The sequence below is a fragment of the Ciconia boyciana genome, chromosome 11, assembly GCF_034638445.1.
Source record: "Ciconia boyciana chromosome 11, ASM3463844v1, whole genome shotgun sequence".
NCBI lineage: Eukaryota > Metazoa > Chordata > Aves > Ciconiiformes > Ciconiidae > Ciconia > Ciconia boyciana.
In genome coordinates, this window is record NC_132944.1 from 14,376,860 (window position 1) to 14,648,653 (window position 271,794).

Genomic DNA, 271,794 nt, shown 5'->3' on the forward strand with positions numbered 1-271,794 from the left:
CACGTAGGACTTGCCCAAAAGCCAGAAAGCCAGAATAATATAGTAGTGATGAATAATACATAGCCAAAATGGATTGGTCATACGTAATCTGTTGGGTTATGAGTCTCAGCTTTACAGCTCTTCTTTATAATCCTTTCTGTTTTGTTGGTTTCATCTGACAAGGTTAAAAATAATCTTGTAACCCCCAAATGGCATTTTTTTCCCATTGGTTACTCCTCTGCTTTCAGCGGGTGCTGAGCGGTGCCACTGGCGAGGTTTGCTGCATGTGTGGATGCATTTAGATCCACATTTGAGAAGAAAATGTGGATCTCAAGAAAAATGCAGAATGCTGACAACTCCGGTCCTGCTGAAAGCCGTGTAGGATGTGAGATGCACAGCCAGGTCATCCGCGTTTGCTGCTACCACTTTCTTTCTCAAGCCCATATGTTGGATTTGATCGTGCATCCAACACACTCTGCCACGTACATGCAGCTCGCAACTTGACCCCGGGATGGACTTTACAAACCAGAGAATAAAATATCCTGCTAAAAGAATCCTTTTGAGGCTGAAGGATGAGGGATGTAATGTTTGGATATCTGGATTAATGGTATCCCGCTGTCAAGAAAGAGCGAGCATGGGGAAGGAGTCCACTGGCTTTCCTCGGAGAAAGTGGAGATCAGTGGGAAATGGTATTTTGAAATGAAAAGTGAAAACAGTTTTAACTAAAACAAGATGGAGCTGCTGTGAAAATCCAGCTGCAGGAAGCCTGCTGAGCAAACCTGGTTCACAGAAGAGTGAAGCCATGAGGTGCTCAGGCTACATCAGGTGTATCACTGTGTTTTGGAATCAAATACTTTGACTTTTGGCATAAACATTGGGGAGGAGGGTCTGAGTTTTATTTTAAAAGCCCTTAATTTTCTGCCAAAGGAAGGAGTTCTTTTGTTTTTAGTAAAGCATCCAGTTTTGACAGAATATTTTTACCACCTTAGCTCCAGCTTCTGAACCAGAACATTCTGAGAAGGTAAAGCTGAGAGGATCGTTTGTGGTGAAGGAATCCAAGGCAATAGGCTAACACATGCCTTTTTTCCTACTGTGCTGTCAAAAGCAGAGCACCAAATATACCAACAGCAACCCCCTCTGCCCCAGGAGCCTTGTCGTTCTCATAAAACAATTTAAGCACATGATAGCAACGTCAGTGCCTTCTGCGATGGGCAACGTCTTGCTGTATGTAATATGTCAGAGCAGAAAACAATTGTAATATAGCACAGCTATCACATGCTAGGTTTATTGCTAAACTTTCTTACAATGCATAATCGATATATAAAAAAATGTAACATATTGAAAAACAAAAGAAAAAAAAAGAGCCAGTGCTCTCTGTTGCCCTATTCCTTGAGGATGAAAAGAAAAATGCACAAAGTGAAGGAGAAGATTACTTCAAGCGAGTGACCCAATCTCAGAAGAATTCAGGTGTTTGCGTTCTCCATCACCTTTAAAAACACAAGAGGAAATCTGATAAGAAGAATGGGATTATTGTAATTTGATGGTAACTTGACAGCTGGCCCCAGCCCATCTCTCTTTGAAGTCAATGGAGAGACGACAATTTCATTAAGTCAGTGACAGTTTCATGAAGTCCTAGTGAAAGACTAATATACGTTGCTTGTTCACCCCTGGTTTAAACCGTAGGATGGATCATAGTTCTGTAAGGGATTCACAGCATGTCAAAGGATGTGTTGCTGAGACAGGTATGGAGGTACCGCATAACTCATAGTGACATATCACTTCTTTGATGAGCTGCTACTTTGATTTTTTTCCACTATTAAATCACTCTATCAGAATATGGCTCTTACAGGCATATATAATCTAAGTGAGCCGTTATCGCAGCGGGGGTTGCTCTGGGAAGCGAAGGGACCTTTCTGCTGGCTGCCTAACGGCGTGCTTGGGGAAGCTCGGATCATCCAGCACCGAGCAATGCTTTTAAATTCGCCAAGAAAATTGGACCAGGCTTATTTTACCACACATCCAATTCATACAAGGTTAAATGCTCCCAATGACTGCAATTGCATGTGTATCTCATCGTATTTTTATCTGGAGGGAAGATGTGGGGTAACAGGCTTTGGGTGATACTGCACCAAGGCACCTGCCATCTGAAAACCATTCAGTGCAGCCTGTAACTGGGTCTTCGTTACTTACTGAAGTCTGCTCTTGGTGGCTTCTCAACACAGCTACAAGGAGATCGTACCAGGACAATACACTATTATATTTGAAGGGAGAGTAAATGAAATAAAAGCTCTTCATCAAAAATAACTATTTCCCATGATTGATTACATTTGTTTGGACCCCTATATGATAGGGCTCCTAGTCTGCAGTGTGATTAAAATAAGCAGGAGATTAAAATAAAGAGATAGGCAAGAAAAAAGGTGAAGAAGACAGAGAAATAAATTTTTTGCGTTTTATCTCTGATGTGAAGAAATGAGGATTTGAGAAAACATTCCTGAATAGTGCTGGGAGAGGACAAAGTGTTATATCGCGTTGATACAAAAGGAAAAGGGACATTTGCCCCTTAGAGTTGGGATTCAGACATGTTTTTAAGGTCATCTTTTTCAAAATAGTCCATTGACTTAATATATTGAACAAGCAAAGACCTAAGACCTGAATTTCAGGTAAGATTCTACAGTCTCAAAACAGTGAAACCAAAAACCAGTGACCAAGCTGGACAAAGCTAACCCCTGTCTCTGCTCTGGTTACCTGCTCTGAGAAATAGCTGTAATTCTCACCTGGACCTCAGTGGTGCTCTCAGAATGAATGCCTGGAAAGGATTTGAAAGAGTATTTAAAGTTCAGTGTCATGTACAAACTGAGGCCAGGAAATGTAGATAAATCATAAGGAAAATAATTAGGTTCTTTCAGGAGTATTTCTATCACTAAGTCATTGATTTAATTATTTGCCTGATTCCAGAATACAACCCAGAAACCACTTCAGATGCAAGCTATTCAGTAAGCAGAAGGAATTGTGCACGATTTGATGTATTGACTAAACTGCCACTGAATGGTTTGAGATGAAGATCAAATACTCTGAAAGTAATAAGATATGATTGAAGCTGAGACCTTCTATGAATTAGAATGGGCGGCTTTTTCTGCTACGCTACTATCATTTATCAGAACACTAATAATGTTTATTACTTTAAGACTTACAGCTCGCTGGTTAGATTTAGACAAAACTAACGCTGCATGGGCCAAGCAAACCCTTTTACTCTTTGGCATTTAAAGCTGGACAAGGCAAAGCATATGAAAAATGCAGCATAGCAAATCAGTGCTACTGAGATAACTCTGAAACTGAAGATACCAGTGTAGAGGCAGCAGGTCCTTTCTGGACCGGCTAATCCCAAAATGGAGTACGTGTCCTTCAGACTCACCTGCTAGTCCATCTGCCACACACCAACCTTTGCACCCATGGACATGGAGCATCTTCACAGCACCCAGCGGAGAGCCAAGAGTCCACGACTCCCCTCTAGACATCGCTAGAACACCATGAACAAATTAGTCAGAACGGAGGAATACGGTAACCATTACAATTTAAAATAAAGTTCCACTCTGCCTTTTGCTGGCCATGCTCCCAGCTGCACCTCAGTGGCCAGGGAAGACCCAGTTCCCTCTCAAATCTTATATTTCCCACACAGGGCCAGAGAGAGATGGAGGTTTGTGTCCTTAAAGCATCTGACAGTTAAAATCCACAGGAAGAGTTATGAACTGCAACCATTCGAGACTCATTTTTTATCTGCAAATATGCTGGGTTTAAATTTTCTGTGCTCTTTCCCTTCCTCCTATGGAGTTTTCCTGACAACTTTCCCTCTCTGATTTCGGCAGATCCCAATAAACCCAATTCTGAGCACTCTCTGAACTAATTACACAGCTCCGCTTTCAATAATGTAATCTCTGTTAATAATTCATTAAATATGTTTGAGTCATCAGACCAAAAAGGTCATACAAAGATAGTGACTATGAAATGGAAAATGTGTTGGTTGAGTTGCTTAATGAATTGCAGATGCATGCTCGTAACTTGGAAAAACTGAAGCACATCACATTTTGGGGCACAATAAAGCCTTGAAGTGCATTATGGATTTATGACCACAAGCAAAGCTACAGCATAAAAAAATATTGTCGTTATCTAAATATGCAAATATTCCAAGTATTCAATATGCGACAGAAAAGCATATCTATTTGTCTAGTGTTACAAGCTATTTGAAAACTAATGAAAATGAACTTTCTGCATTATATGATCATGGAGCATGCAAAGAGCAATTTGTATTTCAGTAGCGCTACCGTGGAGTTATGATTTAGGGTCTTATTTATCAGCCCTGCTGGCTCTGGCAGGGCTCAGCAGCCCAGGTTGTGTGTTTCGCAGTTTGCATGTCTAGTCACATCCCGAGCTGTGGCAGCCCCCGGCTATTAGATCAATGAATATATGAAGCTAAAACGCTTCTGGAGGAAGACTGCATTTTTAGTCGATCCTGAGGGAATTTTAAAGGTAGCTTCCCTTCCGTAGCTGAAATGTCTACATTGAGAAGCCATCTCTGTTTCTTAGCAAGCGCGAGTTTGCAAGGCAAAGCTGTGGATTTGAAGACTGTTAGTCTTTGAGGATGCTCCGTACTGAGCGCCTGCCTTGTGCCTCCCCTTGCTTTCCAGCCGCCGCTCTGCCAGCCGAGGACAGGTACTTGCTACGAGGAGGCTCTTGGCTTGTTCAGCTCTGGGTAAATTGCTCCAACAATACATCCTCATTAGTCGTGCCAGCGGTGATCGGGCAGCAAATCTGGCTTCATTGCAGTCTTGTTCTGCTTACTGGAGAGTGAGGGGAAAAACAACACCCCCCACCCCCCCCGGCTCGGATTTGAGGATGAACAGTTTAACGGAGAGCTGAATCCACATCTCTGACCTTTCATGTCTGCCGGGTGCCCTCCCGGTGACAGAGTGTGTATCCATTTTGATGAATAAAGCTTTAAGGACATAACTTCACGTTATCTGACATCAAAACTAAACATTCTCTATGTTACAGGGCTGTAATTTATTTAAATTTCTCGCTGAAGCGTTACACCGTAAAAGTCATAAGCGCTGAAGGCCCCATCTGCCGAGGCAGTTGGGTGGGCAGAAAGGAGAGGTCACCAGTATGCTGAGGTGGCCACTGATAACCCGTGCCTGGCTTTTGGGGAGCAGTCGCAGGTTTCCCCCCAGTTACTCTTTGCCATGAGCAAAACCCACTCACTGTTTGCAGTGGGGAAGGAACTTCTGCCTCCTAAACCCATAAGGTGACCTAATAGAAAGAAATGAAGAGCGTAGCACTGGTTTGTGCCGTCTGTAACAGCTCTGGTGTCTACAAACCCATGCTAAAAAAATCACACTGGCGTTTGCTGGGGATGCCCTGGTAGGAGCAACTCAGCCCTCTAAGACAGCTCGATCGTTTGAAATGAGCATTTGTCACGCACCCACGGACCCACCGCTCGGCTGCGGGTTTGCTTCTTAGAGGTCCCCAGGCAAAGCTGTCTGGTTTCACAGATGTTAATTATTTGCATCTACTGTTAATTAGCTGTCTGCAGTCGGTCATGCCGGAGCGGTGACAGCCTGGGAGCCTCTCCCCGGCAGCACAGCCCGCGGGCTTTGTTCCCCGTCCCTCCCCATCTCCCCCTCCTCAGCTCCCAGCCAGAACATTTCATTTTAGTCACGGTGCCAGAGGCCAGACCCCGGAGGACCTTTGAAATTAAACACGTATGAAGTACAGTGGAGAGGGAGGGTGGGGAGAAAAGGGGGGAGAAAGGGGCAATTTCAGCTTCTCAGGCATGCAAGTCAAGAGCTTTCGTGATGCCTCTCAATGTATTTTTTTCAGCCAGCCACAAATCATGTCCTCGGCCGTCCAGGGGAACCTGTCTCGATGATGGAAATTTCCACACTTGCCTCAGTTGGTGTCCTGCTCTTTGTTGTTGCTTTGCTGCCTTCAAGACATTGTAAATAATTGAATCTTTACAGAAAGAAGGTTTTTTTGTTGCAGAAAAAGAAATTCATCCCTGGTTTGCTAAGCTTAGAAATGCAACATCCAGGGTAAATTCTCCTCCTGACATTTGCTGTTACAGGGAAGCAAAAGTTCTTCATTCACCAAAGACTTCATAATTGAAGACATATAACATAATTTTCAACAAAAGAGGTTCATCACAGGACACATTTCCTAGCTGCATTAAGGCTGAATCATATTTCTTTTGTTAGGATGTTAAAAAAAATAAGTGGTTTGGAATTTCAGCTAAACAGCTGTGAAATTGCCTGGGCAAAAAAATTCACAGGGAATAATTTATTCATTCCTTTCCACCTGCAAATTGCCTGAGAACAGGTTGAGTTCTTGCCCAAATGTTACAGTGATTGTTAAAACATTACCAAATTATTTTCACAAATGTTTCTTGCTTGGTAATTTCCTGGTGACCGAGTCACTGTAGATATTTGACATTCAAAATTCAAATTTCAAGCCCTTCTGACAGGATGCACAGATTGCAGGAACAGGCCTGTGCCCTGATGGCTGAACACACCTCCAGTCTCTCTTGCAAGTGGTCTGTTGACACAGCCCCAGCCACTACCTCTCATTCAGCATCCCAAACTCAACACAAGCTCCATCAGCTCTGAAAGCAGCCATCATCGCCCACTTTGCTTCTCCAACCAGCATCTTTCTGCTTTCTCCCAAGCTGCATGGTCATCTGCCCAGTCCCTCCTTGCCTGCCATCAGTATGGTACGAACATGGTGATCACTCTGACCACCGCTGCCAGTGCCGTCTCCTCTTTTCCCTGGGGTTCCCCAGTGGCTTCTCCTCTCTCACATTTAGCACGCAAGCTCCTCAGGGCAGAGGTTGTGTCTGTAGCACCCAGCTCATTTGGCTCGTGGGTGTAACTCCTAGGTGCAATGGGGACACAAGCAATAAATAATAACAACAAATCCAAAGTTCCCATCAGAGACTACTCTTTCTCCTGTGTTCCTCAGAAACTCATTTGCTGGTGCGTTCAACCAGAAGCGAACACAAAGGACATGCGAACACACACCAAGCATGCTTAAAAATTCACATGAATATTCATGGCAATGGGATTTTTTGCCTTGCTCAGCCCCCTCTCCTTCTGTCATTGATACAGAAATGCCACCAGGAGGTGGGGGTTGTGGCCATTTAAGCATTCGCTGCCTCGACCACCAGCAGATGCTCTGATGCTTGCGTGTGATGGGCTAGCTGGTGCCGGTGGCTGGAGAGGACGGGCATTGCACACGGCTGCCACCACAGCTCCTGCACCTCTGCTGCCTGTTGCACTCTCCAGCTTGGCAGAGTTGTGCCATTGCATTTCAGAGAGGAAAAACTGAAATGAGATAGGCAAAAGAAGATTTTCAAGGACTTAAAATAAGTGTTTTGCATTAAAGCACCCAAGATTTGATAGCTAACTAGTGTCCTTGCTGAAAAAGCCATGACAAGTGCCATTGGCGGTAGCACTGCTTGGGGCTTTTCGGTGGGAAACCAGCGTGATGCTGTAGTTATGTACGCTCCTGCCCTTCTCCAGATTAGGCACTTCTGGTCCTAAATGGTTCTTTCTTTTATGAATAAGACTTCGGTTTCTGTGAGGCCTAAAATGTCTCCTTTCACAACAGCTTTTCCTTTGCCCTCGCCCCAGATTTCCCTTCCCTGCTTCCTAAAGCAAAGCAGCTACGCCATGTTTCTAGCGTGAGTGCTCCCCGCAGCCCGCAGCTCGGTGCGCTGAATGCAGCTGCATCCTCACATATGTAGGCGGGAGTGTTTAGTTGTCATTTACAGACTGCGTGAGGTTTAGAAACTCGGTGAGCCAAACACGTGATGTTTGGAGTGCTGGGAATTGCAGGGACAATCCCTGCTCTGTGGGAAATGGCACAGGTAGGATTTTCAGGGCTCCCTGGGATGAGAAAGACAGCACACCCCAGCATCCTGCTTCTCTGTGCGGTGCAGGGGGCAGAAGTGCTTCTAGTCAGCTCCTAAATCACCACTTTTGAGACACCCCAAATGATGCTGACTTACCCCAAAGTGCTGTGTTATAAGCTACGGCCTCTCAGGAACCGGATCACAAGCAGCCTAAGCACGCCTGCAGCGGGGCGATGGGGGAGGCTGCAGGGGGTAACCTGGCAATGAGGCAGAGATGTTCCCTGGCAATAAATGGGAGGACGTAAAAACATCTTTACTATCTGCAGAGTGAACTGAGAAGGGAGAGCAGGGAGCCTCACTGCAGCTTTACACTAAATGAGTTACAGAAGGAGAGAGTGAGGGAATAACATTGGAATTAAAAGGCTTTAAGATAAGATGGAAAGTGGCAGTTGAGCCAGGAAAGCAGGCTGGAAGTGGAAGGGTGTTTAAATGATATTAACAAAGCTTGAGGGACGGTGAGGGCAGGAGGGCTCCTAAATCACCTTGAGAAATGGCTGTGTGGAGGAGAAGAGAGACGGCAGCAGAACTGTGGCCATACCAGGGATTCCTGCGGGAATGCTTTCCAAGGAGGTGTGGGACAAAGAGGGGGGTGCTGCTCTGCTATAAGGTAGCATAGCCCCCATGTGTTTAGCGGAGCTGTGCCATTAGATCTAGCCCGCTGCCACTGGGTCGGTGTCAATGCCAGCTGAGAAGAGGGTCTGGATGGCGTAACTGTCCTGGCAGTTGTCTTGGCAGGTATTCAGGGGGCCTGGCCAGCCTAGCATCAGTATCGAAGATGATTTAAATAAGTGAATGGATTGGACTGGATCGTGCTGATCTCTTTATATTGTCATTGTGGACCATCAGCTGTCAACAAAGGAAAATGTTACTGAACAGTATATTTGAGGCTGTTTGATTTTGTGGATAGAGCTGTCAACAGCAATGAAAAAAACCCTTCTGTCACAAAATTAGAAAATTGTGCCCCAGGAAACAAAATGCTTGAAGGCCATAAAAACCATTTCAAACTTTCCACTTCGGCCTCAGTACTTATTCATTTCAGAAGGGAGGGGAGAGGAAAGGGGGCAAAACTAATGAAGAAAGGGTACTACATGTGTTAATCTTGCATGGCATGGCAAGTGGACGGTGGAAGAGGTGCCTGGTCCTGGAAGGAATCGGGAGTGGGCATCCCCTGGGACCCCAGGGGTTAAAGCCAGGCGGGCGCAGGTGCAGGGACCGTGTGCTGACATCTGAACGCAAAGTGAAAAATCACCTCTTGCAGAATCTGGTAGGCGGCTGGGGAAGCTCGACTGTGCAAGGCAATTTAAGCTCAATAAGTCTGTAAGAAATGGAGAGATAAATCAACGCAATAAAATACAATGCAGCAAACCTCGGTGGCTGTTGTGGCACTTGATTGTTTTGCATGTTGGGTTCTGCTGGCACTCATGAAGCCGGTGAGGATGTGCAATTCAAGGGCCTGTGAAGAACAGCTCCCAGGTATGGAAAACGCTGAATGACCAGCTGAATATGTCCCATGTTAAACCTTTTCATAGTGCCTTAAATGAGGTGACATTTCGCCAGTGTGGAATTATTTACAGCACTATTGTGCCATTTGACAGCGTTGTTTTTACACTGCTGGCCCCTATCAGAATGCCCCAGGAGCATCCAAAATAGAAAAACAAGGAGCATCCTCACCTTCCAGCAAATACATCGCTGGCCTATGGTGGGACAGGAAATTAAAAAATTCACTTGTCATCTTCCAAGTATGACATGACCTCTGCATCATAGGAAGAAATCTACCCCATAAGGTTAAATCACTACTTATCTGCTTAATGTCAATAAGACATTAAGCAGATTGACTGGGAGATTCTATTTATTTATTTTTAAATGGGAACCCAAACAACTTAATACTCCTTCTTGACTTAATCTGCTGGCAGGCTGGGTATCCAATTTATTGCATTTATTTGTTTGTTTGTTTGTTTATGCCTCTTTTTGCCTCCTGGGGCCTATTGATTCCTATGGGAGTGGATGCTCTGTAACCGGGCTGTTGTAGCAATGGATGAAACCCACACGGAGATTATCCTTGCTGTATAGCCATCTGCATTGGCTGCACTGACTTTAGCAGCAATTTTTAAGCATGGGCTCTTGTGGATTATCCACATGAATTTGGTGAATACAAATCAACTTGCAGTTAAGATTAAGATACAACAATTTCCATATCTGGAAAGTATATGATTATTAATGGAAAAAAGTAGTAAAGTGGCATACAGGTTGCAAGGTACAGTCAGCAATTTGAATAAACGGCTACGTGTGAAGAACGCTGGAATTGGGAACCCTTTACAGTTTAAGAAAGCAGAAAATGTAGATCTAAGATGGCATTCATTAAGCACGACCCAAACTGTTCTAATCCTTCCCCATGAAATCGTCATCTTCTAAGCTGTAACATGTTAAGTATACCTAAGAAATAAAGCTGATTTAGTACCCTTTTATACAGCTGTACCCCTGAAATGAAGGGCAGTGGGTTGCCACCTCACTTTTATTCTTTTGATCTAGGTTCCCTACTAGTTTGGTATGGATAAAGGAGGTTAGAGGGAAACTAGCAAGGACCTGATGACAATTTAATCACTGTGGTGACTACCATGTGGTAATTAAAGGCTTGCTGCTGTGAGATGCTGTATACTTTCAGTGCCTTCACAGACGAGTTTTTCTACTGGTAGCAGATAGTCTTTTCTAAATGAGCAGGGTGGGATTTTCAAAAGCATGTGTAGGAGCCCAAGTAACTTGAGTTTTAATGAAGCAGAAGCTTGTGGATAATTTCTGGAAGCCCCATCATATTGTGGTCTAATCAGAGACTTTGTTTGTTTGTTTATACAGTATAAACAGATGTAAATGCTGCTCCTCTTGTAGACACAAAAATCTATCGAATCCAGCCTTCCATGCTAACCTGCATGGACCAGAAAAAAAAACCAAAACCTTTCTTCTGGTTTTAAACTCTATTCTCAATTGCAAGAAGAGAAGAAAATGAGACATAATCTAGTTCAAGTAGTCTCATTGCAATGCCTCCCGCCTCTGTGAAGCAGTTACACTGCCCTGAAGTCAGATGTTAAAAATCATAGCTGGCTTTAAAGTTTTTTTCCTGATGCAGCCCACTGTCCCTCCACCTTTCTCATACACAGATGCCTTCTGTATTATCTAAATCGTCCCTGCCACACACTTTTCTGACCTCTTCTTTAAACCTTCCGGAAGTGGAGGTGCCTACACTATCATGTAATGGAGATGAATATTTGCAGAAAGTGCAGAGTCTATTCTGACTGTGGAACAAGCTTTAGAATTGCTGTATGAAATTGTCCAGAATTGCTTTGAAAGGGTCTCTGACAGGACCTTGAGGGCACTGATTATCCTTAATGGCCCTGACCAGCCTCACCTGGTGCCTCCACCCACTCCCATGGGCCCAGGAGTCCATTGAAACTCAGCTGGGGTCATTTAGTTTCTCCCCTCAGCCATACTGGAGCAGTGCTGGTCCCCAGCTCAGCCATGCCTGGCTGTGGACCCCACCACAGAGACTGAATTCCCTGCTTAACCATGGACCTGCCTTCTCCATGAATTTGCTTCTTGATCTGGACTCCCACCTGAAGCTGGTCACCAGCTCTGGGCCTGTCTTGCTCAGATACCAAGGGGCTGAGTCCTACTCTACTGTAGTGCCATGTTCTGCTCCATGTCCCTTGGGGATCTGCTGTCCCTCTCTGCTCCCTGATGGTCTCTTTGCCAAAGGTAAGATCAACTATACCAAATTTTTCTACAGTGAATGCTTTCCTAACCTGTTCTTTAAACCCTGTGGAGCATTTTTGCTACTACTTCACCTTAGAAGTGAGGTTTTTAGCATGTGTTGCTGATGCAATGTTTGGAGGCATCATGGAGTTCAGCTTATCTTGTGGCTTTGGTGAGCTTTGTACTAATTTTTTTTTTCATTGATGTTGTGTGGATTGCACACAGGATTTGAATCATAGGGTAAACATGCTGCTAAAATGTGGCTTAGATGATGAGCTTTGCCACAGTCATTCCTACTGTGTTTTTTTTGAGAACATTATCTCCATTGAGTTATATGGTATTCTCCTTTAAATCACAGATGAGTCTCATGATGAGATGCTTGTAGGCTCTGTCCCTTGATATATGGAGAGGCCAAGACTCTCCATGAGTGTAATTGCATAGTTGACTCATTCATCAGAAGTCATTTCAGAGTACCCATGAAGAGCACTCTGGAGGCCGAGAGCACTAATGGAAGGTCAACAAGTTCATTTTAGATGGCTCAGGGTCAGAGTCTGATCTAGGTTGCATTACTGAAGAGACAGAGCAAATCTCATGGGCTAAATGTGACTATTCCTCCTTAACACCAGCGTAACAAAACTGAAATGTACCCTTCAGAGCAGTTTCAGCTCTTATGATCAAATAAACAGGATCCAACAAGCAGCACTCTCTTTGTGAGAATTATGTCCATTGACCCTCTTGTAGTATTTTTAGCTGGTTAAATGCCTCTAGTGTTATGCTATTTTCCATCTTAATGTGTCTTCCTAGACTGGCTGGTGGAAAGGCAAAACAAAAAGCCCTCACATCAAACCCCTGTGTAGCCATCAAGATGTGCCTGACAGCTAGCAGAGTAGCTGTGCTTCTGGTTTATGGCTGTCAAATGTGCCTGGAGATAGAAGCAAAGTAGCCTTGAGCTCTGGCCCTGATATAGGACAACTAAAATAAGTGTAAAGCTGTGCTTTTCTTGATGCATCAGAAAAAAGTTTGACAGCCCTTCCCTAGTGAGCAAACAAAATCACAGGACAGTAAACTGATGGAGAACAGTGAAATATTCTGTAGAAAGACAAAACTATTAGGTAACATTCTAAGAGCATTTATCTTATGGTAGGATGGAAGCTTAAACACAGTGTCTTGCAAGCAGCCTTTCCCCTTCCTCCCAGAAGCGCTGCAGTTACAGCCACTAAGGGGGCATGTGGACAGCGGCTGGCCGTGCAGCTCGTCCTGCCCATCCACGAGTGCTGAGCCTCCAGCAAACCAGTGCTTCAGGGCTGTTGGAGGAGGCCTCTCCAGAGCCTCGTTTTATTAGCATCATATACTGGGGCAGTCCATAGTGACCATAGTGAGTGTGATTGATGTTTAGGTCTCAGCTAGAGTTCAAAATATGTACTTTAGCAAAGACTTAAAAGGAAAGTAGGTAAAGTTCTGGAGGCATTTGGAGCAAAAGACATACAGAAGGTGTCTGTGCATGAGAATAGATTTGTGAGGAGGACTGGGACTCAGGAGTGTGGCTTTCCTGCTGGTCAGCCTGTTCCCCTTTCTCATCCTCGGCTATGTCCACCTATAAAAAATACGGGAAGCTGCTAATACTTATCTTTGTAATGTGCCTTTGGATCTCCTGATGAGACAGAGTAGTGTTTTTATTAATACATGGCAAGGTTTATAGGCCCCCTTGGCATGAGAAGGCCAGACTTTAAACGGTTTGGATAACATTTTGAAATACGGAGGACATGGCTTGAATCTTTAGGGGCTAATATGACTCAGGAACAAATTGGGAAATTGTTTTATAAGTGTATCTTTAAAAACTAATGAATCTTCAAATCATTCTGAATGCAAGAATCTATCAGGAATATGAATATAAACTTTTTACAATTTCTGATTAGATATAAGTATATAGGGATGCAGAGAAATGCTCAGAAGCAGAGTCCTTTCTAGCATTAATGGTGCTACAGAGATAGGAGTGTGTGTCCTCTGGAAAGACACATTCTTGCTCAACAGTGCTTAGGAGACCTACAGTAATTGCTGGGTGAAATACTATGGCCTGTGGAGTACAGGGTGGTTGGACTGAATGACTGTAACAAGCCAGTCTGCACTTTGTAATCTGCCTTTAATTCTATGGAAACAGTAATATGATCAGTGAATAATGAAGTCGGAGAAATGCAAGAAAAGCCCAGTAGATTGTGCTGTCAGCCATCAGAATAACCATCATTTCTCTGAGAACAGTTTTAGTGATAAAAGGAGTAACACAGATGCCTTCAGCTTGTTTTCTCATGTTATTATTGAGCATAGATAAGGGGAAGGTCTGTGAGTGTGTGTAGGACCTGGGTGTGTGTTTCTTGTCCTGATGTTAGCCTGCAGAACTGCCTCTTATTTAGGAACTAGAAAAATTAAGGGCCTAGAAACCAAAAACTTGAAAAATAGTTTAGCTCCTTCTGTAGACTTTATCTGCAGTGTCTGAGCTCAGCTATTGTGTCAAGCCTGTGTGTAGGAGACAGTATCTCATCTGCAATATAAACGGATGATATAGGTAGATGGAATAGATCATTGCAAGCTCAAAGTATGGATGTGCAGGGAGATGCCATGAGTAAAGCTCAGGTTCACTCATCTAATTTTAGTCCCTTAAACTTGGGCATCAAAGTCAGTCTGCATGGAGGACAGAAAAGTCAGGTTTTATCACCAAGTTTTTCTCTAACAAGGGGAGACTAAAACTGGCAGTGGGACACTGAGTATAAGCATCACTCATACGTGTAGGAAAGAGCAAATTATCAAGGCTAATGGTGGTTACAGTCATTACCATTTCTAATTACCTTTCTAGTATTTTAGAAGAATATCTGCTAACAGAACCACATTTAAATGAAAACTGAAGATTGTGCAGCAATATTTAGGAGATTGTTTACTGTTGGACATAATTTACAACCCTAGGTTTTTTGCCCATGTTTAAGTAACTTCGTATTGATATAGCTTAGTGTCTTAGAATGGCATCAGTGTATCTAAATTTAAGGCAAGAGGTAACTCAAAAATAACTTAAAAACCTACAAGTTTGATCAATGAACTCTTTAAAGCGTAGGTATAGGCAAGACAACTTTTGAAAGTTATGTGTGGGCACACTGATAAAAAGCAAGGATGTTGTCTGTTTCACTTCTGTTTGAGGCTGGGCATAGCCCCAAAGGCCCAGGTTCTGGCACTCAGAAGACTTAAATTTTAGTTACTTCTGTGCTAGTGTAAGACTGGACAGTGCTATTTCTCATTTCCCAGTTTTCCCATCTGTAAACCAGGGAAAGTATCAACAACTTTCTTTGTAAAGCAGTTCAGGTCCCCTGAACCCTGTGTACAAGCCAAGGTGCTGTTACAAAAACACCTTTTAACGGGTATGTCGAAAGCCCTTTTGGCCAGTGTCAATGATAAGGGGCAGTATTGAAACTGGACAGGGTACCAAGAATTGTTATCTCAATAACTCATGAAATCCTTATTCCCAGTGATAATCCAACATCTGTTAGAGAATCTTCACGTCACAGATCTCATTTCAGCCACAAATAAGGCAGGAAAGACCCTTTGTCAGGTAAGGGTGAGAAAAGCACTGCTGATACAGGAAGGTTTCTCTTGCATGTGGTTACCAGTGCTGAAAGCATCCCCCACCCTTGATTTGATAACTGCTGTTAAGGGAACCAGCTTGAAACAAGACAATCAGGAGAATGTGGTTAAGTATTTTGGACAATACACAAGGACCTATGCCTGAAAACGGGACAGGAGTTGTGTAATGGTGCAGAGGTGGAGGAAGACACTTCAGCCCTGTCAAGCTTTGTAAAATGGCTGGTGCAAACAGGCTCACATCGGGAGTGCCCTGGTGCCCCAGCAATACCCCAGGAGCCCCACTGAAAGCTGAGATTAAGCATGTATGAATGTATTTGCTGAATTTGGACCTTGGACTTGAATCCTGGCATCTAGAAGTTGGCTTTGTAAAGAGTTTCTCAGGGCTCAGGTCTGCTGGTATATTTTTATAACAACACTTTGTGTGTTTTGGCAGTTAAGGTAAATGACATCATTTTACTCTATCTTGCTGCATTTTATTTACCTAATTTCCTTTTCTAAAAATATACAAAAGTTGACTATTCAATGATATGAATCTGAAAACAGAGAAAAGCCAGCAACCACTTCTTCATTTAAACGACATCAGCCACATCAAACCACACAAATAGATGCTGCTTGCAAAAGGTCTTGATGAGGAACAGACCCCGGGGTATTTTGGAGAAGCAAAGGAAGGAGGAAGGAAAGTAGGAAGGATGGGGGGGCTTCAATTTCCTTTTCTTTTGGAGGAGGATTGTGCTCAGGAGAGTGACCAGGCTGTCAGCCTCACCAAGCTCTGTACAGCTGTCTGGCAAGCGGCTCTTGCCTGTCCCGGAGGCTCCAGTCCTCTTCGTGATAGAAACATGGGAAATCTGTTTGCACAAGCACAGAAGGAATGTGTATGGTTAAGACTTTTCTGTCCAGCTCAGCAGACCTGTTCTGAAAGGGGAAAACAACTTATAACTGGGAAATCATTTTAGAAGGGAGCATCCAAATTGTTTTCCAGGATTGAGCAGCTTTTAGAATCTGCACGTTCTGGTTTAGATTTGAAACACAACAGGTGGCTTTTGGCTTTTCTGGAGCTTATGTGAGGTGGCTGTGGGAATTTGGAGTTGACTATAGTCTGCCTTGGATTGTTTCTAACGTATTGCGTGCCCATACTGTAAAGGTTTATGTACATATTTGAAACTCCACCACTTGCAAAATGAATATGGATCACTTCCAAGGTGTTTGCTATCATTCTCTTCTGGAGGTTCATGCTCCGCCACAGGTGCACAGCTCCAGCATGTGAGTGCTCATCTTGGCTTTAAGACAAAAATCAGCCAACTTAGCTGAAATCAGCCAGAAAAGCATTTTGAGCTAAGCTGGCTGACTTTGCATGAGAGTATATTCTGTTTTGCCAGTTCCGCTGCAAGGAAGGAAGCTCCAGTCATGGAAAGTGGTTTATTGCTGAAGTGATAGGTTTTTTTCCAGCTCCAGAAGAACCTGAAAGGGAATTTTAGCCATCAGCCTAAACAGCAACTCTTTCCCCAAAGCCCCCCAAAAAACTGGATACCTGCTGCTAGCACACCTGGGTGAAGATTGGCTGTGCAGAGGACATGAAATACAGCAAGTCTGTGCCTCACTATCACTCAAGTGATGTCCATTTTAGGATCTGTGTATGTCAGTGCCAAACTACATCAACAGCTTGTCTTTATCGGGGTCTCCCAGAAGAATGCTGCAATGGGTTAGAGTAGAAGTCCATTTAGCCTGGCATTGCACTGGTCATCCTAAATAATAGATGATACCTACTCTGGCAGTTTGTACAGATTAACATCAGTGGTAGATCTCAGCAGAGAGGCAGAGTACCTTTTTAAACATTAATATTCCTCCTTTGCTATAACAGGATTTTGCAAAGAGCATGTCACTGCTGGGGTCTACCTTTCACATAAGGAAAGTAGCATAAATTCAGCCACTGTTCCCAAGAGATCTTAACACAAACTGACTCTCATGTCCATAGGCTTTAGATATTTACTTATACAGATGATATTCAGTTGATATACAGAAAATAATGTTTCAGAGGTAGGTATGCAGGGTTTTTGTTTCAGACTGCCAAACCTTCAGGAAACAGATATGTTGACTAATTGTGCTGCAATGCATTTAATCTCTGGAGTTTTGAATTATGTAAATGGCTGTTGGCCAAGGAAGGCAAAAGGACTTTCTTGTTAAGTCCTACTTTAAGTTCTGCTCCCCATCATGGACTAGAAGTGGGATTTCTTACCAAACCTGAGGCATCTTAATGTGAGACATGTAGTCTGAGCTAGCTGGCTTGAAAGTAGAAGAAATTCTTTATGGCTTGCTGAGAGACCCCATGCAAACCACATCTTCAGGTTCTTCGCTCTGTGCTTCATTTGTCTAGTCTCTCTGCTCTTGAGGGCAAGAGACCTTACAGTTTTCAGACACCTACCACAACAGGGTTCCTGTGTAGGTTGGTATCTCAGGGTCAAGTGCAAAGGCAGCAGAGGCTACTGGGCTGAAGAATTTTGCCCTGCATCCCTTCATCAATCATATCAGAAGGTCTTCTCTGCTGTCATGCACTGCAATCACTTATTTTCTGTATGTACTTGGTTCAGGTGCATCTGCACTATTTTCTGCAAGCTTTTGATTTTATTATAATACAGCTATAAAACAGATAAAGAACATTTATTTCAGCTACTATAAATATTGGCTGACCTTTCCTGTTCAAAGGAAGCTCACTCCTCTGTCTTCTAGGCTTTGATTTAGGATTATTTGTGGAAGGCAAATGGATGCATACATCACATCAAAATATCTGTCAGTGTAATTTCCCCTAGTAAAGTACTACATGCAGGAAGGAGGGTATGGTGAACTTTAAAGGTTGAAGTAATAGGTAGTGGTAGTATTAGAATTTCTTGTGATATGGAACAATCTTTTTAGGGAGATTGCATAGTGGTTGTTCATCTTCTGCAGTACAGAGCCCACTGGGGGATGGTGATTGATAGCTGGAAATTGGGCAGGGATGAGACCACTGGTATAGTGGTACATGTAGAAGTAGCTAAAATCACCTGCTTGGCATTTTTAGGGAGCAGATAAACTCTCTATTGTGTGACTGTGCAGGAAACTTGTGAGGTCCTGTGAGTTAAGCAGGCAGAAAGGATCTGTAAGATGCAGGGTATATGGAAGAAAGTTTTGGAGGGTGATGTGCAAAAACCGATGACCTGAAGTTATTGCATCACTCTTGACTTGTGGCAACCCGGAGTTGGAGAGGCAAATGTTGCCACCTTCCTGGCCATGAGAAATATCTGAGAGCACTTCGCAGTCCCCAAACCACAAGAGAGCACAAATAGATCATTGCTAAAATGGCAGGGGTGCAATATAGCCAAGGAGTCCTGCACAAGTATAGATGGAGATGTATGCAAAATATGTGAGTGAGTCAAGCTGTGTTTATTCCTCTGCTTTAAGAAAAGCACCAGGTAGTTTGGTGCTGTAGTCTGTAGATGTGATAAATAGGAAGACATGGCATTGCTGGGGCTAATAACCATTATTTGATACAAGATAATTCTACAGGAATAAAAATCCTATTTACCTAGAAGGATCTTGTGATCCTCTTAATTTTGGTTAAATGAACTAAGAAGGATTTGTGAAAGTTCTGGAAAAATAACAGCATATTTCTTCATGGCAAAGTATTAGAGTGAATTTCCTCGCAGCATGATTGCTGTTTTAGCTGCAGTGATTTGTTTTGTGGAATATATAGGACTTGCTATGGTGCTGCTCATTCCAAATGGCAAGCCTGGCTTCTGACATCGTTTGCCGGCACCTCCACTTTATCTGACAACCCCCAAACAATAGCCAGACTGCTGTTCATTACTGTACTTTAGACATCCCATTTCCATGTGGTAATTAGAAGCCTGCATTTGTAATGTACCAGCATGGATATTCTTGAACTCACCTTATTGTTCTGCTTCACGATGCAAGGATGACAAAGGGCCCTTATGAACAGAGATAGCTGGATTTAGGCAAATCCAGCCCCCTTCCCATTGCCCTGTAGAAATCTCCATATATCACCTAAGAGGAGAGGACACAGGTCTTCTGCCCGTGTTGGGAATTGCGGTTGGGAGTAAATCAAAGGCGGGGGAGGACCCACAGCGGCTGTGGCGAAGCCGACCCGGGGGAATTGCCAGCGTTGACCGCACTTGTTTGTGGAGAGCAGGGCTGGACGTGTCCCTCCGCTGCTCCGGCTGCTGCTGAAGTTGAGGACGAGGACGCTCTCACTCGCCCGGGTCCCCTCTCCCGGGCAGGGAGGCGGCTGCGGCGCTTTGCGAGGGGTGAGGTCGCGTCTGCGTGTGCACACACGCACCGCACAGACGCGCACAGATGTAAACACGACCTGAGCATCCGTTGCCATCGGGTCCTGCGCTGCTGGGAGTGGCTGCGGCTCTGCTGGTCGCCTGCCCGCACAGGCACCGCTCGGGGGGAGCAGGGTCCCCGCAGCCGGGGGCGGAGCTGCCCCTCGCACCCGCCTCGGGGGGCAGCGCTGGCCCTCACGCCCCGATGCGGGGCGGGGGGGGTCGGGCCGGCGCTAAGCCCTGCCCCGCCGGGCGTGCGGTGAGGAGCCGGCAGCCGCCGCGGGGGTGGATGCGAGGGGAGAGGCGGCACCGGCGGCGGGGCCGGGCGGGGCGGGCTGGGCTCCGCCGGCAGCCCCGTGCGCTCGGCGGGCGGCCGCCAGCCGGGCTGCCCGCACCGCTCCGCGGAGCGCCGGCCAAGGTAAGGGCCGGGGCGGGCAGCGCATTGTTCTGCTGCCGGGAGGGAGGGGCCGCCGTTCAAACCGGGCACGCCGGCTGCGTGGGGGCACGGCGCGGGGCTCGCGGGGGGGGGGGGGGACGGGACGCAAAGCTGCGGGGTCCCGTCCCCCCCCCCGGCCGTGGCAGCGCGAGTGGTGGCGAGGGGAAACGCGCGGCCACACCCACGCGGGAGCGGCCGCGGGGGGCCGGGGTGCTCCCACCCACCCGTGGCTCTGTCTGCACGCCCCGTCCCCCGCAGCCCGCTTGGTTTAAGTTCGGTGTCTGGCGGAGCACGGGACTGCCCAGGAAAGCCAAGCCGGCAGCGCCCCGGGGGGATTACATCCCCCGTGGGTCGCAATGAAGACCTGAGTGCTGCCGCCGCGATCCCGCTCTCGGCTCGGGCGATAACAAATCCTTGCTCGCTTTCAGACAATGAGTGCCGCTTGCGGACCGAGGGGTCCGAGAGGTATTCCCACCCTAACTTAGTCTGCCACGCAGGAGGGCACCCACCAGCGTTGTCATCTCGCCCTTGCCCTTAGAGAAGGGAGCCGTGCAGCACTGTGTTCAGCCACAGCACAGGGTCCGTCAGGGCTGTGAAGGGCACGTTTGGACAGCAATGCATCCCTGCTGGACCAAGGCCCCACGGAGGAAGCCCAGGGCGCTTCCTCTGCCTTTGTTACACTTGTTTGCCTTCCCGGCTTGGCCTCGCATCCTCCCTCTCGCCGAGAATAGTCCCTTTCCCCGTATTGTTCTCGGTGGGTTTCCTCTCGCCTCTCTCTTCCTCCACCCCTCCTTAGCCGCAGGTCCTCTGCGGACATGATACCCTGACACGCGTTTTCCCTCTCCCCTACGGAGTTTTTAAGTCCAGACCTACCTATTTTGAGAAGATTCTCCTTTTTCATGAGTGTAACAACCATGTTTCAATTTGACTCAAATTGCCCTTGCATGGGTTTGAACTACACTCAAATGAACTTCACTTAGAACCTGCCACATGGTAAGGATGAGCTTTCTGGCTGCCTGTGCACCACTTAGTATAATTTAAATTGAGATTAATCACTGTGTGCTTGTAGACTGGGCTTTCTAACCCAGTCATTGATATGATGTAAAATAACGTAATGCTTCACCTTTGACCTCACTGCTCCCTTGGTTTTTATACATGGGACTAGGTGGTCCTTGGCTAAATGAATGTAGCTTTGTTGAATGTCGCTGAGGACTGTTACGTTGAACATACTGCTCCTGGAAAAAAGTTTTGGAGCACCTGTAGCGGCTGGAGGATGAGATCTAGGGAGAGGCCAGGTTAGGAGCTTGTTAGAACCGTGTCTCCAAAAGGGTCCAGTCTCCATCTTCTGTAGTGTATTGGTTTTCAGCCTTAGACCCATTTGCAAGTGTTTGCATGTCTCCGCTGGAACAGCGGGCAGTGCATAGCTGCTGTCTAGGGGACTTGCTGGTTTTTTCTTCAGGGATTGTGTTCTTTAAGCTTTGCCTTTATTTAGAGTTTTGCCTAATGGGAAGCAAAGAGCAGCTGAGCTCATTCTTGTAACTTTTGCAGGATTCCCAATAGCTGCAGTGAAATAGTCAAGTCTTTAATCAATTTTTTACTTGACTATAACTTGGGAAATCTTTGAGCAGCTGCAGGGGCACTGGCTGGAGAGCTGTGTCTGCAGGCTGAGGCAGACTGCAGTGCTTTAGTTATGCCTGGTTCATACAGAGGCAGGAACATATGTTTAGAAAAATGTACCTCTCTTCACTTGTGTTCTCTGCTTTTTTAAAATTATTTTTTTGAAGCTGTCCTTTTCGTCTTGTCTTTGTTTAAGAGCTTATTCTGCAGAAGTTAGCAATGCTTGCCTTGAAGATTTATAGTGCCTGCAACTGCATGAATTTCAAGGTTTGGTCTATTTTATATAGAGATTCATCATGCTGATTTCCTTGGACTTTCATGGGTGCAGCTATGTCAGACTTGATCTTTTTAGTTTGATTCTGATGTATTAAACATGTCAAAACCCTTACTAAGAACACGCACTTCGGTCCGTTAGAAATATGTGTGTCACCTTAGTCAAAAGATGGGGATTGTACAGAAACCTTTCAGTGTGTTAACAAGCCCTGGAATCCCATAATTTTGAAAACATGACAGGAGTGAATGTACTCCTGAGGTCTAACATGCAGGTGAACATTTTTCTGTGGTTTACTGTGAGGATGCTGGTTGTATATTCACTGAAGCTTGGGTGTTTTCTGGCTAGTGAGATGAAATTGCTATAGAGTTCCTCTGAGTACAGGTTGTGAATGCATCTCAGCTGTAGAAATCGAGGCTCTTTCCTAGGCTTTGTGCTATAACATTAAAAACAAAACTCCACACACCACCTATAACTTATTTTCAGTGCATGTTATTTGGTTTAGTCTTGTGAATGCATGGCAGTGTGGCATGAAAGGACTCCTGTGAGTGTGGCTCTGTCACCACTGTGGGACTCGGCTGATGTGGCCATGGATGGGCATTCTTGGTGTAGGCAAGTCTGCTCTTAGTTTTTGGTAATGAAAGCAGCAAAAGGTAAAAAGGAGGCCCACTGCAGGGCTTACATGATTTTCAAAGAGCTCTTGCATATTTTCTGTATCCTATTTTCCCCCCTCCAATGCTTCTTAGCACCCATTGAATGGCAGGGAGGAGGGAGGGAAGGACCTGGATAAATAGAGTATACAAGGATCCAAGGACGCTGTTCATGCCTGTTGCCCCTTCCCAGGGAAATGGTGGGCCAATGTGTCAAATCCATTTGCAAGTGGTAGTATAAATTAAAGCTGGGGGATACACAGGTTAGAAGGTTAATGAGATGTCTGAACTTAATTGATTTTTCCATACAAATTGGCTATAATGTCTTTTGTTTGCTTTTTTACCTCCCTGGGATGCTGTGTTACAGCAGTTACATGAATGTAAAGAGTAGCAAAAGGGGTGGGGGTGGGGGGAGTCATGGCTACTTGAAAAACATGGCTAGGAAACCTTGGTCATACTCCCTAGGGTGGGCTGATGTGTGATTTTTTTTTTTTTTTTTTTTTTTTTTTTTGAACAGAGTAAGGTAGCTCTGAATTAGGACCCGACACCCCTGTGTCTTCTGGGTCTCGGTGCCGTGGACCGTCGGTGATTGTTGAGACGCAGGCAGCAGTGTGCCCTGGCTGTTATACAGAGCTGTACAATCCCAGGGTTAATAGAAACCTTTTATGTAGATGTGGTGTCTCCATAGCTAGCCTGTACAACCAGTAGAGGAGGAGCTATAATATGGTGTAAAATGATTTCTAGGTCCTAAAGTTGTCAGGCAGCATCCCAACCAGGGTGGCACTACTCTTTCTATAAGTTTGTGCCTAGCTTTAAAATCTAGAGTAGCAAAGCTGAAGGGGGAGGATGGCTAACTAAAGATGCTGACTTTACTCATCTCACTGGAAGGGCCTAACTTAACGCTCAGCTAAATGAGAGGATGCTCAGGCAACCAATTTTTGGTCTTTATTTTCTATGTAGATTTCCATTCCTATTGGGAATATATTTGACTTAGTGATTGGAGCCACCTCAGTGCCATGGGAGGGTGAGAGGAGCTGAGATCCTTCCAGCTCACATGGTTCCTCAACACTGCTGGTGGTGTTCAGTGCTTCTTTCCATCTGTGCTGGTTTCAGCTGACAGGTTCAGCTCAGGAGCGGACGTGGCTTGGTCAGCAGCACTGGGCTCTGCCTTTCTGTGGGTCTGAGCTGGGTGGCACAGCCAGCCCAGAGAAGCAGCATGCTGGGAGAGGACCTGACTTTGGAGATGCTCTCGGTCACCCCCTCCAAGAGTGGCATGGGAAAGGAAAGACATTGTGTGTTCAGGCTACATGGCAATAAAAGTTACAGCTCTTCCTGAGCTCATTTGCTATGAGGCCCTTGTGGTTAAATCACATTTCAGACTTTTCCTCTCGGATTATATACCAAAACCTAAAAAAAAAAATAGCAAATTCTCTAAGGGTCTAATACTAGGTTTTGACCCATGTGTTGTTTTTTTTTTTTTCCTAACTGGAGTGCCACAGTGAAACAGTTTTTGTGCTTAACATGGAAATTGATTGTGGAGTGAATGTGAAGAGTGCCTGCAGACAACGATTTCCATAAAGCAGCCATATTTTGATTTAAGGGTTTCTGAGCAGCCGAGGACAGCTGTAGAGCATGCACAACCACATGAGAGATAAAGAAAGATCAAGGTTTTTAGATCACCACGTCATCCACAGGAAGGACTGATTGACGGGAGGCTTGGGCTTGGCACCTCTGTGTTTGTAATCAGGCTTCAGATAAACCAGCACATGCCATATGCTGCAAGATTGGTCAATATTTAAAACTATTTGTTGAGAATATGATTAAGTCAAGAGCAGAATGCAGTAAGTAGGTCGCTGGGCATCATTGGTAAATGAGCTACATCCTTATCTTGTGTACGTCACCAGCGGTATTGTATGACAATGTTTAGTTGTAGGAACAATTCCTTGGCTGGCTTAGAGCATGTATATCTATTTTTTAACAGGCTAAGCAGTTTGCATTCGATGTAATGGTGAAAAGCCACAGGCAAAGCTGCTATTGTTTGGTTGCAGCCATTTCAAAGCATTAGGCCTTCCTCTTGCCCCCAGTCATAATGCATCAGTGCTTTCAGCAATGGTGAACAGTTCTGTAGTTAAATGGTATACGTTATAGAAAGAAGGGATTTTTGTTTTCTTTTGCTATTTAAAGCAACACAACAAACCATCAAACTGTAGTTCCTTCAGAATTGTAGTAATTTTTGGAAAACATAGACTGCACATTGAATACATGCAAACTGTAATTTCAGTCCTTTGTTTTCTGTGTAGTCTGTTTACAGGGCGAAGTCAGGAAAGGATATATTTTTATGCGATGGCCTCTTTGTTTAGAGACTAAACTCCTAGTAAGTCGGCTGTACGCGGAGCTGACAAGAGCTTCAGATTTTCAGCAGTTGTCAAAACTTCAGTGCAAAGGAAGGGGAATGCTGAAGGGGGAGAAGAAATGCAGTTCTGCTGGGGTTATCTTGTTAGTTATCTGTCAGTTTAACAAACTATTATAAAAACTATTGTCCAAGAGTGTTTGCCAAGATGCCTCAGAACTCAAATGCATGAAGCCCCAATCCACCTGGGTCCTTTCATTCCTGTGCCAGGACAGGGTTGATCACTGCTTGGCTCCTCTAGTTCAAAGCTGAATTTTTTTCAAACCCTTTGAGATCATATGGGCTAGTTACTGAGCCAAAAGAATCATTTCAGCCACTGCTTCTTGGTCTTAGAGCATGCAGGTGATCAGTTATTGATCAGCAGTGATCAGTTCAAATTGTCACAGCCTGGTCATGCTCTGCTGTGTGGCCATGCCTTTGCAGTGGGAGATGGGTATCTAAAGCCCTTTCTAATATGTGTAAAAAAAAAAAAAAAAAAAAAAAAAAAGAAAAAAAGCCTACAGTTTTTCTCATGCTAATGTCTGAGCTATCTGTAGTTCCTTTGAAAGAGTTCCATAGGCTGGTTAATCTCCCCATATACAAATCTCTTTCATACAATTAATCCTTTATTTTTTTCAGATCCCAGTGTAGGGGAGAGATGGTTTTAGAAACAAATCCATTTTCCTTGTGTTGCATTGAAAACAAACCCCTTTTACTTGAAAGCAGAAACAAAGCAAAAATACAGAGATGTTTTTCTGCATGTTCTTGGTTGTTATTGCTGTATGGTGTTAAAGATTTCAGAGAATTATTCTCTCTCCAAAAGCTTTCCAAGAAAGAGATTACTTTCAAGGCTTTCAATCCTGAAAAATCTTCTAGAAAATTAAGTGACAAAACATACAAAATCAATGATGAAATCTTTACCCTCTTGAAGTTAATGGAAGTCTTAAGGCCAGAATTTCACCTGGAGTTTTAATGAAGTATCTCCTTGGAATACTGTATTTATGTGCTTTGAGATGTGGAATTGCAGAGTTTTACTGAAATACCAGTTCCCAGGTGTTCCAGCTTTATTCATAAATGATCCAGCTGATTCCCCCCCCCCCCCCCCCCCCCCTTGAAGTGAAGCATAAGATGAGGAAACAGACTCCTGGAATATTTCAGTTATTTTAATAGTAGGTTAAACACCATCAGCAAAAGTTGTGCATCCTTTTCCTTCTTTCCCAACAAATCCTAGAAGGACTTGGAGAGACATTAGAAGTATCTTGGGGCAGAGACTGCTTTCTCTAGTTTAGAAACAAGTCTGAAAGTAATAAAAATAATCAGTGGATATTTTGGAGAGTGTTTTCACTTGAGTCAGCCTGCCCTGGCCCTGAGAACACAGCAGAGGCTGTTGCTTTACAGTCAGACCTTGCGGAGTAGTTTCATCTGGCAATGCTTGATGTGCTCGCTTCTTTGGTTTAAGGCTCATGTAAGGGAGAGGTGGAGGATGATAGATGTAGTAGAAAGATGTAGGGTTGCTTTAGAGCAGGAGGTAAACCCAGGTTGGTAAGGGGGACAGGAGTCTAGGAAACCAGGAGGACGAGGAGGAGAGCAGTAGAGCCATCGTTCTGGACTGGACTGGGCTGGGGACCGCACAAAAGGCAGCTGCCATCGTAATCTAGCTTTGGGCTGAGATCATAGCATATTGATGTATTTTATGTGACACAATACCTCTAGAGGCATTGCAGTGCTAAACGTATAGGTTACACTAACACAGTTACTGCATCGGTCTTAACAGTCCTGCTTGGATGTTATGGAAAGCAGATGCACACATGTTCAGTAGCTATTCTGCAAGAGAGCTGGGACTGAATCAAACCAGTAAAGAAAGCAGTTCTTAGAAAAGGTAAAATGTCTTAAATATCAAAAGATTTTTTTTAAAAAGGGTGTGTGTAAGATTAACCCTTGACATGGTCTGTCATGCTGTTTGTCCCTGGAGGCAATAATGATGGAAAATGTGTGTCTGGAGCTTGGCATCTCCAAACAGTCCCCAGTGCAGAGATAGCTGCAGTGGTCTAATGACTGATGGATTTTCTCCTTCTTAATTTCCTCTGACATTTTCTCCTTATTCTTTTTTAGTTTAGAGTTCTGTTCCTAGTTTAGAAAACAAACTACAAAACCCTCCAGATTGCAGATCCAGCAATTTAAGCATATTTAACTCTGACATGGAGTTTCTTCTTGTGCATAATATGAAGGAAATGTCTTTGTTTGCAGGAATGCTGCCTGAGAGCAGGGCCTGGATAAAAGCAAATTTAAAATGACCAAAATTTTAATAGTACTCTTTCAGTAAAATGACTGCACCACATGAGATAGGTGCATATGAAGCAGAAAGGTGAAGCATGGGGAATGTAAAAGGATGTGCTGCAGTAGGAGTCTTTCTAATCCATACCATATTACTCAGTTTTACTGTAAAATAGAATAAGTGTTTCAAATCACTTGTTCCTCCTCCAGTGTCAAAAAAGCTTAGCAGAGAGTTGATAGGATCTAATGTTTCAGCAACTAAAATACAATCAGCATTTATTGCAAGCATCCTTGTTAGTGGGATGGAGAGGTGTGTATATATTGTGTAGCTAATATATTAGAGATTCTGTATGCCTGGACTTGGTTTGTCCTTCCGTCTTCCAAAATTAATTTTTTTTAATCTAGGTAACTGAAATTTTTCTAACTTTGCTGTTGTCTCAATTATCTTGAAAATCAGTTGCATCTCTACCTGATTTGATAGCCTGTGCTCTTGTGCAGAGGAGCAGGTTTGGAGAAGTAACCTTTCCTCATCACTTCTCCAGCCCTACCTGATTTCGCTTACATGGGCGGCAGAAATAGGAAGCTCCAGGAGGTGTCTGTTTGGCAGCCTCAAGGCTGATGCGTTATCTGGCATGGAGCAAGCAGTTATGTGCTTATCTGTCAGTATTTTCTAATGCTGACCATGTGAGTCTGCTTCTCTTGGCAACAGCATAGCTCCCTTTCCATGTTTTAGCCTTCATTGCGCTTACAAGTAAATCACCGGTAAGGGTTGGATGTGAGTATCTACTGGAAAGGAGAGGGGAGTCATTAAATGACAGGCTTCCATGAAACAGAAGGTAAATTGAAGTTGAAATCTAGGAAGTGTGCCCTAGTTAGCTTGGGATGTCCAGGGGACACCAGCAAACTTGGCTTGTACAGCTGTTTTCATAGGCAATAGCATGAACCTGATAAACACACTAGTGTTGAGGATTCCTAAGTTTGTCACTTAGATGAACTGATTATTGTTGAGGGAAGAGGAGGAAAACCATGGGCTTTCTCAAATCAGCCTGACAGTGGGTGTGGGGAAGGAAGAGGGGATGTATATGTGGGTACTGGGGATTACTGGTATGATAAAAGATCCTAATTTTCACTTACAAACCTTGGTCATCTTTAAAAATATTAGTGACCACTGCTTCAGTACTAAGGACTTGCAGGAAGATTTATCATGAGGCACTACAAGACTTGTTTTAATGATCTTCAGGGATGGAGATCTCTTGATTGCCCACCCCTAGTCAAAGGGGGGTGTAGGTCAAAGCCATGGGGTATGTGGTGGGTTTAGAAGGAAGGAGGAAGGGTTTCCAGTGTGCATGCATATAATCTAGATCTGCATGTGAAAAATCAAACTGGAGGGAGAAGGAACCTGGAAGGAAAAAAGGAAAAGGTCCTGCCATGGTGTCTGGTCTATCAGATCAAGTTATCATTAAACAAACAAGTTTCATAACAAAGGTATTTGGAGAAATCTTTAAGAAAAACTATTCAGCCAGGCTAAAGTAAGCTCCATCTTTAACCCTGCTTTGGAGTACATTGAAGGTATCTTGATACCTTGAGTTACCTTGGCTGCGAACTTTGCTCCTTCCACTTTGAGCACTGGGGAGCTGGTGTTAGTAATTTTAACCCCCTCATTCTCAGCCTGAATCTTTTTTTTTTTAACCCAGCACGACTAGCTTTGTTGCTTAATGGCAGAAAGGGTTGTTAGCAATGCATTAACATCTCATCTTTCAGAAGTTACACCCTGTCACAGCATCATATTCCTGTTAGGGCAAGCTGCACCTCTCTTCTCCCTGTGAGAGAAATCCCTTCCCCTACCTCAAACTCCCCCATACTACTTGAATGGAGCCGGGGCCGTGCAGCAGCTGAGTTGCGGTATGTTTATTCAAATACATCTGCGTGTGTCATCTTTGCTCTCAACTAAAACATAGCTGCGTGGGATTTTAGTGGCACCAGGAATAAGACTCCCAGTTTGCTTTAACAGTTGTCGCCAGCTCCGCTGTTTAAGTACAGGGTGGCGGGTTGTGCTGTGTGGCAGACAGCGTCTGGCGCTTCCTCTGCAAAGTTGTACTTGTTTGGTTTTGTTTTTACATACTAGTGGTGTTCTGTAGTCCTGGCCTCCTAAAATAAAACGTGAAGGAAAAAAAAAGTCAAGAACAGCTAGTCCTGGGTGGGACTGAGCTGGAAAGAGCAGCCAGAGGAGAAACAAAGGCAAGTGGTGTTAAATGAACGTGGTGGGGAGCAGCAAGTGTGGGAACGCTGCAGGGGATCAACTGCCTGGCAGTTTATCCTTAGAAAGTTTCCCCCAGTGAGTCCAGGTAAGTGGAACTTAATCGGAGATTTGTACTCCCAGACCATTGCTGTGCTGAGCGTGTGCAGTCCTGCTGAAGGTGTGCGTGTGGGGGGAACGTGTTTACTGCTTCTGTGGCTGTTTCTTTGTCTCCGTAAAGAAAGATGTTGTGTCATTCCTTTCCCTTACGTGTGCAAAAGCATGCAATGGGCCTGGGAGATGTGGTCTGTCTCAGCTGAGACCTGAACTGTGAAAACTGCAGGGAGAGATGCTGGCTGCTTGGGGCAGGTGGCAGGGCAGGAGGCTGCAGCGTGGGACTCTAACAGTGCAACTCCCACAGGACGAGTCTTTGAGAGGGGCATTATGAAGGAGCAGAGGTTGCAGGCTCAAACTTCTGCTTTGAGGTGCCAGAAAACGCATTTAATGGTTTTTTTGTGGGTTTTTTTTAGTGTGCCAGTAACTTTTATAGTTGCAATCCAGGCTTTTAAATCTTACTACAAACCCCTTGGAGTGCCTGGCTAACTCTTAGGTGTGTTGGCCTGTGTTGTAACAGCTAATCTTACACAAGAGTGGGCACGCTTTACTCAGTGGTGGAGTTGCTGAGTGCCTTCAGTGCCCAGCCCGGAGGCAGCAGGGTACTGGGGGAGGAGGGAGGTCGAGGCTGTGGGCTGGCCTGGTTGTGCAGCCTTCCACACCTCTCCAGCTGCCGTGCGCTGGGACCTGGCCCTCATACACCTGGATTTGGGGTACCAGCTTCCCTCTGGGGGGTTTTGTAGCCTCGGGCTGCAAAGCGGTGCAGTACAGAGCTGTCAGGTGTGACGAGGAAATGGCAAATGAAGAAAATGACAAAAATGAAGATCCTGGTTCATTTCTCACAGGAGGAGTCTTATTTGCTTCCTTGAAATTGGGAGGAGGAGACAGACACATGTATGAACTCGGTCCTTTCCATTTAAAGGACATCCTGGTGCACCTCACGCGGTATCTGCTGGTGGCACTGTCGGCTGGGCTGCTGGGCTGTTCCTGCAGTGGGCTGTTCACCCTACTAAAACAAGTAGCCAAGTAGATTGTTTTACACAACAAACTGGAGAGGGTAGGAGGAAAAGGGGATTTTTGTTTCCTGTGAGCTTCCTGCAGGACAGTATGGCCTACAGTTATAAAATATACCTTATGTGTGCGTACCGTATTTTGTGCTAAAGGGCCATCAGTGGTGCTTCACCAGGATGCCAAGATCATACTGTGGTTAAAATGGATTTTGCTGGCAATTTATTGTTTGTGTCTGTTGTCTTCCTCTGCAAAACTTGTCTAAGTAAAAGTACCATTTTGGGCACAGTGTGATGGTGGTGCCAGGCCTCTGGAGGTGTTGGGGCTGTGCCACGGGCGTGTGTGTACATGAATGCTGGATGGAGAGGAAGGAGACCTCTGCCTGATCCTATCTCCAGTTCCTCCCAGCACCTCCCAGTCCTGTACCCTGGAGCCATCAGACCCTGGGGACTCTCCCAGGTCTGGGGAGGGGGGCTCAGGGTGGCTCTGCCTCCTGGGGCAGGTGGGAGTAGAAGCTCCTGTTGTACAGGAAAAGATGTCTGATAAAGCTCCACGTACTGCTCTGCCCAAAGCAGCTGATACCTCATGGTTCTGGAAAAGAATAAAAGGCTTGGGAGGAGGAGGTGGTGTCTGACTAGGAAGTCTGTAGTAGATGAATCATAACACCTGTGTGTAGCCCGTTTTCTTCCTCTGGGCCAAGACAGGTGTAAGAGTAGCTTTCAGCAGCAATACCTGTCACCTCAGGCTGGAGGGACTTTTATTTTAAGGCTGCACGTCGCATTCAGTCCCTGATATCACTGGCTCTTGTGCAGGCCTTGCCTGGGCACGTGCAACTCGAGCCATACCCCCTCTGAGCTTTGGAGGTCCCAGAGTCAGTCCTGATGCTGGTTATCTTGTTGGCTTAGCATGGCCTACCCACCAAAAAAAGGAGAGGCTCACCTGGAGTTAGCCCACCTTAACTGATTTCTTTATCCCAAGAGATTCTGCGTGTTTGTGACGGGTACCTTCATTTGTGGACCCTGAGAGGCTGTCCCTGAGGTTTGTTACTTTAAATTCAGAGGTTAATTCTGTGTGGAAGAATAAAGAAGGTGAAAGATGCTCGTGCCTAGGGAGAAAAATCATGGAAAGCTAAGACCAAAGCGAAATCTGTGTGTTTTGTCTTTTTTTGATGAGTTGGAAAGATCTGCTTGAAATACTTCGATGTTTTAGTGGTCTCTTGTGTGAGCTGGTTCTCGTAGCTGGTGTGGTAACTCCTAGAGTAAATGACTTTGAGCTGGAGTGCTGAGTCAGGAGTGGCTCTTCACAGCACAGGCCAGGTCTGCAGAGAAACATCAAAGCAAGAGGGGGTTTGCACAGGGCAGTGCAAAGAAACACCATGATGAATGTTTGATGGGTGCAAAGCTGAAGCAGGAGCACTATGCAATATAGTGTAAGAAGGGGTGATAGCACAGAAAGCTGAGAAAGCAGGTACAAGCCTGCTGTGTGTTGGAGTTCTTCAGATAAAAATCCCTGTTGGGCCCCAGAAAGTTGGTTTGAAAAACTAACAGAGTGTTTGAGGCAGACCTGCGGCTTTAAAGCAGACTAAGCTTGGAGCAGACATACCTGATGGGATCCAAGGGGGCGGACTTTTTTGTGACTTGATGCAGTTCCTCAACATTAGCATCTCACTCCTAGTGACTGGGCTGTAAGAAATGTATTTGTACATGTAACTGTGTCCATGTGTAACTGTTTCAGTTGTCTTCTGTTTTATTGTGGCAGTTTTTTGCTTGAAACTGTGTTTCTGTGCTACATCCTGATGATCTGGTATTGTGCCTAACAAGGGTGTTGGGTAAGGTATGGCCCCTTACTCTGGAGGGAGGAAGGATTCGGAGGTGTTTATGGATGGTGCTTTGTGCCCTTCTCGAGCACAAAAGGTTTTGAAGGTTTTGCATTCACCATTGCAGTGTGCAATTATTTCAAGCAAGCAATTTCTCTGGAGTTGTGACACCCGTGTCCAAGGGGGGGATGGGGCAAGATGGGAAGAAAAATTAAATTAAAATCAAATTTACCACAGTCCAGTAAATTCTCAGGACTAATGACAGTAATATAACACTAGCAATGGTTTAATTACTGTAAAGCATAGTTCTCTACATACAGTACACTTTTTTACCTACTAGAACCAACTTGGCATGGTTACAGCTACCCTTTTTGTCTAAATAATACAGTTTAGAGTAACCATTTACTGGGATAAATGTGTCCACCATGAGAGTTTAACAATATTGATTAGCAGAGGACAAAATCAGTTAAGTCGTGTGCTTGGTTTTAGTGAATACCAGGCAGCAAGGTGATAGTCAGCTCTTCTTTCAAACTCTGCTCTTGTGACTTAGAATCCAAATTGTTTGTGTGAGCTGGGCAGGAATGTGCTGGTATTTACCCAAATTTTGAAGAAGGTACTTAGTAGAGGAATGTGCTCTGCATGCTTGCCATTCCGCTAGGAAACTGTGCATATAAAGTAAACCTCAAGAAAATATCTGGAGGGCCGGGGGGCTTCAGAAGAACAGCATGTCCTCCAGATTTTAGGAAGAGCGAGTCATCCCTACATACTCAGTTGTGTCTTGTCCTTTCTGCAAGCTCCATCCCAACCATTGCTGCTGCCTGGGTGGTTACAATAAACCTCTTTATTTCATTTCAATATGTGTCTGTGTGAGTACCTGATATTCAGAATGGGATTGGAGAGATTAATTGCTACTGAAATTGGTAATAACAGAAAGCAAACCTGTCTGACAGCATCTGCCCTGTGATCTTCTGAGAGCAGGTAAAAGAATCCTTAATTAACTTTTTGTAAGGGTGGGGTAGTATTTTTGTGAAGAGTTCACTTTGGAAAGTTACAGCATGAATTGTTGTTGCCTGAATTAGAGTAGCCTAATGAATTGCCATAAATTAGCTCCTAGCCTGTAGTGAATACTGGGTTTAAGGAAAAATTTAAAAAAAGCCATAACATTGCTGTGGGCTGAAGGGAGGGAGCTGACTTGGAGAAACTTGTTAAAGCTGAGGTAACACAAGAGCGTGGTGGCTCGTAACTGTTGTTGTCAAAACATTTCCAAAAGCTCTTTGCACTGCTCCTGTCTTGCTTTTCTGCCTCCTGTCTGCATGCGACACCTCAATGGTGGAGGTCAGAGGCTCTGGTGGTGGGATGCTCTGATGCAGGTGTGATGTACATGGTTGCACAGGTCCCTGGCCAGTTACTCCATGAATATTTTATCTGACCAGTTAAACTCCTGGAACTGGCCCAAGTCAGAACCAGTTTGAGGCCTTCAGTGTTTTACTGCCAACTTCTGAAACATTGGAAGTCACCTAGTTGGTTGGTAGTTATCTGTGTGCACAGCTGTGTCAAACCTAGAGCAGTGGAAGCAGCGGTGTGTTACGCTTGTCTTGCGTGGTACTGAGCGCTCGGTGCAGAGACTGTCGTTGCTAATTGCTGTCGTGGCAGGAACACATTTTCTTCCTCCAACAGTGCTCAGTCACTGTCATCAAACTAGACTTCTGTCTTGGATTGCTGCAGATCCCTTATTAAAAAGTAGTTGGGTGATGGAAAATGGGAGGTTATTGTAAAGCAGCGGATAATTAAATACTTATCTCAGGACTAAATTCATGTTGTTCCTGAAGAAAAAGCCTTGACAGACTGTTCTGTCAGCTGCTGGAGTAATTAGAAATGGGGGCTTCCCCTCAGTAAGGGCTGCGCTATGGTTCAACAAGGATTGCTCTAGTTGTGTCTCTTCGTTTCAGGAAGATTGACAAGCGTGTCCCCTCAGTGCTGTGGAGTTAGCTGCTGGTCAGGAGGGACAAGCAGGTTGCCACCACGGGACTCAATAGTGCTTTTTCATGCATATAATCTGATAGTTGCATAAACCAAGAGGTGTGGGGTGGTTTGAGGGCAAGTTTGGAAGAGCAAAGGCAGGGCAGGTTGGGGCCCCAAAGTGAGTGTCCCTCTGTATTGTCTGTGAGAATGCATCTGGGTGGCTTTACCTGTGGGACAGAACTGGTGAGAGACACGTTGCTTCCCAAGAAATCACTGTCCCAAAGCAAGGTGGTGCTCTTCCCAGATAATAAAACCACAGGGGGTTATTTGAATGAGAGGCAACAAGTACCTTTAACTCAGTACAATTGCCTGGGAGGCTTAGCAAGTTTGTAATGCTTATGTTTTAGGGAGCTCTGCTGCTATATTGGTGCACCATGAAATTTGTGTGCTTCTCATGTTAAATGCCCTTTCAGCTTGGCCACTGGGAAGGTGTTAAACTTTGTGCAAAATTTGAAGTCTCAAGTGAAGCCTGAAAAGTAGAATTGATCTGAATGCATTGGGTAGTTTAATATCCCATCTCCAACAGCAGCCAGTACCAGGTCCTGAAGGAGCTGATATTTCAAAAGTCCTATGTGTGTTGGGATGGTTTTTCCCAAGAAATGTTCTTTCTTGACTCCCAGTTAGTTAGAAACTGGCTCATGTCCAGAAGTATCCAGGTGGCTTCGAGTCCTGGTGAAACTCCAATTTACTTAGACCTTGCTCTGGAAAAAGCCAGATTTTGTCATGTCTTTATGCTTCGGAGGTGCAGGAATTTTATCATATGTGTGTTTGGATTGCTGGAGGAACGCAGTCTGAATTGCTGAATTCAGGGAGGGGAAAAAAGCTGTAGCGTGAATTAAACATAGCCAGTATTTGTGAAGGCATGATGTCTTGATTGAATGGTTTTAATCAGCACCATTTAAATACTTTGTCATTGCTTAGCAAACAAAGTCCTAGTTGGCTCACTGAAATATTGAAAAACCAAATTAGGCAATACCCCTGCCATGGTATTCTTTTCTTCCCAGTTTGGTTCCTCCCTGTGTACAAAAGTAAGATGAAAATGGTGCATGAGGAGGAGCAGGTCAGGGGAGCTCTTCTGCATGAGTACAGAGGTGCTTGAGATGTCAGTCCAGAAAACAGCTGCCTGTCTGCAAAATGGTTTGAGGCCCCATTTCTAGAAATAGCCCTGGGCACCTCCTGTTTTTTGCTGTGCAAGTTATTTGGGATTAAGCATGTTTTGAGTGGGGAGGGTCTGGTTTAAAACAATAGCTGGGGAGAGAGGAGGAACCCACCCCAGTTGTATCCTGTAAAGGGTCATTTAAAGAAGACAGACTGCTAATATAAAGCTGGTCGTGTGTTCTTAAAATGCATGCAGAGCTCTGCAGCGTAAACTGCTACTTCTGCGCCTTGACAGTCTCTGCATGTAAACCTGGATTCCTCGCATAGCCATTATGTTAGGCAGAGTACTGTATTTGAGCTTGCCCTTTCTCCACTGCTCTCCTGCTTGCTTAGAATTAAATGGGAAGATGACAAGTCCTGGAGGAGAGGTGCTACCAGGAGGCACAGGACTCCTTGTTCAGTGGCCTTGGAGGTAGCTGCTGCAGTAACTAGCAGGCAAGCAGTGGCTTGCTTTTGCTTATGGATCCAGGCAGTCCTAGAGGTGTTGGCAGTCCGCTACCTAGCTGCGAGGAGAGGATGGCCATGTGAGATGGGTGCAGCTCCCCAGACCTGAGTGCAGTAAAGCAGGAGGCTTATATGAATTGGTGCTGCATGAAATGAATGCAAATAGCAGAGGAGACGGAGTGGGAGGAATTCCCATGTCAATGTGGAATCAACAGGCAGGTACTTGTCCGATGCCGCTCCATAGTTGCGGTCGATCCTATGCCTGACTAACAGACCAAGTGGTCTCGGTCCCCCCTTTCCAAAAGGGGATATATAAATGTAGCCTCTGAGCCAGGATTAAGCCCCAGACTTTCTGACAATGTCTTTCACTACCTCAGATTGATGGCAATTTCTCTTAACAGGTGAACACCTACTGTTGGGGTGTCCGAGGTGAGGATGCACAGCACAGCCACTCCATGGGGACTGCACGTGGGTGTGTGCAGGAGCATGCATATGTGCAGGAATAACTGCATGGCTGCTCGCCGGGCTTTCCCATAAATCTAGCCACTTGTGCAGGGGGTTGTGGGGGTTGCATAGCCCTGTGTGTAAGGACACTGTCGTCTTCTGATGTCCCTGTATTGCTGAAAGCTGATTGTTAAATGTCTGGTAGTGTTAAATGGAATATGAATTCTCCAGGCTTTCGATGCTGTTACATGGGGATGCGTGCCAAGGTGCTCTTATCTGAGCTGGTTAGCTCCGAACAGTTTCAGATTTCATTATCTGCCTTTCAGAGTTGCTCTGAACCAACAAACCTGGGCTGCTGCTTCCATAAAAATGTTGCTGAATCCAAAGTTCATACAAGTCTGATGGATTCAATTGGAATTTAGGATCAAATTTTCAAGACTGAGGATTTTCAAATTTGAAATGCTATGCGGTGGTAGCTACATAAATACATTTGTCTGCTTCTGTTTTTTAATAGTCCAGACGTGACTTTTTAATCTGTTATATGGACCTGTAGCACTGTGTGCAGTGCTAAGGAGTACATTCTTGTGGAATCTCTATCTGTTAAAGAAAACCTAAGCCAGCTCCAAAATAACAATGCACAACCCTAGAGAAAGTGATGTTGCTGCTTTGAGGGCGGAGAAATATGATAGACCAGTGTCTGTCTTTGTGAAATTATACAAGGAGCTATTGCAGTGAGCAGAAAAACTGATGTTTGCTGGTGTTTCTGTGAGTTATGGCCACATTATCCTGGTGTGTGCGTGCGTGTGCCGCTCCTGCAGATGCTCCAGGGCATGGCGAGTGCAGCTGTGGGAATACAGCTTCTTTGGCACCTCTGCTTTCCTGCAGTGATCCACTCCCTTGAAATCTTTCCATTTGTTTTTCTTGTTGCTTACAATCTTCACTCTTGTGTCATCTTGTCCCTCCTTGTTTTAGGCTCTCTGTTTTGGAAATTGTCAGAAGGTATTTTCAGATTAATCTTTCCCTCTTCACCCCCTGCACCCTCCCCATCACCATATGGTCTCTGGGTCTTCTCGTAGCTATTTTGCTTCCTACATTACAGAGACAAAGGAAGCCCACCCTCTGTAGGGCTGGTTTCAGGCCAAGCCTGTCTTATTTAAAATCAGTGTGGGCACTTTCAAAAAAGGAACACCAAATCACAGTGTTTGAACTACCACTGACTGTAAAGGGAAGAGCAAAAAAATACACAAAACTAGTTGATATTTTCATGTCTAGCTGTGCATTTACATAATGTGTGAAATTCACATAATAGTGAAAGTTTATAGCTGTGCAATGGGAACCCAGTGCAGGTAGGTACAATATATTCCCAGGGAGGTCTCTGCCAAGGGCAGGAATAAGAGCAATATCCTTCTTGCATTTCTTGGGCTGCTGGCAGGGAAGAGCAACAAGGTCACTGATTTTTTTCCCCAAAGGGTTTTGTCTTATGAGGATGCTTGTGGCCCATGTTCTCCCTGTGTCAATGGATATGAAGAGCAGGTTTGCCCTCCCCAGAGGTCTCCTTGGCCCAGGAGCGGTGTCTGTGAGCACAGTGATGTGGGGAAGGGTTTGGAGAAAGGGGGGAGAGGGGCCCTGGAGTTGTAGGGCATGTCCAAAACAGTGTTTAATAGCCCCTTTCCTTCATTTAAGATAGGGCAAGGAATATAAGCAGCAAACAAATCTTGGAGCTGGGTTTTTTATTAAAGGGCTAGATATGTTTGTTGTGACAGAAAGCTTGTTGCTGCTCTGGTTTGTTGATAATCGGGGTCCTTTGCCCTGGCAGGTAAGTAGGTCACCCTGGTAGAAAACAAGAAGCATGCTACAGCTGTAGAAAATGTACTTCAGTTGTTCATACACCCTACCTTCTGGATGTCTATGGCTGTCTGCACTGGGGATATAACATTTCAGGACAGGCCCTTTTTTCTGGTTTGGGGGATGAGCTCTTGGCCTGGATGGATGAGCAGTTTGACAAGTACTAGGTGTTGGGCACTCCTGCTCCCACGCAAGCTCCTGGGGACAGCTGGTGTCTTACCCTGCTTTGGGCGGGCTGTGACATTCACTTGCTGCTGTACCTCATCCCCAGTTCTTTGTGGCAATTGTACTTTCTTCCATTGATTTGTAAAGGGTTAGGCTTTTTTCCCCTTTGGAGAGCGGTTTTGTATCCTCAAGAACCCTTTGGAGGAGCCCCAGCTGGTTTGCCTGGGCTGTCCCTTGAATATCCCTTGTTTAAAAGACACTGCAATAGATACTGCATCTTCAGCAATGATAACGGGTCCGTGCCTTGCCCCTGTAGCGAGAGCAATGGTAAATTATTTCAGAAGTCCCACTAAAGCAGGGATGTGATGTTTAGTGTGCCATCAAGGGGAGCAAGTGTCCTGGTGCCATTTTTTGCAGGGATCAGCACAGCCCTCGCTCCTGGATCTGTGCGTGCTCAGCAGGGGCAGGCTGAGCGTGTGCTGCTGCAGACTCTCTTTGTTCCTGGTTTATTGGACCTGTCTAACAGCAGAGCTGGGATTTGCTCTGCCACGGTTTCTTCTGTCTACTTAATAGGTGCTTGTGGGCATCCAATAAACCCAAAATGAAATGCATAAGAAGGTAAGGTTGCAAACAGGAGATATGAGCTTTCAACTGTGTACGTGTGGGATTCACATCTCTGGGGATATATGTTCATAAATGCCATATTTGTTGATGGCACAACAGAGACCTAATTACAGGCCTGTTCTCTGTCACAGCTGTGCTGTCCTCTCGTACAGACCAGGCATAAATTTGGGTTTCCCGGGGGAAAATATTGTGTGTAATTATGTGTGTGTATTTTAACGTTACCTGTGTAAGCTAAAATGAAGAATTTCCCATCTTTTTGTTCTCTATCACATCGTCATGCATCTCCTTTTCCCCCTGCTCCTTTGTCAGTAGCCGTGGATTTTTAATATTTTGTTTTCAATTTTTCTTTCCCATCCCCAATTTGATGTTCTGTATTCCTAAACTTTAGAGGGTGCCTTTTTCTGGGTCAAACCTGGAGAATCAGCAGGATTTGTACTTCTTGCTCATTGTATCTGCATGTCTCAGAAGTCAGCAAGTCATCTGACACTTTTTTCCCCAAAAAGTATTTTTAAAAATGTTGTGTAACAATTTCCTGCAGTAAAGATGGTTTTAAATAGAAGCCCCCCTTGGAGCTACTGAACCTCAAAGCTTAATGCCACCTAAGACTGTAAGATAAAGGGGAGGGGGGGGGATCTCCATGTTAAATCACAGTAAAGCCAAAGCAGAGTCCCTTGAGTGTCTCTAATGCTATGTGACGGATGAGAACGTCACAAAATAGACATTTGGATTTTTTTTTTTTAAAAAGGACTTTCTTTCACTGTGCAATTGTGGACAGTAATGCAGGGAGTGAGCTCTTCTCTTGCTTCCCTTCCTCTGGTAGAGGAATAGAATAAAATATTTTGGATTCATCTGCCATATTTCTTACTGGGGCAAATGTTTAAAACATTTCTGTCAGCAGGCATACAGCCTGACTGCAGTTAGCTTGTGCCTGTGCAGAGTACCTGGTTTGATTTATGTGGACAGAAAAAGGAGGTGTGAGCTCAGAGCACCACCTTTCCAAGACTGTGGTCACAGGGAGCATAATATTGCAATGCGCAGTTGTTGCATTAGCCTAATTGTGGCATACAGTCGAAAACAATAAATTAAAGCTACATTTTAATTTCTGCTTTCATATTATCTTTTTTTTTTTACCCCTGTACCATTACTTAAGACCTTTGCAAAGACTTCATTGAGCTTTCTTGTTAGAAGTGTAGCAACATCAGGTCAGGCATCCACGAGGAACAGTCAGTTGCTCCTGGTCACCCAGCCAAGAGTCAGAGCTGCCAACATCTAAACAGACTCAGAACTTCCCAGCTTCATAGTGGGAGCCAAGAAATTGGCAGAAAGAGGGACTAGATTTGAACCAGTGGTAAAAAAATCTTAAACTCAACTGCTGTGTATGTATGAGGCTGGTATACACAGCCAGGGCTCTGCAGGGTGGAGTTAGTGTATACAGAGCAAGGATCTCCGATTATGGTTCACCCTGAAATGAGCACAGTGCATCCTGAATAGCCCCATTGCTGTTAGTGGGCTTGTGTCCAAGGTGATCAGAATTTCACATTTCTGACTTCAGCTTTTCTTGGACTCAAGTGAACATGTCTGTATCTATTCACATTGTTCTAATTCTTTTTAATTATACTTCTGTAAGAGTACAACCTGAAGTGTTTTTAAGATTCTTTTTCCTAGAAAATAGTACTTAACTTTTTTGTAGGGGAGGAGGAATAATCCCCCAAACTTGTCCTGTCCATTCCAGAAACAAATCTGCTCATAGTCATTCTGTATCTCATTTGTCCATGTGGCTCAGACTAATGTGTTCAAATAACCGGTGTGTTTTGTCTTGGATTCCCAGGTCCATCTCGAGGAGGGAATGGCATATAAACTAACTTCTGTGGGAACACACAATCTTCATGAGAGTTGATGTGCTTATGCAAAGATGTATCCCTTGAGTGATGAAGGAGCTGGTGGAAAGATCTGAATTCTCCAGAATGTGTTAAAAATCTCACTGACTCTGAATGACAAGAGCTGATACAGCTAACCTAGGCAAAGTGCCATGGCTTGGTGCCTACCAAGTTAGTGGAAAATAAACAGCTTGAACTTTCATGTCAAGTCCTAGAGAGGTTAATAGGCGCCCAGTTTTCTAAACTATTCAACAAAGTGCTACATCAAAACAGTCACTTGTCACAGTGTGTGCCCTGAATTCATGACTCTTGACTGTAAATGGTATGGGAGTGCAAATCTGAGGACATGAGCCATCCACTGGCTCAGTTTGTGTGCAGAATTAATGGTTGAAAATCAAATCATGTTCATTGACCGTAAAGTGGCCAGATATGGGAGTGTGCCCTGCAGAGTTTTGATGAGAACTTCGGGTGGAGAGAAGCGAAGTTGGCTGTCACCCATCAAGCTTATAGAGGATTTAGAATTCAGACCCCGATTCTGTTGAAATTAATGGAAAAGCTTGTGTTCCTGATTAAAAGGGGGTAAATTTTCTTAGTGTGGTGACAAAAGCCTGTGTGTGTGTAGATGTCATTTACATAATGCACCGTATCAAGATATCTACTAAATTGAAAGTGGCTTTCTCAGCTGCAGTGAGCCACCTTATTTTCTGCTATAAATAATGAATCCATTTTTTGCAGCAAAAGTAGTCCCTCTGGGTAAGAGCGATCAAGGCCATTCCCAGGGTCTTGGAGCTTTTAATGTGTTTTGCAGCTGGGCTGCTTTGTGTCTGTTGTGCTGGCCCTCAAGCCCTGGCTGGCAATTGCACAAGACTAAAGGTGTGCTGTAATACTGTCGGTGTTACGGAGATCTAGCGCAATCTAGATCTGTAGATCTACTAGTCACCCCAAAAAGCTGTAAGGGAATTGGTTTGTGTGCCGCATCTCGGGCTAAGGACTGGAGAGATCTGTGGGCAACTTCCCACCCATCACTCTTAATGTTGCGTCTAGTGAGATAGGGGTGTACAATATTCTTAAATGCCCTCACTTTGCCTGTGTCAGGTATATTTTACCCTTTTAGACTCTTGAAAGGATCATTATTTGGTTGGAGTTGGGTCTGTGAGGATTCATTGATGTCTGTAAAGCAATGTGATCTCTTACTAAAATGAAATCATGTTTCCTTATTGCTGTGAAAATGTAACTGGTGTTGACTTTGAATGCAATAAGGCTTCTGCCAGGGAAGGCTTTCTTGACTCTGTTCTGAGGATAAATTACTCTTTAAGAGCATTCTATTATGCGGGGTCATGTGGGTGGGAAGACTTGACACTCTGGTGCTGCATCAGTCTGAGAAATTAGAGGTGCTCAAAGGTGCAGCAATTTTAAACACAGTTCTTACAGGGAAGATGTGTTAGCCAGTGGGTCTTGCTGATAGGCAGCTTGAGATCTTTTAGATTTCATTTAAGTGTAAGTTTTCATGTCAAACAGTAGCAGAGGAGTGGTGAAGGTTGGGGCTGCTGTAGGTGCAGTGATATGTGCTTCAGGCTGCAAGCAACTGAAGGCTGCTTTCAAAATTGGAGCACTTTTGCTTTCATTGATACTGATGAAGACTGAAAAGCATAGCTTGAATGATTAGATGTTCAATTAGCAAAATTCAAATGAGAAGGAACTTTCTCTTGTATGTTGTGAACATTCTCAGCTAGTAAATAACAATGCTTTTGTGGTCTTTGATTAAAACTTGCAGAAAGTGAGTTAACTGCTTGAGAGCACAGGAACATCAAAGTTACCAGGCAAAAACAGAACAGCTTCCTGCTAGTGTTGTTCCTGCTTTCCTGCTTTGTTGGATCGAGGATATAAAGAGAAGAAAGCCAGGGTTTTGCGAGACAAAACCACTTTCCCTGGAAAAAATGAGGAAAACATTCTGCATTAGCTGTAGTTGGCTTGAGCTAAAATTTATCACTTTAATTTAGTAGTCCAACGTTGAAATTATTTACCGATGCTTGCTTCATTCATAAAATGCTGAGGAGATAATACTCCTTGGATTAAAGCAGGTGCTTTTGCAACTGAAGTAGATAGATAGCACATCTGCAGCAGCCTGGGCTAAGCCTGGTCCCTAAATTCTGCAGCAGAAGATCATGTGGGCTCTTTGCCTGTGTGGATCTGGAGAAGCCTGTGTATTTGGTAGTATGGGTTAGAGCATCAGATGGTGTAAATGAGAAGCTCCAATAACTTAATGCAATCCTAATGATTTATATTAGCTAAAGATCTAGCTGGTTATTCTTTAAGCAGTGTGGAGAACTGGGAACCAGGAGAGTGTCTGCGGTTCCAGGTTAGATGGCAGCTGGTGTCAGTAACTCAACTTAGAACCTGCTGACCCTGTCCATGGGATAACATTTCTTCATGACCCCATCTTTGTGCCTTGAAGTGTGAGTTTTTAATTACCAGTGTAAGCAGAGCCTGGTAGCTGTTGCCTGAGCCAGGAGCGGACAAATCTGTCCCCAACCATGGTTCAGCTGCTCTGAAATTGCTGGAAGCAAGGAGGACACTCTGGGTGTTGACATGCAAGTGGTAAAACTCCTGCTCTCCTCTAAGCAGAGGGATGAATCTATATATTGTCCCCTTACTCTTCCACTCAACAGAGGTATTAAATTGTGTAATACATGTTGTGTGTGCACTGGGCTGGGTGTGTATATCATCCCTTTGTGGCAGCTCTGTTATCATGAATAGGAGCAGCACCGTGTTGGCCACAGTGTGCTGGCTCTTCCCAGTAATGAGCTGCAGCATCTGTATTAGCCTCTTCAAAAGCTGGCCCGGACACTGCTGCACTAATCCTGCACCATGGGGTGCAATGCTCTGCCAAAGATCTCCCTTTGTATTCCCTGTTCCCCGGGGCATGCGGGCTGCAGCGTGGTGGCAGGTGCTGTGCTTGGTCATGTTGGTGGGTGCCATCGCTTCTGCTGCTGTTCTCATTTTAACTTACTCTCCTACTCCAGCTCTGGGCTTTAAATACTTGCAAGTGGAATGGGCTGGATTTTGATCTAAAATAAACATGATACAGCTATGATGAATGTGATAATAGAATTTGTGCTCCTACCAATGCTAGGTGGGTTTAAACAAAAGAGGGGGTGGATAAAAGAACTAGTCTGTAATTAAAAAAAAAAAAAGCTGAGTCATCTTCAGGGCTGTGAATCTGTTCGTCAAATTCAGAAGTGCTTTGATTCAAGGCAAAGTCCATAAGATACCAAAACCTAGGCTTTCCGTTGCTGCCTTGTAATCAAAATGAAGCCAAAAATCACAGAACCGAATTAATCATCTTTGAGTTAAATCTTGCAAGTAATACTGTATAAACGCTTTAGATCCAAAGGGGATTATAGGCAAATACTGAGCTGATGGAGGAGTTTAAGGATGTTCTGAATTGCAAAGCAGGCATTTAGAAAGCATTTCTGGAGCCATGTGGGCTGGGATCACATGGAGGGAGGGATGAGGTGGTGATTAGGGCATGCAGCTAAGAGGAAATTAGACTTGGCTGAGCCTGGAGAGACTGAATGAGAGCAGAAGGCCACAGGGAGAGGGAAGATAACACTGTAGATCCAAGAATGGCCAAAGGTCTGTGTGTCAGCAGCACCTTATCTCCTGCTTCGTCCCATAAACTCCCATGTGCTGCCTGTGCCAGTGGTGTTTCCTATGCTTCGTTTGCTCGATGGGTTTTGAGTTGTTTTCTGTTGGGTACCATGGCTGAGTAGGGTCCGTGCAAGCCCTGGCTGCTCCTAGCCCCAACGTTGACTTGCTACGTGGCCTTGGGCAAAAGTCTTAACCTTTGTATGGATTTGTTTACTCACCTGTAAAATGAGCATCACCTATAGCAGGGAACTCGTATCAATGGATCATCATTAAGTGCTTGGGATGGCATTTTACTTTGGATCAATCTGTAAAACAGGGGGATATGAAGTTCTGCATAATCATGATGTATTATGGATCACCTCACTTATTGTGATTGGAGAGGAGAGGGAGAAGAGCCAACTTATATGTTTTTTGTGATCAAGATAGATAATTAGTATATTGTGTAGTTTTTAATGCTGTATCAGAAGGGGTATCTCCAGAAAACCAAGTGCCAGACTCTTCCTTGTAGAAGACAAATTCTTGAGCTCTTCATGGTCTTTGTGTCTCCAATAGAGCACACATGGTTAATCGATGGCTTCATCTCCCAAGGAATGGTAGACAAATCTAAAGCCTCCATTATCTTCCCTTCAGGCACCTACCCAGAGTTTATATTTGTTAGAGAAAAGATTTGAAATATGTTATTTTGTTTTCCTAGTATTTCGGAGTTTTTCCTCTGTTTGAAATGCTTTGACTTCTCTGTTATAATTTTTACCTGCTGTGACTTGTGGTGCAAGCTCTGTGCACAGTTAATTTCCTTGGATGATTTATTTACCAGTGACACAGCAGAGCCCTCAACATAGTAATCACAATGATGTGATCATTGAAACATCAAAGGCAGGAGCCCCTAGTTTCTCATCTCCCTAATGCTGCTGCAGTCCTCCCACCTCTCCCTTTGTGCTCCCTCTTTATTGCTGTAATCCTCTTGAGAAAGGAAAAAAATATATCCCATAACTAGATGATAAAATGGGTGAGTGCTGGAGCAGCTTTCTACATAACTGCTTACATGGCTCCCTTTAGCCAGAGTACCAAAATGCTGTGTGACCTCACTTGAGGTTTTGCTGTCACCATGTCCCCTCCTTGGCCTGCTGCTTTAACTGGCTGTGTCCCAGCCAAGATGGGTTGTTATTGCAGCCGGGCAGAGAGCAGGGGTGTGCTGCCCACACTGCTCTTCCTGGGGATGAAGTGGGAAAGTGGGGGTGGGTATGTGGGGAGAGCTTTGACTTGCTGCTTCCCCATCTGGTGAGAAGCAGCTGGTTTTGCATCTCCAGGAATCGGCCAGGTCTTGTGGAAGAGGGGAAGGAGCTCACCCCCTGATGGGCTGAGTAGGACCTGGTTGAGCTCCAGTCCTCTCCCCTGCTCCCCGAGTTGAAACTCCCTGCCTGCTGCCCAGTGCCCAGGCTGGGCTTAGCCTCTGCAGGAGGAAGACGTCTGCGAAGTCTGCAGCGGTTCCTCCCCAGGGCTGGAGTGTGCAGAGGCTCCTTGTTACTTGTGCACAGCTCACCGATCTCTCTGGTTGTCCTTGTCGCCTCTGCTATGTGAAGCCTGACCCAGGCAGAAATGATGCTCACCCTGGCAATGACTGACTTTTGGATTTTCAGAGCAGTCGTTAGTCTACTCCAGTGTGCACAATAGATGCTTGGGTACAGTAATTGCTGCAAATCAGAATCTGAGCATGCTGGATAAACATAACTGTAGCTCTGAGAAATGTTTTCCACTTTCCCAGCCCTCCCCTCTTTGCCCTCTTCCTTCATATAAGATGAGAAAATACACCTTGCAAGAGAAGACGATGGCTGGATGAAGCGGAATCAAAATAGGTTTTAGTGGGAAGGAACTTCAGTTTTAAATCTGCATCAGTAGAAACTTTGGTACCTCAAAAACAAGGCCCTTCACTGGTCTAAATGGGATTGGAGAGCTCATCTTTTCCGTGCTTTCTGGTTTGTCTCTCTGGTCTGAGCAGACGTTCATCCTTTCACTGGTTCCTGCTCAGCTCTGCAGCCCGCTGCAGGTGCCTCAGCTCATAAGGTCAGTGGGAGCTCCGGGATGCTTCTATCTAGAGAACAAAATCCCCAAAGAGCTTGAGTTTTGGAAGTGGCTCCTCAGCAGGGAGCTAAATGTTAGTATGGAGATTAAGGACTGCTTGGAAGGAGAAAGTCTGGCAGTGCAGGGTGTTGGACTGCTAAATCATTGCTTAAGGCATGCTGATTTCACAGATTTAGGCTGAGACCATTAATTAGCTTGTTTTGTGTGTGCACATCTCATTTAAGTGTCTTTCTGTTATTTGAGAGAACTACAAAAGGAGGAAAACAGAAGGGGAGAAAGTACTGGGAAACACATTGATACTTTTTTTTTTTTTAATTTTTTGAAAAGCAGCTGGAAGCTCAAGTTCCTGCTGAGACCAGGGTGGGGGATTCCCGCTCCCAAGCTGTGCTCTGGGATTGGGAGGGACAAGCTGACCCAAGGCAATGCACTTACCCTTGGCACAAACTATCTCTTTTCCCAGACAGCAGGAGCCCAGGCTGCTGCTGCTCCATTACATGCTAATAGTCTGAGAAATGAAATACAATTATTAGTCAAATTGTTAAATGGACCTAAAGCCTGCATCAGAAAGCTCTTTCCAACAGCAACCGGAGTGTACAGTAACAAAAAAGCTGCAAAAGCAGGATTACTGCAGGATTGATTTTTTCTTATGCTACTTTAGCACGCTGCAGCAGACTGTTTGGAGGAGGCAGTGTAGCTCTGGATGGGGCACGGGGCTGAGACACAGCTGTGCTCCCAGCTCGGAAACTTGCTTTTTGTGTCAAGTCAGGCCACTGGTCTGTGCTTCAGTTCCTCTGTGGGAAGGGAGTGGGGTCCATGAGAAGGTCTTTGTAGTGATGGAAGAGCATTTATGATGTAGCTTTGAAACATGAAGTGTTTTCTATTTTGGCTTGGTACGTTGGCTTGAAAATACACTCTGACTTTCACGTGCTGAAGCTAAGTACATCTGCCTTTGTAGAAAGGGTTATATCTGCCTTGGCTTGCTGTAGGTCAAATACTGCAGGATCTGCTGCAGGAGGAATGGCAGGTGGATGATCTACAAACCAATTCCTGAGCACTGGGATATGAATTGCAGCTGCAAGTGATACAGGTGGTTATGTCCCTCTGTTACCACTCCATTTATGCAGGGCAGCCCATGATCTATCTGGTAAGTGGAGAGGAAAGTGGTTGTTTCAAATACTTTACTAAAGAGTAGCTGTTGAATATGATTCTTAGCATCTTTTTTTAGTGACAACTCAGTTGCAAAATATATCAGCTCTAATCCAGTCTTTCGAGAAGCATCCTCACAGTGCATTGAAGCTGAATATCACTCTAATTCAGCCCTATGCATGTCAAGTCCAGCACTCCAGGATTCCCATCCTGGAGCAAAACAGGTTCTGTTCTTGTTCTGAATCTGGCTGCTGAGTGCTTCAAAATAGACAGCAAGAGTCCTTGGTGTGTCTTGGGGGCAAAGCTCCCCTCTCCCAGGGGATGACAACAGATGGGATGGAAGCAGCTCGTAGATGGAAAATGCCTGGGACTTTCCTAGGTGCTGGCTAGCTTTGCAAGTTTTGGTGTGGGGCATGTCCTTTGTCTCTTAGTGAAGCTGGTAGGACACAGGGAGGAGCCATTCTCTAACTTCCCCTGTAACGGGAAGAAAGATTATGTTGGGAGGCAACTGCCCCCACCCTCTTCCATGCTGCAAAAAAACCGAGGCAGGACTGTTTAAGCTTGCCTGTGGAGCTACAGAGCAGCATGGAAACTGCTTTTCCCAGCAGGGAATGCATGGTGGGGTGTGGAGAGAGGGGATGTTTGGTTGTAAGGGTTTTGTTTATGCCAGAAGCTTGGCTATCAGTCTGGGCAAAGGCAGATGGAAGTAATTTTAAGGGACAGGAGCCAGCTGATGGTTGCATCTTGATACAGAACAACTATGGGCTAGCCAGTCCTTAGAGGAAGTTTTTTATCCTAACCCCTGTCATTTAGTGGTTGGTCTGTGCCCTAAGAATGGGTTTTTAGACGCCCTTACTGTCTTTGCATGGGGTTTTTAGATTCTGCTGGAGCTCCAGCCCTCCCTGGTAATGATGGGGAATGATGATCTCCATGATGTTTGCAGCTCTTAAAGGCTTGTGGCCCTTTTTTTTTAAATTTTTTTCTTCTTACATCTTAATTCCAAACTCCTGGAGTCTTGATATTGCAATAGCTGCTCTCCCTTGGGTAGGTTTGTAGCTTTCAGGGTAGCTGAGGAGGTCTTGGAGATATGAATCGCAGAAGGCAAATGGAAAGAAGCCCAAATGATGGTAACTTTAGAATGCATTTCTCACTACTTTATGCGTTCTTATCCCAGACAAAGCTTTATCTTTCCTCCCATAATTATGTCATTCCCCGTGGGTGACTTAAAGTGAGCTTTCAAAAGTGTTAATTTTATCTATTAGATGCTTTTTATGATCTCCAAGTGTGTAGACATTGGTACTAGAAGGGAAGTTTTGAGGGCGAATTCCTATGGTTTCAGTGAACTGCACTAGGAGACTAGCTTTGAGCCTGTTTAACAGGATTGTCCGCATTTGCATTTGTAAGCGATATGGTTAAGTAATGTGCTGCTGGAGAGGGCTGCTGCTTCTTCCCACCTTCCCCTTCAGTTTAAGCTGTGTTGAGTGTATTTCTCCAAGATCCTGTTCTTATTGCCATTTTTTGCAAAAAGTGCTAAACTTCTCATACATGTCCCAGAAAATGAGCAGAGCCCATGGCCAAAATTTTGTTCCATCTCAGAACTAATATTTTGTGCTTTATATGTATTTTGTGTCAGTTCTTATTTTTGCTTGTCATCTTCTACATTGTAGTATGTGTAATGGTTCATACTAAAAGAAAATAAACATGAATAGGTGGTGGGGGGGAGTAGATGCTTTTCCAGGCTGACTTAAATTGCAGCTGTGTAGGACAACACTCTTGCAAAGAGCGGCTCAGGAATGTGATTCGGGGCGCGGAGATCGGTCTGACCAGTAATTGCAGACACCATGTCCACTCATACCTCCTAGCTGCTATTTAAACCCACAGCCCAAGCTGGTATGTGGCCTTTCCCAAAGGAAGGGGGAAAAGAGCAAGCTTGTGAGCTGTAGGCTAAAGCGAACAGATAAGAGGCCTTGAAAACAGAAGGGACTGGTTTGAATCAAATCCTAGAAGGAATTGGGGGCTCATATGCAAGGGGGATGACTCACTGCTGTTGTCATCAAGGTCTCCTCTTACAGGATTAGGGATTATTGCCCAAGAATGTGGTAATTTATCAGAATCCAAATTGAACACAGAAGTCTCCAGCTGGAGACTCCTTAGCTAAGGTGCAGGGTGCTGTGTGGTGTCATCTCGTTTCTCCAGCAAGGTCTTTCTGCCACTTGTGCCAGGGGTCTGGCAGAGCGAGCCCTCAGCATGCTGCGAATGGTCCTGCAGGCTGTCAGGGGCTGAAGACTTGCCAGCCCTGCTCATCAGAAAATTATAAGCACCAGGAACCCCATGAGATTGCACTGGTGATTAATTTGGCTGATGTGGAGATGGAGAAGTGAAACTGTTGCAGTCTTTTTTGGAGAGGAGAGTATTGCTGTTCCTAAAATGCCTGATGCTATGGGAAACTACATCTGGAGGATGCTGCCAGCTGAACCTCTCCACTCCTGTGTCAAAACCTTTTCCTTCCTTTCACCCCAGCAACTGTGAGTTCGGGTGCCTGGTACCCTGCTACTGCCAACTGGCCCATCTGCAGGGGCACATGCGGATGTGCCAGGGAGGGACTCTGCTGCCATCTTCACACAATCCCTAGTCTGGCAGCAGGCCCCTGCTTTCTCTGAAGTGCAGCATGGCTTTTAGGCACAGCTCGTTGTCATTATGTCTTTGCGAAGTCCAAATCTTGGTTTTGTTGTGAGCTTTTAACTGTAACAGGGCAGAGCAATGCTTTGTTTAGAAGGGGGCTTCTTGATAGAAAAATACATGAAAGTGGGGGCAATGGGGGGAAACAGTGGCAAGTGAGAAAATCACTTGAAATCACCCAAATCACTTGAGTACAGTTTTCTTTCCTTGTCAGGGGCCGGTTGCCACTGACCCAGGGAGCTGCTGCAGCCTTCTGCTCTGCTTCTGCCACGCCTGGGTCTGTCCCAGCACTCACCCAGATAACTTCCCAGCTTGCATGGAAAGTAACAGCTCATAAATACAAGACTGCATCTCTGGGTGGGATGTTTTGCAGGGCAGCTGTTCTGGCTCTCCACATGAAATCTTCTGTGCTGGGAGGAGATAAGCCTTTGAAAATGCATGGCCACAGGACCCCGAGCTGCTCCTGCAGAGCTGCTCTTTGCAGTATGCGAGGCTGGGGCATGCCCTTCCCTTGCCTTAATTTCTAGGGCGGGTTGCTTTACGTAATTTGTTCATTGCTGATGTGGATGGTGTTAGTGGGAGCTCTTGTGGCCCCTTCCTGGCTTGCGGGTGACAACTGATGGAGTCTGGGACTTCAGGCCCCTTGTTTCCTTCCCGCATGAGGCACAAGGAGAAGAGCTCTGAACAGCCTGAGCACAGCAGCTGCCCTTGCGTGCCCCCGATGTGGGATTTGTCACGGGGACGCTGCCCCAAGGAGGGGTCTCCTCTAACACTGCACTTTCTGCTGGGTGCGCAGAGGACATTTGTCTTTCTCCATGTGATGTGGTCCCTTCTCAGAAATGGCACCGTCACCTGTCCTGGGGGTGACAACCCCAGGCCACTGACTACTGAGTTTTCCGGTCTGTTGTGAAATGAAAACCTGTCCTCTTACTGGGGTCCCAGCATGCCCCTGTGGGCTCTGTTTTGTGCAGCTGGGAGTGAGACCAGCTGAGGTCTCCCACCCTAGGATGAGCTGGGGGCAGCTGGGATGTGGCATCTTCCAAGGGTGTCGAGTGAGTCTGCACATGCGTGAGCTCTTGTCACTGTGCTGTAGATCCCCCTCTTATCCCCAGCTGATGCAGGATGCTCATCCTGAACAGATGTAACTTCAATGTTTTTTGCCCTTTTGTTTGTCTCAAAAAAAAAAAAAAAAAACAAAAAACCCCACCCTAAAAACAAACCACCAAAACCCAGCCCTAACTCTGGATGTGTAATGTAACAGAAGAAAGCAAGAGTTGTCCTGTTCACCTCACCATGCTGTACATTTGTTCTGTGCCTGGTTAGAAAACGTAATTTGGAGACTATAATGCTACATGACAAATACAGCAGAGTCATGGCTCTTCAGGAACATGGATTTTTCTTCTCCTGAGGTGATGTGGCAAAGACTTCAAATTGTGCTGTGTATCAAAACAGCTTCTTCAGAAATTGTGCTCAGCACTTGAGCCAAGACCCTTGTTGCCTTGCAGGGTGCTGCGGATTAAAGCTGGTGCAAGACTGGGCTCTTACTACAATCTCAACCCTTTAATTAAAATAACGTGAAACAAAAAAGGGAGAATTAGTTAAAAATAACAACTCTCGGAAGCCCAGCTTGTCTTTTTATTAGACTTGTCCTTGCTTTCTCTGCTGCTCTGATAAGAAGGATATTCTCCCTGTGGGATGGAGTGGATAAACTGGGATGAAACTAATTTGTTTGGGCATTATGTGTTAATTAATTTCTAACACTAATCCTTTCCCCATACACTGCTTCTTTTTTCTTCTGGTTTCTAGATAGTAGAATACAGTCCTGTTCCAAGGAGAGGATGGGCAGGTTTTGCTGTGTTACACAAGGGGGAAGGTTGTGTTGTCCTCGTTGACCCCAGGGCTGTGGAGGTTTTGCCTAGCCCTGTGCAGCAGTTCTTTTCTGGGGAGTCGGGAGGTCTCCAGAAAGCCCACCCAGAACATGTGAAACTTAAATTCACCTGAAATGGTGCCTTGACCTTCAAGTGTTGTATGGCAGTCTCTTGCTGGTGTGACTCCCCTGGGAGCAAGGTGAAGGCAGTGTTCCCATGGGGCACTGGTGCTGCTGGGGGGACTTTGGATCCCCAGTGGGTCCCAGGTGCTGCATCCCTGTGTCAGCCCTAGCAGTGCCCGTGGTCCTGTACTGGGCATGCAAGCACTTGGGTCACTGCCATATAATGTTTTTAGTGGGGAAAAAAAAAACCCACCATGTACACTCTATATAAAATTCTCTTTTTAGAATAAACTGAAATAATCCTTGAGCCTCTGGACAATATGGGCTTGTTTTCCTTTTGCACCTAGGCTTTCCTAGACTTCCAATGGAATAAGTTTTGGTTTTAAGTGGTCTCTTTAAACTGATGGCAAGTTTGCCATTCAAGTGGGGGAAGACATGGACTCCTCTGATCTTTCAGTGATTTAGTGATTTTATTTTTTTCTTTTCTTAATCCTTTCTCTTGCTCAGCAGTTATTCCTGCCTGCCACTGCATCCTGCTTACTTAGCTTTGTCCATTCTTTTAAAATCAATATGTGCTGCTAAATTACTGGAGTTGGAGAATATAAAAAAAAAAAATCCCATCTGAGGCTTTGGTGTGAGAGTATTGCTTATAAAATGATAGGATGGTCTTTAATTCAAACTGGCTGGATTTTCCATTGCTAATATATATGAAGTGTCCATATGAGTAAAAATCCCTGTTCAAGGAGAGGTAAAATAATAATAGGCAATCCTGGAAAAGGGCTAACTTTTCATTCTGCCCAACTATCTAAGCTACTGCAGGTGTCTCGCAATGACTTCATGTGCTGCCCTGCAAACTCCTTCCCACAGTGTGATTGCTCTGGGCTCGCTTTCTAGGAACAGAGTAAAGGGTGACCTCTGTCCTGTTGTCTTGCTATGTTTTCAGGTGAATTAAGGGACAGACTGGAAAAAATGGGTATGAAACAAATTCCAGCTTGGCAACATGCTCTTAAAATACCAAAGCAGGAGAAGATCAGTTACATAGTGGCTGTGGACTGTAGAAAGGACTGATTTCTCACGGGGAATTTCTTGGATACAGCGTGTTTCACTCCTTAGATGCAAGGAGACATTTGGGATCTGACTTAGGTCTAGGTGTGGAATTGGGACCATGGTGGCCTTGAAGAGCTGAGAACAGCTTATAAAATAAGGAGGAAAATAGTCCTTTTCTTAAAAATCAATGTTCTTTTTTGTGGTGTATCTTAAACTATGTTCCTTTCTAGTCTGAGAGCAATTTTCTTCTATTAGATATCAGTTTGTGAAGACTTTAGCTATAATAGGAGTGAATTTGGTCAGTTAAAACATGAAGCAGAACTGATTGAAGGGTAGTCACTGCTGAGATGAGCTGGGGTTGTCCGTGTGTCCTGGTTTCAGCTGAGATAGAGTTAATTTTCTTTATAGTGGCTGGTATGGGGTTATGTTTTGGATTTGTGCTGAAAACAGTGTTGATAATACAGGGAAGTTTTAGTTGTTGCTGCACTACTCAAGGACTTTTCAGCTTTCCGTGCTCTGCCAGGTGCCCAAGAAGCTGGGAGGGGACACAGCCAAGACAGCTGATCCAAACTGGCCCAAGGGCTATTCCATACCATATGGCGTCATGCTCAGTATATAAAGCTGGGGAAGAAGAAGGAAGGGGGGACGTTTGGAGCGATAGCGTTTGTCTTCCCAAGGAACCGTTATGCATGATGGAGCCCTGCTTTCCTGGAGATGGCTGAACACCTGCCTGCCCATGGGAAGGAGTGAAGGAATTCCTTGTTTTGCTCTGCTTGCGTGCGCAGCTCTTGCTTTACCTATTAAACTGTTTTTATCTCAACCCTCGAGTTTTCTTACTTTTGCTCTTCCGATTCTCTCCCCCATCCCACTGGGGGGGAGTGAGCGAGCGGCTGCGTGGTGCTTAGTTGCCGGCTGGGGCTAAACCACGGCACCGCGGAGCTATGCTGGGCTCAAGCCCCTGCAGAACCATCTGTTGGCCTTGGAGGGACTGATCCAGCATGGAAAGACTCCAAGCAACTCCAGTAAACTTTGGGTCAGGTTACTGGTCCCTCACATAAATAACATGCTACCAGAAAAGTGTCCATTGGGAATATTTGATCAGATTAACTGGTGATATAAGCAAATCAGTCCCACTGGAGGTTATTAAAGCCTGGTGAGAACTTACACTATCTGCCTTAAATCCCTATTCCCATGGTATTTCCTAATAGGATAATAGATCGTTGCCATACAAAGGCAAGAATTTACCAAGAGAATAAATACTTAAAATACAGAGTAAATCTCGTAGCAGTGGGGTTAGATCTCGCTGTTTCTGGCTGTCATGAAAGAGCTCAGCATGTGAGGTCATGGGTATTCCCACGCAAGAGGGGGACTTTCCTGGGGATAGGGGGATGCGCTTGTGGTGGTTGGTGCTGCTGGTTCATTGATTTATATTTGTATGGCATAAGCAAGAAAACAAAAATATGGCCTGTTTTTTTATTAATTTCTGAGGGTTTTTTTTCCCAGTAGGTAGCTGAATAACTCACTACCCCTGTCTCCTGAGGTCATGGAGACAAATTCAGAGGTTTTTGGTGAAAAGCCTATATTGTTCACTAAGTATTGGCACTTTTGTGGGGGAAGACCCTCAAAAGTGGGGTTGAATATTGGAGCTGGTGATCTGGTTTGAGCAGTCAGGACACTGGGAGCAAGGTGTGTGCCTCTGTTCAAGAGTTCAAGCCTGTGTCTGAGCCACACCACATGCACAGTATAGGGTTAATAAGGTTGTTTTACCTCTCCCTCACCACACCATCGCTTGTGCAAATTCAGTTGTGCTGTTTATACTTTTATATCGGTGGTCTGGTGTGGTGGAGCCCAGCCGTGTGCCGGCTGCCCTCTAGTGAGCTGCTGCCCGCGATAAATCACTGCAGGAGCGGGGAGCGCGGCTCGCTCTCTGTAGCCTCTTACAACTTGTGACCAGTGTAATCCTTTTAATCTCAGACTGATGATGCTCCATCTTGCTGGTAGGAATCTGACCGCTGACTAATTAGTGTGTGTTAAGCAGGGGAGGGGGTTAAATTTTGTACATCTGAAGAGTGTCACTGCTGTGGGAGGTGTGAAGGTGTGGTATCAAACCCCTCTGCACTTCCACTGACAGCAGGGCTGTTTCTGCCCCTGCCCTATGCTTTTTGGTGTGAACAGCAGCATTGCCGGGGACTGATCCCTTCGAGGAACTGCTGGCTCAGGTCAACAGCAAATTTCTGCACCAGACTTCTGTCTGGGTAGTAAAATTGTAGGGTGGCTTTCAGCAGCTGCAAGAGTAAATCGATGGGCTCGGGCAGCGTGTGCCCTGTGTGCAGGCTGCTGTGCCTGGTGGTGAGAGCTCTCGCTGGGGCTGTGCCCTGTCCTCCCCCCAGCCACGCTGCCCTGCAGGACAGGCTGCCAGCACCAGCACCAAGTGCTGACATCCCTCTATGCCAACCACGCCGTTCGATCACTGGGAAAGGTTTTGCTTTGTTTCCAGAGTGGAGAGATACTTCAGGATGGGCTTTTTTTATCCTGTATTTCGCTGGCTGTTTGTATATTGTGGGTAGTCTTGGTGGGTATGTGTGTGGGGAGGGTTGAAACTGGTGCAGGTCCTGTCTGACAGCTACCATCATCACCGTGATCCACTAGGATTCCAAATACAATTATTAAGACATGGCTGGCAACACTGAAATCCCTGGGGGGGCTGCCCAGGCAGTGTGGTGGGGAGTTCCTCCAGGCTTGAGGTTTTACACATGAGGGTCACCAAAACTATAAGCAATGTGTGCTGCAGCCTGCTGAGGAGAAAAACCAGAGAGGAGACGTCAGCAGTGTTGGATGGTTTTAGTGCTAGAGCTGCCCTCTCTGAAGAGCAGATGTGTGGATGCAGGAGGGGCATCATAGCAAAATTTACCCAGGAGGTGAATTGGATGGATTCCCTGCATGAGAGCGGGCTTGAAACAGGTGCTGGTGCCCTGGGCTGTTGAAAGACCGGTCCTGCAGCAGCAAAGTGCTGCTGCTTTGAGGAGCTGCTTGTAGGGGATACCTAGGGGGTAGGATTGGGTAAGCGGAGTTAGAAGAGCTTAGTCAGGATGTGTTTGTTTAAAGGATCTGCTTCAGCCTGACTCCTGTAATTAGGTAACCTGTATATTTTTGTTCCTTGGAAATACTTCATTTATCTAATAGACGGAAGGATTATGCAGAGATGAACTTAAAAGATGTTAAGCAAGGTTGGGTTTGCATCTGGAATGAACCAAGGCATGCAGCAGTCACAGCTGCTAGAAAGGGGAGTGCCAGAAATATTATCAGGGAGCCATGCCACAGTGCAGTCTGTGCACCAGTGTCTTGGCAATATACCTGGTTTCATCTGTAGACCAAGCCTCCTATTAGGCTTGGACAAGGAGGTTGTTCTGTGTGACTGTGGGTAAAAATTTGGAAAGATGTGACAGTTTAGGATGCACGTGACTTTTGTAAGGGAAAATAGATACTCTCTGTGCTGTAGTGTCCTAGCAAAGGGACTGGGTAAAAGGAAGAAGAGTGAAATGATGAAATGGATGAAATCCATATGTGGTAATGGGAAGTGAGGATTAAGCAAAGGCAGGAGACTGCACCAGAACTACAGGTATGAATTGATAAAGGCTTCTCTTGGCAAAGCAGTCCAACAGCATGCCAGAGGTGTACCTACACGGATATGTTTCAAATTCTGAATGTCGCGTTCTCCAAGCTGAGTGCTCTGGATGCTGTAGGGAAGCCAGCGGCTCATTTGGGGGTGCTGATTTTACACACATCCTCCAGCAATGCACAGTGAAGTGAGTGAATCTCTCCCCAAATAGCAACAGTTCTTTACTAGAAGGCAGTGGTAGCTGAAATGCAGCAAAGCACAGACACGAACAGGGCTGCAGTGATGAAGAATGAGATATATAATACCTTGATTTCTCCCTAGGAAGTCATTTTATTGGGGGAAATGAGGAAGAGTGACCTGAGATCTGAGCTCCTTGAGCTGACCTGGAGAGCTGAAGCCTGAGCATGTTTCTGACAGTCGAGGGGGAGCCCTGCAGCCGTGGGCAGGCTGGCTGCTCCTGCACTTGCTGGTGCTGAATGCAGCCCGGCTAACTCGGCCCGGGATCAGCCGTTCCCTTGGCAGTGCTGGGTCAGAGCCCCGGCAGCCAGTTGCTGTGTGTTTTGGTGCATTCGTATGGTGCATCCCATATGCAACAAAACAGCTACTGAAACCTGCAACCGTGGGAACAGAGATATTTAAGGCATAAGAAAGGTATAATGGGTTGTATTTCTAGATCAGATTAAACTTTCTTGAAACATTCATGGATCCTCTCCTTTCCTTCCATGGGAAGTTAAGACATGGGGTCTGGTCATTTGTGAAGTGGTGCTGGTTGTCTTGATTCCTTACAGTCTGTGTGATAGGTGAGGCTGGAGGGGAGAGAAGTGGAAACAAGATTCCCCATTCCTGACTCTGAACCATAAAACTAGGGCTGTGGAAGAGGAGGTGCATATATGTTAAACAAAATCTGGGAGAAGGAAGAGCTTGTTTTGTTACAACTTTGGCATTGAAGTTGTAACTCTTGTTTTGTTCTCTTTTTAGTCATCAAATATCCCATTTGAAAATGGTTAGGTGAAAGTCTTAAATACTATGAAGCCACTTTCTTTTATCTTTTTTTTTTTTTTCCCTTCCAAGCTGGGGCAGGAACGAACACATGACTTAAACACCTCCTGTGCCGAGCTGGCCTTCAGCACAGGCAGCAACAGGCTGAACCAGTTTGCTCATTGCTTTCGTCTCCTGACAGGCGCGCTCTTGTCCCAGGCACCCTGGGAGGTGCTTTGCCTCTTCTCCCAGCGCTGCAGGAATTCCCCTGCCTTCAGCCACCAGCTTGGGTGCCGCAGTGTGTGGCCAGCAGCCTTCGACTGGTGGCAGCCCCACGGAGGAGGCTTTGCAGAAGACCCGAGCTGAGGTTGGGGGACTGAGCAGAGCACCTGAATACAGAGTTAAGGAGAGGTTTTTATGGCGTGTGGCAGAGGGTAAGGTGTGCAAGCAGCTTTTGCCTCCAGAAGGTACCTGTCTCCTGAGTCTCAGGTGAGAGAAGCTTGTTGTTTGAGTTGGCAAGTTGAGTTGCTTGAGCCTGGGAGACTGTTAGTGCCTTTTGAGTTGGGGGTGGGTGTTCCTGCGGTCGGCGGAAGTGCTCCTGGGAGCTCAGATCAGAAGTGACTGAGCATGAAGGCTATTTGAAAGCTTCGCCGAAGCTTACTTTGTGTGGGTGTTGCCAGTGGCAGATCTGTTCCTGGTGTGGTTTCTGATGCCGGGCTGGCTGGTGGGTCAGGCATTCATTTGGACACAATGTCTACCATGTATGTCAAGGGGGACCAAGGCTTACCCATGTGGGGATGCTGCCCTGCCTTGGGCTGGGCGCTGGAGCCTGTACCGAGAACCTCACAGGCTGAAAGCATTTACTACTGCAGCAGGAGCCAGCGCTGCTCCAGGCTGTGGTGGACTTTGCTGTCCTTGCTGTGCACAGAGCCTCAACAGCTGCTCTGCAGGCAGAAGAGCAGGAATTTGGGGTGAGTCAGGGGTGTGGGTTTTGCTCCGTTGCTTGCCAAGTCTGTCCTTTAGCAATAGCTCCGTACCCAGCTGAGAGCGCTGCAGGATGGGGCAGCCCATCCTCAGCTGAGCCTTTGCAGGGCTCTGCACCCTGTGCCCTATCACTGGGCCTGGGCACCCACCGAAACCCCCCTGGCGATGCTCGCCTTCAGGATCTGCTCTATGCTGAGCTCCCCGGTGCTTTGGCTACTATTTGAGGTCTGCTTGAAACAGATGGATGCAAGAAGTTGAAAGCTCCCTGATTAATGGCTGCGACTTTTATGTGTACTTGTGTAGAAGTCCCTTAAATTTCAGTATAAAGATGTGGAAATGTTGACTGCTTTTCTCTTTCCCCTTCATCTATCAATGGAAAAACTTGCAGCAACCCTCAGAATATTTAGAAATGAAATTGCTGATCTATATGTGCTCTGGCATAAGGCACAAACAGCTGGAAAATGTGCTTTCTCCCACAGTATTTTAAGGATGCATAGCATCATCAAGGGCTATTCACTAGAGCTGGCACTGTGAGCCTATCCTGTATGTCAGAAAATAAATGATCTGTCCCCACCTTTTGGTAGGGTATATCCCCAATGTGCAGTGGGCAGGTGACAGATCACCCTCTGGTGACAGACATTCTGCCCATCAGCTCAGCTGTACCTCGTAAGGGATATGCAAGTAAATCCCTGCTATGGTAGCTGGCAGCAAGCATATTGAGAAACAGATGGTGCTGTGCTACAATCTTACCTGCTGTAAGACCAAGGCATAATTTAGCAATACAGAAACATGAATTGTATTCCAGTGGTTGCTGCGTTGTTGTGGGGGTTACTTGATTTAACAATCAGCAGGAGAAAGGGGTAAAGGATATTGTACATAACTTTTTTTTTTACTCCCAGAGGATTTGAAAACGTAGCAATCCACCAGATTTGTTTTTGAATCCCCGAATTTATTTTCCCCTTGGCATTTCTGTGCAAATCCTAGGAACGAGTTGTGTGCTGTGATGTGTGTGCTGAAGGAGCTTGCTGCTGCTGTGTGGAAGGGGCAGATGCCCTGTCCTGCCAAGGTCAGTTAGTGCATGGGGAGGGGTGGGAAGGACAGGGCTGTGTAGGGGAGGGACAGTCCCCTCTATCTGTGCCCCTAATGAGAGATGTTACTCTCTCTACAGGCAGCCTATGGTACACTGGAGCTCCTTTCAGCCTCCAGCTGTGCTTTCTCTACACCCCCAAGATCCTAGTCTTGGAGTTTTTCCCACCCTAAAGCTACTGCCCATCTCATGACAATTCCTCCAATCTTTTTTCCCCACTGTGGCCCAAATATCTCAGTTTGCCTCCCTGAAGGATGAAAAATGTGTTTAGGATGTAGGGGGCGAGAGGCATACAGCAACCTCATCTTTGGATGCTGAAGATGGGACAGGACCTGGTGAGCCACCTGATACCCCATAGTCTGCAGTGTCCCATACTGAAAGGGGCAGGTGCACGTAAGGAGAAGGAAGTTTGGCCCCTCTGTTCCTTGTGTGGCTTCTCAAGACTTGAGAAACCAGTATATGGGACAAGAGGTAGTGAAACTGGGTGTAGCAGGGCCCAGTCAGCAGTGGCTGGAAGTCCTTCCTCCTGAGGTAGTACTGGAGGAAGAGGAGGACTGGGTGCTCTGGTTTCCTTGGCCTTGATGTCCCCTGTCCCCTTCCCTTCCAACCACGTGCTCAGGATGGGAGCAGGGCTCCTGGGGAAGCATCCTCCAGGAGCAGCTGGGCAGGACAGCATGACCTGCTGAAACAGGCAGGCAAAGGGCTTTTTGTGCTACAGTTTTGCCCATTAACCTGAATGAGAATAGCAGCTATTTTTTAAAATGTCAGTTTGATTCACTGACCTCAGAAAGGGCCTAATATGAGCACTCCAGCTCTGTTTCCAAGCGTCCTCTTCCTGCTCCAAATGGCTTCCTTTCCCTGGCTAACCTCACATCATGTCCTCTCCAAGGAGGATGGGAAAAATGCATTATAATTTTGCAGTCTTGGCAAATGAGGAATCACGCCCATGAAAACAAATACCCGTTAATTAGGACCATGAAATGCTGATTGAATCACAGCTCTGATAATGGCAAGGGCAGTTTGCAAGCCTGCTTTATATCCCAAAGGGGGGAAAAAAAAAAATGAAATGAGACTCTTTCTTTTAGAACGCCATTTCAGGCACTCCTATCCATCTATTTAAAAGTTTCTCTGCCAACAGGTACTGCTCAGTTACTGCGTTGTTTCCATTTGAAGTACAAGGGGGAGACTGAAGTTATTGCCTAGGATAATTGTTAACAAATGCTGAATTCTCATTTGTGCCCGTTATAGCAAGAATAACTTTTTAAAGCATATGAATGGTCTCGGATTGACCCCCATTGGGGAGTTTATGTTGTTGCAGGATGGCCAGAAGAGAGATGAGGAAACTGTGGGGAGCCTGGCTGGGGTAAAGCCCTGTTCCCAGCATGTTTACTTGCTTTCCTTCTCTGCCAGGGCAACTAAGGAAAAGTTAAAGGGGTTAAACAGAACAAAACACTGGATCCAAACGATATTTAAAAGCTTTTTTTGCTGAAGATGAGTTTTAAGAGTCTGTGCTATCAACAGCCCTTGGGTAGAGTCCGCTCTCCCTTTCTGCCATCACCTCTCCCCTCTTAATTCTCCCCAGTAAGCTACAAAACAAGTGACTCTCCCTGGTTTAGTAGGGCTGCGGTAACCCACCCCCCTGCACCCATGTCATCACCCTCTGCATATGCTGGGATAAGGGCTTGCACAGCTTTACCTGATGGATCCGGCCACAGCTGTGGTGGCAGATGTGCTGGCAAGCGCAGAGCTGGGACGGGCAAGACCACTGGCGCTGGCCACGCACGTGTCTGGTGGGGGACTGTGAGAAAGGGGTGAGATGTGGGGAAACCTTGCCTGGTGGGGACTAGGCTCTGTGTCCAACACCTGCACCCTGCTTTCTGAAGGGGTCAGGTCCTGCTTGCCTCCTGCCTTGAACAGGCTGACTCAGCAGCTGGGGCCACAGACACGGCAGCCATCCCACCATCCCCTCCGCCTTTCCCTCCCTGCTTCCTTTCTCATTGTTTGCGTTTCTGAGTTTCCTAATGTCACTGCTCCCACCCTAGGGGCATCTGATAAAGCGTCAGGCGTTTCTCTTGGTGCTTTTTTTAAAAAGGGAGGGAGAATTGGACTGGGACTCCTTGCGTTTGTTCTTGGAGGGGCTCTGCTCAGCTTGAACATGCAAAATACATGTTGTCTTAACTCGGTCCGTCTGTCTTGGTGAGAGGACCTTTGAATTTCTGTAGTATCAGTGCAGATTTCTTCTCTAAATACTGAAAGTTTCAGGGCAAATGCAAGAGTGGTAACTGGGGGAGGACTGACCTGTGTGGTGGCTCCAGAAGGCACATCATGAAGTATGAGGCAGAGTTATGGTTCTGGCTTTTCTATGTTTTTCTATCTTGTGGGCCCCAGCTACATGGGTGATTGATTCCTGACCCGTCTGTATTCCTGGGGTTGGGTAGAAAAAAAAACTATTTCAAAAAAATTTTTTAATTTTAATATAACAAATTTTGGATGGCTTGAGTAGGTAATGACTGCAAAATGCCTGCTGAGGCCAAGGAGAGAAGAACTGAGCAATGGCAGGAGGAGCTGCAGGACGTGGCAGTGAAGAGTCACCGTTGGGGGTCGGCACGTTGGTGGGGCAGCGCGTGGAGCTCCCATGGCATGCCCGGCCTCGCTGCGAGCCTATTGAGGGCAGTTGGAGTCTTTCCATCCATTTCAATGGGCTTTGGATCAAGCCCATGGCATGCTGCTTGTTTATTTTGGAGGCCTTTTGAGGATAAAAGCACCCTTTCAAGGCTGCTCTTTTTCCTTCTCCTTTGGTTCAGTTGCTCCTTGTGCCCTGTGGCCCCATGCCACTGGACGCACACCTACCTTCTGAATGGCCAGCAGCTCGTGTGCTTTAGAAAGCTTGCTTTAGTCCTGCTCGTAGCAACATTTAGTGCCCTGTATAAATTATGTGTTGCCGCTGTGGGGAAATGCTATGACTCGTTTCCTTTTCCATGGTCAAACACTGAGCACCAAGGCTCACCTTCAAGAAATGCTTATGCCAGAGCTCATCTGCTCTAACAACAAAACATACTGATTTGCCTCTTTTCGAATTCTAGATGGTTATTCCCCATTTATTTGCCCAGAGCTGGCAAATGTGCACTGTAGAGGTACTTTGTTAGTAAAATGAGGCACTAATTGCTGTAGCAAGAGAAGATACATTGTGAAATTATGGTGGTTTTTGCCTCCTAGCTTGAGAAGCACAGTTGCAGCAGGCCTGCATTCTCAGAAAGCATCACTCCATAGCACTGAGAGTACTGGCAATTTATTATATAGATTTACAGTACCAATTTCTTTTTGCCTCTTCTATTTACCGGTGCTGTCTCTTTACACTGTTTTGTGATTCTCCCTCTGCAAAAATTGGCTGGGAAGATGCACTGGTCTGCCTCGAAAGGCTCTGAACGGAACTCACCCATGGCAGGCGGAACAAGACCTGTTGATTTCAGGTTGTGCTGGATCAAGTCTGAAATAAAAAAATGGCATGAGGACCATTCTTACTCGAGCATGTCAGAGCTGTGGAGCTGGATGCGGGTGGTCTGGCCTGGGGGAGATGAGGCGAGTACTGTGGCCCTGGGAGAGCATCAGCTGCCTGTGCCACGCTGCTGCCCTCATCCCTGCCAGCAACGATGGGGATGGGGCTTGGTTACTTTAAATACAGATTTTGACGAAAAGCTTGTATTGGCATTGGTGCTTTGGTGTGCCAAATACTGAACGGACACAGAAATGAATCCTGCTCTGCTGGGTTTATGGTCTGAAACTGGGGGTAGGGAGAAGAAGCACAAAGGTGTCCAAGATGGTATCTTTGTTCATGTTTAATAGGAGGTAGTAATCTAAACTCTGTCATTTGAGCATGTATGCAGGGAAGGACAAGTCCTTTCCTGGGTGTACACCTTTCCTGGGCTAGGCATGACCCATAAAGTCTAATCAAGGGCAGAGCATTGCTCTGAGTCATGATTTTTCTGGAGGCTACAGCATCCCGGGTTACTCATCCTGAGAGAATGAATGCACTGAGGATATAATTATAATATTTAAACATCATTTATTCTCACTCTTTAAAAGATTCTTGTCAGGAGACTGATAGGTTTGGGTTGTTATTTTTGTCTTCGTGGCCACATATATCATGCAAAATGCTGAAACTTTACTATCACATGCTGCCTCTTAGAGTGTTGTAGATCTCTGCCCAGTATTTAGGTTATGTAGTAATTCTAGCCCATTTGCCATAGATTAATGAGGCTATAAAATAATCATAAAGCTGGGGCAACCCTGGATTTTCATGCTCCTCACGTATTTATATCTACCATGAAATACTTGATCCGAAGGTAATTATCTGACTTCTTCAGGCTCCCTTTAATATACTCTCTGCCAGCTCAAAAGGCTGGAGACACTGCCCCATTTGTGGCTGCGACAGCAGCAGGGCAATGCCAGCATCCATCATGGACTGGTGCCCGAGGGAAGCTGAGCAGGTTTGGTACCTGTCGGGGAGCGCAGTGTCTGCCCGAGTGACTGGTCGGCAGAGCAGGGGAAGAAACCCTCCTGCTGCTGCCGGGGCTGTGGGAAGCTCAGGACGAACTGGTGGGGCTGGACGCGTTGCCCTGCCTGGCACTCAGCCCCTTGGTCCTCCAGACTTTGAATCTGCTACTCCTCTGATGAGACCCCAAAGCATTTCATGGCTCCAGTAAGGTGATGGATGGGGGAGAGTGACATCCATTACTAAAATGTAAACCACAGAGGCGTGTGGTATTGCTCCGAGCTGCTGGGAAGCTGCTGAAGCAGGTCTAGGTGGGAGGTGGAGGGGACTGTGCTGACCCACCTGAATATTTGGGCACATGAGGTGGAAATTTTGTCAGAATGGTGTGTCAGCGCCTCAAAGCCATTACAATTTTGCCTCCGAAACTAGGATGCTAAAAGTATTTTGCACACTTTGTTACTCCCCTGCCAGTTTGGGGGAGGTAGAGGTACGAGACAACTGAGTGCAAGCGTAGAGGGAAAACATGGTTTTGTCCCTTCCTATCATTTATTTTTGTGGCATGTGACAACTGTCTGTCCCTTTGCTCCTCAGGGTCCCAACCCTTCTTCTGCAGAGGCTCCTTGTCTCTTTTCAAGCATGGGGACCATCTCCATGGGCTGGTTATGGGGAGAGAAGGCATGTGCACCGTCTGCCTGTGAGCGAGAGTGACCTGCTACAGGGCTGGATGTTAGGGAGGCAGAATCAGCAGCTTGGAGAGAAATCGCTCCTCCTGCCACAATTTCCAAAAGCAGCCATGGCCTCTCCTCTGTCCCATCGCTTCCCCGCAAATGCGGAGGTGGGGGGTACCTCCCTCTCGCGAGGCCCTGGCCCAGCAGCAGGTTTGCGCAGTGTGAATCACTTCCTCCAGCAGCACCATCGCTGCCCTGGTCATGGTGTGGCTCTGGGCGAAGCCCTCTCTGGGAAAGGCGGCGGTGGTGGTGGTGTTGCCTTCCCTGCAGCGCCGCAGCCCTAAGGACGCCCCAGGTTTCCACCCTGTGCTTGTCTCATTTCCTCCAGATGTGACTTGGGAGTAGCACCGAGTGCAGGATGATTTCCCATGTCACCGGTGGTGACGTTCCTCTCCTGATGAAGCTTTCCCTGAGAAGGAAGCCCTTCCCACCAAGCAGAGAAGAGGAGGATGGATCTCCAGGCTCCTGCCTCATCCTGGAGCATTGTCACATGAATCCCACGGCCCTGCCAACACATCGTACTGTGTCCCTGGGGCAGGTCCCTCCCGGAGAGCTGCAGACAGCAGTGCTGGTGACTGGGTAGATGGCAACGTACCTGCGGGTCCCCAGCCTGCTCAGCTTGCCGTCACCCGCACCGCTGAGAAAGGGCATAAAGATGCAGTTTGTCCAAAAGCATTTGCAGACTCTGTGTGTGTGATAGAAACAAATCCTCTTTCAGCTGGAAATAATTTTTTTTCTCATGTTTTTTCATTCTTCTTTCCCCAGAGGTCTGGGGTGATGTTTCCCCTTATTACCTGTCTTCTCTGTGCAAACTGACTTTACGGGGCTATAGACTTCAACTGACTTAGAAATGTGTGTGTATACAAATTGTATTTAAATTTTTATATAGGAATATGTTAAATAGTGACATGCATTAGGAGTTGTGTTCACTGCTGGCAAATTGCATGTAGACTCCTTGAACTACATCCTCACCTGATTATGTGCATATGGACATGAGGTTTCACTGAAGTCAGTGGAGCTGTGCCAAATCATACCCCTGATGCACTGGCCATAAGGTACTGGAGGAGCTAGGTTTGTGTTATAAAAACTGGGTGACATGTTCTGATGGCAGTAGCATGGTAGTGAAAGATGATAAACCCTGACTTGTGAAACTGGAGCAAATGCTACTTGTTTTGAACCTGACCTGATTTTGTAGTTCTAGGTATGGTGGGTATGAAAGCTTGCTGTTGAAGAAATCAGGCTGCAAGCTGTTTAATAATTTAGAAAGTTAAAAGGCAGTGGCACTTCATTTCTGATGTGAAGTGCTAATTAGTTTACTATGGGATACAGACTGCAGGAAATTCATGTTTCTGGCACAGCGGCTGTTCATCTTTAAAAGTGTGTTTATTTGTCAGGGCGTTATGTTTATATCATTAGTGTAGAGCAATATATGTACAGCCTGAGCTCTCTGAGAGGAGGGAAAAAGGCAGCACCTCATTTAGAAGTGTGTAAGGCTGCTGTTAAATGAGCTTATTAGAGGCTGTGCCATCCAGAGAGGAGAATACTACGTCCCAAAGCCTCCCTCTGCAGCTGTGGATCGCTTTGGGTGTAGTTGTGGCTTTCAGCTACATCAGTCACTTGACTTTGGGACAGTTTGGTGGGCAAAAGTTGGGAATCAAAATTCCTGGTGCAGCACCTGGGGCTGGGGGGATAGGGGTGGTGTATCCAAATACCTGCATCGGATGCTGTTATTAGCCTTAAAGGAGGGTGGCATGGCCCTTTCATGCAGATTTCACTTGCTTTCTAAATTTAAATTAAGGTTTGGTAACATGAATGGTGGTAGATAAATCTTTGTGGAGCTGTAGACTCAGTTCTGAGAGGTCCTCAAAATTTGTGCTAATATAAAGGATTAAAGTAGGTTAGTTAAGAATATTTTGTGATTTTTTTTTTTTTCAATTGGTTTGCAAACACCTTTTACCAGAAGTTGAATCTTGCTTCAAAAGCTCTTGATCAGGGCAGGTTGGATTACAGACTTATCCTATGCACTGGTGCTGCTTTTTAAGCATCTTATGTACGGAGAGGTTACAACATCAAAGAGAGGGTGCCTGATGACTCTATTTCACTTTATCTTTATTAAGTTGGTAATTAAGGGCCAGAGTGTAGCAAAAACGATTTTTGAAAAGTCACTTCATCTTTATTTGAGGTTAATTGCATTAATGCTCACAGCTTGACAGGCTTGTTTCATGACAGGAATTTCTTTAAAAAAAAGTTTTAGGGATATGCAGCTTCAGCATTGTTTGAGAGTCCTAATTCCCAAGTAATCCTGTTGTTCATGCTCATGAAAACTCCTATAAATCAGCACCTTTGGGCATTTTTAAAATGTATTTTTAAAAGCAGTGTAATCATGCGCTGTTAGCTTATAACTGGAGCAAGATGGGAAAATTTTGAAAATCTGCACACAGCTTTGTGCAGAAAAGAGAAACACGTCTGGGTGTAGCAGGATGAGGTGGGATTGCAGCTGGTTTCTGGTGGGAATGCAGTGGACAATGTGGTACCACAGCCCTTTGGGTCTTAGCATGTACCTCAATGATGCTTATCATTGCCCTGAGACCATCCCACGGTACCAGGGCTTGAGGGTTTGAACCCTTGGAGTTGAGGTAATAGCAGAATTCAAAATAGTGATGTATGCCATGAAACAGAACTCTTTCTCATAACCTTGTGAGGGCTGTCTCAGTGTTTTTTTTTTTTCTTTGCTGAACTTTACTGCTTGCTCTACAGAATATTATGAATATTGGTTGCAATCATGTCTAGTCAATATATGAGGACAAATTATGCATTAAAGCATGTGTTAAAGCACCGGTTAGGACAGACGTCTGCTAGCCCATATAATTAGGCATTTTGAGCATCTGCACAATAACTCACCTCTTTCTGTTGAAGGTTCAGAGACCACAAATGATCAAAGCTTTAATTTCATTACCTGCCCATAGGGACTTTGTGTGTGTCCTTTTTCCTGTATGTCTAATCAAAAATTGTATCTAGGGGCAATACTGCTTTGTAGCTATAAGGGAAGACTGCTACTCTTGTCCTGTGGTCTCACAGGTAGATGAATTCTCTATTCATGTGAACTTCATATGAGCTACTTTGAAAAGAAAAGCAGCAATTCAGCTAAGCCTCATTCCATTAATTTTGGCACAGATGATAACATGCAAGGAAGCCTAAGAATCCACTTGGGATCATCTTTTCCTATTGGTAGCAAAGCTTTGTTCTCTTTTAATACTCATTATTCTGGAACTACGATCAATAATGTAAGGAAAAGCATGAATCTGCCACACATCAAGTTTTCTGTCTTCTTTTTAAGTGATGTTCTCCTTAGATTCCTGTTGTGTAGGCTTATTCCTTACCAGAAGTGAATGCCCTGTTGTTCATATGACTGTACATCAAATAGATTTGCAGTAGCTGTGTCTTGTGTTTCCTTGTAAGCGGTACATACATCTACAAAGACCTTTCCCAAGATATCTTCCCCCCCGAGTCCCCCACCCCCCCAATAGATATCTGGGTACTACAGCCTTTGGGAACCATCTGGGTATCCGACTGGCTTTCCCTTGTTGAATTTGCTGTGATCTCTGTTCTGACTCTAAGGAGTCTAGATATTATTTAGGTACTTCAGATTAACCCACTTGCAATCAGGTTCTGAAAGTGGAAGTCAATAAAAGACTAAGATTGATTTGAATGGGTAGTTCATCATATTAAAACACCAACATTTATTCTAAATTGTATTTAGCTCTTTGCATCATCAACTTTCTTTGCTTTTTTTTGTTCTGTGGTTCAAGGGACAGTGCACCATGGTGTGATTACTGCCTCATGTACTTGGTCAACTGGGAAGGTGAAGTCCAGATGGCACTTGCTTCATATTTTTTTTTATCACCTGCTTTGTCTGCAGAAAGGATGACGAGATGTGTGTGAAGCTTTTACTCATGAGACTGGACTTGAAGTCCATGTACCTTAAGTAAGGGTGGGGAAAAGGTTCTTGCCTTGCTCTAGCCTACATGTGGAGCTATAACTTTACTGTAAGAGCATAAAGCCTGTACAAGGTAATGGAAATATTGATGGGTAAAGTGTTTGGGAGTGCTGAGGAGGGAGGGCCTGAGTACGTATGGCTCTGCCTTCTGAGATGGAGCTAGCTGAGGCCATTGCTCAGGCACCCAGTAACTTGCAAAGCATAACTGTGCAAAGAGTAACCGTGCAAAATGTGTAAGTTCTTATTTAAAGATACCATGGATCATAGACCAACTTAAAAAAATTCCTTGTGCTATGTTAAAGGAGAAAATCCTCATCCTTAATTTTTCCACTCTTAATTAGGTGATAAGGAAAACAAAAAGTCACTGAAGACAGCCACAGCAGAAGCATTTAAACTTTTCATAGTGGGTTGGTTGGATTTTCCTGGCTCAGGATGGGGCTGTTCCCTGTGCTGTTTCTTTAACTACGTAGCGCCTTTTCTTTTCTTTTAGAAATGGAACTTGAAAATTGGATTTTCTTTTTTTATCTCTGTGTTTAAATTTGGATGTGACTTGACCATAACACACAGATGCCATTGGAGATTTTCCTGGCTGGTTCCTCTCCAAAGCAGTGTTATCTGAGGGAATGGCAATTACCTGCTGCCAAGCCTGGTGCTGGCTTAGGTTATTGGAGTAAATCTCTGTAGATGTTTGTCACCGCTGCTCTCCTGGTGGAAAATGGATCCTTTTTCCATTTTTGTAAATTTGCGTTGATGTTGAAGTTCTCCAAACACAGAACAGTGATGATGGGCAACACTGGAGGAGGAGGATGACTTTCTTGTGGCCAGAGGCTCTAAGACAGCATTCAAAGGAGTGATAAAACTCTTGGAGTGGGTATATGGATGCTGGATTTCAATTGTAGAGCCTAAGTCTTTACTTGCCTCTTGTTATAACAAGCTGTATCTCTCTCTGCACTGGCTCACTTGTAACAGCTTCTAACAATACTTGAAATATAGTTGTTTTCCCTGTGGTGAAAGCAAGGTTCAGAGAGAGTTAAACTTCCTGGCAGTAGCATAGCCAATAGATAGTAGCACCAAGAGGAGAAGAGTCACTCTTGCTTCGTTATGGGTAAGAGGGAAAAGTGTGATGCTTGGAGACACAGGTCCAAAGCCTGTCTAAAACAGGCAGTCATCTGTCTACAGAATTTCATCACCCGCAACTAACTACAAGGGAGCTGACTGTGCGCGAGCATAGGCTCTTGCAATACGAGGAAGGCTGATTAATATGGAATTAAATAAGTCTAGTGAACACTTGCACTGTGCTACCAGCATGCAGGATGCCTTCCTCCCATGAAGAGCATTTGGGACAGGGCTGCTGCAGCTGTGGTGTAGAGGCCATTGGCAGACAGTGCCCTTGGGGAAGCAGTACCAGCAACAGGGTGGGATTCAGCTCTCCCATGCAGCCTTTATGCAAGCTGTTCCTGCCCCCTGGTCACTTGTTTCATTGCATGAGAGAGATTACTCTTACAGAGAGGTTGGTCTTGCTGATTATTTTAGCCAAAAATCTGCTCTGTGAGGAGTCTCTTCAGCAAGGTGTGGATGGTGGCATATAGCTGCTGCCGCCCCCCCCCCCCCCCCCCCGAGCTTCTGTCCCAAAAAGCTTAGGAAATGTCAAATCCTCTGAGGGGTCTTAAAAAGATTAATTGCCCTTTGACTTCCACCCTCCCTTAGCTTTTAATAGGAAAGAGCTCACAAATGAAAGGTGCAGCTTGCTGGCATTAACAGTTTAATCCCCAGAAGGGCAGGGTGCTGCTTAATTTTATACTGACTATTGAGGCAAGGCTGGGTTCTCTTGTGGGCTATTATTTTGGTGTTTATTTGCTGTGGGCTGTTTGTGAAAGAGCTCGGCTAGCATGGGTAGCTTTGTTTTTCTCGTGCAGCAAGTGCGGCATTAATGGAGTTATGTTAGTTTAAGAGTAGAGCAAAATTGTTTCTTTAGCAGGTGTTGAGCATTTAATCGGTACGGTGCAACAACCAAGTGGGAGGTGTGGAGCAGGGAAATGGCTCTGTGCTGTGGGCATCTGCTGTGGTCTGAGCTGGAGGAGAACTTAGTGCATCTATTTCTGCAGGAGCTATTCTGATCCTTTTTTTTTTTCTTTATTCCACTTGCTGGCTCCCGAAGGTGCTTTTTTAAAACAGGATTTCTAGAGTATAATTTGAGCACGGGATCAGCCGGGAGAAACGATGACAGCTTTGTTCCCTGCGTGGCAGATAACGAGGTGTCGGCGGCAGATAGCGCTGGGTGCGAGGCGGGAGCTGCGTGTGAAGCGCCTGCCCGCCTCGCTGAAGCGCGGTGGCGAGTAACGCTCGCCAGCGCTTGCCTTCTTGTCCTGCAGCGTCTGAATGGGGTTGTTGCCAGGGCATATGGCAAAAGGGTTAAAATGTAATTAGAAAACATAGTGGCAGCTACTGGAGCTTAACAGAGATTTATATAAGCTGCTAAGAAGGACGAGGCTGCTGTGTGAGCTGCTGGTAGGGCTGAGCTACTGCAGCCGCTGGCTCGGCTTCAGGCGCGGCTGGCCGGGGCATGCCTGGGAGCCTGCCCAGGAAGCGCTGTGAAAGAGGAGTTTGTTTCAAGGCTCGACCCTGGCTCTGTGCAACACCCCTGCCCTCCGCCCGCCGTATAAAGCCAGGCTGCCATCGTGCCAGGCTTTCTGAACGAGGGAGCGAGAGCCAGCGGGAGCCAGCCGCGACGGGGACTTTGTTTTGCTGGCGGAGCAGCCCATGGCTTCGGTGTTCATGTGCGGGGTGGAGGATCTGCTGTTCAGCGGGAGCCGCTTCGTCTGGACGGTGACGGTAGCAGCGCTGCGGAGGTGGTACGCTGCCCGGCTGCGGGCTTGCCGGCAAGCCCTGCGAGCATGGTGCGGCCTCCGAGACGTCTACCAGGTAAAAACCCCCTGGCCATCGCTCCAGGCTTTGCGCAGAAAGCATCGCGCCGCCTGACAGACACGTGCGGGCCCACCTGCCCGAGCGCCCCGTGCGCACGCCCCGGGCGAGGCGGCCGGGACGGGGCGAGGTGAGGAGAGGAGAGCAGAGGAGCATCGCATCGCGCTGGAGCCATGGCCCACGCAGCCCCGCTGTGAAGATACCCGGCAGGGTTATAAGCGGAGAGTCTGCGCTGATGTCCAAGATTGCTTTCAAACAGCCAGCGCTGCGTGTCTGCCTTAAGTTCAGGGTTCGGGGGAGCTATTTTTCTATGTTAAATGTGTTTTATCAGCCAGTTTATCTAAAACTCTTTCGGCAGCCAACTCCCCCCTGTATCGCAGCCCCTCCGGAGCCCCTTACGCTGCTGTCACCGTCCTTGCACTCGGGATGTGGGAGACGTAGCTCGGCTCTCAGCCTGTGCTGCCATTGGGCACTTGGAGCACGATGCTGCTATGGGAGAGACCGGCTGTAGTTTTTCCTGCTGTTTGTGTCTGTGTTGCTGAATCGTGGCAGACTGTAATGTGATATAGTTTGCATTGTAAAGGGATTGCTATTTGGGGGGGCTGCAACAAGTCCTGAAACAACTATTGGGAGGCTCCCCCCTTCCTGTAGGCAAAAAATACAGCACCGTACTTGCAGTTACTGTGGTATCCAGCTGCAGTTAGGGTGGTGTCACTCTTTGGAGTCTGTTTTTGCTGGCAGTTATTTATTTTTGTGTGTCTGTTTATTTTTGTCTCCCGTGTAAACTTGTGATGTGTGCCTGGTCACAGTGTCAGTGTGTGTGTTTGCTAGATTATGTTGAATATTTCAAAGCTGCTTCTCCCCTCTCCCTGGTGTGTTGCAATACAGAGAATGACACAGCTAGTAGCAAACAGCTCTCCAGAACCATCAGGATGTAACTTCCATGGGAAAGTCATGCTAAAAGGACATCTGTGCCTATTTAATCCCAAAGGGATCTGTTGCTATTTAGCTTTAAGGTATGCCCAGGAGTCGGAGAACAGCTTTACGGTGAGAGAAGTGCTTTCCAGTGCTCGAATGCATCTTGGCATCTGGTACAGATGATGGATGTAAACACTTGGTGATATGTGACACGTGTCACTTGAGGAATATGGATTGTATATAGTTAGGGAATGCAGGAGTACAGGCTTCAGTGTTCCCAATCTGCCCACCTTTACTGACCTGAAGAAATGTGGGATGCAGCCCTGGCTCCCTTTTTTCTCTGTAAATAAAATCCAGCTCCACCTGTATTGTGTGGGTGTTATTTTTGGAGTCTGCTCACATAGAGCGTGGAGCTCGGACTGCCTCTGCTCCCTGCCGTGTCCCCATGCAGCCAGCCCCATCCCTCCAGGGCTGGAATAATGGCTCAGTAAGGACCAGCTCTGACAACAGCTGTATTCAGCCTGTTCAGCTGCAATTCTCCGATGGCTGGCTTGAAGTGAAAGATTTTTTTTCCAAAACAAAGCGTGACTGTACCTGTATCTGAACTTACTGTGTCCTAGTGGCTGTGAGTGGATTAATCTGTCATCTTTATGAAAAGCATCACTGACTTCTGCTTGTGTCCTAAAGTGGGGATGTGAAAATGGGTAAAATGAGGAGATGGGTTTGTCCTTCCAGGCGGACCGTGAGCCTGGGGGGTAGACAGGGAGTGCCCCTTCCCTGCTCCCCTCTGCCCGCAGCTTGTCACAGGCACGAGGAGAGCAGAGTCAGGCTGTTGGGGACGTGCAGTGACCTGTTGCCCTGTGTTCACTGCACCGAGGGTTGGACTGTGCCTTATCATCCCTGTGAGATGAAACTGGGCAGAAACAAGGCGACTCTCATGTTTTAATGTCAGGAATTTCCTAGTGGTAATTTGGGGTGTATTAAAGAGAGATGACTGAAAGAATGCCCTGCAGCTCTTCCTTGGGTTGCCTAACACATTGCTTTTTGTGCTGAGGTCTTGGCTCTTTGCTGTTAAAACCACTGGCAGTATCCTGGCCAAGTCCAGTGGGTGCAGGACTGAGCACACAGCATCAAATGTCACCGGTCTGTTTGGATACCAGAGCCCTGTAAGAGGTTGAATCAAATATTATTTTTATTTTCCTTCCTGCCAGGGATGCTATTTGTCTTAAATTTTTGCTAGAAGGAGTCCTGTAGTTAGTGCAGCCGCATGAAAGCACACTTTAGCCTTGTGTTCTTATTCATATTGGCATGTGGACAGGTGCTTAACAAAGTCCTCTCCCACCTTGGCTTCATCAAGAATGTTCTTATTTCTGTAACTCCTTCACCTTCAAATTGCAGATGTGAAAAATACCATGGGTTGTATATAAAGGCTCTTTTGACTAAACTTAAGCTTTTGTCCTCTGAGGACCCCCTGGGCTGTGCATGGTGTAACAAATTGGGAAACAAGCTGGAACTTTGTCACTGAGCTCTGTGCAAGGGACATGCCGGGAAAGGTGAGGTGTCAGGCGCTTGCACTGCTGGTCAGCCCTGGAGGCTTCAGTTCGCTTTGCGTATTTGGGGTTCTCTGTTTTGTGGGTTAGTGGTTATTTTCAGGTGAGTTGGATGCTGCTAGCAGGTCTCTTCTTTTAATCATCAGTATGTTATTGTGGTGGAAGGAAAGCCAGTAGGATTGCTTCTCCCTGGGCTGGTAACTTTTGGGATTTTTTGTGTGTGGTTTTTTTCTTTTTTTTAATTTTTTTTTAATAAAATGCTTGCTAGCCTCATGGGAGACCTGAGCTTGAGTTGCAGCATGGAGAAGCCACTAACACCTTCATGCTTCTACGCAGGGCTCTCACCTATGTCTTTTGAAGTAGGCAGGTGCGGAGGTTGTCACGTGGGCAGAGCTGTCTGGCCAGGCGAAACTGAAATCCTCTCTGGAGCATAAAGCCTTTACCTGCCTTAGCAGCTTTAAGTAGGAAAAAAAAAAAGGCAACAAGAACAAACCAGCCTTTGTCAGTTACCTTCTCTTTAGCTTTCTTGTTTCTAGTGTGTGTGTGCAGGAAACACCTTCCAAGGCCTTACCAGCTGTTTTTTCACCTGCTCATCGGTGCAGGGGCTTCAGCCCCAGCCCAGCAAGCCAGGCTCAGGCGCTTTCCCATGCTGGTCTCTGCTCCGAGGTGCTTGCCATCATCTGTCTCATCTGCCAAAGGAGAAGGGATGTCCTATTTGTCCTATTCACGTGGAGGAGTTTGTGAGCCAAAGTGCTGACGGGGTGTCCCGTTTCACTCTGAAATAACCTCTGAACCCATGCGAGGGGAGGAGGGTTGTACAGTATGTGAATTTATCCTTTCCATGAGCTCTTGGGTTGTATGCCAGGGAACATTGTCTTGTCTGTGGCAGAGAGCATCTGAAAGCCTGTCCTAGAAAAACCAGAGACTTGCAGAGGCAGCTGATGGAAGAGCTGGCACAGATCTTTCGAACTGCAGCAAGTCAATACGAGCTATTGGGGCTGTTAGGGCTTGGAAAAAATCCTGGGTGAGAATTCAGTATAGAAGCCTTCATCCAAGGGTACCCATTTCCTACAAGAGAAAGGAGCGAGGGCTGTATTTTGTTGGGGAGATCTGGTGTGTGGCAGTCCAGCCTGCCAGCCGGGCTTTGGGGGTCTTCCCAGAGCCCCCCCCGATGCTCACAATGGGACAGCGTGGCATTTCTGGGTGTCCTGATACTACTCCCAAAATAAAGCTTTTGGCAGGGCTCTCCACATGCTGGTTTTATAGCCCACCTGTCTTAGATTTAATTATAGAGCAGTAAAACAGAAAGTGAAATTTTTATATAAATGAGGTTAATAAGCAGTGGCAAAGCCAAAAACTTTCAGGATCAACATCTAACCCGTGTTTAGTTACTTGTGTTACCACTGGCCTGACTTTCTTTGGGATGTCAACACTACCATATTCTGGTGCATGTCTTCCCCTGAGGTGTGAATATACATTTTTTTTTTTTCCCCTGTAAATCCCATGGCACAGTCATTCCTTATTAGCCCCTATGCTTTAAGCATGAAAGAAACATTGCATTAAGGCCTATTTGATAATGCAACTAATTTTATAAATTAAAAACTGGTCAAGTGAATGCTTTAGTGTCAGGGTTAAAATGCCTGTCAGTCAGTCTGCTTGATGCAAAGTGGAAAAGAGAAACCAGGCAAACTGTCCCCAAACTCGCTGCAGTATACGATGACATATGGTGATTAATATCTGCTGGACATGAAACTGGGCATGGGAGCATCTCTGCAATTAAGCTATGCAGTTACACTGGTAATTTGGCTAACAATCTCTGGTGTAAAAGTGTAAATTGAATTCATGTGGCTTTTTGGACAAAGTGCTTTTTAACCTCTGAAAGGTCATTTCCTTTGTGTGAAGTGAAAAAAAATTTGCTGATGAAGCACAATAAATAAGCTTTGTACATGTGTCCGTCCCATATGTACCTGGGGTGGAGGAGCGAGAGCGGAAGCGGTTGACTTCTGTTTCCTATGGTGCTAACGTAGTTGGTTTGGATAGTGAGGACTATGTTTCCTCTACTACCACACCTTAACTTTTCATTATACAAAATGCTGACAACAAATTGGAGATGCCTTTTTTTTTTTTTCCTTCTCTTTTCACAATGATGAAAAGTGGTGCTGGAGCGGTGAGGGTGAGCACAAAGGGGGAGCGCTGTGTTGTCAGGGCAGAGCTTTCTTTCCTCCCCACCAGACAGACCCTGGGAGTGATGCTCAGAGGAAGCATCTCAGGCGTCCTTATGGGTCACGGATTTCCAAAGGCAGCTTGAAGATGTTTTTAGAGGACACTGAATATGTGCCCCTTCAAAGATTTAAACCTGGGCACTGGGGATTACTGGTTGCTCTGGGAAAGCTTTGCTCTGACTGCTTCCATCCAGCTGTTTTTCTTTTCGAAGGAATCTGATCTCATGCTGTGACACTGCGCGTACATCACCTGCAGAGCTTTGGCTCTGCTTGAAACCCTGTCACATCCAAACACGGCACGTGGAGGCTTCCCCCTGGCTGGGCTTCGGGGGAGCCTCTTGCAGAGCTGAGAACAGGACCAGCTCTGGCCGCTGCCTCCCGGCAGCTTAGAGTTAAACTTGGCTTTACATGCTTCCAACAGCAGCTTTCCAAAGCTCTCTGCCAGACATATTTCCATTTGAGCTCATGATAGAGTGTTTTCTGTTTGAGAGAGTTTATTCAAACAAAAATATTTTTTTTTTGTACCACTCCTCCCTCTTCCCTAGCAGACAAACTTCACAACCAGACTGTGAACTTCATCTCATTTCCTTCAGGGTGTCACGGTGCCAGCTTCGAACAGTGCCTTCTATTCACTACCTGCTTTGGCCTGTATAAATATTTTTTTTTCCGATCTGATGCAGTTTACAAAATATGTTAGATTTCAAATGTCGCTGGCACCGCTTCTCAGAACCAGGCTCCTGCACAAAGGTATCGCTGCGTGAACTTCCCTGGGTAAATCTCCATTTTGGTCTTGTGTAGAGAGGCTGGCCAGTTTGCTCTGACTGGACAAGAGGCTTATGAAAAGGCAAATTAAGTGTTTCAGGCACAGGCTGGTTTTTCCATACTTCATTTTTTTGTCCTTGGGAGTGTTTGGCTTTCTGTCACTCCTTTTGCTAGTGCTGTCACTGCAGTTCTTTGCAATCTTGGATGGACTGTCCATGTGCTTAAAATAACACTGTGCTATCTTTGTCTCCTCATTTTCTAAAAATCAGGCCACCCTTATACAGTCTGCATTGCTCTTAAAACCTCTGAATCATAATTAGTGATTAGTAATTCTACTAATCTTCTGTACAGATGGAGACCAGTTCATTCTTAGCGACTGCAAAGAGGATAAAGCTATCAGCACTGGAATATATTAGCTTAAATACCCTCCCACACACAAATACACATGTACACTTTTCCCTGCTAATTGGTCTGTCATTCATTTAAACATGCGTCAACTCTGTGTGTTGGGGAAGGCTGGGTGGGGAGAATAAGGTCATCAAAATGCTGAGAATAGCCTGAATGTGCTGCTGTTTAGCCATTAAAAGCCATCATTGACTATGCAAGCAACATTAGATTTAAGACTGATGTTTCTGTGGTTGGTTCCAGCTGACGTAGAAAGGTGCTGTCCCGGTGATGGGTACCCCAGTGTTCATCTTCCTGCTCACCATCAGGTGCAAATGTGTGGTGCCAGGAGAGCTGGGAGCGGTGATGGAGGAGTTAGTGCTGTACGCAGTTGTACCGCAGTGCCACTGCTAATTACGTGCTGTCTTCTGAGCACCCTGGTTTTACCTTTCGTTGGGTCAGTGGTTTCTAGGTAGGGTGATGTGGGCTGGGCGGGGAGTGTGGCGTGGAGAAGGACATGCTTGTTGGTATCTCGTGCAGGCAGGTTGCTGGCTTGTGTATGGGAGAGGAAGGCAACGGACTGGAGGATGGGAGTGAAGAAGCTGGAAGAGCAGGAGAGGGCAGTGCAAGAATTAGTAGCATGAAAAGTACAGGCTGTGCAAGCAAGGAAAGAGAGGGGAGAGACCAGGGAATAAAAAAATTATCATTCTGACCCCATTCAGGTGTATGTCAAACTCTTCAACACTCCAAACTGAGCACAAACTTGCAAGAAAGTGTGCGAAAACAAACAGGTAGGAAAAAAAAAGCAGTAGGAGAAGGAAAACTGAGGTTGTAGATAGACAGGAAAAAAATAAGAAGGGAACAACCTCTCCAGAAAGGTGGCTGCCCTAGGCAAAGAGGTCCCCATCATCCTGAGCGTAGAGTTGTTTGGCTGACGCTGGACTGGACAAGTCTGGTTGCCACAGTTGTTTTGGGAGAGCAAGTATGTTGGTGTAGATGAAGTCCATCGGGAATCTGGTTGGGCAGGTGCACTTAGCAGGCATGCAAGTTGGTGTTTGCTAAGCTGTAGCGAAAGTGGGACTAATTACTCTCTAATATCAAGTGTTGCATCTGCTCACCTCACTCGGAGGCTGGAGCGTGCTGCGTTTGCTGCAGGGTTATGTACCCTTTGGCGGGGGGTTGCAGTGCTGCCATCCCCAAACTCCAGCCTGGAGCTCTTCTGGTGCTCTCTGAATTGCAGAGACTTTCTCCCCCTGCTCAACTCTTGCTGCTCTAACAGCTTCCCACTGCTGGAACCTCTTATGGGTATGCTGTTTTTCTTTTAAACTCTGAATTTTCTTCTTGTTCAGAAAAATTAACTGTGGCTCAGAGTAGAGCTGAATTACACAGCCCAGAACTGTATTTGTTGGGAAGCCCCGGATCCTCCGAGGAGCTGTGCTCTTCTCCTCCTCCAGCTATTCCTGTCCCTGTGGCTATCCCAGCAGGGCAGGAGTTGGCACCACCCAGGTAACCTTCACGTCATTTCTCTACGGAAAAATGACTCACTCTCTATTTTTCCATCTTATTTTGGGGCTTTACAGTCTGTGTTTTGGAGACAAACACAAGTTTGTTACTCTGAAATACTCTCCCAAAACTGTCTCAGCTCCCACCCCTTAGGTCTCTGGTGGAGTCTGGACCAGCTGGCTGGACCTGACCTGGCATCCGCCTGCCTGATGTGGTTTTTTCATGTTTTTTTCATGAAACCTGTGATATTGAGCATTGTGTGGAGAGCTTTTGTAGTCTCACAACAATGAGAATATTAGTTTTTACAAAGTAACTTTGGGGGGGGCGGGGAAGGGGAAATATCTCTTTTCTGCGGCTATTTAAAAGGTGGATATTCGATCAAAGCTAGTTCCTCTGCATTAAATAAGGAGGGTGAGACATTCCCAGCACCTCACTGCATCCCAGGTGTCTGGGGTAGCCAGGTGAGTTGCCCTCTGGAAGTGTGTGGCTTGCTGGTAACTGACTGAGGCAGCCCCAGTGCCTGGTCCGGGCGAGGGGAGTGGGGCTGGCTCACGCGGTTTGATCCTGTGGACCCCGCAGCCCTGCTTCTCTTCCCAGCAGTGCCAGTAAGGCTCTGGCTTTACACTGTGCTCTGCAGCTTAATGGAGCCCGTTGTTGGCCTCAAATGCTTGGTATGTGGAGCCTCCTGTTTGGGGGAGTTTAGCGGGACTAAGAGGGCTCAGTACCTCTGAGAAGTGGGAGCTGTGTGTCTCTGGGTGTTGCTTTCAAAAGTTGACCCTGAGGTTCTTGCTTCCTATTCTGATAAAAGCAAGCTAGTTTGTTCTAGGTGTTGAACTTAATTTTTTCTATTAAAATAGTTCCATGGTTTATAAAAAAAATGGGGTGGAAAAGTCTTCACAGTTTGTCTTCTCTATGCATGGTCACTGCTCAGTTGTGGGGAGCATAAACAACTAAAGGACAGCATCCAGCTAAAGGGAAGAGGTGGTTCTCGCTCCCAGGTGAGGTTCTCTCGGTGTGTGTCCAGAGCTCCTACCCACTCTGGTAGCGTGTTGTGATGTTCCCCCTGGCCTGTATCTTCCACCCCATGTTGGATGCTGTGGTCCTGGGCTGTGTTGTTCCCTTGGCATCAGTCTTCCTACTGTAATTTATGCAGCCAGAGGATGTGAGTCAGTGGTGTGATTTAAAAGCTTGGGTTACCCGTACTCATGTCACATAAAAGGAAATTAATAATGCTGAGCTGTGTTTGCGAAGGAGGAACAGGCTTGTATTTTAGATTTTGAAGTAACTGCATGTGTAAATTTGAGATCTTGTGCCTCTTGTGTACCTGCCTCTGGAGGTCAGGTTGGAGCTCTGGAGGTTACAGCCTCCTGGATCTGGGTACACGGTTCTTTAGTTTTCTGTTCTTTGGTTTTTCTGTTTTTAGTGAAAGCAGTGTTATCTAGTCGTCTGATACTTCTTTTGGAGGAGAGCTCAGTTTTTGTGCCTTTCTGTGATACCTGTGCTTTCTGTGATACCATTGCTGTGTCAAAGCCCGGAGGTGTGTGAAGCCAGAAGGGAAGAAATGAGGACGATTAAGGATAACTTGGTGTTTTGCATGCAGAAAACAGTCCTGCAAAGGGAGCAGTGGAACGGCAGGTAGATGATTTACTCCTGCACCTCTACCAGCAGCGAACTGCGCTGCTGGAGACCAACCCTGACTCCAGAACAAATTCAGATTGATGGCCAAGGGTATAAACTGTCTGCACTCCCAGTTCCCTCCCCGATGTGCAGTAGCTCACATCAGAAGCAGCGGACCAAAGTGTGCTTTGGAAAGGAGCTGGGGAGATCCAGTGAAATGCGGTACCCAGTGGTACCTGTCGCAGCAAGGCACTATGGAGATGTGAGTGTGTGAAACGAGGGCAGGCACGCTGAAGAAGACAAGCTCTGGTTATCTCTGCTTACCCTCATACCTTCAGATCGGTGGATGAGCCTCCCTGCTGCCGCAGGGCCAAGCCCCTGCTCCCGGGGCTCGAAAGTGGAGGCGACTGGAAGTTTTAGCACTGTGCCAAGTTTTAGCATAAAGGTCCCTTCTTGTCCCCTGGGTGGGGATGTGCGGGGAGGAAGAGCCCGAGGGGCGATGGCAGCTCCCAGGAAGCCCAGAGCTGTGGGCGTGGGGGTCCTTGGCCGGCTGCCATGGTGCAGGGGGGCTAGGAGGGACCCGTGCTCCCACAGCAAAGTGTCTCACTGCCCTGGGGCTGACACCTTGTGCTATGCCTTCGGTCAGTAACTGCTGTTTTTTTACTTGGTTCTGTTTCACAATAAAGGGGTTAATATTACAAAGGAAAAAAAGTAATTGTAATGCTTTCCCAGCTCGCCTCCATTTTTAATAATCACGTTTCAACCTCTCGTGTCCCCTGACTCATGCTGGAAGGGCTTTTGTTTCTGAATCTGTAATCAAAGCAACAAATGCGAAGGTCACTTCCTTGAGATTATATGGCAACGGAAGAAGTCCGGGATCGTGTCTCCCTTCTTCCCCCAGCTTGAATGTACAGAAAACCTGAAGGCTTAGTACATGCACGCTGTTGAGTACTTCTTGGGTTTCTTCAGTCCTTTTAAACCAGCAGGGTGTGTGGCTTGGAGGTAAGAGGCTGTATTTTAATTTCTGATGCTTAGCAGCAACAGATAACGTTGTTTAGTGCTGTTACATTGTGCCCCAACTTAAACATCATGCAGACCTCGGAGCTGTGAGTGCAGGAGAGCAGGCAGCCAGAAAGCAGCGCGGAGCAAAGTGAGTTTGCTTTGGGGTACTTTGGTAGTGCAGCCTGAAACCTTTTTGCTTGCTCTTTTCTTTGCCCTGAAAGATCAGTCCATAAAAATTTCTTTGCATCTTTTGCACTCCGTTGTGGAGATAAGGGGCTGTTTGTTTACTCCCAGCATTTACAGCTGCTTTTTCCTTCCTTTGTTATAAGCGCTGCCTTGGCTGCTTTAGAGAAGTGCTAAATCCAAGCTTGATTCTGGTAACTTTGCTGCAGCAGGAGAGCAGGTCTGAAATTTCTGATTATAGAGAAAACCCATTTTGAAAGATTACCGTTATAGGCTGCTCTGAGATATGATTTAAACTGAACAAAGCACAGATTCATAAGTCCTGAGAGAAGGCGGTCAGTGCCTGGTACAGTAGCTCCTTTCAGCATGTAACTATTAAATGTCTCATCAGTAAGGTCTCCACCCCTCTTGCCCAAAAAAAAACCCCTCATGAAGAGGTTGGCACTGGAGATGCAGCAGTGCACATGGAGCTTGTTAACGGCTGTTGAGAAAGAGCCTTTGATCCGAAGCGCTTGTTTTGCTTTAAAAGTGGAGTGTGGAGCAGTCCAAATCTGTCGGTCCCCGAGTGCCTGGCAAGGTGCTGGCGGCTGGGCAGGCTGGCTCCTCGCTGCAGAAATGCTGCCCAGTGCCCATTGCAGCCAGTACCCGCTATTTTGACTTCTTCCAAAGAGCTTAGGATTTCAGGCTTTGCTTGTTTTATTTGCTTGCTCTTTGTGTTTTTTAAAGTTACAGAAGTTAAAGGCAATTCGGATGGACTTGTGATATAGCCTTTTTTTTTTAAATTATTTTTCATTGCCTGCTTACTTGATGTCTGTTCAAGGCTGGCATCTGGGTTTCCCAAGGGGCTGCTGCCAAGCATGAGAGCAACTGGAAGAGTCCAGGTGGAGCATGGGGACAGGATGGGGGATGAGCTGGGTACAAGGACCCCAATGGGGCAGGGGGGGAAGAGATGCAAGATGCCCTCGGAGGATGTGGTGCTTGCCTGGAGAGGACGGCAGATATTGGGTCAAGGCTTGCTCTGCCTACGTCTCCTGCCTCAGGTGCCTTCCCTCAAAAACCCAACCCAGGGGTGAGCAGGGAGGTGGTGGAGACAGAAGCAAGAAGTGAAGTGGGAGGGGATGGAGGAGCAGCCTATGAGAAGCCATCAGAGGCAGGGAGGAGAGACAGCTTCAGGGCTGGGGAGAAGCAAAGAGGCATCAAGGGCAGGGTGTGGGTGTCTAGGGATGGGAAACCCCTTGCTAAGGGGATTTTTTAGTCTTCTGCAACTATTCCTGTAGCAGGGAAAGCTGAGTTTCTGTTTCAGGTGGGTCAGGGATGGTTTCTGGGGTGGGGTAAAACACAGGAAAAGTTGCCAGAAGCTCTGCGCAGAATATCTCCTGAGATTTGTGTTGTAGAGACTTAAGCAAAGAAGCAGGAGCTTAACCGATTTGCCTCCAACGTCTTGGTTGAGGAACGAAGGTCAGAACAGGTCGCAGGAGGGCAGGCGTCCTGTCCTGCCCCACGGTGGGTACTGCTTGTTCAAGGGCCGAGGGTGCTGCCCTCCACGCAGTGCCCTTCCTGGGGCCAACACCACATTTGCTCCGTTGGGTAGCGTCAGGAAAGCTCTCTGATCCTACAGGATGTCTTTTTCCCCTGAGTTCCCAGGAGATTGCACTGGAACAAAACATCACTGTGGGCTCATATGCAGTAATGACCTGACTGCAGTGCCTCTGTGCTGTTGGTGATAAGCATGTCTCCACCAGACACTAATTTATTAGCTGTGTTCTGCCAAGGAAAGCAGATGTTGGATGAAGTATTTCATTGACTTGATATTTGTGGCAGATTTGCACTGATTGTTTCCTATTAATTTTCCTGATTTCTAGGATTAGCTGTGGAGTTGCCTGCATATTCTTTTCTCTCTGTTATTTTAAATACATTGCAAAGTGGTAGGAATGGTAACATCAGCAGCTGTGGAATGACATGACCTGTTTAAGAAACATTTTGGTTTTGAGTATGAGACACCTTTATTTAATAGAAGGAGAATACTGATGCAACAAGGGGGCTGTTCCTTCAAGAAGATGGCTAACCTCTCCCCCTCTGTCAGAGGGACTCAGCACCTGCTGATAACACTGCCGGCAAGATCCCGTGGCCTTTGGCAGTGCCAGGAGAGGTGAGACGCTGTCTGGACGCTGCTTGTCAGCTGAAAAGCATGGGGCCAGCGGAGCCAGCAAAGGCTCTTCCGCAGCAGAGCCTTCCCTCTGCCTTGTGCCGTGGGAACCGATGCCTGCGCGCTTGTAGCACGCTCATGTGTGTGCTGGTGCACAGGTTAGGCATGGGCGGAAACCCCCTGCACCCCCAGGTGGGAGGGAGCAGCAGTGAGTGTGTGAAACCTCCATCTGTGGCATCAGCAAAGGCAGCCACACTGCAGAATTTCCTTGTGGGGAGGAGAGGGGTTAGTTTTTTACAATGCACGCTGCTGGTAGAGACCAAGAAGCAGCAACTCTCCTGTTTATATTTTGCTCTTGGCGAAGGGCTTAATCTCCTGGCTGGGATACTGTATTTATCATCTTGAAAAAGACTGAATTCATTTGTTCCCTGGATTTTCATTTATCACTGTTCTTTGCGTTTGTTGTTTTTTTATTGCAGTGTGTTCATCATTATTTCTGAGCATTGCATTCGAGCATTTTGGGAGAGGAGGATGAGATTTAGAGCCCCACGACCTGCTCTTTCTAATGACCACAGAGGCTGTGCCTGTTGTCCTGTACAAATCAGCAAACCATCAATAAAACAAGTGAAAGAATCCCTTAGATTTGCCATCCCTGCAATGAGAAATAGTAGAATAAATGGGAAAAAAGAGAATCACATGGGAAGTGTGTTGGCACTTGGCCCTGAAAAGCCACAGTGCCTGTAGTGAGGGAGAGCGCTTGGGCTGTTGCTTTGCCAGATTTTTCTCCTGGCTCAGCTGGTGGGGCTTACATGAAAATCAGTTGATGCTCTGCAGGAGCCATTTTTTTCATTGTATCTTCAGTTCATGTGGCTATTTTAGGAAGGTGCCATGCAACCCGGAGAGCCTCTTGGCCCCCAGTTCCAGGCAGTGTGTCTCATCTCTAATTCTTTGCCAGACTTCAGCAGAGCCAACATTTCCATGGAAAGCATCATCAAAGGGGCACTTGTACCAGCTTGCGCTTAAGTAAGTTTTCTCCAGCCTGTCTCATCTTAAAACGTTATTTCTGTGCGTGTCATATTCAGTCTGGTCTTCAAGTGTCTGTCCCTGCCTGGCTGCTCCTGAGACAAGAAGCACAGGGACACCCTGAGGTCGGGAATAGCTCTGTACAGTCCCTGCAATTGCTATGGGCAAATACCCCATGAGTGTTGGGATGAGGGTGTGCAGAGCCAGGGTGGGCTCTGCAGCCCTTAGGAAGGACAGGGGTGGCACTTGGAGTCACCCTGGTGAGGTGAGATGGGTCCTACAAGGTGGCTTGCCATAGCACGAGGGGTGAGACATGTAGCCAGGCACTTCAGTGCATCGCTGGCTATTTAATGTTAAGCAGATACTGGCTTCCATTAAGGTTAATAGCAAGGTAACAAATGATTTAAGGCAAAATCCTAGCCCTATTAAAGTTAATGGCAAAATTCATCGACTACGTGGGAGCCAGGACTTCAGCCAAAGGTTTCTTTGACTTGAAGATTAGGAAGGAGAGGCAGTATGTCTGGAGACATGGTCTGCCCCCTGTAAAGCTGGTGGAAGCTCTCCTGTCACCTTTGAAGGAATCGTGTCAAGTTTATTGCGTCTGCGTGAGCCAGGCTGCGGTGCCGTGGCTGGGAACCCACCGGCTGCCCAGGCTGGTGTGTGCAGAGACTGGGGGGAAACCTGTGTTTTCAGACCCAGAGCCAACCTTTCTGTTTGTCAGGAGGTATCAGTGAGTCCAGGAGACCTCATCAAGGGGGGGGCAACCAGGCAGAGGAGGCATCGCTTGGGGGCTCTTGCACTGCACCCCTTGCTGGCGAAGGAGGTGATGGAGAGGCGCCCGGTGGGATGGGGTGCGGCAGTGGATGGGGGTGCCTTGCCCTTCCCCAGATCCACACCCCTCTGACGGTGGAGTGCTTCCAACCCCCCTATCCATCTGTGTGTGTCCCCAGGTGCCTCCCACCATGGGACACCCAGTGACGGGCCCAACGCTGGGTCAGGGAGGACCCACGGGCTGCAAACAGGCTGACAAGAAGTGTGCATGAAGGCATTTTTGGAGACCTATGCAGATCCTTTAAAAAGTTTCCATAGAAATGCTGGTATAAAACCAATCTCCTGTTTGTTATTTTTCTGCTTATTCCTTAAAGCTTTGAGCAACTCTGAGTGCTGGAACATGATGAGGCTTTGCTCTCCCAACAGACACACCAGGAAACTCTGAGGTCATTTCAAGCATTATATTTTTCCCTCTTCCGCCCAGCTGCGTTTCAGGCCCCTTCCTTCCAGAAGGACAGGCAAAGGCTTTTATTTTCCTGAGATGTGCCTAGTTAGGGCAGCTCCATATTGCAATGCATTCTTGCATCTTACTTCATATTTTTATCAAGGCGTGCACATTTATGGGCCAGACATAAGCCAGCGGGTTGTATAAAAGTTGATGAAGCAATGCTGATCTAAGGCAGCTGAGGATCTGACCCTAAATGCCTTCAGGACTGAAGCGGGGAAAAAACCCACCTAAATGCCGCAGAAAATCTGAGGTCAGTGTAGGGGCTTCAATATTAAGCTTTGAAATCTTACAGGCTTATGAGTTACAGAAGAGGGGTTGGGGGGAAAAAAAAACACCCAAACCTTACAGGAAATTACTAGTGATGCTTTATAGCTGGTTAACTGCAGCTCAGGTAGGGATTTTGAGATGAAAGTCTCTAAGCGCAGGGCTGGCTCTCTGGGCTCCTACACCTGCAAAGCAGCACTGCTGCCTCTGAGTCACCAGTCCGAAGCAGGATGGTAGGATTTTGGGGTCCCCCCATGCCGCAGGCGTTGTGGAGGCTGGGTTGGTGTGGCAAAGGGACAGCATTTCTAATTGACTAATTGACCACGTGCATCTTGTAAGCGAGTGGGAATATTGCTCTCTTGCTTTTTGTTATCGATATGATTTTCTTCAGTGCTCTGACTGCTTGAGCCACTGTGATGTGCCTGTTTCAGGAATAAATGATCCAGTTTTTACAATCCATGTTCTAATGATGCACCACAGCCCAATTTCTCACTTTTAAAACTGCAGGTTTAAGGCTTTGTGTGCTGGCCATTTATTTAGTGAAAATGGTTCCTCTTTCTCTCTCATCCCTGGATGCATCGGTGCAGGTTTTTCTTCATCCTGTAAAATATCTTCTGGAGCTTACTCACCTGCCAGTGAAGTTTAATTTCATGTGGTTACCCTGCGAGGAGCTTATGGAAATAACACGCACAGTTCTGTGCAGCTGGGACTGAATCCCTGGTGTCACACTTGGGTGTTTTCCAGGCAGAGCCCCTGCGGGTGCTCAGTAACACCTGTGCCCGAGCAAAAGGGTTTATCTTGAGAGGGAGGGAAGAGGGTTGCTATTGCCAAAATATTTCTTGTGGCTCGTGGAGTTTGGGATATTAAAGATGTGAAGCCTTGCTGGATGGGGGGTGGCTTTAAAGCTTGCGGCAATGTGCACTTACGTGGATGCAGGACCCTGGCGCAGCCATCCTGTCCCTGGCCAGGTCACAGTTACCCCTTGGTGCAACACAGTCGTGCCAGAAGTGTGTGCATATGGGCTGCTGCGGCCCAAATGATGGCACACCCCAAATGAGAGCAGCTGGGATGCATGCGCAGACCTCTGAGCATTTCGATGGTAGAAACAGTTCCCAATCTTGTCTCAATTATGTGCAGCTTGTGTATAATCCTCTCTCCTCTGGCCACAGAGTTGTTCGGGTTTGGGGTTTTTTTGGTTTTCCCTAGTAGCAAAGACTCCAGACATTCTTAAAACAAAAAAGGCTTAAAAATAGAAGTCAGTGACAGATATGGCCAGCTATGCCAAGCGATGTCTGTGTAATTTGCCCAGTTCTGGGAGGTGAAATCTGGTCTGGAGGGAGTGCAACACATTTGGGTCTGCTTCTGACCCGAACCCTTCATGATTTCCCATTCCTAAGCTATGCTTCAGGAAACATGTTATTCTGTCAGCTTTTTTTGGTTTAAGTTTTTTTGAGGTTTCCTGTTTACACCCTGTCTAATTACTCTTTTCTTTTTCTTATTTTTTCGTAATTGGATGACAGACATGGTTGTCTAAAAATATTGCATGTAACAACCAGCTTCGAATAGGGAGGATGTTTCTGCTGAAGAGAAATAGCATAAATATCCTGCATATGTTTCTTTTCCCAAATAAACATTCAGGCTCAGGATATCACAGGGAATTGGTTTAAGTAGCCAAGAAGTAGGGTTTTTTTCTGCCTGCCTTGGGTTTTTTTTTTTTTCTTTTTAAATGACTGATGTTTTAGAAAATCTGCCTTGATGACTTTGGGTGGAGAATTTGTCTTAATTTTTGTCACCAGCGAGATGGAAGGAAAAAAATTTTTTTCCAGCTATACGAAACCTTTCTGAACATGTTAACCTGCTATATAGAATCATGGTCTTGCCTTATGCTTTAATTTCCACACATGGAGATTCTGAGAATTGTGTGTTTCTTCTCCTTCATTATCTGCCTTTTTTACTGAAGATCTGGGTAAATCAGGTTCTTGCTGAAAGCCTGCTGCCAGTACCTGCCTGTAAGTTAGGAGGGCTGCAATATTTTGATATTACTGCATTTCTGCATCAGACAGTGTTTGTCTCCTTTTCATTCCTCTCCATTTTTGAGTTTTTATTGCTTGCTTGTGTGCAAAGCATACAAGTGACTTTGGGAAACAATAAGAGTCCAGCATCCCAGTATCTCAGTATGGTTTTGCCACAAATGCGGCTGTGTGTTACGTCACTCTGCTAATTTCCTATTGGGAATGAGATGAGATACAGGGATACTTCATGAATTTTATGCTGCTGCTGCTTTTACTGGATAATAGCTTAAGTATTAGCAGGCTTTTAAAAATAGCTGCTAAAGAGATCAACTTGTGGGCCTGTTGCAAAAATATAACAAAATTGTTCATTTGTACAGACAATGCAAAATCAATGAGAATAAGCTGGAAACATAGATGGGTGTGTATATATATCTCAGGACTGCTCGTGCCATCTCAACTGAGCCAGACAGCTGTGCTCATCTCATGATGGATTGGTCCAACTACACAAAAAATCAATTATATTGTTCAGATTAGCAAGATGAACTGAATTAAAGATGAAAATGTATCCTCTGACGAGGAGCCCAGCACCCTGAGTGCTGGGGAGTCAAACACAGGTCCCTTCCCAGAGCACAAGGAAGCAGGCCTGCGAGCGGATGTGCTGTGGGGAAATAAATCACGCCGATGTCACTGGGGAAGTTAAAAATGAGTCCTTTGCTGCTTTGGCTCCAAGAAGTCAGAGTCTCCGGTCATTGAGCTGGAGGCACCCTTCCATGGCCAAAATCCTTTATATATTCTATGATACTATGGTGGTGAAGTCTTCTTTTTGAAGCTCCCCAGCTCTTCTTCAGGCAAGAGGAGAGGACCAGACCATTGATACCTGTGACCGTGCTGGAGCGTGTGGCATTGCTGCACCGCAGTCGTGTTGCACCTCTGCGTCACTGCGCTGGGACAATACGGGGCTGGTGGAAGGTGATTGATACTCCAAAGCTTGCGAGTTGGTCTTGTGGCTGCAATAGCCTTTGAAGCTTTCGGTTCTGCCCCCTGTACAAAGGAGGCTTGCAAAATGTGAGTACTGTCTTGTATATAGGAGCCCTGTCTGCACAGGGGGGCAGCTCCACGTGAGGAGAGAGTTGTCTCCTAGAGATGACCGCTCTGGTGGGCGACATTCCTGATGCAGGATGGGCTTGTGTTGCTCTGTGATAGTACTTGGGAGTGATTTGCTTCTGACTGTGTTTGTGTAAGCCAAGTGAAGTGCTCTCTGCCCCATCAGGAATGGGGTGGGGACACTTGGAGTGAGCTCTTGCACAGCTGCAGAAACCAGGGTGCTGGTTGCTGAAGCCTTGGGTCTGCAAGAGGAGGATAAGGGCTGGTGCTTGGACTGTCCTAGTTAATGCTGCTTTGCTTAGGGGTTGGGGCCTGCAAATGCAAAGCTGGTAGTCACCCCGGCAGATTTGCGTTCCTCGACTGGGCTGTGGTACCACGCAGTGAGTATCCTTGTTGTGCCTCTCAGCCCAGGTGGAGAAGGCATCTTAGCAGGGATGAAGCTCTCAGATGCGTGTGCATGGGCTGGGGGGGCAGAGGGTGCAAGCAGCAAATGGAAAGGGCTCCAGAGCCCCCCTCTTCCTTGAGCTACAGCCAGCAGCAGACATTTTTATGGCCCTGAACATTGCTGTCGCGTGTCTTGCTATGCGACAGAGTGTTCCTGGGGTGACACGAGCCCATTGCCACATAGAGCTCTGGGGATACAGGTGGGAACGGACAGGTTTGTCACAGTAATGGTATTTCATGGTGCTTTATCGCTGAGCACGCTGGCATCTTCTGCAACTTCTTGACTGAGCTTTCCAGTACTCTGGAAGCAGCTGTATGATTTCTTCTGAGATGAGATTCCTGGAGACTCAGGTACTAAATGTTATCTGTATCTGTAATCTGTAAATCAGACTTTTAAGCTGTGTCCTTATGTTTTCTCATCAATAAAACTGGGGATATTTGTATCTTGCCTGTCTTTAGGGCTGTTATGAGGTTTAAGTACTTTCAAGGTGCTTTGCAATTACCTTGGATAGCTGAATAGAAGCACAGACTATGGTTGGTTATTTCTTCTGTTTTAATCTTCCTGGCAACCTTCCTTTCTCCTCAGCACAAGGCTTTGTGGATGTGTTTGCTATAATAGAAACCTTTTTTACTTAACAATAGACAACTGAGGCAATTAAAACAGTCAGAAGTGATTAATGTGATTTCACTGGGTGAAAGCTAAAGCAGCTAGCAATTAAATAATGGCAACCCTTGTGCTATCTCAGAGCAACAGATGGGGAATGATTTAAAAACACTATTGGATCAGACACTTCGCAACAGGGGCAGATTGGTAACAGTATGTCAGAGCCAGAAATATGCACCACCTTGAAAGGGTGTGCTGATGAAATGATTAATTGATGGTAACGTGACTTATTTATGAGTGCGCGATGGGAGACCTTCAGCTCTCAGGAACAAATGGACCCGTGATCAGATCATAATGGATTTAAGGGCTCCAGGCGGCATGTTTGGTGAGCGGATAAATTGCAGGGAGCGTGCTGGAAGCCGGAACTGGGACACTGCAGCTTTGCTTCCAAAACCTGAAGGATAAAGCACTGGAAGTGGTACCCTGCTGGGAGCATGGGCCTGGGGCTAGTGCAGCTGGGGCCTGGGGCTAGTGCAGCTCTGGCCCGATGCCTCCTCGGGGTGCAGTACTGTGGGGTGAGGCCGTGGTTTGCGTGGGGGCATCGCTGCCGTCTCTGTGATGGTGCAGTCTCTGCTCCGCACCCCTGCACGTACAAGTCACTCTTCATCTGACACTTCTCTACAAATTCACGTTCACAGCAGTAGGAGAAATGAAAAGGAAAGGGGTTTCTTCCAGCTAGGCTTGCTCTGCAAACGGTCCTTTTAACAGTATTGCTGTTTTGATCAGTGATGTGATGATACGTGTTTAGTTAGTGCCATAAGTTGCCAGCTCTGGTGCCCCAGATGCCGTAGCCCCATTTTTCCCAGACAGTAGACAGGGTTGTGCCCGCAGATGCTCATCTCTGACCTGTTTGCAGAGCTCCTCAGGAGGGGACTCCCTCCCGGGCTTTGGTCAAAATGAGCTCAATTAGTGGAAACAATAAAGCTTTGTTAATTTGTCTCCTTATGGCTGACTGGTGACAGAAGAGGCTGCGGGAACAGCCGCGTGTTGAAACAGGGGCAGCGCTGGGGGGAGGCGGGAGGTCTCTCTTCAGTTATACTGCAATGGGGTATAAATTGTATTTATTTTTAAGTCTTTATAAGGTTTGGATGCGCGGCAGCCTGGGGCGGGAGGTGATGTGGGGATGCTGGTGGCAGTAGAGCCCAGCCCTGTCCTTGTCCCTATCCCTGTGGAGCCCGAGGGATGTGAAAGAAGAAACCGCTCTGTGTTGCCATTTAATCCCTCCGGGAGCCCCTATCTAAGCAAACCACCCTCGGCCTCTGCTCAGAGCTCAGAATTTATAGTCTGCGAGAAGCTTGTGCTGTCAGGAAAATGAGTTACTCTAAGGCTGGGAGAATAAATATAAAAGCCAGGCTTCCTTCACCAACTCTTGCCCAGAGAACGCTGCGAAGCTGGTCCTTGCCGAAGCCGGCGAGAGGCCCAGAATTAGAACAGATTTTAAATAATGTAAAAGCTTTTGTGGAAATGTATTAGATTTCAAAGGGCAGATATTAAAAGGGCCTAATGTGCAGCTATTTCTGAATTGCTGTCCTCTTAAAGAGAGAAAGACATATTGTTTGCAAGAGATAAATGTGACATGAAATAAGTGGTGCAGATATAATGTCAGAGCTTGCGAAGCTCATCCTGTTCTTAACCATTCACATCAAGCACCTGTCTTGGCGTGTGTAACCACCTAGATAAGAATCCTATGGAGGCAATGACTTCTAATGGTTGTGAAAAGTTATCCAAGGGAGAACATTAATGTGCTGGTAGAGACTCCATCTAAACTAGAGAACAGGTCCTCTGTCAAGGGGCCAAATTTAGGCTGACCCATCTGCAGAGAGGGTTGGGTAGATGGGGATTTCATGGGTCCTTTTTCATCTCTGCTCCTCACCAGAGCAAAAGGCTATTGCTGCCATTTGTAGCTATGGTACTAGCCAGGCTGTTTCATCCTCAAATTAAATTTTTGCAACACTTGCGTTGTTTTTATCTGATCCTGAGTGCTGCTAAGCACCCTTAATTTCAGCTTGAAGTTGATGGGAGCTGAGAGTGCTGAGGCAGCTTCCCAGACCGAGTCCTTGGAGAAGGACGCTCAGCTCTGGTACAGAGTCGATTCCCTTATCAGTGCAGATTAAACGCTTGCTACGTGCTGTCCTTGCCCCTGAGCCGCACGTGGGCCTGTGCAGGCCAGGAAAGCAGTGGGTCCTGCCCTTCCTCACGGGGCTGTGTTGCTGTCTTTGCAGATGACAGAGGGCCGGCACTGCCAGGTGCATCTCCTCGATGACAGGAACTTGGAGCTGCTGGTTCAGGTACAGACCCCTCTCTTCTGGGCACCGGTAGCACGGTGCCAGATTTCCCTGCTTATTTTCTTTAACAGTGCTATTGAGGGCTGATGCATAAGTGATGTTTGAAGAAAAGTTTTATCTCTTACTAGAGCAACTCATAGAAGTAGAATAAATGGGCATGCTTTCAGGCATGCACGCTCCTCCTCAGACCTGAATAAGCAGGGGATTTTCGCTTGGACGTTGGTGCACAGTTGGCAAAATATCTGCCATCAGTTCTGCAGTCAGTTTTTCATCTGTTTTCACCAAAATTCATGAAGTGTAGAGAAGTCTGTATTTTTGGGGATGTTTTATTCCCATAACAGAACCCAAAGCATGAGATCCTCCAGTGCACAGTATTTTCTTAATTGAAAAATCCCTCCTGCTGTAAGTGCAGGAAAACCTGAGCTGCTGCCTTTCTCCCCCAGAGAGAGGAAAGCAGTGGTCGGTCCATGCACTGCAGCTTGATGTCGTGGGTTAAATACATAATTGCCTCTCCGTGCTCTGCATGTCCCGCGGCTCCATGGGACGCCGTATCCGACTACCCCGAGTCTGATGGAGCCACTTCTGCACTGAGTTGCACAACAGGGTCTTAACTTGGCCATGTGTACTTAAATGTCAGTATTTGCAGAGAAAATTTTTATTATATATGAAAAGCCTGGGCTGAAATGAATTAAATTATTTTTATTCTTTCAATAGCCCAAACTTTTGTCTCGGGAGTTACTGGATCTGGTGGCCTCACACTTCAACCTGAAAGAAAAGGAGTATTTTGGTATAACATTCATAGATGATACGTAAGTATATTCATTTATTTTTAAACAGCCGTGTGATTATTGCAGTGTGAAACCTATCCCTGACACCGTGGCAGCTCAGTGTGATGGAAAAATGACTTTTTCTTTTGAAGAAGAAAGATTTTCCTACCTTGTGCTTGTCCTGCTTGGCTAAGGAAAGGGGAAGGCACAAAACAGAAAATATTTGGAAAATATTTTCCAGGCACAAACCAGAGAATACTTCTAAAATACCTTCCTGACACTTTCACTTTTCATGTTTCTCTCACAAGGTGAAAAAATTGGTTCATCAATAGTTTCCCACTTGAACAGCCTCAGCTTTCCTCCTCTGCGCTTTTAGTAACAACAAAAAGGATTTGCATTTATTTTCAAAATGAATCGATCCTGTTGCTTTGCACTTTAATCTCAAATGTATTGTTGAGTCTTCCAAATCCAAACTTGCCTAGCAGCAGTGAAATATGAGGCTAGTCCTTTCCATAAACAACGTTATTCTAGCTTCCCTATTACTTTTAGGTATCCAAGCTATTCTGCAGACTACCAAAAAGAGCTGCAAAAGCAGAACATGCCTGAAATGCACAACCCTCCCTTCCTGGCAGCTGGGCTATCGCAAGCGCGCGGCAGCGTTGGGTGCAGTTTGCCACCGCTGCTGCGAGTGGGGCAGCGCGGGCAGCCGCTGCCCAGCCCCTGCCAGCCTGCGCCCGTGGCTGCCGCCGGGCTGGGTGAGATGCTGTGGCCAGGCTCTGGAGCCCTGTGGGAGAGCGGCTTCCGTGGCATTAACCTGGAGTCGGCTGAGTTAACTGAAATCTCAGCTGGTGGTTAGACTCATCTGTCAGCGTTGCACTGAAGTGCTTCCCCACGTCTGCTGGGTGCAGGGCCGAAACCCGCGGGCAGGACTCTGCTCCCCAGGGCCGGTGTCTCCAGAAGAGTTACCTTCAGCCCCCAAAAAAACTGGAGCAGAGCTGCTTAGGGCAGTGGGGAAACAGCATTGTGCACCAGCACAGCCCCTAAATAAACCTCCTCTTGTCTAAGGGAAATAATATTAGTCCCTGCTGCTCTCCATTGCTGCTTTTTACGGTGTCCTGGATGGAAGCCTTCACCTACAGATCACATCGGAGCAGCGTTTGGGGCCACCCTGCCAAGGCAGGTCCCATCTGCAGGTGCAGGACTGGCCCTGGGGAAAGGGCTGGTGTTTACGGAGCTGGTAGGAGCTGCTCGCTCTGGAGCCCTGACGGCAGCAGTGTTATTTTTACCAGCCACTCTCATCTTGGGCTCTCCCTAGAATATACTTGCCACATCCTTGTTCTTTCAAGTGTTGAAAAATACTTTCTCCCAGCTCTTCTGTAAATCCCTTGAGGATGCTGTTTGCGCTTGGCTTATTTTTTCCCCCAGAAGAGCTGCCATGAAATTCTTCTGGAGGTTTTTGGTTGTTGGCGCTCCCTCACGGTGAGCTTTGAAGTGCTGCCAGGGGTTTACCTAAAAGCTGTTGGCTTCCCCAGAAACACCAGTGGGACTCCAGAGGCTGCCTTAGGTGTACGGCACTGGACTGGGTGCTTGGAGGGAGCGTGTGGCCTCTGGAGGGCACCCATGCCCCAGCCTTTCGGGGCAGCCACAGGCTTCTGAGCTTCCCCTCGGCCCCAGGGTTATTGGGGTTTGGGGGATTTTTGTTTTCTTTCTGGCTTCCTTCCCATTTCAGTCGGAGAAGGTGCTGCAGAGAGAACCGTTTTATACGCCTGCCTCATTTAATGAGTGTGCCTGCAGTAAACCCCTCTGCTCTGAAATGGGGTTTTGTGTCGCGCTGGGACTGGGGATGGTGCAGAGCAGGAGGAGTGGGGGGTTCGGCCACAGAGCTGTGCGGTCCCTGTGCGGCAGAAGAGATGAGACCCATTTCTGCTGCAGGCAAACCTCCAGCCTCTGCTACAGATCAGATCGCCCTGCTAGACGTGAGAAGTCACTGGAAGCATCCCCATCTATAGCAAAGGAGGGTACTTCAGTAATATTTATTTTTTTTCTGGGTGCCATGCTATGACTTTTGTGCTGCAGCTGAAAATACAACTGCAAAGAGCATTCTCTAATGTCCAAAAGTGAATTACATCAAAATCTGAAAGTTAGGAAAAAAGGAAATAATTGGATGAAATGTTTGCCTGCCTCAGAGCTGAATCTCGCGCTTCTTAAAGTAACACATGGAGTAACCACGAGCAGTGAAAAGACCCTGTTTCTGTATTTCCTGTCCCAGTTTTTAACCGTGTCCCCAACCTGTTTCCGCAGAGGTCAGAGTGTCTGGCTGCAGCTGGATCACCGAGTCCTGGACCATGACTTGCCCAAGAAGCCGGGCCCGGCAACTTTGTACTTTGCTGTTAGGTGAGTAATTGTGTCCACAAAGAAAACATGACCACTTGGGTTTGTTTATCACCAGGGGTTTTTGTTTAAAAGAACTGATTATGGATTTGATAAAGGAAATAAATGTCAAAGTGATATATTATTTTTAGAAAGAGATTAGGTCCTGGATAAGTGCTGTTCTCTTTTGTATTTAACTACAGAATAAAGTAGTTTGGAACCTGCTGCTTTTTAAACTGTTACTAGGACATTGTTCCTAGGTTTTTTTTGTTTAAAATCCTGTATTTTAAATACCTTCTTTGCCTGACTTGTCTTTAGTGCTAAATTTTAATACAGTTTGTTTAAACAATCCTACTTACTTTTTCTTCTCTTACGTTTACTTAAGGGTTGTCTGTACTTGAAAGGGATTGCTGATGGCTTCTTTGCTCACACAGTTTAAGCCAGGACCAGGAGAGAATAAAATCCCTGGCAAAGTGATGATTTTGGCCAATGTAATTGCATTACTTTAGGGCTTTTGCTGGCAAAGCTCTGCTGGTTAAGGGCCTGAAAAAAACCATGTCCTACGAGACAGAGCTGTGCTGGCAGAAAAGACCAACCATCATATTCTTAATACTGTTGGAGTTTTTGTTTTCCTTACAGTCTATGAGGAAAATGAGAGCAGACTGACCTCATTTGCTTTTCATATCTTGGTAAATTTATGCCTTGTGTGCTTAATTATTTGAAGCACTTCCAAGGCAGAGACTCTAGTGTAGTTGGGTCGGTTGGCACTGTCGCCTCACCACGTCCTCCGCACCCTGCTCATTGAGGGAACAGTTCAAACAAGCAGCACTTTGGTTTTGCTGAATACATGCTTATTTGTGATGGAGTTCAGAGCTTCTCTTTCCCTCCCCACTTTTAACAGAAAGAAAAAAATCCATTTTAAAAGGGATGATGGGCCCTTCAATATATTCACTGTGTTTCAGGATCTGGGAGGCTAAAATCTATGACTGCCCAAGAAAGCTGTGAAGGCAATCATATGACTTGAGCATTTCTTTGGCTGGGATTAATGCTGTTGGCTCGTGATGTTCGTTTTGGCCCTCTCTGTTGTGAGATGGTCCTCTACAGGACAGGGTATGCAGAGACCTGGGCAAGATTTAACGAGTGAGGTGTGGGCTTGGAAAGATCAACTTCTAGAAGCTAATTTTAAGCCGGACTGGTTCAGGGTCGTGAAATCCAAACCAAGCAATTAGAAGCCAAGGAGGTGGCCAGTGAGTGAGAAGCAGAGCAGGAGGAGGAGGATACAGAAATAATTCTCAGTATAGAAACTCTGATCCGTAGAAAATAGATATTCCAGCAGAAAAGCCACTTCAAAACCTGCAACTCTCTACTTTCTTACAACTTTTTGGATAAGTACATGACTCCAGGCCGTTGCTCCATGGCATATGCCTTGGGTGGTTAGTTCAGACACTTCTCATGTGAACACATTTGCCTTGTTGTAGCCTATTCCTTAATTAAACTCCCGTGACAGCAGCCAAAATACACAGTTGCAGCTGTGTGTGCTGTGGCTCCAACAGAGAAGCGTAGCTGGGTGTGGGGCAAGTGGCACGGAGGGGCTGGGCAGAGAGCCCCAGCGCTTGGCGCTCGTTGCCCCGGGCTGGACAGTCTCTGGCCGTGCATGACGTGACAGCGGTGGATGCTGTTGCAGCTGCAGGGTGTCCCTGGGGCTGGGCGAGCCCTCCTGCGTGGGCCGTGCCTTCTGCGTGTTTGAAATAAGTTCAGCCATGGATAGAACAAATACTGCTTCAGTGTCACTTTTGTTTGGGATGCAAGTGTAACGAGGCAGGGCACTGAGCTGCTGTTCTCACAACAAGTGGCAAATGTGCAACAATGTGCAACAGCATCAGTTCTCAGTAGCTTTCGGCACTGCACCGGACAGTTTCCAGCAGCGATACTGGAAATGGCGGGGATCCTCGGATACCTAGTTAGGATGCTCCTTTTGTTCATAACTCCTTGGCCCTGAGCTTTTGCTGTTCAGTAATGAAACACATGATAATCCTTTCAGATTTTAATTATTTTTCTTCAGCTGGTGTAAACTCAGTCCAGTCACGTAAGTTTTCATATGGTACACGCAGCTGGTGAAGAGCTCTATAATGCAGATTTAGGACTTATAAAAGTATCATTCTAGTTTCAAGGATGCTGACAGCATCGGAAATAAAAGCAGAACATACACTTTATGGTGTTTCCAAACATGCCTGTCATTCCTGGAACATCCTTATCTCTGGTCCAGTGTTCCCTATCTGTACTGTGGTGATAAGAGCGTACAGCTTGTACCGTGGAAGAAATAGCACGCAGACCTGGCTGGGGCAGGGGCAGCGCCTCCCCGGTGCCCTCTCCCTAAATCCATAGATCCCACTGTCTCCTGCTCTGTACCAGCAGCAACCGGGAGCTACCTCTCTTCAGAGCGAGGGGTACTATCCTGCTTCTGAGGATAAGTCAGCCACGTCTGACTCTTAGTTGGAGGAAACTGCAAGTGCAAATGAGGTCATTAGTTGAGGAAAATCACCTTTTTGGTGCAGCAGAGGGAGGAAGTCTTTAGCAGGCTGAGGAAGGTCCCTGCTGTGAAGGGCTGGTCTGGCAGCAGGTTGGGAAAGGACGAAGAGCGAGGCTCCTGCCCTCCGATGCTCTGCATTTCTGGAGAGCAACACTCAAGTGTATTTAAAGTGAAGTTTAGCAAAGCTGTTGGAAAAAAATTATATCGGGTGCAATCAAGAGAGGGTGGAAATACCTGTGGCTCCTACAGCTCTCAATGAAAGGTGAGTCATGGAAATCTACAATAGCCTTTCAAGTGTCTGGGGCAGGCTGCTGGGCTTGGGTCTGCCCCTTGGACAGGCCGCATGCCTGTAAAATGGTAAATTAAATCCTTATCCTACAGAGGCATTCTGGGGAGTGCTTTAAAATTAAATTGATGGAACATGCTGTAGGAATGCGAAATATTAAAACAATTACTATTTAATGTTTTGCTTGTCTCGAGTCACAGCATAAATACTGCATATGTTCCTAACAAGTGCAGCAGGTGCTAGCTTTACTGCTTCCTACCATGCGCTCCGTGCTGCTGCTGTGGACTTCTTCCAGTGTCTTGCAAATCGCCTACACCAAGAGATCAGTGGCTGGACCTTGAGGCTGTGAGGAGCCTTAGGAATGCCATGGGGCTGCGGGAGGGATTGGCTTGGTTCTGATAAACATAGTGGGCTGCGTGCCCTGTGTTGGCCATCCAACTCTCCTGCTATCAAAGGCAAGACATTGAGAAGCCCTGGTGTGGTCTGCACTGCTGGGGCAGTGGTGGTAGTGGCCCAAGTCTTTGCTTGGCTGGGAAAAATAGCGTGCCTTCTGTCTAGCATTGGGTGGGAGAGTCTGGACCCAAAGTATTCATTCTCTGTAAGGAGCTGAACCATAGGTATCCTGCTTTCACATCCAGCTAAAGGAGGATTGACAGGACCACGTTCACACAAATTTGTCTCTTTAAACTGATTTGGCAGTTCTGCACTCCTCAAATTATAGATGTGTTTTCTCCACACCATTTAATGGATCTCAGTGCTGTTTGGTTTGATGCCCCGAGTGCGCCAGGGAAGCGCACAGACAGGTTGTGTGTGATTTTTGCAGAGTGCCAGTGGCATACGTGATGTTTAGTGTAGCTCTAGAACAAACTGGGACCCATCTGCTAACCTTGGCTGGGCCAGAGTAACCAGTAATGGGATTGCTTTTGTTGGTGTGTGCCTCTGTGATGCACCCATGGCCCTGGGAAGAGGAAGCTGGGGAGGAATACAGCGTGCGCTGTGCAGAGCGGTGCTTGTAAGGCTGAGCCAGTTGCAGCCCTTCCATGTAAATCCCTGGTTTTGGGGCTCACATTGTCATTAGGATGGATGTGCCTGATGGGATGGAGCTGACCCAAAGCATTCCTCGTGTGTTTTTTTGCTTGTCCCTGTTTGCTTGGAGCAAAGTTAATGGCGCTCAGCCCGTGGCTGCTCTCTGCTCCTGGGGGACAGATGGTCCTGCGGGGCTGCCACCAGCCCCTCTCCTCCAGCACAGCGCCGGACCAGCTTCCTGACCTGCAACAGGCCATTTGGAGTTACCTTTTCCACTTCTGTGGCTTTATCTGCATAGGAGATAACATCCTAGCTTTACTCCTTTAGCATTCGACAGGGCTTTCAGATGAGAGGAAGAGTCACCAGATATCTACGATCTATTGAACAAGGAGTTTGTCGTTCCCTGTGTGCTGTTGGTCCGTGATTTTCTGCTTGTTCCCTCCTAATAGGCAGGAAATTAAGTGCAGTGGCTCATAGTTCCTCTGTGCCATTTTATTGCTAGAGAACAAAACATTGAGGAAATAAAATGATTTGGGAGGAAGATGAAACCTATTCAAGAAAGTAACTTGTGGGTGTTTTTTTTTTTTAATTTTCAGGTTCTACATTGAAAGCATTTCCTTCCTCAAGGACAAAACTACAGTGGAGCTGTTCTTTCTGAATGCCAAGTCCTGTGTACACCAGGTGAGGCTCAGCATCCTTCGAAGCTCCTTGTTGTGCCTCTCCCTTTTATTGCTACTCCGCTACCTTACACAGTCCTGGAAATTTGCTAGGAGCTGCATCTGGTTTCTAGATCTTATTGAAGTATTAAGATCTCAGCGTGCTTACTCTCCTCCTTCACTTAAATGCTGATGCTTCAAGCAAATGGATAAGGATGATGATGGTTTCCTGGTCCTGTTTTCACGGCCTCGCTGCGTGCTCACCACGCTAGGATAAGTCTTAAATACTCAAAAGTTTTTAAGTTGTTTGAAATCTGGGTTGAAACTTTGCAGGTAGGCTCTGTCAGTGGCGTATCCTTCTATACACTGTATAGCAAACACTCGAGGCAAGCATCTCTTTACTGATCTTGAGTCAAACTTGTCTCAAGAAGAAAAGACCTGTGAGGAAGGTCCTACGCTGGAAATTTGGTTCCTAGTGCCCTGATTTCCTGCCTTAATTCAGTGAAGTAGTAAAGTAATAAATCCTATAAAATAGCAATCAAAGCTAGTTATTAAAATACTTTCTGTATTTACTCTCTGGGTTAAGAAGCTTCCACTATTTTCTGAAAATGTTCAAATCTATAAAATACATATTTTTAAAAGTTATTTCATGATATGGTAGCCAAAATATTAAAAAATAAGGTTGATCTCCTGCAGATACATCTTGGTCTGAAAAAAGAGTGGTGTGGCAGCCACCTTTGCCGTGCCCTGGCACTTCAATAGCAGCTGCAGTTCAACGAGCTTTACTCTAACAATGCCTGAAGTTTCTGGGATTTTCTAGTTAACGTCAAACTCGGGCATCTGGTGGGTTTTTTTCCTTTTTTACTCATGGCTTAATCAGTCTAAGAGGGTCACTTCATTCTTACAGCCTTTTCTTGGAAAACAATCTTGTATCATTAGCTAGTGATGGAGCTCAGTGTAGCTGGCCAAAGTTTTCACCTTTAATATGCTTCATATTTTAGAGGATTCTTATTCAGTATCCAGTATTCATTATTTTATGGTGGGATCAGAAACCTCATGTGAAGTGGTTAATGGTGAAGTTGTGACTGTGCTTTGTACAGGAATTGCTTTCTGGAAGAGTGGAGGAAATTGGTGCCTTTTTACAACATGCTAAAGTTTTAAAGATGCTTGAAGAACTTGGGGCCTCACTGGTTAAGATTAATAAAAAGCAAATGTCCATTTGACATCTCTGCCATTTTAAGTGAAGGGCCTTGGCAACTCGTAGTCATTCTTTCAGGGAAAACTGGAGCAGTTTAGACAGCACAAATAATTTTGGAATTGGAAAATGGGTCTGGTTTTAGGATGGAATGTGAAAAGTGGCACTGCTATTAAAACAAATGCTAGTCAACATGAAAACATTTGGGTGCGAGTATAGGTGTTTATGGTTATGCATAAAGCATAAGAGAAAGCAAAGAGAAGAGAAGCATAAAAAAATTGCCCTCACTGATCATAGACACACATGTCGTCAAACCAATAAGGAGTCACTTCTGGCCTGGATAAATATTATTATTCAAGCAGCATAACTTCATATTACTGAAACAAAGTGCTGATAGCGCATGAAGCGCTGATGATGCACGGAGTGCCGCAACAAGCAGAGTTTATTGAGTTCAGGGCTTCGGGAGCTGGGAGAGGTTTGAATGAAGGCTGCTTCATGTTTTCGCCCCACGGCTTGCGAGGTGTGTGCTCTAATTGGTAGCAACCCAAAGTGCTGGCTTCCCTGTTCCTGCAAGCAAAACTGCCAGAAGCAGAGAGAGTTTTCTGTTGTGTCCAGTTTCTGTGGGCAGCGGGGGGAGAGGAGCATCACGTCCTCCTGAGAAGGATCTCTGCGGGCAGCGCCGAGCCATTCGGCACGTAGTGAAAGGCGAGAGCCCCCGCTCTGCCTGCAGCACTTCCTCTGCTGGGCAGCTTCGCAGCCCTGCTTCAGCAGAAGCCTGCAGCTACTTCAGCAGAAGCCAGTTTATTTACTTTCAAGATACATTTGGTCCAGTGGTTTTTAACCTTATTTATTTTCAAGATACATTTGGTCCAGTGGCTTTTAACCTTCAAATTAGGTCTTTTAAAAATATTTCATCCTACTTGGTAAACTTATGGTCAGGCTCTAGGTTTCAAGTAGCGCATGAAGTGCACACAGGACCAATTCTCATATTTAAGCCCCCGGTATGTGGACAAGAGGCTGCACAAAGGCACCCAGGCTGCGCTCGCAGAGTGCGTGTGCTCCCGCGGTGCTGCCAGGCCCCGTTGTGCTGCGGGGAAGGAAGCGCAGGGCGCGGGACGGCTGGTGTTGGCTCCTGAATATGAGCAGATCCCCAGCTCCGGTGAAGCAAGCATCAGCCACTTGCTGATGACAGCGGGGAATGTTCCCTGGCATTTCTCAGTTGTTAAGCCAGCTCAGGGAGGATAGACCTGCCTCAGCTTAGCTTTTCTCCTCCCTCCCCCCTCCTCTCCTTTCCTTGCTGCGTGAGTGAGGAAATCCCAGTGTCTTAAAAAGCAGCAACCTACGCCCAGCCCGTGTGCTCTGGGGTGCTCCTCAATGCACGAGGTGTGCCGGAGGATGCCCTGCCAGGGCCGTATCCTAACCCGGATCTTTGCCTGAAGCTTCTGCTCTGTGGGGGCCAGGAATGTGGCTCAGAGGATAAATGCTGCAGTACTGGGGTGTGAGAAGACCTGCTTAAAACCCAGTTGTGTGGGGTTTTTTGCTTTCACAAAGCTGTTTCCAAAGCTTTCACAGTAGCTTGTTCACCACAGTGGGTGGAAGAGCCCAAATCCAGCGTGGTCCAGAGGCCTGATGCCTGAAGGAGTTGTTTTTGTGTCTTCGACATTCCTGAGCACTGGCATGTGTTGACAGCACAGCAGTGTGTAGGTACCCGTGCTTCTGTGGCTTATGTGCTTTAAAGAAAAATGATGCTTTCCTGAGCGGAGGGTGAGAGGGTGATGTTGCCCTGCGTGCGAGATGGGGCATGTCGGGGGCTTGCCGGCGTGTAGGACGTACCACGAGGGCCAGCCAAAGGCTTGGGCAAATACAGCTGGTGCGTTGGCAAAGCTTCATGCCCGTCCCTCCTCTGGAGGGGATTTATCCATGGCTTACAAGGTTCAGAGGCTGCATCATAAATGTATTGTACAGTACGCTTTGAGAGATCTGCAGGCAATCCTGTGTGTGAAATCCTGTAAGTAGCTGTATCTAACCACAGAGAACAGCATCTCCCTAATGAAGTCCAGCATCTCTGGGTCTAGGTTGGAGCTGCTGAGCAGTGTGTGTTGGCTGTCTTGGCCCAGATGACTCCAGAGAGGTTTTGCTCCCAGCTGAATAAAAATTCAGAATAAATAATATAGCATATTAAATATATTAATAATTAAAATATTACAAAATATAATAAATTCCAAAAAATAAGGGGAAAAAAACCCTGCATAAAATATCTGAAAACAGAGGAGGCTAGCTTGGTGCTCTGTAGTGCACAGCCATGCTGTTCTTTCTCACCTTTCAACTCCACATTCCTTCCTGCAAATCTCTGCTCATTTCTGCAAATCTGGTACCACTTTCCCCTGCCAAGGGTTGGAGGAATCTGGGGCTTGTGCATTTTGCAATTTCTGTAGATGTTTTGGCAAGGGAGAGACAAGATAGACAATAAAATCCCTGCTGCCAAAAATGTATTTCTTCCTACTCACCGCCCACTCCCCCATCTCCATGCTCTTCTAGACAGTCAAAGCTCCTCTGGGCCCTTCGCTGCCACACCCCACGCCTGTGCCTCCGCTAGGACCTGTGGTGGTCTCTGCACAGCCCCCCTCTGCCTGGCCCTCAGCCTCTGCGAGCGGCTGGGGAGCCGGGGGGTCCCCGTTGCCTAAAGCCCAAGAGGGCTGAGACCTTATTTTTACTTTCGCAAATCATGTTTTAGCAGCATTACAGTTCCGCACCCAGAGTAAAGAATCCCTGTGTACTGAGCACGAGGTGTCCATGGCTGGGCCTTTCCACTGCACGCCCGTCTTAACCCGCCACCACACCGGCATCTTCCTCCTGCAAAGTGTAATGTAACACTGCTTTACATGCCTGGAGAATAAACTTCCTCTGCTGGATTTGCCAGCATGACCCATTCAGCATTTCTGGCCTTGCCCTCCCCATGTCTCCTTGCGTATGAACTGTATGCAACATTTGCTGTTCCGTTCGTAAGAGCACCCGGTGTTTCCTCGCTGCTGGTGCGTGCGTAAAACTTGGCCTCCAGCAGATATAACGAATGCTGCCAGTGCTCTTGCCCTACCCTCCTTGCATGTTGAGCTGCCCATTTTTTCCCCGGTCTGATGCTGCAGTCCCCCGGCCCTCTCAGTCCTCTGTGGTCCAGCTGGCTGCCTGGCTCCTGTTCTCCGGCACCCATGCTCTTTGGGTTGGAGCTTGGAGAAGCCCTCTCCGCTGCCAGGAACAGCTTGGGCCACTGAGCAGGAGCTGGGAGCTGGTAAAACTTAGATTTCGAGGTCTATGGAAGGGCCTCCCAGTGTCTTGGTTATGAGCTCCTTTATCTATGTGTATTTTGGGAGAATGCAATGGCTGGAAGGATGCTTTGTGAATGCCTGGGCTCTGTTTTCCTATGTGCCTCTCTTCTTCTTCAGGGCTTTGAGAACTGCTGCCTGAAAACCTTCAGTGGCGACAACTTCAATTTAAAAGCTTTCTCTCCTGTCACTGGCTGTAAGAAGCTGGATTTAGATGTGTAGCAATGTTTGAAATCCACTGTATAGCTGGAATTTAGAATAGTGAAAGCCTAGCACTTAGTTTCAGGTAAAATGGGTATCTCAGCATTGTGTTTGCACAGGGATAGGGGAGCTTTGTAACGTGTTCAGTGTGTTATTGCACAGCCCACGACCATAGCTGGGATACTTTTAAGGAGGTGGGTCGGAACTGGTCACGCACATGTTGGTGATAAATTTGGAAAGATAAATTAGTCTTTTCTTCTTTCAAAACAGCCAAGTTTGAAAAAATAACACCCTACTTGGCTAGCGAAGCACTGTCAAGTTTATTATGCATTAGAGCTAACCTCCATATAGCTCTGCAGCCATACGGTTGACTCTTTGCCAGTCCTTGAAATACATTCCGTAAACTAAGATCTTGGTCAAGTTGGCTATGTTCCCCTTTTCCTCTCTATATTTGGGTGTTGGGGGGTTATTTATTTAATTTCACTTTTTTTTCAAGGACTTGCAAGAATTGCTTTAAAAAAGAAAAAGAAAAAAGTTAAAGGAAATGGAAGTTTTCAGAGGGGTCTGTAACCGTGATAGCTTCGTGAACGGCAATGCTTGTGAGCACTTGGCAGCCTGAAGACCAGTGCTTACCAAGAAGAGCTGTTAAAACAGACCCCTGGTGTGAGCATGAAGTCTGGCTGGCTTCCAGCTTGTGGAGAGCAACGTGGTCATATATCAGAGAGCTCTCGAAAGTTTTATAACAGATATTTCCTAATTCTCTCCTATCCCTAGGGAAGGGGGAGCGTTCCCATACAGCCTTGTAACACAGAGTAGTCTGATCCTAGCCAAGGCTATTAAAATACACTCTGTCCGTTGCATGTATTTGCTGTTCCGCTCCCAAAGACAGCACATGTAAAGCCCAGGATGAGGATCACCAGGACCAGTTGGCCTTCTGCGCTTCTTACCTTCCATGGATCTGGCAGCCACCTCCATGGCCCAAACCCCCCAGCAGCATGTCAGCAGATGAGAAGGATGGGGCATGGTTATGCCTGTGAACAAAATGCGACAGGAGGAGGAGGCAGGACCCCTTTGCTGCTGTAAGCTGGCAGATCTCCATGGGGCCCCCCTACTCGTTACCCTGTGAGACCTCACATGGGGCTGTGCTGGTGGCTTGGGGAGGGACTTGGCCATGGTGTGGGTATAGTCAAGGGACTCTATACAGCACCTCTGAGAGTGGTTGAGGTAGGTCCAAGGCTGCCTGCTGTGGAGGGTGATGGTGCCCCAGGGACCTGTTGAGGCTCTTGCCGGGGAGGTGTAGGTTGTGTCCCAGCTGGGCTGGCCCATTGCATATGAAGGCTTAGTTGGTTTGCAGCCAAAGTTTTGTACCTCACATCTCTTGACGTAGTCACCTCCTGGGTCTAACTACTGGATTAATTGTGACGGAGAGTTTTGTGCCTTTGATCTCCTGGCCACAGGGTAAAGATGCTGCAACAGCTCAGCCAGTTCTGTTGTTGGTGTGCGTTGGGTATCTCACTGTGGTGCTGCGGTAGGAAAGCGAAAGACTGTGATTATACTTCAAGTATAATGATACTTGCTATATAACCTGGCTTGCAAACAGGGAAGTCCTTGTGTTCTTCCTCCTTCTCTGCTTTTACTCTTATATTAATGCAAAAAAAAGCAGCACTAAACATGCTCCTGTTGCACTGAACTGTGTAGGCAAGTCTCAGAGTAGCTGCTGCTGTCCCTGGAGTTTCATCTAAGTGTTGGCTGAAGCACAAAACGCAAGCAAGGGAGATGGATGAGGGTGGCTGGCAGAGACAGCAAAAGAAAGGGTGTAACAGAGAAACCTGAAGCTTTTGCTCACCACGAGGCACTACCAGCTCTTTTGGCTGGGTTGGCCTAAGCTGCTGAGTTGGGAAGCAGCAGGTCCTGCCAGGAGACAGCCGTGGTAGCTGCTGCACGTGCACTGAGCTGTGTTCGGTCTCAGGTCGTACTCTCTCTCATGTGGATAGGAAGGGCTGTGGGGCTTAATGGATGAAATGCAAGATGTCATAGACCATCTAAATGCCGAGAAGCAGCTGTGAGGCCTCCTGAGCCATCCAGGCTGCGCTCCCCGTGGGGTAAATGCAGCATGAGCGTAAATCTGAAGCACCCTGTTGAGGAGGGTCAGAAGGACCAGCCTTTAATTTGCTCTGATAAGGGCTCATATTCTGCATCTCCTGCTGGTTTAGTGCTTTACTTTCCTCCCTAACGTGCTGGAGGCAGACACTTGGTTTGCTGTGCTTTTTCTCAGCCCAGCATTTCTGTCTTTGGGAAATTGGTCCTAGCTGAGATGCTCAGCAAAGTTTGGAGCTTCCGATGCAGGATGGGATGGGGATAGGATGTCCGGCACATTGCAGGGCAGAGTGAACAGCAGGTGCCACCACTGGGATTGAGATGTAGGTGTGAGTGCTGGTAATCTGGACGGGTGCTTTAAAGTTGGAGGGTTATTCATTTGCTGCCATTGTTTGTCTCCTTGGTGTAATTACCCAGCACAGCCACACCGACCGAGCGAGTTGTGGAATTTGCCTGACCTAGTTACCGCTGTGCTGCTCAACTTGTGTCGTGTAACAGGTTGTGGCCAACAACCCCTCCCCAGCCCATCCCAGGAGTTCAGGCCGCTGGGCTGCAGCCTCTGCTCCCAAGGAAGCCTTAAGTGCTGAAAAGCTGCGAAGCCATCTGTACTGTAGGGACCTGCATCCTCTGGCTGTCGGGACACATCACAGGGACACTGGATCCCTTGTGGGAAGGCACAGCAGCGCTGGGTGAGGGCATGGGCGCCGGCATCGCTTTCTTCACTTGTGCCGTGTCCACACCCAGCTAATTGCCTCCCTCGGTTTGAACACCTTGCTATAGATATTTGGGTCCTTCCTTTCCCTCTGTCTAATTGCACCCTTCTTTCTCTCAGCTTTTTTAATCACCTTTCAGCAATCATGGGTAATTATATTCAATATTGTGGCTGTCTTGAGGCTATTCAATCATAGTGTGTGTGTATTTGGGGGTGTCTTTGGTTAACATACATTTTTTAAGGGGTTGGTTTGAGGGAAGAGGTGTGTTTAGTATCTCAGTTCTCAAATCTCCACGTGAAATGTTTTTGTTGTCAGTCTTTAACCTCTGGAGATTACATGTGCTTTGAAGAAACTGTATCAGTTTTCATTTCTTGTCCTGGCTCTAAAGAGTTAAATGTGACAGTTCCTGTGTTGCTTATTTTTTTTAATCTGCTTTAATCTGAGTTTACAGTCTAAAGGTTTGCTTAGCACAGTTAATGCTCATCTGACTATCTTCATTCTTGATCTGTGTTTTCATCAGGATTTCAGACTTGTATCTCTGTGACAGTAAATTCTAGTGTTGTTGCTGTGTCTAATGAGGGTTCACTGCTCTATTCATGACCGAGCCTTGTGATTTTTATCACATTCATAAGTCTGTGTCTGTGCAGCAAAAGACTTGAGCTCTTATCTGAATTGGGGGCTAAATTCTGCCCATGGGCACTGAAGGCAGGAGTTGGTCTTTACTAGCTGCTGAGATAGTGACCTGTTCCTGCTCTACAGTAATTGCCACCCGGTTTGGACATCTGCTACAACCTTTTATTATTCCAATGTTTGTCAGTATGACAAAAGCCACCACCTGAATTCACTGGACCAAATGCAGTGTTTAGATAAGCCAGTGGCCTTTTGGAGAGCTACGCAAGGGGCTGAATCTGTCTCACTGGTTAAAATGATTGGTCCCTGTGCAAACTCTAATTGAAAAATATCAGTTTCATCCCCTCCCTGGAGCTGTACCCGCTAGTCTGGTTAAACTTATTTACATCTAAAATGTAGAAGACTCAGATTCCATTATCTAAATTACATCCATCTACTTAACCTCGTGCTAGTGACCTTGTTCTCACTTGGGATAAATCTAGGAAAACCTTCCATCTTCATCTTCAACAGGCAGCCATGAGAACACTCGCTGCCCTGGCTCCCAGGGCCCCCCGCCTGCTCGCTGAAGTCTCTGCTTAAATTACCCTGGCAATTGCAAGCATTGGAAATGAATCTTCTTACAACCATTATTTCCCCTCTATTTTTGAAACCTGACCTTGCTGTTAAAGCAATGGTAAAACAGAGACCCCTATCCACCAGCCTCGGGGCAGGAGGATGGTTATAAAATCAAAATATTGCCTGAGGGAGTGGGAAGAGTCGCGGTCCTGTGCTCCTGAGTGACACGTATTGCTGTATGGATTTGTGTCGAGCCAAGGGCTGTCCAAACTCCTTGACAGCCCAGGGCTGGATTACATTATAGCAATGGCCAATTGGGGAACCAGATGGCAAATAATGTTATATTATGATGGAAAATAATTCCAGGCTCAGAGGGAATTGTCCAAGGGACTGTCACTTGCATAGCATTAGTCTGTTAGATAAAGGCTGTGCTGAGCTTTGGGATCCTTTGCTTCAAATCCTCGCTCTGCTACTTAGCTACTGCTGACCTCAGTGCAGTCCCTTTGCCTCCCTGTGGCTCTTCTTTGATTTTTAGCCCCTTTAAAGGGTAGGTGCTCTCCTGATTGCTCTTTGGGGGTTTTTTTGGTGCAAAGCCTCCCTCAGAGTGGCCCCAGTCTCCTACCACTGTTATTGTATGGTGATATGTGATAATTAGGGCTGGTCCACCCTGTTCTGAGGCTTGCAACAGCTGGAGAGCCGTGGTGGCAGCCCTGCACCTGGGGCGTCCTGTTTGTCCCCTTCACTCTGGTTTGAGAGGTGTCAGGTTGGGGAGGACCTTCTTACCTGTTCGCTCCTCAACACAGCTTCTAAGCAAACGCGATTGAAACTGAGATCTTTGGCACAGCAAAACCCTCACCGTGAAAGCAAAGACTGGAACTTCATCACCTAAGAAGGCAGTCCCCCTTCAGCCTGTTTGGTCTCCTAAAACCCTAAACGAAGTGGTTTGTGGGATCCCTTTTAACATTTGTGGCAATGCCGTAGCAGCCTAGTAAAGTGACCAGAGTTTCCTAATGCTTTTATGTAGGACCATGTAAATAAACATGCAAAAGCAGCCTCGTAATTACTATTGCTAATTAGTTAATGGTTGTGAGATGCTTTGAAGATGAAAAGTGAAGAGGTGCTTGGTTATTAAGTCCCAAACACCCTTGTAATGCCAGCAGCAGCTATTGCTATGGGTCAGCAGAGACTCGCTGCTGCAGTAGCTCACCGAGTGCTGCGGAGTTTTTCTTGGAGCCAGCAACAAAGAGGAGAGGGCCTTTGATGTGAGAATTGCATTTGGATAGTTAAATCTCGGTGAGTTTCTTGTACACTTAAAAGGTGTTGAGCCGCATGTAGCTGATTCCGCCTTGGGGCAGGGAGATGGTCTTGATGATGAGCTTTTAAGGTCCCTTCTGGCCCTGTTTTCCCTGATTTTGTGGTCCAGGGAAGCTTTGCTGAACTAGAGCCTGTCTTTTCTGCTGAGCAGAGGTTCCCTGCGATGGCTTTTTCTCATATCTGGGTTCCCTGCATGCTGGTGCAGCAGAGCACGGTGCTGGGATGACCCGATCTCCTGCAATCCTCCCGCTGCCACAGTTGGCCTCAGAGGCTGTTTGAGCAGATGCAATTTAAGCTAAAAAAAGGCAGCTCAAATGTGTATGACAAAGGCTAACCTGATACAGACCTGGAAGTAACAAACTGCCTTAAAATGGCACCTATGTGAAGTTTCTGGGCTGCAATCCTTGCCTTTTCTCTTAAGCATCGACATGAAAGATCTGAAGAAAGGATGAACTTGAAGCTTCCCCCCCCCCCCCCCTAATTTGTGATGTGCTCCTCCTCTGCTTCTAATAAAATATGTCTGGGAATGCTTTGGAGGCTACTTCTGCATAGCTGTTGCCACACCTGTTGGGAAGGGGAAATTCCTCTTGGTCTGCTGTTGCGGAGCAGCCTGGGGGAGCGCTGCTGCTGGAATGTTTTATTGACAAAGCTGGCAAAAAAAACTTCCTTTCCATGAAAATTGAATTATTTGTTTGTTCGCTTTTGAATTTAGTCTCTGTGGGCCAGACCTGCAGCTGTGGTAAATTAGCTCAGCTCCAGATGTGCCCTATATATTTTGAGATGTCATTTCCCTGTATCTGTATGTAATTCTGTAGATCGTTCGCTACCCTGGTTTTGGCACTATCTCAGCTTTTGGTCTGCTTTGTCCCCTCATTCAGCCAGCAGATCCTGGGGACAGAGGATGTGTTGGGATCTCTGTGGCAGGAGACAGGTGTTGTGTCCACTACTTTCGCTTGCAGAAGGTCAATAAGAAGAAGAAAAAACCCCCAAAAAATGACAACAAAAAAACCCCCCACCAAAATCTCTGTATTCATGGGATGGTTCATGGGCTCAGTTTTGTCCTTTATACCCAGTTTGCAGTAGGTGTAAGAGGTAGCTTTGATAACCCAAGAGTCCAACTGTAAGTGCATCTCCTTTACTCTTCCAGTGTTACTGCTGGTCCCAGTATAGAATCAAGAGTGGGTTTTTGCTTGTAAGAAACTAACTTTGAAAGATTGCACTTAAGCTTGCAAGCAGGAAAAAAAGGATCCTTGTGTAGTTTTGCTGTTTTGGCATTTATCAGCTGCACACCTCTGAAGTCAGCGAGTGCATAGTGCTGTCAGGACAGGACTGGTTTTGGAGCGGGGTCAAGACACAGGAGCTTTCCAGCATGGGCGTCCATGCAGTTTTTCTGAACGTTGCGCTACACCTTCAGTGTACTTGCAAGAACCGGAGGCTGTAAGATCCAGACTGTGTGGGGCAAAGGAACCTTAGTTCTGCAATCCTTGTGATTAGTATTACTTATCTAGCATCGGGGGTGTGCGTACCACCGTGCCAACAATGAACTGCGGGCCCTGCCCTGAGGAGGTGGTGTGCTTCAAGCCATGAAAACACTTCTCCTTCTTGCCTGCTTCATGGCAAGTTTTGTGTGTGTGGTTGCAGTGTGCAGGATCGGGTGCCTGCCGAGGCGCGCAGTCCGATGCCATAACGCAAAGCAGCGTCCGGTCAAATGCAATAAAAGAAAGATTTGTGCGGAAAACACGGAAACGGGGGGGGGGGGCGGAGGGAAGGCACCGCCACGCTGCGTGCGGACACGCTCACGAGAGGGGGTCGCGGCAGGGGGAGGCGGGGAGGGGACTCCGGCTCTGCCGCGGGCGGAGCTGGCTTCGCTGGAGCGCCGAGCGGCGCCGAGCGGCACCGAGCGCCGGCCGGCACCGCCACCGCCACCCCCGGCCGCCCTGCGGCCCCCGCGCCGGGCCGGAGCGGTGCGGAGCGGGACGGGTGGCGGCGGGTCCCGGCGGCGGTGCCGCTGCGAGGCGGGGCGCGCACGGTTCACGTTGTTGCTCTTTCCCTGCACAGGGGCAGATTGAAGTGGAAAGTGAGACCGTCTTCAAGTTGGCAGCCCTGGTTCTGCAGGTAAGAGCCTCTTCCTCCTGCCTTTGGTCGGCTTTTTGGGAGCCGTAACTGAGACGGGCTTTAGCTCAGCTGCATTCTGCTTTTCTGGGTCGGCCCCCCCTATAAAGACAAGACCATGCAGCGTTGTTTTTCGTTTCTGCAGCTGGGGGGGGGGGGAGAAAAGCTAAAAAACTTGAGAGTTGTTTTTCTCATAGGCAAGTGAGAGAAATATTTCTTTGAAAAATTTTAAATTGAAAGAGGGAAGGAAAGAGGAAAAACTCGTCAAGGGAAGTCACTTATTTGGGCAGATTTCCATCCACTTTATCACTTATTTTTATTTAAATATGTTCTGGAGGTCCGGGAAGAAAAGAGTGTAATATTGTAACTAAATTTGGTATATTATGCCTGTGAACCTTTCTTTTAGACCATGTGTTTTTGATACCCCTGTTATGTTGAAATATGTCAGTTTTTCCTCTCCTTAATCAAGTTTTGTTGTACTCAGACTTAAACTCTGGTTATTTACTACTTTCTATGAAATAAAATTCTACCTTTAAAACGCTGGGGTTTTTTCCCCACTGCATTCTCTGTGGCAAAATCCTAGAGCAAAGCTGCAGTGGCTTGATCTGCCTGAACTGTTGTTTTCATCTCGAGTGAGCACAATTCCTCTCAACCGCTGACCTGCCTGTAAAGCCAACCTTTAGCTGGATGTGGTCGGCTGGAGAGAGAATTGTATTTCACTTCTCGTGCAGTAAAAGTGACATTTGATTCGCAATGTGAAATTCATCCTTGTTTTGGAAGCAGTTTAAGTTTATGGTGTAGGTGGATCATCTATGGCTGGAAGCGTAAAGGACCAAGCTCTGTTCTTGAATACACGCAGGCAGCCTCCATGCTTTGCCTGGAGCGTAACTGGGGTCAGGATCTGGCCGCAGAGCTGTGGGAGTGGGGAAGTGAACAATGCTGGGAAAATCGAGGACTTTTGAAGAGATCATGTTTTAATTCTGTCACTATTTTTCAATTGTAGGAAGCTAAAGGGGACTATTCCAGGTAATAACGTTTTCCTTTCTAATACTGGTGTGCTTGATGGATGTGTTTTTCTGTGTTGGCATTGTATTGCAAACAATCAAAAACGGGGGTAAAGTCCAGCCGCGAGCAGTGGCTGAAGAAAGTGAAACACGCTGGATAAGATCTGAGTCTGCAGGGTGAGTAATGCCTTTTGTGAGCAGGCTCTGAGTCAAAAGAGATTTTTCAGGCTATCCCGCTCTGCTCCCCTCCCCGAATGCGGGTGCCAAAGTGGGACAGGGAGAGAGCTTCCACCCCTTCCTACCAGAAAGCCTGTGCTTTGCGCTGCGGCTTGGGTCCATCTGAGCGACCTTGCCTGCAACCCTGCCCGTACAGTGGCAGCACATGCAGAGAGACGCGGAGCCCGTCAGCTGCCCGCGCCGGAGATCAATGAGCCGCTTTCTTCTGCAGCTGCCCCGCGGGGCCTCCCCCTTCCCGCGCTTGACCCGACAGTTGTGTTGTAGCTGGTGCGTGACCCGGTCGCTGGGCTTTAGCTGCCTGAAGCTGCATCATCAGACTGGGCTTGCCCTTGGAGATCGCTTTTTACCCTGCACTGGTTGTGATCACTGGCTGCGGGGAGGAGGTGGGGTCACACTCGGACCTGTTAGAGCCAAGGAAAAGACCTTCAATTAGAAACAGCTCACTAAGCAAATAGAAATTTAGAAGGTTGGTTTTGGTCATGTTAATATTTTACTACTTGCTGAGTTTCTATATGGGAAGAGAGGTGTGTTTATGCTTTAGCTACAACAGCTTTCAAGAACCGTGCTTTGAAAATGCTCAATAAAGAGCTATCTGCTCAAATGCAAGGAGCACGTCGTGTCTGACTGCCAAAGCCTGCAGCAGTGATATACTCTGCTTTTCCTTCAGTGCGCAGTTGTCAAGTAAGTGCCAGTGCTGCTGCCCAAGACCCCTTCTTCTCCAAATGCCAGTCCCTTCTCCACTGGAAGACGTGCTCTGTGAAGTCCACCACAACCTCCTCCTTTTTGTTGGTGTGCTCTCATGCCTGCAGGGAGGAGGAGATGTCCTTGTGACTTGTGACTAAGATCAACTGGATGGGCTGGCTGTACAGACAATTTCTGTTCTTATTCACGCTGTAGACCTGCTTTGTGACCCACAGTATATTGCTCATAGCTGTAGCATGCTGCATTCTTCTCTAGAAAGACCGCTCGTCTTGCCTGACCTCACAGGGACACCCTAAGACACCCTAAGCTTAACTCAGTTTAGGCACAGATGACCAGCGAACCATCATTCACTTGACAAGAAGTAACTTGTTAAGCTGTAGTGGCTGGTGGCACATACTCTCAATTCTCAAGAAAAGGGGTTAAGGTTAAAAACTACTTTTGTGGTGAAAACCTCTCATGTGGCTTGAACTTAACACTGACTCCTTATCATTTGCCATAAATAGGTTTCTAAGTATTGCTTCACATGCCCGAGAACTGCATCCACAGTTATTTTCTGTGTCTCTGCAGACATGTAAGGAGTGGATTGCCCGTCATTACTTTCAAAAGTATTTAAAGAAAATTGGAGGGAAGAATACTGTGCCACAAGACTGATTTCCCAAGTGCAGCTCTTCCCCTACCAGTTGCGTGAAAATAGCTGCAGCAATTGTTTCCTCTATTAAACAAAACATGTTATGCCTCCATAGCAAATGAGCACGGCCAGCTGTCCCAGGCCCAGTGTGCGCACCAGAAGTGAAGGAATTTCATATTACATATCACAAGTGGTCATTTGGACCACTGCTGATAAAGCACTAGCTTAATTACCAGAGTATCTTAAAAGATACTGCGGGACTGGTCTCCCTGCCAAACTCTCCCGTGATACAAAGAATATGTCCTTGCAGCGGTGCTGTTTGTGCAGTGTGGTTGCCTCCGTTTGCAGCGTCTTGGGTTTGGCGTGTTCAATGTTTGCTGTTGTTTGGCAATTCCACTTTGAATCACTTTCTGGAATGTGACTCTTGCACCATTTAAGTGTATGTGAGAACACATGAGTTAATTTTTTTTATATAGGATTAGTGCTGAATGAACGTGGGTAAATACAGGAATTGCCTGAAGTCCTAGAGATTAGCTTTCTGGAAGTGAAAAATGGGCCAGTCCAGGCAATGCTGGTGCTCTCTGCCCAGCTGATTTTTCCCATAGGGAGCTTTTCCGTGGGGGCACGTCCCGCGGTGGGGTCACTGAGCAGCATTCCCGCTGACTTCATCTGGGAACAGGCAGGTCAGTACCAGGGTCCAAATGCTTCAAACTCCTGCAGCTTTGCAGCAACCCCTTTCCCAATCCACTGCTCCAATTCTCAGATAATGTCTTGATGGTAGAGAGCAGCAATCTCCCGAGAAACACCCTCCCTTACCCTGTGCTGAGTGGGTGAGCACATTCTTTTGAAATCTGTTTATTTTCAGTGAGCAAACCTGGCGCACGGGGGCTTGGAGAAAGTAAAAACTTTTGATTTCTCCACCACAAAGGTCACTCCAAAGGGACTTTGCAGTCTGGTAGCACTGACAGCGTGAAAGTATTGGGGTCTTTGGCCCTTGCCAGGTGGTTTGCAATAGGACCCTGGAGTCCTGTGCTGGGCTGTTAGGACAAGGGTATGCACCTTATCATTCAGAGAGAGGTTTTATTTAAGATAAACCACCCAAGTCCCACTTTGAGAGGACCCTGGCTTTTAAGACATCTTGATAAAACTTAAGTACATGCTTCAAAATTGCGCACGCAGCATGTCCGTTGCATATGTGCCTGGTTTGGATGGCTCTGGTTTCTCAAAGGCAGTCTAAAACGACTGGGGGCCGCAGGAGGAATGATTAACGAAGATGACAGCGGACCATGATCGGTGTAGCTCACCGCACACCCAGTTCCTTTTCCTGTTTACTGAACTGGTGATCCCAGCCAAGATAATTACCCCCTGTGTGTGATGAAGAGCAAGTGGCAGGGATGCTCGGTGAGCGGTTCCTCTCCTCCTTACATGGGACGGTGTCGGGGCTGCCACGGGCAGAGTGGTTCCTCCCCGGAGTCCTGCAGCTGCGATGTTCCCAGCAAGTTGGGGATGCTGCAAGTCCGTGGCACTCTGCCTTCCTGTGCAACAACTGGGCACGTTTTGCTTAAGAGGAGGGATGTAACACTTTGCTTGTGTTCGCTTCTCACAACTCATCTATGGCTTCCAGTCAACTGTTTTTCTGTTTAAAATTAATTCCTAGGAGTTTTTCTCCAGCTCCTGTAATAAGAACCCAAAGCAAAGTATTAGTCATTAATAGTAGTTTTGAAACTCTGCATTAGTTAATCGCACTCCTCCACTCATATTTGCAAATGAAACAGGAAAAGCTGCAAGCCTGGTTTTATTAAATCTTGTTTTTTAAACTGTATGCAGTGGTTTTAAAAAGATAATTTGATTCAAGTTGCAGCTTCTGGCATGGTTCAATTTTGGAGGACAAAGTTAATATTCTATTTATTTTAGAAATTTTATTTAAATTTTAAAGAAAACTAGTGTCTTGGTAGGCAAGCAAAATAATAGATCAGTCTGGTAATTATTCCTCGTGTAAATATGCAACATATAAAGTCTTGCCTCCTTGGGAAATAAATGATTTAGCTGTTTTTAGTTTACAGACTAAGTATCCGCCCTCAATAATGCTATGTAATAGTGTATAGTATTCTTTTTCTTTGTAGCTTGATGAAAGAGACAGTTTATAACTGAGATGTCCTAAATGCTGTCGTCCTAGCATTAGAAAAACATTTATTAAAATCAGATTAGCTACAGGGACCCTATAAGGAAAGTAACTTTTTAAAAAGTTTATTTTCTGACTGATGATCTTGGATCATATTTTCCTCAGTAACATTTCCAGGACTGAAACCCAGCCGTGCTCCCTGAAATTTAATTAAGTTGCTGGAGGAGGGCTTCCATTTTCTTTAAATAGCTGATGCATTCAATTTTGATTCTGGCCTGTGGGCTGCAAAGATAACTCCCGACTGGTATAACATAACACAGACAAAATAATGAATTCCTGATAGCTGACATGTACAAGGCACCAGGGTTTATCATTACATGGGTGATAAATGCAGTTTGCAAAAGGAAAAGGTTTGTGTGAAAGATACCCCTGCAAACTGTGGCTATGGAGTAATCGGTTCAGAAACTCCCAAATTTACAAACTTTACTGAGGAAAAAATGAAGTGCTTGGTCTAGGTGCAGAAAACTGGTATTAAAAATTTGCTCCTATTTAAGAGTGAGTTCTCACTCTTAGATTTTTGGGTAGCGTTTGCTTGGGAAGATGACTATTTTGCCAGGCAAATTGGAAAATCTCTTGGTAGAAAAGAATGTGGAAATGGTAATGTGGGCAGTGCTAGAAAATAGCTGCTTGGAAGAAGTTAATTGATAGCAAAGTTCCTGTTCGCTGGACTGCTTACCCCACGATTAAGGTAGCTTCAGAAACAGGACACACCTGAGATTTGTTGGAGGCAGCTCGTCCAGCCTGTTTTTGGAAATCTCACCAGGTTCATATGACCAAAACTCCAGGTGTGGCCATGGCTGGGACTGGGGTCAGAGCAGAATGCAAATTTGGACCAAATCTCCCAGTTGTTGCTACTCACCTCTTTGATTTGCATCCTGGAGAGGTCTCAGAAGGGTTCAAGGTGGATCTGTGTGGCATGAATGGAGCCCACCTGAGGGGTGCCAACCACTAATGGGTGCTCAGGCTGTGGGGCTAGGCTAGAGCTGGCCTAAAGAAAGCCCTGAAACGGGTACAGCGTGGGTGTCTGGTCCCCAGCACAAACCCTTTTGCTCCACAGACCTGCTCCTCTTAGGCTGCCCTGCTGGGGAAGGAGACCTGTTGTACTGTTCACTGGAAGCTCTTTTCTGGGGCCATTGGGGTGCGGGATGAGTTACAAGGGGACATCCGCGCTGGTCTCATGCGGAGGCCAAAGACCTGAGCACAGTCTGGATGCCTTTTTCAGCCCCTGAGGATTTCCTTCCGTGCATATCAGTGGGTGATACAAAAGAGGTGGTGGGTCACCGTAGGATTCACTCTCAAGGCATCCATCTGGTGTCTGTCATAGGCAGCACTGTGGTTTAGTTTTTTATTTTCTTTTCCATGCAAGTGCACTTTTTAAACACTCACGCACTGATATTTACAGAGGCTTTCTCTAGCGTGACCCGCTGCTCCCCGTGGGCAGTGTCTGCCTCGCTGTAAATCAGTGCTCGGCACTGGTGCTGTGGTTGTGCTCCTTGTACTCCACGGCTGCTTGTTTGCCAAGTGAGTCATTGTGTATTTTGCCTTTTACCTGCAACTCTGCACACTTTTTCTTTAAACACCTTGCTAGGCACTTGCTTGTGAACCATTAACTCTGTCTCAGTCAAACCCAGCTGTGTGCTTTCCTGAGCTTGCTCTTTTGCAATAAAGAACTAATTTGAAACAAGATGAGCAAAGCTTTATTAACTTAGAGCCTGTTTGCTGAGGGAGTTGATTATTTACTTCACTTTATTTGGGAATATGTAATGAACCAGGGTAGTAAATAAGGAAGTTTAGGGAAAGTCATGTTTGATATATATTTAATACAATGGTAATGATTCTCCTACTTGTCAGGTATCAGATACCCACTTTCCCAAAGAGCGCTCTGCTTAATTGAGTTTTATACGCTTTTCAAAGAAAGCTGGCTGAAAACTGCGGTAATTTTTCTCTAGCAGTGTGCAAGTCTTGCTTTCCTTGATGAGTCACTGCAGTTCAGTTTTGGGGTTGTACACCCCAGTGTACCATGAGGAACGGGTAGCTGAGGGAAGGCAGCATGCGGAGGGGAGCTGGGCAGGGACCCCCTGAACTCCATCTCCCTGAGCACTTAGGCAGCAATTCTGAGATGAAAATGTTGTTCTCTCCTGGTGTGTTATCTTTCAATAAAAAGTGGAAATTCACTGTTTAAACCAGGTGCAATTACAAAAAAAATATGTAATTAAGACCCCAATTTTCTGCTAGACTTCTAAAAGCAAGAGGTTTTTTTTTCTGCTGGTGCTACTTGTAGATTCCTACAGTTCAGGGCAGATGAAAAGCGTACATAGTCTCTGCCATGATGTCATTTTAATGGTTTTTTACAATTTCCTATTTTAAAGCAGTTCTGTAAGGGCTCTCAAGGAATTTGTATGGTATGCTTATTATGTAGCAGATGAATTAGGCTGAATTAGGTGGAAGTGCTGTGGGTGAAATGAGCAAAAAGGTTAGATGAAGAGGGGGGAAAAAAGGGATGTTTTCAGTAATTTAATAATCTGATCTCATGGGATTTACTACTTGTATATGGCAGTGTAACTTTTAATGTTTACACATACTTGTGGCAGTTTGGTAAGGAACGCAGATTTTTAGATTCCATGTGCATGATATTCGTCCAGTTTCCTGAGAGGCAGCAAGGGGGTTGTTGTGTTTCGTCCTCTTTAATTGTCCCTCCGTGGTCCTTTCTTTTCTTTGTGTTTCTTTTCCTTTAAGGCACTTTTAGCTCAGAGAGGCAGTGCTATAGTGGATACAACCCAGCCACCTAGGGAGGACTTTTGCGCGTGCTCTGCATCCAAAGCAGATGAGAGACAAGGCAAGTGTGGTGCCAGAAAATTCATCATCCTCCAAGTTGTCTCCCATGCAGGGGACAAGTCAGAGACATGTTGCTGTCGTAGCTGCTAGGCTTGAAATAGCATCATGGCATCCACAGCCTTAAGTAAAAGATGCTCTCCTTGTCCCCAGAAATTCCCTCAAGTACACAGTCAGAATTAAAACATATTGCCTTTTCCTGTTGTAAAATTAAATGTCATGACTTTTGCATTATAATGTATTCACCTCCCTTCTGTTGAATATCTGGAAAACTTTGTCAGGTCTACAGAGAGTTTCTCCAGTCTCGCACTGTCAGCTGCGAGCAGGAGTTTGGGCTCTGGTCTGACTCCGAACAGCATCCTCACTTTAAAAAAGCAAAAATAAATCTCTCTTGTTTTTCCTTCCCGCGGTGGTTGGGATCTATCACGGGGGGGTGTATTTTGTGCTTTGAGGAAATGGAACGACAGCTTTTCAGCCTCAGCTTTTTTGCTTTTGCAGATTTGTCAGGTCTTTATCGTTATTTGGATACTTTATTTTTCTTGTGGTTCCATGTATCTCTGTATCAGCACGCCGGGCTGTGATAACAAGCTTTAAACTTTGCTGCTGTACTCAGACATGCTAAAACCCCCCAACTAATATGGCTAAGCTGACTTTTGTGTGAACAGGAAGAAAGCGTGAATGTTAGAAATAACAGTCTGTTGTTGCGAGGAAGGGTTTGGGATCCTTCAAGCGTTGTATCAGCTGTGAATAGTCATCTTTTGCTCTGCAGTAAATCCCCAGGTAAAGCAGAGCCGTTCTGCTTCCCGTCTGGTCTGATAGAGAAGCGCTGCTAATGCGTGCTGTCGGTACGGCTGAGCAGCTCTGGAAACGTGGACGTACTGTACCAGATCCGTGGGACTGTGAGCCGTCACCAACGGTGGGTGTGTTGTTCAAGGACCAAAGGGTTTTATCTTCAGAATATTCATATTTCGCATCAAGAGCTGTAAAAGAAGACCTGAGAATTTAGGGCAGGTTCAGGTCACAGATTTTTTCTAGCCATGGAGAACTGCTTCCTTGGCACCCCATTCCTCGTTGCAAAGTGGAAATGCGAACGGTGCCTCGTCTGCCCAAGTGGCTCTGGGAGCAGCTCACGCTCTCATTTGTCTGGTCCCCATGTCCTCAGATAGAGAAGTACGTGCATATAGCTGATATGAGAAATGTTGCTTTTTCCTTCGTGCTCTTGGTCCATCTTCCAAAAGCCAACGAGTAGGTCAAACCCCCATGAGATCAGCAGGCACTGCTGCTGCTCTTTCTGAGAGTCAGGCAGGGCTCGGGGAGCAGAGAAGTTAGGTTAGAAGAGCAGGGCTGGAGTTAGGCCGGGGGGGTCCAAGGCTGTGGTCCAGCCTGTGCTAAGTGTGGGGAAGGGTTGTCCAACCCCAGACGTGCTTTGTGTTGGGTGCAGGTCCCTCTTGACCTGTGAAACTAAAGCTGTTGTTGCAGCACAGCGTGGGAATCCACAGCACGGCCGCAGCATAGATGTACAACAAGCCTGGCATTGAAAAAGCCATCTGCACTGCTTATCGTGTTCCTTTTCATGTACAGGGTTTGGAAGACTCTTAGAAATGCTCCTTCAAATACCTTTGTGCAGGCGGTTCCTATCTGATACTCAAGTGGCAGACTGTGCAGCCCTGCCCCAGGCAAAGCTCCCCGCTGGCTGCGGGGGTTAAGGTTCGATTCTGGCTGTCCTGTGCCAATGGGAGCCCCTTCTTTGTGGCTTTTCCGGATCCTGGTCTTCCTTCAATAGAAAAATAACTTTCCTGAGCATGCCAGCAGACCATAAACTGAAATGATGGGAAACGTCTGGCATTTGTCACAAAAGAGGATTTGTCAGAGAGCACATTTCAAAATCCTGCTGCCAAGATCCTGCTGCTCCAACATACTTGAAAGCTGCTAAATCCATCGGCTCTCCCCATACCTTCCCTGCTCTGTCTTCCCCCCCCCCCCCCCCCCCTTTTTTCTCTTGCACTTTTAACCCCACTCATTTTTTTTTCTCCTCCGTTGCCTTGCTGCTTCCTCCTCACACGTGTTTCTTGTGGTACCTTGAAAGGCAGACCAGCCTCCACGGGAGCGCGAGGTTGCCATGCTCGGCCCTGCCATTTATTTTAAAACAAAACAAAAGCCTACAGAAAAGGCACCTGCTGCTGAAGCAGTCCAGCTGCAGTGTGATGGTCCATGTTGCCGGCTCTCATCTGTGAACGTATGGAATGGGAGCACCTTGGAGACCTTGGTGATGCTACCCCGAGTCTGGTCACTTTAGGAAGTCGCTTTAGGACCAGGCTGGGGTGTGGGCAGCAACATGGGATGTTCTTGTACTGTTACAGCATTGCTTGTAATCGCATGGCAAAGGAATTCAGTGGTTATTCTCGAGAAATAGGACCGTTGCTAACATTATCTGAGTAACCTGGCCAGCCCTCTGAAAACTTAGATTGTCAAGCTTTCGAGTATCTAGTCTAATTGTGTGCTGTTTCTATGTATTTATTTTGCTAGCTCTAAATATCTTGGACAGAATAATAAGAAGAATCGTAATGGAAAGCTTTTGAAGCATCTTCACGATGCAGGGTAATGTTGTATCGTCCTTTAGCTGTGAAGCTCCACGTTTCCTTGTATCTTGCATGCGATTCTCAAAGTGTCTGCTGATTTTTAGGTGTCCATGAAATAACTTTCAGGTTAACTTGAGAGGTTGGTCGATAGTTTCTAAAAACAAGGCCGCTCTAAATTCTACCTGTGGTGTGCCTAAAATTCATTTCAAGAATTAACTAAATATAAACTAGTGACATTCAGAAAGACCCAGGAGTTGACTTACTCTAATGATCACATAGCAACACAAGAGTAAGTATTTATGTGAGGTCAAGAAGCTTCAAGAGTAGAGGAAAACCACTATACAATGCACTTTCCCCAGTGATAAATTCCTACCTTATAAAGTGTTATCAACATGATTCAGCAGAGGCAGACGCACCTGCTGTCACTTCAGTCAGTTAAAAGTTGTCTTTAAAAGTCCAATGCTTATCAAGTTGTTAATATTTACAAAGATGATGTGGGCTGACAGGCTTTTATGTCATCCAGTATATTGCTTTTGCTGCTCTGGGTGTGTCTATTGCTCTTCATGTTTTATGCTAATCTCATTAGCCACATCTTATTACATCTAAGCTCCTACCTGCGTTAGCAACAGGCGTAAGCTGTTTTTGACAGTGGGTGCAGAGAAAAGCCTGGGCAGCCATTGACAAATGGTCCTAATTAGCACAGTTCTGTAAATCTTTGCCTAGCAGGGGGTGTTGTATCGCTCGATTACAAGCTGTGAAGATGCGTTTTCTGGGAGCATAAATATGTAAGTCTTTTTTAATTTTCAGTAATGTGCTTTAGGCAGAGCATGCCACGACAGTCTGGCTTGGTTCCTTCCCGGATTTCTGGTGAGGTTTTAGCAAGATGCCTAAAATTTCACTGTAACGTCAGCGGGTTGTAGGAAGCAAGTGGGATTGGTCTTGGTTTGCTGCTAGAGATCGTGGTTTGAATGTGAGAACTCCTATTCATAATATGGTATGTGGTTAAAAATTGATATTGGTTATTTTAGAGACAAGCTGCCCTTCCATCTCCAGAGAGCTGGCACTGATGAGCAGGGCATGCTGCTGGGGACGGCATCTTGCCCAATGTTTCTTCATTTTGGGACAGAAAATTAAATATGGACAGTATCAAGAATGCAAGCTGAGGTTCGGTCTGAGGAGAGTCTGACATAGGTTTTCATTTACATTGCCCAGATCAATTCAAGTTCTGCTCGATATCTGCCGGAGAGAAAACTCCCATTTAGAGGGTGGAATAGGAAGGAAAGGGTCCGTCTGCTGGTTTTCTTTAATTCTTCTCCATAGTGGAAAAATACTTGAGATGAGAGTTTCCTATATTCTTCTCCTGGGGAATAAACAAACCTTTTGCCAAAAAATGTTCAGTCCCGTTGATTCTGGGCGGTTTAAGTTTATGTATTGAAATCATGCCAAGAACCGCCAGTCAAGAAGCCCCCTCCATAGCAGAGGTCAGATTTTTAATGCAAGTGGGCCTCTCCATCCCGACAGCCGAGTCGTCCTCCTGCCCTGATGAGAACTGACCATGGACACGCCAGATACAACACCGGTGTGTTTGGCTGGTAGATAGCGTAGGCAGTTGGACATCTGGAGCCGGGGCTGTCTGCCCTGTGATTTCTGTATCGCCTTGTGATCGTTGTGAAACCAAACAGGAACAGGTAATAATTCAAACCGTCGCTCCGCTATCTGGAGTTGTCACGTCTGGGGAACGACTGGGTCTCGGAGGGCTTGGGAAAGTGATCCTGAAGGTCAAGGGGAGACGTGCTTGTGCTCCTCGGTGCAGATGAAGTGATAATGAACTCTGTGGAAGGAGGAGGAGGACCATTTGAGGGTTTTATTATCCCTGAAGCCGTGAATCATCCCAAATGCTAATCCTCGGGCACGCAGTCAGCAGATCTGGGCTGCTGCATGCCAGCCTGCGCTGTCTGAAGGCATCCGGCATTCAAGGAGCTATGCCCAGGTCTTTTACATTTTTCTAGGATTGTTTCATGCTTTATCTTATAATTTTGCAGGAAAAAAGAAAATCCTCATGTGGCTTCTTGGAGATTTTCAGGCCTTATAAGTCCATTTGGATGGACTCCAGCTGCAGATGGACGGGATGGTGTGTCTGAACCTCAGGGTGTGAGGTTGGGTCCCTTCAGGAAGGCAAGTCCCAAGGGCCAACTTTGCCTTGTAAAAGAAGTGTGTTCTCTGCTGTTGCGAGAAGTTCGGTGGGTTTGTAGGTTGGCAGAAGAACAGAGAAGGTCCAGCTCTGCTGTAGTTGTCACAGCTCCGTGGACTCTGTCTGCCAACGAACTGCACCAGGGCCCATGGTTCTGGGTCAGTGCTGGAGGGACGTGCCCCGCGTCATGGCATAGACGTGATTGCAGCCCTTTGGTTGCTATATGTCCCAGCTCAGAGCCCACAAACCTTGTCGGGGAGGTGGGTATGCTGCCTGGCTGGTGCTCGGTTTAAATTCAGTGGTAGACATTTCCATATTGATGAGCTGCTACTCATCACTCGAGCTTAACTAGTGCCCTCATTTTGGCATTTGATGGGAATAAAGTAAGTAGCTACTCAACCAGGTCCAGAGGCGAGGGGCCCAAAAACCAAACGGGATGCGAGTAGCCGCGCTGGAGGCCACGAATTGTGCAAAAGGTGGCATTTCAGAGCATGGTTGGACGCAGCTGCCAGGATTCGTGGCATTTCTGCAGAGTCTCAGTGACGGTGAGGCTGCTGGCCCCATAATAGTGGGCGAAGGAGAGCTTGAGACCTCTCCACCCGGCTGTGGTGGTGACAGCTGGGGGTCACCTGTCCCCCTGCCCGGCTGCCTCTGCTGGAGCTCAGCTCTCGCTTCCTGGCATCAGTCTCCGTGCTTCAGCCCCTGCTTGGGCATTTTGTTGTTCACTGGTAACAAGGTTTCTAAATCGGGGTTTAGAGACCAACCATTAAACCTCTGATTATGAATATTGCGGGTTGAGAATCTATATTTAGAGGAACAGCCCTTTTGTTTGGTAAAAATGAGCTGTTTTGTTATTGCTTCCTTCCAAACCCTCTCCTACTTCATTGTATTTCCCTGCCAACCCCAACTGCTACAGCAGCCATTGCAGTTATGAGTCAGGCTTAAATATAGGAGGAAATTTTTGTTTTAATAATCAATTATCCTCTGAGTCTATGATTGAAGTTGGAAGGGACCTCAGGAGGTTGTCTGGCCGAACCTCCTGCTCTGAGAAGAGTCAGCTGTGAGATCAGGCCAGGTTGCTCAGGGCTTGGTTTTTTGGTTTGGAGTTGGTTTTTTTTTGCTCTGGTTTCTGAGGCCTCAGGAGGGTATGCTCTGTCTGCATTTTCACGTGTCCCTACAAAACCCTGTTAATCTACCTTCTTGCTGCAAGCTGAGATGTCTTGCAGCCTTTTGATCCCATCAAAATGGGCTTTTAAGGGGTGAATAAACCCCCCTCAGCTTTTGTGAGCATTGGCTGTATTGGGAGGAGAGATTGATTTTCTACCCAGCTGTCCCCGTTTGTGGCACTTGGGTGCTGGCCAGCTTGCAAAGAAAAGTGCATATTCCTGGCAGAAGAGTGCCGGCCCGGCGAAGCTCAGCAACAACAGCTCCTCGGCACTAATTGATTCCCTTCTTGGCAACTTCATCAAAGACGTTGACGAATAAATAGGCTGTTGATTGAACTGTTTCCTCGTCCCCAGAGGTGGTCCTCCTTAGTCAGGGTTGAGGCACATTGTCAGGGCTGGGGAAGAGGCTTGCAGAGCGATTAGCCCGTGCTCGCCGAGGAACAAAAAGCTTTAATTTACTGCGCCTTCCATGTGACATCTGCCAAGTGAGATGGAAACGTGGTAGGGGTTTGCTGCCTCCTCTGTCTGCAGAGGTTGATCCATGGTGCCCACAGAGCAGATTTCTGTGCTCTGGTCCACTCTAGTGATGCACAGGGTGATGATTTTGAGGGAAGAGGGGGGGAACGTAGCTCAGATTAAATCTCTAATAGTGGAACATAATGAAAACAGAGGTCAGGAGCAGGAAAACACCTTCAAGGAAAGCCCGAATGCAGAAATCGAGGCAGATGCTGATGGACGTGACTGATGCATTCTTCACATAGAAAAGTCATGTTCGTGCTTGTTGGCGCTGCTGCGAAGGCATGCAGAAATCCTGCAGAAATGAGGCGTGCAAGTTTCAGCTGATTAATTAATGAAGCATATAAGGAGAAAATATTAACCATTTTACTGATGCCTGTAAATAGGTTTTTAAATATTCTGCTGGGTTTTTTTGTGACAAATTGCATTCACATACTTCAGCCCCCTTTATTTTGTTCCAGGCTGGGCCTGGAGTCCAAAATATTGGAACTTTCTATAGAATGAGCAGTCCAGGAAAACTATTTTCAGTGAAAATATTTTGAAGTATATAAACTGAAACCCTTTGTTTTGAATCAGATCAGTGTTAAACTCTGAGTTTAAACAAATTAAATACCACACTGTTTCATGAAATGTATTGTCTAGAGGTAGGATTTTAGCTAAAGACGGCAAAAATTAGCACTACAAGCCTTGCTTTTGGGCAGAGGCTTTCCTTCTGCAGCTGTTTCAGGGCTCATTCTGCACTCAGCAAATAGAGTGAGTGTGTGCAAACTAAATATTGATACAGTGCTCCTGTCGCAGTGGCCCGAGAATCACGTATCTGTATAATGAGTTACAACATGAGTCTGCATGACACCATATACATCATTGTCATGTGAGAGGGCCTATAGAGTTACGTTTCTATGCAGCCTGATATGGAGCCATGCACCATGTTCTTGGGTAGCAAATACAGCGCTTTCCTTCTGCTGAAACTAATGATTGCATCTATGATTCACTAGCAGTGACTCTGTGCCATTTTTGTTTTTTAGTGATGAAAACACTAGAAAAGACTTGAAGACACTGCCTGTCTTCCCTACCAAGACACTGCAGGAGCATCCATCACTCGCTTACTGGTGAGCTATTTAATTTAAAATGTAAATCATTGCTGTGAATGGTAATGACAAGATCACTTTTAAACAGTTTTGCAAACTCTTTTAAAAGTTTTCAGCCTGTATGGTATAGGACTTGGAGTTAGTTGCTTCTGTTCAAGCATTTCCAGTTTTTAGAAGCTTATAAAATATGCAAGATCCAATGCAAATCCCTCATTGAAAGTTTGCTCAATTTAAATTGCTGGATTAGAAACTGCTGGATCAGAATATGTGGGGACCACACATTAGAAAGAGCTGAAATGTGAACTCCAGCCAAGCCTGAGTTTCCAAAGAGCACCTTGCTCTTCAGCTGTCACGTGGCAGAGCCTCTGTGGTGGGTTGACCTTGGCTGGCTGCCAGATGCCCACCCAGCTGCTCTCCTCAACAGGGCAAGGGGAGAAAATAAGCTAGAAAAGCTGGAAACGGAAAGGCAGGTCCAATTTTGTGTCTTGAATCTGCTGTAAAGGAACATAGCATTTGGGATGAATCAACGATATTGTTTCTTTGGAATTGATGCCCTTTGTGCAAGTTTCAATCCCTCATTTGTTTCATTTTTTTTTTAGGCTTGATGTGTACCTGATGGCTTTTCAAGTGTACCAGTACTTGCTTATGACTTGTTTTTTTCAGAATGAATACTGCTGGGTTTTTCTTTGCTTTCAAGTGTCTGACACTTAATGCATATTTTATTTCGCATTCTGCTAAAACAAAATGTTGAAGTATATAACGGGAAAAATGCAAAAAGATCATTGCTGACAAATCTATATTTCTTCACCTATGAAATGTCAGGGGAAAATACACTGGAAGGAAAACATTTCTGGTTTAACTTCTTCTACCTTATATATGGAGCATTAACCATCCTTTGAAGTTTTGGTCCTTTAGAATGTGAAAATGAATTTAGACAATCAGTACCATTATTCTGCAGCAGCATCTGCAGCAGAACAGGCTGATCTGAAATGAGTCGTTAATTAGTCTGGAACACGGCATGCGATGGCAGGGATCAGCCAGGCAGCTCCACGCTGCTTAATGAAGGGTGGGAAAGAAATTGGTAAGAAACAGAATGTAAACCAGAGCGAGAAATGTACAGAGGGACACTTCTCTGCATGCTGAGCAGGCGTCTGAATTTCAACAGATGCCGTCACACATGAAAAAAGTCACTGAGCCTCTAAATTGGATTTTGTGCTTGTTTTGCAGTGAGGACAGAGTAATTGAGCATTATACACAAATTAAAGGTCTGACCAGAGGACAAGCCATTGTTCAGTGAGTATGACACTTGTTAATTTGTGAAGATGGTATTTTTACTTTTTTTCCTTCTTTTTTGTTAAGAAGTGGCAATGCGGGCTGTTTTGGTCATTATTGCTTGCAAGCTTTACCATTTGTATCTGTCAGATTCTTTTTTATTGAGTTATATTTCAAAGTTAAATTATTTGAAATTTCAGATTTCACAGGCTTCCAGTTAAGGCTGTGTGTCCTCATTCAGATACCTCAAATATAAAAGAAATTATTTGGACCTTACTTTATCAGAAGACTCTTCTCCAGACCCTGCTTGCTATCCATTAGTTTTCACACCAAACTCTTAAGGGCGAGTATTGCCTTAGGTCCTGTAAAAAAACCAAATGCATGTTTGTTTGAAATGTTGAGAATTTGACTTTTAAAAGAACAAGGTCTTCCAAGGTGCATACAGAGCCCATGGAATTTTATTTTTTTTAATTTACTGTTAATATTACTGTACTTCCTACAGGCAAATGCAGTGGGATGTGCTACGAACCGAGAAGTTTGAGATGATTGCCACGGTTGCACGATGTAGACAACTTGTAGTTATTCTCATGTACCTTGATGCCTGTAACTCTGTCTCAATAATTCAGGGGCTTCTTTCAATAGGAACAAGGGAAAAAATTGTCTGTTCAGTGGTTGTCTGAGTTGCCTCATGAAACAGTCTTACAACTGCATAAACACTTTCATTTGGAGCCTGTCCATTGTAACCAAAGCACCATAATGGAATAATTATAGGCAGGTCTTTACTGCCAGCATTTCCCAAAAGGCTCACGTGCTCAGTTGAGAATTTTTACTTTCAGTTCTCTGACCTTCTGATAAGAGATTGAATGTTGTGTTGTATGAGAAGTTTTCCATTCACTTTACCTGGGCCGAAATACCACATCTTTCCCCGAGCCATGATGCTAAGTTTTTTCTCAAAACAGGGGCCTTCAATTATTAAGACCTTCAAAATATGCAAATGATAAATGACATGTCCTGAATGTATATGTGAAAAAAATATGTTAATAGATATTATTCCCTCCAGAGAAAAATCATCTGATACACTATAAATCTGTCTACAGGTACATGAAAGTGGTAGAAGCTTTGCCAACATACGGAGTTCATTACTATGGAGTAAAGGTTAGTAAATGCCCATAGATAATGTGATTGCTTAGCTTATTACATGTGATTACATTCCTATAGGAGTAGTTTGATGATTCAGTACTCTTCTACTAGAATTAAACCTCCCATTTTTCAACCTCTATAACTTTTCCTGCTTCAATATTCTTTAAAATTTTTTTCCAGAGAGCAGCAAAGTATTATGTGCTACAGAAGACAGAAAGGAATCTTTGTAAAACCTTCTGTAATCCTATCAGGAGCTAAATTCATATCAGCTTAATTAAATTGCATATCACTTCTAGATCCGAAGCAGTTAATAGTTTCCCCAGAGCCGTTTCTAATCAAGATTGGGGGGGGGGGGGGGGAAGTAGAAAAGACTACTTCTGAGTGGCAGGTGATTAGTGGGTGCGTACTTGGAGTGGGGAAATGCTGAGAAATATTTTTGGAGAGTGATGGAAATACACCATTTATTCCCATTTGTAGAGCCAAAGTGTTTTGTGCAGAAGAGCTCAGCAGAGATGATGTCTCCTTACTTTGAGTCATGGCCATGACTGGTACCTGAGAAGCTGATGTTTTGCACTGTTCTCTGCTCCTGCCGCTGTCCATGCCTGAATTTTGCCCAGTCACTGGCCGCAGTTTTTTCTGTCCCATATCCTTCCCCCCTCACAGCCACTCCTGCAATGAGTGACACCCCCTTGTTTCAGCAGCACTGCCGCTTTTTTGTCCACTTTGCACAAACCCCATGTAGTTTCTTGCCGCTGCCTGGGAAGGCAGGGGGAGAAAGTTTCAACATTCACCCCAGCAATCCACTTCACATCAATTTGTTTGCAAAAAATGTCCTTGTTCTGTACCTACTCATCCTTATCACAGAATAAAATGGGCTGTAATCTTGGACTTGCTTAATTCTTAAGTAGCTCTCGGTTCATGTAGACGTCCATTTTTCAGGATAAACAAGGAATCCCGTGGTGGCTTGGAATAAGTTACAAAGGAATAGGCCAGTACGACTTACAAGACAAAGTTAAGCCCAGAAAAGTAAGTTTTTTGCATCTGATTTTTTTGGGGGGGGAGGTGGGTGGTGTTGCATGTCAGAATATACTTTTTTAAGCTGTTGCTTATTAGGCTAGTGAGCAAAAGACAAGGGGTTGGAGGGAGAAGGAGAATTATGCTGGCACTGAGGCAGTAAAACTCTCGCATAGATGGTGGAAGCTCCCTTTGGGAGCTTTGGCTCGTGTGTTGTCTTGACTTTGGTGGTGTCAGGACAGTCTGGACGGGGATTTTGGCAGCCACCAGGGATAACTACAGTAGTAGGAAGGAATTGGGTTTCTGCAAGTTCCAAACTAAAGACCTTGTACTCAAGCAGTGCTTCCACTTGGCTTTCATAGGTGTGCTTTGTGTGTGAAGTGATAAAAGGTTCCACTGATGTCCATGAAATACAAGGGGAACTGCGTGAAGCTGCAGGCCTGTTTAGGCAACTGTATGTTTCCATGACACAACAAATTGTAAGGGGGGATTGAGAGTAAATGCTCAATACTGGAGGTTGTTCTTCTCTTTCCACCTCCGTGCTCCCCAGCGTGTCTCCTGCAGAGCGAACTCTGCCAGCAACCCCCCTGTTGTTTACACAGGACAGAGGGTCCCGTATCGCGCTTCTGGCTCCCTTGAAGCCCCTGTCAGCCAGCCCTAACAGGCTCTTCTGCCGGCAGCCTGGGAAAACCCATCACGCAGCCCAAGCACACGATGTGTTGGGAGCTTGCCTGGTCCTGTAGCCGCGTACGTCTCCCTGCGACAGGACTGAGCCCTGACAGTCTTGGAAGAGTTATTTAACCCTCTTGGCTGGGGGGAAGAGCCAGCACTGCACGTGCAGGGGCCGTGCTGTTCGTTTTTGTGTGTGTGGTTTCTTTCTGGTCATGTCTTTGTTGGAACATCTAAGCCGTGAGGAGACAGAGACCTGGCATTTTGCTGTTCTCCTTCCCCAGGAACGATCTGGGCAGGAGTTCACATGAACTGAGTGCTTCCTGCCAGCAAATTTTATATTCGCAAAATGATATTGTTTAGTGTATTTGTGCCAAAAAACACAGCTTAAAAAAAACTTCCTTGTTAAGAGTAATTCCCCTTCAAGCTCCTAACTTGATCTTCTCTTTTTCCAGAGCAGGCTATGACTTGGTTTCTTTTGGTATATTTATATGCCTGTGTGTCCAAGGTTGAACTCGCATGTCCTTCGTTTGCATTGTTTAGTAAAGCACGTAGTTTCGTCCCAGGTCTCTCTTACCATGCCTGTTCTAAATGACAGTGACACAAGAGGAACCCTAGAAAATCAAGTCAATGTTAATGCAGCCATTGATTGTCAAAGGAGAGCATCAAGGAGTTCTCCTTGCTCTTGAGCACTTCCCTGTTTTTAGGCAACACCTACAAGATTTTCCGGTCAGGTCAAATGCGGATCGTTCTCTAGCCAAGATGTCCAGCTGTGGCCAGCAATGCTCTCCAAGAAAATGCAGCCTGCCTGGCTAGAAGCATTGCTTCGCCAAGCAGTTTTCATCCTTGTGGGATTTCAGTTTACAACATCAACCAGGCAGATTAAGAAAATTTTTTAAGGTCAGCAGAGCCCAGATACCAAGTCACACCCTGCTACAGTTAGTTACGAGGCGTTGCCTTTGAACGCAGCAGGAGTTGTGTTTAAGAAAAATAAAATAAAAACCAAAGGTCACCTCTGTAGTGGAAGTGTTACAATGGAAATTGAAATAGTTGTCTGCTTTACTGTAATTATACAACAGAGGATAGAGATTAAAAGGGAAGGTGGGAGAGAAGAGCCTAAATGCAGAGGGAAGGTTTAATGCAATAAGCTGGTTGAAAAAGTGGGGATGGATATGGCTGTAGTATCCTTATGAATTTGTGTCTGGTGTTAACAGGAGGGGACAAAAATGACTTCAGTCGCAGCTTGTCCTGAGTCATGACTACTTTTAATATGTGGCTAAATATGCAAACAGTTTCTTTATGAAAAAGATGTTTCAGTGTTTGAAATACAAAGTGTACTTCCGATGTGATCCGTGGAATTAATTGCAATCAGATCGCTTTCAGGGGGGAAAGCAGATGCTGGGTCTAGAGAGACACCCACGTCCAGACTTGGTTTTTGGAGTTAAAATGCTGAGACGCTGTTTATTTCAGTGTAGCCTGTGATGCAGCAGGCAGAAGTTTCCTTTTAACCAGTATTGTTGTTTGTTCATATTTATGAATGTATCAGAATATATTTCAGAGAGAGAAGGCTCTGTATAGCTTGCCTGAATCTCCAAGGAGTCTCCAAGTCCTGTCCGAAGCAGCGGGCAAGAGGAGAGTAGGCGTGTAAACTATGCCTGTCTTTTGGCGCAGAGGTGCTAGTTTTGCTGGATTTAGCAGAATTTTCTTGCTTTGCTTTTCGGGATGGAGCCAAACTCACAACTGCCATGTGCTGGTGTTGTCCTGCTGTTTATTCTGTGGATCAAAAGTGCTGTTGTGTTTATCCCTAGCCATCTGGGAAAGAGATGTGCTCCTTGTGCTCCACTTCTCCAGTTAGCGATGTTTAAATATACATGCAGCTGATTAACTCAATAAAAGGGAAAGGCTGAGTCCAAGTCTAATGAAGACCAAGCTGGCCTTTCCTAATTTTAAAGATGTGAGTGATCTCTGGGTGTGCAACCCTCACTGATACTGGCTGCAGTGGGAAAGCTGCTGAGTTTCAGGCAGGAGGCTTTGAACAGGAATTGGTGCCTGTGCTCCAGCTGAATTGACACCAGGCAGTTTTATGCTGCTCCCCATGTCTTTTTGTGCAATGTTAACGGCTGCTATCAGATGTTTAATGTGTTCATCGTAGGCATCTGGTAAGAGCTAAGTCCACATTCAGAATAAAAAAAAATTTAAAAAATAAAAATTAAAAAACCTAACCACATCCATGAATTGCAGGGTCAATTAATTCCCAATGAATATAACCATCCTCCTCAAAAAGCGAAATCTTTTGGCTTTATCCAAGTAGGTCTTTAGGCAAAGAGACCTAAATGTGAGCCTTGGAGCACAGTGGTTATACCAAGATTTTGTCGTTGGATCAACACAGTTGCGTGAAGTCCAAGGTTGAGAACTCTTCACAGGAAGTAACTTGCAAGACAGACCTGGATGAGGCAATCTCCAGATCCGTATCGCCCAGCCTTGCCAGTGCTTGTGCATGTACCGTCAATCATCCGTGAGGGGGAACGTGTGTTGTTGGAGGGGACGGCGTGTAACTTGGGGCTGGACCTGCAGAACCTGCCATGTCTGTCTGCGTAAAGCTGGCTGGGGAGGTTTGAGTCTGGCTATTAATATTTTGCTGGTTGACCTGAGATGGTTTGGAGAAAGGAGTTCTGTTGCTGTAAGTCACTCCTGAAAGCTTGTATTGCTTTGGAAGTGGTTTCTAGCGAAGTGAGCCCATGTTTTACCCCTCGCCCGGGACTGCGAGCTGATGGGCACCGAGGGAAGCACTGTGCTCCAGCGCTGTAATAGACTGAAATTGGAGAATTATTTTTTGTGCCATTTATGAAAATTGTCTTTTTCTTCGTAGATAAAAGCAGTGGCTCCACACTGGCTGGAGGTTACACTGAGCTCAGTTGATTATAATCCTGAAGTCTCACAGGGCATAAAAAAGACAGGGTTTGGCAACCCTTGTTCAGATTTCAGCTCAGACCGGGGATTAATTCTGCAGTCCTGCTGCTTTGCAAACATACTCTCCCTTCAGCTGCAGTTAATACTGAGAAATGCCTCCTGCTTGCTATGGGGTGGCATGCCAAGATCCTGTCCCTAGTCTCCTCGGAATCGATTAGGAAAAGCATAAAAGAGGTCCCAGGACTTGCTGTTTCAAAACAGAGTAGATCTCCCTTTTATCTCTACCCCTGTTCTTCTCACTGGTGAGATAAACAATGCGTCGTCTTGTTTATGGAGCGTGTATGAGGGTATGAGTTGAGTTTATTCTGCGTTCAGCCAATATGTGGTGATCCTCTGAGGGATGGGAATTTGAGAAGGCAGCTTGCTGGCTTTTTGACTTGTTCTCCCACTTCATTGTGTTTCTGTGGGCGACTCCCTGGTGATAAATTAACTATAATATCTGAAGAGAAGAACTAATCTTGCTGTGGTATTGTTTCAAATCTGCAAGAATTTCAATTCTACTGCTGGTTGTCTTGAATACATTATGTTCTCAGAAGTGTTTCTGTTAGCATATACTAGTTTTGAAATAGGTAATACTTACAATATTTTTCTTTTAATTCAAGATATACTAAGAGCTGATGCTGAAAGTTTTCCTTTGCAGAAGACTGACTTAATGTAAATTTGCTGTCCTGCTTTGCTGAATGGTTCGGAACACAATGGCATTCGTACAGGCTTCTCAGCAGGCAGATCTAATTAGGCAGAGATTTCTTTTATGGTGTTTATTTCTCACCAAGAAGTAGTCATTGATTTAGATGTAAGTACTAAGCTCGCATAATTATTTCAAATAAACACAGAGCTGTTACAAGACTGCTCTGAAATTCAGTTCCTTTCAGATGTGCAGAAAGTTGCTTGAGTGTCACCTGCCCCAGAACACATGCGCTTTGGGACAGTTTGGTGCTGAGACATCGCTGATTCTTGTTAATGCCAATGCCAGTGAGAACTGAGCAAGGATGGATCGTAATGCAGTAGAAAAGAATGCAATTGAAGAGGTTTTTAGAGGAATGGCTTAATTTGTAAGAGATGAAGGATGCCTCCAGGTGAGCTCTGCCAATTTATGCTGGCACAGGTGGGAGCCGTCTGCTGCCTCCTCTCAGAATTTGCTGCAGGTGGGGCAGTTTGGCTCTCCTGCCATCTCCTCAAATGCCTCCCTCCATGGCCAGGCATAGCAATTTAAAACAAAAAGATTCCGGTTGAAGGTAGCATGCCAGACAGCAAACTGCAGCGGAGGGGCTGAAACGCAGCCCTTCTTCCAGCGTTGCCGGCAGGGTGGTAATTTCCTTCATTGGGGTGGTGTGCGTTCCTGTGCGCAGAAATCTTTTATGTTTCCTTGGTCTGAATTGCCAGATTTGTCTGGAGATTGCCATTCCCAGCCAGTTCCTGGGATGCGGGTTGCTGAACCTCCTTACAGGCTCCACTGCTTCCCAAGGGAAAGGCTGCTGCGAGCACTGCAGCGTGGTTTGCACTTCCACACTGACTGTACCCGATGATCCCTTGGGTGGAAATTCAGAGATGCGTGTAATTTAGCTCTTGGTCAGAATTTGCCATCAACCTTGGAAACATCCCGGGTGCAGCCCTGGCCCGTGCTGTGCCCGGGGCTGGTGCCGCAGTCCTTGGCCACACAGCCCCTGCAGCCAGCTTCTCCCCAGATTGAGGCTGATTAAGCTGATATTAAGCAAAGGGCCCCTGAGCAGCTCTCTTGCATGTCTCGCAAGGCGGGGGCTCTGCCAGCTCCTGCCTGCCGTCCTGATGGGGCCGTTTTTCCAAGCTAGTGAGCTCCTGCTGTCAGGCCCAGACAAACTTGCATTTTATTCAAAACTGGGTGCAAGATCAGCCAGGTAAAAAAACAGCTGCTGCTTTTATTAAGGTGTCTCACTGCTTAAGCAGTCTGCGCCTGCTTTGTGTCTCGTTAGACTACAATTACAGCTCTGTTTGTATGGGAAGGAGGGTTAGGAGGGCGATATCTTTTTGTTTGGTGTTCTGTAGTATCTCGAAGAGGATCACAGTAGAAATGCAGGAAGCTTCAACTCCTGGGCTGGCAAAAGCAGCTGGTGGTAGGAGTCTGGCTGGTGCACAGGGGTGCCTGGGTAAGGAGGGGTGATCAGGGAGCTTCGCACCTCCGCCTCCTCCAGAAAGACCCAGGAAACAAACCTTGACCAGGCCAAATTCTGCCTGCAGAGTCGGACGGGCAGCCCCTGCTATGCTCAATGCGAGTTTTCAGGAGCCTTTAAGGATCTGGCAGTCTAAATGGCTGGAAGGCTGTTAAGAAAACATTCATTAGCTCAGGTGGACCTAATCGTCTGGTTAAGGGGAACATACATTGCAAAACTTCCACAAAAACATTTTAATTATTCCTAATTGTTCTTCCAGCCCTCAAAAACCAGTTTCAGATTTCCAGATTTTTTTTTTTTTTTCTTACAACTCTTGTCTTTTAATATGCATGTAGTTCAGGTAAGATTGAAATTAGGAATGATTTAGAAACATGTCTATACAGAGTTAGGGAGTATTTGAAGGGAGCAGGAAAACTCTAGTGCAGTGACAGTTTCCTGAGTATTGCCTTTTGACCACAATTTAGAAAAATGTTATTTGAAGGAGTTTATAGAATTTCATTTGGTTTACTCTGGTTTATTCTTTATTACTTTTTTTTCCCCTTGTTTGTATTGAGGCCTTTTTTTTCCTCTTGTCTTCATGAATCCAGACATGTTAGGCAGAAACTTGTTAATATGTTCTTTCATTATTATTTTTAAGTGCACCTATAGAAATACTATTAGTCCACAACTTATTCTGAAGCTGCTCATATAATCATTGGTCATTTTTTTTAAGGACCTGACTGCAGGAGGGTTTGTCAGAGGAGTTGATCGCTAAGGAGCGTGTATTGTTCTGAAGTGAGATAGCTTAAGGACAGGGCGCTTTTCAGTCCATAAGAGCAAACATGTGTCCTGTGTGCAGGATTTCAAACACCGCTTCCCCATCTCTCCTGCAGCAGGGCGGCGAGCTGGAGTTACCCCAGTCCTGCGTGTCTTTGGGCAAGGAGGCAAGTGTCTTTGGGCTGAATGTACCTGGCTGCAAATGCTTTGGGCACCCATCAGCTCCTTTTTGGGCTGGGCTGGATCTCACAGGGTGGGGAGGAAATGGAGCAAAGCTCTACCCACATCCTGAGGCAATTCCATGCAGGTTTCCTTACAAATGCAAAGGTTATTTGGTTGTTTTTGGGTTTTTTTCCTCCTCTTGGCACCACAGATGATCAGGGATGCATCTCACCCGGGTCTGGCGTTGAATTTGCACAGGCAGCTCCTCATGGAAGGGTCCACCCAGACCCTTGGAGTGCTGGTGCGTCCCGCTGCCTGGGCAGGAGGCTGCTCGGGGTGCTGGGGCAGCTGCGTTTTGTCCCCCTGCCAAAGGTGACCCTCTTCACCCTCGCTGCCCCTAGGACAGGTGACTCCTCCTGCGGCCCTCGGGAATGCCGAGGCACGTCCGGAGGGGAAGAACCCAGAGGAAGTGATAAAGGGGACAGGGTGTCATCACCCGCAACCGATAAGAGGCAACAAGGCGGGTTTTTTTTCCAGAGGTCATGTTTGAAGCACGCCCAGCGTTTTTACGAGCGTGGGAGCAGGGCAGCCGGGAACACGGCCCGACGGATGCTTCTGGTCGGACCTGTTGCCTCTCGGGCGTGAGTCAACGCGGCGGGGCCGGGCCGCGGCTGCCGCGGGGGGCCGGGGCTGCCGGCAGCCCCCCTCGCCGCGGCTGCTCCCACCTCAGCCCCCGCGAGGCCTCGGGGCGCTCCGCGGGGGCGCAGCCCCCCCGGTGGAAGCCCTCTTCGGCCCTCTCCTCGGCTCAGTGTTCCCTCGATGCGAGGGAAGGGTGCGCTGGGGAGGCGTCGCTGCCGGGAGAGGCGGTGATGTCAGGCGTGTGTCAGCAGGGGGAGGCGAGGCCGGGCGAGAGCGGCGCGGGCCCAGCGGGCCGGCGGCGGCGGGGCGGGGTGGCGCGGCGCGGTGCCCGCCTCTCGCTCCGCTCCTCATGCCGCCCGTGGCGCTTCCGAGAGGGGCCGGTGGTGCCGGGGAGAAGGGGCCGGTGCTGCGGGGAGGTGAGTGCGGGGAGGGGAGCCTGCACGCTGGGCTGCGCGGGGGGGGGAGGGAGGGAGGCGGCCGGGGTCGCGCTGGGTCCCTGCGTGGGGGAGCACCCACGGGCGCTGTTGCTCAGTGTGCGGACACGCTGCGTGAGCTGTTTTCTTTTTAATTTCTTTTTTTTTTTAATGTATTTATTTAAAAGCTTAATGCTGAGTTATAAAGAGGGCACTTCTGAAAGTAGTGTGGTTGGGCAGGGTGCCCTTAGTACAAAGATAAACTTACTTAAGCAGCAGAGTAAAACTTCCACGATCTTTTAGAAAGTGACTTATTAGTTTAAGTAAATGACATTTCCCCTTTGCTGCGTTTTTCATACAGCAGGATCTAATAATAAATTGTAGTGCTGGAAAGGAAAGTTTTAACTAAACAGAGGGAAAGGTCACTGAAAGAGCCAGGATTTTCCCCACAAACGCATGCAGGGGGTTACGTTTCATTTACGGTCCGTGTTAAGAATGTTTCAAACGAAGCATGGCGTAATACGTAATTTTGTACAAAACTTGGAATTATTCTGTAGTCGGAGCACAGCGTGCCGGGTTTTGGCAGGGGTCAGCGGGAACGTCGCATGTCCTGGGGACTTGTGGTGTGGTGGCTGCAGCCTTGAAGGCTTTTGAAAAGCTCCTGTGGGGAAGGAGGGGGTCAGTGTAATGGCCCCAGCTGTCTCTGCTAGATCACTGATGTTGCAAGCTGATCTCTCCCACTTAAGGCTGGCCCTGCCTGCCCAGCCTGCGTGGAAGGTCCTCAAGTACATCCCCGTGGGCTCTAGCTCCAGGAAGGAGCTGCCTGTAAACTACAGCGTGTGCTGCTGCACTTGTGCATCCCGTCATCTTCAGGTGACGTCCCTGGGGACACCCATACGGGTCTCCATGTGTGCCCACGCACCCTGGCACCGCTGGAGAGCAGGCAGGAGGTGGTGCTGCAGAAACTGGCACCGAGGGGCCACAGGTGGGCTGAGAAGAGGCAACCCCTGACGGATCATCCCAGGAGGGTGGCTAATGCTGGTGCAAAGGGAGAGCAGATTCCTATGAAATTCTGATCCCACGGGTGCAGCTGCCCAGCCCTGGTTGACTTTGATCTTTTCTCCCAGCTGGCACTTTACAGGAAATCTGTGGTTTCCTTGCAGAAGTATGCGTTGTGGAGTGGCTTCCTCCTGTAGCTGCTCTTTCTCTGTACGTGTTGTACCCCTGCTCCAAAATGTCATACTGAGTCTCTCACCCAGTGTCTTCAGAAGAGAAAGGTCTTCATTTTCCCCGAGCTGCTGCCATTCCCTGGGGATGTTCTGACTGAGGGAAGAGACCATAGGTGGCTATGCAATTACTTTGTATAGAGATTTTTGCATTTAATCAGAGAGAAAAGGACTTTAGCTGCCCTCCCGAGATCTCTGTGAACTTCTAGCAGTGAAATTAAATGTGTTATTGATGGAAACAGATGTTGTCACAGGCAAAATCCTCAATTTGCAATGCATTGTCTGTAAGAGTGTGAAATTACTTGAGGGGCATCCTATATATTTATGTTTATGTGCTTATTTTAATGAATGTTATGAATGTTGTTATCGCTGAGTCCATGCCTTAGCTGCAGATACACAGGAATTGTAATTTGCTGAAATTGTATAACCCTGGGGGGAGAAGACTGGTGATTCTTGGAGTGACAGTGTTCTGCTTCTCTCTCCCAATTCTCCTAGCTATTTCAATGGAAACAGCTGGAAAATCTCTATTTCCGTGAAAAGAAATTTGCTGTGGAAGTACACGATCCCCGCAGGTAAGGGTGGAGGAGGCAGTTGTAGCAGTGGGGTGATCTTTGCCCAGACTGGGGATTCATCATCTCGTGTTAATGGATGGGGGTGGGAAGTGCCTCTGAGTTCAACACAGACCTGAGTTTACTCTGGGCTTTGCAATACTGAGCCTGATCCTGCGGTTGGCAGGACAGACCAGGGCTGGATCCGGTCTGCGGGTGATGGACAAGTAGTGCTGTGATGTTGCAGAAGGAAGGTCACAGCCATAGTGAGCAACCTGGAGCAACTGTTGATGTGTTACAGCTCTGGGTGTCCTTTCCTTCTCTCAAATTGCCTACGGTGTCTGCCGAGGGAGTTCTTGGAGCAGAAGGAGGACTATTTGTCATGGCCAAATTTGCTCACTTTACAAAACCCTGCCCGAAGAGGCCGCTGTAATGTACCTTTGCAGCAGGGGACCCAGGAACACAGCCAGCAGGGCCTGGACGTGACTTTCTTGCTCATCTTCTGTTCTCCCCTGCCTTGGCAGCGATGCTCCCTCCTCTGAGCTTGAGCCTTCAGGGGCCCGAAGGAGCACTGCCGGTTAGGGTGGGAGCTCACCCACAGACTGCTTTCCTGTGCCTTCCCCTCAAGATCCCTCCCAAGAAGGAAGAGCCTTTGCCCAGGGTGAATTTCTGACTCCACCTTCCTTTCTGCTTCTCCTGCTGCCATCCTTTCTACTTCTGGCACAGGACCGCTGTGCCTCTCAGCTGGGCCAGGAGGAGCCACAAGATGCCCTGCTGATCCCCCCAGGTCCCCATCCTGCCTGATCTCTCCTTCCAGGGTCCCATGGCAGTCTGCTCGCCCTTTCTAGGTTTATAGCGTACCCAACTGTTGGTCTCAGCAGCACAACTGCGCTGCTGAACTAAAGGCACAGCAGTTGCTGTTGCTCCGTGTTGCAAAGCCCAACCAGGGGCTTTAACTTTGTAAAATGAAGGGAAGGTTAGGAGGGAGGAAAGGCAGCAGCACTGGGTGGTGGGGAGAAGGAAATCCGAGTTTTCACATCTCTAAAATAAAGGCTGAGCCTTGCCTGGTTGAGAGAGAGGCATTTGGGACTTTAAACCTCAAAGACCTATTTTGAAATTGCATTTCTTTTCACCTCCTCAGAATTTCAGTGTCGAGAAGGACATTTGGTCAGAGTGGACTGGTAGTGCAAACCTGGTATGCAAACACTTCCCTGATCAAGTCCATCTGGGTGATGGCAATCAGTCAACACCAGTTTTACTTGGACAGAAAGCAAAGCAAAGTAAGTTGTAAGGCATTTTACTGTAGGCATACGTTTCAACACCTTTCCTGTATATGCTTCAGCGTATTGTTGTTCCACGGATAAACTAGTCTCCAGAGAAAAAATACAAATTGTTTTTGTCAACTTTTTTGAGCAGGCTATTAGCAACAGTATTGTAATTTGATCCATTTTAGCCTGCCTGCAATTAAGGGCTATGGAAGTGTAATCACAGAAGAGGGGATTCTCACTTCTGTGTTTAATCTGCTTTTTCTTTTGTCTCCTTCTTGTGTTCATTTTGAACATGGTGCAAACAGCAAAGAGGTTTTTAGTTGGGAGACGGTTCAGGCTTTGGGAGCAGAGGGGAAGAGGAATGCCAGTGCAGCCCTGTGCACCGCGACTCCTGCGTGATGCTGTTGCTTTAGCCCTTAATTTTGTGGGAGATGAGGTGTGAAATGTCATCTTCTGTGATGCTGTGTCCTGAATTTAATTAGAGGTAACTCGATGAGGTTGATTTTTTTTCTTTCAAACTCCTTCAGGCAAAAATTCCTTCAGCCAGAAGTTTGGATGATATCGCCATGGATCTGACAGAGATGGGAACACCAAAAGTTTCAAAGCTAGTGAGTTTGGAGGCAAAGAACCAGCTTATTATGGCTAGCAACGGCAGTTTGATCTCATCAGGTAATACTTCATGTAAATGCAAGGTAGTGAAGTACAGTGGGGCTTGTGTATGTTAAAAGGGAAAACAAAGCTAGCTGACAATAAATACAGTGACATATGTGAAGGCCCGTATTAGTTATGTATCTGAAACAGTAACATCAATAGTATAATCTGCTAGTTCCCCCCCCCCCCAACTAAATAAGGAAATAAAAATATGCTAGATGGATAAGCACCCATATACTGTTGGTCCATGAATAATTTGATATCAGTTTACCAGTCAGTCCTTGAATGACTGTAAGTCTCATCAAAGTCCAAGGGAAATTTGATCCAGGCTAACTTTAAGTACCTGTACGAGGAGCTGAATTGCCTCAAGCTTCCTCAGAATTGAGCAGAGAAGATAAATGCTTCCAAATAAAGCTCAGCACCGGAGTGGACTTGAGATCTCTCCCTTGACTGTGCAGGAGGGGAAAAGAGGGGAGGTAAAAGCCTGGCTGCCACATGTAGGTGTCTCAAGGTGAAGCCCAAGTGAGGAGCTTCAGTCTGTCTTGAGTGCAAAGTCAAAGCTAAAATATCAAGTATATCATAGATATCCCTAATGCATTGATTTATATTCTGGGTGGCGGGGTTTCAGGGTGTATACTTGGGACTTATCGTGCAAGTATATACATTGGGGTGTTTGAAAAAGTGTGGATTTCCTAAAAGCCTGCTTGCTGGATGACATGAGAGCTGGATGTTGCACTTTGAATAACATGGTTTTTTGCTGGACTGGACTGCTTTGGGGACATCTCCGCTTACTTGACCAGAAAAAAATGGCTTTTATCTGCAAATCCTCTGATACAGAGAGTGTATTTTTCAGGCTCTCAGGATTCAGAGGTCAGTGAAGAACAAAAGAAGGAGAAAATCATGGAACTAAAGAAGAAAGAGAAACTCCTTCAGGAAAAACTGCTTCAGAAAGTTGAGGAGCTGAAGAAAATCTGCCTGCGAGAGGCGGTGAGAGCTGCACCTTACGCTGGGGTTGGGTGGGCAAGAGCCCTTCTCTCCCTCAGACCTTCACACGGAGCCCTCTCTGTTCCCCAGGAGCTGACGGGCAAGATGCCCAAGGAGTATCCTCTGAGCGCTGGAGAGGAACCTCCCCAGGTCAGGAGACGTGTTGGCACAGCGTTCAAGCTGGATGACAACCTGCTCCCGAGCGAAGAGGTGAGCGCTGCACTTTGTTTTCACAGCAAAGGTGGGGTGGCCAGACCGGTGGCCAAAGTCGCTTGTAAATAATCCAGCTCTTCCCTGGTTGTTTAAGAGGAGGCAGCTGGGACAGTCACTTGCATAGGCTGGGAAATTTAGCCTGGTACCACCCTTATTTCAGCCGTGCTCCCTTTGAAATGACCAGGAAGTTGGCAGTTTCAAAAGGCCTTAAAATCCCCTGACGTGAACACCTGATTTGGCCACACTGCTTGAATTTTAATGGACATTTTAGTGCTAATTAGAGAAGAGCAGGTGCATAATCCCATTGGGCAACCCATGACTATGAGTTTTTCTCAAGCATTGATTTGTGTCAGGTTGAGACTGTGTTTGAACACAGAAAGTGGCAGGGGTGTGCACTGTCCCCCTTGCAAAATCATCTGTCCGTGAGCATAGTTGTGTGACAGGTGACAGCAGGAGATTTATCTCTGGCTTAATGCAAGTTCTACCTAAGTCAAAGCTTTTTATATTGCTCAAGCTAATACGAACTTTGCTGGCAGAGACTGACTCAGGAGATATGGTAATTCAGATATATGCAGTTTCTGGACGCATACCATTCCTCCTCGTTCCTTGTGAGATTTGTTAACAAGCTGTATCATCCAAATAGTAAGTAGGTGTTGGGCACTTTGCATCTGTCTTTCACCAAAAACTCGCTGCCCTGGCTTACAGTACTGGTGTAATCCATGTCTGCAGCAAACTGATGCTACTGAAACAAAATCCTGCTGACCAGATTTAATAATGTGTTGCTTAGCACCTCTGCAGCACCTTTCATCTGAGCCTCTCAAAGTTGTTTACAAACAATTAATTAAAGCATCCACCTTCCTGTTACATAGGTATGGTGATTTCAATTTCCATTTTTGTTTTCTCTAAAGCAGAGAGAGGTTTTTGAACAGACGTTTTCAGGCTTGGACTTGGAGCAGGGAGTTTAACAGCCTGCAGGTTGGCTTGTGTAACAGAAGGGTCTACACCCGAATTTAGGTGTCTATTTTGTGTCACCCAGGCTTGAGAACTTCAGACCTTTCTCAAGAGGTCTCACAATCTTACAGTTGTCAGAGAAATAAGTTGTAAGGGTTTCATATGCTTAGATTGTCTTGTTTATAAACTTTGGTATTTCTGTGTTTTGTGCTCAAGATTTCACTTCATTACCACAAAAATAGATCTTCTATCCAATAACCTTTGATAATTTCTACCCAGAGTAGAAGCAAATAACTCATCTCACAAATTTGCAGGATCCCGCTTTGCAGGACTTGGAGAGCAATTTTATCATACAGCAAAAGCTGGTGGAAGCTGCAAAGAAACTTGCCAGTGAGCCAGACCTCTGCAAAAATGTGAAAAAGAAAAGAAAGCAAGAGTATGCTGATGCTGTAAAAAAGCTGCAAGAGATAGAAAATTCCATAAATGAGTATAGAATCAAGTGTGGCAAAAAACCAACCCAGAAATCAACGCTTACTCTACCAGGTGGGCAAGAGAATTCCCCGTGTTCTCATGAAAACAGGGGGGGGGAAAAAAAGTAATTTGGCTCACAAGTTTTGTTTACGTTTCCTCTGTGTGATTATCTTCTCCAAGGCAGTTAAGTAAGAAAAATAGAGATGCAATTCCTGCATCTGATACGACAAGTGCACTGCTTATAGGCTGAGGGCAGAATAAGCTGCAGTTTTAGGAACAAGTGCAAACACGTTCCAGCACCAGGTACAGACCGAAGGTGCTATACGTAGAAAGGCTGGCAGGAGCGCCTCAGCCGAAACTGGTGTGGTGTCTGAATTCATAGTGTCTTGAGCGCAGTGGTATGTCCAAGCTGCCATGTGCAAGATCTCTCTCCCTTCCCTTCCGCAATGCTTCAGTTCTAGCAAAAATTGTGCGTGTGAGTTTTTCTACAGGATCGAGGAAATACGGATCAAAGACTTTGTTTCTTGATTAAAAATTACTGATTTCCAGGAAGGCGTAAGTGAACTTCAAGAGTTTATGCATGCAGATAGTGGCAAACAGATTTTTAACTAAATGCATTTGCCATTGAAGAGCACAGTGAAAGCAGATACCCTTGCCCTCTCCATTCTGAAAGTGTGATTTTCCTAAGGGAGGTGAGATTCTTGCTGCTTCATAGGATAAAGCATGGAAACGTGCTAGTATCCAAGCCAACTGACGGAGTTCGGCAGTAGTAAAAGCTCATAGGTATTGCAGGTTCTTCTAGTTTCTATAGTGAGTAACGGTTTTAGGACATGTTTTACTTCTCCCCTCTGTGAAAAATATATGTGGATAATTGTTAATGTTTAATTGATTTCTTTTTTCCCCTTTGTCCTAGAGGAAATGCTGTTTTGTGAGGTTAGTGGGATTTTTCCTGGGAATTGCCAGGTGGGAAAAAAAATGCAAGATTTTTCTGCCGTTTATATTGATACCCTCTTACTGACCCTTGAGATGAGACCTCTTGCCAATAAATGTTTTCCCTGGAGGAGACCCTTCTCCTGTGCACTGCCAGGTTTCTGTTGGGCAGACCTTCACCATGCCCCATTCCTGTTGAGAGCTTGGTTTGGATTCTTACCCAGCACAAACCACGGCAGCCATCATGACAAAGTGCTTATTCTGAAAAGTTGACGATTGGTATTTCATGTGGCTCAGCTAGTTCCTGATGGACAGAGATGAGGAAAACATCTGTTTTTCCAGTCTCTTGCTCACCAGGCTGGATAGTAATTGTGGGAGGTCCTGTATTACCTGGGACACATGGCGTGTAGTAACACCCAGGAAGGTATTGAAGGGCGGCGAGCAGCGAGAGCCCGGTGAGGCAGCATCCGTGCACAGCCACTGCTGTTCATTGCACGCAGTTTTTTGTCCTGTTGTGCAAACAAGCAACTTAGGAGTTAGTCCTTATACATTCAGTGCATCATTTTGCAACATTTGATGCATGACATCCTTGTTTGCTGTCTGAGAAGGTGGACACAGCCAGAAGGGCCTGGACTCTGTGTCTCGGAGGGTCTCCCTGCAGACAGGGACTGCAAGACAGCAAATACTTAGCCAGCAATGTTAGCTGCGTTCCCTTCCAGTTCCTGGCTCTTGCAGTGCAGTGTGTTTTTTTGGGGTTTTTTTGGTTGGTTGGTTGGTTTTTTACCTGAAGCAGAACTGCCGTCTGCTTCAATAACTGATTTTATGTGTAACCTTTTCACCATTGCTGACTGTACTTTCGGGCTCAAGGTACAGGGTTTCAGAAAGCTGAGCAGTGATGAGTCACTTGTGGCTGTGAATTTGGGGAATGACTTGTTGGAAATGATGTGTTAAGTAGTAACATTGATTTATTGAATCAAACCATAGCTATTTTCATCCCAGCCCCCAAGGGACGGGAGGTGAAGGATGTACTGGACTGTCTCCTGCTCCCCATGTTGCACTCTCCCTTTCCTTTGCTTCCTCTGTAGCCTAGAGTTTCCTCCCCTTTTGCAGGGAGCTGCACAGATTTGGGATTTAAATTCAGAGCTCCCCCATATGTCAGCATTGCAGACCCCACGTGAATCCAGCAGTATAGCTTTAGGCTGGCTTCCCCCCCACCCAGGTAGGCTTTTTTCCTCCTTGCACTGAGCCCAGTTCCGTATTTCACCACCACATGGTCAAATTCACGTGAATGAGCTCCCCTGAAGCTTTTTCCCAGTGTCGGATTGCAAGCAGAGCTGCGACCCATCCTCGGTGGTCTGACAAGTCCCCTCAGGGCAGGGGCCAGCCCTGATGTTTCGCTGTTCTTGAAAAGCTGCTCTATTTACCAAATTCTTGTAACCAGACCTTTCCTCCCAGCAAGAGCACAGCAGCAAGGGAGCAACATATATTGTGTGTGCTTGTGATGGCTGGTGGAAGAAGCAGGTGTCATACACAACGTGGCTGCCACTGTCGTCTTTTGTTGCTTCCTTTCCCTCGTGCACGGAGGTTCATGTAGACTTTTTACCCCACCAGCGCTGTATCTTGCCAGAAATGGCCTAGGAACAGATTTTTTCTCTGGGTTAATTATCTCTAGTGCTGCTTTTTATCACCAGCCTAATTTCTCTGCCACTGCTGGTCTGTTCTAAACCTTAGCAAGGACAGGCTGTTTCTGAGCGAATGGTAGTGTGTAGCTTCAAGGTGAGCGGACAGGCAGGTCCAGTAAAGTGCTTTGGATAAATAACAAAATGTAAAAGAAACACAAAGTATTTGCAATGTCCATACAACAGTTACTGCTCTCTGTGTTGTTGGGATTTGCAATACCTTGATTGAAATCAGTGGAATTATTCTGGATTGATATTAATTTAATTGAAACAGAATTTGTTTGCTGATGAAACATTCAAAAGTGAATGCCAAATTTCAAAAGGCATTTTATACCTACCTGGTGGGATTTCAGGTGTACCTAGAGGAGATTAGATGGTAGCAGCCAAGACCTACATGTCTGTGTAGGCTCCTGACTCCTACTGAAGCACCAAAACACCCTGTGAGATCTGTTGGAAGTTGGGTGGAAAACACCTTTGTAAATCTTGGCCTGATTCCCACTGCAGTTGAAAAAAATCTCCTTTGATAACTGCATAGGTAGCTTGCTGAACTGCAGCGAGCACAACTAGGTCATGATATATATACTCCAAAGCAGGACTGTCTGCAGGCTGTTGAGGGCTAAAGCATACAGATTGTCGTGTTACAAGTAGCAGCTGTCTCTGAACCTGTAGAAAATAAATTGTGTGATATTTGGAAATCAATGTTGGGTCTCTCCTATGCTTAAAGTGCTTGTTTTCATTCACAGATGATATAATTCCATCTGAGAGCAGCTCCCTGTCCGATACAACCACCTATGATGATGGTATGTTGCTTTTCCTTTTCTTCCTATGAAGTGTGCCCGTTCGGAGACATTCCTTTGACTTAATGGCCTTTAGCCTTTTTTAAGACATTTTTAAAGACAAATCACTTTATAGCGGAGGAAAAAAGAGCTTAATAGGAATGTCTTTCCTCACAATGGGTTAGTTATTGAAAGTTTCTGCTCTGTGAGCTGATCCGAGTTGTGTTTAGAGGAGGTGATGGGTTTTAACATGACCAACCTGCGAGCTGAAGGCTTTGAATTTCAAACATTCCTAGGACCTGGCCAGAGGCAGATGAGCGGCTGGAGGAGTTACGAGCTGGGAGGATTTGCCCAGCCCTTCTGTCCTCACAGCTACTATAAAACTTACAAAAAGTAGAATAGTCACAGATATTAACGATCTGTTTACATTTATCTGTTACCTAGTGAGCTTGCATCTTGTATGGGTATGATGTTTGCTCAGCTTACTCATTTCACACACACACCCACAGACACACACATTCACGCCCTGTTCCACAAGGTGGAAAGGACTTGGCTTGCCTCTCCCTTAAACTGGGTAATCATCATCTGGGGACAAACATTATCTAAATTATTACTCACTTTTCAGTTAGGGCCTGATTCTGATCTCACTTTGTCCCAGTTTTAGACTTGTACAACCCATATGGTGCTTTAACATGGAGTTACACCTGATTCCTGCTTGTACAAGTGGAAGAAGAGCCAGGGCTTTGGCTTCTGAAAGTGTTTTCTGTGATGCTCGTCCTGCATTTATATGTATTTGTTGGAGTTTCCTGTTGGCTCTGATGGGACCTGGGTTGTGCCTTAAGCAAAGGGAGAACAAGGATCAAACCGGCGTCTTCCCAATTGCCTTCAGGCAAATGTGTCTGTCAGCTGTCTTTGCTCATTCAGTCGCTTTTGAAGTCAGTCCCTTTTAGGTTGTATTTCAAAACTAATTCTTAAAATGTCATTTTCAAGTAAAGAGCTGGAAGGTGAGGGAGAGGAACTGGCCTTTGCAGAGGCTGAGCTTGCCTGCTCGGCTCTGGGAAGGATTGCACTGCAAACAGGTGTTTTCCCAAGGAAGTTCCACTTTGTGATCTGGCACAGCCCCGAGCTGTGCGTAATCTCTGTAGGAGTTGGTGCTGCTGAGATCTGTACAAGCCTCCGCGATGTCCTGTCCGTGTGGGGGAGAGCTCGGCGCAGGCAGGAGAGCCTTTCTAGATTCACAGCTTCTGTCATTGTCTCTGTAGCGCAAAGTGTTTCTGCTTAGGGGCCACAGATTTGCATATAGGGCAAAAATATCGAGGATTTTGCTAACGAAATACATATTCCTTTCCAACAGTCAGTGAATTGCTTCCTGTGCCAGCACAGAGACCCAGCTCTGTACAGCTTTCTCCAAGGCTTCCTCCACCAAAGTCCCTTGGGGTGGAGAGAATTCATCTCAGAAAGTCATCTGTAAACGAGCAGCTCTTGGAAACCAGACACTCCAGGTAGGGCACGTCTTACTGCTGCCGTGCTCTCTGCCTTGCTGGCATGAGCTCTGTCTTGCTCCTGCCAAGACTCCTGTTACTGTGGGCACTCCAGCGGAGCCTGCTGCCTCCACGCTCCTCTGCAATTACAGGATTTGGTCATGGGAGCTAAATTTCCTGTTTAGTAACAAAAGTGTGTATAAGTGTATAAGTAGTTGTCACGGTCTCTGAAATTGTAGGGTAGTGTAGTCTTTGTGAAGAGGTTTGAGACAGGTGAGAAATTTAATAGCAAGGGCTGTATTTAAGGAATTGCTCGTGCCCACCAGTACTGTCACCTTTTGTCTCTATTTCTGTGGATTGCTTTCAGTATTAATTAAACAACTTGTAGTTTTCCTGATGACTGTGCTTAATGGCTTCAGATAGCACCAAACCATACCCATCCCTCCTGATGTTGTCAGTATTTCAGCAGGTATGTTGTCAAAGCGTACAGAATTCACGTAAGTCCTGATGGGCAATTCTCCATGTAAGAGCAGTTACTGGGATTCAGCCAGCTGCCATCATTGGCGCCAGCTGCAGTGACTGGCTGAGGTTCCTGTATGCATCCGTGGGATTTGGGCACTTTCTGAGCTAGAAGAACAGTTCCGTGCAGCGCATCGATAGCAGTAGCTCTGCTGATGGTTGTGTGATCACGTTGTATGGGTCGGATCTGGTGCTGGTTGTTCTCAGTGTAAGGATTCCCACTGATCTTGATATGTCTTGGACTGTGTCTTGCGTGAGCAGGCTGTTGAAGGCATGCTTAAAAATGTTGTAAAGTTTTGGGCAATGTCATGTCTTTGTGTTTTTCTCGTCTGTCCCTCAAGATAAGCAGAACAGTCCACATGAAGTTCAGAAGTTGAATTATAGCCATATGTAACCATTTAGCTGTGGTGTGCTTCATTTTAAAACCCGATTCCTTTGCTTCTCTGTTACCTGCTCTGTCTCTTCTGCTTCATACTTCTGTCCTTTGGCAGCAGCTTTTCCTGCCGGTCATCCCGTGAGGACCTCCCTTGAACCACAAGGAGGAGCTGAATTTTTCTTCCTGTTTAACAATGCTGTTCTTTATATGGGGAAGCGCATCCAGTTATGTTTTTTCTGTTATTTACCTGTTTTTTCTTACCTGTTTTTTCTGCCCCTTACTTTGTTTCTTCAAGACTTAGGGTGCGCGTATTCTGCGTGCTGCAACTTGCATGGCATTTAACCTAACTGGGATTGTCTCCTTCATTACAGGGACCCGCTTTCAACTCACAGCAGTCCTTACCGAACCCTGGACCGGCCGCCCCAGCCCCATGGGGGGAGAAGCATGCCTACAACCCCCGTGCTCACACGCAATGCCTACAGTAGCAGCCATTTACAGTAAGGGGGCTTTGTTTTAAGTGCGATGTCCATCTTAGGCAGTAGAAGACTAAAAGCAAATGGTGTTAAGAGGGCAAAGGATCCTTTGCCATGCAGCTTTCCCTACTGCAGGGCTAGGCTCTTAAAATGTCTTTTCTGGATATTGGAGGCACAAGGTTAATATCAGCCACCACCTTCTGGCACAGTCCTGCATCAGCTTTGTGACATGTGAGCGAGGGCGTTTGTGAGCACAAACCCTGTCTGGGCAGATAGCAGCACGCATAAATGGGTGTCTGCAAAATTAGGAGTGAGGTGGAAGCTGGCACACAAATATTGCCTATGTGAACATGAAAGACTATAGGAGAAGGGTCATTTCCAGATAGGTACCTATAGGGAGTTTTAACAAGTAATGCTTGTTCAGAAAGTTTCTGTAAAATACTTGTAAGATAGCCAGCATTTATTTTACATTTCCTTTGTAGCCTTGTTTTCTAACAAAGTGAGGCTTATCAAATTGTATTGTCCGTCAGCTAGTGGTCTCCCCACAAAAACTTGTCCACGAGCTGACAGATGTCTGCTGTGGATTATGTTCCTACAAGCCTCCTGAAAAAGCAAGTGGCCAGATAGAGGAAAGGATCCCAAGTAGTGCCCTTACTATGGGAAGAGAGCTGCAACGTGAGCTCATCTGTATTATTAGACAGCTGAGAATCCGTGCTGGGGAAGGAGAGATGCTGATGCTATAAATCTTACGGTGTTATCAAGAGTTCATGGTTTATTTGGCTGGGGTAACGCAGCCTTGAGAGACAGAGCCACAGGAAACCCATCTTCCTATGTTCTGTTCCTAGCTCAGTTACTTGTGTAGACTTAACCTACTTAAAAACTGAGAGCACCCTCCTGTAAATCATTACAAAACATGAGTTTGTGAGCTTTGCCGCATGTATCCCTGTCACAGATTAACCTTGCTCACCATGATAGATTTTTATATGAGACATCTACTTTTGTAGCAAATCTAAAATTCGGCCAAGCTGAATTTCTTGCAATGCAGCTATCCTATGTGGAAGGATAAGACTGGGTTTGCATTGTGTTTTGGGGAGGCAGCATGCCTGGCTTGCCCATGTGTGCTCTCCAATTCTGTATGTTTGCGTGTGACTGCCTTTAACCAACCTACATCTGTGTTGTTTCAGGCCAGATGTTTCCCCGCACCATTGCCGGCAGCGCAGTGGAAGTCTGGAATCCCAAACCCACCTGCTGTCCGAGACTCCTGCTGAAAAGGCAGCCTTCACCCTCTCAAAGTCCCAGCGAAGCAGCAGCACAGAGATCCTCGATGATGGATCATCCTACACTAGCCAGTCAAGCGCAGAATATTACTGCGTGACACCTAGTCCCAATCCGTATTATACTACTCAGACGCTCGACAACAGGACCAGGGGTCGAAGACGGTCAAAGAAACAGAACATTTCCGCTTCAAATTCAGGCAGTATGCCAAATCTTGCCCAGAAGGATGTCCGCAATGGTGTCTATCACAAAAGTCAGGAGCAGCCTTCCTCTACTTACTATATTTCTGGATATTCCCCATACACCGAATCTGACGTTTATTACAATGGAGGATATGTTTATGAGAGCGATACAGAGGGACAGTACAGTGTCAATCCTTCCTATCGCTCATCGGCACATTACGGATATGACCGTTACAGGGAATTCAGGTCTTACCATGAGGATGAAGTGGACAGAGTACCGCACAACCCATACGCAACCCTAAGGCTTCCAAGGAAGCAAGTTGCTAAAACGGAGCATATAACCAAAAACATTCACAAGGCCTTAGTAGCAGAGCATCTCCGTGGTTGGTACCAACGTGCCTCCAGTCAAAAGGAACAGGGTCATAGCCTGCAGGCAGGCTTTGAGTCTGACAGAGGATCTCAAAGGAGTTTGGGCTTTGCTGGTCTGCAGGTGCCGTGCTCTCCTAGCAGTCGGGTGTCGTCATTCTCTTCGGGTAATGACCTATTTCTTCTATACTGAGGGTTTTTTGTAAGTCCCTCCTGTGTGTCAAATTCTGCCCCCCTCCGCTGCCTCAATGAAGTCAGCAGAGTGGGAGCAAGGCTAGATCTCTGTCCTGAAAGTAGATGAGGAACTGAACAGGATCTTGTTGTTCCATGCTTGGGAATAAAGACTTGCTTGTTGCCTTCTCCTATGGGTAAAACTGCCTTTTACTCTTTGTAAGTGCAGTAGTCCAAAGAAGCACAAAGAGCCATATGGGTTTCAAACAGGAGTGTTTACCAACTAAAAGCAATGTGTGAAACTTCATGGCAACATAAATGCAGTTGCCATGATGGCTTCCAAAATACAGTACAATGAGCATCACTGAATGGGTCAGGAAGTCTTTTTAAAGAGATTCCCTAGCTCCAAAATACCACCTGTGCAGCGCTTTCCTCCCCTCCCCTGTAGGGCTTGTAAATCATATTTTGTGTTTGCGTTGTCTGCTTTTGTGTCCTGCAGAAACCCATAGAGATTGCTAATGAGAATCGTCTCATTTGTCTCAGCTGATTTAGCTGGAGAAAGATCTAATTTGTTGTAATTTTTTCTAATTCCAGCATCTTCTGCAAACACTGGGAACTGGCGAAACCCACTTGCACTGGGACTTTCAGACTATGATACGTTGTCTCATTCCTCTTACGCCAGCTGTTATGGGAATGTTTATGGCAACGTTCCTTTGCAGAGCAGGTGAGTAGAGCGTATCAAGATTTTCTGCCCTTCCTCTGCATTTCACAAGCTGTTAAAACTTCTGAGAAAATCAGCTTGATTTCCAAGGGCCAGGATGAAGAGTAATTATAAAATTGACTTTGTGAGAGCAAGTCTTCTCTGTGTGGAGTAGATCAGCTGTACCACCACTACCTGTACCACCGATACTCAAGGAAGGGGGAAGCAGTCATAGTGAAGGACGAACTCACTTGTTGCACAGCCTTTTCCTCTGGCTGATGCTGGACCACTGAAGATCTTGCATTCCCTGGTAGCTGTGGTGCTCGGGGCAGTGTTGCAGGCAGAGCACTGGCTGAGCCCAGTCCCTCTTACTGCTGTGACAGGAGGTCTCTCCTGCACCCCGTTAGCAGTCCGGCAGGACGCAGTCCTGTTGTGTTTCTGAAGCTGTAGTGCCTGTGCTGATAAACTTGTGGAAAAACAAGGAAAGGAAACACCTCTCTTCAACCTCATGTCTGAGTGCTGGCGTTCAAAGCTGATACCTCATCTGCCAGGCACATCTTGCTTGGCAGAGCTTAACCCGGGAACCAGGCGGGACGTGCTGCTGCTTGCAGAGCTGCCCTGCTCGTGGGGGCTCTCCCGAGGACTGCGGGGAGCCCAGGGTCTGCTCTGTCCTTGCAGAAATTCCTGCAGCTCTCTCGCTGCTTCTGCTTGGTGTTTTCAGTCTCTTCCCCCCGCTATCGTATGCCGGCTGTTATCAGTGAGGACAGAAACCTCCTGTCCAGGGGAGTGGCTCTGCCCACATAAATGCCATCACGTTTAAGTACGCTTATGCTAAGCGTAGCCAGCTGTATTAAGTGCCCCATGTTTGTGCCTCCTGCTTTGTGGGTTGCAGTTTGTGCTTGCTGCCAGGCTAACTTGCGTGAAAGCACTGAATTTTTAGTTTTGTTTGTTTTAAAATAAAGTGTAAGAAAAGATACAAAAGCTTGTACTAGATCCTTGTTTCTAACCTAAATGCCATGGGCTTTTTTAATTGCAGTGATTTAAAAGATCTACAGTATAACAGTGTTTAAAAATACAGTTTCTACTAAATTCTTAACTTCCTATAATTGGGCTTTGAAAACTGCTTATTTTGGCAGCTTTATCTAAATGAGGTTTATTAGCTATTAATTTTCCATATTCTGAATCACTTGTCTAATCGTTCATCTGTTTTATTTTCTATTTTGATGTGATTATGGCAAATGAGCAATCAATATGCCATACAGTCTTGACAGTTTTGAGCAGCTGAGATCCTGCTGCACACAATTGCAGCACGAAAACTGGGTTTGTGTTTGGATCCAAATTACGCTGGGGTGAACTCACAGTAGCCAGCGTTACTTCAAGCCCAAGGGAGCTGCGTGAGTTTGTGCAGCACTTGGGGGTCTGGGGAAGACCCTCAGCTCTCGCTGACCCCTGATGCCATGTCTCTCTTGCAGAGCGTATGCAGAGACGAGCCAGCTGGGTGGCGGTGATGAGAGCCGGTTGGAAGAAGACTTGCACAGCAACGAGCAGAGGTTATTCTGGCACGAGGATTCAAAGCCTGGGACGCTCGTGTAGACCGCCTGCAGCCCTGCATTCGTACCCTCGCGTGCCTTGCACAAAATGCTATGACTCTGAGGCAGATCTCGGGTGGAACTTCCAAACCGAACAAAAAAAGGAAGCAGGCTCTTTTGCTGGGGAAGTTTAAATTCAGCATTAAGAGGGACTGTAGCAAAATGACAAAGTCTTGCCACGAATGGCGTTTCTTTCTGAATCCAGATAGCCTACACGAGCAAGGGCAAGCCACAGTTTAATCTATGACTAGACGCAGCACTTGGTGGAAGTATTTATATTTAGCAAGCACTTTTTTGGAAGATTGGAAGGTGTTGAAGGCAAACCTCAGAGAAAAAAAAAAATGTGAAAAGGAGACTCTTATGGAAAAACCAGGAATTCTAGGAGCACAATTCTGATGTCTGAAAGAAGAAGAAATGAAAATTTATTCTGCCATGGCTTATGATGACCTGGAAGGACTTTCATAAGCTTATGAAGGATAGATACTGTGCGTGTGAATGAGGCAAAGGGTGACTTAATCAGTATTGGAACATTACTTGAAGGAAGGCTGGATTTTTTATTTTTTTTTTTTTAATTATGGAGGTTTGAGTGAGTTTATCCATTTTTTGGGGTGTTGCTAAGAGTGTTTGTTAGCACCACAAGCAAGTTCTGGAAATAAAAGAATTTGCTGACACTATGTCATGTAAAACTACAGGTGGTTGTGGATTTTGGAAACAGAAGCAGTAAACTTTGAACTCTCTTTTCCACGATAAAGTCTAATTAATAACCTCCCATTTAATGACCTTTCCATGGTACAACTTCACTGTGTGGAGGAGTAGGCAAATTTTCGTGGTGGCTGCACAGTGACCCCTGTTCATCGGGTGACGGTTACATTTTGCTCTGCCACAGTGAATCGAGGATCTGCAGTGGGGAGCTCCAGTGATCAGACGGCGAACAATTTGATTGTAACGGCCAGTATTTTAAGGTGGATGCAAACACAAACAGCCAAGTGGGTGCCTTAAAATGAGGGGCATTAGGATTGTACTGCGAGTCATCTGAACTGCCAGGTGCGTTGCTAAGTCACTAAGTGACAGAACAGCATTTTTCACAAAACCATTTGTGTAGGAAAAAAGTGCGACTGCAGTCGTGATCTAAGAGGGATAAACCTACCTCACGTCATCCATCTGTAGGAACAAATTGGCATGGGTTATCTTGCGTGATTTCCGACGACTCGCTTGCATATGGTAAAATATCTCTCGTTTCTCAGCTGTACTGTGCTTCAGGATTCCATAAATGGTGCTCTTTTTTTCTTTTATACAAAGGATTAGTTACTCCTTGTTCATATTGTGAATAGAAAAGTTTCTGATAAACTTTTTTGACATTTTTTACCAGTATTCCAGAGCATGTAATATATACAGAAGGACACACTTGTTAAGCTGGTACTTAGTCGTTTGTATTATTAGAGTCGCGATTTGGAATTAAACGAACAAAAAATAAAAAATAACTTATTTCCTTGTTTTTGCATATTTGTATAGCCTTCTAGAAATGCGAAAGCTCTTTTTGCTTATTCTTTTACTACTTCTGAATTTTTTAGACCTATTATTTTGTATAGGTCAATAAACTAAAAAGTGTGCTTACCAAAACCACTTCAGCATTCCTCCTATTTCTACTTGAGTGCTTGGAAAAGTGCAGCGTGTGTTATTTCAGGGCTTTAAAGTAAGAGAGAGTAAATCACCATGGTCTGATTTCTTTTGGCCTGCAGTGTTAGGTTGGGTGCTGCGGATCAGTGGCCTCGGCTGCCGTGCAAATCGCCCAGCCCGGGGCAGGGGAGTCAGCAATGGCCACACTGTTGCTGGGGGAGGCTTGGCCCGGGGCAGTTCAGACCCTCCCAAAACAGGCCTGTAAGTCTGAATTTCTGATGGTGCAAGGGGGAGGGAGGAGTGGTGGTCACCGCCTTTGCAGGGGCCTCTCTGGCACAGCAGCCCTGTGGGAAGGTTGCTCTCCCTGGACCTGCTGCCCAGCCTCAGCTCAGCAGTGGCGCATGGACAGAGGTGGCCTCGTGTTTCTAGAAATACTTCTTGCTCATCTATCCTTGCCCCTAAAAATTGCTGCAGCCTTTCCTGTCTGGAGCTTGGCTCTTGGAGTTTGTGTCGCTCATCTGCTGGGTCCTCTTTTGAGTTTGAGTCCTGCTCCAAGACACCCACCTTTCTGGAAGAGCAACTTGCCTTCCAGGTGTACAGCTGCTTTTGCACCCTGGTCCCAAGCCGTTGGGGTTATTCAGTCTCACTCTCCTCTCTTCAGAGTTACTTGCCATTTCCTACTTTTTGTGCCATCCATAAGCTTCACCACCACCACCGAGTTGTACGCTTATTTCCAGGTTGCTGGTGAAAATAGGTATTAACGAGAACTTGCAGACTTACCCACTAAAAATACCCCCATGTCATTCTACTCTTCCATTTGAGTAGTTTTTGAGGTTTGTCCATTTGCAAGTGCTTCATTCATTGAATCATGATTGCTGCTGTTACAAAACACTAGCGTTTTGAGCAGGAAGCCGAGTAGTACGAAGTCCAATACCTTACCCAGAACTAATGGTATCAGGGCAGGCTGGCAGTTATTTATCAGCACTCTCAAAGCTTTTCATTTAAAAAAGGAAATGAGGTGTGTAACAAGGTCTGTGCCCCATTTAAAGCATTGTTTGCATTCCTTTATTTTAATGGTGTAGCCATTGAGTTTTGTATTGGCTTTTCTGTTAGCATTTAGGATTTAGCTCAGTCTAACACATCGGTGTTGGTGCAACGCTGGCACTCGGCCTCGCCTCCTGGCTTGCTCGGACAGGACCAGGACAATTTTGGATGATGTTGTTGAGAAGATGGGAATTTGGGGTGGGTTTGGGTAGAGGATGGTTTGCTATATTTGTGGGGATATTGGGCATAAAACCCCTAGGGCCAGAGTTCAGAGCCTGATCGCAGCTTCCAGTAAGCAAGAGCTAAGCTGCAGAGAAGCTGGAAATGGAAGAGCGGTAGCATGGTGGGTGCAGCACTTGTAACCCCTCTTGTCGTTCTCTGCATGCCTGCCCCTGCAAGAGTTATGCTCTTAGAAACTGTTATGAAGGGTAGAAGTACGGAGCGAAGGAGGAGGCCCAGAAGAGGAGAGAATAAGAAGATCCAGCTTCTCTTTTCTCAGATGTTGCCTGGGGCAGGTAGCAAACGGCTGGGGTTGGCCTTGGGTGGCACAGGGGAGGAAAGGGAGGGCACAACGTCCCTGTGGGACCTCCTGCCTATTGCCAACAAGGGAGTTGGCGATGCCGCACAGCTGGTGCAACGCCTGATTTTTGCCAGTGGTTCCCCAGGACCCTTAAGTTTGCCTTTTGCAGACCTCCAGCTTACTTTGTTGCACTGCATTTCTGGGGCAATGTGTTTTGATGCAGGTGCATGACTGTTCACAGAGACCAGGTCTGTATAATGCAACTGAAGAGGTAATAAAGACATACTTGTAACTATTATCATACTTGTTCACAGCTGAAATACAAATTACCTGTGCTGTGTTTGAATTCCTACCTCATCTGTGCTTTCTGCTGTGTAACCTCACCAGGATTACTGAGGACATCTAGTGACTGACAGCAGCAGTGAAGAGAAGATCCTGCCTCTTGTACTCCTCTGAAATCCTTCCTGCCCCTTCCAGTTTGAAGAAATATTTAGAAATTCTTACTTAGTATGATCCAGAACAAAGCCAAGAGCTGAACAACGTGAAACACCCATGTAAAACACCCACAGACCCACAGGGTTCAATTTTACAGTGTCACAAACATCTCTGTCTTTGGAGGGTAGAACATGCTGCTGATGAGATGAGAGTGTGGAGGGGAAATAAAAACCCACATAAAACAGTACGTAACGGAGCATTTCTGAGTGCTCTTTAGTTGATGGATGAAGAAGAAAAACCAGTCCTTGCCAGGAATCCTTAAAAAGGCATGAGGGCACTGTGCTGAAGTAAGCTGTGCCTGATGTTTTTAATTGCTGCCTGCTTTTCCTCTGCTGTTTTGTGCAGAAATACTGAGGTGTGGGGGGACGAACTCCCGTGGGAGCTGCCGCGAGCGCTGCGGGAGGCTGGCGTCTGACGCCCCTCCGGTGCGGGCACCGGGGAGGGACGGGGCTCAGGCCGGGAGCCCCCCCCAGCACGGGCAAACCTCTAAAGATCACAAGCCTTTAAAATTCACCTGAGTATAGTAACGTGAAACTTGTTGGCCAAGGCGACTTAATACGCGATGTGACTCTTGCAGGTTTCTGCGGACTTCTCATTTATGGTCTTGGACGTGTTCAGCTGAAATGGGAGCAACTTTGCAGCAATATTTTGTCCACGGCAAGGCTGCACGGCTCCTCGGAGGGTGAGGAGCCTCCACCGTGGCCCAGCCAGTCCTGAGATGGTTGTGGGAATGCTATGAAGGCTGAAGGTTTGCTCCATCTCCTGGGCTTTGGGGGTTAATGCAGGAGAGCCGCTTCTGCAAGCAGCTTCTGAGCCTGGGGAGAACCTCCCCGTCGCCGTGCTTGCCTGGAGCTTTCCGGGTAAGTTCACACCTTTCCTAGGAAGATTTCTGCTTTCTACACTATTCTTCGATCTCCTTTGTGCTTTTCTGCTATATTTAATAAATTTCTAAGGTAGAAAGCTGAGAGCTTCAGCTATAGCAGGGCCTCACACAAATACTGAAATTACCAAGTTGAAGCAAATAGGAGCAAACTTTTAGTTGTGTTTATTTTATTTAATGGCTATTAATTTAAGTCCAGTTATCTGTTTTCCATGGACTTTTTTTTTTTTTTTTTCCCTAGGGATCTTGTGCCAGGGGAAAAACTCTGCATCTTTAGGAATGTTTTATCTTGGTGGTAACAGAAACTTCCTGGAGTGGTTTTCAGATTACTTCTGTCACTTTTTGCAGCTGTTTGAGATAAATACGGTGGGAAAAAAAATCTTATTTTGCAAATGCGTGAAGACATAAACAGTTCTGTGTGCTTTTTCTCATTGTGCTACGCTGGGCGTCGTGTCTGTCCCTGCCACGTCCCCTGCTCTTGCCCTTGTTCTTCTCGTGCTGAAGGCACCAGGCTGCTGGCACCGACTGCACCGAGAGCCCTGTCTTGTTCCTCGGATCGGTTGGGGATAATCTGGCTTTCCAATCAAGCGAAGCAATGAACATGGTATTTGTGTAGAGGAGGGGAAGGGGACCTACAGCTCTAATCTGGGGGCAGACCACGTTTTCCCACGTAATGCAGCCTTCATTAGAATCAATTAGCATTTGGATTTATGTAATTTGAGTAACTCTGCATATATGGATGTTTGCTGTTTCACAGGGCAGTGAGAAAATGGACCTTCATCCTGGCATAGATGAAGTTGCTGGGGGAAAGGATAAGCTTGCACATGGCATCTGTTCATGTTTTCAGGTATAAACTTTGTATGATGGATTTTGTCGCGGCTGGTATTTCCAGAAATGGTCCTTGCCCACACTGATGCATGGTTGGTACTTTGGAGACTCTGGTCTCTCTCTAAACATGACCCCCAGCATTGAGACCTACAGGGTGGGACCTCAGGGTTGATCCTGCCCTAGGTCTAGACAGAGGAAGAAGAGGCAATTGTATGTTTGCTGTATTGTCATCCACCCTTTCCCTCCTGTTTAACTCTCTCCTCTACCTGCCCTGTCCTGTCACAAATTGGCCAGGCGCCTTTGCGTGCCAGGACAGGGTCTCTGTATTGCCTGGCTGAGCTTTCCAAAGGAGACACTTTCTCCCGTTCCCAGCGTCACTGTGATGCCCACACTACCAGCAGGTAAGGGTGGTGACACCCTGTCTGATGCACAGCCCCCTGCCTTGTCTGGTAGGACCTTCCGCTTCCCCTCATAGCTGCTAGACACAGATTCAGGACCATATGGATCATCTCCCAGGGCAGGATTTATCATCAAAGATAATTACCCCATGCTCTGATGCAGCAAGTCAAACCTGATGTGATGTTTCCTCCTTGGAAGAAGGGATAGCGTGAGTCATGATCGGTGCTGGTAGCCCATGAGGACGTAAGAGGCAGATGTCAGGGTCTTCCTGAAAGAGAAGCAAGACCTTTAACCAAGAAGCAGCTCCTTGTCATCCATCCAACTTCATTATCTGCATCTGTCCCTCATGAAGGGAATCACCATAAATCCTTCAGCAAGTCCTTGACTGCAGAGAGATGTGCTCCATCTCCCAGGCCATCTCCTGCCCATCTCAAGTGCAGCAGGCATGAGTCTCAATTTATATTTAATCGTTAGAGTGTCATTGAAGAGCTGCAGATGGTGAAGAGTTTGCAGCCAGCCAGGGCTCAGCTGGAGTAACTCTAGAAGAAACCCTTCCACCTGTTCCCAGGATGAGGTTAGGGAAGGACGTGCCCCGTACGTACATAACGAAATCGCCATGTGCCCTTGCCGGCATCATTCCCCACGGGCACGTTTTAGTGGCGGGATGATACGAGGTATGGGGCTGTGATAGGTTTGAACGGTATAAAAGAAAGATACACCCTATGTTTAATGTGAAGGGTGACATTGTTTCCTAGAATGACTCCGTTTCTTATCATATCTGATCCGGCTTGTGCTGAATTCAGCGTTTCATACAAATGCGGAGGCAATCGCTCGTTTGAAAGGTTATGATGATGGCTGTTGCTCCTCCAAGAGTCCTTGGTGTCATGTTAGAACAGTTCTGATCTAATAGTACTGTCATGCACCATTTGGAGGGAAACTAGAAATTTGGCTGCAAAAGGGAGAGAACATTTTAAAGTTTAATTCTAGCTACTGTTTTTAGCGTGAGGCTTTTGTCATTCCTGAGGCTCTGCCATGCAAACCCAGAGCATAGATAAATCGTAAGAATAAAGGTAGAGTTAATAGTAAATAATTGCTAAATTGGATATGCTGCCACAGACAGGTTCTTATGCAGGCTGCATGGAGAATGAATGTCTTCTCCGAGGGGCCGAGCTTGTATTTCTAACGCAAAGTATTGAATCTCTGAGCCTGAGTCTGGGCCTGTCTTGCATGTGGATTTGGAATAACATCTCAGTTCATAATAGTAAATTTTTGGGTAAACTCCCTGTGCAATGCCCACAGGTAGTGTGCAATTCAGTGCTGTGTCTGCCTGCGCAGCCTTGTGCTCCGGGCAAGCTGTGGCCATCAGACAGGAGCCAGCGCTGCCCCAGGGCAGCAGCAGGTCTCCGTCCCCGGGCGGTCCCTGGTGCAGGGGGTTGGTGTCCCCTTGGACACCCATAGCCAGCCTCAGCTCTGTCCCAAACCATGCGAAGCCACATCGGGGCAGCTCAGGGCGCCTTTCGCTTTTGCCCATTGGCAAAAAGTCGCAGGCAGAGCTGCAGCTTGGTCCCTGAAGTCGTGGTCAGACATTCAACGTCCCCTCATGAATCGCCTGTTCCCCATACAATAATAAAATTGCTCACAGTCTCTCACAAACCTGTTTTCATTCAGGCTGGTTTTCATTTGTTTAGCAGCTTAGCGCTGTGCTTTGGGAAGATGAGGCAACGAATCACCACCCAGGGATGAAAATGTTCAGGTATTTGGAAGTGCTTTACCAGGGTCACATAAATAACACGAGCTGGGAAAGTAAAATACCAAGTTAGCAGGGATGTAACTAGTGCTGAGTGTTCCAGTGTTTTGCCCGTGATAGTGCTATAAATGATATCTGGGAGTAGAAACTCTCTCCTGTAGCCGCAGACCTGCTGCTTTGTAAATAAGCCCAGTGCAAGGAGGCGGCGTGTGTCCTCTGGCTGTGCTGGGGGTGCTGCTCAAGTCACTTTAAAACATGGTCAGTAAAAAAAAAAAGCGTATATATATTGGTAGGGAGGTATGGCAGATGAGGCGTAGCGTTGTTCATTGGCAAGCGAGCACAGAAACTCGGGCTTCAGGGGTGAAATTTGGAACTTGTTTTGGCTCTGAATGGGGCAAAGGTTTGCCCTGGGTCAGCCCAGACGCCCAGGACCGGCTCAGTTGCACTCGGTGTCATCCCCAGCCCCCCACCAGCGAAATGTCACTGTCAACGTTCATGTTGTCAGCTGTCTCCTGCCCCAAAATCATGGGGGTTTGGATGATCTTTTTAAAATGGTTTAGAACAGTTGAAATGGTTTAGAAATCCATCAGCTAATTATTTAACCCTTCTTGATGCAAACCAAGATGTACATATCTGACTCACCCATGCTTTTCCCTGTGGGATTGCTTTGGACATGCCAGGAGGGGGGGATCAGTACCCTGCCCCAGGCTGAAATTTTCTCTCCTTAATTTCTGACATGACCAAAGTCCCCTCCATGCTCCCTGTTTCTCCCTACACATTTTAATGTTTTCTTTGCTCTGTAATAAGAAATGTGGATGATGACAGAGGTGGTTTCCTACTGCGTAGGGAGGACCCAGTGTAGCTGCTCTCACACTTCTCTGAAAATGGAACCTAAAAAAAAAAAACAAATAAAACCAAAAAACCACAATGTTCTTTTTTGGGGCCAGATTAGAGGCATCCAGGTCCCACTGAAACAGGAGACGCAGCTCCGCTTTGCTTCTCCTGGAGCCAAAGGACACCGCCAGACCTCGATGCAGTGAGATGCGGTGATTCAGTGGCTGCTGGGGCAGGGGCGAGGGGCTCGTGGCCCCGTCCCCGCTGCTCCATCCTGTCCCCACACCAGCCACCACCGTGCCTGCCACTTCGCACAGGGCCTTGACTTTGCAGCTCCCTGTCAAGCGACTTGGGCAAATACTTCGAAAGTCAGATGTCCTTACTCTATTTAAGCAACAAACTTAATCTGATATATTTATATCTGTAGCAGTTTGTAGGTGTGGTGTTGGTTTTTTTTTTCCCCCAAGATGATCCCTGGTGTTTTTCCCACAGGGTGTCTCTCTATGATTGCTCTCATTACTTAGTGGTTGTTATTGTTAAGATCCCATCATCTGACCCTCTATAATCCCCATATTGCGTTACACTGCATTGCTGGACATGCTTGGTGTATGCTACTGTTTGTCAATTTTAGACTGCCCCATCAAGCCCACAAGTTTCTTAAAAGTGACGCAAGGTTATGTTACACAGGCACGTTCTCCAACGCGTTCCAGTTAATGCCTTGGCACTTGGAAATACCATGGATTGGTAATAGAGGGGAATAAATATGTGGGCTTTACAAGCAAAAAAATGAAAGACAACATTATAGAAATTGCTCTCAAGCACTTGGCATCAGCATGTCTCCCATCAATTACCTCAAAAATAGAACATGTTTTAGGCACTTGAAGCATGGTTTGATGGCCTACTTCACGTCAAATGGTGACGCAGGGGTCGGCCCCTCTTGATATTTGAGCTAAAAACTTGTCAACCCTTTTGCTTTCAAGAGAGATAAGTTGGAAGTGTTGAAGAGAATGCACAAACGAGAAAAATCAACGAAGTGAAACAATCCTGCAAGAGAGCCTGCTGGGTTTCATGCAAGAGTTCATCCATACGCGAGTACCTGCCTTAGAAACAGTAAGCCCTAAGCATGAATTGTTCGTTACCAAGGGCAGACCTTTTCTTCTATCAGTTTGCTCCTAAAGTGCTTTTATTTAACACTTGTTAGGTACGTACTTAGCATGAATTTTGAGCTGCTACCCGTAGGGATTGCTTTGTGATGGCTGCAGGTACCTCTTGTCTTCTGGCACAGCTCTCCGCCGTTTGGTAACGGAGCACCTCATGCAGCAGTTTATTAGTCCGGGGATTCCTGAGCAAGTGTCAAATTGGCGTGAAAATAGCAAGTGCTACCGATGGAAGTGGCTTTCCTGTCTTAATGAAGGTTGAGGAATGAGTGATTATTTTGGAAAGCTCCGAGGGGAATACCCGCAAATGTTATTGGGAAGAAGATGGGAGTTTTGCCTTGGAAAAGACTTCTAGATTTGGCCAGGAGCGTGTCCCCAGCCTGGAGGGTGTCGTTTGTTGCCTTAACGTGCCGTTTCCAGCGCACCAAAACACTAAGCAACGCATTAGAAAAGGAAGTGAATCCTGAACTCGAGGTAATTTATGGAGGAGAGACCTAAAGTAGGCAAAATGTGATACCCACCTTGGAAATCTGTGGGATTAGCACCCGTGTCACCAGGAGAGGTGTCACCAGGCAGCCCTTCGCTCTGCGTCTGACAGAGAAGGCATCGCTCCCAGAAGTGTCATGTTTCCTAATCATGGTATTGACAAGTGATATATTTCTACTTAGAAGAAAACTTGCTTTTCAAATACCTGATAGTGTTCTCAATATCCCTGTTTTTCTTCTCGAGAGGACTTCATGGGTTTGACCCTACTTAGCTTAGCAGATCTGACAAGACCGTGGCCCAAGATGGCCTGGCTAAAGATCATGGAAATACAAGAAGGTGGCCAGGGGCTTTATTTACAGTCAAGAAATTAGCAAGCGATAAGTGACCACTGAATAGACATCTTCTGTGACCTGAACAGCATCGTTTGGGAGAGTAACATACCAGCTACCGAGGAGCATTGATTTATTTGATAACATCAGGAAACCATTTATGGACTCTATTATGGACAGCAATCGCTGGGGGTTAAAACTGCCAGATCAGATAGATTGATATGTGGGTCTGCTGTTGTGCTTGCTACTGCATAATATAAAATAAGGATGTCCCCTGAAATACCAAAGGGGCAAACAGAGCCATTACATTCTTGGCTTGGGTTTTTGTTATTTTTTCCTTTACTCACTTATTTAGTTCTTAAATTTTTGCCCTCTTCCCTGCTGTGTAACAGCATTAATTAAATGAGGACCTTTGGATAATGGCTTTTTAATAGAGGTCAACAAGGCTTTGAACACCGTGTTTCTTGTTACAAAACACAGCAAAGAGAGACCATCGTCATGCAGAGACTATTTTGCTGCCGGTAGACTCCAGCAGAGCGTGGTTGAGACTGTAATGAGAAATACGGCTTAAAAATTGGTGGGGCTTGGTTTCACAGCCTCTCGTCTGTGGTTTCTTTCCTATGAAACATGCATTTGCAGTTGCAAGGTGAGGATTTGATTTGATACCCCCTACAAAGAATATTTGAAATTATGAGAGGAAATCTTCCTAATCCAATGAACAGTTCAAACTGCGGCATACTGAAATTGCACTGTAGTGGAAAAATTACCTGCCCACACTACTCTGCTTTTACAAAGCAGCATGAGCACAGTGGTGTTGGAGATACGGCTTTCTGGTTTGCCATGTAAATTCAGAAGCCTATAAAATATTCTGAATAAAGAAGGAGATAGTTCTTAGCTGGAATGGAGACAATGAAGAAAAGGATTTCAGGTAATCTTCTATAGTTACATAAGTTCTACAAATATTAGCAAAGTAAATCTTTCTAGTTGCCTATTAATTCTGTAAAAAAACGGTAAAAAGTAGGAAAAAGATGAACCTGAGATGAACTGCCAGCCAAGATCTGTTGACAGTGCAAATAGCGTCCACGATAGGCCAGTCAAGAAACAGGGCCTTGGCATTGCCCCTGGGCAGACTGGGTGGGAGCAGGGCACGGATGTGCTGTGGGAAATGCTCCCTATGGGGCCGCTCAGGCTGGTTCAGAGGGCTGGTGCCCGTCCCCGCACGGGCCCCTGTCCCCAGGCACAAGGCGTGTGTTGCACCGACTGTTCACCTGCCTTTTTCCAGCTTGGAGGGTTGTACCTTAACCAGGACCTGGCATTTGGGAGAGCTCATCAATTGTGCGACGGCTGCCCTCACACCAAAACCACCTGCGCTATTCAGTCGGGGTTTAGACCTGGCTAAAGGCGGTGAAGAGCCCGCAGTCCCCAGCCCTTTTGAGATACCTGAGACATTACGGATACAGAGACCTTGTGCTTATTCTTCCCCCGGTGCAGAATTTCACCCGCGCACCTCGCAGGTACCATTAATGTGACTCCACCCACCTACGGCGATCCAAGCGTGGGATGAAGCACCGAAAGGCGTCGTGCCCCAGGAATCCTCTAGAAAATGGCCGTCTCCTGCCTTACTCAATGGGGGACGCACCAGCTGCGCTGAAATGTCAGAAGGGTTTGCACAGCTGACAGGTTGCTGAAAATGGAGCATGGCAGCATCGCCATAAATTCTCCTTATCCAGCCAGCTGCAGCTTAATATAGACTTAGCTGCACGGTCTGTCTCCCGCACTGAGACCGAGAGCTGCCACAGCTCATGACCAAAACATGAAGTTGGCGATTTAACCGAATGAACTACTGCCAGTGAGGAAAAAAAAACCCTTTAAAACCTATCTTTCTCTTTAGGTTTAAAAAGTAATAGAGGAAGGAAAGAACATGTCTGAACTCAGCCAAAACTCTGATGAAGAAGTGTGTCCTGAGGACATCGATGAAGATGAAATCCTGGCAAACCTGTCTCCCGAGGAGCTAAAGGAGCTGCAGTGTGAGATGGAAGTCATGGCCCCAGACCCCGAAGTCCCAACTGGGATGATACAGAGGGATCAGACGGAGAAACCCCCCACAGGGAGCTTCGACCACCGGTCCCTGGTTGACTACCTGTACTGGCAGAAGGCATCCAGACGCATGCTCGAGGACGAGAGAGTTCCCGTCACCCTCTTGCCCTCTGAGGTAACAAGCAAAAAATCGCAAATATTTATCATGCATCTGCTGTGGGATCTGTTTTATAGCTTTAATACCTTAACCTGCCTCTGCTTCCATCCCGTACATAAGGTACAGTACAAAGAAATTTAAATTCATCCTGAAAACCCCAGCAATGTCAGGATCCAGCTTGGACTGACGTCAGGGTTAGGAATTTTTAATTGCTTTTCCAAAATATTTTCTTAAGCTTTTTAATATAAGAAAATCCTGATTCTGTTTCAGTAAAGCAAAATCACTGAGAAATTGTCATAAAATCAGCTTGGAGGATGTAACTCAAATTTGTTTCACTTTGCATATGGAACAACACCACATTGCTCTTCCATAGAAGACTACATTAATCATATGTATTAAACTAATTAATTGACAGAATTTAACATCATACGGGACAGAAACCCAAACCACTGCACTTTAACAATGTGAAACATTCACTAATGCCCAAGCATGCAAACTCCATGAACTAATGCAACCCTTTTCAATACAGTACTTAAATTTATTTTACTATCCCTATGACTTTGAAATAAAGTTACGGTCATACTTAGGTATTTTTCAGGATGAGGGCCACACTTAAAAATAGGTTAACAGAACGGAAACTTGGCCAGATGAAACACATCCATACCTGAACCCAAGTGAATTTGAAGTAACTGATTATTTTTTTTTTTTAAACACTAATGTTTTTGCTAATACACAACAGCAGAGTACATCACGGACTTCCCAGGGCAGGTTTCATGGGCTGGTTCTGGAGAAGGGGGAAAATCTGTGTTTTTTCCCCTCCTGCAACACTCTTACCCTCAAAGAAACACTTTTTTTAACACTTCTGAGGTTAAATCTGGAATCTGAGTGTAGAGCTGTCTGCTGCATTCACAACTGATCAGGCGATCCCTGTACTAAACCCATCCACTGCCACAGCAAATGGGAACCAGAGCCCCAAGGGCAGAAGTGACTTTGTGACCATTTTGTCTGACTTTTGGTGAAGCACAGGTCATGACACTGCCCTGCCTGAACTAGTGCAAAATTTTAGGAAAATATCTTGATCTTTATTAGCGCTTTATTAGCATTTCTCAGTGATGGAGGATCCACTGCAAAAAGATGCTTGGAAAGAAATCTCAGCTAGGAGAGTCTCTAGAGATGGTGGAAGTTTGCAACTAATTTTATTTTGATTCTAGAAGCCCCACTGCCTTGCAGCACCTGTGTGCAGAGTCCAGCTTCCTATCTCTGGACTCAAAATCAAACTGAGCTAATATTTTGCTTCACCTTCATCGACGTGCTTCCTTAGCTGTGATGTGCTGGCAGGTATCAGAGCAGGCAGCCTTGTTGTCTCATGTGCTGGGTGACTCCACCTTAACATAGCATTAAATATGTACAGGATTTAATTGTCAGGATTTAAATTAATAGGCAAAGATGAGAAGCTGGTTTGCAGCCACTCTAAGAGCAATCGTTCCTGTGTTCCAAGCAAGCCAGCACAGCCCTGACTTTACAGGCAATGACGCTTCTGAGGATTATTCTGTAATGTACAGGCATAGAGGTATCTACATCCTGCTACACGTTTATTTGAGCAGAAAGTTAATGTAACAAAGCCGTGCTCAACTGTTTCAGCTGTGAGGTTTTGTCTTCCTCAGAGAAGCGCTGTGGAGGAGACGGAAGGAAAGGCTGGTAGCAGCGGCGAGGCAGCCGGCGGGAGGGTGCCAGGAGCAGAGGGAAAAGAGAGACGTTACCAAAACGAGCACTTGTCCAACTCAGGAACACAATTTGGGGAGACAAACAAAGGTGGAAGCGATAAAGGGAGAGAGGAGGAGGAGGAGGAGGAAGAAGAAGAGGAGGAAGAGGAAGATGACGAAGAAGAAGAGGAGGAAGATGAGACTGAATTGGAAACAAAGGAGACTTACACCAATGAGAACCGTCACAGCGATCAGTTAAGTAAGAAACCAGGTATGGAATCAGGAGAAATCACAGAAAAGCCAAATGAAAATGAAAAGAAAATATCAAAATTGAACATCCCCAAAAAGTTAGCACTGGATACCAGCTTCATGAAGCTAAGTGCCAGGCCTTCAGGAAATCAAACCAATTTAGAAGAGAGTTTGGAGAAAGTCCGAAAAAACAACCCAGACATGAAAGAGCTCAACCTGAACAACATAGAAAACATCCCCAAAGAAATGCTGATAGACTTTGTCAATGCCATGAAAAAGAATAAGAACGTAAAAACATTCAGCTTGGCCAACGTGGGGGCTGACGACAACGTGGCATTCGCGCTGGCTAACATGCTGCGGGAGAACAGGAGCATCACCACGTTGAACATCGATTCCAATTTCATCTCTGGCAAAGGGATCGTTGCTATCATGAGATGCCTGCAGTACAACGAGACGCTGACGGAGCTCCGCTTTCACAACCAGCGGAGCATGCTGGGCCACCAGGCAGAAATGGAGATCGCCAGGCTGCTGAAAGCCAATGCCACCCTCCTTAAAATGGGGTACCACTTCGAACTGCCAGGGCCCAGGATGGTGGTGACCAACCTGCTCAGTAGAAACCTGGACAAGCAGAGACAAAAGAGGCAAGAGGAGCAGCGGCAGCAGCAAATGAAAGAGCAGAGGGAGTTGATAGCGATGCTGGAAAATGGACTTGGGTTGCCTCCTGGGATGTGGGAAATGCTGGGAGGACCGCTGCCCCAGCCGAGGATGCACGAACCCCCTCAGGCCCCGAAACCACCCGTCCCCATGGCTGTGTCTCTGAGCAAAAGGCAGGAGAACGCGAGGCAGCCGGCCCCCGAGCAGCCGTGCAGAGAGAAGCCCGTCAGCTTCAGAGTGGTGAAGCTGAAGAAGATTCAGCGCAAACCAGCCGTGCCGGAGTACGTGGAACCCGCCGAGAAAACCAACCTCAAAGACGTCATCAAAACGCTTAAACCAGTTCCCAGGAGAAGGCCGCCTCCCCTCGTTGAAATAACCCCGAGAGATCAGCTACTAAATGACATTCGTCAGAGTAACGTCGCTTATCTTAAACCGGTAAGTGCTTTAGCGATGGCCGCGAGGGGAGGGAACCGCGTTCACCCCGCGCGCTCTGGAGCTGTTGTTTGAAACGTCGGCCGTTCGGCGGGGCTTGCAAACGCACCCGCACGCTGTGTGTCATCATCGTCGTTTTGCATCAGGCTGCCGTTCCTGGGATGCACGTTGTTGTTTCCCCGGCAGCCCTAAGGTATGGCTTGCAAGAGAAACGACAGCAAGTGCCGAGGCTGCAGCCTCGCGCATCCCTGCCTGCAGCCGTACAGGTGAAAGAAAGGAAATTTGCTCAGGGGGTAAACAAAACCACAGAAACTCAACGTTAGCATACTAGTAATAGCGTATTAGTTATGATAGGCAGGTGCTGTTGTAAGATGTTTGCTTCAGGAGAGCAACAGGTATTATTTTTCACATTAGTCTGTCCTCAGTCCCCCATAAAAACCATGTGTCTTTTTCTGGCAGTCCTGTTTTTCTTTAGCTCTCACTTTACACAAGAAAGCACCGTCACTTGGCCCATTTGATAAGGGCTAAACTGAAACACTGGCAGCAAAATAACTTACCCAAGGCCACTTACGAAGCTGCGCAGAGGCAGGAACTGGGTTTGCAGTAGCGCGCTGGCCGCGCTCCCCTGCCTCCGCCGGCCCCGCGCTGGGAGCCCGGGCCTCCGGGCTGGCCGCGGTGAGTAACGGCCCTCCTTCAGCGGGGCCGCGAACCCGCCGGGCCGAGGCCGCGGGAAGCGAGAGGGGTCTGCGGCACAGCCGTGGTCCAGGACTGCCTCCGGTTGGTCTGGTTTAAATGAAATTAAAAGCTTTAGTGTCAGGGGGAAGTCCCAAACTGTGATAACTGCCTCTTGGTGCTGCTCTTACTTGGGTACCAAATTCATGGGCCACTTCTCAAAATGCTGGCCACCAGATTTAACCTTTTGCTTTCCTGAAATGTTATATGTCTTTGCATTGTACCATTATTCAAGAAATACTAAAAGCTGACCGATCTATCCGTAGCTAGTGATGTTGATGTTTCTGTTTGTGTTGCTAAGGCTAGAGGGAGAGGACAGAAAACCCTTTGCAATTAAAAATGCTCAAGCAGTACTTTGTAATTCATATTTTGTTTAATACTGACTTTTTTATATAGTGGGCCACATTTTGCTTTCATTTATACCTACACAGAAATAATTATTCCCTCAGTAATTCCAGAGAGAGTAGTTTGTCCTGACATTTTGGCAGGGGCAGGTCCTGCAGTGACCCTGGTCCACGATTAACGTGAACATTCTGCCCCAAACCAAGTTTTGGGGCTGTGGTTTCTGCTGGCCAGTCCGACTTGGCTGCAGCCAGGGCCTCTCCTCAGGGCATTTCTGGCCTTCCTAGGCCAGTCTAGGTTTTGCATTTCGGTGTCATGTCTAAGACGACAAGACCTGCTCTTGTAAAGGTCACGATGTATCTGTACACGCCAAGACGGTGCTTGTGACGGCGGGGTGGTCCGTCATTGCCACGGGATCTGCTGCCTCCCCTCCTCTCAGGAAGACGGAAGATGATGGTGCCGGTGCTCTGCCGGGCACAGCCCTCACTTTGCACAGCAATGATTAAGAAATCTGGCTGCTGCTGGGTGCCAGGGAGCAATAGTGAACCCCAGCCGTTTCCCCCAAAATCCTCGGGAGGTTTTTATAAATGAGGGCTGTGGGGTTTGGGGCAGAGGGATCAATTCATGGTCCATCCTAAATGGGCCAGACAACAATTGCTATCACAGCCCATGGAAAGGTGAAGCAATGGACACCTGTGGGGCTTTTGGGGTTGTTTTTTGTTTGTTGGTTTGGGGGTGGGTTTTTTTGGTCCTCTGTCATTGGGCCAAATGATTTGGATTTGAGGCATTAGGGTTTTATTCTCACCTGCCTCTCTGATCTTGGTAACTCCTCATTTGCCTCGATATCCTCAGCTTCATCTCTAAAACTGGGTTTTACTGCTTGAGCCGAGCTGCGTGTTTGTTTGCTCCATGGTGGGACTCATTGCCTGCGAACTGATTTCCTGGGCTTTAAGAATCGCACACAGCAAGTGGGGAATTGCAAACAAAAGAAATTCCCAACCAGAGCTCCTTAGAGCTCCCAGCTGATGTATTTTTGATCTTTTTACAGTTCCTGAAGGTTTGTATTAAACTAAATGGGTTTGGGAAATAAGACTGAGAAATTTCCTCCTCCTATTACTTACTGTCCTTGTCCAGGTGCCATTGCCAAAGCAGCTGGAGTGAGAGACCAGACTGACCCGAAGAAAACCACCTGGAGTAAAGACTATTCAAGTTTTGCGTACAACTGTTTCAGCAGATGTTTTCTGCAGAACCCAGGTGGTGTATACGACTCTTTGGGAACAAAGCTTGCGATAAACACTTTTATAAGTGTGGTGAAAACGGCTGGCATGGGAAAAGTCAGTGCTAAGCGTTTCCATCAGGTATCAAACAATCCTGGTGCCATCTGTCTGCCAAGTGGATTTGAGGCTCCAGTTTGTTGTGGGAGTATTTCTCAGAGGCATCAATAACCTTGTCTTTCTAGTTTGTCAGCAAACTATTTTGCTTCCACATTGTCCTTCTGCTGCCAGATTCTTCAGGAACATGCTGTGCTTTATCTTATCTTTCTTTTCACACACATGCTCCTTTATTATTCTCTTGTCCATGAGAAATGTATTTGGTTTCCATGTACACAGCTTCATTTTTTAGGCTAAGGAAACAGAAATGAAATAAAGCTCTCTCCGTAAGACGTGTGCAGCACTTCCATGGCTAACACAGATGCTCACAGAACAGAGCAACTGCTCTGGTACATCAAACACCTCAGCTTGATGGTTTCAAGCTACCTCTGTTGCAGAACATAGTTTAGTTGGTATTGTACCTGATCAGCATATAAAAGATGATGCCATGCTCTGTTTTGAGAGCTGTAATCTTCAGTCCCCACGATTCAGCTCTGTCCATGATGTAATCCTCAATTACAGCCACCTTGGAGCGCACTGAAATGCCATTTCAGGTCTCTCTCCACACGGCTGTTAAGTGGCAGGGGGATGAGCCTTACCCCTCTCTGCCAGGGGTTTAAGAAACTCATTCCTCCTAGTATGGGGTGTGAATAGCATGTCTCACCCCTAGCAGGGCTGGGTATCATGGCTTTAAACCTGCATATACACAACTTAGTTTTTCCTTAATATTTTTGTGAATTTTTTTCTTCCATTTTTTAATCACATTAGATTTTTTTCACTGCAAGCCTTTTTTGTAAAGCAGCTACAGGTAAGTCCCACTCCTGTGGAATACATCTACAAGACAGTAGTTGTTTTTGGTGGTGGTTGTTTTTTTTAAAGCAAGCCATTTAAAGCTATAAGGCATAGGGAAAGAAGAAAGCCTTTCCCTTTGCTAACGTGCAGCTCCCCTGCCTTCCTGTGGCTGATACACTTGCTCAGAAGGCACAGCCTTGCAGCTCCTGGTAGGATTTCCTTCAGGTGAGTTTCTCCTTGCTCCTGCCTGTAACTCTTAGCAACCTTCCCCTGGCAGCTAAACCCCAGTCCCACCCTGTTCCCCCTCTCCATTTTATTATAATAGTCCTGTAGTACCAGCAATGTCCAGGACCTCTTCGAATCCAAGGTAGTCTCTACTGTCATTAGTTCAAGTTTTCATTTGTCTTTGTCCTTTTTGTATCTATCACCTGGTCTCTTTCAAATCTCCATCTTCCAAACTTGTAAAGCTCCTTCTCAGCTCTGCTTCTGTCTGCAACTCTAATGCCACAGGCTTGGGAAACCTGGTCAATGTATTGCCTAAGACACAGCAAGTAGTTTTTAAGTACCACATAAGGCAGAGCCATTTCTGCATGGCAGAGACATAAAAAAGGAAGTAACATTTTCATTGCACCCATTTCATACAGCCTTCTCCTTTTGTAAAGGCTAAAAGCAGGAAAGGGAAGGAGCTTGGTACTTTTAACCAAGCCCTCAGATGGAGCACGGCCGCAAGTGACAAGTGCAAAGAGCAGCTCCCCCAGAAAGCTCTTAGAGCATGCTGCTCTCCATACTGACTTCAAGGCCAGGCTAGTGCAGCTAAGACTTCAGCAGTTAGGACAGGGAGTTACAGAGGAAAATAAAAGATGGTGTTTTACAATCTACAAATCAAGCTGCCAGGCACAAATCACTGGTACACCCAGAAGGAGCTGACACGTATTCCCAGGGTAGATGCAGCAGGACCTGTGAAGCCCTGCTCTGATCCATGTTCTCCCACTGAGCAACCTCTTGAGTGATCACAGGAGGAGGGAGGCAGCCAGATACAGAGACCGCGCTACTAGTTTGACTGCAGCAGAGCTGGCTTCCTAGCACTGCTGAAGGTACAGGTCTCAGTAGTCTTAGAAGCAGAAATCCCTCCCAGGTAATTAAAAGAAATTTAAAATCCTAGTTAAGTAGAGTTATATAAGAGACTGAAACAGCATGAACAAATGCTTCAGTATTCCACCTCTGTAGAGGCGCCTTTGTGAGGATGCAAGAGCAAGGCCATAACATTCCTGCAGCTCTGAGGTCCCTCATGCCTCAACAAAATTAATATGCATACAGAGCATTCAAAGCCAGCAGCTCATCACAAGCATGGGCTTGTGGCATGAGCTGCAGGGTGACAGGAGATCTCCCACCACCACTCTAGGGAATTCCACCAACTGCAGAAACAGAGACAAGCTCAAATTTCCAGCCATTTTTCCCAACCTGAAATAAATGCACTCAGTAATCACCATGGGAGTTTATTTTTCTTCATAACTGTGCAGTTTTTAAAATTCTACAGTAATGATGAAGTCATAGGCTACTATGTTCTTTAAGTGTGGAAACAATTTTCAAAAAACAAAGACCATGCGCTACGAGTGAGGAACAGGCCATTGACTCTTCAGCTGGAATATACAGACATTTTCAATAAATACTGATCACTTTAACACTTAAATGGAATGACATGTTCAGATTTCTACACAGTCCACTGGAAACAGCATGGTAAGTTACATAAAAGCTTCAACTTTAAGGATGCTTGCTTTTTTGTTAAATTAATTACTTTGTTAGAAAAGAGAAATGCAAGAATATTTGACATGGAGTGTCACCTGGACAACTTTTTCCCCCCCTATTGTTGGTAAGCTGCTGTTATCAAGACAATTCCATCAGAGCTGGCAGTTAAGTTAAAATTTTATATAAAAGAATCCTACACATCACTTTCAGGAGTTGTTACAGGCAAATATCTTCATGAATTTGGAATGGGTTTTCAAAAACTGTATCTTGACATTTATTGCTTTTACTTGTAAACCTGAAATCCAGTTTATTCCTTTGAAGAGCGTCAGAAGTACAGAGTCAGTAAGATGCATGTTTTACTTATATATTTGCATTCTGGTTAAGAAGAAGGAAAAAGATGACCCACGCTTGAGAACACACATACACCTCCATCTACAAAACAGCCTATACAGACTAAAGCTGAACAAGGTAAGTCCTAAAGTAGCAGTATTTAAAAACATCAATAGGGTAGAAACCTAGCTCATCCAATGAATCTGAAAACTTTTTTTCCTCCCATGTTTGGGCATAGTTTAGCTGGTATGCAAGGAAGTTTGGCTCTCCTGCAGGGAGGAGCAGTTTCTATAGATCAAGATTTCGTCGAGAACAAAGGTGCATTTTACTGGAACTGACAGAGGCACAGTGCCATATATTTTCTTCATGCTTAGATCTATTTAGACTGTTTCCCAGCTGCTAAAGGAGGAATGTGAGGTGAGGACAGGAACCCATATTCATTACAAGTATTGCACAGTTCTACCGCTTGCTAGTTAAGCTAGCAACGTGGTCTCAATACAGACCACTCAAGGTGAGGGATTTGGAGGATGCAAGATACACCTACTTTCGACACATTCCAGCTCACCTTGAACATTGCCAGCCTGAAGGTCCTACCCAGCATAAACTGGCTGAACTGCCATCTTGTAGAACTGAGATGAAAGGGGTGTTACTTTTAATAGACAAATTTGCTACAAGACAGTTTGAGAGACTGCATAGGTTTCTATCTCTTCCTCCTCTACCCCCCAGAAGAAGAGACAAGCAAACACGTTTAAGTTAGTATGTATTTGTGTAAACACCAGAACATTTGCTATACAATAGAAAAAAGTTGCTGCTCTTATGTTCTTAGAGGAGCTCTGAAGACCTTGGAATACCTGTATCCTGCATCTATTAATCTGTACCACATGCATTTCCTGTTTTGTACACAAACTGAAAGCAAGCTTGAACAATAGTAAATAGCAACTACAATCCTGCAACAGGTAAAAATGCCACGTTGCAGCTGCTTACTCCTTCACTTTAGATATGTAGTCAGCCAGTTTGTTGATACTATCCTCTTGCTGTTCTAGAGCATCCAGTATGATGCCCATCGGGGTCTTCTTCAAGCCTATTCCTTCCATCTTGTTCTCCAGCTTGTTCTTTATGTTCCGGAGCCTCAGAGAAGCATGGACAAACATCACTGCATGACAGAAACACACTTATTAATTGTTAATGCCCAAGGAATGCATACTTCTTGCAGCATTCACCTTAAGACACACTCCAATGCCATGACATCACTGGAAGAAGAAGAAGTCTCAATGATCACTTAAGTAACCACAGGTACCCACTTAATAATAACATTAAAGATGGCTTGTGCTGTTTTGTGTGTCCCCTCCCTCACAATTTTGGTTTGGGATCATTTAAATAGAGATAGTAAAGGCAACAGCCAATTTAGACTGCACAGACTTATTTGAGAAGGCTCAAGTCACATGCCCCTAGCCCCCCAGAGAAGAGGAAAAATACTTACAGAGGAGAGGAAGTGTGATCCCAAACATGAACACCATGACATCTCCCAGATAGGAGATCAAGAAGTAGCTAGACAGCATGATGACCACTACAAACGTGGTTGGGTACTGCTTCTTCAGCCTGCGGAGTATATCCCTGTTGTGCGATACCCACACAAACCCCATGAACACCAGCACCACCACAGTACCGCCAATAAGCATATTCAGGGGACTCAGAAATCTGTAGAGAAGAGGAGAAAAAGAAAAAAAAAAGAAAAAAAAAGTGTCCTGTTTCAGAGCCTTCATGACTTGTGTCCATATAGCAAACATCTAGCTCACTCATAACTTGTTACTAGGGAAGTAAGGCATTAAGAAGTCAGTTGTTGCTGTCAAGATCTTTATCAACCTCTGATTTTTAGGCAGAATCTAAATAAAGCAACAAGTGCAACTGAACAAGCAATCTTACCAGTGATTTTAGATAAACTTTGTCTTTATGTTCTCTTCCTGAGCATAGCTCAGGATAATGAGAGTTTCTGCAGCACCTCATCAACAGAGGCACTTACCACCAGGACCCCTCCTACCTGTGCAATCAACATATTCACTTGATATCAGACCCAGAGTTAGCAAATCCAGAGAGCAGATGGAGCCAATAATCAGCTGCCTAAGGGATTGATCTTCTCCCTACACATGACCAAAACCAGGCTCAGCCTAGGTCTTCAGATGAACCAGCTTTTTAGATTACCTTGTCTAGGTTTGCAAACTGGGAAAGGTAGCAGGAACATTGAGTAAAGGAAGTTACTTCACTATTTCTTATTTCTCAATAAACCTTCTTATTGGTTTACACCCAAACAAAATAATTTTATGAACCTACTACCATCAACACAACAGATGGAAGCCCAGTCCCAAGCATGCCCAAGAGTCAGAAGAAACTGGAGTATGGGATAAAAGTCTTGCAGGAAGAAGAGCCAGGCCTGACAAGAGGGTCACTGCTGAGGTTTGTGTTCTATTATTGTTATTGGAGTTACCAAGCAGACCAAGCCACTGAGTGGGTCAGCTTTGGACTATAAACAGTAAGTCCCTTTTTTGGACCAGGGCAAGAACATCACCTGCTCAAACCACTTTCACAAGTATTTAGAACTTGTTTAGAGTCAAGCTTTCAGCAATGACTTTGCTTAGCTTGTTTCTGTACTCACACAAATTATATTTCATTTTATGTAATATATTTCTTTATTATATTTCACTCTACTATATTTCACATATAGTAATGTTATGTGATTCCATGTGCATTCTGATTTACTTGCTTGTATGTGCACTGATGTAATTACACAGCAGCTGAGGGCTCTGAGCTGCTACAACTATGACAGCAGCATAACACTGCCCTGATAAAGCCAGATGTAGTCAAGATTTCCTCTTGTAGACTTCGCAGTCAGTCTTACTGTTCCAAAGCTAACAGGCGCAATGACTCACCACTCCACCCCACTGCTGAGGAGGATGCTACGATTTGTGGTCTGTGCTTCATATCTGGCACAGGCAGAAGAAATCTGTTGCTGGACGCTGGTATGCCAACACTTTACCTGCAGGGCCAGAAAGCATTTTCCTAGAGAAGGAAGAATCCCCAAGAATTATTTCAGCGCAGAGGCTGGCTCTTGATTATTTAAGTCAGTTGTGCCAACAGGAGACAGGACAACTGGATGGAAAGAGATCAAAATTCAGGCTAGTTCCACACCTGCTTCTGCTACTCATGCTGAAAAGCCAACAGGGCTTTTTGGGAGTGGCAATAGGGTAGAATTGCTTGTTGCATCTGAGTCACTCCCTGTAGCCAGCCAGATTATTTTTAGAGCTGAATTGTCAATCTTAAGTTTCCAGGCTGGAAAAAGTGAACAGCATTGCTCTGGAAAGAAATCAGTTTCATCTGTGCTCCTTTGCAGCAGGAGAATGAGGATGACTCATGACGGGACCACACTAGTGCCTGGTTTATATACATACTACTGGACATATGAGATTCTTAAAACAGAAGTCACCTCCACATCACAGCTAGCTTGGAGCAGAAATGGCCAAACTGACTCAGGCAACTCACAGCAACCAATTTTTTGTTCCCAAAAATCTACAGACAAGATAATCCTGGAAGCAACAAAGGGCTAGGAAGAGCTCCACTCTACATTTTCCATGTGTCTGGTAAATACTTTCAAAGCTTTATCTTCCCTACCCTTCCCTTTACTCTCATTACAACTTCAGAAACTGGTGGTGAAGAGCAATCCCTCCATATTTATAAGGAAGAGACCAAAAACTTCTCTGCTCTACACTTCTTTCTGGTATTAGACAAGTTCTGTACAACTGACTGGCTGTAAGGGATGTGAAGGCAAAAAAAAAAAAGCTTCAAAAGATCGCACTTTCCCCAGGAAAGTTATTTGAATTACATGTTTTCTGAAGTGGGCTGCATTCCAACACGTACAAGGAAACAGTGAATATAAGTATCAAATGAAGTCATTCAGAGCCACATGAAAACAGATGGGCATAGCAGTTGCCACTAAAAACTGGTATTCAGATTGTCAGCCACGTGTCCACAGACTTCAATACTGTTGATTACAGTACTGGATATTGTGTCATATGCCAAGCCCCCCTTTACTGCTTGACTTGCCCACAGCAGAATTCACAGCACTATCTAAGATGCTGCTAGAAATTCGTATATAGAAACTTCTCCAGCAATAGCATTTTTCAGGAAGGCAGACCTCCATTATCCAGTTTCACTCAGATCTGTGGCCACACTGCTCTTGATAACACAATAGCTAAAGACTGAAAAGGAAAAAACATGGACACATTATTTTAGAGCACCAGTATCTGGGGAAAAGAGAGCTGCATAACAGCCCTAGAAGTCACCTTATAGTTGAACCACCAACATTGATATTGGCCTATTGATATACAGATCAGAACACAATATGCCAAATTCATGCTCAGGGAAGAAGGCTGGAAGTCTTTCAAAGCTGCAGAGACAAGGTAAGTGACCAGCCATTCAGTATGTTACAAGATACTTTCTAAATATAGTTCTCTTTAGCAGGGATTTACGAGACCTCTCAAATACCTAAAAATGTAATGCATGGAACTATTAGCATGGCAATGGTGTGGTAACTTGAGTTTACCCTGTTCAGATGACTTAGGGGAAGAAAAACTCTTTTGGTGTTGGAGAAGAAAACCACTAACTCTCACTACCCTGAAAGGAATCAGTATGGCAGGACTAAATAGCATTTGGGGGTGCTAACAGCTCAGAGCACCCTAGCTAGATTATCTTCTGTATTGCTTTCTGTGATGGATGAGGTACAACCCTGGTAGGATGCTGTGACCTCCAGTACAGCCGGGACAAACTGTCAAGGAAAAGCTGTCACCTAGATTCAGTTCCAGCAGTGTTGCAGGGTGACTTGCAATTACACTCCTACTGCCCTTCAGAGACCAGGTTTCCTTCAGCATCTGCTTTGATACAACGTAAAGAGATGGGAAAAACAAATAAAATAAAAGAAACATCCTGCCTGGCTTCAGGGACACAGGCATTGTCCCACAGTGCTCCTTGGCACAGGACACTTTGTATTTGTGGAAGTAGTATCAGAAGACAGCAGCAGCTGGGGGTGCAGTTGTGTGGGAAGAAGTACTGGTAGTGAAGCAGCTACCTCTGGCCAGCAAAACCAGATTAAGACAAGATTCCCCCCCCCCCCCGGATTCATATTTCTAGACTTTGCCCTACATGCATCACAAGACAGGTTAGATTTCCCATATAGGTGCAGGAAAGCCCAAAGAGCTCTGCTTTCAGTGACTTACCACATCACCGCTTCTTGACAGGTTATTTCATATCTGCACACTTGTGCACAGACTTATAGCAGGAGAGGTGAGCAGTAACCTGGAGCATATACAGCTATAGCGTAGGGGAAAGAGCTAGGCAAGACACATCCTTTGTGCAAGACAAGAAGCCTCCAGCAGCATGAGCCCAGAAATAGGACAGGCCACATAAAAAGCAAAAGCAAGCTAGCTCCATCCTTATATCATCTCCATTTTAGATGACTGTCTCAGGGTGATTCAGCAGTTGCTGTCACATCTATTTCTTTTGCATATGACCAGGCAAGCCTGAGCAAAGGCACTGAGTAGGAGACTTCCAGTCATTGAGAACGACATCTTTTTACTTTGGGCAACTCAGGCCATTACATCAAATAAGCATGAAAATTCCCTTTTAGAAGACTTTTTGCTCCGTCATGTTCCAAGCGGCGGGCAGGTTAGAGCACTTAAGTGCTTCTTTTCTCATTTGTATTAACTGTAAAGATAAAATGCTGCCTTGTCTCTCCCCATACTTCTACCTTCAATGAGGTTATATAGGCGTAACTAGAGGTACCACATAAAACTGGCACATCCCAGGTGATAGCCCTCAGCATCTACAGATTTAGCAATGCTGCTTTATGTACTGTTGATCACTTACATTGCTTTGAGAACAGGAGACAGATTCCTTTCTGCAGAATTGCCAGACTTTTATGAAGTTATGTACTAATATTATTATGCAACATATGTTTTAAAGCAACATGCTTTGCTCACTCATTCTTAATCTTTCATTAGGCATTACAGAAACTAAGCATTTTGCTGCTCTGGAGTCTTTGTTTTGGCAAGGCAATCACTTACAAGCATGTCAGCTAAGGTAGTGGTCTGGGGGAGAAAAGACAAGACACACACTTCTTGTGGTAGGGGTTCTGCAGATGGACAGTACATGTTTTAGAGAAGTGATGGCAAAGGAAAGAGACATCGAACCTCAGGCTGCAGGGAAGACACTATGCCAGAAGAGAACAAAGACTCTCTTAGATGCAGCACTCTAAAATCCAGTACACCTTTTAATACTGTCAGATTTAGAAACTAATTTTTAGCAAGTACATGGCAACAAAAGCCTAGAAGAAATTACATAAATTTAAGTAGTTAACTTTGAACTGCAAGACAGAGAAGCCTTGTTGGAGTAGGTGAAAGCACAGAAAAATTCCACTTATTAACCAGACTGATTGTTTGAGGGAGAGTTGCAAGCTGTTGTGGGAGGCACTAATTTTAATAAATATCTCTATAGCACTCACAATGACAGGGCCCTGGCTCAGGGTAAGAACGGGCAGTCCAGTTCCTATACAACTGGGAGAAAGGGCACAATTTGAGTTAGTAAGGATCTTGGTTTTTATCAGATTAATACTTAAATGAATTTGCAGGGCAGGGAAGGTGGAAGAGACAAGGCTGCTACCACCAGCCTGTATTAGTAGAGTGACACTAATTCAGTAGTTTTAGTTTCTTGTTCACTGATTTATTGTTTTCTACCTAGTCCTGTAGGCTGAAAGTAAAATCTACACTATTGCAAAGCACAGAACATCATTTACATGTAACAGTAGCTATCAGAGAAGGCAAATGGAGGGAGAAAGGCAAGAAATGATGCAGTAAAGACCGTTACAATTCCACTACACTCACAGTAAGGTTATTCCATACCTTGCAGAGAGATGCTAAAAGGCTGGAGAGGTCAACTTTGTTGTACAAGAGGCAGTAAACCAAAGCCATGGCAATAACCACTGTGCTTCCAGTATCAAGAAAGCTCTAGGGTGCAATTTCCACGTCAGCCCAGCACCACCACAGCTACCAAGTACCACAATAGCTGAAAATATCATCTCTGCATTACAAGTCTGTCTATATAATTAGATGGCTTAAGAACAGGTAGAGTTGGTCATGGGCTAAGTTTAGTTTTGATCACAGGAAGACCACTACATTAGCGGTTTCAATAATCCCGCCCTTAGCCTGTATACAGCCTCGGAGTTCCTGAAAAACCATGATTCATCATTTATCACTCAGGGATTCCTGCCCGTTACAGAATGAAGTGCAAGACAATAACTTAGTCATCAATTTAAATTTATCAGGAGAACTTTCTTTACCTTTGTCCCAAAGCCACAGTCTGGCCAAGTGAAAAATCTTTTTAATAAAAGAAATGGACAGTTTTTCTCTACTGAAGTGTTATCCTGTTTCCTTTAGAGTTCTTCTTCCATTCCCTTTTACTTCAGTGTTAGAAGAATCAGATTCGTCATATACCAAAGGCTTTAAGACATGCAATAAAAAAAAATATTTGAGATCAAGATCCCACTCCAGGTGTTCCTCATCCTTAAGTTTTCAACTCAGAGGGTTACCACTCAATATCAAGATATTAGAATTGCAGTTCTAGTAATAAACTCTGTCTCCCGTGGCTCTCTTCCTCCTCCACCTCCAACCCCAGCAAACTAGTGGGAAATAAGTGGGAAATATATCACCCTTGATCTGAAAAAAAGATATCAGAGTTCAAAATGAAGAAGGAATTCAGGAGACTGAGTAAAAGCTGCTGCCATCCCAGTTTTCCAACCAGAGGTATCAAAACTATTTACTTTTTTTTCCTCTCACCTTCTTGGGTAAAACAGCTGTCCCCCTGCTTTCCAGGACCACTGTGACTTACCTACTCATTGAGAGCTGGCTACAGCATCACACTGCTAAACAAGGCTAGATGAACACAGAAGTTTAGACCAAGGTGGTATAAGAACAGCAAGACCATGGAAGTCTCTTTTTACCAGTCTAGTAGTCTATTGAGCTGACTGCAATATATTCCCACCAAAATTAAGAAGAAGAAAGCCTATATCACTATGCCAAACCTTTAGCCGTCATATGCATCAAGAAGAAAAAGCAGGATTCTCAGCCCCTCCTTTCACAGAGCGCAGGCCAAAACTCTCTGCAACTCTGAGAATCTTCAGCAACTCAGACGCTGGGTCAAGAGCTTCAGAAGCCCTAACAAGATACAGACTGCTTAACAAAAAAAAAAAATTGATTTAGGGGAAGAATTTGAAGCCTTTGCAACATACAAGATAAGATACACTTCAGCCAAAACCACTCTGGCCTAGTGGCTGGGCAATTTTCCAATTTAAGCCTTCGCGTTTGCGCATTGTTTGTTGTGAAGAGTGGTATTCCAGTTTCCATATTAAAAGCTTAATCATCAGCCTCTGCTGCATGTCTTGCTTAAGAGCTTTCTGACCAAAGACTCTAGAGCAATACTTGAAGAAGAGTCACATAGGCTTTCATTCAAAAGATGATTATAAGGTTATTTCCCAAATCTCTTCAGGAAAGCTACGCCTGACAGAACATCACACCACCAGATGGTCCTGCCTCGAGGGTCTCAATCCTGCCCACCAAAATGAAATGAATGGGTACCTTATTTATTTTATATTAAAGGTTTTTCAGTATGAGCTAGCACAGAAACAATAAGGGCTTGCTCTGTCCCCTAGACATAAGCTTAAAACTGTAACGGAGAGCAGAATTCATCTTTCTTTTTTTTTTTAATTCAAAGTGAGGCTTATCTGAGCTCAAGCAGTCGCACTGGACAGATTTAGGGAGGAAGCACAGATCACTGTGCAGGATGCAGCCCAGTTTTTCAGAGAACAACATCTGACACACAAACCCATCGCTGCTTTCTACCAGCAGCACGGTGCCCCGCGACAAGCTGGGTTCCCGGAGCTCTTTCCCTTGGGCAAAAGGGCTTGATGAGCAGCCCGTAGAAGAGGAAGATAAGAGGGAGTCCTCAGATCTGTTAGACCCCCGCCAATAAATAAATAAACCCTACTCAACACTCCTAACCTAACAAGTCCCCCTCCACAAGGGAGGCTGTAACCAGGCCTTAATTTTGTAAGTATTATTATCAGCGACACCAGATAAATCAGAGGTTTAAGGAGAGGCAGAGGAAGGGAAAGGCAGCTTCCCTGCCCCTGCACCCCCGACACCCCACCCGGCAGCGCAGCGCCCGGGGCCGGGGCGGGCCGGACCCTTTCCCGCGGCAGCGGGCCGAGGCGCAGCGCCGCCCGCCCGGGGCACGGGGCCACCCCCGGGCCCGCCGCCCCCCGGGGCCGCCGCCCCCTCCCCGGCCGCCGCTGCCGGATGGAGAGCGAGACCCGCGCACTGACCCCACGATGGAGACGACGGCGGCGGCCACCATCAGGTAGTTGGTCTGGTAGTAGAGCAGGTTGCTGACCACCCGGTTGTTCCATTTCGAGATGTCCTTGAAGTCGGGCCGGGCGAAGCGATCCGAGCCGGGGAAGAAGTCGTCCCAGGCCCGCAGCGGCGCCACCTGCACCTCCATGGCTGCCGCCCCCGCCCCGCCGCCGCGCAGGCCTAAGAGCGCCGCGGCACCGCCCCGGGGCGGCTCCCGCCCGCCGGCCCCGGCCCCGCCGCCGGGCCCCGGCCGCTTCTCGACGCGGGGAGTAAGCCCTGCGGAAACAGCGAAGAAATGAGCGGCGGCACAAGCGACAGCCGTGTGTCACAGCGCGCTGCCCTTCGCACGCCCGCGAAAGGCAGCCGACAGGGGCGTAGCGCTGCTGCTGCGGGTGTCAGTGGTGGCCGCGTATTCATTGTTTCCTCAGGAAAGGATGACGTGCGTTTAACGTTCGCGTGGCGCATCCCGTTCGCATCCTCTGTGAAACAGGGAGCCGGGGGCCGAGTGTGGAGGGGGCCACGAAGCGGCTGCCCCAGCCAAGGAGGCACCGGAGGGCGGGTGTCGAGTCATTGCAGAGGGAGCCTGCTAGTGGGGCGACTGCGCCCCAAACCCTCCAGCTTCGGAGGGGAAGGCCGGTGCCAGCAGCCACGGTGGTTCGAACCCCAGCGGTCCGTGCGAGAACGGCTGCCCGTTCAGTGCTTTCACGCTTCATCCCCTGCAGCTGGAGCGGCCGCTGCCCGTGCCTGGCCCGCACAATGCCCCGGGCCGGCTGTGCCGCCATGCCGGGCAGCAAAGCCCTGCTCAAAATGGAGGCCAGCAGTAAGCCAAGGGCGATCGCAATGCTGGAGGCTGGCAGCTGCTCCTCACAGCTCGATCTGCGAAGGATTTAGATCCCTAAAGTTTAGGAGCCTGAGGCCTGAAGTGCAACCCTCTTAAGCCCTGCTCGTCTGCTTCCCGCCCTGCGCTTAGACGCCATTCCTTGTGTTAGTTTTGCAGAGTGAAAGCTCCTGCGTGCAGAAGCTGGCTTACGCGTGGTCCCAGGCCGGCCGCGGGCAGGGCCGGGCCGGCCTCTGCCCCCGGAGCGCTGATAAGGCAAAAGCCCTGTGAAAACACAGCTCGGTGGAGGAGCCAGCCGGCTGGCGGGCAGCGACCAGCCTGAGGCTCATCCCACCTCCGCGTCTTGTTTCTAGTCATCCCGTGGGCTTTACAGCGCCGCGATCACCACACGCTTGGTCCCCGAGGATGCCGTCCGAGGCTCCCGGGAAGCACCGGGGAGGCGGGCGCAGGGAGAGCCCTCGGCCGCCCGGGGCCAGGCGCTTCGGGGCGAGGGAGGGAGGCGGCGCAGGCCCCCTCCGCGGGCCGGGGCTGCCCCGCGCCGCCAGGCCCGGCACTCCGCTTGGGCCCCCGGGGGGGGGCTCCAGCCCGGGCTCTCCTCCGCAGCGCGGGCCGGGCGGGCAGGCGGCTGCGGCGCCCCGGTCCCTGCTTCGGGGGGAGCGGGGGGGCGCGGGGGAGGTGTGTGTGGGGAGTGTGTGTGGGTGTCCGTCCGTCCGTCCGTCCGTCCGTCCGTCCGTTCCGCCTCGTTGCCATGGGGATTAGCGCCCCGGGCAGCTCGCCCGGCGGGCATTCTATCCCCCCCTCCCCAACTCTATGGGCCTGCAACCGTGGCGGCGCTCTGGCAAAGCACCGCCCATAGACGCGCCGTGGGGCATTGTGGGAAGCAGAGGGAAATATGGCGGATGGTGAGGAACCGTAAGTGCCCTGTATGTGTGTGCTCGGCCGCCCCTTCCCCCGCTTCCCGGGGACGGGTGGGCCCCGGGGTCCCCTCTCCCTCCTCCCCGGTCTCTGTAGCGCGATACTGACCCTTCTTTTATTCTCTCTCTTTTAGGGAGAAGAAAAGAAGGAGGCTAGAGGAGCTGCTGGCGGATGGGTTAGTGCGGGGCTGCGGGCGAGCGGGCTCCCGGCCCGGGGCAGGGGCAGGCACGCTTGCTGAGGGGCGGCTGGTAGGTCAGGGCGAGCCGCAGCCCCGCAGGAGAGGTGTGGGCTGGGAGGAGGCTGCGGGTTAGCTCAGGGCTGCGGGGCCCGCTGGAGAGGCGCTGGTAGGGGCGACCGTGCGTGAGCGGCCCGGGCCCGGCAGGCGGAGAGGGGCGGGGATGGCGCAGTCCAGGGCCGGGGCGGGAGGAGGGAGCCGGAGGAAAGGTGTTAGGGGGGTCAGTGTGAGGAGGGGGAACGCGAAAGGGCGCTTGAACAGCAAGGACTGGGGAAGAGGAACCTCCTGGGGAGAGGACCAAGGGGCTCACCCGGAGTGGGGATGGGAGTTGCGGGCTTGGAGCTTGGCATGAGTAAAGGCTGGTGTGCTGGAGAGCTTTGCGACAGAGGTGGAAAAAGCTGCATTGCCGGTCAGGGACCTGGGGAGGGTCTCTAGGCTAGAAGCAGGTGACTAAATTTTGGCTGAAAATTAAAAATACAGGCCACAGAACAGTTGCCTCTGCTTATTAAAACCCTAAATTCTATGCATCTGTCTTAACGGCCTTGAAAACTAATGCTCAGAAATCTTTAACCTCATCTGCTTCCATCCCTTAACTATTCCCTTCCATCTGCTTGTGTCCCTCTTCCCAAAGATCACAGAGCAGACCTGGCCTGCCTGAGCGGTGGACTCCAGGCAGTGCATGTGTCTGGTGGGGTGAGGGTCACAAAAATCCTTGGGCATGTTGGATTGGGGGGGTGCATGCCAAGTCCCTCAAAAGCATGGACCTCTGGAGATGTGAAGGTGGTAGGGAAAAGTCTGGGCCTAAAGCAGCATAAGGATTGTGGTGCTCTGATATTTTAAACAAGATTTAAAATTAGAGTAACTCAAATAAATAAATAAGGATTTTGTTAAAGTAATAATACAGATACCTGGTAATGCTGTAACAACATAAAAATAAACACTAAAAAGACCCTATCTCTGAAATTAAACATAAAATCTCAGGTTGAGTTATTGGTGTTTTTCAGATCTCCACAATGTCCAACCCTATAAAAACCAAACTGTAGTATAATCGCAAAGTGAAACTAGACCTTACCATTTTATCACTTAAAAAGGAAAATACACATCTAAACAGAAAAGGAGTACTGCTGTTTATATGGACTATATAAAAGGATAAAAAAGTTGTTCTTAATGTCACCAAGCATAGCTTCTGCATGTGTTTCCAGAAAAGCTAAAAATTATAATATAACCCATAGAAGCAATTTCTGTGATGTATATTGACCTATTTTATTTTCTTAAGTCAGTGCTTAATGCACATCCTGAAACAGATGAGCCCAGGGTTCAGCGGTGGGAGTGTTGTATTTATTCATGCTGTTTCACATTATGTGAAATATGTGTATTTTCACATTATTGTGAAAACTGGGGGAGGTTTCTGACTGGGGTCAGAAAAGTGCAAATCAGAGATCAGAAGACCCTCATGAATTTAAATCATTTTTTTAGATCTTATTTAACTGCTAATACAGTAAGTTAACTTGCCTAAAGTCAACAGTTAACCAGGAATGAGTTCAGTCTGCAGTAAAAATGTAGGCAAATTATGATGTATTTATTCCTGCACTTTAGTGAAGTTTTTCCCTGTTATTGAAAATATTTTGGAAAATTATTGCCTATAAGTTAAAATTACTATGGACATACTGTGTTGTCCATCTTCTGAATTCTGTGAGGATAAAGGCATTCACTGTCTAGATGTTTTCACTACATTTTCCTTTTATTTTGAGATGAGTCATCAGGAAGTAATAATAAATTCTAAACATTACCCAACAACAGTTATTGATGCAAGCATTCTTCATATTACTTCATAGGAGGAAGCAAATAACACTCCTTATCAATGATCACACAACCTTTCATACTCAGGATTGGCAAAGCTCTCTTATTAGAAACTTAGTTTTGTATTAACATAGAACATAACAGTTCATATCTATTGACTGGAGCTCCTATTTAAAAAGGGAAGTGTGCTGTGCTAAGGAAGGGCTTGTTCTGTGTAGGCAATGATCTTATGTTAGAAAATTACTTCAGTGAGCTGATTTTGAACCATTCCAGTGAGTCTCTTAAGAGTTTAAACTGATAGTTATGTACTACTAAAATTGACCTGCAGAAGGGGAAAAAAAGGTACTGGAGTATTTGATGTAAAATTCTGTCTCAAAAATGTAAAAGAAAATAACTGCAAACATTCCTTTTTTCAAGTCACATTGCTACCACTGACAGGCTCAGGGGATGACTGAAAAATGGGGGTGTTCTAAATTACATAGTACCAACTGAGGGTGAAGAGCATTCAAGATTCATATCTTTTTTAACAGCTGTTTAAATAAACTGCTATGAAGATTCAGAGGAGACAGTGTTGGTGCATGTTACTTTTACTCAGTGCCTCACAATTGCAGTTACATACTGATAATTCTAAATACGATTTATGAACTTAAAAAGTCTGTCAAAAAAAGGATACAAGACTTAACTCTGATGAAAAAAAATCACCCTCAAAATCTAAAGGGACAACCTCTTTTTCTGTGTCCTCTTTAAATATGAGAAAATAAAAGCAAAAAGCCTAGACCCTTTTTTCACTTCAGGTCAACTTTTACTAGTAACAGCTAAATCAGTGGGATTTATTGAAATGCCTGGGTTTTTTTCCCTCTATGCATATTTGTATTATTGCTTTCTAGTTCCACAAATAAAACCCACTCATGCAAATGTTCATGCACGTAACTTACACGCATAAAGAATATGCAAATGCATTTGTATGAATGGTCAATAATTTAGGTATTTTTAAGATACATAAAGAAAAAATACATTTTAGAGGTGTGGCTTTTTCTCTATGATTTTGCAGCTGAATTTACTGTGTTCTGTGCAGAATGGCTGTTGATGGTGGGTGTGGGGACACTGGAGACTGGGAAGGTCGCTGGAACCATGTAAAGAAGTTCCTCGAGCGATCTGGACCATTCACACATCCTGATTTCGAGCCAGGCACTCAAGTGAGAAACACTTACTTTAAATAAAAAATCTGTAGCGTGTGTTGCAAACTAATGTAAACAGTTTCATTAATTGACCACCAGCAGTGTATGAATACTAAAAGTGCATGAAAAGCTTATATTTTAATCAATTGAACATTATGTTGCTAGAAGAACATACTGTATTATTTTTATAAGCTTGTATTTCTAAATTGTACAGTCAACTACAAGCTTGCTGTCATCATATATATAAATGTATAACAACATATGAATTACGTTCTGTCTTTGAGTTCCACATGAAAAATAGCAGCATTTGTCTCTCCATTTTTAAGTAATTAGATACAGCAAGGAATTTCTTGTACTTAAAGAAGGAATTAAGGTTAATATGAGTACTTAGAAAATTGGGAAAGATGTTTAGTAGGGAAAAGCAAAATTTAGACTTTTAATTATTGCTTCTGTTTTCCTTTTTTGGTACATTTTGTTTCATAGCTTACAGTTGAATGTATTTTACTGTTACCTTTTTAATGTACTGTTCCATTATGTATTAGTTTGAGGCTGGGGTTTAGTAGAAGAGTTCACAGAAAGCAGTTACATAGTTAAAAATTTCAATTCTTTTTGGCCAGCAATGTTTTCTGTCTTTTTAGATTTATTTTGTATTATGTATCAGTAAAATTTTTGGAGGAAGAAAACGTTATCTCCTTAAACCAAATAATAATAAAGGCTTTTTTCATGGTCAAAATAAATATAAAGAGAATACCGATACCAACAAAGGTCTTGCTTTTCTGTAAGTTGGGATATAGGAACTGCATGAACTCAAAAACCGATTAAAGTCCGGTATGTAATTACTCCTGCAAGCACAAACTGTTTTATTGATCTAAGTCGTTTTATGTGAAACTTAATAGGCACTGAAAATTTACGATAACGCATTTTTAAGGATTATGAAGCAAAGGACAAATTATACTTTTTCCTATTTAGTGTATTAATTTTTTGTTTTATATTTTCCGCAGGCTCTTGAGTTTTTGTTAAGCACATGTAAAGTACTAGTTATTGGAGCAGGAGGATTAGGATGCGAACTCCTGAAAAACCTGGTAATTACTCAGTTTTCACCCTTTGGTTCCTAGAATCTTCTTTTTTTCCTTGAGGAAATTACCTTTTCTGCTTTGCTAATTTGGCATTTTTGATTGTATATAGCTACTAAATTTCTAAGTTCTAATCAAAATGTTTATTGTCCGTAGCATCATGTACTTTATACTTGAAGAATGCATGTTGTTAATAAGCTTGAAAGGTGGTAGTCTAATAAGTAGCATGTTATTTCTTTAGCTATCTCAAAGCTTGTCATGAGGGACCACATGGTGCTGTTTATGAAGTGCAGACAAAAGTTCACCTGCAGCCTTAGATACGGTCTGATGTTGGTAATTTTCCCTAATTACCAGATCTAGGGAAATGAAGTAAACTAAGATCAAATCATCCTCATAATGTTACAAGGAAGTGTTGTTTGGAATACAATGGCTGAAATGTATCTATTCAGATGGAAAGCGATACTTTAAACTGCCATAAGCAGCTAGTACAAAGTTTAGTATTAACAGTCAAAATTGAATTTAATTTCAGTTTATTTTACACCTTTGGATTAATTCAAAGTGAGGTTAGAATTGCTGGAATTATTTATGTTCTTTCATAGTGAAATTAGTAGAGCCAGACTTACTGTGTCTATAGTGACCTTCATGTCCGTGGAATCCGTTTGGCCTTCTCGAGTAGGGCTCTCAGGTTTTCCAGTTCCTCAAGATCAGTAAATTGGAGGTTGTCTGCAGAGCCTGAACACTCCCTCAGAGTTGCATCTGTATTGCTGAATTCAGCCTATGTAATAGGAGCTTTATTGAGTCAGGCCAGTGTGCACTATCCTGTATGGAAATGGCTAAGAAGGAATAGGTAATGGTATAAGAACAGGGAAAAAATATGACAGTACTTCCCTGGTGTACAGATTACCAGAAGGTATTCTGTAGTTTTCTTGATATGGTGTCAGTTTATAATGGATGCTCTCACTATGTGTTCTGAAAAGCAATTTTTAAGTGTTTAAAATGCAGTCATGGGATCATGTGCTGTCAGACATTTACTCAATAAATGTGCATGAATTTAATTATCCTTTTAATGTGTTTTTTATCCCCACAGATGCTCATATTTATCATAGTGTATCACTATTACCATCCTGTTTGAGTTTGGTAGTTTAGACTAATACTGTACTTTTCCATGCTTCTATTTAATCAGAAGAATTTCTGTCCTTATGGATTCCATGGAAAATGTGTGGACTGATATAATAACTTACTATGAAATAACTTTTTTCCTTAATTTATACCAACACTTATGCATTAGTGTACTTTAATATTTATATACTGCTATTTCAGTATTTCCACAGATTACCTCCAAACTTGAGATGCTTGATAAATCAATAGCCTCATTTAAAGCCAGGCATTCCAGATCCATTAACTTAGTTCCAGCACTTGTGTATACCCTTGTTCTGGTTGCTAGTTTGTTCTGCAATGCTTAAGCAGAAGTTTACTTGAAGAGACTATGACAGCTTCAAGGCAGTTTTCTTTCTTTGGGAATTTAGTGCTGGTGAATTTAACCTCCGCCCAGAGCTACTGTTCTATGGGTTTATTGGGACAGAACAAATTCAGTCTGTTGATAGCTCGTTGAGAGGGAGGATTTGTATGGGATAAGGGCTCCATAAGTCTGCTGTATGCCCTCAGTTCCCATCTCTTCAAAAAGGTTTTAAGTTATCATGATTTATTTTTATCATTTTCAGAAAGATACGCTTGTAAGTAAATCTAGATTCTGTTCACATGTATTCATGTCTTTGGGACAATTAATATAAATTCGATAAAGACTCCAGTCTGTATGTTCGTGATGTCCCAGGCTTGCTCTTCTCTTTAGCAGGCTCTCCCAGTCTGCTTTGATAATATTGAACAAAAGCTGAATATTTATCAATGAAACAAAATGATTGTTCAGCACCAGGGGTGTCCAATATGACATAGAGAATTTCTTGCTGCTTTTCTTACAGAAATTAATTTCTATTCTGAAAAACTTTAGTCCTATTGTTCATTTGTTTAATCAGTTTCCTGATAAAGCATTTTAAATACTTATTATGCATGGGATGGCTCTATTTATTCAGAAAATGTAAAATGAAAAGTTTGGAAGTCTATATATATAACAAGATTGAGTCTCAAAGGAAAAAAGGTAGGGGATGGGACTCAGATTTTTTTTTTTTTAGGGTCACTTCAGAATATCACAACACATTTCCTTTCTCTCAAACCAGCCTTTTACAGCATTTATTTCCCTTTAACCACAGTACACATTGTTTCTCTGTGCGTGACATGTTATTACTTTATCAGATCAGACCTGCAATACAGTTTTAAGACAATTTTACTTTAAGGTTATTTGGCAAATCTAATGATGGGCTGCATGCAAACAGATCAGGCAGAACTTCTGTCAGAGGTTTGGTGTGTTCTTAGCGAGGTGACTTTTTGTGTTTGCATTCTGTTCCAGCATGGAATGCAGTGGGGAATGCTGGCTTATTTTGAACTGTGATTTGAGGGTGGACACACCAGACTCATTTATGGCAACTGTGAAAGTGGTGAACATTCAAAAACTTAAAATTTTAGAGGAATTAAACTTTGTTTTTCTATTCCTGCTAAGCAAGGAAGTGCTTATGGTATTTCTTCAAATTCTGTGTTTTTTCCCCAATGAACGCTTTTGATTTACTTCAGTTGCGAGGGAATACTGCAAATTCCCCTTACAGATCAGCCTACTGTTGACTTCCCTGTGTTATGATTAGGTAGGCTAAAGCAACTTTGCGTTCAGTAGAACATTGCCTTTGACCATTGAAATGTTACTGATTCCATCTATCTAAATATCAGCATTAGCAACCCAACAAAGAACATTCTTTTAACTAAGAACAACCATATACCTGGCTGCACAGAGAAAGAAGAGCAAATATGTTTGTTCCTCCAAAGGTTGCTTTTTTGGCATGTGGAATGAATTCTGGAGCACTGTAAGCATAAGCATTTCATTTCCTATTAAATGAAGTTGACTATCTCTTTTCACAGGCACTGTCCGGCTTTAGACAGATCCATGTTATTGACATGGATACTATAGATGTTTCTAATCTTAACCGACAGTTTCTTTTTCGGTAAGTGATACTTTCACGATTCGGCTTTTGTTTTTGTTAAATGTACCTAAACAAAATATATGAATATGATCATTATTTTGGTTGAACAAGATGTCATTAAAGATTACTGAACTTTCATATCACAACAGTACTCATAATTAACTAAATGTTGCGTGTGATTCCTTCTTGTTTTGACATCTGTGGTGTCATAGTTTGAGTGTGAAGAAAGCTAACATACATTCCTTACCATTCAAATACAGCTAATGACTAATGGAAAAGGTGACACCAAAGAATAATGCACACAGATCGAGATATCAATGTTTCTGGTACCCATTTCTTCCAAGCAAAATGAAAAATTGTTGGATTTTTTTTGGTGCTGTTAACTGTAGTTACATGGACATATTTAGATAACTCTGGGGCTCTCATGTCTGATGCTTTACAGGGATGGCTTAATATTATCCATATCAATAAATTGTCCTGCAGTAACAGTTAGTCACTTAATTCAGTATTGCAATGCATAGAGTCTGGAAAGAGTGAATCTACTAAAATAACACATTTGAAATTGCTTGGTTTTTTTCCCAGACCGAAGGATGTCGGGCGACCAAAAGCAGAAGTTGCAGCAGAATTCCTAAACAGCCGCATTCCCAACTGTGCTGTCGTAGCGTATCCTTCTATAGAGAAGTAGTAGCCCCAAAGGCTTCAAAAAACCTAGAGAACTCCGTAGGTGGTAGGACTATCTGAAGTATTTTGCTGCCATCCTCTCTTTTTCATACAATAAAGAACAGATTCATTCAGCTGGTGATGGAGAATTCTTTCTTGGTGGCGTTAGCATACAGGAAATATGCATGGAGAAAGAAGGCTAAGCTTTAAGAAACTGTTTTGTGTGTTTCCACTGAGTCTTTTTATTCTATGCAGTATTCTAATTTTCACTGAGATAGTAGAATTACAGCTTTATTCACCAGAGTATGTACTGGTAGGAGACGTTAGTTTAGAAACATAGAGCAGCACTTACTGATACAGGACTTTGTAAGAGCGTGTTTTGAGCTTCCTAAATAATTTGCCTGATGAGCTTTCTCCTGTGTGTGACTATTACATTGTGCCCCTTACTTGTTTTGTCAGATGCTACAGCTTCAGCTGTGGGAATTTTGAATCTTTCAATCACTTCATTTTTTAAAAAAGTGTCATACAAAGTTATAGTAATAACTTAGCTAATGTTTTTGCTTTATGTTAGCAAATAGAAAACATTAAACTTAACTACTTTATAAATATATTCCTTTACTGGGCTTACATTCAGATATTTTAAAAAGATTCAAGACATGGATGAAAGCTTCTATCGACGTAAGTGGTACTTGCTTGCCTGCCAGACACCCACTGGTGCTTTAGGGGCACATTGCAGTTGTTGCTGCTTGCTGCTTTTCCTGCTAGTTAGATTGCTAATTATTTTAGTCTTCTACAGTATACTGGAGGTAGAAGTAACAAATAGACAAAACTTAAATGCATCTGTCATATAAGTAATCTAGGGGAGATAGTTAAACTGCATTCAGTTCCTCTGGACTGTTACAGACAGAATACTTTGCTTGTCTTAAGAAGTATGCATTAGTATAGACTTTAAATAACGTTTTTTTCCCCCTAGAGTTTCATATTATTGTTTGTGGGCTGGACTCTATAATTGCAAGAAGATGGATAAATGGCATGCTGGTAAAGTCTTCAATCTTTTTAAAGCCTGGTTATTGCTTGAGTATAGATAACTAAAATTGAACAGATTTGTGTAGAATGTGTCATTCAAATGAAATGAGTGCTGTTGAAACTCACAGCTTTCTGTATCTATTTCTGTTTTCTTTTCTTTTTTCTTTTTGTGAACAGGATAAAATGCATGCTCTCTTACCCGCCTTTTTCTTGAGGAGTGTTAGCCAACATTTGTGCAGTGCCCTGCAGGGGTAATTTCAAAGTTAGGTTACATTGTTTGTGGCCTTGTGCAGTCAGCTTTTGAAAATTGTAAGAAGGGAAGTTCCACAGCCTCTCTGGGTGCTCCCATAGTGAACGTTTGTTTTCATTAGCCAAACAATACTTACCATGCTGCAACTTGTAAATGATGTCTTTTGGAGCCCTGCTGCTACAAAGTAATAGGAAGGTGGTCGTTGAACTAGGCAGTTTTATAATTGTGACTTTGTTTATAAAATAATGACCTTGCATATTTACCAGTATTTAAAAAATAACCCCCAAAACAACAAACCAAGAATCAAACCCCCAAATCCTTCAAACCAATGAACCATTTGTTCTGGTATACTGTAAGGAAATAATAGCATTTATCAGGGGGGTAAGGGGAGGAGGAGGTGGAGGGTGAAGGTAGTAGGTGAAGTCCTGTGCGCTGACAAATAAGTAGTGTTTTATACACTATGTACCCTTAAAGTAAACTGTATATTAAGCATTCAGTCTTGTGGTGTACCATTAAGAATAAAATTTTTAGGATTTTTTTTCTTCCTGCAAATTGTTTAAAAAAAAAAAACAACCAACAAAAAACCCCAAAAACCAACAACTCCCCCACCTTTATTCGTTAGATGTCATTCTTACATTATGAAGATGGTGTACTGGATCCGAGTTCCATCATACCTTTAATAGATGGAGGGACAGAAGGTTTTAAAGGAAATGTTCGTGTGATTATTCCTGGTATGACAGCATGTGTTGAATGCACGCTTGAGCTTTATCCACCACAGGTAATTACAACCAGTGATATTTCCTTTTTTTGTATTCCTCTGATTTGCTTGTTTCTTTTCCTAGGACTATATGTAATGTGTTACATGCTTTCTTCTGGTTTTCTTCCTCTGCCCACACCAGGTCAATTTTCCCATGTGTACTATTGCATCTATGCCCAGACTACCAGAGCATTGTATTGAGTATGTCAGGATATTGCAGTGGCCAAAGGAGCAACCTTTTGGAGGTAATTAGTATATTGCACTGGTGCTAAACTGACATTTCTCCTTTTAACTAATTTGTTTTGAGTGAGGTATATACAGCTACTTTTAATAAAACAATCCTAGCTTTAAACCTTACGTGGCTCATTGTCGTATTGAATCTAAGCCTCCTCTGAGCTGGTGATGGACTGACTCTTCTCAGACTCGCTGTCCAGGAGCTGGTGATGGACTGACTCTTCTCAGACTCGCTCTCCAGTTCCATATTTGTTCATGTGTTTCTCTCTCACACTGCACAATGTCTTTCCTGACTCAAAACATAACCTGTAACAGCTCTATAAATCCGTGAAGTTAAGATAGTTTGTATGTAGAATGTGTTAGAACTTGCGATGTTTGTAGAAATGATATTTTGACTATTTAAAGTGTCAGGTTTTAATAGCTTAATGGAGTATTCGTTTTAACCCAAATTAAAACAAAGGGATTTTTTTAGACAAAAAGAATGCTGTATTTCTGAAGAACTCTCATAACTGTAACTTATCTGTAAATTCTTAACTTTGCTGTAGAAGGTGTTGCGTTGGATGGAGATGACCCTGAACATATACAGTGGATTTACCAGAAGTCTTTAGAAAGAGCATCACAATTTAATATTAAAGGTGTTACATACAGACTCACCCAAGGTAAGGGTATGGCATTTCACTAAGTTTGTGGTATTTGCAGTTAGGCTGGATTGGCATTCTTTGTATTTGTTATTACTAATCTGGCAGCTCTGCTGAGAAAGAAATAGTCCTTTTCTCCCTTAACATCTTAAAACAGAAACAAGCAGCTTGTTTCCTGTGCCAGCACAAATATTTTTATGATGAATCAGATGTTTAGGCATTCATGATGAATAAGAGGAACTTATCTGGGACAAAACTGAACATTCTTTTTGCCATTTTATTTTTAACCTGGAGCAGCTCCACAGTTTACATTACACTGTGACCGCTTTTGCTGGGTCAGAGAGTAGAAACAAAAGAACGTGATTGCCTCTTTCAGCAACAGCAACACTTTATCCCAGTTTAGGCTGGTTAAGACTATAGCATCTGTTCTTTACTGCTGCATATGCCTCTGTTCATGTGGAAGCGCAGAATGCTGCCACGCATTTAATCAGCATTTTAAACACTAACCAAATAGAAAAGAAGTGGAGAATCTCATACAGAATCTCCAGAATTTGTGGTAACTTCTATCTATTTGTTGACTTGTAGTACTGAGAATGCATTTGAAATGCTGGGCTTGAAACACCACACTTTTGAACCTCACTGTGTGCCTCTGTCAAAAAAGGGTGAACTGATTCCTTGTGTACCTTTCTCAGATTCCACCTAGTGTATTGCAGATAGTCTTTGCTGCAGTTTATACTGGCTTCTCTAGTAGTATTTTTTTGGTACAGATAAATGTGAACTCCAGTTATGAAATATAATTATGTACATGCAAATGGCAGCACAGTTTTCAGCATTTGAAGATGGATGGGTTCATTATAAAGTACATAGCAGAAAGAAGGCAAAGATAAAAGTTTTATTCATGTTTTCTCAGATATGAAGGGATACAAGTCAATAATGAGAAGCCAGAGGAACTTCAGACTACTTAGGAATTTGCTGTCTTTTTGGCAGGCCTGAAAAAAGAGTGAACCTCCTTGTTCCTGATGTGCAAACTTGTATGCATAGGAAATCTTGCCATGTGTTGATGTATGTACTATGCTGTTTGACTGGATGGGCTCACTAAGAAGAGCTGGACGAAGATGCCAATACAGTTTGGCAAACCTGTTCTTGCAGAAGGAATACCAAAACCAAATACCTTTCCCTTATGCATTTCTCCAGTTAAACAGGAATAGAACTGAGTTTTAAATTAATTTTCAGTTCTAAATACAGAATAGTTTTTAGAATTAGTTCACTAGTTCTCTTTGTGTGATACCTTCTTTTTCTCAACATGCTTGATATATTCCAAAAATTAAAAAAATGCCAAAGTACTTGAGCAGCATGCCATCATACCTTATTGTTAACAGAAATTCCTGGAAATTTTAAAGTACCTTTGGGTACACCCTTCTGTAATTATTCTGGCTAAAAGTCGTCTCTCAGTATAGTTTCTTGGAAAAGACAAAGCTGTATGTTTTGTTTTTACAGGGGTGGTTAAACGAATTATTCCAGCAGTAGCTTCTACAAATGCAGTAATTGCAGGTATGCTAAAAGGACTCATTTCACTTCTGCTTTACATACTTGAGAGTTTTGTAAGGCAACAGTTTGGAATAGAGAACTTGGGGAGGATAGTTCTTAAATGGGTCTGATTTATTCTTACAGTCTCATTTCTGTTTTCCATAGAGAAACTGCATGTGACTGTAAAAATTTTAAGCTCATGTATGACTGTGGGAGTGAGCAAAAGCATTTGAGACTGGGGAAAAAAAATAATTGGAAAACATGGTATATAAGCTTAAGGTAGTCTCAGCATAGTGCCAAATCTATGGTGTTAATGCATAGAACTACCAGCTACCTTCAGATGTTTATTCTTCTCTTTACAAATTGTTATACTTGATTTTTTGGGTCACTTCTTCTTTAGTACAACACTGTGCACTAATGTCTGCATGTTCTGAGATAGAGCTAGAAAGTGAAGAAATTGTTTTTATTTCTCATTCCAGCTGTTTGTGCTGCTGAAGTTTTTAAAATAGCCACAAGGTATTTCATTTCTTATTAATAACATACATGATTTCCAACATAATGACATGTATTAACACTAACATATTTGTCATTATAGTGCATACATTCCTCTTAACAACTACTTGGTGTTTAATGATGCGGATGGATTATACACATACACATTTGAAGCTGAAAGAAAGGTTAGTGCCATTAAAGGCTCGCAGGGTTGTTTCCTTGATTTTTATTGAACCTTACGCAGTTTTTGTGTATTTCTGAAACCCAATATTGAACCTCTTGGCCCCGGCACTGGATAATAATATTTCTGAAGTTTTAAAAACGGAAACAACAATGTTACTAGTCTGCTACTTCTCCAGAGTATTGTTTTTAGCATGTAGGAATTTTTTTTTTTTTTTTTAAACTTCTGTAGTTTTGGGGTCTAACAGTGATGACAGTGGTGGTCTGTCCATGTAGAGTAGCAGGACTGTTTACCTCCAGATCAACAGATGTTTTATTTGATGTCCTGGTAATGAAACCTTTTCTTCTACTCATCAGTTTACCAAAAACTATTGCATAGTATATGTAATGGCATATTTAATTGTTGCCTGTTTAGCCAAGGTTTCTTAATATATGGAAAAGTAGCTTCTGGTATAGGGAGGTTCTTCAGACAGCTATTTCTGTGGTGTCTGCTGGTGCAACACTGGTATCTCAACTGTTTCTGCTATGCTACCTGCAGAGGAAAACAGTACTTGACTTTTTTCAAAGTGAATACTGAAGATTTCCCCTGTAATACAGGAAACATGGTTTACAAAATAGGATACGCAATCTTAAGAAGACTCATAAGCAAATCTTCTCAAAAAGAGATTATGACAACAATTGATTTGAAAGTTTGTAGTATTAAACTTTATATCAGATGAAATTTCTAGTTTGTAAATACTTAGCTGCTGTTGGGAGCCAGTTGAACAGTGACAGACTTCACGAGGAATTGGGTTTTGTTATTAATATTTGCAACGGTATTAATATTTCTAGAGCTAAAACTTTAAAAAAAATCAAACACAAATAGTTTTGAGACTTTATTAGGTGCATTTTTAAAATCATATTTAACGTAACGTGCATTCTTGTGCTACTTTGTTATAGGAGAACTGTCCAGCCTGCAGCCAACTTCCCCAAAACATAGAGATTTCCCCATCAGCTAAATTACAGGAGATCTTGGATTACTTAACAAATAATGCTTCATTGTAAGTGTGCAACTATTCTGACTTATTTGATAATTTTTGGTAGTTTAGTGTTTCAGAAAGGTAATTTCTAAATGTATTTTTACCTGATTGTCTGTTTTCTTTAAAAAATGTTTTTTATATAGGCAAATGAAATCTCCTGCAATCACAGCAACTATGTATGGGGGAAATAAAACACTTTATTTACAGGTAATTTGAACATACGTAATTGTCTTTAATAATCTTAATTTATTTAAATTTACTTTCCTGAATTTGAAAGGAAATGTTTTGGCTTTTTTTTTCTTTTTTTTGCAGACAGTAGCTTCAATTGAAGAGCGGACAAGGCCAAATCTTTCCAAGACACTAAAAGGTATCATGCACTTGTCGTGTAGATTTCCAAGATATTCCTCTAAACAGAGTGTCAATCAGTTTCATCTCTCTGTATGGCATGTTTGGCTTTATTTTGCACTATGCAGTAGAATGTGCTTCATTATCCTTATATGTGTAACACACCTTTCTCAGGTTGCTCAAGGATGAGCTTTGAATTGCTGAAACATGAAGTGTGGGCAGATGCAGAGAAAAACATTGCGACAAAGCAAGCTCATAACTGATGTAAATTAAACATACTTCAGTAGTGTTTTATATATTTCTTGACAAGGTCTGTTAGTTTCCTGGTTGAATTAGTTGAATATTAGTTTAGCTAGTGAGCTGTTTGCAGCTTTATTTTATCGTATTTATGGTTTGTGGGAATGGCATTCATAACTTTTTTATTTTTTTTTATTTTTATTTTTTTTAGAAAAGACAAACCACATGGGTTTGCTGTACTTAAAACTTTTCTTTCTGTTTCAGAATTGGGGCTTGTGGATGGCCAGGAACTTGCAGTTGCTGATATTACTACACCACAGACTATGCTGTTCAAGCTTCACTTTACCACTTAATTTATTCATACTAAACTGCATATACAGTGGGAGAAATCTGTACCCACCTTGTAAAACAAACGTACTCTGTGGGTGTTAAGGCGATCTGAAATGTTCATGTTACTACTAGCATTGTTGAAGGTTAGGTAATAAATATGAATCACCATATTTCAGAATTGTACGTAGAAGCCAATATTTGGTGGATTATATTTGTATAAATGCTTATTAATGTACAGAACTCTGATGTATAGGAATACACTTTTTTCTCAGTTTTTGTTGTCAAAAGGTTAATGCTAATATACTTTCAGACACATGGAAACTTTAAGGTGGCCAAAAGTCTTGTTTTCAACACGTGTGCACACGTGTACACAAAGAGAAGACCCTTTAAAAGGAACCACAGTGATCTGGTTTTAAATTGTGGCACTCCTATGCACTTGCTGAGTCACCTTAAAACCAAAAGAGGGCAGTAGATTAAAATGAGCATTTTCCTCTTATTAAATATTGATTTGATCAATTTCATGAAAGGTGTTAGATATGGAAGAGATTACTTTGTTTACAAGCAAACATGAAAGGACAAAATGATCAACTGTACATGAAAATACAGGCATGTCTACTCGCAGTCCCCAAGCAGCCGCTGTGCACAGTATTGCAGGATTATGTTCAAGTATCATTGGTGCTGTTAAGGTATTTATTAATAAAAAAATCATAAAGACACCTTAGTTTGTGGCTTATCAGTGGACATTCAAGAGTGTTTGTAAGCTCGATTAAAACATCTAGGACATGATTTGGCTGCTTAATCAGAGACCTTTCTGTAAGCAGTGCAGATACCTCAAAGTCAATTCTCTGATTTACTTGGTGCATGTCAACTGTGTTTAAACTTTCCATCTTTTAAACTATGAACTGTGTTTAAGTTTTCCGTCTTCCAGCCTTGCACTGAACTCAGTAGTAAAGGGGGGCACTTTACTGTGATTTTTAACCAGGTAATTTTTAACAACTGCATGTTTGGAAGCGTTAAAAGGCCCCACGTAAGCCATGGGACTCAAAGCAGCGAGTTGAGACGGTGAGGTTTACAAGAGCGTATACTTGGTTCGTTATCTGCGTTAAGCAGCCGAAGGACGCATTAAGGAACAGGAACTAAAGGTGGTGGTTTAGCATCTAATCTGGAAGAGTTGCGACAGCCGGTGCCAGCCGGGCCCGGCCCTCGGCCCTGGCCGGTGCGGAGGCGGGCGGCCCCGCTCCGCCTCTCCTGGCCTCTCCGGGGGCCGGAGCGCGGCTGCGCGCGGCCTTGTTTGCGACGTGGAGCCCGGTGGCGCGCAGGCGCGGGGCCGCCCTCCCCTCCGCGCGGAGCCGAGCCCCAGGCCGCCGGCCCCGCCGCCGCCGCCGGGGAGCGGGCTCTGAGAGCGGGTCGCTCCCCGCCCGCCTCTGTGCTTGTGGCCCGGTGCCGCCGCCTCCGCGCGGGACCGGGCGACGCGGAGGATGAGCTGGTTCAACGCCTCGCAGCTGTCCAGCTTCGCCAAGCAGGCGCTGTCGCAGGCCCAGAAGTCCATCGACCGGGTGCTGGACATCCAGGCCGAGGAGAGCCCCTGGCACGACGCCGTCATCCCCGACTACGGCGACGGTAAGCGTGGGCGACGGCGGGCGGCCCTCGCCGTGCCCCCAGCCCCCCGTGTGGGGCGGGCTGAGCCGCCGCGCCTCACGGCCTCCGGCCCGGCCCTTGCGGCGGGGTTGGCCGTGGCGGAGCCTTCCCTTCACCCTACTCCTCCTCCGCTCCGTCCCCAGTCTCTCCCCCTTAACCCGGCGGGGGGAAGGTTACACTCGGGGAGGTTTAAGCGGCCCTCCCTGTCCAAAGCCCGTTCTGCAACGCCTGCGGTACTTCTCGTTGCCCTCTTACAGGCGAGGGAGGGATAACACTGACAGAAAGCTGAGGAAGGCTCAGCAGCACGCACAGTACCTGGTCGTTGTCACCGCTGTCGTGCTTTTGTTGCATGGGTGGCACTGCGCTTCATACCCGTGTTTCTCAAGGTGTTATTTTTTTGCCGAGGGACTAATAGGTGATAAATCCGGCTCAGTTAATAAAGAAGGGGAAATTATGTTCTTTCTGAGGCATGCATGGATTCGCTCTTTGTGACAGGAAGAGCTGAAAGTCTGGTCCGCATAAACCAAGTGAAGTTTCCATTTGTCGTGGCGTTAAGTTCATAATCCTCCAACATCTGTTGAAAGGAATGTGTTGGTGGAAAAATTGTCACGGCTTGGTTATGAGGAAATGTCTCCTTTGTACGTGTGCTAATGTAGAACCTGAAAGAATTGTCAGTTTTAAATTGCTGTTTGGAAATGAAAGGGCAAAAAGGAGCCATCGCATTAGAAACTTTTTTCCCATACATAATACCTTAAAGATAAGAATGAGTAAAGAAAAGGCTGAGATACTAAGTAATCTGGAATCAATCTCCTTACTGCAACCAGAGCTGGAAGAACTGTATGTGTTTGTAGTAGGAGGTTATTTCCAGGTATACCCACAGCAGAGTCAGATTTCTGAAAGCTGTAAGAATTGAAAGTGTTTTCTAGGTTGGTTGCTCAGCAAAGCGTAGGGTCAGTTTTGCATGTCTTTGTCCCTTTGTGGGAGCAAGAGCTTGGCAGTCACTCAGTCCAGTGTTGTCTTAAATTACAGAAATTGTTGTGGTAGTCTACTTTAAAAACCATTGAGTTATAATATTATAATAGATACTGTTGTATAAAGTAACCTTGTTTTTAAGTAGCGTGAAATAGTTATGTTATCCAGGTTAAGTTTGTAGGTACAGAATCAAATTGGATATTATTTTTGGATTTATCTTTCTTACTTGGGATGCTATTGAAATTTGGTGATGAAATTCTTACTATCCTTGCTGTTGAAGAGTCATGGAAAACCTGCAAGAAATATGATAATAGTAACTACTGTTAACTTTGTTTTAGGGCAGCTTCAGAACTAATCAATTCAGTATTTCCCCACAGGAGAAGAAGAACACTATCATCTTAGCTGGGCTGCTGACAATGTGTATTGTCAGCTTCAGGCTGTTGCTTGGTGTGTGAGGAAAAATATGAAACCTGTCACAAGCTGAAAGGGCAAGAACCCTTCTTATAGTGTAAATTCTACAAATATTTAAAGCTTTTTTTCCTTGTATTCTGTAATGGTGTGTGAAGTGTTTGTCTGTGTTCTACTGGCAGATAACTTTTAAGACTCAGTAATTGTTTCTTCCTTTTGTAATCTGTATAATTCTCTACTTTTAAACTACATTTTTTCAGATTGTTTTGCCTAGCCTCCTCTTATTATAGGAAGCAGGAGGCCACATCCCCTTTCCCTTGTTCCCTTCCCAAAGGAAATGCTTGCTTTTTGTGTCTGAATAGGCTTCAGACTTGCCCTTAATAGCTTTCAGAATGCTGCGTGGGCTCGTTTCCCTTTCCCAGACACTTCTCTCCATCTTCTTTCTGAAATTCTCACTCTTGGATTTACTGTACGTAATTTGTGTGTGGTTTCTTTCTGCCTTTGCTTAAATAAGGGAGGGAGCAAGTTGATTCCATTGAGGCACTCCTACTTTCTAGAGTAACCGTAAGTCTGTGTCCATCTTAAGTCTTAGAATTACTTCATGTCTCCCTTAAGTGCTTTTGCTTTGTCTAAAAATCGGTTCCAAGCTTTGTAAGGAAGTAGTAACAAAAATGATGCTGTTTGTGATCATGTATAATATTCACTTTAAAGTATATGGTATTGAAAACATTTTTGCTGAACTGTTGCATCTAAAAAGACAAATATTAAAAAATAATACATTTTAAGTGTTCTTGGCCTATCTCTTTTTTATTGTTTTAGGAACAAATTCTCTTATAAGCGGAGGATGGGATGCATCTTCCTGGGGCTTAAGTTCAAATACCGAACCACAGAATCAGCCAATATCGCCAACAGCAATCACTAAGCCCGTGAGGAGGACGGTAGTAGATGAATCTGAAAACTTCTTCAGTGCCTTTCTCTCTCCGACGGATGTTCAGAGTATACAGAAAAGTCCAGTGGTATCCAAACCACCAGCCAAATCACAACGACCCAAAGAGGAGGTGAAAAGCACTTTAAAGGAGTCTCAACACCCTAGTCAGCTGGAAGCACCAGTGACAACAGAGGCAGAAGTGAAGGATTCCTCTGTAGCTGGCCTAGTGGACTTGAAAAACCTTGATATTCCTGAGGAGAAATTAGAAGAGAATTCTGTGCTTAAATCTAATACCAAGCCTGAAGAAAGCACAAATGAAGTTACTGACAAAAAGGTGTCTGATCTAAATTTGGAAGTACCTGAAGATGCTCTTAATGAAAAATCCAGTGTAGGAGGGGATGGAACGGGAGGTGCATCGGGTAGCACTTCGCAGCCTCTTAATGCAGGTACAAAAGACATGGGTTTGGAAACTAAGGAGCGAAAGACTGAGGACAGGCAAAGCAATACACCATCACCTCCAATTAGCACTTTCTCCTCGGGGACATCCACAACTAGTGATATTGAAGTTCTGGACCATGAGAGTGTAATAAGTGAGAGCTCAGTAAGTTCAAGACAAGAAGCTGCAGATTCAAAATCCAGTCTTCATCTAATGCAAACGTCATTTCAGCTTTTATCTACATCTGCCTGTGCAGATTATAATCGTTTAGATGACTTTCAAAAAATGACCGAGAGCTGCTGCTCCTCTGATGCTTTTGAAAGAATTGATTCATTTAGCGTACAGTCTTTAGATAGTAGAAGTGTAAGCGAAATAAATTCAGATGATGAGTTATCAGGCAGGGCTTCTGCTTCAGCATCTGTCGCTGTCAGTCCTTCTGCGCCAAAGACAGAAACAGTTGATGCCCTGAAAAATAAATCTGAAAACTTGAATGACACTCCTGTTTTACATGCTGAGGAAGCTGAGATGGAAGAGAGTGGGAGAAGCGCGACCCCTGTTAATTCTGAGCAGCCAGATGTTTTGGTTGCTACTGTGCAAACTGTTGAAGAACAGATTGTGAAAGAGGAGACTGAGCCGCGCCAGGATGCTGTTGAAAAATTGTTAGAAGAGGACACTGAAAAGCAAGAGCTTAAAAAGGTAACTGTAAAACATTTTTTGCAAACACACCCTTTAATTACAAATGAAACTCCTGTAATCTCCTTATATAGGTATTAGCTTCACCTTATTTGAATGAATTAATTGATGCTGAACTGCCTTACCTTGTAGAAAACTGTCAGTGTTCTGCAGTGGAAGAATACTGGTGCAATTTCTGGTCAAATAGTTTTGGGTTTCACCTAATCCACCTAGTTGTTGTTATTGTGAATTGTGAGTAGTGCTAGCAAACGGGAAGCCTTGATAAGTGAAATGTGTTATTTTAATTCTTTGGTGTAATTTTTTTTTTCTGTGAAAGGTGGGATAGATTCCTTGAGGTACTTTGATTTGAATTATGGAACCACAAGCCTTTAGTATTTCAGCAATAATCAAGAGAATATTTTGCAAGTGTTTTTTTCCACAGACTCACAAACTGTCAAAATTTGTTTACATTCCAGGAGTGTTATTCATGTTCTTTGAGGATAGTAGTAGTTAGTGTAAATAAGTCCTTTTTACTAGATAAATTAATGTCTGGTTTTAGCAGAAATAATCTTTACTTTTAAAAAGAACGTTTTTTAATGAGGAAGATAAGCCTAGTTATGGATAGTGAATAGATGAAAATAAATTTGGATGGCTAGTTTAAATAGATGAAATGACTAGAAATGTGGTGAAGTAGGATACTCAAGTGTATGGAAGGCTAAACTGGAGCTTTGAAGCAGTGTTTTGTCCAGTTCTACCAGTGTATTGTGTGTGCTATGTTTTTTCCGTTTCCTTTGTCACCTTCCTGTCCCTCTATTCTGGTTTTTAATTTCTGTCTTGTTTTTAATTTCTGAGCTCCTTCGAGCTTCTGTTTTGCTCTGTTTCTTTGCATTTTGCTTTGCTCATAGTCTGTGTGTCTAATATGTAACATAGATGGGCCCTACCCATGGCCTTGCCCTGTAGGCATGTTTACAATACTGATGCTGTTTCTGATAGTAATAAGGGAAAAGCTGTTGCTTATGGGTGTTCATAAAACTCCAATGTAATCTATGTTTTAAGGAAAGCATTTGTTTGTGTAAATTGTACAGAATGTCAGTGTAAATTCTTTAGGGAACTCCATAGCCATGTACTGTTATCCATAAGTTTTCCTAACTTAAATGTTTATACATTATGGAAAATAGTGATAATGAACCACAGCAATTTTTGCCTTTCATTGGCCATATTGAGCTACATTTATAGAATCTGTTGCATTTGTTTATATTTGTATGTATGTTTGTGTTTTTTCTCTATATTTAGCTTTCCAAAATCTGATACTAAGAAATTATTTTGATGATGTGAGCTAAGAGCTCTTGATCCTGCCTGGAAGTTTGCTTCCCTCATCTGATGCTGTTTTGCTGTTTTGTGCTAATGTTTCACAGAAGAGACCTTCCAATGTAAATTACTCTGTGATTCTGTAATGAGTGGTATAAGGAGCACTGGGAGTGTTAATGGTTAATGTTAGCTATAATTTTATAGGCTGTCAGCTCTGTTTAAAAACTTCATTTATAACTAAGTATAACTGTTGATGATTTTGTTGAGGAACTTAGCTGAGCCACGTGTGGTTACTTGGTAGGATTTCTACACCCGTAGAAAACAGGTGTCTTGTGTTTAGATATTGCTTAGTTCTAAATTAATGTGGCAGAAACATGGTAATCTTCACTGACTTCTACCTCAAATTCCTAAAAACGTTGACAAGTTCAGCTTTAAATAGTGTTGGGAGGGAATGGTGGGGGGAAAGGGGAAGCCTGCCCCTCTTGTGTTTTAATTGTCCCATTCATCTGATCTTTATCTGTAAAAACATTGTCCAGATGATTGATTCATTAACTGAGAAACTGGAGAAGAGGGAAATACAGTTATTAAGTACTAGTAAAGAAAAGGCACGCCTGGAAGAAGCTTATGATAACCTAAAAGAGTAAGTATGAAAATATACATAGTAGTGGGTGTAAATATAACTTTAATGTAATACAATCAGTAGCCAATATCATAAAACAAGTAGCTTGGTCGCAACAAAGGTTGCGAGGGATGTGCACTGTTTGGGATAGGTGGAAATAACGATTGCATGTGCTGTGATGGTATTTTTTTAAAGACACGTTATTTCTTGGGGCCAAAATCTCTTTTGGGAAGAGGCTGGTGAAAGATTTTTCAGTAAGCAGTAGGAGTGACAAACAGACGTGTAGAGTCAGACTTGGTTTATTAATAAAGATCTTTGTTATAAGACTGGATTCAGCTATTAAGGGAGACTGACTCTTCTTATACAGATGGATGAACCTGATTTACTAAGTAATTTTCTGGCTAAAATGTAGGCAGTGAAAGTGTGGTAGAAGGGCTGGTTGTAGGGAAAAACCTGAATTCATTATTTCAGTTAAAATTAAAAGAAAAAGAAAAGTTGGATTTACCAGTTTACTGATCAAATATCAAGTTTAAAAATTTACAGATAATATATAAAGGTATTATTTAATGACTAAATTGACCTTAACTTAAAAATACATTTAATCATTTGCCCTGTATAAGATACAGACTATGGTTTCATTGTTTTCACGGGTAAATTATTGAATTAATAAAGATCTTTGATTAGTACTTCTAACATGAATGATTAATACTTCTAACAAACCCAAAACACATTTTAAAAGCATTTGAGACAACCTGTTGCAAACTGCTTGGAATGTCACATAACCGTGCAACTGTTCTGAAATGTTAATTTTAAATGTAGTGAAATGATTAGAATGAAAGAAGAGAGCAGTAGCCTTTCATCTCTTAAAGAGGAGTTTGCTCAGCGAATTGCAGATGCTGAAAAGAAGCTCCAGCTAGCCTGCAAAGAAAGAGATGCAGCTAAAAAGGTAATTTGGCCTTTTATTGAAATTAATTTTTATTAATTAAATTTCTTCAGGTAAATTCATAAAATTTAAGCTAGGGAAAAGCATGAGACCGCCAGGTGCTATCTCACGGTATTAGTAACTAGTATAAGCTGATTTCTAGCCTTGCAGGCTGCTTGTTATTTCCTTGTGTTGACACATGCATTCTTGCAGCCGTGTTGTGAACCAGGTTAGGGAACTCATTTAAGTTAAAGTTAGTCTGGTTTGGGAAAAAAAAGGTTTAACGTCTGCTCTCATTTACCTTGGACCCATATATGCATTTGCATTGGTGTGAGGGAGAAGAATGGCCTGGGGAAGTGGTGAAGAATGGGAATGGCTTCTTTAGAGGATTAACTGGTAGGAAAATTAAGGACTGATGACGGATTGGTTTGGAATGAGCAAAGAAGTCTGCAGCAACCGTTTGTGGAGTTTAAACGTTCTTGACCTGGTATCACAGCATTACATTTCTCTAGCTTATTGCTAGTCTGCAAAAAGCAAACTCAAATCTGTAACTGGAAAAAAAAAATTTTTCACAGTTTTTTTGTGACTGTATGTGTCACTGTGTGGGCACAGTAGTAAGTTGAAACAGAAAAATTACCTGATGGCTGTGTGTAAATATAACAGTTTGTTTTTACGATATTGCAAAAGTTTAAAGTATAGAAAGTGAAATGGAAGGAGGAGTTGGAACAAATTGTACAGAGAATTTATGGAGTCTCAGTCCTTGGGGGTTTTTAAAACTTGATGGAATAAGGCTCGGAGCAATCTGATTTGATGAGATTATCTCCAGAGTTCCCTTCCAAGCTAAATTGTTTTCAAATGAAAGCCTTTTGAGAGGAAGTGGAGAAGAAAAAGGTGATCAGTGTAACTTACTGTGCGTTTTTTCCCTAAATATATTTTAATAAATGGTCCTAAGTTTTTTATCCTATTATTTAGGAAGTAAAGACTGTTAAAGAAGAATTGGCTACTAGACTTAATACCAATGAAACTGCCGAATTACTGAAAGAAAAAGAAGAGCAAATCAAAGGATTAATGGAGGAAGGTGAGAATTAAAATTTTTTTTAATAGTAAAAATTTGTATAATAATTTGAAACGTACTGCGTTCACATATGACCTTTCTTTATGTGGGAAAAAATACAACATTTGAAGCATGTTAGATGTTTCTGAACAGTTGAACTATTTAGTTAATAGCAAAGAGCAACAGGAGGGGTCAGTCAAATATACAGATGGCTAGAGGGGTACTTTCTGCAGTATGCGTGAAAAGGTGCTGTGAAATAAAACCAGCGTGCAGTACAATGCTCCATGTTCCATTCAGCAGAAATCTAATTAGGGCATTGTTCAACGCACTTCTACAGTGTCTCCCTTACTACTTTTTAATTTTGGAATATAGTTACTAAATGAACAGGCCATTTTGGCTTTTTTTTTCTCATATGATGAGCTCATTTGCTTTACTTTCAAAGCCTTTTACTGTCTATCCTATCTCACTATAGCTTAGTGTAGCAAGGTCATCTCAGGATAAGGTAGATTTAAAATGTAAGAAATTGCATGAAAAAAATGTAAGAGTAAGTGTTTCTATACATATTTGATTATTATTTTCACAGGACTGGACTGAAGAGCAGGGGGAGGTGTGAATAGAGCAAGTTCATAGAATAACAGCAATATGCAATACCTTTATGTTCATTTTCTTCACAGGAGAAAAGCTTTCCAAACAGCAGCTGCACAATTCCAACATTATTAAGAAATTAAGAGCCAAAGAGAAAGAGAGAGAAAATACTAACACAAAACAGAACAAAAAGATTAAGGAATTGGAAGAGGAGTTGCAGCATTTAAAACAGGTGAAATATTTGGGGTTGTTTTTTTTTTTTAAAAGCTTTTTGTATTAGCTGCAGAGTAGCCTTTTGGGGAAGCTCCAGATAGACGGATGTTTTTTTCTTTTCTGGGAGACTTCTCTAGTTTCTATTATTGGAACACTGAGATGTGATTTCTGTGTGTGTTCTCACAGCAGTTTAAAACCGTGGTCAGGTATCTTTCCAGCTGCTTCTTTGCACTTGCACTGCTGGTTATCAGGTGGGCTGACTAAATTCAGTACGCTACATTTTAGTTGGAAGACCTGTACCAGCAAAATTTGGGCAGTTTTTTTCGCTCGGTTAGTGAGTGAATCAAGACCTTACAAGCAGTGACCCCATATGAGGAAGTATGTGAAACCATGGTGAAGAAGAGCCCCCTCCTCCGGGGAAGATGGGGGAGAAAAACCTTTCTCTTTTGGCGAAGTGTTAGTTCGGTTTAGTAATTTTGTGTAACTTCATCCTGAATTGGTTGCCACAGTTGTCATTGTCCTCAGATGGTGTTGTCTACCCCATGTACTGGGATTGGTCTCATGCTTCTTGTTTGCACTCTAATAGGTGCTTGATGGCAAGGAAGACCTTGAGAAGCAACATCGAGACAGCATTAAACAACTGAACAGTGTTGTAGAGCGACAAGAAAAGGATCTTGCTAAACTTCAGGCAGAAGTGGAAGACCTTGAAGAACGGAACAGAAGTGTCCAGGCAGCACTTGACAGTGCATACAAGTAAGCAGATATTTGTGTGCCTATCTTCAACCATACATTCAGCTTCTGTGTCTATTTCTTGTGCAATGCTTGTGAAATGTTAACATATAACAAAGTTATTTGCAAAGTCACTATTGGCATTGTATAAACTGTAAAAAGCATTGCTGGGGTTTTTTTGTTGTTTTTTTTTCCCCCAGGGAACTTGCAGATCTTCATAAAGCTAATGCTACAAAGGACAGTGAGGCACAAGAAGCAGCCCTAAGTCGGGAAATGAAGGCGAAGGAAGAGCTTGGGTTAGCTCTGGAGAAGGCCCAGGATGAGGCACGACAGCAACAAGAAGCTTTGGCAATTCAAGTGGGTCTTAAATGCAGTGAATAAAACTTTTACATTGAAAAAGGGAATGTACTCCAATGGTGTGTGCATCTGGCATAATGGACCAGGTGCAATTTAAGGTGGAACTCATTTTTGTGTACTTAGCAAATATGCAATGGATTTATTTTCTATGAACTTGTTCAGTCTTCAGTGGTAGTTGTACTAGGCTTTAAAATTTTAATTTTATTAAAAAATACTTTTAATTTTACTTGTTTAAATAAAAAGACTTTGACAGGCTCTATGTTAAGTTTGTAGTGCTCTTACCATGATGGAAAGTGCAAGAAATTTAGTTGGACAAAATTTTTGGTGACAAATGAGTGTAACTATTTGCGTGCATGCAAAACTTAGACATTTAACTTGTAAACAGACATACCCTGTCTAACTGTTTAAAAATGGTGTAGGACTGTAGCAATGAATAGGTGGTACTATAACTTTTGGGAAGAGATTAGTGATGATGTCATGTTTATTTAGGTGGCAGACCTGAGGCTAGCGCTGCAACGTGCAGAACAGCAGGCAGCAAGAAAAGAAGACTATTTACGCCAGGAAATCGGTGAACTACAACAGGTGCTATAGCAAATAGATGATGCCAACTTGTATCTGCAAGGAGAGCTTCTAAAAACTGAAAATGAAAGGCTAGCATGACATCAACAGCCTGAAGCCAGGCTTTGTTTTCCTGGTTACCTGCAGTATTTGTCCTGTGTAGAACAACAATAAAAGTATTAAAGGAAGTGTTTTTTTAATCACATATTGAAAACAAAATAGTAATTTTTATGATGCCTTTTAAATGTAATGCTATCCTTTTAGTATAAGACAAAGTACAGCCATTAAGTTTGTAATAGTCCTTTAAAATTGCTAGCAAATATGTTCTAAATTACTCTTTTGCTGCTGCTTAAGAATATTTTTCTTGTTTCTTGTCCAGAAGATAGATAGATCATTGCCAAAATGTTTCAAGTGATGTCCAGAGGGCTCTTGAAACCTAAATTTCTGGGCTGTTGCTCTATCATGTGTCTGAAAGTGTTAGGCTTCTATCTTGAAATTTTACACTTTACTGTGAGTCTGAACATACGAATTTTAGAATGTAAAGCAACTGCTACATGTTTAGTTGAATTCTGTATTAATCTTTTAATCCATCATATGATTTTAAAGCTTAATTGTTTGTGATTTCAGAGACTCCAAGAAGCAGAGAGCCGGAACCAAGAACTAAGTCAAAGTGTTACATCTGCTACACGGCCACTTCTCCGGCAGATAGAAAATCTGCAAGCCACACTGGGAGCACAGACCTCTGCGTGGGAAAAATTGGAGAAGAACCTTTCTGACAGACTTGGTAAGATGTTTTTAGCTTTTACTGAACTGTCAGGGTCTTGATGAAGATGTGAGATGGCTGAAGGTAAATGAAAAGGGCTTGACACTTGCCCAAAGGGTAGATGGTGGGTCAGAAGAGATGAGCACAAAATGCTTTTCTGTAAGGAAGCGATATGTGGGGTATTCTGCCAAGGTTCTTGGACAGGTAATTCACTGATTCTCTTTAAAACACAGTGTAACATAAGATTGTAAGATAGATGTGTTGAGGTGTACATGTCCTTACAGCATGTAAAGGAAGGATGGACATTGAGACACCGGAAGTACACCAGCATTTTCAGTTGTCAAGCCTGGTGCTTAGATTCTGTATTGTAAAGGTTTGAGTCATTTACTTACCTAACTGCATAGGTAATGAGACATATATTTGTTGATACAGTAGGAATCTATTATTTTCAATGAAAAATGCATAAAATGCTCAAAGGTGGACCCAGAGAAATGACTTATTTTCTGGAGGCAATCTGTAGTTGTATATTGCATTCTGAAAAGAGTATGAAGTCTCTTTGTTCTGCATGGCTTTGTTCCTCTATCTGTATGGTGGAAAATATTTAATTTCTTTTACAACAAAAAACAGTTCTGGGGAATTTTTTTTATTTTTTATTTAAGAAAAATTAGTTTAATCTAAAAAAACATCAAATTCCGCTTTGATGCTTAAATAATTGGCCCATATTGTAGATATTTGATCAAAAAAGTTAAATTCCGTGTTTTTCTTTACTTAATATTAGGTGAGTCTCAGACTCTTCTAGCAGCAGCTGCTGAGAGAGAACGGGCTGCTACAGAAGAACTTCTTTCTAATAAAATTCAGATGTCTTCTACTGAATCTCAGAATAGTCTTTTAAGGCAAGAAAATACACGCCTTCAGGCTCAGCTAGAAGTGGAGAGAAACAGATTGAAGAAAATGGAAAATGAAAACAGCAGGTGAGTTGCATGTTTGCTTAACAGTGTCTCTTTAAAATTGTAGTGAAACGGAGTAAGCTCTCTCTTACATAACCATCTGCAGCAGATCTCTTTGCAAGTTGGAAGACTTGATTCTTTTGAGTGTTGATATGACTGTGCAAATGATGACAGCTATTGATAAAGTTGCCCAGCTTCTTAAGGATATTTTGTTTCATGCTGAAGATTGTTACTTTCATAACGTTTTAAAGCCTTGAAGCTGTGCTTGTTTTGAAAGTATATGAAACTAAAGTAAACACAGAATACTTATTTACTGACTTTCTCTACCTCTTTCTTTCCTCAATGTAGGTATGAGGTTGAACTAGAAGGACTCAAAGATGAGTATGCAAAAACCTTGGAAGACGCAAAGAAAGAAAAGGTATTGCCTATTTCAGCTTTAATCTATGTTATTGTTGAAGTCTGAGCTAGCAGGAGTTTAACAACCTGTATTTATTTTTGTAGACGCTGCTAGCTACTCAGTTAGAAATGGAGAAGATGAAAGTCGAACAGGAAAGAAAGAAAGCAATTTTCGTGCAAGAAGCAGCAAAGGAGAAGGTACCAAAACCTAACGCTTCTGTTCAGTCTTATTGATGCTATCATTATTTTAGTAGATATCTAGAACCTGAAACTGTCACAAGCAACAACATGGACTTAGAGCAGTACAGTATTTACTGTCAGCCTAGGCATTAGGGACTTGGCTTTTTCTTTATTGTGACTGTCTTTCATTTCCAGTGCTTGTGCGATACTCGCTGAAACGAGTCTAGAGTAATAGTCTGTTTAACCTGAGAAGAGATAAAATATGGATAATGATTGGTTTAATCTTCTGATTTTTTTGAATGCTCTTGGATTCTTGTTCTTCTGAAGCTACTTGTTTTCTTTGCTTAGATTACTAGCATTGCTTCCACGGAATTCCTGTTTTGCGTTTCACATGACTGTGTGTAATGTACCACATGCTTTCCAGCTTAAGTCACAAGTCACAGAATAGTCCTCGATAGTCAGTAACTTTGTTACTGCTAATTAGCAGTTGATATTCAAGTAAAACTGTTTCTATTACTGTTTTCTTACCATCTTCAGTTCTAAAATCTAAGTGCTTTATCCTTCAGAGGCTAGCATACTTTCAGATGCTGCCTGTAAAAGGAGGTTATTCTGTTTGGAAGGTATGTCAATGTAAGGTATTAGCATGTGAGAAATATCAGAATTGCATTCATATACTTTATTAAAAAAAGTGCTAACATGCATTCTAAAAAGAGACATACTACTTCTGGGTTTAGGATATTCTTCCTTTCATACGTTTGGGCATACAAAACTGCCTCTGAATCTCCCTTGGCTACTTGAAAGAGAAATTATTTTGGTGTAATTTGGAATTTCTGTCTTTGTTTCCTGAAAAGTCTGAGGATTTGAACGTAGGCTAGAAGTGTTAGTAGCTCAGCAATTCTTCATTGTTGAACTTTCATATGTTTTAGGGATGGGGGAAGAGGAAAGGTTATCTGTAACATTATGTTCTATAGTTGGTGGTGGAAAAGGGCAGTCTGTTCTTTACAGAATCTGCCTTTCACTATCTTGTAAACTCTTTTTTCTCTAACTGGTGATGATGTGTGTGTGTGTGGGGGGTTTGTTGTTTTTTTTTTTTTAAGGATCGGAAGTCATTTACGGTTGAAACTGTTTCAAGTACTCCAACTATGTCACGCTCTAGTTCCATAAGTGGAGTTGACATGGCAGGTCTTCAGACATCTTTCCTCTCACAGGTATCATACATCAGTTATATTGGCTTTTTTTGACAGACTGCTTTTTTTCCTCTTCAAGAACTTTTATTAATGTAGAAAATGACTCTTCAAGAGTATATTGGCCTTAGACAAGGTAATTCCTATCCAGAAACGTCTTAAAACCTGCTTACAAGATGTCTGTGATTGTAAAACATCTGTGGAACACAGCGTGAAACTACAACTTTTATGGCACAGTAATATATACATGTATTGGTGCTGAGTTCACATGTCTAATTTCATCTAGAAGAATAACACTAGTAGGAGTCAAATAAATTGATTTATTTTTACCAGCAGTCCTGGTTTGGGGCACAACCCTGCTCCCTAGGCAGTATCATTGACTGTTGTGGTCTGTGTGAAGTCTGCTGCTTCTGCTGCTTTCCTATGGATACGGTTATTGATGTCCAAGTTAAATGACAGTTGTATAGGTGACATGAGAACTTGCCAGTAAGGAGCTATCTCAAATTGTACCTTTTTACCTTAAGCTTTTGTTTTAAAAACAAACTTTAAGCATGTCATTGCTTGCCTAGTAACAGTATCATTTTAAATCTTAAATGAAATAATACTTTGGGAGAGGGAAGATTCCAAAGGGTGCACATTTTTGTCTAATTTTAAGCTATTGTAACCTTTTGTTTGTAGGATGATCCTCATGATCACTCATTTGGGCCAATAGCTACTAGTGGGAGCAATCTTTATGATGCTATAAGGATGGGAGCAGGTTCAAGTATAATTGAAAACCTTCAATCACAGCTAAAACTAAGAGAAGGAGAGATTTCACATCTACAGGTACTGTAGTTAATGTTATATAACCAAACACAGCATTTATAAGTGTAAATAGTATTGCAATCAATATGATATTCAAATTTTATATTCAATAGAAAATATATGCAATCAATTTTATATTCAGAAAGCTCAGTCCCTCTCTTTACAGCGGAGTGCATTCACTCTTCCCCTTTCGCGACAATTCTATTAACCAGGATAGCTACTGGAGGTATGTGTAGGGAAATGCATGAGAAGGATTTGTTGCTTCCTTTTTTGTTTTGGCAAGGACCTATCCAGAAAACTGAACTTGTCTATCTGAAAAAGAAAAAAAGCAAACCGTTGATCAGATTTGAGAAGAAAGTGAGAGTGCTTCCAGGGTGTGCTGTTTCATAGTCTGGCTTAAGAAAAAGCCTTAATTACTGTATCAAAATATTTTGATACAGTGTTTTATAAATATGGTAAATTCTTTCCTCCTCCTAATTGTTAAAAGTATTTACCTTAGCTGGAAATTGGAAACCTTGAGAAAACTCGATCAATAATGGCAGAAGAACTGGTTAAATTAACAAATCAAAATGATGAACTTGAAGAAAAAGTGAAGGAAATACCAAAATTACGTGCACAGTTAAAGGTAAGTGTATTTCTGCTGTAAATCTGATGTAAAATTGACATATTTGGGTTTTTTAGGAATACCCCTATCAATTTACAACTATATTCAAGTCTGTCCCTAATCATAACTGACTGAAGAGCCTGGTTTTTTGGGTTTTGGTGTGGGGTTTTTTTGGTGGGGTTTTTTTTGTTTGTTTTTTTGGGGGTTTTTTTTTGGTATAGTAGTATCTGAAAATGCCTACTCCACAACTAGGTAGTCACTTCAAAATGCAGTTGTTAGAAATGTGTGCTGTGTTTAAGATTGCATGCTAAACCAGGGAGAGAACATTTTTTTGTTTCTCTCCTTTAAGACACTTGTCTGGAAGTAGTCTTTTTAGAGGAGGGGGTGTTTTGATAAATAGCATGGATTTATGAGAGTTTGAAGCAGAAGCTGAATGAGTGAGGTAATAGGACAAATATTTTAACCCTCTGATGTTTAAGAACTTAAATTCAAATATTGGAAATCGTTTTGGAATAATTTTGGAAATTATCATTGTTCTTTAAATGCGGAATGTTAAATTTCCCGATGAAACATTTCACAAACTATGGTCATTCCTGTAGTGAAACTTAGTGCCGTTTGCTAACTGGTTTTTAATGCTTATAGCAGTTGGAACTTCAAGGTGCTTCAGTATGTCCTCCGAAACCAGCACTAATTCTTTGTAGTCAAGGATCTTTGTCTTTGGAATATCTTCCTTTTATATCTAGACTATAAATCTAGCCATATTCAGAGAGTCAAAGCATAAAGTATTTTTGAAGAGTTTACTATGTGCTTTATTGTAAAGTAGTTATACTTCGATAAAATAATGCTACTCTTACGTTCCCTAGTAGTGTAAAACACTATCCTAGCAGCAACTTTTTTTAAGTTGAGAAACAGTCGGATAACGAACTACGTGCCCTTGCAGGATTTGGATCAAAGATACAATACAATTCTTCAGATGTATGGAGAGAAAGCAGAGGAAGCTGAAGAGCTACGACTGGATCTTGAAGATGTGAAAAGCATGTACAAGACTCAGATAGATGAACTTTTAAAACAAAGACAAAATTAATTCCTGCTGGAACTCTTAACATTATGTGATAACAGATTGTAAAGATAATTGTTTATGTAAATGCTGAATTTAAATGTCTTGTAAAAAAAACCAAAACACCTGTATTATAGAAAGTGTGACTATATAATAGAGTTCATATGTTGACAAAAAAAATCAATGCTTTAAGTGTCTTGTACTGTCTGCAGTTAAATTATTTGTGCAATATTTAAATTTTTTTTCTCAGTCATCCCTTTATTTAAGTTTTTGCTGAATGGTGGACCATTTTACTTGTAAACAGTAGCAGAAATGATGATTGTTACCTTGCGAGACCAGCACTGGAAGGCATGAGTTTTACTAAAGCAGCCCTGGGTTCATAAACTCTGTGTATCTATGAAAAGGGCATTAGAAGTCTTTTTTAAGTGTTCTTAATATGAGTTTTTCTAGAATCTCATCAGTAAATTTTTGGTAACAAAATAGCAGTGGCTTGCTAGCTGAAGCATAATTGGCGGATATTTTTATGACAGGAGAATCTCGTACTTGCCACATCTGAACATGTTAGGATGATAATTCTCTATTCTTAGACAAATCAGATTTGTCTGACTGTTTTACACTAAGTCCTCCAAGCAGAGTGTGAGACTCAGCTGAGACTTTATAAATTACAGCTTCATCTTTTATATTGCTTGCGTTGCCTCATGAGCTGTCTAGAGACAGCAGCTCTGCTTGTAATTCTAAATCCATTTAACTTTTAACACCAGAAATCTGAACTATTCGATATTTGTTCTAGATTTGGATGCTGATTTTTAAGAGTAGCTAAAACAGTTCAGAAGAATGCAGAAATTTTTTTTTTTTTAATTAATTGCTGCTGCTCTCATGGTTTCTTGTACACGAGTAGCAAGGGTTAGACTTTTTGCAAAATTATACTGTGACTGAATATAGTTCAAGCAAGTCTCCAGTGGCTGCGAAGTACTTCTCATGACATTCCTTAAGCAAGGTATTGGTCAAATAGCATCCATGTGGCTTGAAGTTGAGCTGCATTTTTGGTAATGTCAGAGGAAACGTTTGAATTGGACCCTTGGGAATGCTGAGAATCGGGGGGGTAGATGCTTGCGTCTTCCTCTCTGCATTCCAGACAGCAAATATTTTGCTACATCTCGGAACTGTAGCAGTGATAGGTACTTATGTGAAATACTTGGCAGTTGAAATTCTTTGCTTATCATACCATTGCCTCTATTGTGAGAGGTTTTTTCACATCTGTGCGCGTTGTAATTTGAATTAGAGAACTCTTCCCGCTTGTATATTCAGTGGCCTGAGAGAGACAAAGGATGTGAATGATGAGGAATTGCTTCTGGAGAAAAGCATCTCAGTAATATGACTTTTCTACGGGTGTTAGGGATTTATTCCTCGTTGGGAGAACAGTTAGTTGCTGAAGTTACACAGGCAAGGGTATGTTTGTGGAAAAGCCTAGTTCAGTTTGAGATTCAGGCAGTTGTTCTGAGGATTTCAATAAAGCCATAGAGCAAGAACACTAACATTTGTCTTAACTCCCCATCTGTCATAGAAACTTTAGCTGCTTTAATGAAATAAAAGACTTCCCCCCCCCCCCCCCCCGAGGAGGTGGGAAGGAACTACCCTCTTACTGTCTTAGTTTCAGTTTTGGAAACGAAGGTGAAACCATTGTTCTTCTAAAAAAAGTCAGAATTTAACACTTTGCCTTCATATTGAAACATGATTGGTTGCTAAGTTTCAAAAAAAACCAACAAAAACCACCCCCCCCACCCCACCCCCCAAACCCCCCCCCCCCACTCCATATAAAAGCACTTGTTGGAACTTACTGATTTGCTGTTAGAATTATGATGTGCAAATGTTAGTTCAGCATTTTCTTAAAAAAAGAAAACAACTTTTTATGATAGTCAAAGATTAGAAATTCTATTCAGCTTTTATCTACTGCAGTGAATCAATAAATTGCTGATTTTCACCTTTTTTTACAGTCTTGGTAGACAAATGTAGCCCTCATTAAAAAAGAAATCTTTTGAACTTTTATGCGGAGCTATTGCTGCCATTGCTTTTGAAGGTAACTTTTCCTGTGTACTGTGTGAGTAGATATGCCTTAGGGGCTGACACAGGTGCAGTTTTGAGTGTGTCTCAGACTATCTTGGATTTTCAGGAAGAGCTTAGGTAAATGGGGAATTTTAACATGCAGTCAGCATTAACTGTTTCAGGTGTAAAAGCATCGTCAGAGTGTTGGATTTTTAAATTTTACAAAAGTAGATGTAAATATTTGTACTGACTATTTTAGGATTCTTTATTCCCATTTAGTGCAACCTGTACTATCACATGAGAATCAGATGGCCTATTGTGTCTTAATCATCAAAGCCTTAGAAAACAAAGTGGCTGTTGGAAGGTAACACAGACTTTAAAGTATTCTGGTTTGGTCATCTTCGATACAAATCTTGTATGCTTGTTTTGAAGAAACGTTAAGAGGACACCTTTAGTTCATTGCTTTTACTGAGATTGCCTAGAAAAGTAACATGCAAAATGAAAGGGCTTAGGTCAAGAATACTAATGTCCACTTCTGTTTAAATTTATTATTTCAGAATATTCCTTCCAAAAGCAACTAATTTATATGCCTCATTTTCACTGCATATGCAAGTATGAAGAAATGCTATTTAAAGGCTTACTCAGAGTATACTGAGGGGGCTTATTTCTTCGTCTATGGAAGGTAACGGAAAGGCCTCCGCTAGCGTAGGTGGGTTTGGAGGGGGACAGGCTACGCTGGTACTTGCTTCTCTGGGTGTTGCGTTGCATCCTTTATCAAGGCAGGAGATGATGTTCAAGATCCTAGGCATCCATACATGAGAGAGAGGGTTCTATTGATTTTTTTTGTCCTGCTACAAGTTTGTTGCAAGTTACGTACGTATGTTCTACTAAGGGCTACAATGGTCCTGAATATGAAATGAAATGGGCTATCGCACGGTGAAATTGGAACCCTTGGTTTCTAGTTGTAAAATGTGTATAAACTGTAAAAAGCATGGGTCAGGGTAAAATAAAATTTTGTGCTAAGAGTGTGCTCTGGTTCTCTTTTCTCAAAGACTTAAAAATAGTTTTGTGGAGGGTGGGTGTGTATGAACCTAGTGGTAGGAAAGGAAAATATTGCTAAAGTTAGAATATATCAAATGTAGTTTGAATTTAGAATTACAAATGCCAGTTAAAATCTTGTGGCGTCATGGGTATTTAGGTACAAGAGGCTGGTTTATTTATAATGCACTGCAGTAATGGGATTAAAGATAACGTGAAATTTAGACGAACTTCTTTTCTTCGAGTAGAACGGCTTTGCGATTCGGCGGTGTCCCTAAGGGGGGTCAGCACATCTCTCTCGGGCCGGGCGTTTGTCACCGGCGTCTGCACCTCATTTCCCACCGGTAAACGAGGGGAGAAGGGCTCTCCCCTGTGGTGGAAGGATTCGAAGTACTTGAGTTAGTGCCTACGACCCCTGCGGCTCTTCTCACAGCGGGAATTGAGTCAAACTGTGAACGACATGGTGGGTTGCCAGTAGAGGCAGCGCGGCAGCGATGCCGGGTGCCTGACGGGCGTCTCCAGCGAAGCAGGCGATCGACTGACCTCTGGCTTGCGAATATGAAAGTTTCTGAAGGCACCGCTCCTTCCTGCCGGGGCTCTCGCTCGCCGTGTGAAAGCCGGGCCGGCCGGGGCTCCCGGGGGGGAGGAGAGCAGGGAGACGCCTCAAACAATGGGGTGCCAGGAGGCTGCGCTTCCTGCTGAGCGGCGGCAGGAAAAGGCCTTTTTCCTCCGCAGCCTGAGAACGCCGCTCCCGGTGCGATACAGCGGCAGCGCTTTGTTTCCGGCAGCAGAAGGAAGACGCGCCGCTAGCCCCGCTACCGCACCGCTAGCCCCGCTACCGCACCGCTAGCCCCGCTACCGCACCGCTCTCCCCTCACGGGCCTGCGGGCCGTGCCAGGGCGGGGGGGCCGCCCCCGCGCAGGTGCCGCACGGCCCGGCCCCGGGCGGCCGCAGCGTCCTCCGCCACGGCCCAAGCGACGCTGGCGGGCACCGCCACGGCTCTACCTGAGGGCCGCCGGGCCGGGGCGCTGAGAAGCGGCAGCGGAGGCCGACCCGCGCCCCCCGCCCGGTTTCCGGCGAGTGGCGCCGCCGGCGCGGCCCGGCCGGGCTCCTCCCTCCTTCGCCGGCGGCTCGGCGCTCCCGCCGCCTCCAGGTGGGGCGGGCCGCGGCGGCGGCAGCCCTCAGGCCGCGGTTGCTCCCCGCTGCGGGGGACGGGACGGGGTGTGGCGGTGCCGCCCGCCCCGCTCCGCTCCCCGCGGGTGTGAAGGAGGGGCGCGGCGGCGGTGCCGCCCTGAGGGCGGGCGGCGGGCGCAGCCCTCTCACGGCGGCCGCCTTTCGCCCGCGGAGCCTGGTGGGGCCGGGCCGTGCGCGCTTCCCCCCGGACAGCCGCCAGCTGCCGCGGCGGCATGAGGATTAAGGCCGTCGGCGAGCGCCTAACGGGAGGAGCGGCCGGTCCCATGGGCCGCGGCGCTCCCCGGGGCCGACGGGTCTGAGCTGAGCTGAGCTGAGGAGAGGTGAGGTGAGGTGAGCGCTGCCGGGGGGTGGCTCGGGCGGGGCAGGATGGGGCAGCGGCGCCTCATGGGGCTCGCTGTGGGCCTGGCACCGGCTCTGCGCTGGGTCTGGCACAGGCTAGGGGCTGGGTCCAGCGCGGGCTGGGCCAGCGTGGGGCAAGGGTGGGCCAGAGGCTGGGTCCAGCTCCGGGTCCAGTATGGACTAGGTACTAGCACGGGCCTGGCACTGGGTGTCGGGCGCCTTCTCCAAGTGACTGATCCTCAGCCGGGGCTCCGGGGACGGGTGAGGGGCAACGCCGTTTTGGGGAGCCAGACACAGCAGCGCAGTGTTGGGTTTGAGCTGGGGATGGGGTGCGGTGTGATCCTCCCGAGATCCCCCCCACGCCCCGGAGTGCGTGCCATACGGAAAGGAAAGCGCTTTCTTGCAGGGATCTGAGTATCCAGGCGGGTCAGAAACGCTCCCGGGCTGTTGGGAGGTTGCTGTCATTGCTGTGAACGTTTCTGAAGAAGCAGGACTGTGTTCTGAGGAAGCCTTTTGCAGGACGTATTTAACTCGGCTTTCCTCCCCCTCACCACTAGGTTTGTGTACTTGGGAAATCTGAAGCAGTTCTCCTCAAACCAAACAGGTAAAACTACTTGTATTGTAGGAATATTGCTAAAGGCTTCAGTTGCAAGCAAGCATGCAAATTTTGGCAAATTATAATGCCAAAAAAGGTTTTTTAGATACAGACAATCCATTTTTTTTCTCAGGAAGTTTAATGGTTCAAAGCAGGGGTGTTTGAAAAGGTTGTATTACTAGAAAGGTATCCAGTCTGCTTTAGAGTATATAGATATGTGTGGGCCTGTAGTTAATTTTAAGTATATAACTCAGTATTCAAAGTTTCTTTAACCTGATGTTAACTACTAAAAACTAGCATCCTGAAACAGACTTCAGTTTGACTATTTATTTGTGACTGCAGTTTTCCTTCAGCTAATGATTAGTTTCTTCCAAAGTGGAGAATGCATTATTTCTATACTTATTTTTAAACTAAAATTCCTCCTATTCTCACCCCTCCCCCCCGCCACCCCAATACTTCTACATTTTCTTCCTGCTGACTAGATATTATATGCTCTATACTTAGTTTCCACATTTGAACTCTCAGGATCCCTTGGGATTTAGCTAAAGTAAACACACCCATTTTGGTTTGTCTGTGAGTTGGTAGTGCGTAATAACCCTCAATGACTAATGATTCAAAGATAATCCTGAGGTTGTATAGTCTAGTCTCTTAGTGAAAGTTTTACTTTTCATAGGAAAAAGAAACTACCCCAGAAATACAAGTACAAATTCTTTGAGTATAGACTGACTTTGGCTGAATATTGTCTTGCATGTTTGAAATACGCTATGTTGCAGATATGTTAAGTGTCTTTTTTTTTTTTATAAGTACAGAACTCATAGGTTGCCATGTTCATGTTGCTTGCATTTGGATTGCTACTGCAAGAAATTCTGGCTAATTCCCAAGCTGAAAATCTTACTGAATTCAAAAACATTCCAGAAGAGCCATTATATAGCTACAAAGCTATCAACTTGCCAGATGAGCATATTCCCTACTTTCTGCACAATAATCAGCATATTGCTGGCATCTGTAAGCAGGACTCTCATTGCCCATATAAAGTAGGTTTGCTTTTTTTGGTTTGTTTGTTCAAATGTAATGTTGGGGTGGCTTGTTCTTCGAGTCATAGCAGTTAAAGATGGTGATGAATTGGTCTCCTTGCCAATTAGTCGGTTCCACTGAGAATTGGAATTGCTTTTGAAATAGTTGTATGGGACTCTTCCTGAATCTGATGCTGTCACAAGACTGGATTTTTAATGTACTGTTTTGCAAGGCTTTTATCCTCCCTCTTTTAATTGTTATAGAGCTGAAATGATGATCTTAATCTGAATGACTCTTGTGCATGTGAAAGGTGTTCGAACGAAGTACAGTTAGTAATTTCTAGGCCTGTGATTTTTTAGCATGCTGTAGTACTTTTGCGGAAGTGCCAAGAGTATAGGCAAATCAATGAAATGCTGATTTAATCTTACCCTGTGGTTGCATATAACTCATTCACCTGAAGCAGGGACAGTGAACCTGAGGATCCAGGCTGCGTGTGGCTCAGGAGCAATTCTAGTGTCTCTCAGGCTGGAGCTGCTTTGTAGAGCTGGGGGTTGGAGCTGTGCTCCCCCTTCTCTGGCTTTCTACAGCACTGCAGAAGCCGATGTTTCTAGATTTGCCTGGGGAGCAGTGGTCCACTCAGCCTGGAGCTTGGAGCACTGTGCTTTGTGTGAGCTTAGCTTTGTTACCTGTATCTGTCAGTGATGTTAAAATTTTGGAGTCCTACTCACTGGGTCAGGAAAAGTGGTTGTCCTGGAACAGACGTATTAAAGACAAGGATAATGTTGCTGTACATGTGTGTCCTCTTTGGAGACTCTGTTGTGCATAAAGAACCTGAATGTTCTTCTGAAACTCCGTTTGAAAACAGACCAAATCAAAAACCTTTAATGCAAGATTTATTAGCAAGAGGTAGTTTATAAGCTAAAAACTAACTTAAGTAATTTCCTGTTTTGTAATTTCCTATTTTGTCGTGTAACCTGATTCAGTTATTCTGTGTTACAGAAATACTTGAAGAAACTAAGGTCCTGCTGGGGTTATGAGAAATCTTGCAAATCAGATTACAGGTTCAGTTACCCAGTGTGTGATTATGTTGAAACTGGATGGTAAGTTTCATTTTAAATGTATAAAGTACAGTATATTAAAAAAAGAGTATAGTGCTCACTTTCATATTAACTGCGAAGTTAACATTACTGTGATATTTAGAGTTTAAAGGATGATTCTTTGTGGAGATATGTATATATATGTGTGTATTTATAGATAACATAGGTCTTTCAACATGATTTTAACAATTTAACTTTTAAAGGAAGAAAATAGTGTTTGAAATGCTTCCTGCCGCAATGTTTTCATTATTCTGATTTAGCCTTGAATTCAGATTCCTAAAATAACTCTGGATTTCCTTTCTTAGCTTTAAAAACAGAGGAAAAATGTTAAAAAAAATGTATACCCTTTTACGGGAGAATAGCTTTAAGTTGTCATTGATGTTTTTACTTCCATGCAGCTGATAAGTTGCTTCCTGTTTTGCATCTTAAATGTCAAAGTAACTGGCTGGCTCTTCTGTTCCACTTTCAGTGGAAAAAATGTTATCTGTTAAAGTTATTACTAGAACTGAGCAACGGGCCTTGATTTTTTTTTTTTTTTTTTCCCCTTCTCTCCTTTGTACATCAGGGCAAGTGACATTGAGACAGCTCAACAGATATTCTGGAAACAAGCTGACTTTGGTTACATTCGAGAGAGGCTCAATGAAATGAAAACCCATTGTAAGCCTGCAGCAACAGTAGGTATTTCTGATAGATATTATACTTTTCACTTAGTTTTAAACATAATTTTTGTTATTGATAAAATCCTACTTGTTCTTTTCTTAACAGGGAGATTCATCTCTGACCTGTTCTCAGTACCTTCAGCATTGCAGAGCAACAAACTTGTACATTGATTTACGAACTGTAAAGAGAAACCACAACAGGTCTCTGATTTGCTTATGTTATAGTAAAACCAAGGGATGGCAGGGAAAAGGACTTCAGAATTTGTTTAACAAAGCTAGTGTGCTTGTTGCCATGGGCTTTACTGCTGATCAGACACTTGTTGCTGAAGTCCTGTTGAGATCTACACCTCTTGATTGCTGTCTGCTGCTGCTGTCAGCAGTACAGGTTATTTAAAAACCTAAGCTCTCAGTTTTATGGAATGATGATGGGTGATTGAAATCCTCCCTTCCGATGGAAGAGGGGAAGACTTTCTGTGTCTTCAGTCACATCCTTTCTTGATCAGGTGATGTGCAAAGTAAAATTGCTTTTGTATGAGGCACCGAGAAGACCTTTCCTATGCTGGGTGCCTTTATACCAGAACCAGGAATTGCATTTTTAGATACTGAGACTGAAGAGAGATCTGACCCTGGATCTCCCACATCCCAAATTAAAATGCTACATATTGGAAAGCTGGGTAAAAAAACCATACCAGTGATGCTGGCATCACTCATTTTTCCTTCTGCCTTATCTTTGAAGTCAGTGTCTTGGGCACCTGACTTGAAAAGAGCTGGTTCATGACTGTGGTGCTGATACCCTTCAGAATGGGTTTTGTCATCTTCTTGGCCTATCCTAAAAGGTAATTTAGACAATGCTTTTAGTTGGCAATTTGTTTTCGTGAAACCTGTTCTTGCACCTCACTCTGTGTGTTGTATAAAATTCTTGGGTTACTAGCTGGGTTGTGAAATCTGAGGTGAATTTCAGTAAGAAATTAAAAACAAACAAACAACCCAACTAATGATGCTCCTGTAAGTAATCATGTAGCAAAATCTAATTAAATTACTCATTTGGGTATGTGAAAATTATTCCTAATAACATTCTGGGTGGATTAGTGCTGTTTTCTAAATTGGTGTGTAGAACTCCAAGGACACCACTGTCTTTATTGGGGAATTGTGGGAGATACTTGATTTATGCTGAAGAAAATACTTGGGTTTTAAGTATGTATGAAGTACCTTGCTGAATTAAGATTAACTAGCACTGGCATGAGTATGTAATTGAGATTGCAGAGCACCTGTAGCACTGTTGCACAAAAGCTGATAGACTTTTACTAATTTCCATTAGATTCAAAGAAGACTTTTTCCAGAAGGGAGAAATTGGAGGTCATTGCACCCTCGACGTTCAAGCATTTTTGGCTGAAGGTCAGCGCAAGAGCCCTCTGCAGTCTTGGTAAGAATCAGTTGTCAAGGCTGCTTCCAAGTTCACTTACTAATTCTTTATTTTCATCATTGGCACTAGCAGCTGTGTGTAGGGGATTTCATACTGAGGAAATAGTTGCTCCTTTCTAAGGTCAATCTGAGAGTTCATATAAGATACCTCTGGTAATTACATCTGTGCAGAATGTTCTGAACTATGCTATGTGTCCTGCTTAATTTACAGCAGCAAAAGATCTGAAAATGTCTTGTAATTTGAAGTTCTAACCTTCAGGTGTTTTCTGGACAAGATGCTGGTTGTATGCCTGATCTGCCTATAGAAGGAGGCAGTTGTTTTGTTGTGAAATGCCTTGTAGTTTGCACTTGTGTCTTAGTTCACACAGTTCTTGGTGATGTTGGGGCTAATGCAATGACTGATCTGGATATATATTCATATGGTGTTCCCAAGGAGCCTGTGTTTGGAATGTGAAATGGGCAACAGACTACAGACCAAGTAGGAAGTGCAGAGGGTGCTTTGTAGTAGCTGATTAAGTATCACGGGTTGCATGTTAGCACTTCAAAGCTGCATTGCCAGTTAATTGGTAAAACATGAAGGAATTGGAGCCATTAAGATCCATATAAGAATTCGTTTTTATGCTTTTCTCATGTTTTCATTTTCTTTTCCTCATTTTGCATTGATGGCCAATTTCAGTTAAGAATAGCTCCAGAGGAGGAAAAGACTTTTCTCTACCGGCTGTTGTCATCTCAACTGCTCATCCTTGTTTAGATCCAGGAATAATAAATATTGTATCTACATTCATTATTCTGACCAAAGCATGAAGATCTTGCTGAAGTGTCTTTGGCAATGCACATCAAGTGGGATAGACCCACAGATCTAGGCTCTAAGGCTCTTTGTTACACCTCTGCTGCCTTGATTTGTAGATCAAAGATGCTGTTCACTCCTGAGATCAAAGGCGGTGTTTAACCTCTTGAAGCTCATAACCTGAAGAACCTTCCATTACAATTTCAAATCATTTTAATTGTCAGACTCTATCAGTTTTCAGCAGTCCTGTTAAATCAAATAGACTGGATGAACAGTTACTAAATCTTAGATGTATGAAGTACATTTGTTTAAGTGTGTTAATGACAAAGCATGCTCTGTGTGATTGAATCTTTGTAGGTTTGCAGAACTCCAGACATTTACTGCATTAAACTTCAGGCCCCTAGAAGATGAGAAGTGTGATGTTGTTATTGAAAAGCCAACATACTTCATGAAATTAGATGCAGGTAATTGGTATCTTTAGTTTAGTTTTTTTATCCTACAGTACTACAGTAAAAAGACAGCATATCCAACTTGCCCATCTACTTTATACCTTTGTGATTGTCAAGTTCACTTGTAATATTTTTATTTTTGGAAAATTACGTGACTTTTAAATTCCTTTTTTTTGTAGTTCCATTGATGAACTTGGAAACTTAGATTTAAATCCTTACATTTTGCCACAGATAATAAATAAATAAATCAGAAAACATTTCCCACCACTTATTTTGCATAGTTATTGACTCCTGACTGTGTTCTGACAGAGTCTTTGACTTTGTGTGATTTTAGCTGTGTTTCTGGATGACAGTTTCCATACCATGAAACACACGGTATGGGTATATGTGTCTTGTAGTATATGTTCAGTAAATGAGGATTCTCTGTGTATAGAATGACATGGAAGAGGAAGCAGTATTCAAAGACAAAGTTCAAGGGAATAAGTTTTGCTAGCTGATTAAAATGCTTCCTCTCACCCACCCCAGAAAAGCCAAAACACACAAAACCAAACACAACCCTTTCTAATCATACAGTTCCAAATTTAGGTGAAAAGCCACTACAGGAAGGAATTGGCTATCTCATTACAGAGAGTTCTGGTGAATGCTGTGCAACACTATACCAAAATTCATGAGAGGGGCAGCACCCAAGCATCTTTAGGAATTGGCCAGTGGTATCTGACACTTTTTAAAGTTCATCAACCTTTTTGTTCATGCAGCATATTTTGCAGACAAATGTTAATGAAAGGGAGTGTTCAGGTTTTAGACATACAAACAAGCTGCTGTGGGATAAGCTATGGTTTAAACTGGAGAGTTGTCTGCTGTGTTCTGACCCTGTGACATACTGTTAACGGTCAACTGGATTGCCCCTCTTCCCCTGCAGGCCAGTATCTTATATTTTAAGCAAAGTTGTTGCGGGTCCCTGAGCAGTTACTGTGGAAGAGTTGCTGTGCTATCAATTTGTATCTTTAAGCAGGGTGGTCTAGCTGTGGCTCAGGAGGTGATTTTGTCCAGCTCCTTTGTTTTAGGGAAGGTGAGGGAAAATTGCTGTTTGAGCAGTATAGGAAGCCCGGCAGCTAGTTCCTATCATGGCAGCTCTTTTTGGTCAGAAGCTTAGAAACAGGGGCTGTGTGCACATGGTTCCAAAACTGGGATCTGATCTCCACTAGCAAGGAAACTGGACTACGTTACCTCCTTTGTTTCATGATTTTTTTTTATGCGCCATGATCTTATGGTATTAGTTTAAGAAACCAAGAATGAACAAGAATGCTCTGAGAAGAAACCTGAGGAATTACTTGGGCTTTGGCTCATGTGCAAGTACATGTTCTGTCTTGTAGTCCTGCACACAGAGCTTCCCTTAACCCTAATAAAGCAGAACTAAGATCAGTGCCGAAGGCCTGTTTTTAATGTTTCCTTTATGTCTAACTAGCTATTGTTAAAGCAGTAGTTGCTTTCATATACTGCAGAAAGCAGCTGCAGACTGTAATGAGAAATAGCACATGAAACTGATCTTTTTCTTATGCTGTCTTTTGGCTGCTCTTCTAATTTCTCTGAATGTTTTAAAAACACGTTTTACTTCAGATTTCTTACCTTGATTCCTTCCCTTTAAAGGTTTGCTTTTTTAGGGTGTATAAGAAGCATTCAGTCAGAAGCAGGGGAAAACTAATATAAAATGCAGGGTACTACTAAGGAAAAATGCATGAACCAATAAAAAGTGGAGTGAGTAATGTAGTATTTTGCTAACAATTCTTTCTTTCTCAGGTGTTAATATGTACCATCACTTCTGTGATTTCGTCAATCTTTATATTACACAGCATATTAATAATTCCTTCAGTACTGATGTCAACATAGTCATGTGGGACACTGTAAGTCTGTGCTTTTAACCTGTTTGTAATGGCTTGTATTTCTGCTTTATAGAGATTCTGAAGCTTTCAGTAGCCAATCCTTAGCTTTCTTGTGGGCTTAGCCATGTGGAACTGATAAGTTTTTGGATCTTGTTAATACAGGTGCATGAACAATAGTCAGGTAACAGATTTTCTACGATAAACCGTGTGCTGTTTGAACACTACTCTGTAGCTCATCTTTTGCTAGTACATTAATTCTGCCTTTTTTCTGGTGTGACCTCAAAAGTAACATGATCTGTATTTCTAAGATGTGGCATTTGAACATTTCATGCTGTTTTCTGTAGACTTTTTTTTCTCTGAGAATATTGAAGTAGATAAAACTGTTTCTTCCATATTTAAAAAGAAATGTAGCCTTGCATCTTTCTAAATCAGTAATGTGCAGCCTGTAATAAAGAAAACAACTAAATGAAATCTTTATATATATCAAAACAAGGTCTAATACTTAATTCCTTTAAATAGCCTTCTTGCAGTGACTTCTCTTAATCCCGTCTTAGAATGCCACGATGACATATAAAACAAGATTTTCAGTGGGACTATTTCTGCTGTACTGCTGAGTTGAAACCATGGCTGTGTTTAAGAGTAGTATTAATCTTACTGGCCAGTATTTAAGTTGTGTAGGAGAGTGTTAAACTAAACAACAAAAAACCCGGCAATTTGTAACATGCCAGGTAACATGTATAAGCATGTTATAACATGTATAACTATGATACTGTCCCACACTTATCTTGTTCTCATAAAATACTGGATTTTCTTTGAGTCTACTGGGACAACTAATATTCAGTAGAGAACTGCAAATATCCCCTGCTTGCTATTTAATAAGAAACCTCTTTGGCTGGAAGAGACCCTTTTTTCTAGTTCTCTTACATTTTGAAAGCTAAAATAAATGCACCTGCCAGATAAGCAAGCTCTCTAGATGTTATACAGGGACCTGTATACAGGGACCAGCTCTGATGACTTTCTGAAAAGATCAGATGTGTCAGACAGCACTGTAAATTACTTTGAAAAGCAACTCTTTTTCTTATATTGCATTATTGAATCAAGTAACTCTTTCAACTGTACCATTCAAAGTAAGTACTGTCGCAGTACTGTCATTTTAAATGTCTTAACTGCTCAGTCTGCTTCAGTTCATTACCATGTACAACCAGATGATGGCACTAACTAACTGCTGCTGAACTGTCTATGCTGATTGAAAGATGGACTTGAGCTTATTATTCGTTCTCTTTTTTTAATTTTTTTTCTTGATGTAATTAGATTTGGCCATACTTTCTAGCTACTGTAGAATCAGTGCACTGTTCTTATTAAACAGTAATGCCCTTAGATGTAGGTTAAACAAAGAAGAAAATGAGTAGGAAATCCACTGGGTGTTGATTTGCAGACTGTCTTTGCAAATGCAGGAAAGCAATGTTTATAAAGCACTTTTAAGGAGAGCAGATAGGGTTAGAAAGTAGTACTTACAGCTTTGAAGATCAGTTCTCTACTTCTAATCTGGAAGAGCAGTTCTTGTAATACAGTTGACCAGTAAGTAGTATGAATTGTAAAATTCATTAAAACTTAATGGCAGAAGAAAGGGAAGGAAGCACCTCTTCAACTGAAGGAAATCTGTCACCCTTTAGATTCTTTTACGTTTCACTAGATGTCCACTCTCTTCTGCAGTCATTTGTAGTCTTATTCTGAAATTTCTTGTTGAGAATATTTCCACGTAACTTTCCAAGCAGCCTGAACCAGCTCCAGAGTGGAAAGGAAGCTTTAAGCAAGAATCGGTACCAGGGCTACTAAGGTCATATTTAATTGCATTCAAAGAGCAAGCAATGGTGACTTTTAGCCCTCAGATGTGTAGGAAATGTTACAAATTTGAAGGCAAGAGCCCCTGCTGCTAGGCCAATGTTGTAGGGAGTAGATGGTTCTTAAAAGGTTCCACAGAGCATTGCTGCAGAGAGGGAAGTTTTATGCTGCCCTGTAGAGTAACTTGGTAGCTTGTGAAAGTAATGCAAAACATGGTTTCCTGGGTGTCTGTTCCATCCAATCAGATCATTGCCTTCAATTTGTGATACAAGTGACCATCCTAAAACAGAGGCAAATGTGAGACAGGCTTGTTGTGACTTTTCACTTCAAATGTTACTGTTGCACTTGAATTCCCAGGTGGTTTTTTAGTCTCACGAGTCGAAGTTCATGCCTTCTACCATCCCTATGTTTCTGTTACTTCAAATTTAACTTGCGTTCTGTTGTCTCTGGGGAAAGTAGTAGGTACTCCTTGCTCCTAACTCAGAAATTCTAATCTGCTGCTAAAGAACCTGTCTAGATTGCTAATTTATAGAACTGTTTTATTAAAAATTAACTACCTGACAGGTAATTTGAGTTAACTGCTATTGTAAACTCAGGGTTTGGTGTTCTGTAATGTCTGTGTTCTGCTCTAGGCTGTTTTAGGTCCCACGGTGGTGATGCACATATTAACTGTATGTTAAAACTCGTATATAGAACTTGTAAATCAAGAAGAGAGTTTTTATATGCATTTATGTAATAATTATGCCCTTGTGTTTTTTCCTTTCCTCTTAGAGCTCTTATGGCTATGGTGACCTGTTCAGTGAGACGTGGAAGGCATTTACTGACTATGAAATAATACACTTGAAAACCTTCGACTCTAAAAGGGTATGGAATTTTATATTTTGTTTTAATTCATAGTCACTAGGTAGCAAATATGACAGCTTCTCAAGCCACTTGTGGGTGTTTCAGAGGAAAGCATTAATACTTTCCATGCATGTTTAATTTGTGTAATATGAGTCTTCTACCTTACAAACAAGAGACAGAGCTGTAACCTAATTCTGTGGCATGTCTATAGTTTATATAGATGGAGCTAACTTTTGTGTCTTCTGAGAGGTAATATTTATGTATTGGTTTCACTTCTGCAGGACCCACTACTGAAGTTAAGGGTTTTCAAATGGTACTGTCTTTCTAAGTCTTCTGATTCCTACTGAGATGTTTATCTTCCCCTGCAGCTGTTAGTATACCTGCTGCTTATCATTAAAAAAATTTTTACGCTCACCAAAAAATGTGCCCATTCATTCAGAGCTCATTTTAGTCTCTTAAATCCCTTAAAGCCTGTCTTAAACTCTCTACTCTCTAACTGGTTTTCTTCTATTTAGTTCATGTTTGTTCTGTTTTGGGGGTGTTTTTTTTTTTTTTTTAACCTTTTCCCACACTTGCATCTGTAGCATCCTAAGTGAGAGCTCTTTTGGGATCAGGATTGTCTTTGTTCTATTCATTTGCACAGCCAAGGAATTGAGGATGTTCTTGACAGGAGCATGTAATTGCTAGCTCATTATAAGCAGTGATCCCACTGAATGAGCATGGAATGTGCCAGCGGAAGGTAACAGTGCAGTGTAACTTCTTGTGATCTTCCTTTGCAGGTATGCTTTAAAGAAGCAGTCTTCTCATTACTGCCTCGAATGCGATACGGCTTGTTTTATAACACACCATTGGTGAGCTCTTTTTATCCATCCACTGTGTTAACTAGATGTGTGTGACAGTATAAAATCTGAGCTAATGAATCTCTTAAATATCTAGCTGAGCTATCATGAAATGTACTGCATTGAAAGTCTATGCAACTCCAAATGAAATGTTCTTCCCTAAAGGTTAGGATTTTGAAGTTTCTTTAGCAGGTTGATAGTAACTGGTCGTATGCAATCTCCTATGCCGCAGTTCATGAGATGCATATTACTCCTCTTTAATGGGTGGGCACTGTGAACTTAATGGTATTTTTGCAGAACACAAGACCTTGTACATGGACAGACTTTCCCGGTGGCTCCCGGTCCTCATGCATTCAGGCTGTAACACTGTAGAGAGTTATATTTCTTTCTAAATGAAAGTGCCACTTGTGTTGCAGTGACTAGTGACATGTATCATGCACTGCGCTAAACTAGGCTTCTGTTCTACAAGAATGGCAAAAGACTGATCACAAAGAGAGGTTTTCTGAGCAAAATAACTTTTTGTATTAACAATTGCTTTTTTTAATTGCAGATCTCTGGTTGTCATGGTACAGGGCTATTTAGAGCATTTTCTCAGCATGTGTTACACAGATTAAATATCACACAAGAAGGACCCAAGGTATGATAACTGAATAATAACATTGTAATATGGAGCTGATAGCTCTTACCAGAGAAACAGCATTAGCAAGCTGGACCCAGTGGGGAATAAGGGCATATAGTGTACTTTTTGTCCTTTCCTGTGATGCTCGGGATTTTTTTCCAATAAGTCGGCCTGTTCTATAAAGGCCTTCAGCAAACATTTGTGTATGTTTGTGAAAGTTGCCCTCATGTCCTATTTCCATAGGACAGACTTTAGAACATCCTTCTTCCAAGCCTAGGATCTCTTCCTTGTCTCCATTCTCTGTGCTCAAGGCCTTTGTGTCCTTCCTAGTTAAGCAAGATACATGGTACAGGGTCTCTTCTGGAGCATGCTGACAAGGTGCTGTCCTTGGGTCCAGCAGAGAGGATCCCACAGAGCAATGCAGTGAGCTTACTCTTTATCGATCCTCATAGTTACTGCTGAACTCAGATCAGAGGAGGAAATGATTGAATCCAGTCCTTCCGATCCCTGCCCAGTACTATCTGCCTAGCCCTGGGCTTCTCTGTTGTACACACTGGTAGTTTTTGCAAATTGTTGCAATGGGTGCATTGTTGGATACGGCAGTTCTGGACTTCTTGAAGTATTTGCTAGAGAGTAGCCTACATATTATCGCTGAGGGGCACACATTCAAAGCACTGCACAGGCATTTAGTTACGCTTCTCCTGCTGACACTAATGGGAGTCATGCAGTTAAATCTCTTTATTTCACTTGGAACACTTACCCCTGTGAGTCCAATTAGTTTAAAGAGGTAAAAGGAGGAACTGTTATAGAAGTAAAATATTTTTTTTCCAAGGATCTTGTGCACAAGCCATCCTGAAAGCTCCTTTCCTGCTTTCAAGAACTGCTGTATAATGTGTAATACAAAGGCTCTTTTGTACTGAATAAAATAAATCTTTCAGAAAATGTTTTATTCTTTGTTAATAGTCAGACTTTCACAAAGTTTTTGACACTTTTAATCTGTTGGAAAATACGATGTGAATTTTAAGGTGGTTACATCATCTGTCACATGGGGAGGGAACATATTTAGTTGCTCAAATAACTGCCAAAAGTAAATATGGAAGTGTTTGGGTTTTTTTTGAGAGGTCTGCCTCATAGCTAATACACTGCTGCTTCTTTCTTTTTAGGATGGGAAAATTCGAGTCACAATACTTGCACGCAGTACAGATTACCGGAAAATATTAAACCAGAATGAGGTGTGGTCCTTTTTATTTTTAAAACAAATTTATCAGAAGTTAAATTTTGCTCATTGAATTGATTTCCCCCTCCCCCGATACAGCCAAGACATCTATCTGCTGACAAATCTTGGAAAAATACGTTCAGTGCTAATATTAATTTCTTCTAATATGTCTTCTAGCCAGTCTCTATTTCTGTACACCAGACACTGAACCTTGCTGCTCTTTTTAAATATCCAGTGGAAGACTACAGATGTAATACTAAAAGGAAATACTTTTAACAGACACTGCAGAGCTTCTGCTAACATTAAATTACTTTGCTTTCAGATTATCTCTTTTATTTCTAGCACCCCCAGTGCTGAAGGCTCTAACAAAAACCTTTGTTATGCTTGCAGATTAAAATGCATAAGCTATTGTATTTGAGTATGTGCATTCAAAACTTAATGGATCATATTGATTCACGTTTTCGAATCACGCAACTTAGTGGACTTATGGTGTAGCTTCTCTTCTGGTAAAATGATAGTATCTGATGTTTTCATACCTGTCTTCATTCTTAGCTGTTAGTGCCTGACAGAAATGATTTGGCATTATCATCCCCACCTTATGGAGGTAGAAACTGAGGTTTGTTTGATGCAATAGCTCAGTGTCAGAATAGAGTGCAGTTGGCTAGTTTTGTGCCTTATCGGCTAGGCTGTCCACAGTGCATGCCTACACTGCTACATGTAGTATGTTTTCTGGTAATGGGTACATGACAAAAAGGGAGAAGTTATTCTTATCTTTACTACACTTCTGTAAAAGAAAATACTTGGCTCTTTCTCCCTCTTCTGCTGGCTATGGATTGGAGACTTAGAAAAAGCCCCTAGGTTAGAAGCCCAGGCTCTAACCTGGTTTCACTTCTTATGTGAGTAGGAGTCTGACCTAGTAAGGTGTTTTTGAAAACCCTTCTAACTACCAATTTGCTTCTTTTGGTATTGGAGTATCTTTTGGAAATCCAACCACATCTTCCCAGTATTCCTGGCAAAACGCCTACTAGTTTGAGTGGTTTAGGATTGGGTCCTGGAGCATGTAAAAAGTCAACAGTAGCCTCTGTGAGAGTGCAGGAGATCTGAGTCTCCTCTCCAGGGGTTGCTCTGCCAGGAATAACGTATGTATCTTAGGTGGGAAGGCACAAAAGGAGGGGAACTGCTCCTTTATATGGCAGTGACAGTACGTTTTGTCTCACTCATTGTAATTCCCTGGTGGGGAGGAGGAGTGTGTAAAATTATCAGGAGTGCGGGGAGGAATTTAATTGAAGTAGAACACCAAATCATTGTCTTTTTCTTTTCCTCCTTAGCTTGTGAATGCTTTGAAAACAGTATCGACGTTGGAGGTCAAAGTGGTAGACTACAAATACAAGTACGTAAGTTGGTAGAAGAAACTAGTGTGATCTCATGCTGCCTATGGCTGTTGAAAACTGTTTGCAGGCAAAACTACATATGCCGCAATGGTCTAACCTTTGCAAAATCCAAGAACTGGTAAGGAAAGAAGAATGTTACTGAGGGACTGGTGGTTGAGCTAGTTAAGCACTCCCATCCTATGATGCACTACGTAGGATTGAATCTCTTAGAGTTAGTAGGCTCAGGTTAAAGCTACTATATGATGAGTGAGTTTTGAAATCACTTTTCTTTCTGTTTCCTTCCCTCTCCCAAAAACAGCTGTGTTCCCATCACCCTTTTGAATTTGCTAATGCTTTGCAGTAACTGTGGGTCAACAGTTCTCTTGTATGATGCTAGTGTCCTATTTTATATGACCCTTAGTTTAGTAATCACTCGGCTTATTTGCTGCTCTGGTGGCCCCTGAAGACACCATTTGAGGTCAATTTGTGGTGCCCAGATGTAGTAAGCACTGTGCCAGTAAGAAATGGCTTGAAGAAAAAGTTCCCAAGTGGTGTATGCCTGTGCCAAATGGCAGGAGCTTGCATCTACTCAATGGTGCTGTCATGGATCATGCAGGAAGAGTGAGAAACTGAAGCAGCAGTGAGAGATCAGTGTTTTGACCAAAGCAGAGACAGCATGAGGAAGTCGAATTGCTTCCGATTCCCCTGTCAATGAAAGCACTTGAGCAGTCTAATAACAGAAAAGAGGGTAGATACCCTTGAGGGGGCATCTAGACCATCCCACTTGAAAGCATGACCAAGTGGTGCTTCCGCAATTCCTGTGTGTGTTGAAACGGTTTGCGGTACCATTCAGCATTACAGATTTCCACAGCTATTCTGCAGCATCACTGTCATCATAGTTAAAGCGCTTCCCTGATGTCTGCCCTTACAGCAGTTTAAGCAGTTTAAACTTGCTTGTTGCAGTTTAAGCCAGTTTCCTTCTACTCTCTTACAAAGGGTCAGAGAGGATGTTACTCTCTTCCTTTTTAATGAGTGAATTGTTCATACACAAATGAAGCCTGTTGTAATTTCCCTTTCCAGTTGTCTGTCTTCTCTTACAATTAAGTACCTTTAGTGCATTCTTTCTTTGTGTGCTCAGGGAACACCTGGTTATTTAAAGAGAATACTTTATTTAGAGCTTACAGTCAAAGGATGGGAGAGAGTGACAGTTCCAGAAGCTGAAAAAAGCCTGGTCTCCTTATTTCTGTTTGATGCCCTACGCATAAGTTCAGGTTGGATATTTGCACCTTTAGGTGGGAATTGTATACTTCTACTTTACATTAAAAACAGTTTAGGTCCTTTATGGTTTTTTTTGTTGTTGTTTTTTTTTTTTAAAGGAGGTGATGCAATTTTTTTAAAGGCAAGTAAAAAACCCCTGAACTTACAAAAACTTTAACTTGTGAAAAAAAGAAAAAATGAAATTTTTGGAACAGACTCTTGTGAAGTTTTGAAACCTGTCTGCATTTCTTTTAATTCCATGCTGAGTTATTGCTGGCTGCAGCATTTGTGATTCTTAGTATTGTTCTTTGAAAAATCAATTCTCTCTCTCGGTATTCCCTTAAGTTAATTTTGCGCTTTCTACATGTAACTAATTCTTGCTGAGATGGATAGGCATGCCAGATCACCATTTTTGTTGTGTTGTCTGCAGGGAACTTGAATTTTCAGAGCAATTGAGAATTACCCACAACTCTGATATATTCATTGGAATGCATGGAGCTGGACTTACCCATTTGCTCTTTCTACCAGACTGGGCTGTTGTTTTTGAACTGTAAGTCTGTTTCTCTCTCTTTTCCCTCTTATACCACAACTGCTGATGTCTGTTTGTATGTGTTAAGGAAGCACTTTCCCTTGCTAGTATTTGACTATGAATATTTGTCTTGTGTCCTTATCTAGACTTCATTTTTGTCAGTCTCTTCTGGGAATCGAAAGTGAGGAAGCTTTCTTTATAAAATATCATGTAACTATATCATACAGGTTTAGCCTGTGATTTCTTAAGATGCCGTGGTATAAAGGAAATGCAGCCTGGTCAACGATTGCTTGGGGAAAATGACAAAAAAAGAGAAAGCCTCACTGGTCAGATTCTACCTGGTGAGACTGAGACACCAAAATGGTATTTTGGTGAGACACCAAAATGGTATTTTGGTGATCCAGGTGAATTGATTACATAAGATGCATGTCCAGGGTGTTAAAGATCCCCTGAAGCTTATTTAGGTACTCCTTTCTATGTTCAGGACATGAGCACCAGCTTGCTGGCCAAGCTTAGCTGAATGTCATTCTGTTTTACCTAAATTTATCTAGTAGCTTCCTTTTAAACATATTTTCATAGAATCATAGAATAGTTTGGACTAGAAGGTCCAAAGGTCATCTAGTCCAACCCTTTAAAGGTCATCTAGTCCAACCCCCCTGCAATGAGCAGGGACATCTTCCACTAGATCAGGTTGCTCAAAGCCCTGTCCAACCTGGTCTTGAATGTTTCCAGGGATGGGGCATCTACCACCTCTCTGGGCAACATGTTCCATTGTTTCACCACCCTCAATGTAAAAAATTTCTTCCTTATATTTAGTCTGAATCTACCCTCTTTTACTTTAAAATCATTACCCCTTGTCCTATCGCAACAGGCCTTACTAAAACGTCTGTCCTCATTTTTCTTATAAGCCCGCTGTAAGTACTGGAAGGCTGCTCTAAGGTCTCCCCAGAGCCATCTCTTCTCCAGGCTGAACAACCCCAACTCTCAGCCTTTCTTCATAGGAGAGGTGTTCCATCCCTCTGATCGTTTTTGTGGCCAAATTTTGTTGCAAAGTATGGTTGTTGATAGACACTCCAGTTCTATAGAACTAAACAAAAATGCTGCATGCTTCTTCAAGAGCACTGAATTCTCCATCCTGGGAAATTCTGCTTAAAGTCTCTGCTGTGGGAAGGCTGTGGAGCCTGGTGCTTTGCAGCATAATCTTGGCTTGAGAGCATTTTGTCCAGTCTCCAGATAAGTTCAGAAACCCATGTCCAAGAGCTGCTGCAGCTGAACAGGGGCATGCCTGACATGCAGATGTGCCTCAAACTGCCTCCTAGGCCACATCTTAAGAACAGATGGTAGCCCTTATTGTTGTTTTCAGTGGAGTAGAATTTTTCCGTGGTTTCAGAGCCTTAGAACTGGACAACAAACGTTTTGGCCCGAAGTGTTTTTTTTTCCTGTTTCACCCTGGTAAACTTCAGCACAATCTCTGTAGGTAAATATGATTTTTCTGCCTGCCCCTAGATACAATTGTGAAGATGAACGTTGTTACCTGGATCTGGCAAGGCTGAGAGGCATTCACTACATCACTTGGCGAAATAGGAATAAAGTATTCCCTCAAGATCAGGTAATGATGGCCACTGCTGAAAGGGTGGGTGCTATAACTTGAAGCATTTAAAGGTTAACTTGTTTTACCTATCTGTGTTCTGATACTTGAAATAAGGTTTTCATTCTTTAGACCAAATTAGCTTGCCTGTTGTGAGTAAGAAATCATTTGATATGAATGGCTGGGGGAAGAAGAGAAATTAAATTAATTGGCCATTAATCCAAGCCATCCATAGCATTGCTGTTATGCAGTTACTTTGCTGACTCTTTTGCCTCAGAGCAGATCAGTGGATCAGAAATAATAAATTAAAATGGCAGATGCTCAATTTTTTTTTCCTTGCTTTTTGAATGGAAGACCTACTGAATTTTTTCCCTGTCTAAAAGGCGTTATTTCATTTTTCTAGGGACACCACCCAACGCTGGGAGAACATCCAAAATTTACAAACTACTCCTTTGATGTGGAAGAATTTATGTACTTGGTGCTTCTGGCTGCAAATCATGTTTCACAGCATTCCAAGTGGCCATTTAGGGTAAAACATGATGAATTCTAAATTAGACTTCTGACTGAAATACTATTTTTTAATAATGCTCCATAAAAATATTATAACAACATAAAGCAAAATGCTGGTGTGAAACACGTAAACCTCTACGAGGGAAATAACCCATTATTGACTTGTCCAACCACTTCTTAGCACCATACCTTATCTTTATAATCCCCCTCTTTAATTATGGGAGTTTTTGATATGTAAAAACCATTTTTCAGAACTCTTTTTGGTTTTTGCACTGTATTTTTGCATTCCAAATTCTGAAATACTTGTCTTTGTATAAAGATATGTCCATCCATTTCATGTAGGATTTTCTGCGGTAGATACTAATCTTGTAATAATTTATGCCTACTATTATGTGAGGAAATGCTAGAGGATGGAGAGTGTTACAGCTTGGTTTCTCAGTATAGTCTCTCTGGGAATGAAATAGGCCTATCGGAGCTCCTCCGTTCCCCTTTCTAAGAAGGTGGATACTTTTATACTATAGTCCTGTACCTGTAAGTAAAAATCTGAATAGGAATTGCCTTCCTATTGTAAGACACTGCCCAGTATGTCATTTGCAGTTGAGTTACATGACGCAGTGGTTCCAGGATGGCTGGTTAGTTCCTTTCCATCACCATCCATGTCACTGCTGCGCTCGTCCCTGTATTTCTTCTAGTTTTGAAGATCTTCCTTTGTAAAATAGTGGTTGTAAGAATGAAGTGGTTAAACAAGCTTTAACTTTTGTTGTTTGATTCAACAGACACTGCAGACTTCTATTTCAATTTTAGAAACATTTTCAAGTTAGAGAGCAGAGTCTTATGTTTTTGCATTTAAATACTTTGACTCTTCTCCCTGCAGTTTTAAACGCTAAAATATAACAGGTCTGCTCAGTAGGTTTAGTCAGTGTTCCATGTCAAAGCAGGTAAATCTTTTCCTAAGTGACTACTTCAAAATTCAGGTAGTCTGGGTGTTTCCTACTTTTTTGCATAAAACAGCACTCTGCAATGGAAAACCTGAGCAAATTGGAATAAATCTTGAGTCTTTTTGAGGATGCTAAAGGGAATGGACTTCTAGTTTTTTACAACAAACGATAAGATGTATACAGTGTCTTTCAGCTGAAGCTGAAAGGAAATGAAGTAATGAGGAACCTCGTTCTTGGAGTCATTAATAGCCTAATCTATTAATATTCTTGTTTTCTTAAAATGTCGAAGAGTCAATCTAGAAAACTTTTGAAAATCCTTCCAAAGCCAGTAGCATAGTTCACTGTTTTCAGTGAAGGAAATATTAAGCCAAAGCTGAGTTCTTTATAAAATTCCCCCCGGAGCTGACTTGTTGGTGCTCGTGGGGGGGGGAAAAAAGGGAGTAGTTCTGTTGTGTTAAGTAGGGCCAGAAGGATGTGTGGAAGAATCAAGTTCAGTGAGATAAAAAACCAGAGTTCTATGTTAAATTATGGATTTTTTTGAGAATGTATTCCCATGATAGACTTGCAGTATAATCACATAGTCTCAGTGGCTTGAAGCAGAGCATACATTTGTACGCAAAAGCAAGACAGTTACAGTAAATGTAAACATTTCACTGGTATAATTGTAGATATTATTGACTTCCATTCTCCAACAGTCATAGGCAATTTCACAGAGTGTAGGTACATTTACTGACCTGCCTATACTGGTAAAGATGAGTTACTGTAAGCATAATTTTCATATAGATCTCTCACGACCTTAAGCAGTGCATAAGAAAAGCTAGATATAGCTGATACACAAGATATATTAAGGTATATGGTGCAATTCTTAGTGTAGTGTATTGTTTTACTGATGGATAAAACTGTTTAAAGAACCATGGAAGCAAAATTGCACTACTTGACATGAAAAAAAGAAAAAAAGCCCTTGAGAAATACAATTTCCTGTATTTGTGTGTGTGTAGGGGGTTTACCTTGTGGGATTCTTAAAGGAAAAAAAAAAAAGTATAAAGCTTAAGTCAGTAAAGTGTCTGAGTTCGAATGAGCTCAGACCAACTCAAAATAAAGACGACATTTAACTATGAACTGTGCACAGATACTTGATAATTTTTTTAATAAAAAAAACCTGTAAAACTTTTGGTCATAGTTTGCCAGGTTTTACAGGCAAATGTTTTAAATACTATTAATTGCATAGAGTCGTGTGTCTCTGCTTTTCCCTGCCATGGCAACCTGATGGTCTGAGGTCCAACTGATATTCAGATTTATTTGTCTGGGAGTCATTCAGCAATAATGCTATCATCTTGCACTGATGGCTTTGTTGCCAGGCATTTTAAGACTGGTTAGTGGAAAACATTTGTATATGTTTAACTTCTGCACTGCAGATGATGCTTTTGAAGCCAGTGTGTGAATGCAGGCACGTGCTTGAATCTGTACAGAAGCAGGCAATGAGGAGCTTCTCTTTCAAGCTATGTTAGGACTCACTGAAACAAGTGGTTGAACATATGCCTGAATGCATGGAGGAGAGGCTGTGGGGACTTAATCCCAGGGCAAAATATCCTGCCAATATTCACCAGTTTCAGCAAATTGAGTGCAGCGTTGACAGTTGATGGCCAACATATTCTTCAGCCTTTATGGCTTAATATTACTGGGATGAAAATACTATTTTGGATGATTAGCTTTACAAAAAGTCACAAAATTATCTTGGCAGCAGAAAGAGGTTTGGTTGGATTAATGGGATTTTGCCAATAAATACTGAGAGAGAATTTGGGCAACAGCAAAGATCTGGCTCGTGACTTTCTTCAAAGAGGGTCTGGGCCTTCTCGGTCTGCCTCAAAACTGGAATTTGAGGGAATCCATAAAACTTTTGGGCTGCTTGTTCTCTAGGCAGGGTATAGCTCTGGATTATGTTTTCCTAACAGACTATAGGAACGGCCGCAGCCCTGTGGTGAAACGGACAAAGTTCCTTGCTACTTCTGACTCTTTTTTTTTTTTTTTGGTTTCTCCAGTTTACTTAAGTTTAGAGTCTGTGTTTAACTGGCACATTGCCATCAGCGTGATGAATTTAGTTTTGGGACTTAATGAACGTTGCCAATCCTGAATGCTTACAGGATTGCCTGTGTTTCATGTACAATGTATACTGAGAGCTGGATTTGAAATAAATAATTTATGGATGCACATGGTGTCTTTCCTTTTTACTTCAGAAGTTTTCAAGATGTATTTTCAATTTTTTCTTTGTGAAGTTCTGTGGAAGTTGGGTAATTGTGAGAAATGGTTTGTGATGGGGACGTGGCAAATCAGGATTATTAATCTTAAGAGTACAATTATAAATATTAAGGCAATACATTTTTAAAAGCAATTTAATAATGAAATTGTTTAATTTTTGCTCTTAATCTTGCCGGTTCTACCATTAATGAGATAACTCGGGGTTTAGAATGTCTCTTAATCTTTTATTTTTTTTAAGCAGGAGAGAAATTGAAGGAAACGTTCTCCTCGAGAGCTTTTTATCTGCTCAGAAGGGTAAAATGTGAGGGGACAATTTTCTTTGATTTCAACATTGAATAATTGTTTCAATTTGCAGTGTTTGCCTTGAAGTTGAGCTCGCTCTTCTACTCCTCTGAACACGTTTCTCATGGATTGGGCTTTTTGTCTGAAATAAAAGAACTGCCTCTGAAAACTCTTCTGGTTTTGGCCCTGAAACGGCCAAAGTAGCTTGGCTCTTTATTATTCATTCATGAGTTCTCATCATCCTTCTTGCGTTCCTGTTCCTCATCTCACAGCGTGGATGTGAGGGTGCTAAGCTTGCAGCTACTGAAGCTACTGACTTACTCTGCATGGGAGCTGCTCCTTCCGTCTACGGACTGTGTTGGTCAGCTTGTGTGAGGTCTCTCCAACTCATTTCAGCTGGTCAGCTGGCTTAGCAAAAGCCTGCAGCTTAAACTCATCACGACTTGTTTTTCCTGCAGATAGGGGCTGTGGTGTAAGGGATGGCTGTGTGAGCTGCTCATCTGGTGTGGCAGTACCTTGAAGCAGGTAGATGGGTCTTGGTTGTGGTTGGGGTAACCTTTCTAGAAGAAACTAGAGCTGGAATAAAATGACTGAGCCAGCCTTGGTGAGCCCACGTCTGAAGTTTTAGTAGCTTCTGTGTTGGTGGAATTGAGCAATTTACAGTAGTGCAGCTGATAAAAGCATTTTGTGGAGGTGGGGAGGGAGATGCACAGAGGGAATGAGAGGGGTAAGGAGGAATGAGTAAGTGTAAAGGCTGCAGGTGGGTAAAACGGGCAGAAAGTCATTCCCAAGCCTGAGGCTCAAAAGACCTCTGTGAACACAATGATAAATCCAGTGAAGTGTGTGGAAACCCCATTGGGACGGAGACAAAAATGAGGGTACTGAAAATGTTCTTGTCATAAACTGCAAGGAGGTAGAGGAGGGAGAAACGAAAGGACCTGAATTCCCCTGGGTCTGAGCCGGGCGAGGAGGGGAGCAGCATCCCCGGCCAGGGGGGGCTCTTGGGGAGAAGGGCCAGGGCTGAAAAACTGGGTGGTGACTTGCAAGTTGGGCTGGAGGGAGAGGCTGGAAAGGGCAGTGGGGGTCGGCTGGGGGGTGTCTTGCCACAGTTTGAGAGAGCTGGCAGCACAGTCTGAAACGTATTTTTTTATAGGCTGCTGTCCTCTATTAGAACAGCGAAATATTTTTATAATATAAAAATATATAAATAAAATATTTGTATATAAATATAATGAATACAAATGGAACAGTATATAAAATATAAATATATTAAATATAAATATGACATAACCTTAACTATTCCTGTTATTACTGTTGTCTTTTGGACGAGGGAATAAAACTGTAAAATAAAGAGCAGACTATCTTTTCCTTCTGTTTATGTTTTCTTCTGCTTTTCCTTCCCCTCCCTATCTTTCCATGGCAAGTCAAAAAGGAGGAGAAGTAGCAAAAAAGAAAAATGACACTATTCTTGAGAATAAAAATACTTGCATTTGTTTTGAATATGCATAAGCTCTAACAGGGCATTGATTTTTTTTTTTTTTTACTTGGATTTTTTAAAAATCAGCTCTGGTTTTGGCCGTTAGAAAAGTGCCTGAACCAACGCAGTACCCAGAATGTATGAAGCCCTTGAGCAGAGGGTGGGCAGTCAGCTGTCCAGAGCTCAGCTGACCCCGCTTAGGACTGGGGTTTATTTCGTTCGCTGCCGGACGCCAGCAGTTCGGAAGGCGGCAGCTGCTTTGCCCGCTCGTGCGTTGGCGGTCAGTAACGCAGCTGGGCGTTGCGCTGCAGACGTCCCGCTGCTGTCCCAGCGTTTCGGCAGAGCCCGCCCGCCTCGGTGCCGCGCTGTCAGGGCACGGGCGCTGTCAGCTGGGGCGGCCGCTGCTGCCCCGCCGCCTCTGGCGCCCGGCAGGGTCGCCTGCCCCGGGGGGAACCCCGGAGCTCCCGGGAAGGCCGAGCGGCGCTTACCGCCTGTTTCGGCAGGGTGCGGTAGGTGGCACTAGAGCCCTGTCCAAGTTGTCCTGGCTGTTCTGGGGGCCTCATTTCAAATGCAGGGAGTCAGCTCGCAGAGGAGTACAATAAAGCAACTGCTCCTGCAGATGATGATTTCGTTTTTCCCCCTTCCTGTTTGTAGAAGGAAATGCCTGGAGAAAACTAATCCAGGGAGATTTTAGGTTTTAGCGTAGGATTATTCAGATGCTATAATATCAGAGTATTTTTTCTTCAGTTTTTCCTTAAGCAACTTAGTTGGTGTTGGAAAATAATTTTCAGTTAATCTTTTGTAGCAGAATGTTGTTTCTCATTTTCTTGTAAAAACATTTTGTGCCAAACTGTCTCTTTTTAGCAGTTAATGCAATTCCTGTTCTGCTGCAAAGTCTTGATTTTTCACTTATGCAACACGTTACCCAGTCTTGCAATATATCGTGCACCTTCCGCTATCTAATTACTTCTCCCATTTAGTTCGCTGGGGTGTGTGTGCGCGTCTGCATCTGGTGTCATTGAAAATGTGGACCTCTGACTCTCAGAAAACAGTAAGAAAATACTGGAGTTGTTCTTCTGTTTAAAAAAACTCAATTACCATGAGGGCATTTGTTTTTAAAGAAAAATAATTGTGCTTTGCAGATTACCCCTTTTCCAAATTTATCCCACAGTTGGTCATTAAAAATGGAATTGATTGACTGTTCTTTGCAGCTTTGAAAATGGTTGAGCTGACGCAGGCCACTGGCCGCCCCAGGGAGGGATGTGGTGTCCTGCGTTGCCCCTGCTCGTCGGTTAGAGCTGGCAGAGTGGATTTCTCTGCCTGCCGTCTGACCCGCAGCTTTCAACAGCTGAGCAAAATTAAAATAGGCTTTAGAAGTTAATACAGGGTAGTAATTGTTTGAATTACCATGCAAGAAGGATGGAAAGCAGGTGCATTTTGTAATATGATGGAAGTATTGAAAGAAGGCAGACGCTCTCCCTTTCTGTGACGCGAGAGCAATACATCCATCATTAACTTTAGTGTTTGAATTAGGGCTCTTTGGAGTCCTTCTATGGGCATATGTGATGAAACCTGGAAACTATATGATTTTCCTTTCAGTGGTGCAGGAGTGGAGCAGACCCTGTGAAAAGAGGAAGGCCGCCGTGGACAGTGAAGGTCAACAAGATGGCTTCTCTCCGCTATCATCCATGGGTCTGTGTCGGGTGAGGAACGTGGACAGATCCTGAACGTGCGGTGTAGTGTGTGTGCAGCTCTGGTGGAGACTGCAGCAGGGGTTATCCGTCTTTGGCACTGCATTTTTTGCATCTTGCAGATAATTAAAATCCTCATCACAGTCATGCGTCCGGTGCGGGAACCTGCCCTGGCCTTTGGGATGCGCAGGAGGCGGCTGAGGGGCCGTGTCCGTGGGGAGGGATGGTTGCGCTGGCCAGGGCTTTGCGAGGATGCCGGGTAAGAGGGTGTGAACACGGTGGTGACTGCCGCTGGACATCATTCATTACCCCATCAAGGACTCGGCACATCAGTCAGTGAAAAGGCGTGTGTATCGAGCTGACAGCTCTGAATTGTTTCTTCACCAATTACGACGCCAAAGCCTTGATAGCGTAATGAAATGTGCCTCCTACCTATCACTTCATCTTTGTCAAACTGACTGGGTGTTCTTAGTTTGTTATGACGGGGAGAACTTCAGCAGTGTCAGAAAAATACTCAAGCTTGTCTCTGGTGTAAAAGGCTCAAAGGCAGAATGGTTAAATAAAGACGCCTCAGTCCAGATGAAAATGTACGTTTTAAAAAACCTCACGGACCGGCTGAGCCCTCAGCTCTGTCTTCATTTGGGACCCAGTGGGGGATGAGAAGTGTAGGAACCTTTCTTTTGCTAGACATCTGTATACTTAGTAAAGTATTCAGCCTTTCTTATAACTTATTCATTGTGGTCTAGCATAGTCTAAAATATCAGACCTTCCCTCTCTGTCCTTTTACATACGCATTCTTTGATGCTTCTTAATTCATTATTTAAGCAGCCTACATTCTGCTTTACAAAACGCCCTCCTCCCCGGTAGCTTAATGCTATCGGTTATTTGTGTGCCTGTCAGCAGTTTCCAGCAGCACGGGGCAGGGCACGGTGCTCCGGTCCCTCTGCCCTCGCCACCTGCGCCCGCATCGGCTCTCCCGCCTGGGAGGAGCGGAGGGCTTCGCAGCGAAGGGAGCCGGGCAGCCGGAGCTCGAGTGCTACAGCTCCAGCGAAGTACTTCAGGATGTGCTCAAGTGATGCTCGAATGTGTGTTGCTTTGAAGCCTGGGAGCTCTTCTGGGTGAGAAAGCGGCTCAGTGGCACTTTAGGTAGGGTGGGGGCAACGGGGCACCGCGGCTCTCGGTAGCCAGCCGGCCGGGTGGAAACCCCGCTCCTGCTGGGACCCGGAGTCCCAGAGCATCGCATCCTGCAGCAGCAGCTGCGTTGGCGCTGGTGAAATGCAGGGGATTCCTTTGATGGAGGTGCACTTGGAGCACAAAGTATTCCCTGCCTTGTCATTAATTACAAAGGTGGGTAACTGTCAACAGGAACAACTGCAGCTGAAAAATGCGTCTGTACGTTTTGAAGTCTGAGCGATGCTTTGATTTGAATTCTTGCAAGCAATCTGTTTGCTCCCTGGGTATGGTGTTTGAATCGCTGCCAAATGTGCCATTCCCCGCCCCAGTTTCTGTGTGTAACGTCTGCAAGGCGGGTCTGCATCCGGGATCGGTGAGTCCGGAAGGCGTCATGTTGTTCGTAGCACTACTTTTCCCCAACAAAAGAAAATGTAGTTAGTTCAGTGCAGAATATTAAAACATTTAATAATAATAAAAAAAAATTAAGAGGAACACAGATAGTCCAAATCTCCTTCTAATGCCCTTGGTTGGAAAACTGCCCTGGATATTACCTATTCAGTGTTTTTAACATTCCACCCGAAGAAAAGCTTGGGAATATTTGACCTTTTAATGCATGCTTCAAAGAAAACATTTCCGAATGGTATGTAATAAATCAATCATTACTTACTTAATAACCATAATGTTTTCCTTTCGAGTCAGGAACTCATGAGAAAGTCTAGGATTAAAAAACAAAATTGACAGCTTTCTGGTCATTTAATGTAAGTTGTATTTTATTGACCAGATTTGAAAGCATTTACTATTAGCTTTGTGCAATGACATCAATTGAGGATGCTGTTGTCACTTTGGAGACAACAGTGGAAAGTACAAACCCTGTCTGCGTGGCAGAAGCTTGATCTCAGCAGAAGGGACATCCCAGATTGAGGACATCCCAGATCCCGCTGACTCAGTACTCAGCTAAAAATTTTTGCCTTATGTCTTAAAAATGTTAAACAATTTTTCTTATTTTTAAGGCTTTCTGGGTTTTGTTCCCTCCTGATAAAACAGTGTTTACTTGTTCTCATATTTACTTTCTAACAGCTCTCCAATATCGTATTTACACAGTTGATACTCTTCTGTTGGCAGATTATTTTTAATAGAGCAGTTTATTAAAGCATCTTTTAGGAAGATATAGGCATTGCAATGCTGCATCAGAGCACTGCTGTACAGGAAAGGTTTCTCCTGAATGCAGTAGTACAGTGACTTGCTTATCAAATTTTGTGCTTGGGATGTTTAAATGAAGAAGGATAGAAAGGAATGCAACTGCGGATCCTGTGTAGATCCTTGTGCAAATCCCGCTGTGGGTGAAATCCAGCTGGACATCGACATCTTGTGAAGTAAGTACAGCACGTTCCTTGCAGCTTTGTTGCCCCCCCAGCATATCTTTCCATCACTTTTTAAATTCCTGTCGCCCAAGTTGTTCTTTTCTTAAGTCTTTTTTTTTTTCCTCTTTTTTTCCTCTTTGCTAAGAAGAGATGCCCAAGTTTCTCTTCCTGGGGGCAGGTGTCAATTTACCCCCAGTATATTCTGTTACTTGTCTCCTCTTGGAGTTAACCAGACCTGGACTGCTTCTTTTTGGTGTTTTTTTTTGTTACACTTACTTTGGATTTTTGCCATCAGTCTGAGCTGCAAGGGTGCAGGCTGGCACCGGCCACACAGAACTCTACAACTCACCCCTGCTGGGACTTCAGCAGCGCTAAGATTGCGTCAGAGGGGGGGGCTGACGTCATTCTGCATGGTGGCACTTCTCCTGGCAGCCACTCTCCCAGCCAGCACTTCACAGAGAAAAGTTTTGGCAGGGCTGTTGTAGGCAGCTCCATTTCATTTTGTTCTTTTCCACTGTTAATTATTGGAAGCAGTTTCCAATGAATTAAGAGACTCATGTCTTCCAAGGAGTAGGGCTGCACCGTGCTCTGGATGTGTTTCTTTATTTTTCTGTGTGTCTGTTCATGCAGATTTCCTGAACCCCTGGAGTTTTTCTAGCTTCTCTCTAGTATTTGACATTTTATTCTTTGTGTGCTTTTGTAGCTCATTGATTTATTAAACGTCACCAGTGATGCGGGTCTTTGATCCTCTTAAAAATTAACCAGCTATGCCTGTCTCTTAACCAGTCCTTGAGCCGTGGCAGTACCCCCTCTCTCCTGGATACTTCAGCTCATCAACAGACCCTTGCCAGTGTCTTTGCTGAAGACGTTTTCAAAGATCATGTCATCTGTATGAGAGTTTCCCTTATCGTTTTGCAGATTAACTTGCAGAAAGGTGCAGTTTTCCTCTACAGAATTATATTGCCTACCTAGGTGTGTGTAACTTTTAATGACTTCTCAAAATAATAAACTTCTTTGCGTGAGGAAAAAAAAAATAGTGACTGGGAAATGGATTTGTCTTGAGCATTTCTCAAAAAAGGGGGACACCTGATTTTAATGACAAGGGATCTCTGCACTAGCAGCGCGATCGCTCTCTCCTTGCAGAGCTTTCGGGTGAAGCCATCTGGCCCCGATAACCTGCACTTTCCTCTGTGCTGCTGGCTCGGGTGATGCTGCACCCCTCATCTGCCAGAAACGCCTGGGCATCCCCAGTGCCAAATCTACCATTTGAATATCCTCATTTACAGGACTGCTTGATTCCTGTCCACGTTCCCAAATCTTTTTTTTGTTTAGTGTGATCTCCTCCTATGGGAGGTAAATTACATCGCTACAAGGTACTGCAGCCCCTAAAACCTAATGGTCCAGGCAGAGTTTACCACTAAACTTCGGTCCCCAAATGGGAGCTTCTCTCCCTGGAAAGAGCCCTTCCAAAAGCCGCCTCCGAGTTGCTAAGAAACAGCTTGTCACTGTGGCAGGGGCTGTAATCAGTTGTATACAGGTAATTAGAAGTCACTACTGCTTTATTATTAACCGTTTGTTGATTTTTTTAAAAAAATAATTTTCCTCTCTGTCCCCGGGAGCCAACTGCACAACACTCCTGGTACATCTGCATCAGTTATGCATTGTCTGTGTGATTTTTCTTCCTTTGGAAACTTGGCTTCCAGAGGCTCTTTCTGGTGCTCTAGCCATGACCTAACCCTCCTTTGCTGAATAATTCCTACCGAGACAACACAGTTTCCCCGCTGTGTTTTCCACGCTACCGTGTTTCAGCAAGGCAAATAAATCAGGCTGTCTCCCATCGCCGGGCAGCCTTGTTTGCTCAATTTTGCCGTTCCATTTCTTGCTTTATTGAATAAGCATGTATTTATGTACCTCGTGTCCTTTTTCTGCTTGCCCATTTTTATTGAACTTTATCGGCCACACGGTTGGCTTTTCCTGACAGGGTTTTGGATCTTAAAATGCTATTTCTTCAGACCAGCTGTCACTTCTGTCCTAACCTTGTCCCATGAGATCTCTGTGCATCGCTTACGTGTCTAGCTCTGCCTGCCTGATCTAAGTGCCCCCTTGCCTTCTCCTCAGCTTTTTTAGTTTTAATACCTTTGTACACTGAATCTCGCTGTTTTTTTTCCTCTCCTTCTCTTTAGTTAAGGTGACCCTCTTCTTTTTGTCACTCTGCAAAAGACAGCACCCATACAATAAGATCCCCTCACGGCTTCGTGCTTGATCTCCTCTTTGTGCCGGTACCTTACGCAGGCAGTGCCGAGCCCACGCCTGTCCGGGGACCAGCAGGGAGCTCGCTACTGCACCAGCCCCAGTCTTAAATCTTTTCTCCAGTAACAGAATCACGGTCTCAGCCACAGACCTACGGGTTTATTTTAACACCCATCAGTCTGCAATAGAGCTGCAGAGTGCTGCTCCCAGGACAGTGAACTGCAAGCAGCTCACGGCTGGGCAATTGAGGGAGCCTCGTGCTCCGCTTTGCTGGAGCCAACACCCAGCAGCAGCGAGGGGAAAGGTGTGCGAGTGTTACCCCTGCAGTGGGGATCTGCTCTCGGCTGATGTTATCCCCCACCTAATGAGTTCAAACCTTAGGACTGGAGAGAAAGATTTTTCTGCTGATTCACAGGTTTGGGAACATGCCACTTGGTGGGATTCTCCCCCCACCCCAACTCCCCATTTCTCTCAGGAGGGGATTATGGAGCTTTTGGGATGTAGGAAAGCACAAAACCATTTCCCTAATGGCTCGTTTTGCTGCTTAGTAACTGCCTGCCAAATTCGATGTTGGGAGATGCTGAGATCTGTAAGGCTGAAAGTTAGCATGTAATGAAGGAACGTCAGGATGCGAATGAGGTCTCTTGTCCTGCGCAGCCAAACGCAGGGTGTTATTTATAGCTGCTCACTTGCACCATAAGCACCTGTAGAGACTTTATTCTTCAGCCTCTCAGTGGAATCATAAATGACAAAAAGAGCTGAAGATGTAATGACCCTTGAGGTAGGAGAAATTATTTACCAAACCATAGATAAGATGACTGTTATCTCCGCTACTGTGTTTAGGGCACCCAATATATTGCAGATGTTACCAAAGTCATGCTGTTTAATTTAAAATTGCCCTGCATTCCTATGTCTCAAATGCTTTTCTTGGGAAACTAAATCCTTCCATAACCTAAATGCAGCGCAGGAGATGAAAACGGCTGGTTCGTGGATGTATATGGCCATTCCAAGGGAGCTTTATGTAATTGTTTTTTAAATAGAAATGCTTGCTCTATTTTTTTTGGTCTGGTTCATCCTGGTTTTGTTGTTTGCCATATGTTTTCTGACATATGCTCCTTGTCTAGCAATAAAAAGCTACCAAGAACAAGAAGCCTTCCTTAATTTGTAACAGGCATAGTAAGAGCTCTTCTCATTTTACTGACTTTGCAAACTCAGTAGCAGATATAATATAATACAGGGATTATAAAAGAGTTCTTACCATTGGTTTCCTGGAATAATTTTCTTTGTGTATGGGTCAAAAGGATAAGGATTAACAAAACTATTAGGTATTGGAGACAGTAGCCCCATCTGTTTGCCTTTAGCTTCTAAAATGTCTCTTAAAAGGGCAGGTGACTCTGGAGTGAGAAGACCTGCCACTCTCTTGAATTGAACATGGTCCTGACTCCCAAAAAACTCATTCAATTCGGCAAATCTCTCACCACCAAACACCCAATAGGTCTTCCTCCACTGAAATCAGGCAAGGACCCCAGCTTCCTCTATGTATGAGGAAACTGATTTATACTTGCAAGACATTATACGGTTGGTCACATTTTTTTATATGTGCATTCAGCTGCAATGCCAAGCAGCGAGTTGTGTATGTCTCTCCAGTGTGAGCTTTATTTATCACTTACCAATCACATATGAACCCTACTTTTAGTTTTCTTTCTTCTGAGACAAGGTTTTGGAAGTACTTACAAGGTGTCAAACACATGCAGCTGGAGATAGTCTTGGAGATTAATTTCACCCACAGCTTTGTCAGTCCTCTGGTGAGACGCACAAAACAAGAAGAGAGGCCATTACCCACAGATCCTGAACTGCTCTTCCTGCGACCTGGTGGTGCTGTGCAAATTGGGGTGTTTTCTCTAAAACAGTACTGCGCAGTGATAATCAGTCACACCTAATGGAGTGGCAATCAAAGCTGCCAAGGAAAATGATCTACATGCAATGGCTTGATTATATTTGTCCTGAGATACTTTTATGCTAAAGGATTTTCAAGTTTTAATCAGTCTGCATTAACTGTGATGCTCTTGCAGTTGATCATTGAAAGAAAGCAACTGTTGATAGTACTAAAAGCATTAAGTGACCTCTGCTAATTAAAAGATAATGTCAGTGCAACTGAGTGGAGTGCCTGGGTCTTTAGCCTTTTAGATAGACATTAAAGGAAAACCAAAGAGTTTGTAGGAAATAAATGTGGTAAAGGTAAGGAACTTGTTTGTGGAAATAGCAGGTCATGTTTCAGTAAAAGTTATTTAGTCCATTAATGATACCTAATATGCCGTATAACCAGCAATTTGTTGAAAAGGAACAAGCTTCCTCCCCAGTTGCGAGAGTCTTCAGTTACTCCACCTTGACTGGGGCATTTCGCTTGGGAAAGCCTATGATATAGTGAATCCAGTGTGTCTCTCTGTTGTCCATAAATAAACTAAATGCATTTTCTCACAAATGCACGTCACCTTTTAAATGACCCAGACGTTCAGTGTTAAGTTCTGTGTTCAGTAATAATGTAGTCAGTGTCTACAAATGCAGTCTTACTTGCCTTTTTTCATTAATCTCAGTGTCTGGGAGAGAAAACAAAACAGGTGGAATAACTCTGTACAAGCACATCCCTTACTCCTTGGAGACTCTAAACGGTAAACAGCCTCTTCTGCTTTCTGCATTTATATAGAGGAAGAATGAAATCCCTTTGGACAGAGAAGCAATGGCACAAATTCTGTATGAAATTGCCTGAAGATGCTGCCTACCATTGTCCTCCAAGGAGCCGTGGTGGCCAGAGAGCTCTTGGAGGAGATGCCAAAGCAGTCGGTAAAAGTTGGTATCATTTTTCGAGTTTGTGCCTCACTCTGACTCCTTCCTGCGTGAGAAGAAACAGAAGGAAGGACAGTTAAAATATTTTTCTTTTCCTTGTGGAAGAAGTTAAATCACATGAAGGAATACAGAGAGGAACATAATGGTTCAAATTCTGGTATTCGAGAATGAGGGTAGCTCTGTGCATAAAGCGGAGGCTTCATGGGGAGGTCTCTGCTTCTCTTCAGATTAGAAGAAGTGTTCTTGAAACCGAAGGTAATGACTTCCCAGGCAGCTTGTAACCGAGCTTTACAGCTGCCAAACTGTATTTGATCACATTCAGCATCTCCAGCTGAGGAGGCTGCAGGGTGAGGAGCAGCCACGTCACCAGGGTATGAAGGCATCGAGCCAGCCCTGGCCTCGGTCTCTGCCAGAGGCTCCATCTGAAGTGTCTTTCCAGGCAGAAGATGCTTGATCTGCCACCATACTGCAAGCTACAGGACAAGGTGGGCTGAGTCTCTGTGGTGCTGCTGATCTTTTGGCCAGGAAACCGGTGCTGGGATGAGCTTGGGAGCTACAGACCCAGCTACTACCACTTACAATGACTGTAGTGTCTGTGCCTTTCATCCCATCCACCGTGGGGAGGAGGTCCCCTTTGCTGGCACGTGGCCCCTCCTGTCCCCTGTGGCAAGTGCACGAGGCCAGCCAGCTGCAGGGACAGCACCTTATGCATTGCCATATGATGCTCACCTCAGACGAGGCAGCTCTGTAATTGTCTCTGACAAATGCAGCTTGGGCTGATCGGTACTGACTACGTCAGGCTACCTAGAGCAGGAGTTCTGTGCAGCTCCCCGCTTGGCTGTGCTTGAGAAAGTCGGAGGCACAGACTGATTTTAGGGTACGTGGTGCAGGGGGGAGAGCAGCAGCACCAGCGCTGTGCCCAGCACCCTGCCTGCCAGCCGAGAGGGCTGGTTGCTTCCAAGCATCATTTCAGGGCCAGGGGTATCCTGTCAGTCAAAGAGGGTAACAAGATAAGGGGGAGATTTTAAAACAGAAAATAGTGATTTTTCTCAGTGCCAACCATCCATCTTACAGAAAACAGTGTCCATCTGAAGGGAAATCTAAAAGGGTGGTTTTGACACAAATATTCCCTTTACAAAAGCTTTCCCCCCCCCACCTTCTTGGCAGTAGAAAGTTACATCTACTTATGTGAAGCTCCAAGAACTTTCACTCTGAAAACTTTCAACTTTGAAAAAAATGCACTTCCTATTTACCCTGAGGACTGAATTTTGTCGAATCCACCCCTTTGTTGTATTGTGATCGGAGGCCACTGCTGATGGGCAGGTCTCTGGTCTCAGCAATGCTTACTGTCTCATTTCTCTCTTTGGTGTTTTACAATAAGCTCTTATTTTCAGTGGTTTGGTTTTTTTTTTAAGAGCAATATGTACACCTGAAGGTATTTTAAAGAAGCTATTTAAAAGGTTATAAAAAATAAAATAAATACTTGGCATAGAAATTCTTGGAGTGCATGATGAATATTTTAATAGTTAAAAATCTAGCCAGAAAGAAATGAAATGATTTAGTGCTCTAAATAAATCTCTTTGTGGGTTTTAATGTGCAAAAATGGACAACAATGGCTCTAAAACCTCTCCACAAACACTTACATCTATGCCCTGGAATACTTTGTATATGCTATATCCGTAGTCGGTAATGGTCTGTTTTATTTTTTAGATGCTGAGGGAAGGTATTACACCAGTTTTTCTCCTCTAGGACTTTGCACAATAACCTTTAGGTTTTCAGCAGAGAGTTTAGACCTTTGGGAAGACAATCATGGCTGTAAAGCTCATCCTCAGCACCTTCCTTCTCAGAGTTTTTGTATCCTGTGTTGGAAAGTGGAAACCAGAGAGAGGAAAGTTTTGGGGAGGCTGGAAGGGGAAGGGAGATCTGGGAGAGGATCTTCCCCATATAGAATGGCTCAGGCAGCAAAAATTCTGGATATCTCTGTGCTCACATAACTTCTAATTGTCTTGTGACTGTAATAAGTTTCAGACCAAAATGGAGAATATTTGGTTGTGTCACTGCTTAACATTTCAAATGCTTGCTCTCTCTCACGCACACATCCCCACGTATCTGGAAAAAAGCAGCTTTTTGTAATATCAGCTATGACAGAGGTGAAGCACTGCTTGAGATGTTATTCATGTGACTGATCAACATACTAGATAAGAAAGCCTTTAATTTTTTTTTTTAATTACCCAAATGTATGAGTGGCCATGAAACGTGTATCCCTGAGTTCCATTTCTGTAAAGTAGTAGCTTTCACCTGAGCAAGAGTCCTTCAGTCCTGCTGTAAGGCTGCCTTTCTGGCAAATCTTCCTGCTGATCGAATCTTCTTTATTTTCTTCCTTGCTTTTAGAGTAATTCCTGTTGCTAAATGTAGTGAATGCAGTTGTTAAAATGATGGTGCCAGTGTAAATTATTAAAATTACATAGAGTAATAAAAATGTGTTGTGTATAAAAAGATACAGAACAAGGCAGTAGGATTCGAGCTTTTAAGTTACTTCAGAAAATTCTCTATAATATGGGCAAGCTACACATTAAATGCAGTTGGTTTTAGTCTTTACATGTTTTCGAAAGCAAAATGTTTGGATGCCATACTTTTTAGGCTTTCAGCTTTCCTTGAAATAAAATATGGCGAGAGGTCTGCTCACAGGTTTTTGATAATTTTGGAAAGCACCTTGAGCTGGATGTTGAAAAACACGGTGTCCAAAATCATAAGTTGCTTCTGAAAATGTCTGTGGGATGTTTATAACAAGGAGTACTGAAAAGATTTAACTATATGAAGTCCCCTCTGTATCTAATCTATAAATTCATTAATTTAGTGCATAATGTCTGTTTTCTTTTTTATTAAAACAGAAGAATTATTGAGAATCAATGAAATAAATAGAGCCTTTGTCACCTACTGAACCCTTGACCTCGGAGTAATAAAAATAAACAGCTTGAGTTTTTCCTTTCTTGTAGCAGGTACTCAGAGACTGGATATGGGAAGTGTTATGAAAGTTGGAAAGAGACACTAAACAGCACAGATGTAAGGTTGGTGTTATACAAAAAAAAGAGTACAGTGCATAATCTCAGCCCTTGATGGAGAAGATATGGTGAAATGCTGACTTTAATTGCCATGGGACATAGATTAGCAGATGGTCCCATGGATAGACTGCTATCCATGTCTATAAATAGCAGAAGTTAATTTATGCAAGATCTTTCTTTTCTTTTATAGCTATCTCCCGATGTGTCAATATCTTTCTGGCAAGGAAGTGTCCAGCACTGGAGCTAGAATATCGGTCCTGTTTAAGGCCCTGGTATCACGTGATTATGTTACAGCAAAAAAGCATCTGACCAAGTAACTCATGATTGAAAAGACAGGCTGTGACAGCCTGATCTGAATGCACCTTCATTTCAAAAATAACTATCGGGTATCTGCAAGTCAGCTGGAATAATAGCTGCGAGAAGTGGGGAAGGCAGCACGGCTCCGAACGGGGTCAGGGAGCTTCATGCGGTTTCCCATCTCAGGCTGGCTGAATGGCATTCTGCTTTGCAGATCTCATCTGCCTTCAGCTTCCACCTCCCTACTGTTGGACGAATTTCTGTGCTTGCAGACAACTCTCATTGCCGCAACCTATTGCTTATAGCTGTTCTTTCTAGCTGGTCCTGCACAGCTTGGCTTGATTGCCTCCTTCCTCTTCCACTGCCAGCATGCTCAGGTTTTGGGGCTGGTCCCCGTGAAACTGCAGTGCCGGGGGATATTTGCATAGTTTAAGGCAACATTAACCTAACCCTGTCGGGGTCCTGCTGCTCCTGTCCAGCAGCTCGGTGCTCAGCGGGACCAGCACCTGCTTTCTGCCATCTCACAGGCCGGGGTCTGGACCTCGAGTCGCGCTGTGCTTCATTTCCAGCCACAACTGGAAGAGGTGAGTGGTCCTGCCGAAGCTGGTGGAAAAACCTCGCGTCTCCAAGTATCCTCCTTCGCTCAGGCTGAGCAGCAAAAGCACTCACGGGTAAGTGACTGAAAGGCTTTAGCTGCAGGTACAGCAGGTCCTGCTCCTCTAGAAAGGGACCTGCCAGAGGGGCTGGGACCTGCCAGAGGGGCTGGGACCTGCCATCTCCCGCTCCGGGTTGGCGGTGCAGCCCCGGCTTCTGTCCGTGCAGCGGCAGCCAGCCTGCAGCCTCGATCGCTTTGTATCCCAGGTTTTGCCTCCCTGACATGTAGACCCCAGGTGCTACAGCTGCCTCTCAGCCCCTCCTTATCACTGGAGCACGTTTCCCTCGTTACTGGGCTTTCCCAGGCCTCCCATTCGGCGTCTCTCTGTTAATAGCTTCTGTAATGGAAACCTCACTTTTTGGTTCATAGCTTTGGCTCTTCTGTCATTCAGGAAACCTCATGTTAGCAGGCTTGGCTGCAACTGTTACCTAGCAATTGAGTATCCCACTGATATTTATGCTTTGGGTTTTTTTTTTTTTGGTGTGCCATTTGTGTCTCATCCAAAGAACTTTTAGAAAAACCCACTTTTAAGCAAATACATCCATCATTGTGCAATATTTAGCATTATAAATCAGCTGAGTCCAAACAGTCTGTATGCCCAGTTCTCCCTTGCTAAGGGGAACTAAGGAAGTACTAGTAAATAAGAAATAAGTAAAGAATTTTCTAAGCTGTATGTGTAAGTACAGGGAGTATTTTAAGACAGAGCACTTTCTTTTCCCAACAGGAGCACAATATCTCCTAGCCCTGCAGGAAGGCTGAGCCATCCCTTTGCTCAGCCCCTGGACAGGTAAATGAAAACGTAACAGAGGACCTGCAGAGTGACTGACTCTGTGCCGTCTCGAGCCAGATGCCAATCAAAATCAGCCGCCAGAAACCTGCATTGAATGATCAAGGTCCAGATTCAGCTCCATGATAAATCTAAACCCCCCTTGGTTCAATAGGGATATTCTGGATTTACCTACATGTAATTTAGAGCAGATTTTGGACCCTGCTCATGAGCATTATGCCTTTCCCTACAGGAAGGAAGATTGTTTCTGACCTTACTTAAACTAAGCAGCTTTAATCGTTCAGTATGGAAACACCAAGACTGTGCTGGGGGCTGGGGACACAGACATGGGAATCCTATAATCTTTGGTTAAGTTGTAATGAAATTGTCCAGGATGAGAAGGAAACAGATGGATTCTGATTAATTTCTCACAAGTGTAGACCTCAGCATCCGATGTAACATATGTGGTGAGCAAATGTCACTCATGCCTCCAAAGTGCAGAAAATATCACTATTGTCAGGATATATTCATTGGCATATTGGCTGCTGAACTCCCAAGGGTATAAGGATGCTGTGCATTACATTTAGTCCTGAATTAAATATTCAGAGGCAGAGATACCTAACCCTTTCCTGTATGCCTCACTGGTTATCACAGTTGAACTTAATGAATTGAAAGAGGGAAGGGAAGGGAGATTTTCCCCCTCCTTTGTAAACTGTTATTTACTGTGGAAGGGATATCAAGTTGGCTTGATATTTATGCTTTACCGAGTTCAGTTGACTAGCAATACAGCCTGAGTTAGGGAAAATAACGCAGCTTTGAGCTGCAAATGAGCAACTACACTACTTTGATCTCATACTGATAGAAATCAGAGCCCAGCTCTGTGTTTGTGGAGTTGTTCTGGGTTTTGCCACTTCTATAATCTATTTCATGTAATTGCATATTTTTAAAAAATGTTCATTTATTGACTGCCACTATATTGTTTAAGGCAGGTAAGCATAAGAGGCCAGACCTACCTGCTCTTATCTCCGCGTAGTCTTTGGAAGTGGAAGAAGCTATGCATGTGAGTAAAGTGAGGCCCCATCTGCGCTGAGGAAAGAGATTCATTACAGCTGACTTGTCCTGTTAGAATTACTGCCCCAGACTGTTTCTTGGAAAAGAATGTCACTAAGATACCTACTAGAGTATTTCATTACCAAATCTGGGAAACGAATATTGAGCAGTAGGACTCCCGTGTAGCTCAGGCTCTGCCCTTGGATACAGCTCCCCCTTTCAGTCAATCCCTCTGCAAAATCAAGCAACATGTACATTAGTGTCTTCTCTTCTAAAAATGAATCCCTCATTAGAAAAATGGGGAAAAATAGGTATTTTGCTCTCTGCTTCACTGTACGTTGAAATTATATCTGTCTTAACTTGTACATTCCCCTCTCCCCCTTTGGCAAACGCTGCTCTGGCTCACGTTACAGGCTGGTTTGTTTGTCTTAATGATCTCCTTTTTAACAAGTGAATGTGCATCTTCTTTTGGGGAAGCTGTACAAAAGGAGCTTTATTTCTGATTGAGGCAAACGTAGCCGACAGGGCTGCAGAAAGCTGGAGACAACCACATTTGCTGCTTTCATAAACTAGCTAAAGCACGCTTACTCGCTCTTTCTCATGCAGTGTTTTGTTTTGTTCTAAATTGAAGATGCAGCAAATCTCGGTAATAGCTGGGACTATACTAAATGGCACCCATCTGCTAAAGTCATAACCTTCATTTTAATTAAGATCCCTAGTTTTGGAAAACTTGACCTAAGATTCTTGTTTCCCTTTTTTTATCGTTTAATGTTGTGACCGGTGTTGGCCTACAGGCTCCTCTCGGCTTCTGAAGCACAGCAGTATTTTGTTTGACTTCTGCGCTCATTAGAGACAACTAGTAGTCTCGACACTTAAACGTTTAAAAATTCTAATGAAACAATCAGACTCTGATTCCTCAGGAAGCTGATAGCCAATTGAGTGTTGGTTTTGCTGAAATTCCTGATTTTTTTTTCTGAAATTGGTTGTTTCCAACAGTTTTCACCTGTTGTTGCCTTAATTATGTGCCAGAAGGGAGGGAACAACTTATGCATCTGCAAACTTTTTGAACAACAGTGCCATCCTTTGTCAGCTGGAAACTTCTGTTCACTCTTTCTGTTTTTTCCGTGGTTCCTGACAATACATCACTTGGAGTTTCCTCCATGAAGCTGTTACCAGTGCTAATGGGACTAGGTTTGATCATTGCTTATTGCATCAAGACTGCACAAAGCAAAATCACAGAAATCCTCTGCTGATCTCCAAAACCACTGAACAAGGTCAGGCTGGCTCTTTTTTCCTTGTTTTATCATGTGGCACTGGAATTTCCTTGAAATGCACAGTCTGCCCCCTCCTCGCCATCCTGGAGACTAGAAGCTGTGCTGGGACTCCTTGGCCCATAGAAGTGGTGACATTGCAAAACTACATCAGGATTTTTTGACCCAGCTTGTGTTGTGTGAAAACCTCAGAGGCTCATGATGCCATATCCCAGCTAAATGCATGGTTTGCTGAATGAATCTACCTGCTGCTTTGCTTGGCAGAGGTTTGTGTGGATACCACAAGAAGAGGTGAAGCCAAGGAGAGAGGTGGGAGATGGATTTATAGGGAAGCTAAAATGGTGGGTGTGGAGATTTGTATTAATTAATTGCAAAGCTACGGAGAAAAGGAATATACAACCAATACAGAAATAGCTTGTGGCTAAAAATATTTCCCTAAATCAGTTTAACTGAGAGTATACTCAGTGAAGTGAAGCCATTTCCAAGGTGAGGCATGATGAGAATGGGACCTGAGTGCACGTTGCTTTTGTCTCTTCAGCTGAAGCATCACACATGAAAGTCCCAGTTGTTGCTTCCTGTGTACAGCAAACCAGTATAGATATTAAATTGGGGCATAATGATGAATGAAACTGTGGGATGTGTCTTGATTATCCCAGGTTTCTAATGTATAATTGAATTATTTTGGTGAGTGTATTTCAAGCCCTTTGATTTCTGGCCTCTGTTTTTAATTACTCAGCCCCCTCTTGCCCTTGTGCATTATTATGCTATTCATTAGCATTCAGTGAGACTACAGAAGTTTGACTTCTGAATAAAGTAGCGTACAAAAGAGAAGGGATGCTTTTTATCTTACCACTTAATAATTTAAATGGTACCCTTTTCTTTAATCAATGTTTAATAGTACAATAGTTGTTTATTTAAACTGCACATTGCTTAATTTTGCAAACAAAAAAGAGAGGAAGGATAAACACGTTTAGCAATAATGAGCTTTGTAACCATTGTAATCTTCAAAAGATTTAAAATATCTACAGCACTTATAATGTCGGTTCATCTCAACATGGGCCTTGAATGTATCTGTATCATTTATGCAGTGTTAAGTAGTACAAGCCTATTTTTTATTTGAAGGAAGCAGAAAACCTCGCTAATTGCAAAACTGAAAGCTACTCAGCAGCGTTAATATTGTTGGCATGACCGCCAGCTGTGATGATTAGGATGTGTGACAGAGGGAGAGATAATTTGATCACAGGCCTGGGGACTAGAAGCTCCTGTGTCCTGCTCCTTCCCAGTACACCTACGAAGGCAAGGAAAATACAGGGAGAGATTCAGTTCAGCCCCACACTGCCCACACTTTCTGGGGGGTCCTGCAGGGCACAGCAGGCGCCAGAAATATGCATGTAACGCCAGATTGCGGGAGGGGACAGGAGCTCAAACCTAGGCATTAACTTGTCAGAGGAAGTAGCTTTATAGGGGGTTAGTAATGGGGTGTGGATACACTGCATGTATGATGCTTGTTCCATGTCGTCACCAAAATGTGGCTTTGGATGGGACTTGGTCACTGTGGGCCGGCGACTGGGAGCCTGAGCCATGGCAAGGTCAGGGGAACCTGCAGAACCCAACATAAAAGAGATGGACTGAAGCATCCGTTCCTCTGCTCGGCTTCCTCATCTGTAAAACAGGAATTGATCAGGGATATCCTGAGGATTTAGAGATATCTGGAGACCGCTTTGGCGGCATTAAAACTAGTGAGCATAACATCTGCATTTCAAAGTACTCTTTGGACATCACTTAATTCATTTTGACAGCAGCCCCGCGCAAGAAGTGTGGCTGTCTCCATTGTCTGGGTGGGAAAACGGAGTCTAAGAGACGGACCCGAGACAAGAGGTGGCTGGGGAGGGAAATGTGAGAGCAGGATAGCACCAGGTCAGGGAGAGCAGTGAACTCCTGTCTCCAGTGGCTCAGCAGCCCGGTTGTAAGAGCACCCGCGGCAGGCAAACTGCTCCATCCACACATACCAGGGGCTGTTGATCCTACCTAATCCCTGTCTGATGTCCTGGCTAGCCTGCTTTCAACAAATTGTTCCCCAGCCAACGAGACCAGACCTTTTTCCTGATGATTGGTGTCTCCTGTCCTCTAAATCTTTCCCTTTCCCACCAGTACATCCAGTTCTCTCCCTTTTCCTCAGATCTACTTCTCACAATCCTTTGTGCAAGCTTGGAGCTCCTTCCCTTCTCTGCCTTTTCTCTGTCTCCTTTTCTAGGCTTCGTGAAGGTCTGGAGGACTGGAGGGGTGTTAAGTGTCAGGAGCAGTAGGCAAGAAGGTGGTAGCTCCACATACAAGGAATGAGATGGAGAAACATGATCGGATGCTGTGGGCTTGTTCCTTCCTATTTTGACTGCATTGTAGCTTCTGTTGATTAAAAGAGCATAGCTGAGCTATGCTAAGATGAGATGAGGGAGAGATAAGGCAGAGGTTTTAGACCCTTTCTTTCAGGCTAAATGAATTTATCCAAGATGTGAGAGTCTGCTACTGTATTATTCATTTACAATGAACTGTGGTGTGAAAACTACTGAGGTTTTTGCTGTTTTTCACATGTGCACTAGAAAAGTTGCACATGGACAACTTGAAAGGCAATATGCAATTCCGCATCAGTAGCTGATGAGTGATTGCCTGTGATAAAAGTAGCTTGTCCTGTTCCACAAGGCATATTTTCAGTGGTTCTTCCAATTCAAGGAATGTTTGTCCAGCATGATGATGATGATGATTTGTATCACAACAGCCATTTAGTGAACGCAGCCAAGATCAGGCTACTGTTGCACTGAGCTCTACGGTCACTTGTGGTGAGACACTGCCCTCTCTCACAGAAATGGGACTCGTATCTGTAGATATTTAAAAGCCTGACTCCCGCTGAAGCACATATTTGGACATCACTGTTTAAGCAAGCACCAGGGCTACAGGAGAAACTGAGGGTGTGAAGTGAGTTGATAAAGATCGTACAGAAAGTCAGGGGTGGAGGAAGAAACAGAATCCGTTTCCCAGTGGCTGCTGGAAAGCCTGTCGAAGTGGTGTAGTCAGTGAAGCACCATCTTTCACCTTTTCCATTTAAACTAAATTTTGGAAGGTGATAATTTATTGATAACCCGAAGGACTGTGGTGTACAGGGCGGCAGTGACCAGATACGGGGTAAGAGGCAGGGGGAGGTTGTGGCCCTGACCCTCTGCACCCTTCCCAAGTTGCGGCTGTCTCCAAAAGATGCTGCGAACTCCGGCCCGGCTGCCAGCTGAAGAAACGTCTCCTTGCTCTTCCCTCGGCTGAGCAGCGACCACTCGGATGCTAAAATAAGGTCAGGGCTCTGCTAGGCAGTTCAAAGCCCGGGCTGAGCAGGGCGTGCAGCTCTGCCTCCGGAAGGCAGTGCGATCTTCCCCTGCAGCATCCTCGCTGCCCGGAGCGGAGAGAGGAGAGGAGAGAGGAGAGAGGAGAGAGGAGAGAGGAGAGAGGAGAGGAGAGGAGAGGAGAGGAGAGGGCAGGGCACTTTGCCCGAACAGTTTCAGCTCCGCACTTAACGTGCGCGGTGGAGCCGCGTACTAGGGGCGAAGTGAAGGGAGGGAGCAGGGGGCCCCGCGGAGGTGGGAGAGAGAGAAAAGCCGTACACTGTGCTTCCTCCCCCTGTCTCTGAAGAGGAGGAGTGGGAGGGGAGCTCCAAAGCCACTTTGGGCGATGCGCCGCTGCGTGCGGGAGGCTGTGCGGAGCATCCTCCGCGCAGCTTGAAAGCCGGGTGCGCTCCCCGCTCTCCCGTGGATGATCCCCCCCTTTCCCGACACGCGTGCTCCTGCCTCCGCCGCGCTTCAGCGCAGCGTCTCCTCGGACGAGACGGCGGCCAGGTAAGCGGTGCCCGGGCAGCAGAGCTGGGGCCGGGGCGCCGGGAGGTGCGGGGTCGGGCTGCCGAGCCGGGGTCCCCCCCGGCTGCCCGGGCCGGGGCTCGGCGCGGCGCGTCCCGGGCGGGCTGGAGGGCGGTCGGCGCCGGGGGGGAGGCGGCTGCGCTGGGAGAAACGTGGCTTAATCTGCGCTGAAACTTGTATTTGGGAGCGCAGTTACCGGGAGCGCGGTGGATGACCGTGGCTCGTCTGTCCCCGAAGCGGCCGTCTGGGTCTGGCTGGCTGCCCCCGCCGCGGGCAGCGGGCTCCTCTCTGCGCGGCCAGCAGAGCCCCTCGCCGGCAAGTGTCTGGGATATCTGCGCTTTTGAGCACGCCTTCCTCGAACCCTGAGGGCTGGGCAAGCTCTGGCATTGGGAGTGTGACTGAGTGAGAGTCTGTAACGCTCCAAGTATTTGTGTTGTATTTAAATATATCCATGTACTGGTGTGCGTGTATGTAATGCATTTACTGCCGTAGCTACTCTAGTGATAAGGCTGTCACTAGCAATCGGACAAGCTTGCTTTGTAGATATCACTCTTACTTTTTAGGTTTTTTCCGTTTTAAAAATGTTTTCGGTTTCAGCTACTGATTTTATAGCTCCTGAAATACTTTTATTTCCCAGATCAGTTGGTTTCTCACCACTGGCACTTTTACCTTTTTGAGTGGGAGATCTTGAGCTGTGACAATACCTATTCCTTTCAGTGAGACATGTGTTATTTCCTGACCTCACCAACTTCACTTTGTCCCAAAAAAAAAAAAAAAGCTGGAAATAATCGTTTAAGAGATGCTACTTTCCCTGTTTCAACAAGTTGCTGAATTGCTGCTCCAGTAATTTCCTCTAAGACTCGCGTTCATTGTCGCTGATGTGGTGATATGCGTGATGTTAAACCTGCAGTCACTGGGGATTAATGCATGGGCATGACATCATTGACAGCCAATGAGGTGATGGTTTTGGACACGTACTGACCCAAACTGCCTTCCAAACTGGTGTGGCGATCCTGCCGTGCTCCTAAGGAATAACGCAAGTTTGGACCAACAGGGTGGTTTCCTACCATGGTTTCATTGTGTTTCTCAGTCTTATGCCCTCCTCCGAGGTAGGCATGGTTCGTTAAATAGCCCCATGTGTGTGGTTAGTCTGGTTGATCAAAGGTTTCACTTCTTGGGAAGAGATTATTGAAAAAGGAGATATTAGTTCCCTGGTATAGAGAGAGATGATGTGACTGAGCTGGTTGCTGGCAGAATACAAACAGCCCAACAGTTCTCAGCCTTTGTGGCAGGAAAGCTGCCTGAACAACGTGTTTGAGCACACAGTGGGTTTACCTGTAGTAAATTGCCTCCTCTGCCTTGTTGCTTGGAGTAGAGCTGCTCACGTGGAGGTAGGCACAGACTCTGTGTCAGGGGAGTGAGGAGGGAAACGATGCAGCCAGGTGGGTGCTGCTGTAGCTCGTGAGGCAGGAAAGCGTGTGTTCCCCCGCTGTGTTAATGGCTCCTGCTGTGCTCTCGCCTTCATCCCAGGACCTCGGTGCCTCTGTGCTGCCAAGATCTAGCAGGTTTGAAGCCCTTGGCCTCAGTTCCTGTTACATTGCTGTAGGGTTACTCAAAAACTCAGCTGTCTTGGGTAGCTTTTGCAGAATCACAACAGATGTTGACAAGCACAGTCTGGCTCCTGAAATGTGCATTTCTGAGTTCAGGCTGCCTCTTCTGTCTAATGTTTCCTTAACCTTTATCATTTTGCAGCAGACTCATTCAAGTCCCCCGCAGGTCAGTCAGGGGCTTCCCCGCAGGCTGTGTGAGACCCTTTGTGTCACTATCACAAATATTTGCACACAAATCACTTCTATTCGCTTAAACATTTTCTGTTTGCTAGAGTTCTTAGTGTTGAACGTAAATTTTTGGGTCCAGAGTTCATCCCTGAAGTCTTTTAATATTTTTGTTTGTAATTTATATGTACGTGCACACACGCGCTGCCTTATCAGTGCCGTTGCATCGATAGCCATTTACATTGAGGGAACCACACAGAATATTAGCAGTACAACTGACGTGCCTCAGAGGTGCTTATGATTCTTATGCCTTCGATGCCAATAAGACGTGACAGGATACATCTAATGAATTACCTTTAAATTAGAAAGCAGTAAACAAGCCATTATTGGATTAGAGGAATATTAAAATTAGAAGAACGTTACCGTCTTTTGATATCCTGTGGCACATTTTTACTAGCTAG

General features: G+C 44.7%; 6 protein-coding genes and 1 long non-coding RNA gene across 18 annotated transcripts; 5 read left to right on the forward strand and 2 right to left on the reverse strand.

Moving 5' to 3' along the window:
• Positions 1-15,782: 15,782 nt before the first annotated feature.
• Positions 15,783-19,797, reverse strand: LOC140657994 (uncharacterized). Its single transcript, XR_012044569.1, has 3 exons — positions 19,227-19,797; positions 16,851-16,997; positions 15,783-16,765 (listed from the first exon to the last, which is right to left on the reverse strand). It is a non-coding gene; the product is annotated as an uncharacterized lncRNA (long non-coding RNA).
• Positions 19,798-19,876: 79 nt separating this feature from the next.
• Positions 19,877-158,302, forward strand: FRMD4B (FERM domain containing 4B). Of its 2 annotated transcripts, XM_072875832.1 has the most exons (23): positions 19,877-20,041; positions 93,712-93,777; positions 94,489-94,583; positions 96,843-96,935; positions 101,350-101,434; positions 113,493-113,549; positions 114,550-114,572; positions 128,609-128,692; positions 129,899-129,964; positions 131,041-131,098; positions 132,023-132,109; positions 141,575-141,651; positions 142,769-142,907; positions 143,423-143,564; positions 144,400-144,533; positions 144,621-144,740; positions 146,009-146,237; positions 149,518-149,574; positions 150,905-151,052; positions 152,298-152,423; positions 153,584-154,389; positions 154,988-155,117; positions 156,566-158,302. In XM_072875832.1, exons 1-23 carry the CDS (start codon positions 19,913-19,915, stop codon positions 156,684-156,686), a joined length of 3,072 nt encoding a protein of 1,023 aa, XP_072731933.1. In that variant the 5' UTR covers positions 19,877-19,912; the 3' UTR covers positions 156,687-158,302. The 2 variants fall into 2 exon arrangements, with proteins under 2 accessions (XP_072731933.1, XP_072731934.1); XM_072875833.1 differs by lacking the exon at positions 152,298-152,423.
• Positions 158,303-168,939: 10,637 nt separating this feature from the next.
• LMOD3 (leiomodin 3) lies at positions 168,940-174,509 on the forward strand. The gene is made up of 3 exons (XM_072876157.1): positions 168,940-169,230; positions 170,877-172,253; positions 174,459-174,509. The coding sequence occupies exons 1-3, from the start codon at positions 168,940-168,942 to the stop codon at positions 174,483-174,485; spliced, it is 1,695 nt and encodes a 564-aa protein (XP_072732258.1). The 3' UTR covers positions 174,486-174,509.
• A 2,457-nt stretch (positions 174,510-176,966) lies between these two features.
• ARL6IP5 (ARF like GTPase 6 interacting protein 5) lies at positions 176,967-187,388 on the reverse strand. Its single transcript, XM_072875532.1, has 3 exons — positions 186,984-187,388; positions 179,043-179,260; positions 176,967-178,715 (listed from the first exon to the last, which is right to left on the reverse strand). Exons 1-3 carry the CDS (start codon positions 187,157-187,159, stop codon positions 178,543-178,545), a joined length of 567 nt encoding a protein of 188 aa, XP_072731633.1. The 5' UTR covers positions 187,160-187,388; the 3' UTR covers positions 176,967-178,542.
• Positions 187,389-188,576: 1,188 nt separating this feature from the next.
• UBA3 (ubiquitin like modifier activating enzyme 3) lies at positions 188,577-204,544 on the forward strand. Of its 7 annotated transcripts, none has more exons than XM_072875525.1 (18): positions 188,580-188,751; positions 188,898-188,939; positions 191,875-191,995; positions 192,979-193,059; positions 196,072-196,154; positions 196,716-196,796; positions 197,428-197,471; positions 197,767-197,831; positions 198,692-198,847; positions 198,969-199,071; positions 199,606-199,719; positions 201,196-201,249; positions 201,705-201,741; positions 201,821-201,902; positions 202,837-202,937; positions 203,060-203,123; positions 203,229-203,283; positions 203,763-204,544. In XM_072875525.1, exons 1-18 carry the CDS (start codon positions 188,660-188,662, stop codon positions 203,849-203,851), a joined length of 1,464 nt encoding a protein of 487 aa, XP_072731626.1. In that variant the 5' UTR covers positions 188,580-188,659; the 3' UTR covers positions 203,852-204,544. The 7 variants fall into 7 exon arrangements, 6 of the variants coding, with proteins under 6 accessions (XP_072731626.1, XP_072731627.1, XP_072731630.1 ...); XM_072875526.1 differs by having other exon boundaries at positions 188,661-188,761; XM_072875529.1 differs by having other exon boundaries at positions 188,717-188,772.
• A 594-nt stretch (positions 204,545-205,138) lies between these two features.
• Positions 205,139-224,230, forward strand: TMF1 (TATA element modulatory factor 1). Of its 2 annotated transcripts, XM_072876431.1 has the most exons (17): positions 205,139-205,448; positions 207,666-208,906; positions 210,727-210,830; positions 211,629-211,755; positions 212,704-212,809; positions 213,460-213,602; positions 214,170-214,336; positions 214,513-214,669; positions 215,159-215,251; positions 215,855-216,011; positions 216,769-216,961; positions 217,286-217,355; positions 217,439-217,531; positions 218,611-218,721; positions 219,376-219,522; positions 220,001-220,126; positions 221,046-224,230. In XM_072876431.1, the coding sequence occupies exons 1-17, from the start codon at positions 205,307-205,309 to the stop codon at positions 221,187-221,189; spliced, it is 3,321 nt and encodes a 1,106-aa protein (XP_072732532.1). In that variant the 5' UTR covers positions 205,139-205,306; the 3' UTR covers positions 221,190-224,230. The 2 variants fall into 2 exon arrangements, with proteins under 2 accessions (XP_072732532.1, XP_072732533.1); XM_072876432.1 differs by lacking the exons at positions 210,727-210,830; positions 211,629-211,755.
• An 875-nt stretch (positions 224,231-225,105) lies between these two features.
• Positions 225,106-247,438, forward strand: EOGT (EGF domain specific O-linked N-acetylglucosamine transferase). 4 transcript variants are annotated; one of them, XM_072876436.1, is made up of 17 exons: positions 225,106-225,762; positions 226,334-226,380; positions 227,176-227,405; positions 228,385-228,485; positions 229,048-229,156; positions 229,248-229,342; positions 230,460-230,564; positions 231,708-231,814; positions 233,597-233,700; positions 236,293-236,385; positions 237,144-237,215; positions 237,754-237,840; positions 238,986-239,054; positions 240,367-240,428; positions 242,096-242,215; positions 243,701-243,803; positions 244,186-247,438. In XM_072876436.1, the coding sequence occupies exons 3-17, from the start codon at positions 227,196-227,198 to the stop codon at positions 244,330-244,332; spliced, it is 1,584 nt and encodes a 527-aa protein (XP_072732537.1). In that variant the 5' UTR covers positions 225,106-225,762; positions 226,334-226,380; positions 227,176-227,195; the 3' UTR covers positions 244,333-247,438. The 4 variants fall into 4 exon arrangements, with proteins under 4 accessions (XP_072732537.1, XP_072732535.1, XP_072732536.1 ...); XM_072876434.1 differs by having other exon boundaries at positions 227,181-227,405; XM_072876435.1 differs by having other exon boundaries at positions 225,106-225,757.
• The last annotated feature ends 24,356 nt before the right edge of the window (positions 247,439-271,794 follow it).

Bases quoted from the DNA above. Each gene is read 5' to 3' on its own strand.
- FRMD4B (XM_072875832.1), top strand. From the start codon at position 19,913: ATGCGAGGGGAGAGGCGGCACCGGCGGCGGGGCCGGGCGGGGCGGGCT. The intron at 101,435-113,492 runs GTGAGGCTCAGC...TTCCCTGCACAG, and splicing joins CCAAGTCCTGTGTACACCAG to GGGCAGATTGAAGTGGAAAG. The intron at 114,573-128,608 runs GTAATAACGTTT...TTTGTTTTTTAG, and splicing joins GCTAAAGGGGACTATTCCAG to TGATGAAAACACTAGAAAAG.
- LMOD3 (XM_072876157.1), top strand. From the start codon at position 168,940: ATGTCTGAACTCAGCCAAAACTCTGATGAAGAAGTGTGTCCTGAGGAC. The intron at 169,231-170,876 runs GTAACAAGCAAA...TGTCTTCCTCAG, and splicing joins TCACCCTCTTGCCCTCTGAG to AGAAGCGCTGTGGAGGAGAC. The intron at 172,254-174,458 runs GTAAGTGCTTTA...GTCCTTGTCCAG, and splicing joins ACGTCGCTTATCTTAAACCG to GTGCCATTGCCAAAGCAGCT.
- ARL6IP5 (XM_072875532.1), bottom strand. From the start codon at position 187,159: ATGGAGGTGCAGGTGGCGCCGCTGCGGGCCTGGGACGACTTCTTCCCC. The intron at 179,261-186,983 runs GTCAGTGCGCGG...TCTTCTCTACAG, and splicing joins GCCGTCGTCTCCATCGTGGG to ATTTCTGAGTCCCCTGAATA. The intron at 178,716-179,042 runs GTAAGTATTTTT...TCTGTCATGCAG, and splicing joins GATCACACTTCCTCTCCTCT to TGATGTTTGTCCATGCTTCT.
- UBA3 (XM_072875525.1), top strand. From the start codon at position 188,660: ATGGGCCTGCAACCGTGGCGGCGCTCTGGCAAAGCACCGCCCATAGAC. The intron at 201,250-201,704 runs GTATGCTAAAAG...TTCTCATTCCAG, and splicing joins TACAAATGCAGTAATTGCAG to CTGTTTGTGCTGCTGAAGTT. The intron at 201,742-201,820 runs GTATTTCATTTC...TTGTCATTATAG, and splicing joins GTTTTTAAAATAGCCACAAG to TGCATACATTCCTCTTAACA.
- TMF1 (XM_072876431.1), top strand. From the start codon at position 205,307: ATGAGCTGGTTCAACGCCTCGCAGCTGTCCAGCTTCGCCAAGCAGGCG. The intron at 205,449-207,665 runs GTAAGCGTGGGC...TTATTGTTTTAG, and splicing joins CATCCCCGACTACGGCGACG to GAACAAATTCTCTTATAAGC. The intron at 210,831-211,628 runs GTAAGTATGAAA...TTTTAAATGTAG, and splicing joins GCTTATGATAACCTAAAAGA to TGAAATGATTAGAATGAAAG.
- EOGT (XM_072876436.1), top strand. From the start codon at position 227,196: ATGTTCATGTTGCTTGCATTTGGATTGCTACTGCAAGAAATTCTGGCT. The intron at 227,406-228,384 runs GTAGGTTTGCTT...TCTGTGTTACAG, and splicing joins ACTCTCATTGCCCATATAAA to AAATACTTGAAGAAACTAAG. The intron at 228,486-229,047 runs GTAAGTTTCATT...TTTGTACATCAG, and splicing joins GATTATGTTGAAACTGGATG to GGCAAGTGACATTGAGACAG.